The following is a 257805-nucleotide window of genomic DNA, read 5'->3' on the forward strand; positions in this document are numbered from 1 at the left end:
TTTCTGTCTCTCCAGCACCCATACACTGCGAAAGAAGGGGTTGTGCCTGGGGAGCTCACAGCTGCTCCCTCAAAATCTAGAACAGTGTCTAGGCAGAAAAGAGCCATGAAGCAAAGTGATCCTAAGATGTCAACGCTGGAAGGGGCTCTTCAGGTCTTCTTGTCCCACTCATGTATCTGACAGATTGGGACCACTGAGGCAGCTGGGAAAGGTCAGCTGGGAGGGAAGGAGGCTGGTGTGCTTCCCATTGTGCCAGCTGGCCTTTTAGACTGACCAAAAAACAGTGGAGGGCAGAGTGCAAGCTGCGGGGAGCTCCTGACCTCACAGGGCTCCAGAAGCTTGACGGGAGCCTCCTCCCCATGTCCTGTCCCCAGAGTCAGGGCAGGACATCCTGAGTATACCAGGTGTGTCCGCCCAATAAATCTTTTTCCAAGCTGCCTTTCTGGGAAACCAGATTCCAATGATCCACCCTGGTCCCTCCCTCTCCGGCTCGGGGGCATTTTTCAGGATAGGCATGCCTTCTAATGCTGCCTTTGTGGAGGCCCAAGGAGTGTTCATCCTCTTGGGGGACAGGGTGCCTGAGCATGCCCAGGCCCTTTTCCCTGCTGCTTCCAACCCCAGGATCAAAGGGGCCTGCACTATGCACCCAACAATAATACTGGCAGCTGTCACTTACTGAGGAGCTATCATGTCTCAGTCATTAAATCAGAGCCTTTGTGTAGTACACGATTTTATTTTATTTTATTTTATTTTATTTTATTTTATTTTATTTATTTTTTTTTCTTTTTGAGATGGAGTCTCTCTCTGTCGCCCAGGCTGGAGTGCAGTGGCCAGATCTCAGCTCACTGCAAACTCTGCCTCCTGGGTTTATGCCATTCTCCTGCCTCAGCCTCCCGAGTAGCTGGGACTACAGGCGCCCGCCACCGCGCCCAGCTAGTTTCTTTTTTTTTTTTTTTTTTGTATTTTTTAGTAGAGACGGGGTTTCACCATGTTAGCCAGGATGGTCTCGATCTCCTGACCTCTTGATCCGCCCGTCTCGGCCTCCCAAAGTGCAGGGATTACAGGCTTGAGCCACCACGCCCGGCCACACGATTTTAAAATATGAAACAGGCCGGGTGCGGTGGCTCACGCCTGTAATCCCAGCACTTTGGGAGGCCGAGGTGGGAGGATCACCTGAGGTCAGGAGTTCAAGACCAGCCTGACCAACATGGAGAAACCCCGTCTCTACTAAAAATACAAAATTAGCCAGGGTGGTGATGCATGCCTGTAATCCCAGCTACTCGGGAGGCTGAGTCAGGAGTATCGCTTGAACCCGGGAGGCGGAGGTTACAGTGAGCAGAGATGGCGCCATTGCACTGCAGCCTGAGCAACAAGAGTGAAACTCCGTTTCAAAAAAATAATAAATAAATAAATAAATAAATAATAAATAAATAAGTAAAATATGAAACAAATACATAGCTCTATTTAAAATGCTTGGCAGCTGGGCACAAGGTCAAAGGCACCCGCCCTATGCACCCAGCCTCAGCCTCACCCTCACTCCTGGTGGCCACAAGGGGGCGTCCCTGAGTATTTCTTAGTCCTTTGGTTTGTTCTACGGTGAACCAAACTGGTAATTTGGGATAAGTCCTTAGGTTGCAATCTGCATGTGAGATATCCCCAGACACACCTCTTTATGCACAATGGTATGAGGATCCTCTTCTCCCAGGATCACAGATGCAGCAAGTGAAAATCCAACAGCCAAAGACAGCCTTCCCCACCACACACACACACACACAGGAGCAAAGGGAGAAGGGGTTTGGTTGAACACAGAGATTCTTGGGCTGGGATGTGATGAGACAGTTGGCTGCCCCAAAATTTCAATATGCCAGGGCTTTAGGATGGCAATTTAGTTAGGGAGGAAATGTGGTTAGGTGTGGAGCTCTTTGTGGAGCTGCGGTTGTACTGCAAGCACATGTTGTGTTCTTTTCTTTTTTCTTTTTTTTTTTTTTTTTGAGATGGAGTCTCCCTCTGTCACCAGGCTGGACTGCAGTGGCACGATCTCGGCTCACTGCAACCTCCTCTTCCCAGGTTCAAGCGATTCTCCTGCCTCAGTGTCCAGAGTAGCTGGAACTACAGGTGCACACCACCACACCCAGCTAATTTTTGTATTTTTAGTAGAGACAGGGTTTCACCATGTTGGCCAGGATGGTCTCCCTCTCTTGACCTTGTGATCTGCCCACCTCAGCCTCCCAAAGTGCTGGGATTACAGGTGTGAGCCACTGTGCCTGGCCATATATGTTGTTTTCTTAGATGGTGGTAGCTCCAGCCAAGGCAGCCTGTGGATCCCCACTGACTCCAGGAACAAACACTGACCATGGTCTACACTGGGGTTGAGACACACTGCAGCCCACAAGGCCCCCAGCCACATGAAGCTCTGGGTGGGTCGCTGGTTATGCTGACACTAAAACCATCTGATCCCCCTACCACTGGCAAACAGGGATGGGGGAGGAGTTACCCTGTCATTGTCCAAAGACACTGATCCCGCCAGAGAGAGGCCATGACCAGGGTTGGGTCAGGCACAGAATTCGACTCAGGTGGCAGAGGAAGGAAGGAAGGTGGGCTGGATCTGAGGTCTGGGGAAGCAGAAAACCAGGGCGTTGGGCAGCTGTGGATTGAGAAGACCAGGAAGACTGACTTGAGGGCTGCACAGATCTCTATGTTTAAGGGCTGTGGGGCTGGAAGGAAGAAAATCAGACTCCCCAGATTACCAGTCATGTGGCCAGAATCAACTAGACTATATCGCAGTAACAACCCCCAAATTCCAGTGGCTTCACCTGACAAGTTTATTTCTCGCTCAGTCTAAGTCTGGCTCAGTCAGTGGGGGCCTCTTCTACAGTCCCTTGGACACATAAGCGAGTGCCATCTCAACACGTGCTTCTGGAAGGGAGAGGCAAAGAGAAGGAAATCAGGGATCTCTGTGCTGGCCTGGAGACGACCTGCATCCCTTCTGCTCCCAACTCAACCAAAACTCATCCTGTGACTCCACCTGCAAGAGGGCCAGAGGCTGAGCCTTCCGTGTGTCCAGGAGGAGAACTGGATTTCAGTGGCAACGCTAACAATTAACCAGACTCTGAAACTTCACAAAATACTTACTATTCCACTTCTCAGTCCCCTGAATCCAGACATTCCTTCACCTCCTGATGACACGCTCTGGGAGGTGAGGGCAGGAATATACAGCATGGCTGGATGGTGGGCTGAGCCGGGACACTTCTGTCTCCAGAATAGATGATCCATGGATTCATGTCTCCAGAACAGATGATCCACGGATCCACTTCTGCCCTCCCGCTGCAATCCCCTGGCACCCACACCCTCACCCACCCCTATACACACACACCAAAACAGCAAAACAAAATGAAAGCCAAATATTTTGGTTTTTATTGAACTCACTGGGCTCAAGGACAAAAAGAAAAAAATGGGATGAAAGGGGAGTAGGGTGAAAGCTTGAGAGAAAGAGAGATCCCGCAAACACCCCAGGCCTGGGAACATGTCCCTGAGAACAGCAGTTAGGGGTCCAGGCAACTGTGCTCTAATTCTTCCCCTCCCCTTAAAGGTGCTAGGGACAAAGGGGGCCACATGTCAGACCCAGGCACACAGTTCTTTCTGTGCCTAGTTTCCAGGCCTTTCCAGAGAAGGAAGCTGGGCTGGCTGGCTCTAGGCTTGAAGGAAAGAGAAAGTAGAAAGGCATGGTAGGAGAAGGAGTTTGGGGATGGGGAAGGATGAGGGAGAAAAGCTCAGAAACCCAAGTTGGGCATTCCAAGAGGCTGGAACAAGAGGCTGCCCCAAGTAGGGCAAGAAGTGAAGCAGTTCCTTCCTTTCAGAGGGGCTATTGTGCATTGGACTTTGGTCAGCGGCTTTTAACCCTGGACACTGCTGTACTGGTCTCTCACAGCTCAGGGCCCAGTTTGGATGATGTCAGAGCCATCTTGGCTGCAAAGGTCCCCACGTGCAGAAGAGAAGGTTCAGGCGAACTGAGAACAGGGAGGATGGAAGGGTCTGGAGGACCCTGAGGAGTTGGTCTTCCTCATGCTTGGACCTTTCTTTCTTCTTAGGTGGTATTTGGGGGTGGTTAGATGGAGACACTGTTCTCGATGAGGGGAGGGTCCAGGTAGGTGTAGGGCAGTGCCAGACCCTGGTTCCGCTCCTGGATGTCCCTCGAGATCTGGGCCAGGCGGCTCTGAAAGGCAGCGATGCTCTGCCTCGGGGCCTCCTCTGTGAAGTGCTCATCTGGGTAGGTGCCCAGGGGCCTCTGGGAGGAAATCAGGTCAGGATGACATTCAGGATGGGATGGAGGATAACAAAGGACCACATGTAACAGCAAATCCAATCAAGGTGGCTTCTAGTGGCACAACCCAGTTGCAGCCATTGTAAACACTTGCCCCAAACTGCCACCCCATGCATCTTGACACCAGGACCCCAGCACCCAAACCCCAAACAGAGTAGGGAACAGAATGTGATGTAGGAACCAGCACTGAACCACTGCACTCTAGCCTAGGTGAGAGTGAGACTCTGTCTCAAAAAAAAAAAAAAAGAGTAAAAAATCTTCTCTGCATTTGTGGTTATATGCCTTTCCCATTTCTAATGTTGTGTATTTATGTTCCCTTTCTCTCTTTTTTTTTTTTACCCCCTTGATTAGAATTGTCTAGGCCAGATGCAGTGGCTCACGCCTATAATCCCAGCACTTTGGGAGACTAAGGCAAGAGGATCACTTGAGCCCAGGAGTTCAAGACCAGCCTGGGCAACATAACAAGACCCTGTCTCTACCAAAAATAAAAAAATTAGCCAGGCGTGGTGGCGCCTGTGGCCTCAGCTACATGAGAGGCTGGGGTGGGAGAATTTCTTGAGCCCAGGAGTTTGAGGATGCAGTGAGCTGTGATCACATCATGCACTCCAGCCTGAGCGACCCTGTCTGGAGTTGCCCAGGCTTTTTTTGAGACAGCCTGATCCTGTTGAAAGAGAGAAAGAGAGAGAGAGAGAGAAAGAGAGGGAGGGAGGGAGGGAGGAAGGAAGGGAGGAAGGAAGGAAGGAAGGAAGGAAGGAAGGAAGGAAGGAAGGAAGGAAGGCAGGCAAGCAAAAAAATAGTGCTACAAGTGACAGTCTGCCACTTCTGGGCCTAGACTTGAAGAAATCTGAAAGCTTGTTTTCAATCTTGGAAGCCAGCCACTGTGCTATGAGGAAGTCCAACTATCCTGCTGGAGAGAGACCCCTTGGAGAGTCCTGGGGGATAAGACAGCATATGGAGAGAGAGAAAAGACCACACACAGGAGCACTGAGGCCCCAGACATGTGATCAAAGCCTTCTGGGAGCTTCCAGCCCAGCCCAGTCACCAGCTGATTGTATCCAAGTGTTTCACCCTAGCCAGTACCCTGTGAACCGCCCAGCCTAGCCCTGCCTAAATTTCTGATCCAGAGAATCTTAAGAAAAAATAAATATGTCTATAGTTTTTTATTGTATTTTTTTTCAAATAACAAGTTTTATGTTTTTAAAATCAGATTGACATCTAATTTCTTTTTTTCTTTTCTTTCTTACTTAAAGATGGGGTCTTGCTATGTGGCCCAGGTTAAAGTGCAATGGCTGTTCACAGGCGTGATCATGGCACACTGCAGCCCTGAACTCCTAGCCTCTAGGAATCCTCTCACTGCAGCCTCCTGAGTAGCTGGGACTACAGGCTTGTGCCATTGCACCTGGCCGAATACTTGATTTCTAAAACTATAGTGTAGCCATCAAAAAAAAAAAATCAGAACACACACACACACACCAAAGAAAGAAAGAGAAAACAAAGCAGAAGACAGAAATATGACACTGGATTCAAAGCCTACTTACTAGCTCTGCACTGTTGAACAAATTGCTGAATCTCCCTGAACCTCAGTTTTCTTCCCTGTGAAGTGGAACTACCATTTATGGAACATTTATATGCCAGCACAGTGCCAAGTTTTGTTTTTTTTTTTTTTTCTGTCACCTAGGCTGGCGTGCAGTGGCATGAACATGGCTCACTGCATTTTTTTTTTTTTTTTTTTTTTGAGACGGAGTCTCGCTCTGTCGCCCAGGCTGGAGTGCAGTGGCCGGATCTCAGCTCACTGCAAGCTCCGCCTCCCGGGTTTTCACCATTCTCCTGCCTCAGCCTCCCGAGTAGCTGGGACTACAGGCACCCGCCACCTCGCCTGGCTATTTTTTTTGTATTTTTTTAGTAGAGACGGGGTTTCACTGTGTTAGCCAGGATGGTCTCGATCTCCTGACCTCGTGATCCTCCCGTCTCGGCCTCCCAAAGTGCTGGGATTACAGTCTTGAGCCACCGCGCCCGGCCGTCTCACTGCATTTTTGACCTCCTGGGCTCAAGTGATCCTCCCACCTTAGCCCCCACCAAGCAGCTGGGACCACAGGCACACACTAACATGCCCAGTTAATTTTTGTGTTTTGGGTAGAGACAGGGTTTCACCATGTTTCCTAGGCTGCTCTTGAATTCCTAGGCGCAAGCAATCCACTGGCCTCAGCCTCCCAAAGTGCTGGGATTGCAGGCACAAGCCACTGTGCCCAGCAACATCTGGAATCTTTCTAGCACCAAAGGGAGTCAAGCGTGAGAAATAAGGATATTCAGTTGTCAGAGAGCTTGTGTGCAAGACGGCTGGGTGGAAACAAAGATGATGGGAACCAGTGATAAAGGTCTACTTGCCTGGCCTAAACTCAGATATTGGCTCCTCCCTAGCCCCTGGCCTCCGAAGTTGCCCATTGCATCCGTTCACACAGCCACAGGAGCATCCTTGCTAAAGCGGATTTAACCACTGGGCCTGAGGCTTAAAAGTCTTGATTGGCGGCCGGGCACAGTGGCTCACGCCTGTAATTCCAGCACTTTGGGAGGCCAAGGCGGGTGGATCACGAGGTCAGGAGTTCGAGAACAGCCTGGCCAACGTGGTGAAACCCTGTCTCTACCAAAAATACAAAAATTAGCTGGGCACAGTGGCGGGTGCCTGTAGTCCCAGCTACTCGGGAGGCTGAGGCAGAAGAATCGCTTGAACCTGGGAGGTGGAGCTTGCAGTAAGCGGAGATCACACTATTGCACTCCAGCCTGGGTGACAGAGCAAGACTCCGTCTGCGGGGGCGGCGGGGAAGCCTTGATTGGCTCTGCTTTGTCTTCTAAATGAATACTGTGCAGACAAAGCCCTACCTTCCTCTCCACTCTGCTATTTCCATTTGTGATGGAATACTACAAACACACCAGTTATTTCTCGCCTCCACTGCTTGGTCCTGTCCTTCCCCCTCCCTAAAAAAGAGCCCTGCTCCTCCTCTCTGTCCAACTCCTACTTGTCCTGCAGGTTTCAGCTTAGATGTCACTTTCTCCCAGAGGCCTTTCTGGGTTCCCCCAGACCCATTTAGGTTCCACAGGGCCCTGTCCTTACTTCTATCACTGGACTGTAAGCTCACAAGGACAAGGTTCGTAGCTGCCCATAACGGGGTCTGGGTCACCACTGGTACTCAGGAAGTGTGTGTTGAATGAAGAAATTAACATATAAGTAAGTCCTACGACACGGTGGTGCCCTTTTTCATTGACCTGTATGTCTCCTCAGCTAGACCACAGGCTTCTTGAAGGCAGGAAGGTCTCATCCAGCATTATAGACCGGGCGCCCAGTGCTGTGTGGACACACAGGAAGTATCCAACAAATATTTGTTCAATATTTGCATTAACACATGAGTAGATGATGGACGAACAGTCGGATAAATGGGTGGACGGGCAGATTGGTAACTAAACTGGTATTTGCTTCAGTCTATGTCTTTTGGGATTATCATTTTCTGAAGAAACTGAAGAACCCAAGGCAGTTCTGCAGTGAACATAAATCCCATTGGTCAGTCCTCAAACCCCCAGACAAAGCCACCACCATCCCCACTGGTGGCCCTCAAGAACCCTACTCCCCTCAACACCCGATATACGCACCTGGTCCTTGGGCTCTTGGCTAACCAACCAGAAGAGGAGGAGGTTGTTACAGCTGATGTTCACTTCAGGGAGGGTGTCTAGGTAAGTCTTCAGGGTGGTGGTCCCCTTGGTCTGGGGTGGAGGCTGCCTCATGGACGATGGAGCATTGGGCATCCAGGCCCCAAAGTCATGCTGTGGAGACCCCCATCCCAGTTGGGTCAGCTGGCCAGAAGGAGAGTATCACCTCCCTCTTCATCATCCCTGATCCCACCTCTACCATCCGAGAGGTGATTGTTGGGAAATGAGGGGATCATGGAAAGGCAAGACAGGAAGGGGTAGGGAGTGGAAAGTCCCAGAAGTGGGGCAGGAAGCCAGCTGATTCCTTGTCACTCCCTACCCAGTGTTCCAGGACTGGGTGGGGTGAGTCACTAGGGTAGGAGGTGGCCCCAGAATAGAGGTAATCCTAGAAAAGGGCCTTGGGCTGGCATGCCATACAGAGCAACCTGCTACTCCACCTGTCTGGGTCCTAACCATGAGAGGAGCCCCTAAGTTCTACTCCCAAATTAACATCAACTTGAGTCACCATTGTGACCTTGGACACAGCTCCACCCTGTCATCACTCAATACCAGCCTTCACCCCACTCAGCTGCCACTCCAACCCCAAGCCTAATCATAAACCCACCCCAACCCTGACCCACCCAAGCTCTCAACCCGAATTCAGGCCTCAAGTCCATTGCTAAGACCTGGTGTCCCCAGGCCTGCCCTTCGTAGCCTCACCTGCCCACTGTTGACAGCAGCGTGCTGGGCAGAGCAATTGAAGATGATTGCAGTGAGGAACTTCACCACCTCTCCTGGGGTGCACAGCCGGCTCGGGAAGCCTGGGTGTGGGAAGGAAGGGTAGAGGGTGTGGACGGAAGGTACTGGATTCCTAGGGCCAGCTCAGGACTGGGGCTCACCACAGGGGGAAAGTGAGGAAGTAAGGAACACCAAGACACGACTGTCTTATTGGGCTGAAGTTAGGGATGGCCATCACCAAGGTTTGCGCCTCTGAAGTGGGTCAGGATAGAAGATGGGGGCTGGGATCTGGCCAGAAAATCCCCGGCAGGCAGGGCCAATAACAGAGCCAGCTTCAAGCCCAAGTGCCCAGCTGCCTCTCCCTGACTTCCAAGGCACTTCCCTCTGCAGCCCCTATTAGGACATAGTGATTTAATCCTACCCAGTTCACCAAGATTTGTTCAAGCACCCAGTATCCAACCATCCTTTGCTGGGCTTAGCAGCAGAGACCGACGCACAGGGCATGTTACTCAAAAGCTCATAGTAACAGAAGCAGAAGGAAGCTTCTAAGGCCAGAGTTTGGCTCTTTGAGGAGAGGGCAGGCAAGGCAGAAAGGGGCACCAGGAGCAGAGCGGTTAGTGGAGGCCTCCTGGAAGACAAGAGGGGCCTTGTGAGTTGAAAGATGGATGAGCCTTGAATGGAAAAAAAGACAACAGAGAAAAGCATTTCAGGGCTAGAGAGGGGAGAGCTCCAAGGCTCAGCCCTTGGTCCATTCGCTCTGTGCCTCACTCATCTCACCCAAGTCCATGGCTCTAACCACCTCCCTCTCGCCAGCAACTCCCAAATTCCCATCTCTGGCTTTGCCTGGCTCCTGAGCTCCAGATTCAGCCATGGGCATTACTCTGCAGTGGCTTACCTGACGTCCCCACCTAAGCATCTACACCACCTCACACTGCACACTGGCAAGAACAAATGCCCATCAGATTACGTCACCCTTCGCTAAAACCCTCGGAGGGCTTCCCATCCCACTCACCTTGTCCCGGCCCTACTTGATCTGGCCCCAGCCCCTTCTCCCACTTCATTTCCTTCCTGGCTGTTCACTTATTTGACTCCAGCCACACAGGCCTTCCTGATAGTTCTCAAACGCACCAGCACATTCAGAACTCAGGGCCTGCACACTTACTATGCCTCTGCCTGCTACTCTTGCCCCAATTATCCTCAGAACTAGCACCTGTACTTCCTTCAGGCCTCTACTAATGCATCAGCTCCTGACAGGCCTGCCCTGACCACCTCCCTGAAATGATCTTTTTACCTTGACACACTATATACCCTGATGCTGTTTCAGTTTTCCTCTTAGCATTCATAACCACCTGACATCTGTTTGTTGATTCTCTCTTTCTCTCTCCAAAAGAATGTTAAGCTCCACTAAAGCCAGGATTTTTGTCTTTTTCACTACTAAACCTCAGCACCTAGAACAATACTTAATAAATACCAAGAGCCTGGTGATTATTGGTCGAATGAAGGAATGCATGAGAGGGTAAGAAGCCAGAGCATGGGAGGCAGAGGTGGGAGGATCGCTCAAGCCCAGGAGTTTGAGACCAGCCTGGGCAACATAGCAAGACCTTGTCTCTACAAAAACATTTTTTTTTTTTTGAGACGGAGTCTTGTTCTGTCGCCCAAGCTGGAGTGCAGTGGCCGGATCTCAGCTCACTGCAAGCTCTGCCTCCCGGGTTTATGCCATTCTCCTGCCTCAGCCTCCCGAGTAGCTGGGACTACAGGCACCAGCCACCTCGCCCGGCTAGCTTTTTGTATTTTTTAGTAGAGACGGGGTTTCACCATGTTAGCCAGGATGGTCTCGATCTCCTGACCTCGTGATCCGCCCGTCTCGGCCTCCCAAAGTGCTGGGATTACAGGCTTGAGCCACCGCGCCCGGCCTACAAAAACATTTTTTAAAAAGGTAACTGGATGCAGTGATGTGGTGGTGCGTGCCTGTAGTCCCAGCTACCAGGGAGACTGAGGCATGGGGATCACTTGAGCCTGGGAGGTCAAGGCTGCAGTGAGCTGTGATCATGCCACTGCACTCCAGTCTGAGCGACAAAGTGAGACCCCGTCTCAAAAGAAAAAAAAAAAAAGCCAGAGTGGGAAGGCATGGAGTATTAGCAGGGTGAGGGAACAGGGAGGGGACCTAATTGGAGGTGAGGCTGCAGCGGCGTGCAGGGCCACGTGGTTCCTGGGCAGTATTTCAGAGGATTAGCAGGGTGGTGACCCTGCAGGCTTGGCGGGCAAGCAGCGAGAGGCTGGGAGAGGTGGGACTGGTTGAAAAGCAGCTGCCACAATTCCAGAGCACTATGAGGAAGAATACGACTAGGGTGGTGACAATAGGCATCAGCCACCTAACTGGATTTAGGAAGACAGAGAGGGGAACATGAGTCAAAGAGAACTAAGGTTTAGAGTCAGGCTGACTGGACAGAGGCTGATGCAACAGAACAGAGAGGTTAGGAGGAAAGAGCAGACATCTGCCTGGGAGTGTGTGGGAGTTTTCTGAATGTTCTGTTCCTGGCTGAGTCTCTAAACTCGGAGGCTGAGAACAAAAAAGTAAAGCAGGCGGACACACCTGTAGTGTCAGCTACTTGGAAGGCTGAGACAGGAGAATCAATTGAGCCCAGGAGTTTGAGACCAGCCTGAGCAACAGAGCAAGACCCTGTCTCAAAAAAACGAAAACAAAAGCAAAAACAATAAAAATAAAAATAAAAACAAAGAAGGGGACAGACCATCTATAGGAATTTTTCTGTAGTTCATATTGCCTATTTTTCCCCCATTGGAATATGGAACCTGACCAATGTGGTGACAGAAACCCCATCTCTACTAAAAACACAAAAATTATCTGGGCGTGGTAGCGTGCGACTGTAGTCGCAGCTACTCAGGAGGCTGAGACAGGAGAATCGCTTGAACTGAGAGGTGGAGGTTAACGAGTGTTTTCCCTTTTTAAATACTGTATGTGAATCTAGAATAGGTTTGTACTCATTGGAAGAGCTGTTGTCAATCTGAAGAATGTTCTGATGCGTTAAATCAGAGAAAAATGTAATAAAGTAAGATAGGAGAGTTGAATTAACCTCAGACTGACTGAGGTTAATGAGTGTGTTTTGCCTTTAAATACCGTATATGAATCTGGAATAGGTTTGTACTCGTTGGAAGAGCTGTTGTCAATCTGAAGAGTGTTCTGATGCATTAAATCAGAGACAAATGTAATCAGGTAAGATAGGAGAGTTGAATTAACAGTAATTAGATCCCCCTTTGGGTCTTAAGTAGGAAACAGACAGCCCCAAATATGAAACAACTGCCCAAGGAGGGAGGCGGTGTCAGGATCAGCACTGATCATGATTAATAGCAGGTTTGCAAAACACAGGGAAGGGTCACCCTTTAAAAACTCCAAGACCAGGTGCGGTGGCTCACGTCTGTAATCCCAGTACTTTGGGAGGCCCAGGTGGGCAGATCACCTGAGGTCAGGAGTTCAAGACCAGCCTGTCCAACATGGCGAAACCACGTCTCTACTAAAAATACAAAAATTAGCCAGGCATGGTGGCAGGCGCCTGTAATCCCAGCTACTTGGGAGACTGAGGCAGCAGAATCTCTTGAACCCAAGAGTCGGAAGTTGCAATAAGCCAAGATCGTGCCTCCGCACTCCAGCCTGGGCGACAAAGTAAGACTCTGTCTCGGGCCAGGCGTGGTGGCTCACACCTGTAATCCCGGCACTTTGGGAGGCCAAGGCGGGTGGATCATGAGGTCAGTAGATTGAGACCATCCTGGCTAACACAGTGAAACCCCATCTCTACTAAAAATGCAAAAAATTAGCTGGGCGTGGTGGCAGGCACCTGTGATCCCAGCTACTCTGGAGGCTGAGACAGGAGAATAGTGTGAATCCGGGAGGCGGAGGTTGCAGTGAGCCGAAATCGTGCCATTGCACTCCAACCTGTGCGACAGAGTGAGACTCCATCTCAAAAAAAAAAAGATTCTGTCTCAAAAAATAATAAAAAAAAAACTCCAGAAGAGTTCTGCCTGTCACCACCTTAACCCAGAAATTACTCTCAGCATCACTAATAGTGAGACAACCTGACATTATGTGTGTCCCAATATGATGCAATGCAGAAATATTCTTGCCAAAAATGTTTAACCTTCAGACATGACTTCTGGTTTACAAAAAACATGGGATACACCCTGGCCAACATGGCAAAACCCTGTCTCTACTAAAAATACAAAAATTAGCTGGGTGTGATGGCACACACCTGTAATTCCAGCTATTCAGGAGGCTGAGGCACGAGAATCTCTTGAACCCAGGAGGCGGAGGTTGCAGTGAGCTGAGATTGCGCCACTGCACTCCAGCCTGGGTGATGGAGTGAGACTCAGTCTCAAAAAAAAAAAAAAAAAAACCCACAAAACACAGCAAACAAACAAAAACAAATAAACAAAGAAAAAAACCACAAAGAAGACAGAGGAGTTAGGTGAATGACATCATGAGGAAGCAATTAGATAAATTCAGAAGGCGAGACATTCTGCAGAACAGCTAGTGGGGGCTTTTCAATGAGTCTATGTATGTGATTTTAAGAAGTAGAGGGGGAAGGGGGGCTGTTCTAAGTTATGAGAGACTCTGGAGTTGAAATAGAAGCAAAACAGCTTGCGGTCGTTTGTTGGATCATCAACCAATAGGGATCAGCTGGCAGGAAACGGGGACTATTTATTTATTTATTTATTTATCTATCTATTTATTTATTTATTTAGAGAGGGAGTCTTGCTCTATCGCCCAGGCTGGAATGCAATGGCACAATCTTGGCTCACTGCAACCTCTGCCTCCCAGGTTCAAGTGATTCTCCTGCCTCAGCCTCCCGAGTAGCTGAGATTACAGGTGACCGCCATCACGTTTGGCTAATTTTTGTATTTTAGTAGAGATGGGGTTTTACCACATTGTTCAGGCTGGTCTCAAACTCCTAACCTCAAATGATCCGCCCACCTCGGCCTCCCAAAGTGCTGGGATTACAGGTGTAAGCCTGGCCAAATGGGGAAAATTGAATATGGACTAGATATGAAAGTGACATTGGAGAGTAGTGTCAGTTTTGTTTTGTGTGATGACAACATTGTGGTTGTATAGAAAAATGTCAATTTCTGCCGGGCGCGGTGGCTCACGCCTGTCATCCCAGCACTTTGGGAAGCCGAGGCGGGTGGATCATGAGGTCAGGAGATCGAGACCATCCTGGCTAACACAGTGAAACCCCGTCTCTACTAAAAATACAAAAAAATTAGCCAGGCGTGGTGGCAGGCGCCTGTAGTCCCAGCTACTCTGGAGGCTGAGACAGGAGAATGGCGTGAACCCGGGAGGCGGAGCTTGCAGTGAGCCGAGATCACGCCACTGCACTCCAGCCTGGGCGACAGAGCGAGACTCCGTCTCAAAAAAAAAAAAAAAAAAAAGCCACATTCCTGCTGAGACAAGTCCCAGGCCAGGGCTGGAGGATAAACAACTGTGCCACTCTGAGCTTTCCCTTTTCTTCCACTACCCCCAGATAGAGAGGCTTCTTCTACTTTGTTGTTGTTTTGGAGACAGAGTTTCTCTCTCATCGCCCAGGCTGGAGTGCAGTGGCGCAATCTCGGCTCACTGCAACCTCCGCCTCCTGGGTTCAAGTGATTCTCCTGTTTCAGCCTCCCGAGTAGCTGGGACTACAGTCACAGGCCACCACACCTGGTTAATTTTCGTATTTTTAGTAGAGACGGGGTTTCACCACATTGGTCAGGCTGGTCTCCAACTCCTGACCTCAGGTGATCCACCCACCTTGGCCTCCCAAAGTGCTGGGATTACAGGCATGAGCCACCATGTCCAGGTTCTACATTTTTGAGTGCCAGAATACAAACTGTAACATACAGTGGCGCTAGGTAGGTGGGCTATGAAAAGCAGCAATGGGCTATGTAACCCAAGCATAGCCAGACCTCACTCTAAGGAGGGGTGACCATGCGGTTTTCACATGCCGGGCTTAAGGGTGACAATGAGACATCAAAAAGAAAAGCTCTGGCTGGGCGTGGTGGCTCATGCCTATAATCCTAGCACTTTGGGAGGCTGAGGCCAGAGGATTGCTTGAAGCCAAGAATTTGAAACCAGCCTGGGCAAAAAAGCGAGACACCCTCCCACATCTGTACCAAAAACGAAAAAAAAAAGAAGAAAAGGCTAACCTGGCATACTGCCTATGAGTTAGCACTGCCACACAAGGCACAGTAATTTAAAAAAAAAAATTTTTTTTTTTTTTTAAATAGAAGTCCTTCAGAGAATGGGGAATGTGGGCTTGGGAGATTTCTGAGTCTGGAAATCAGCTACAGAGCAGAAACAAAAGAAATATTCATTCCATTAGAGGGGGGTAGAGATGAGTCAGAGATCCAGGATAAGCTAAGAGGTGGGGAGAAGCCGGGACCTGGGAAGAAGCAGGGGGTCAGAAGGACACGCCTTTCCCAGAGCTAAGAGAGGACTTTAAAGAAAGGAGGGCGTGATCTGGGCCATCTGCTGAACACTTGGGTTAAGGCCTAAGAGGGAGCCGCTGGTGTGTGTGGGTCTGAGGCCTTTCAGGCAGTGTCAGAAGATAAGGGAGACTTAGGGTTAGGTGACAAGCGTAAATGAGGGAGCAGTCCACAGCAAGACCAACGCACTCCAAGAAGTTTGCAGCCAAAGGAATGAAGAGAGGTTGGTGGCTAGAGGGGCCATGTGGCAGGACAGCAAGGGGGGGTTTGAGAGAAAGTTCCCAGAATCCTCTGAAGTCAGAGATGGCTCCCACGGCATGTTGCAGAACATTGACAGAGCTCAGGAAGCTGAAATGAACGGGTGGGCTTGTGAAAAGGTCAAGGGACCGGAGGGGCACAGAGCAGTGGATGCAAGCAAGGGCTTTGGAGGCAGTCGGAACTGGCTTGGAACCCGCCTTGTGTAGCCTTCTTTGTGCCTCTTTCCATATCTGCTAATTGGGGATATTGACAGTATCTACTTCAAAGGCTGGTCAATAAATAACTGATGGGAGCAGGATGTGGCCGAGCAAGTGCTAGCTCATCAGAGCCTACACAGGAAGTGGGATAGAGAGGGGATACCTGAGCTTTCCCGGCCCAGGAACGCCTGAGCAAAAATCTCGCCAACCCAGGCCTGCAGCTCCGAATCCTGCTGCACAGATGCGTCACTGGGATAATAGTAGCCCACGATTTCTGAGACAAAGCTGCAGGAAAGAGATGCTGGTACCACTGGAGTAACCACAGGCTCAGGCCTGGCCAGAAAACTGAGGCCCACTGCCGCTCAGGCGGCAGAGAGGCAGATAGCTATGGGGGTTCAGTGGGGACTCCCAGGTGCAGCTGGAATCTGAGTGGCTGGGCTTCCCTTAAGTCCCACTCACTCCTGAGTCATGGGTGCTCCACACCTCCTTCCTGCACAGGGGCCTGGGGGCTGGGCAGGGGAGTGCAGGAAGAATCTGATTCATGCTGCCACCCCACTCCCCACTTAGCACCCAGGAGGAAGGAAGACCTGCCTGCCTGAGGCCCCAGCTCATGCTTAGATGATGCACCAGCCCTGATACTCTGACTCCACTGGACACCCCCTCCTTCCCCTGCATCCACACACCCCCAGCCCCTCTCTGGACAGCAGCTACCTGCCGTTTCAGAGGGGACCCCAAACCCAATTCATACCCTCAAGAATTCCCTATGCTAGGGTATGAAAACACCTGGAGTCCCCAGGCACCATGAGCGCAGGGACCACAGTGCCCCAGGCCGGGAGACCCTGGTGGGACGGCTGGTCCCGCCCTGCACCTCGCACCTCTCAATAGCCACCCAGATCTTCAGGCCGTCGTCTCGGTAGTGGTAGTTGGGGATAGCCAGGACGCCGCGGGCCCGCAGGCTGTCCGGAAGGCAGAAATTAGTGTAGGTGAAGTGGGCCAGGCCCGTGCTCATGAGGTAGATGAGGCCTTGCCTCCCGATGGACGTGACCTGAGGACACAGCACAGCTCGGCTCGGCTTCCGGGCCGGCCCAATCCCCACCCTAGTGTCTGGGCACGAGATGGGGCTGGGGACTCGGCCCACGGAGGGCCTTCTTCGGTTCATAAAGCAATCCACGACCCTGGATCAAATACCCACAAGGGCCTGCCTGATGCCGGCTGCGCAGCTTGACGCCCCATTACGTGCGTGGGAGAAGATCCAAAGGTATTTGGTAACTAAAAGAATGAACAGAAAGCCGGGGAGCCTGGCTGGGCTCAGGGTCAGCTGAGGGTGGTGCCGGGGCTCAGGATGAGGCTGCCCTGCCTGTGGACCCGTGGCCCAGCGGGGCAGGGGGCAGTCGGGGGAGGGGGTAGGACCTATGGGGGGTCTGCCAGGGAGGAAGGGGGAACAGGGTCTGTGAAGGTGGCCGATGGGAGACGGGCGGAGTGGGCGGGGCTGGTGGAAGAGGCAGGAATTGTACAGGTGTTCTCACACCCCAGGTGTCCTCACAAGGGGCTTGGGTGCAGAACAGGGCTTGGGGGCGGGTAGCGGGACAAAGCGTCTTCGGGGGCGGAGATCAGTGACCCGGCGGGGAGGCCGCACCTGGTCCACGAGGCCCTCGGGGTTGAGCAGCGTGGCCCTCGCGATGGTGTTCACCTGCAGCGTGTATCGAGTGTGGGGGAGCAGGAGCTACGAGCGGAGCGGATCACGTGAGCTGAAGGCTGGGGACAAGGCCGCCTGGCCCCTGCCCCCCTGGGCCCCCGCCCGGGGTCACGGACCTTGTAGATGGGGTGGCAGAGCGGCAGCTGGCGCAGTGTGGCCATGGCGAAAGCCTCGCACAGCAAATGTGTGCACAGAAAGTGCGTGTTGTTCTCGTGCACCAGAAACTCAGAGTTTCGAACCCATGTCTTGGCCAGCAGCCAGTCCCATTCGGAGTCAGTGGGCAGGAAGATGGGGCTGTCCGGCCCGGGGGTCTGGCTGAGCTGCGTCCGAAAGGAACGAGGGGTGATGCGGCTCCGGGCTGTCGATTTGCACCTGAGCCCCCACCCCGAGGCGGCGGCGCCAGGCTCACCTGGATGGCCAAGGGCACCAGCGCCCCCTGGGGGCTGAGCCACAGCAGGCACAGTGGGGCGGCCACGTACTGCGGGCGGCCGTTTAGGCAGTGGGTGGGGGCCTCCGCCAGGATCCAGTAGTCCGCTAGGAAGATGTTCCCCCTCTGCAGAAGGCACACAGAGGCTGAGTGTCCCTCCCTACCCGCGCTCCACTTCCCTCCCGTTTCCCTGCCCACTTCCACTCCAGAGAGGAGCTGAGGTCCCCAGGTGAGATCTCAGAAATTCTTGGTGCCTGAATTAATGACCAACGTGGGGTACCCCGCCCTTCCCAGAATGTCCGGAATGAGGTCCAGCTGAGTCCCTCCTTGTGCAACCGCTCGCCTGCTGGGACAAGCCAGCGTCCTCTCCTCCTCACCTCATACCTAGACCTTCCCACTCTCAACACAGATGGAATCCTCTTCTGAGATCTGAGCACTGTGTATCCAGCAACAGCTAAATCAACACACGAGAACTGACCAACCAGGTCTCTAGCTTTCTGGAGGAGAATGCCTGAGAGCTTGGCTGCCCCAAAAAGACTGGATCAGCCTCTTCTCTGACGACCTCAGAGCTCCTAGTTCTCCGTGATTTTCCCTGATGTATCTGGTGGCCCTACCATTGGCCTGTCCTAAAACAGCCTTCTTCTAGGCCTCAGCACGTCTTCAGGAGGCCTCAAAACAAGGGCAAGGCCTCCTCCAAGATGTCCCTGCAACCACCCTGCGCGTTCACACCATTTCACCAGGTCCCATCTCAGGCCTCAAAGCCTCCCAACCCCAATCTGACCCTCATCCGTATCTGCTCCAGGTAAAGTGTACGGGACCATGGCTGCCCGGAGAATGAGGCCCACAGGTGAAATGCAGCCCGGGCCATTTCCATACCCTCCACACACATCCCTTGTCCATAATGGTGACACACCCACCTCCCACCTATCAGGCCCACTGCCCAGGTCCGTACCCACCTCTAGCTCTGTCTGCAGGCATGTGTCCTGTCCCAGCAAGGGGGCCACCATGTCATTGGTGACAGGCAGCTTGCTGGGCAAGCTAGAGATGCAGTGGACCATGACAGGATTGACGCCATTCAGGTACTGGTACCCGAAGAAGTGATCTTCACACCAGTGCTCTGTGACATACTCTGGGGGGCAAGAGAGGGGACCAGTTGTTCTAGAAACTACCTCCCTAGATCCTGGTCCTGTCAAGTCCTTTGCTTGTCATTGTGGTTTAGGTTTTCTTCCCAAAAACTCTATGAGGTAGGAATCATTATATCTTCAATTTAACACTAGACAGTAAAGGTCAGAGAGATGGAGTGACTTGCACAGCCGAGTGGCAAAGCAGGGATTTGAACCTAAGTCTTTCTGGACCCAAAGCCTGGATCACTTGGTGGTTGGAGTGGGGGAAGAGAGCCATGTGTCCCTGATCAGGATCAAGATTCCCTAAATAACTGTGACCCTCTCCCAGGCAAGCAGAGTGTCTCTGTCTCCTGACTCCCCCTGTTTCTGTCCCCTCCTCAGAGAAGGTGCTTTGTTCTCCAGAGGAATCTGGGAGATGCCACCAGTGAAGCCAGGAGCCCCTCCCACTCAAATCCAGCAGTCTCCCTGGGAGGGCTGGGAGAGGGTCCTTTCCCAGGAACAAGAGGAAGGGGTCTGAGTACGAGATAAGGTGAGGGTAGACATCTCCTGCCTGGCTCTGCTTACTTGTTGTGAAGGTCTTGTGGCACCAGAAGATGTTCTGCATGTCATCCAGCTTCTTCCAGGAGCCCTTGCGATCCAACAGCCCTCGAAGCTTCATTCCCAAGGACCTGATGGGAGAGGAAAAGATGAGGATGAGGTCTGGGGGCTAAAGTCTGCTGGGAACCACTGTGTCCCCCTCTGCCTGGAGGAACTAACAGGGTCCATCACCAGCGTAGAGATGCCTAACAATCCACATGGGAGAAAAAGTCTAGCGCCCAGTGGAGGCTCTGTGGCCTCAGAAGACCCTGGTTCATATGTAACCATCCCTAAGACAGGCCATTGCACTTACATATAAAGTTGGCACACACAGCCCTATGGTGCAGACAAGCCACCCTCACTGGTGTTTTGGCCTGTGTTCTCCAAGCTGCCCTCTTGTCACAGACCTCCACTGGCTCCCCTCTGCTTACAGGACAGAGCCCCAGCTGCCAAGCCTGACTAGCCCATGGAGATCCCCACCAGCCAGCTTCTACCAACCTTTCCAGCATTTTCACCCACCCTGGGCATTAAACAGGGCCAACCAAGACCCACTCTCCAAACATGATCAGAGACATGCTTTTTACACTGGACAGTAGAAGAGGGGCTGGCATGTGGAGGGATGCATATTCTTCATTTTGTGGATGTCTGTACTGTTTCAATTTTTACAGTGAGCATTTTTTTTTTCTTCTTTTTAAGATGGGGTCTCCCTGTGTTACCAAGGCTGGAGTGCAGTGGCTGTTCATAGACACAATCATAGCTCACTGCAGCTTCAAATTCCTGGACTCAAGCAATCCTCCTGCCTCAACCTCCCAAGTAGCAGGGACTACAGGTGTGCCCCACCATGCCCCGCAACGTTATTTTATAATATGGAGAAACATGCTTGAAATTAAATCAGCTTTCCCCCACTTCCAGGTCTTCGTTTAAGCTGTGCCTCTGGTAGAAAGCCATCTACTACATCTCTATGATAAAAATCTAGCTGTTCTAGGCACGGCTCAGAAGCAAAGTCCTTTATGGAGCATTGCCTGAACACCTCCAAAACACATGCCTTGAATCTTTCACACTCATCATTCCCTGCATCGTACTGTAAGCCCAGTGGACATATATCATCCCCGTTATACTATGAGCTCCTCAGGGCAAGGACTTGGCTGTGTCTGCCCCACCATACCCAGTTCATAATATGCACTCACTAAATGGGCTGAATCAAAGGAAAGGGAATGCAAGCAGGACTCGGTGGCTCACGCCTGTAATCCCAGCACTTTGGGATGCCAAGGCGGGTGGATCACCTGAGGTCAGGAGTTCGAAACCAGCCTGGCCAACATGGTGAAACCCTGTCTCTACTAAAAATGCAAAAATTAGCCAGGTGTGGTGGCGCATCTCTGTAATCCCAGCTACTCAGGAGGCTGAGGTGGGAGAATTGCTCGAACCCAGGAAGTGGAGACCGCAGTGAGCCAAGATCACGCCACTGTACTCCAGCCTGAGCGACAGAGTGAGACTCTATCTCAAAAAAAAAAAAAAAAAAAAAAAAAAAACCAACAACAACAACAAAAGAAATGGAACATGGAACAAGTACGCCTGTGGCAATAGGTAAATAACATAGGATGCATAAAGAGGTAATGTGGGCTGGGCGCGGTGGCTCACACCTGTAATCCCAGCACTTTGGTAGGTGAAGGCAGATGGATCACCTGAGGTCAGGAGTTCGAGACCAGCCTGACCAACATGAAGAAACCCCATCTCTACTAAAAATACAAAATTAGCCGGTAGTCCCAGCTACTTGAGAGGCTTGGGCAGGAGAATCGCTTGAACCCGAGAGGCGGGGAGGTTGCACCACTGCACTCCAGCCTGAGCAACAAGAGTGAAACTCTGTCTAAAAAAAAAAAAAAAAAAAGTGATATGCCCTGAAAAGTGTGGGCACCTGGGGAAGGCAGGGTGGCAAGTGGGGAGGAATGATCTGACAGGCCCAAGAACGATATCCCCTGGGCTCCTAAGCATTCACTCACTCACTGCACAAACACTTGCTGGGGGTCTGCCCAGTCAACACCCGGTGGGGGTGGGTGGGAAAACCGCGAGGAGTTCAGTCATGAAAGCAGAGGCTGAGGAGTCTGGGGGCAGGGAGAGGGGAAATGGGGGAGCAGAAGGGAGAGACGGGGCAGGAAGGGGGCAGGGGCCATGTAGAGAGGGAAGACTGTGGGGCAGGGAGAGGGAATGAGTCCAGAGAGGAGGGACTGGGGTACGGAGACGGGATACCGGGGATAGGGAGAAGGGGCAGTTTGGGAGCAATGGAAGGGGATGGATGGGCAGAGATGTGAGATGTTCATCAGAAGGGCAATGGCCTCACGCAGGGATGGCATTGAAGAGCAGCGAGATCGTCTTGGTGGCTGAGTATCGAATATTGGGCTCCATGTACATCAGGGATGGGATGTCAATTTTCATGGGGAAGCCAGGCAGGTACCGATTCCCGCTGCTGGGGGTTGGGGGTGTAGAAAGACAGAAACCAGTCACTGAGCTCTGCAGCCCAGCCCCTTAATTCCTTCCCTCTTTCCTGCCTTCGGAGTCCCCGGGTCTCCCTTACTCCCGGCTCCTCCCCTGCCCTCTCTGCTCCTGACCTAAAGTAACCTCCTCACTCTCCTCCTCTCTGCCAGACCCTTTGGGGCCATCTCCCAACCTAACACCTGAATGAAACTACATTGTCATAGACCCTTACCCCTCCTTCCTGGCTATCAGGACCCCATCCTCTCAACAGCCCCTCACTTGACTTTCTTTCCCCTCCTTCCCAAGCTTTAATCTTCACCTGTCACCCTGGTCTACACAAGTTGTCGTCTTTGTCAAGGCAAATTTCTTGTCCGACTCCATCTCCTGAAAGCTGTTGACATCTACCATGCGGGGGAAGCCAGGGGCATAGATCTTCCAGCTTCCGAGGGAAAGAGGCCAGAGGTGGCAAGTCATGCTCCAGATAAACACAAGTCTTAGCTTTAAAGACACAACTTCAGATTAAAACTTCAGAAACCACCTACTTTCTGGATGGGTGACAAGGAATTGGACATTTCTCCATGAAAGCACTGGGCTTCACATAAGGGTAGCATTTGAGGATGGCATTAATGCCCACACTGGGTTAGCGAGGGGTTTGTGTTGAGATTAAAATCATGGCCGATTTATGGGGGGAAGCTGAAAAAGGACTGAGATTGGAGGATACTTCAGGTCACTTCTGATATTGGGATCTGGGTTACATCAGGGATAGTTGAGGGCTGAGTATGGATTCATTGGTGGTGTTGGGACAACTGTTACTATTGGTGTTCTCAGTTCAGACTCAGGGTCACTATTAAAGTGGGGTTAGGTCCAAATAAGAGTCCTGATCCAAGTTAGGCACCCAAGGTTGAGAATGAGGTTAGAGTTAGGAACAATCTGATTAAGGCTGAGGTCAGAATAAAGATGGGGAAAGAAGTCAAATTAGGCCACCCTCACCGGTAGCATTCTTGTCGAGCCCGGAGCTCCCGTGTCCTGTGATCCAGGAGGAGGGGAAGGGAGTCCTGACAAATAGTTCTTGCTGTGGGGAATGAAGGTTACTCTTGGCATAAGTCTCTTTTCAAACAACATCTTCTGTAAACCTTGCCTGAACCCCCTGACCCTTGAACCCAATCCGACAGCCACATCTCTGTGAATCACGTAGCAGTGCCCCCACGTTCCTTGTATATTCATCAGTAGAAGGGATTCAAGACAGCCTAACCCCCAAATTATAACAACGTTCCTATTGTTGGCATGTGTATCTCCCCTCCAGAATATAAACTCCTTGAGGGCAGAAGTCGTAGTTTTCTTTTTTTTTCCTGTATTCCCAGCTTCTAGCATGGTGCCTGGCCCATGTGTATGAGATGCACTTGGTAAATGACTGATGAACAAATATATTTTCTGTAGCTATGGATGGATGTGCTGTGGTGACAGATGAGAGTTTATAGTGAGGTCTGTGGAAAACTTATTATGGACAATGGGGTAATATTCACTTGCCTCACTTTGACCTAGAATATCCCTCCTTCATCCTGAGCCTCCTCCCAACACCAAGAGCAGCCCTACTGTTGCCTCTCCAGATCGGACAGCTCTGGAAATTGAAGATGCTCAAGCCCAGTATCCATGGAATCCAGAAATTCAACAAGGAATCTTAGCAGCACCTCTCAGGGTCTTCATCCACACTGGAAAAGCTAGTAGTAGGGGAGGGAACAGGGCCTCTCCAGCTAAAATCTTTAAGCAGCCAGGGCTTCTCCACCTGTTAAAATCTAATGACTCAATATGCGGATTAGTTCCTCTCTGGGTTCTGGAGGAACTCACTCTGGAGAAGTGCAGAGCGAGGCTGTGGAAAGCAACGTGCTTCCTACGTGTACGAGAGAAGGGTGCATGCCTATATGAGTGGATGTGTCTATGTGAGTCTCCGGAAGAGTCAATACCGTCTGGAAAACCGTCGCATTTCGGGGCTTGAGAGGTTCCCTTTTTTCAGAAGACATCTACTTGGGAGCCCAGAGTTTCTGACCTCAATCTTGTTCCCTACACTTTGGGGCTCTGTGAGACCCCACTCCTAATCCCAAAAGACACCTGCAGTACAGTGTAGTCCTGGTCCCTGGCCCACCTGTTCCTGGCCTCAGCTCCACGGTGCAGTAGCCTTCAATCCACTGATAGCAGGGGAAGTGGGATACAGTACCATCCGGTTGGGTGACACAGATGCGGCTGCAGTACCAAGAGTCCTTGCGGAAGAAAGCATAGCGCTCCTTGTGTACACGCAGCAGCAAGAGCTCACCCAGCTCCGCCGAGCAGCGCACCTTGTACTTCTGTACCTGAGGGGACCAAGACAGCAAGCAGGTGAGAGGCAGGGAACTGCCAAGGCAGTCCTTGCGCCTTGCAAGATGCATCTACACCTAAGCCTGTTCGACCATACAAACCTGAGCTGCTCCTAGCCCATACCGGGCTTTTGTATGAATTAGAAAAAGGGTCCCCGGGCCGGGCGCTGTGGCTCACGCCTGTAATCCCAACACTTTGGGAGGCCGAGGCAGGTGGATCACCTGAGGTCAGGAGTTCGAGACCAGCCTGCCGGATGAAACCTCACCTCTACTAAAAATACAAAAAATTAGTCGGACTTAGTGGCAGACGCCTGTAATCCCAGCTACTCGGGAGGCTGAGGCAGGAGAATCGCTTAAACCCGGAAGGCGGAGGTTGCAGTGAGCTGAGATCCCGCCACTGCACTCCAGCCTGGGCAACAAAAGCAAAACTCCATCTCGAAAAGAAAAGAAAAGAAAAGAAAAAAGTGCCCGAGCACAGTGGGCACTGCATTTCACTAGCTTCCTAGGCTGGCTGGGAACCCTTGTGGAGGCCACCTGGGGCTGGCAGAGGCAGGCAGATCCCCTCCAGATAAGAGGAAACCCAGGCTCAGAGAGGGGAAACGACTTGCCCAAAGCCCACTATCAATTATGGGAGGAGTTTAGGAGCCAGGGGAAGTCCCTCGACTCCCTGTCCAACGCTCCTTCCTCTCCACAGTCCTGCCTGGATGGAGTTCGTCATCTCCAGAAATGACAGAGACCTCAGTAGGGAAGGTGAGGAGGTCAGGGCCGGTGTCCTGACTTCAGCAGGATCTCAAGAGTCCAGGAGGAATGCTCCTCCCGCCTGCGGACCCTGCCCCTCAGAGGTGGCGCTTCCCTGTCTCCTTTGTACTCACCGATCCAGGGGCGAAGTCCCTGCCCATTCGATCTAGCCGCTGCTTGGGGCTTTCACCACACGTGCCCACCAGTGTGACAGAGATGTTGTCCAGTGTGCCGGCCCTCAGGTAGGGACCAGTGGTCACACACAGGCGGTACACTGCCATGATGGGAAGGAGGAAGGGATGCTCCCGGCAACGCTGGCCGCAGGAGCAGCCGGCCTGGAGGAGGAGAGCGGCAGGCCGGACAGGGCTGGGTTTCTGGGTGGAGGGCTAGGGGCTACGGGGCAGGGTAGGGCTGAGGAAGGGCCCAGCTCTGTCTGGGATGTTCCTGGGCTCTCTCTCTCCGAAGTTCCCTGCTGGTGGCTCGGGCTCCCTCTCCCCGCCCACAGTCTTGCACTCTAATACTTGTTTGCTTGCCTCTGACACAGCCGGTCCCTCTGGCTGACTCACCCAGACGAGTATCAGGAGTCTGGGTTCCACTGCGGAGGGAGGAACCAGATGCTGAGACGGAGACAAGGAGGAGGTGACGCCTGTATAATTGGGACACTGCCCTCTGCCTGGTCAGCGGCCCGGACTGATGCCCTGGACTGCTTGTCCGCCCAGTCCCCAATGTCCCCTAAGATCTGTTCCTCCCCATTCCCAGGCGGAGATGAGCACAGGGCACCTGCATTCCTACGTGTGAATCATCCGTGTGAATCACTAAACAGTGGAGAGCTGCACGTGGTCATAAATCTCATGTGACTGCAGCCACACGCAGGTGAGTCGCACACGCATTCCAGCACACGTCAAATGGTCAGGAACAGCTCCCCTGTCACCCCATACACCGATCCCCCCACGCCTGGCCCTCTTTGTCCCCAGCCTTTGGCACGCCCGACCTCATTCTCTGCTCTGGAGTAGGGCCGGTCAGGAAAGCGAAATACAGCGCCGGCAAACAGCGTCTGAAGGCCCCGCGTGGCATTCTTTCCGCTCCAGGACCGCCCTGCGCCTGCAGGACCCGGGAGCCCGAGTGTCCGGGATCTGGGCCACGTGGGACTGGGGAAGAACCTCTCGGAGGGAGAAGCCCATAGTCCGCAGCGGCCCCGCGCGGCCAGTTCCGGCGCCGCACCGTTCAAGCCTCCGCTATGCTCCAGTCCCTGCGTCTCAGCCTCGGCTGGGGCTGTAAGAACGGGAGGCAGAGAAAGCTCAATCAGCAGCAGGTGGGCTTCACCCGCCGCCTCTGAATCTGTGCCAAAATATTCTGCATAGATACACACAATCCTCTTGCGGTTCTACAAACCTGGATTTTCACATAGAGAACTCTCTTATAAAGAAAGAGTAACCAACTTGTTAAGAGCCCGGATAGCTCAGTCGGTAGAGCATCAGACTTTTAATCTGAGGGTCCAGGGTTCAAGTCCCTGTTCGGGCGGATCGTTTTACCTTTTAGGTACCACGCTTCGCTTAAAATAGTTACTAGCTTTTAAAACTAAGTGGAACAGAAACTTGGTTTCCGCAAAATACAGCAACTGACGGTGGAGGGTAATAAACATACTCTAAAAACGACATACGCGAGCTGTATTATTGAATTTAAATTTGCTGGTAGCCACATTACAAAGAATAAAAAGAAGCAAGCGAAATTAACTTGACGGATCTATTTTACTTACCCTAATATATCAAAATCTTATTTTAACACATAATCAACATTTTAAAATTATTAATGAAATTTTAAGTCTTTTTGTTTGTACAAAGCCTTCAAAAGAAGATATTTCGCAGCTGGCAATGCATCTAAATTCATATATTTCAAGTGCTCGATAATGGTGTCTACCATATCCAACAGCAGATTTTGTTTTGTTTTCGTTTTCTTTCAGTGACGGGTGTGGAAGACATGCAAAATAGAATGTCCAGTAATGTACATAATCTTGAACGATAGCAAGAGGGTGGTTCCATGGTGTAATGGTTAGCACTCTGGACTCTGAATCCAGCGATCCGAGTTCAAATCTCGGTGGAACCTTAAGTTTTTTCTTTATCAGCATGTTGCATACTATTAATTGATTTTCACACAGGAGATACTCCTATGACCCAAGAGAATCCGACCGAAAAAAAAGGAAACTAGGACACTACCAATTATTTGTGCTTTTCCTACCAGGTGATTGCGTCCTATAACACAGTGTTAGGAGAACATACAACAAATTATTTAAATATCTTGGAAGCTGAGCTAACATTTGAAAAACATGTTAAAATAGAGATGTTATGAAGAAAGGAAACGTTGCTTCAGCAGCTACTATCAGGTCTTAGCTTGAGGGATGAATGCAGGAGTATGAACTGTCTGGAAGACCAAACACGGAAGATGATGGTGAAACTATTAACAGGGGAATTAATAAAATTACTTTTTGCATGTAAATAGGTAGAACCTAACGGAATTATATCAGGTGCTTGATCCACCAGAAAAACTCCGGCCTGGCAGCGGTGGGATTCGAACCCACGCCTCCGAAGAGACTGGAGCCTAAATCCAGCGCCTTAGACCGCTCGGCCACGCTACCCGCGTGAAAACCCGCTGTCCCCGTTGTCCTCCTAAGAGACTAGAAGCAAGGAATGGGGCAAAACTAAGAGTGCCAAACTGATCCATCTCCTTTTCCACATCTTTCAAACTGGAAATGGGGAACCATCGAGACTCTGGACCGCATAGCAGCAGATGGCAGAACAGATAAACGAGAAGAGACAGAAACACACAGAAATTTACAACAAAACTAGTTTATTTGGGTGGGACTACATCTGGGAGTGGGGAGCGCCTGAGCCGGAAGCAGCCCCCAATCGGGCAGCCGGAGCTCTGCACTCGCTCGCTCACCCATTTTCCGTTGTTCTCCCTCCCAGTTTTTTCGACCTATATGCACCCTCGCTCTCAGCTGGCTAACATGCTTTGCGCCCGCTCCCTCTACCTGGCTTGGCCTCTGCGATCCAAACCGCGCGCTCCTGGCATGTCCGCCCCCCACTCCCCCAACCCTGCCCCTTTCCCACTCTAGTACCGGTAAGCTAGAAGATGCTGCCGTCCGCCAGGTGGCTCTGTGGCGCAATGGATAGCGCATTGGACTTCTAGTGACGAATTAGAGCAATTCAAAGGTTGTGGGTTCGAATCCCACCAGAGTCGATTTTATTTCAAATTTTTCCTTTTATCCGTTTTTTTCTCCCCCTACCCTATCTCTCTCTCTTTTTCCACCTGGTTTCTATTTCGATCTCAGTTCCCGCTCTGCTCTCTTCTTTACTTACCTGTCTGCCCCGGGGCTTGGGCCATGGAGAGCAGGACTGAGGGTGGGAGACAGAAGGGAAGGGAAGGTGGGCGTGGACGTCGAGATAAAGGCAGGCCCCTGGCTCGGGGACACACGGGGATTTAATAACCACTTTATTCCATGCACTAGGGACTCGGGAAGGGACTGGGACTGGGCTGGGGGGCAGAGAGAGTACAATCCTAGACGCAAGGAAGAAGTTGGGGCAGGGAAAAGGGACAGGAACCAGGGAAATATATATTTATATAGATACTCTAATATAGACCACATCTCACCCGCGCGCTGAGCCCGCGCGCCCCGCCGCCCTCCCCAACACCTGCTCGCCCGGACGCCCGGGTCCCTCTGCTGCCCTCGGGCTGGAGTCTCTACCCCACCCCTAGACCCCGCCCCCACCACCCCCCAAGGCTCAGGGCCAAGGTCTCCAGAAAGCGGGCGGCGGGGGCGGCGGGGCCTTGGGCGCCCCGTCTTGTCTGTGAGGCGGCGGTGGCGGCGGCAGCAGTCCGGTGAGGGGCGCCGGCGCGCCAGAATCCCCGGCGCGCGGGGAGCAGAGGGATGGGGACCATGCGCAGCGCGGGCTAGGGGGGCCCTGGTGCACTGGGGGGCGCTGGTGCAGCGCGGGGCCAAGGGCCGGTGCGGCGGGGTCCAGGGATGGGCGCGGCGCTGGAGGCCTCGGCTCTACCGGCTTGGGCCGGGGCGGTTTGGGGCGCAGGTAGCCGTGCAGCGCGGAGAAGAGCTGGGCGCGGGCGGCCGGGCTGGCGTCGTGCGCGAAAGCCGCCAAGCGAAGCAGGCACTCGCGGAAACCGGACAAGTAGCAGCTGGCGAGCGCCTCGGCGTCCTGGACTGGGGACCGGGGAACCCCTGGAGCCGCGGCGGCGGGTGCGGCCGGCAGGAGCACAGGTGGGCAGGGCAGGGGCCCAGCAGGGGTGAGGGAAGGGGTGGGGCGCAGAGATACCAAGGCCGGACAGGCGCACAGAGACAGGAAGCCAGATGAACGGAGAGAGGGAGAAAATGAGGGAGACACAGAGACAGACACGCGCGGGTGTTATTAACCTCGCCTCGGAGCAGAACCGGCCACTCCCCAAGCCCACCATCCACCACAGGGCCCTCCCGCTCGCCCAGGCCCGAGCGTCCCCCCTCCCTCCCTCCGCTGCCCCACCCCCGCGCTGTACCCGGGGGCTCCACCCGGCTTCGCTCCCTCAAGTAGCCCACGGCGAACTCCAGTATCTCCGCTTTCTCCAGCTTCGGGTTCCGGAGGTTCTACAGATGGGAGGCGAGGGCGCAGAGACAGAAAGGGGTGGGGAGAGAGGGGGAAAGTGGCAGGGGGAAGAAGGGAGGGGCGGATGCGGGAGCTGGGGGTACCCCCGATCGCATTTGCGCACTGCCCACAGAACGCGCGACCAAATGCAGAGTGGAGATGATCAAGGGAGGTCCTGGCCCACCCTGAGACGAAACTGTCCAATCCGAGGGGATGGAACCAATGCCCAACGCGTGAGGAGGAGATTTGAAACCGCAACCCAGGGAATGAAATTAACCACCCGACAGAACAGAAGCTGGCTGATCGGAAGCTGGCTATGGGGTGGGGGGGTGGGGGAGAAGCGGACAGTTAAGAGACCCAAAGGGTGAAACGGACCGAACCCGGGAGCGAAATTTACAGAACCAGGCGTGAAACTTACAGACCCGAGGGGTGGCGAAGAAGATCGCGTTCTGAGAGCGAGTGGGGGTCTGGGATGGAATTCCAAAGGCGGGACTCGAGTGAGGATGCCTTGGAGCCAGGGTTGCCAACCAAGCATGTGTCCCCACCCCAGTGGGAAGCCCTGGGACGCGGAAACGGGAAGCTTGGGGACCCGGGGCTAGCGGAGGGACTGACCTGGTCCCGGGTCCGCTCCAGCAGCAGCAGCCTCAGCTCTTCCAGGCTGCGGTTGATGCGGTCCCGGCGCCGCTTCTCCACAAGCGGCTTCAGCATCTGCGACCAGCGGGAAAAGGAGAGCGGGCCGACCGGACCGAGACTCAGCGCGGCCGCGCCGGCGTCGGATCCCGCCGCTGGGAGAGCCCGGCTTCCACCCCGGCCCCAAGACCCCAGATTGCCTAGGGTCGGCGCCATTCGATCCCTCTCCGCTCCCCCTCCCAATGCCCCTAGATCAGTTTCTGTAGCTCGCCTCCCCGGATCTTCGCATTCTCCTCTCTCAGTCTCGTCCTCCCTCCTCCCCTCTCTGTGTCTCTCCTCCTCTTTTCTCTCTACGTCTCCGTCTCGTGCAGTTTCTCTCTGTCTCAGTGGAGAACTTTGGGAACCCTCTGCGCGCAGGCACGTGCCCCGCACGGTGCCGGGCTCAGAGCTGGCGGCCCTGAGTATAGAAAGGGAGATACCTAGCGCGACCGCGCCCCCTCTTCTCCCTCAGAACCCTCCAGGCCGCCACCTTCTCCACTGGTTCTCCTAAAATCTTCCACCAGTGTGGGGCCTCTGGAACCAACGCCCCGGGGCCTTCTCTACAAGACCGCCTTGGGCCAGCCCCGCCCGCCTCACAGCCAGCGTAGAGCAAGAGACTATCCTCTTCTCTTTTCGTTCCCACCCTCCTCCCTTGGCTCTGCCCTCTACTTATTTTACTCCAACACCGGCCCCCTCCCCAGGCCACAAGGTGCCGACCCTCATTACCGAGGCCCCTAGTCCTATGTTTCCGCCGCCCACTCAGGTCTGGCTCTGACCCCTGTCCCCTTTCTTCATATTTTGCAGCTTCCTCTCCAGCTCCTGGCTCCTGGAGTCCTGGAGCACGGCTCCCCTTCCACCCCTGCGTCCCCAGTCTCTCTCCAGACCGACGGCGTCAGGGGCCCAGTCCCCTGGCCAAACCAGGGACCTCTGCTCCCTCCCCTCCCGCCTCTCACCTTGGGGCCGTCCCTATTCTCAGCTCGATCCCGGGTGACCATTGCTCCTCCGGACCCTGGTGTGGACCGGGTCCCTGCTCGCCTGGAGCCTTATATTCCGCGGCCCCAGGGTAGGAGGGATAGGACCCGACCCCGCCCCCTTCGGCACCCGGATTCTGCCCCTCTAGGACCCGGCACGAGGCTCCCGGAAAGAGGAGGAGTGAAGGGGGGAGGGGAAGTAGAGAAACTGGCCTGGGAGTGTGGGAAGTGAGGGGTGAATGGGGGCACTGGCTGGTTTACGGACCATAAGGCTGTATAAGGAGGCGGAACCCAGCTGAAGGCAGGAGGTTATTAGGGGCAGAGCTCGCTTGGGGATGAAATTCAGAGTTCCTCCAGAATTGCAGCTTTGTCGGAGACTTACTGTACCCTCACTAACCTGAAATAGAAGTTAGCACCTCTCAGCCCCCAGGCTGAATTTTATACATCATCTCCGAAGTTCGCTTCCTAGTCGAGACAGGGAGCAACCCGAGTGTGCTGGGTAAATCCGTCCGACTCAACCGAAGCTCTGCCAGGAGGTTGGAGAGGCGCTCTGTTCTGTCTAAGCCAGTTACATTCAAGTCCCCGAGCATCTGCGCGCCCACTGGGCGGACAGGGCACTGGTCTAGGCTCGGGCGAGTCATAGTGAGATACGCAGGAGAGACCCAGCTTATCCCTGCAGTAGCTAATGGGAAAGACCACGTGACACCAAGTAGCTGTTACAGAAGCCCAGTGAAATAGGTGCTCCGGGAAAAGGTCTCCTTGAGGATGGCTGGACTGAGGAGGAACCTCAAGGCAGAGGGAGCAAGTCTTTGAAACATAGGTAGCAGTGGAGAGGTCTTTCCACTTACAGCACAAGTATTTGATTCAAAACTAGTCATAGGAGATTCAGGGGTGTGGCTGATGGGACACCTCACGCAAGTGTGCCCGCATTGCTTGCTTCTGGAGGCCCCTGGTGACTGTAGGGTAGCAGGGAGCAGGCAGTTTTACTAAGAGGAAAGCAAGGGATACAGAAAAGGGATCAACACCCACCTCAAACCAAGAACATGACCCTCCGCAGAACGATGCCTGACCACTCGGGGGCTTCGGGACAAAGTGCCTGAGAAGATAAATCAGAAACTGAACGGGACAGCCAGGTAGCCAGGGATAAAGACACGGAAAGACAGGGTTGCAGACCGAGACGGAAGATAGCTGTGAAGACAGAGACCAGTGGGAATTCCTCCAAGCCCTCCCAACGGCCCTCCGCACCTTGGTTTTGTAACGGAGCCTTTCTTGCTGTAGCCAGAGCCTAGAGAGGCACAGACCTTGAAGAGGGAGCTCCCATTTGGGATCAGGGCCCCCAGCACATCCCCCCTCTCCGTCCCTCAGCCAAATGGGAACGCAAATGTGTGGCCCCAACAGCCCCCGCTGCCCCCCTCCTTGGGAACCTGGGCTCGGGCTGAATTTTTCTCACCTGCACGCGAGGCTGGGGGCCCCAGGCTGTTCGCACCCGGGTGTGGGGCCGCCCCTGGCCATATGGGGCGGCTTTATGGCCCGGTGGCCGGATCCGGACGAGAGGAAGGATGACCTGGCGCTCCACCCACGTCGACTATTCGGGACCAGTTCCCTGGCCTACACAGTTGCCTGTCCGGGTCCGCCTCAACCTCTTACGACTTCAGATAGTCTCCTGGCACATTCCAGTAGTCGCGCATTGGTGGTTCAGTGGTAGAATTCTCGCCTGCCACGCGGGAGGCCCGGGTTCGATTCCCGGCCAATGCAAGAGCCTTATTTTCTCCTCTCCAAAGAGAGGGTAATACATTTGGTAGCATCCAAAAAGCATCTTCACTTAAATATTTCTGCCAAATATAAATCTTAGCCTTTTGACTATAGCAGAATTTGCAGCTCCAGTCCTACACCCTGATTCCGCACGCCCTCACTCTCCCCTCCTCCCTGCCTGGGGGTACTGCATCCTCCACACCCCTCCCTCCGCCCCCGGCCCGCACCTCCACAGGCGTGACCCTGAGAAAGAACACAGTGCTCGGATCCCTGCCCCGGGGGTCCTCTCGGCCCCCCGCGGGGGAGGGGCCAGGTCTTCCCGCCCCCCACTCTAAATCCCTTGTTCTTTCCACCTCTCTTCCTCTGTTATTTTCCGTTCTCTCTAAAGCAAGCTTCCTTTTCTTAAGTCTATGGGTCTGTGCCTTTTTTGTCTAGCCTCCTTACTGGGTCTCTGAGTGCCCCTTAGCTTCTCCATCTCTGTATCTCTCACGTTCTTTCCAGATCTTCAGCAACTTCTACCTGGGTCGCTCTGGGTGTCGGTGGTCTCGTTCCTCCGCATCTCTGATTCCGCGTCTCTCCGGTCTCTTGGCGTCTGCATCTCCGCCTCTGGCTCTCTCGGGTCTCTGGTATCTCGTCGTCTCTCCGAGTCTCTGTCGCCTCCCGGGACTCTGCGCTCCCACGCTCCTGCCATCCCCTGGGAAGCTCGCTAACACCTCTGGGTTCCTGCCACCTCCCCTCCCCGCCCCTTCCCGGCCGCTTTGATCCCGCACGCGTCGGGCCCGAGGGCGGGCGGGCAGGCGCACCGCCACCTGCGGCGACGACCACTTGTGAGCAGGGCGGGGCGGAGCGGCGGGGCGGGGCGACGAGGCTCCCTACGGTCCGCTCCCTTCCGGCGCGCTACGCCTCCCTCCGCTCGCCTCCTCCTCCTGGCTCTGTCCGCGGTAGCTGCCGGGACCGGTGGGCTCGGGGCTTAGGTTCGCTGAGTGAATCTTTGTCTCGGTCTTAGTCTATCTGGGTCTCTCTGGAACTCACCCTGGAGCTGCCTCTCCCGTTTCCTTCAGCCTGTTTTATTTGCGCCAGGGTCTGGGTCTCTGTCTCGTCCTCGGATTGTATCTGTGACTGCCAATGCTCTCTTCTTAGCTCTAAGTAGTAACCGTGGCCTCCAGAAGGAAACCGTTGTTTAAAAAAACAAACAACAACAACAACAACAACAAACAAACACGTGCATCTATCTATATGCCTGTGTGCGCAGCTGCTGGATTTATTAGGTCAGCCCATATTTATTGGGTGCCTCCCGTGTGCTGAGTACTGGAAGGAGTACATTGGGTCTGGGCCTTCCTGAAGCTTACGTTACAATGGGAAAGACAGACAATAACTGCGAAAGCAAAAAATAACGTAAGATAGCTTCAGAAGGTTATGAGGCTGTGGAAAGAAAACAACAACAAAACAAAAACAAAACAAAACAAAAGGGTCATGGCGATGACTTGAAAGTGAAGGGCTACTTTACTCTGGGTGGTCAGAGACAGCCTCTATGAAGAGTTGATATTTGATGCCAGCATAGTCAGCAGCCTTGAGTCCAGGCAAAAGGAACTGCAAGTACAGGCTCTGAGGCAGGAGAGCTATTTGCTGGTGGGAGCTGGAGAAAGAGGTCCAGCGAACCCGAGATGGAGAATTTGCAGAGTGGCAGAGATCAGATTGGAGAGTCAGGCGTAGCCCATCCCACAGGATCTTAGAGAGTGTTGAAGGGGTTTGGATTTTAGTCTAAGGGCAATTGGAAGCTAGTGGAGGATTTTCATTAGGAAAGTTATATTCTCTGACTTATGTTTTAAAAGATCACTTCGGGACCGGGCGCGGTGGCTCATGCCTGTAATCCGCGCACTTTGGTACACCGAGGCAGGTGAATCACCTGATTTCAGGAGTTCGAGACCAGGCTGCCATCATGGCGAAACCCTGTGTCCACTAAAAATACAAAAATTAGCCAGGCGTGGCGGCACACGCCTGTAATCCCAGCTACTCGGGAGACTGAGGCAGGAGAATCGCTTGAACTGGGAGGCGGAGTTTGCAATAAGCCGAGATCGCACCACTGCACTCCAGCCTGGGTAACAGAGCAAGACTCCGTTTCAAAATAATGATGATGATAATAATAATAATAAATCACTTTGGACCGGACGCTGTGGCTCACGCCTGTAATCCCAGCACTTTGGGAGGCTGAGGGGGGAGGATCGCTTGAGCCCAGGAGTTCGAGACCAGCCTGGCCAACATGGCAAAACCCCGTCTCTACTAAAAATACAAAAATTAAACGGGAGTGATGGCGTGTGCCTGTAATCCCAGCTACTCCGGAGGCTGAGGCAGGAGAATCGCTTGAACCCGGGAGGCAGAGGTTGCAGTGAGCCTTAATCGCGCCACTGCCCTCCAGCCTGGGCGACAAACCCAGACTCTGTCTCAATGAAAAAAAAAAAAATAAAGAAAAAAGAAAAAAAAAATTAGTCAGGGGTGATGGTGCGCATCTGAGAGGGGAGGTTGCAGTGAGCCAAGATTGCACCACTGCTCTCCAGCCTGGGCGAGACTCTAGACAGAGATAGATAGATAGATAGATAGATAGATAGATAGATAGATAGATAAAATTAAAAGATCGCTCTTGTTGCTATTTGGAGAATGAAGGCAGAGGGCTCATTTGGGGCTGGAGCAGTCTTCTAGGCAATGCCTTGAGGTGGTGGTGAGAAGAGAAAACATGAAGGGGTTAACTCCTAGATCTTTGTCTTAGGTACAGTCATGCATTGCTTAACGTGTGGATATATTCAAAGAAATGCGTTGCTAGGCAATTTCATTATTCAAATATCACAGAGTGTAGTGATGCAAACCTACATGGTAGAGCCTTCTACACACCTAGGCTACACTGTGTAGTTTATTGTGCTCCTAAGCTACCCGTACAGCTACAGCATGGTACTGTAGTGAATATTGCAGGCAACTGTACACAATGGTAAGTATTTGTGTACCTCAAAGGTAACGCATGGCACTACAATGTTATGATAGCTATGCCATCTTTAAGTGATACGAATTTTTCTTTCTTTCTTTTTTTTTTTTTTTTTTTTTTTTGAGTCGGGGTCTCACTCCGTTGTCCAGGCTGGAGTGCAGTGGGGCGGTCCGGCTCACTGCTACCTCTGCCTCCCGGGTTCAAGCGATTATCTTGCCTCAGGCTCCCAAGTAGCTGGGATGACAGGCCGGTGCCACCACACCCGGCTAATTTTTGTATTTTTAGTAGAGATGGGGTTTCACCATGTTGGTCAGGCTGGTCTCAATCTCCTGACCTCGTGATCCGCCAGCCTCGGCCTCCCAAAGTGCTGGAATTACAGGCGTGTACCACCGCGCCCGGTGATAAGGAATTTTTTTAGCCCCATTAAAATCTCGCTCTTGTTGCCTAGGATGGAGTGCAATGCTGGGATCTCCGCTCACTGCAACCTCTGCCTCCCGGGTTCAAGCGATTCTCCTGCCTCAGCCTCTTGAGTAGCTGGGATTACAGGCATTAGCCACCACCCTCGGCTAATTTTTGTATTTTTAGTAGAGACGGAATTTCACTAAGTTTGGCCGGGCTGGTATGGAACTCCGGACATCAGGTGATCTGACCACTTCGGCCTCCCAAAGTGCTGGGATTACAGGCATGAGCCATTGCGTCCGGCAATCCCCATTATAATCATATATATGTGTGTGTATATATACATATATATGTATATATGTGTATACATACATGTGTATATATAAATATATGTATATATGTATACACACATGTGTATACATACATGTGTATATAGTACACACATATATACACATATACATATATACACATACATGTGTATATAGTATACATATACAGTACACATATATATACAGTACACATATATATACACATATATACATATATACACATAGCCGGTAGAGTGTCCCAGCCTCCCTTCCCCCATTGCGAAGTCTCCCCTGTCCTGGTTTCCAAGACTTGGCTCCTCCCTCTTCAGTTCTTCAAAAGGCAGGCTGGTTTCCTGGGAGCCCCTGGGCCCTGGGTAGAGGGAGTTCCTGGAGGGTTGAGTCCTGGGGCATTGGGGGTTGGGAAGTAGAAGGACCAGGACCCTGGGCCAAGGAAAGACCAGGATAGATGCTCTCCAGGCCCACAAGGCAAACTTCAGGTCTTGCCCTGCTCCGCTTGCCTTGGGTGGCAAAATCAAAGAAAAGAGAAGGGGCAGCACAGACCCAGGCAGAGAAAATAGGGCAGTGAAACCACTTAAAGAACTTAAAGCCCTGCAGACACAAAAGGTCTGGATCCCTGAACCTCCTTTATTCTTCAGCACATATTTACAGGGTGCATACCGTGGGCCTCCATCTGTCCTGGGCCCTGGGGATATAGTCCCAAAAGAAACAGGCAATGATCTCTGCCCTTACAAGTCATATATTCTCCTAGGGGAAACAGTCAATGTACGTTATACAAAGCACATCATTTGTTAGATGGTGCTATAGAAATAAATTAAACATGGGCAGAGCGCGGTGGTTCACGCTTGTAATCCCAGCACTTTGGAAGGCCAAGGCGGGCGGATCACCTGAGGGCAGGAGTTCGAGAGCAGCCTGTCCAACATCATGAAACCCCATCTCTACTAAAAATACAAAAAGTAACCGGGCGTGTTGGCGGGCACCTGTAGTCCCAGCTACTCGGGAGGCTGAAGCAGGAGAATAACTGGAACCCGGAAGGTGAAGGTTACAGGGAGCCAAGATCCCACCACTGCACTCCAGCCTGGGCGACAGAGCTAGACTTCTTCTCAAAAAAACAAACAAAAAAAGGCCAGGCGCGGTGGCTCACGCCTGTAATCTCAGCACTTTGGGAGACTGAGGCGGGCGGATCACGAGGTCAGGAGCTTGAGACCACGGTGAAACCCCGTCTGTACTAAAAAAAGTACAAAAAATTAGCCGGGCACGGTGGTGGGCACCTGTAGTCCCAGTTACTCGGGAGGCTGAGGCAGGAGAACGGAGTGAACCCGGGAGGCAGAACTTGCAGTGAGCCAAGATTGCGCCACTGTACTCCAGCCTGGGAGACAGAGAGAGACTCCGTCTCCAAAAAAAAAAAAAAAAGAAAGAAAGAAAAAGAAAAGAAAAAAGCAAGCAGAGAAGGGGAGTGGAGAGTGAGAATTGTAATTTTAGATGTCATCAGGGATGATCAGCAAAGGATTCACTGAGAAGACAAAATTTAAGTGATGACTGGGCAGGTTATGGGATAACTGGGGAAGAAGGTTTCAGGCAGAGGGAACTGCTAGCACAAAAGCCCTGAGGTGACAATATGTCTGGCATTTTCAGACTTTCAGAAATTTGTCAAGAATAGTACAAAGAATATTGATTGATTGATTGATTGATTGATTGAGACACGGACTTGCTCTGTTGCCTAGGCTGGAGTGCAGTGCTGCCATTATAGCTCACTGCAGCCTCGAACTGTTGGGCTCAAGTGATCCTCCTCAGCCTCCCAAGTAGCTAGGACTGCAGGTGTACACCGCAAGGCCTGGCTAGTTTTTTTTATTTTTTGTAGACATGGGGATCTCACTATGTTGCCCAGGCTGGTGTAGAACTCCCGGGCTCAACGAATCCTCCAAAACTGTGGGATTTGCACAGGCAGGAGCCACTGCGCTTTATTTATTTATTTATTTATTTATTTATTTATAGTATTGATTTTGGGTTTTTATTTTATTCAATTATTATAATCCATCACAATCTTTATTTTAATGCTCACATTGTCCCAGATTTAGCCAAGGGGCCCCTTTGACTGCAGACCCTAGCTTCTGTGTCTTTTTTGATACATACTAAATATTCTTTAGCATTTCTTTACATTCCGGTGCAACAAAATGTTCCAAAATGTCCCCAGTCCTGGAATCAACTTCTTCTTCTTCTTCTTTTTTTTTTTTTTTTTTTTTTTTTTTTTTTTTTTTTTTTTTTAGAGGGAGTCTCTCTCCCTGTCGCCCAGGCTCTGGAGTGCAATGGCACTAAGGAAGGAGAGCACTACTACTCCTGCTGCCCTCCTCCCCCCACCTTGCCTAGTTCAAAGACAGGAGAAAAGAGAGAGAGAAACAAAAGTAAGATAAATAGCCAGACAACCTTGGCACCACCACCCAGTCCTAGGAGTTAAACAAAGTAATAATAATAACATCAATGCCTGGCCTAAACTACTTGTGTTATCTGTAAATTCCAGACACTGTATGAAAAAAAGCATTGTAAAACTTTTTGTTAGCTGATGCATGTAGCCCCCAGTCACGTTTCCCACACTTGCTCAATTTATCACAACCCTTTCACGTGGACCCCTTAAAGTTGTAAGCCTTTAAAAAGGCCAAGTATTTCTTTCTCGGGGAGCTCGGCTCTTAAGACGCGAGTCTGCCGATGCTCCCGGCCGAATAAAAAACCTCTTCCTTCTTTAATCCGGTGTCTGAGGAGTTTTGTCTGCGGCTCCTCCTGCTACAGCAGGATCTTATCTCACTGTGAGCTCCGCCTCCAGGGTTCACACCATTCTCCTGCCTCAGCCTCCCAAGTACCTGGGACTACAGGCGCCCGCCACCACGCCAGCTAATTTTTTTTTTTTTTTTTTTTTTTTTTTTTTTTTTTTGCTATTTTTAATAGAGACGGGGTTTCACCGTGTTAGCCAAGATGGTCTCGATCTCCTGACCTCGTGATCCGCCCGCCGCAGCCTCACAGAGTGCTGGGACTACGGGCGTGAGCCACCGCGCCCAGCTGGAATCAATCTCTTCTCTAAGGAGTCCTGGTTCATTTTAGCAAAGAATGGCATTTAGTAACCAAGATCTGGGGCTTTTAGTGTGGGATATCATTGTTTCTAGTCTCACTCAGTGAACAGAGCTAGGAAATACGTGTGTGTATATGTTGTGTATGTGTATATATTTATTTCTGTATCTGTACACATAAAAACCATGAATTCATATTGATACCTCCATTAGAAGACTTCAAAGAGAAATGACAGAATCTGATTTATGTTTTTGTTTGTTTGTTTGTTTTTGAGACGGAGTCTCACTCTGTTCCTCAGGCTGGAGTGCAGTGGCCCGATCTCAGCTCTCTGCAACCTCCGCCGCCCAGGTTCGAACAATTCTTCTACCTCAGCCTCCCGAGTAGCTGGGACTATAGGCACCTGCCACCATGCCCGGCTAATTTTTGTATTTTTAGTAGAGACAGGGTTTCACCCTGTTGACCAGGCTGGTCTTGAACTCCTGACCTTGTCATCTACCCGTCTTGGCCTCCCAGATGCTGGGATTACAGGTGTGAGCCACTGCACCGGGTCCTTGATTTATGTTTTAAAAGGATCAATCTACCCAGTATATTAAGAATAGAGGCCAGTCGGGCGCGGTGGCTCACGCCTGTAATCCCAGCAGTTTGGGAGGCCGAGGCGGGAGGATCACGAGGTCAAGAGATCGAGACCATCCTGGCCAACATGGTGAAACCCCGTCTCTACTAAAAACACAAAAATTAGCCAGGTGTGGTGGTGCATGCCTGTAGTCCCAGCTACTTGGGAGGCTGAGGCAGGAGAATTGCTTGAACCCGGGAGGCGGAAGTTGCAGCGAGCCAAGATCGCGGCCACTGCACTCCAGCCTGGGCCACAGAGCAAGACTCCCTCTCTCAAAAAAAAAAAAAAAAAAAAAAAAAGTAGAGGCCAGGAGTGGTGGTTCACGCCTGTAATCACAGCACTTTGGGAGGCTGAGGGGGGGGGCAGATCACTTGAGGTCAGGAGTTCGAGACCAGCCTGGGCAACATGGTGAAACCCCATCTCTACTAAAAATACAAAATTTAGCTGGGCATGGTGGTGCACGCCTATAGTCGCAGCTACTTGGGAGGCTGAGGCACGAGAATCACTTGAACTCAGGAGGCTGCAGTGAGCCCAGATCATGCCACTGCACTCCAGTCTGGGAGGCAGAGCAAGACCTTGCCTCAAAAAAAAGTAGACTGTCATGGAACTAGCCAGGAAATAACTTAGGGGGGTATTGCAATAATCTAGGTGAGAGATGAGGGTGGCTTGGACCATGGTGTGATGGTGAAGGTCATGGCAAATAGTCAAATGTTAGACTTTTTTTCTTTTTTGTTTGAGACAGGGTCTCATTCTATCATCCAGGCTAGAGTTCAATGGTGTAATCACTGCTCACTGCAACCTCAGCCTCCTGGGCTCAAGTGATCCTCCCTCCTCAGCCTCCCAAGTAGCTAGGACAACAAGCATGCTCAGCTAATTTTTTTTTTTTTTCCCCCCACAGAGACTGAGGTCTTGTTATGTTGCTCAGGCTGGTCCTGAACTCCTGGACTCAAGGGATCCTCCTGCCTTGGCCATCCAAAGTGCTGGGATTACAGGCGTGAGCCATCACACCTCGCCCTAACATATTTTAAATAGAAATTGCTCATTCGATGTAGAGTGGGAGAGAAAGAGAACAATCAGGAATAATACTAAGGTTTTTAGTCGAAACAACTGAAGGAATGGAATTTCCATTTACTGAGATGAAAGGGCCACAGGTGAAGAAGGTTTGGGGAAGAAGCCTAGGAGTTTGATTTGCACTTTTGTTTTTTTGGGGGTTTTTTTGTTTTGGTTTTTGGGTGTTTTTTTATTTATTTATTTTTTTTTTTTTGAGACGGAGTTTCACCCTTTTAGCCCAGGCTGGAGCGCAATGGCCCGATCTCGGCTCACCGCAACCTCTGCCAGGTTCAAGTGATTCTCCTGCCTCAGCCTCCCCAGTAGTTGGGATTACAGGCATTTGCCACCACGACCGGCTACGTTTCTATTTTTAATAGAGACGGGTTTCTCTCTGTTGGTCAGGCTAGTCTGGAACTTCCGACCTCAGGTGATCCGCCCGCCTTGGCCTCCCAAAGTGCTGGGATTACAGGCACAAGACACTGCGCCAGGCCTTGGTTTGCCCATTTTAAGTTTGTGATCTGTATTAGGTTTCCAAGTGTAGATGGTATGTGGGCAATAATATATAAGCATCTGTAATTCAGGGAAGAGTTCTGGAGCTGGAGATGAAAATCTGGGATGTATGAATCTGATATGTAAAGCCACGAAACTGGAAATGACCAAGGTAGTGGGTACAGATAGAGAAGAGGCTGGAAAATTGAGCCTTGGGAACAGTCCAACATTCGGAGATCCAGAAGGTGAGGAACCAGCAAAGCAGTCTCAGAATAAGCTGCTGATGAAGTAGAAGGAATATCAGAAGGGCGTAGCGTCCTAGAAGGCAAGCGAAGAGTGTTTCTAATGGAAGAGTAAGCATCGGTATCAACTGCAGCTAAGTAATGGTCTCCAGATTTAGCAATGTGATGGTCATTCAGCAACCTTAACAACGGCAACTTTGATGGGGGTGGGGGACACATGATTAGAAAGCGTCCAAAGGAGAGTGGGAAGATGGAATTGGATAACTTGCTCTGTTTGCTGTAGAAGGGAGTAGAGAAATTGAGTGGTAGCTGGACGGGCGTGTGGGGTCAAGATAGCTTTTGTTGGCTTGCTTCTAAACTGGGAGAAATTCGTGTTTGTAGGCTGATGAGAAAAATCAAGTAGAGAGGGATTTTTTTTTTTTTTTTTTTTTTTTTTTTGAGATGGAGTTTTGCTATTGTTACCCAGGCTGGAGGGCAATGGCGCGATCTCGGCTCACTGCAACCTTCGCCTCCCGGATTCAAGTGCTTCTCTTGCCTCAGTCTCCCGAGTAGCTGGGAATACAGGCGTGCGCCAGCCACCACGCCCTGCTAATTTTGTATTTTTTAGTAGAGATGGGGTTTCACTGGTCTCGGACTCCTGACCTCAAGTGATCCACTCGTCAAGCCTCCCAAAGTGCTGAGATAAAATGCGTGAGCCACTGCGCCCGGCTGAGAGGGAAAATTTGATGGTACAGGAAAAAAAGCAGTGTCCTTGCTTGAGTGGGCCGGGGGCATGGGAAATCTAGTAAAAGTAGGGGTTGGCTTTAGATGGACGCATTCATCTACAATAATGAGGGAAAAGAAGAGTATGTGGTCACAGACTCAACTAGGTAGGTAGGTAGGTAGGTAGGTGCGATGTGAATGTTGATGGGAAACTCCGGAAGGCTTTATTTTCTCAGTGAATCAGGAAGTAGAAGATAAAGGACGATGAAGAAGGGATTCGCAGTTTGAGGTAAGGGTAGGAATGAAGCAGTCGCATAGGAGAGTAGGAGAGTGAATGAATTGAGGGTAAGTAACGATTGCTGAGTAGCCCTAAGGAGCCACCTGAGCGTGGTGGCGTTAGGAAGTGAAATCGGCAGTAAAAAGGCTTTTGCAGGTCGACAGGAGTATGAGACTCGCAAGAGGGCGCTCGCGGGCTGGACCCTGACGGCCGAGTCCCTGAGATTCTCAGAATAACGCGGGAGATTCTCCAAGGAAAGAACTAGAAAACAAACTGCTTTTTTGCTTTTTCCTTCTCCAGAGACCGAGATACCTATTACCAAAAGTACTGACGCTGTGAGCAGGATTCGAACCTGCGCGGGGAGACCCCATTGGATTTCGAGTCCAACGCCTTAACCACTCGGCCATCACAGCCGCGTGGGGGTTCGGCCCTGCGCAACCATAGCTGCCTATCAACACGCCCGCCTCCAGCCGGCTCCACCCACGCTGCCTCGAGACGCCAGCGCTCGTGCGCCTCGGCTCGGTGGCGCAGACCATGCCTTCTCTCCAGCAGCCGTCAGCGGCCCCGTTGGAGTGGCAGCTTTCCCATTCTCCCTCTCCTAACCGAGCATAGGATGGAAACAAAACGGGCCCAAATCCGAGCCCTGTCTTCCATATCCTTGAGGACAGACCCTGAGATGCATACTTCGTGCTACTTCATGAAAGCGAAGTGAGAATCTGTAGCTTCCAATACACACTAAAAGTGCAGGCGAACGGAGGCCCAAAGACGGATTGGCTTGTAAGAAGAATCTTTCTTAAAACTACACAGAAACGTACTTTGAAAGTGGAGAAGTGCACTTGCAGCAATAATATGACATTCCCCACCAACTCAGGCACCGCTGGGATTCGAACCCAGGATCTCCTGTTTACTAGACAGGCGCTTTAACCAGCTAAGCCACAGCGCCGAGGTAAAGTAAATGTGCCTCAAGATAAATCAACTGTTAGCGGGTGACAGTAACTGATAATCAGTAAATAAGTGACTGCAGCAGCGACTCATCCCTTCCTAAGCTACCTCTTCCTTTTCAGGTTCTAAGCCAGAGAGTTAATGCTTTGCTCCTCCATTCTTCCAAACCTTTGGAGCCAACTCAACCATGAGTAAGCACATGACTCCATGTGTCCCTTAGCTACCTAGACTGACCTCTCTGTGCGGTGACCAAGAAGCCAAGGAAGGCCAGGCACGGTGGCTCACGCCTGTAACCCCAGCACTTTGGGAGGCTGAGGCGGGCAGATCACTTGAGGTCAGGAGTTTGCGGCCAGACTGAACAATGGTGAAACCCCCTCTCTACTAAAAATACAAAAGTAGCCGGGCGTGGTGGTGGACACTATAATCCCAGCTACTTGGGAGGCCGAGGCAGGAGAATCGCTTGAACTCAGGAGGTGCAGGTTGCAGTGAGCCGAGATGGCGTCATTGCACTCCAGCTAGGTAACAGAGTGAAATTCCATCTTTTTTTATTTAAAAAAGGAAGCCAAGGAAGACAAACACCTCAAGGCACGACGGGGTTAAGCGGGCTTCCTCTGCCTCGGCCACTTGTGACCTGGGCTGGAGCTCACCCAAGCCCTTGGCCACACGTGCCTCTCATCTCTCCTTCCCAGGGTAAACCCAGCTGAGGCCATGCTAGAGGGGACAGCAGAGTCAGAGCTGGGCGTGGATGTAGGCTCAGCAGGGCCCTCACCTGGACAGGATGGGGGGAAAGAGGAATGGGGGTCTTCAGGGCATGGCCCTGTGCACCCTCACTACAACCTTCCCGGAAGCAGGGCCGAGTCCCTCCTCGACGCGCTCCCCTCACCCCAACCCCAAACTTCATTCCACAAAGTCCTGGCCGTTTTTATCTTTTTGTATTAAAAAAGTAGTAACAGACACAAATATCAAAAACACAAATGCCATCGGCAGAGGGTACAGCTGAGAACACCTGGGTCCCACCTGAGGGGCAGCACCAGGGACTCCATGGTCCACCAACCTCCCCCACCCCCGAGCAGCTAGGGGCTGGATCCCCCAGGTCCTGCTTGGGCCTCAGGCTCTCCTCCCATCTGGGGAGGAGGTGGGAGAGACAGCTGTCTCCCCCGATAAATAAGTGCAGCCCCAACCCTCAGGAGTCGGATTCAGGCTCAGCTGGGATATGGAGAGGCCACTTCAGCAGCCTGTCAGCAACTCTGTCCAGGGGAGGGAAGGATTCCTCTCCAAAGGTGGGAGGTGACACTCCTCTGGGCTGGGCTGGGCTGCGGAGTTCTGCTCTCTGCTCCCTACGAGGCCAGAGGCAGCCCCTGGATCCTGGGCTGGTGATGGGGGTCCGGCCCCCTATGGTGGGAGAAGCTGGGGCAGTTTCCCACTGGTTGGTCCAGCCACATCTGAGTTCTGAGAATTGGGACATAGGAGAAGAAAGCATCTTGTGGACTCCTGGAGATGGTCCCAGAATGGAGTCTAGCTCGTGCCGTTTCCTGCTGTAGGTAAGGCTGGACTGGCTGAGCTCCTGCCTTCTTTCTCCTCCTCCATGGCCAAGTCCTGAGAGCTTGAGGCCTTGGCCCCACGTTGGGCCCGGGCCTCGTCACAGCCCTCACCCTCACCACTGCCGCCACCGCAGCTGCCCTGCTCGCCTCCACCCTCTTCCATGGGCTCCAGCCCCAGTCCATCCAGCTCTGAGAAGAGTGGGTCATCAGGGTGACCAGGATCTTGGGTGCTGCTCCCACAGTCCACACAGGCCTTGGTAAGAGAAATGGACATGAGGGAGTCAGAGAGGGTCCTCACTGCTAACCTGTCAGCCCAGCTTCCCACCCCCAGCCCACTGTGCTTCCCGAAATGTACTCCCAAGAAGCACCAGTCCACATATATGCACCTGCAGTCCAACAAGGTTGGAAGGTGCCTTGTGCCCTCTACCCAGATGCCGTTACAGGAGAGTCACAATGCACATTAGCATAGGATAGGCTGAGAAAAGTTCTGCAAAGACTCATGCGGCTTAATAATAATCCACAGCAAATTCAGTGGAATCAACAGTCTTCAGAATTAATGATCCAAGAATATTGAGATCAGCTTTTGGCCTCGATCCCTTGAACTTGACAAGCTCAATTCTTTTTTCTACCCCTGTCCCAGGCTTCTCTCACCATCACATCAAGAGCCCGAGGCAGTTGGCCCTTGCGGACCCAGGAGTGCACAGCGCCCAGTTCCCGCCGCTGGTCCTCAGAAAACCGGGGCTGCTGCCTCTGCATGGCTCGGAGCCGCTCCCGATCCTGCTTCAGCACAGAGGTCATGTCCCTGCCCGAGAAGGGGTTCAGAAGGCAGAGGCTGGGATCCAGGACCCGGACCAGGACCTGTGAAGCTGGCATCCTTCCTCTCCCACAACTCCCCCCATCATGCTCCTCCCCTAAATCAGGGTTATGCGAGGTCAAGGCTCCCAAGACCAGGAAACCTGCTCTCCTCCTGGGAGGAACTAGTAACAGAGATCCAAGGGGCAGGGAGAATAGGAACCATCTATCCTATCCAGGACAGAGCTAGTCCCAGAAAAGAAAACTGCCCCCCTACTACCTCTGAAAGGAAGGCCAAGGCGGCCTCTGAAATGCCTCACCTGGAGGGTACCTGGTAAGTCATCATGACGCGCTGGTCAGCATTGGCCATGAGCAGCCAAATGGGATCCTGGAGCACGTACTTAATCACCTGGTCCCCCGGCTCAGCCCCGCCCCGAGCAGCCCCAGCCTCAGCCTCGGAAGAGTCGATGCTGCCAAAGTATTTGCTTGTGTGGCTGCTCTGGCTGCTGCCTGAGAAGTGGGGGGGCAGACCAGTGGAGTCAGGCTGGCTGCATGCCCACTCCGGGGGCCTCACAAGGCCTCCCTCAAAGGCCACATGTCCATCCCAGTGGCCTTAGGAAGTTCGGCCAAGATGGGGCCTGGGCTCCCGGCTCCCCAGTCACTGCCCGACCCTGGGAGGTGTTGGAGGCGGGGCACTCACGAGTGATGCTGGCTGAGGTGCTGCCCCCCTCATGGGAGCCTGAACCAGACCCAGAGCCCAAGCCAGAGCCCAAGGAGCCCGAGGCTGCGGAGCCTGTGCCGGAGCGCGAGTCCGCTTGCAGGAGCAGTTCCAGCAGGTCGCTGGAGCCGGAAAGTGCGTCCTGATTGGAGGACTCAGTGACCTCCACCTGGAGGAGGGGAGGGGGGCGAGGAGGGATGAAGGGGTCAGCACCTACGCTTCCCTTCAACTGCTCTCACTGGTTGTGGGCAGAGGCACATCCAACCCCAGTGGTCTCTGCTCCCCACTTCGTGACAGTAGGGCCAGGCCGAGAGAGAAGCAAGCTGGCGAAGAGTGGGGATGTGAGGCCAGACCCTTTCCAAGTGGCAGATACTCCCTCCGAAGTTATTGAGATGTCCTCACTGCCTGTCAGACAGACAGGACTGTCCCTTCAATGAGGAGTTAGCCAATTTCTGCCTCATTCAGAAATTCAGCTGGGGTCTCCCTCCACCTCCTGGAGGCTGAGACACTGGCCTGGCAGAGGCAGCAGGCGGCATAAGGTGGCAGAGGGGCGGGGCTGGGGTGGGGGCTGGCAGGCAGACGCAGGGATCAGTGCTCACCAGTCTGGCCTCTGGCTCAGCAGCCTCCTCACTGGGAGGTGGGGGCCCAGCACTGCTCCCAGGGCCCCCTGCACCAGCAGCCCCCTCAGCACGGGGGAGCTCCTCGAGCTGCAGCAGATTGAGCTGGAGTGGAGAGCTGCATCTTGAGTTGAACAGTGGAGAGTCCGGGCGTCGAGGAGGGCTTGGGGGGAGGGCGGGCAAGGATGGAGAAGGGGAGTACGAGGCAGGAGTGGGAGGCCCTTCAGCAGGGGTCTGGGGTGCCCCGTAAGGATAGCTGGATGGGGTTGGGAACAGATAGTTAGGGAGCACCAAGGCCACCATTGGGGTTACCAGAGGGGTGGGGAAAGCAGCCTGGGGCACAGATGTGGGAGCAGGGGGAAGAGGCTGGGGGCCTCCTCGAGGGGAGAACACTGGGAGAGGGTAGGGCTGGACAACTGCTGGGAAGTGGGTAGTGGCTGGTGGGGCAGGCCAGGGGGTGGAGGGTGGCACAGGTGAGGGGTGTGAGACGTAGCAGGGCGCTTCAGCCCGAGGGTTCTGGTGGTGGCGTGAGCGCTTGGCTTTGGATCGGCAGTGGTGTCGGCGGCTTGGGGGTGCGGGGCCGTGGTGGCAGCCTGTGGGAAAAGACTAGGGTTAGCGAGGGCCTCAACCTGGGGTTAGTGCCCCTGCTACCCACACTGCCGTGACACTCTGACCAGGGAGAGGACAGGCCAAGGCTCCAGAGAGAGCTTCTCAACCCACACAGAATGGGGGGCTCAGGAGGTGGGGCACCTTCAGGGAAGAATCACAGGAGCCAGGGACAAGGGGATTTATTGAGAAAGGTACAAGGCCAGGGAGAGGTTACAAGAGGGGTCGAGCTGGGGGTGTGCGGAAGATGGAGGCACGCTGGAAGAGGGAGGCGGCAGGGTGCGTCCATGGACACATGGACAGGTGGCTCTGGTCCATCCGCCAAACTCCTGCGGGCGCTGCCAGCATAGGCGTTCCTCCTGCCCATCGAGGCCGTGTTCTGCCTAGCTTGCGATGGAGTGAAGAGGGGGTCTGGAAAGCCCAGTCCTGAGTCCTGCGTCTGCCTGCAGGGGGTCTCCCTCAGGCACCTGGAGGGGCTGCCTTCCACCTGCCCTTGAAGCCCAGACCCCACCCAGAGTTGGCCCAGAGTCTATGCATGTCTCTTCATCAGTGACAACTGACTCCTAAGTGGGCATACTTCCTGCCCCTGCCCCCAGGCTAGGCCTGAAGTCGCCTACCTGGAGCACAGCACTTCCGCCTGCCCATCCCAGTGCCATCCCCCCAGGCTGCCCTCCTCTGGCTGCAGCCCAGAACCCCGGCCTAGTAGGGAGAAGCTAGCGAGGGGCCTGTCCCTAGGCAGGCCTGGTGGTGGAACCACCACCAGCCTGGGTCCCTGGAGCAGAAACACCTCCCTTAAGATCCACCCCCCGACAGTCCAGTCCTAGACTGGGCAAAGGGCAGGCTCCGGCAGGCCCCAGGTGGCTACCTCGCTCGCCAAGGGCTGAGGGCGCTGTGGAAGAGCTGTCAAGTCCACGCAGCCTGCCCAGGTCTCGGAAGCGGCTGAGGAAGGCTTGCTCTTCCTTCTGTGTGTGCAGGGACAGCACGGCCTTGGTCAGCCCTACTGGACGGTAAGCATCTGGGGCTGGGTCAGGGGCTACTGTGGGGCTGGGGGCTGGGCTGGGGGCTGGGCCGGGGGCTAGGCCAGGCAGGTCCTCCATCATGATGATGTCTGAGGAAGGTGAGATACAGAAAGGTCATCAGAATCACCTCAGGGGTCAACAAATCCATATCACACCCTCCCTGTCCGATAGCCTGGTGGCTCTGCCCCACAGCCGAGCCTGGTCCCCATGTACATTTCTTGGTCACCTCTCTGCCAAGGGCTGGCCCTGGGTCCTCTCCTCCATGCAAAGCTGGCCCAGAAGAGACAATGGATACTCAGGTCCCTCCAGTGGCCACTCCCCTCCAGGAACTCTACTGGGATGACCCCCTCACAACTCTCGTTGGAAAAGGAGCCCACCCCTTGGCTTTCCCTCACACATTCTGTTTCTTTCCTTTTTTTTTTTTGAGACAGAGTCTCGCTCTTTCTCCCAGGCTGGAGGGCAGGGACGCGATTGCGGTTCACTGCAACCACCACCTCCCGGGTTCAAGCGATTCTCCTGCCTCAGCCTCCCAAGTAGCTGGGACTATAGGCGCGTGCCACCACGCCTGGCTAATTTTTGCATTTTTAGTAGAGACAGAGTTTCACCATGATGCCCAGGCTGATCTCGAGCTCCTGATCTCAGGTGATCTTCCTACCTCAGCTTCCCAAAGTGCTGGGATTACAGGCCTGAGCCACCATGCCCAGCCCTTCACACATTGTCAAGGTCCATATCCAAAGACCCTTCAGGGAGCTTCAATTTTCCTCGCCTTCAGACCCTCTGTGGTCAGCACCTCAGGGCAAACCCCCTACCCCAGACTTTGTGTTTCAACTGACAGTAACAATACGAGAGGCAGAACAGGGGAAGGGCAAAGTCGAGAAGCCTGGCAGGGAGGGGAGAGCAAGAAGCGGTAGCCCCAAGCCCCACGTCAACGGAGGCCTCCTTCTCTCCATCGGGGCTGGAAGGGAGGGGAAAGGCAGGAGGGAGCTCTAGCTGGGAGACTGGTAGAGCCCAAGCACTGCCCCCCAGCTCCACGCCCATACCCGACTCCGGGGGCTTCTTGTCTCCCACATGGACGATGGTGGAGCTGAAGCTACACTGACTGGTGACGGACACCACGCTCTCCGCCTTATTGGCCAGGGCGAGCGGGCTCAGGGTGCCTCCCACCACTGGCTCCTTCCGGGGGGTGGCCCCCTCCCCAGACAGCACTGCTGACGGTGGATCTGTGCAGAGAGATGGTGCCAGTTACCATCCCCACCCCCATTGGGAAGTCAGGAGAGAGGATCCTGGGGAAAAGGGGAAGGGGATGGTGGTAGGGAACAGTCTGGAGACCAGGAGGCTGGGGAGGAGGGCAGGGCACAGCAAGAGGGCCCAGAAGCAGAAGGGAAAAGACACAGGGCCACCAGGCCAGGACGGGGCAGTGGGAGCAGGGTGCACTGGGTCTTTACCTTTCTTGGTCCCCACAGGGACTGGACCGGTCCTCTGCTTGTCATCGTCAGAGGCTGAGGAGGTGGTGTAAGAGGAGGAGGAGGCACATTTACGCTTAGTGGTGCTGGGGAGGTTGCAGCTCTCCAGATACCTGGTGATGGACACAGCAGAGGGCATCAAAGCAGGGCTTGGGGTGGGCAGGGCTAGAGCCCGAGGTGGAGAAGACACCTGTAGGCCTTACCTGAGGATGCTGTCCAGGCAGTTGATCTGTTGGTAGGAGCAGCTGGAGGCTTCTTTCCTCTCGGCCTCCTCAGGGGCCAAGGCTAGTGGGGCCGGGATGGGAGCAGAACCCGTCTCCAGCTCTGGGTCTGGGGATTGGCAGGGAAGGGCCCTGGCCTTGAATGTGCCTGTAGCTGGGGCAAAGAGAGAAAGAGGAAAATAGTCTTCTCAAGCTCACATGGAAAAAAACAGCAAATAGGTTGGCGGTGAAGATCAGGGGACCCCCCCAGGTCTGTCTCCTCACCCATACATTGTCACCAACTCACCAGGGAGGCGAGGCCGGGGCTGAGGCCGGGCCCGAGACTCAATAAAAAGCTGCTGGCCCTGGTGCTTCACCAGATGCACATCCTTACAGATCTGCTGGAAAGTCACCTGCAGGACAGCACCACAGTGAGCAGCAGCAGGGGGTGTGGCCAGTGTCAGGGGCCAAGGGCACAATAAAACAAGAAAGTACCAGTGGGGGGGGCACAGATGCCTTGAGGAGCAGGGTAAGAAGGAAATGGCAGGAAGGAGAGGGCAAAGGGGGATCGGGCAAGACTCTGGGACTGGCAGTGCTGGTTCCGAGGAGGAGAGGGGAAAGGGCGATTAGAGAATGCGGTGGGAGCAGGTCACTCACTGGCGCAGGAGGCCCCGGCCCCTCTGCATCACCCCCGTTGCTATCACTGGAGGAGCCGGGGCTGTGGAGAGGGCCTGGGGATGTCACGGGGCCGACTCCACAGAGTCCTGTGGGGCTGGGGCTGTGCACGGGCTGCAGTGGGGAGAGGGCAGGTTAGATGGCTTGATCCTACTTCCCACCCCCTTCTTCACCTCCCACGCTCCCTCTCCACTACTCTCACCTGTAGCAGCAGCCGGTGGATCTGCTCTGACAGCTCCTGGATATCAGTGTCCAGGGTCGGAGCTGGGCTGGGGGCCGGGGGAGTGAACACGTCCTCATTCAGCGGGGCCCTGTAGGGTGGGGAAGAGTGAGTCCAGCCTGCCCCAGTCCTGTCCCCCACCACACTGCCCTATCCCCAATGCCAGCTCGGGGACATGGCCCACTTACGTGCGTACTTTGTGGCGGCCCAACACGAAGGCTACCTTGCGGCTCCAGGGATGCACAAAGCCAGCCCAACTGGTGTCCATGGTGACATACTCCCCGTTGCGGGCACAGAAGCGGATGGGGGAGTGGTCAAAGGGCTGGCCCGCCAACTGCAGGACTGATGGAAGTGGGAAAGGAAGAGGGGTCAAAGGGAGGGAGAGCTGAGTAATGGGGAGGCCATGGCACTGGAGATCCAGGAGACCAAGGCACCAAGAGACCCAACTGGAAGGGCAGCCATTCAAAAGCCCGGGACAGTGGGAAGGGTGAGCAGGGCAAGAGGAACTCACTCTTCTTGTGGATAGCCAGCATGAGGGGTCGGTCCTCAGGGTGCAGGAACAGGAGCACTGGGGCCCCCAGGAGGTCCTGGGGCAGGTAGCCCAGCAGGGGGGCAGCCCTGAATGGGAAGGAGGCATCAGAGTGGCTGTGGCCTCAGCCCTGGCTGCCCTCCTGTCCTCTAGGTCCTGTCCTCACCTTTCATCCACATCCTGGAAGAGGCAGCTGGGTGTGTGCCGTGTAGTGAAAATCCTCTTGTCAGGGGGTATCCGGGGAGCTGAGGCACAGAAAGTGTGGTCACTGGGTTTCGTCCAGAATGCCCAACCCCTCAGCCCTCCACTCTGCCTGGGCCCAGGCTGGCTAACGATCTGCTACACAGCTCTGCCCTGGGCACTATGGGCCCAAAGATGGTCTCGGCCAATCCTATGCCCTGTACCAGTACCACGACTGAGAGCAAGCAAGGCATTCTTCTCTGCCCTTCTCTAGCTCAGTGATCTTATTCAACTCTACCTCTAAAAGGAGCTCAAATCCTCATCTTTACAAAAGCTTTTCTTGTTCCAAAAAAGGGTCTGGCTAAGCCTCCCAAATTCATGCCTGACCATGAGGAAATGTCCTTCCTCCCAGCCCCAACCAGGCCAGGGCCCAGACCTGCTCACCTTCGTAACCCGAGTGGATACGCTCTGCAATCAGCAGGCAGCATGGCTGTGCAGGGGCCCCATCTGAGACCCGGATCTTGGTCACATATGGGGTTAGGCGGAATGGCTGGTACCGAGGCCCTGGATCCCGGTCAGGACCTCCTCTAGCAAAGCAGAGAGGAGCATTAGGGACTTTCAACAGAGAGCCACCCACTCTTCCAACCACAAGATCACAGCACACAACAGCAAAGACCCTGAGGAGGGGACAGAAAGAGACAGAGGTAGGCCGGGCACAGTGGCTCGCGCCTTTAATCCCAGCACTTTGAGAGGCCAACGCAGGTGGATCACCTGAGGTCAGGAGTTCAAGACCAGCCTGGCCAACATGGTGAAACCCCGTCTCTACTAAAAATACAAAAATTAGCTGGGCGTGGCGGCGCCTGTAATCCTAGCTACTTGGGAGGCTGAGGCAGGACAATCGCTTGAACCTGGGAGGCGGAGATTGCAGTGAGCCGAGATCATGCCACTGCACTCCAGCCTAGGCGACAGAATGAGACTCCCTTTCAAAAAACAAAAAACAAAAAACAAAAAAAAAAGAGGCAGAGGTCTTCCCCACCTCCCCTCACCTACCTGATACGGCAGAAGACAGACTTCTCCTGGGTAAAGTCCCTGAGGCCTGAACCTGAGACAGACAGGAGAGGAGTGAGCACAGCCTCCCGCCCCTTCCCTAGGCTGCGAAGAACCCACTAAGGGAAAGTCTGGGTCCCCTGGCCCCTCACAGCAGGAACTTCCTGGGACTGCTCATGCCTCCTCACAGTGCTTGGGCACCCTACCTGCTGAGGCCCCTGTGCCCCAGGTGGGCAGGCGAGATGGAGCAGTGGAACCATAGAAGACTCCCACATCCTGAGGAGCCAGGAGCTCGGAGAAGCGGGTACCCCGGAACACGTCCCGCTTGCAACGCAGCAGGACAGCTGCCTGCTCCGAAATGTAGACGATTCGGCCCGTCAGGAAGGAGACAGCCACTGAGAAGGTATCCTGGCAGGAAGGAGAGAGCAAGAGCAGATTCAAGAGCTGCGGGAGAAGGGGTAGGGGTGCATCGGGATGGAGAGGCCAGGCGGCCACTGACCTGGTTACGAAGCGTGTACTCAGACGTGATGTGCTCCAGCTCCTCCAGAGTATAGGTGGACATGTCCATGGAGCAAGGCTCGCCCTCCTCCAGGCTCCACTGCTGGTAGTACTCCTGGTTGGCTGCAGGGTGGAGGCAGTGAGGCATTCAGTAAGGAGGCTGCCTCAACACAGGAGCCCAGGTCCTGGCCATTCCCTCTTGGGACATACCACTTACCCTGCACCTGCTTGACACAGGCCAGCGCGTACTGCAGCGTGGCCAGGGTCCCAGAGCGGCCCTTGCCCCGGCGCTCTGGTGGCAGTCGAAGCTTGAGCTCTCGAAGTGCTGTCATGAGTTCCTTCTGGGTCCTCGCCCGGGCTGACTGTTCACTGCTGCGGGGCCCACAGGGAAGGAGATAAAGACATTAGTCCCAGAGTGTGGCCTGGGCCCCCAGACCTCTCCTCCAGCCTCACTCGACGTACCTGCAGCCACTGGTGGACGGGTTGTCCTGCTCTGAGCTGGCACTCAGGAGGCTGTAGGCAATGGAACTGCTAGGTGGGGATGGGCTCTGAGAGTTTGTGCTAGGAGACAGCAACAGGCCCAGTTACAGGTAGGGCCAGCAGTGTGAGGCCTGTCACCCAGCTCTGCCTGCTCACAAGACCACTCCTAGACCCAACATACACATCCATACGCACCTCTTGCTGCTCTCAGTGGTCTCCAGCAGGGCTGAGTCCTTGCCATTGCCTGAGGAGGAGCTGTGTGAGCTCCGCTGAGATGCGCCCCTGGACTCATGCCCGTTGGACTCATTGCCACTTGAACCATTGCTGTTGGCATCGGTGTCATCGGCCAGGCTGGGGCCTGGGCAAGGCCGGTGCTGTGGGGGCCCAGGGGATGGGACCCCCCCAGGACAAAATGATTCCCCAGGCCTGGGGTCCCCTCCCCCGTCAGCCCCTTCTAGGGGGCCACTCATGTCTGGGCCATGGGGAGAACAGAACAGAGAAGGCGAAGAGGCCACCACGGATGCACGGGGGGGGCCTGGAGGCCTGGCTGAGGGAGTGAGGTGGAAGATTTAAGTCTCTGAGGGTTGACAAGTTCGAGCACAGCCAGTACCTGGAGAGGGAAACCAGGAAGTAGAGCTTGCAGAAAGCTGGTTTGTTAACTCCAGAGCACCTGCTGGCTTCACTCAGACTTTCCCCTGCCTGGTCTCATGCGGGACTGATGGGAGTGGGACCCAGGCCTGGGGCTTCCAATGGGGAGTCAGGATGTTTCCTGTACCCTTAGGGGGGCTGCAAGTGGGAGAAAGTTCTCCGGGGCCTTCCTTCACATCCCCCGCCACCCTGGCCTGAGCAGTCGATAACTACGGCTGTCGGCAAAAACCTGGACACTTCCCATTCCCCAGTTCCCATTAGGTCTCCACTCTGCCTGGGCCTCCAAGGCCTCGGAGCAGGGGGTGAGCTGGTCGCCTCCTATATTTAGGCCTCCAGGCTAATTTTATCCGGGGGCGGTGCCACCCCCGCTGCACATGCGCGCCGACGTGCGCGGCCCCACCACGCGCTTCCGCCGCTGCCACGGTCGCCAGGGAAACCGACGTCAGCTGCTGAGCTCAGCGGTTGCTGGAGGGACCACAGGAGGGCAGAAGGAGCGACCCCTCCCCCATTTCCCGGCGGAAGTGGGGGAACGGCCCACTCTCACACTGGTGGGTGCGGTCGGGGGTCACGCATCCTTTACATATCCCCAGTCCCAAGATGGCTCAGTGGCCGCACGAAGTGGGACGGCCTATTAGGATTCCAGGGTTGTCCTGGCTTCCCTAGGACGAAACACGACGGCCACCGCCCTCCGCGCAAAAGCCCCTCAACTTGACTCTCGCCTGGATCCCAGTCATTCTGCTCAAGACAACACAGCCTTTCCTTCTTTAGCCCCTGCGCTGCTTCCCCACCGCGAGGACCGAAGCCGGCAAACTGCCATCGTCAAGGACCCGAGGATCCTCTCAAAAAAGAGTCCCCTACTTTTCTGGCCAGACCCCCACGCCAAGTCTTGGGCAGAAGAGGCACAACACCAACAGATCGTTCTTCCCCTACTCCCCGTCTAACCACACCCCCACTACTGAGCATTTTCTCAGCGCCAGGCAAAAAGGGAAGGTTGTGGCCAACAGCAGGAACTAGCGCTGGGAACGGGATGTTCCAGTCCGAAGTGGGCTGACATCACAGGCGGCGCAGGGCCAGGGACTGGAGAGCAGAGACACGGGGAGCGCCGAAAGCCTAATGGGGTCCTGGCACCGGGGCAAACCTGGGGCCCCTCGAGTAACAAGCAAGAAGACCGGGGCATGCCCGCTGAGTCGGCTGTGGGGCCGGGCAAGATGGGACGGGGAGGTGGGGACAAAGCTGGAGGTAAGGTGAGTGGGTCAGGAGTGCAGACTCCCGGTGCAAGATTTCGAGGAGCACTTCGGTCCCCGGGGGCGGGGAGAGGGTGGGTAGCGGTAAGGACGACAGTGCGCCCTCTGACTGGCTGGGCCAAAAGTAGCCCATCAGATTGGAAGTGGCAGCGGTCTGGCTCAGGGACGGAGATCGGCCCCAGGATGGCCGCAGAGATGCCTACCTGGTTGCGGGAGTGTCCTCGGCCCGCCTGCCCGCCGCCGCTCCAGCCCGCAGCCGAGTGGAAGCTCCACCGGGCGGGGAGGCGGGTTGCATAATGCCGGGCACTGCCCCCTCATTGGCCTCCTGCCGACGGAGCCGCAGGCCCCGCCCCCGATTGGCTGGGGATCTCTTCCCGGCGCCTGATTGGCTAGTGGCCTCCACTAAGGTCAGGGCTGTGTCACACACACGGGCGCACGTGGACCTGGGTGCTGGTGCTGGGCTGAAGAGCCTCAGACACCGCCCAGCCAATGGGCGCAGGACGCTTGCACAGTGAATAATGGAAGGGAGGAGAGAGGAAGGTACGCTGCGCCTCTTTAGGGAAAAAACCCGGGCCAGAGTAGGTGCTCAAGACTTGCCTACTTCCTGAACGCACTAGCCTTGCAGAACACAACATCTTGGCATCTTCGCCCTTCCAGTAGTGGGGAAAAGGAATGGCGCTGGGCGTTAGGCCATGCTGGATAAGATGGGTGGTCCTTGAGAGGAGGGGACAGACAGAAACCTGGCTGGGCCTCTCCTGGGTTCCTGTCCCAACCTTGTTCCTTCCCAACCTTCGTCCTACATAATGAAGCCCTTTAACCGAGGCACTTCCTCTGACACTTCAAACCCTGGGAGAGGACAGTTAAGGGCCCACGTGTGATTGGTGGGTGAGTGGGTGGAGGAAAGATGCGGACAATGGAAGGAGCGACCAGAGCCAATAGTGGCTGTGAAGAGAAACAATGGCAGGTGCTTCTATGGCCACTCAGAGAAAAGGTCTCTGGGCAGCCTACGTGGTGTCTAGTACTTCCCTCCAGAGAACGCAACCACCCACAGTTAGGGCTGCCCCAAAAGTGGGGCCAGGAAGCCAGGACTACAGAGGGACCAAGGGGATAGCAGTGAGAAGAGGCCAGCTGGGGCCCTAGACAGAGAAAGGTGAGGTGGCAAGGGCTTCATATTTCCACTGCTTGGAAAAGAGAAAGCCAAACTCCAGGGGCCCAGCCGGAACGTCATCTGTCTCATTCACTGTACTCTCCAGAGCCCAGGCCAGGACCTGACACATGGCAAGTGATAGATAAACACGATAACATGATTTTTTTTTTTTTTTTTTAAAACAAGGATAGGTTGGGGAGGTGGAGAAAGAGTGTAAACAGGAGAAAGGGGGCTGGGAATTCTAATTCTTTTAAAGAGGGGAGTAGTCCTAGAAAGAGAACAGGGGAACGATTTGCAAGCAATAAAATGTTAGTCTGGTCCCAGGAGAACTGCAATTACACAGCCCCCTCGATCCAGGACCGTGATGAGTAGTTCCTCGCAGGGCTCCCTGGAAACGTGGGTAGTAGATGAACAGGCCTCCAAGCAGCTGCTGACATAATCATTGTGGGGGCACTCCCCTCACTGTCACGTGGCCTAAACTTTCCTGAACAATGAGAGGGTGGGTGAAGGGGAGGGCTCTGTGGAAAAGCTGGGACAAGAGTGTGTTATAAATTAACCCAGAAAAATCGAAACAGGAAAACAAAGATTCAGGAGCCTGGAGGCCGGGCGTGGTGGCTCACGCCTGTAATCCTAGCACTTTGGGAGGCTGAGGCAGGCAGATCACCTGAGTTCGGGAGTTCGAGACCAGCCTGACCAACATGGAGAAACCCTATCTCTACTAAAAAAAAAAAAAAAAAAAAAAAAAAAGATTCAAGAGGCTGGATTCTCAGTCTCCTCTCCCTGAAAATGATCCTCCCCACCCCAACTCATACTGTGGCCTTGGCCTTGTCTCATTTGCAGACACCTCTTCCCTGAAAACACAGTTTTTCTCCCTGCTCGGGGATTTAGGTGTGATCCCCCCTGACCTAGGCAGGCCTTGCTCTCCCGCCTCCATCTCCCTATCTGTCTTTTGCATACACAAAAGGCTCCAGCCCTCCAGCAGCCCCCGCTTGCTCCCAAGGCTCTTGTTGTCCTGCTTCACCGTCCCCACAGTAACCAGGCCCTGCTGCCGTCAATGGAGGCGAGGGGGCGGGAGACAGCGGTGACGTCAAAGCGGAAGAAGGGGGCGGGGCGAGGCTGCCGGGGAATGTGGGGCAGGGAGGCTGGAGAGACTGGAGAGGCAGCGGTTTGGGAGGCGGCCAGCCCCAGAGGGCGGCGGCCAGCGCACTTGGGAACATCATGTTCTCTTGGCTGGTGGCCCAGGACATGCACCCGGCCTGGGCGCCTCCCCCAACCAAACGACAGCAGTCCTGTCCCAAAGCCAGGGATTCCTGGAGAGAGGATTAGGAGGAAGGGGGCCCCCTCCCCACACCTCCCCGCCACCACGCCTGGCTCTCTTTTCAGGACTCCCATCTGCCCGCTCCTCAGCTTGTTCCTGCAGCTCTGGCTTTTCCTCTCTCCCAAACTGTACACATCTGCTGGCCTGGTACCAAAGACCCAGGGCGGAGAAGTTAGAGGCCCAGACTCTGGGAGAGAACACACACCTTTTTCTCCCTTCCAGAAGCCCTCCTTCAGAGCCTGAATCTCTTGTTATTATGGCAGCGGGGGTGGGCGGGGGAGGCGGGGGGGGGGGACAGGGAGGAGAAGGGGCCTAGGATGAGAAAATCAAACTGGGACAAAGCAAGTGGCCCAATCTGGGGCCTGGATCCTGGGAGAGGGCTAGAAGGGAGGAATGAGGGAATTTGGACCGCTGCCTGAAGACCAGAAGAGCCAGGGAGAGAGAAATGGGACGCCATCAAAACTTGCAGAAAAACTTGAGAATGTGAGACTAGTTCCCAGCCACAGGAGGCACATAAATCTCTCACCATGACCCAGGCATTATGATAAGCACTTGACATTATTTCATCCCCAGAACCACCCCGTGAGATAGGTATTATTACCCCCATTCCCGGGGGGATAACTAAGGCACAGAAGTTACTAAACGTGTCCAGTGCCTCATAACATGGTCTCAAGCTCTTAACAAATGGAGCCCAGGATTAAAAAATCTGAACTCTAATAATGGCTTGTCATTCTGGTTTCTTACCCTTCAGGAACCCGTGAGGTGTTAACCAACCTGTAAGCTGCATTCCAGCACTGGCAAACCTGGCCTCTCAAATATCCAGCCAATTCTAAGTTTGGTGCCAGGAACACAGACTCCATCCAACCCCTTTCTCTGCCTTAGGCCTGATCCCAAGACACTGTTTGCACTCCCCACACACTTAACATCATAGCCCATTTTCCCAGGCTCACAAAGTGCTTGAGACCACCCTAGCAGCCACCAGCCACAATGATTTCCTACGAAGCCCACTTTCTCACTTTTCTACCTTATGTCAGGCCAACTTTACCAGACGCCTAGCCTGGTTGTTTGTACAGACAGATATCAAAACACCCTGTTGGTGCCTCCCCACCTTCAGCGGCTCAGGAAGACGTGCACAGCCAATCTGCACAAATCCCAACCCTATCACTCGTCTCAGAACTCAATAGTTGCTACCCCACGTCTATTCTCAAGGACGACTCTGAGGCCTAAACCCTTCCGTTTAACATGAGAAAGACACCCGGAGCCGTAATGTGACTGGCTCTGGGTCTCACAAATTATCACACCATCCTTTCTCATATCAGCATGCCAACCCTTTGGTACCCTCCGATTTGCCCTACCAGGGCATCCCTCCCGTCTTCGAACCTCTGCTTCTTTCAAGTGTTTAAGGCGACCACCCAAACAGCAGCCACTAAAACATCCTCCATCAGCTCTCAAGGGTCCCGTTCCGGTACCTCCCTGGGAGCAGGGGCTCCTTCAGTCCTGACCTGAAAGGGAGCTCCCTCAGGTCGCAGAAGGCTTCCGAGCCCTTCCCCCCGGGCAGTCAAGTGTCCAGGGACTCGTAGGGGGGCGAGGGATCTGATGTCACTGACTCCCACCCCGTCCCTCTAGACCTGAGTTCGTGGTCCCTACTCTCCACAACCATCAGAGCTCCCACCGGAGCTATCACGTATTTGCATGATCCCACACACACACTCTATTTAACACCTTCCCAAACGACCATACCACCCCGGAAAAGTCCACATCTACCGCCCCGCATCTCTCCCCCATCCCCGGACACTCACCGCTCGGCGCGCACGCACACTCCAAATTTCTTCTAGGACTTCTAGCATTACGCTGGCTCCTCCAAACCCGCCCACGGGCCGCGCTGCCACGCCCCCCACGCTTATTGGCTTAGGGGCGCCGACCCATGCCCCGTGCCGCGTGCAGCCGTCGGCCCCCGCACAGCTTCCATTGGCGCCTTCGGCCGCCATCGTCTTCTCATTGGTCAGCAGGCCAACGGGGGCGGGAGAGATACACGTGCGAGAGGGGCCGCCCCAACGCGGCGATTGGAAGCCTGACCGGAAGCCACGCCCTCCACACTTCTGATGTTCTTATTGGCTGAGGAAATAACCCCCGACCTGCCAAGATTGGTGACGTCAGTGCCAGTCCTGCTCTCCAAGCTTTCTCATAGGCTGAGAGGTCTTGGAGCTGTAGGGTACACGTGCCGGCGGTCTCACGCGGCAGCTTGTTTACCCAGAGGCTGGGGATTTTCCTTGACGACACTCCTAACCACGGCTGCTAAATTTGCGCAGGCGCAGCGAGCGTGACCTGCACGCAGGCGCAGACGTGAGCGGTGGCACAGTATAAGGCGCACTTTGTACAGAGACACGGGCATGACGAGGGGGCCTCTGGCGCTGGGGTTCCAGCCCTGGGTCCCCAAGGCTCCCCGAAGCTGGAAGGTCAGAGCATTAGGGTGAAGCGGTCTTCAGATCTCAGCACGGTGTGTTGGTGACCATGAAGATGAGAGAGCCTCTTCCTGATTGTTTTCTGCGGGCCAGGCCAGGCGCTTCTCACAAACTCTGAGGCCAGCTCGTGTACTCCCCGCGCCTCACAAATGAGACTAAGATCCAGGGAGGTTACATAATCTGTTTGCCTGTAACACGCTAGTCAGTAACAAGGCTAAAACTTGAACCCAAATTCAAGTTTTAACTTCTAGGGCCCATGGGAACTCTTAAACCTGGAAGGGATTTGAGTTGGAAGTGCGAAATCCTGAGCACTGCCTGGCATATAGTAAGACTTCAATCAAGTTGGACATTCGGGTAATGATTGTGTACCTAATATAAGAATCACGGTGGCTCACGCCTGTAACCCCAGCACTTTGGCAGGCTGAGGTGGGTGGATCACTTGAGGTCAGGAGTTCGAGACCAGCCTGGCCAACATGGTAAAACTGTCTCTACTAAAAAAAAAAAAAACCCACAAAAATTAGCCGGGCATGGTGGTAGGTAGCTGTAATCTCAGCTACTCAGGAGGCTGAGGCAAGAGAATTGCTTAAACCTAGGAGGCAGAGGTTGCAGTGAGCCAAGATTGCACCACTGCACTCCAGCCTGGCTAACAGAGCGGGACTCTCATAACAAACAAACGAAAAAAGGCCGGACGCGGTGGCGATTCTCCTGCCTCGGCCTCCCAAGTAGCTGGGATTACAGGCGCGTGCCACTACGCCTAATTTTTTGTATTTTTAGTAGAGATGAGATTTTACCATGTTGGCAAGGCTGGTCTCAAACTCCTGACCTCAAGTGATCTGCCTGCCTCAGCCTCCCAAAGTGCTAGGATTACAGGCGTGAGCCACCGCGCCCTACCTAAAATATACTCCCATTTGTTCAACATCGTGTTAAGTGGAATTTTTTTTTTTTTTTTTTTGAGACAGAGTCTTGTTCTGTCACCCAGGCTGGAGTGCAATGGGGTGATGTTGGCTCACTGCAACCTCCACCTCCCAGGTTCAAGCAGTTCTCTGCCTCAACCTCCCGAGTAGCTGGGATTACAGGTGCCCGCCACCACGCCCGACTAATTTTTTGTGTGTATTTTTAGTAGAGACACGGTTTCACTATGTTGGCCAGGTTGGTCTTGAACTCCTTACCTCGGCCTCCCAAATGGCTGGGATTACTGGCGTGAGCCACCCGTGGCCAGCAACTCATTGTGGAAGCACCTGGGAAAAGGGATACTAAGATGCTACATCTGGGCCTCCTAGACCTACAGGCTGTGGCAGTTCAGTGTGGGGTCTAACGTCACGAATCATACAACAGAATACAGAGGTAGTAGGCCGTCTACCGGCAGCTCCATGACATACTCAGCTGTGTCTCTCTGAGCCTATTTAAACCAGTATTTACTAACCCCATCTGGGCGCTGGCACTGGATTAGGCACAGAGGGGAAGAGATGCTTCACAGAAGTGGCCAGTGACTTAATCTACTGCTGCACGGGAGCCACTGCAGAGCATCTATAAGTTAAATCGAGTCGAAAGGAGTCCAACAGCAGGAACATGGCCCAGGAAAGGGAAACGAAACCTGGGAACTCTAGACGTAGGGCTCACGGGGCTTAGAGACACGGGGACTGGCTATGACACTTCCCATTACCAACTCCTACCGCCCCCGTGTGGCCACTTTGAGAATCACATTTTGCCCTGCCCAAGGTCAGGGCCTCTTGCCAAATCCAGTCCTTTACCAATGTATCTTCTCAAGCTTCCTGCTATACCTTTCGATCCAATATTCTTCCCATTGGTTAAGAAAAGATCTTTTTCTCCCCGCACCAAAAAAAAAAAAAAAAAAGAAAAAATAAAAAAGATCTCAGAACAGACAACACTTGGTTACTCATTACACATTTATTGTACATTTTCACAATCTGGATGCGCCACAGAATTGGGGGCATGGGGTGGGGGAAGAGGGGGGCAGGGGACACTGGGATAATATGGGGGGTCTAGAACACAGCACCCCCACCCCCAGCATCTCTCCTACCCTTTCACACCACAGCTTAGATATCCCTGCTCCCCCTCCACACAGAAAACCTCGAGTGTGGGGGGAAGAAAGTTTGGGGGCCCCCTCCCGTGGCAGGTTAAGGGACTGTACCCTCAGACCCTTAAAATTGTGCCATTTAAAAAGACAACAGACCCTTCCTCAATCACTTCACCCAATGGAAGGACAGCTCTCTCTGGGCTCAATAGCCCTGGAGAGGGGCAAGCATCCCCATATTCCAGCAAGTCCCATGCACACATTGGCAGTGACTAGTACCCCACCCTAAATTCGGGGGTGGGGGAAGTCAGAGGAGCTGGGAAGTGATGGGGGCAACACCCCCCAAATTGAGGAGGAGGGTTTTTAGTCCTGCCCCTAGCAGGGGTGAGGCCAGAGATTTCAGGCAGGAACTGGGGGGATTCTCTGCCCTGCCCCACTCCTCCCCAAGGCAGTGATGACCCCCCACACACTGGTAGCCACCCCTCCCAAAAGAGATCAATTGTGGCCAACCCCCAACTCTCCTAGTGGGAGGAGGAGGTGGATCAGGCAGATGGGAGGGAAACCCCATGGGAATGTCAGTTGCGTGCCCCACATGAAAACTGGGGAGCAGGAATGTGGGGAGAATCCCCGAGTGGCAGAATTATTGGTCCATCATAACATACTGAACTCCAAGACACTTACATACCAGCTGGGGGAGGGAGAGGGTACAAGAGGTTTGGAAAATGAGGGTAAGGGAGGCAAACTGGACTAGAAGAGCTAGGAGGAGGCAATGCTGGGGGACAGAGCAGCCTGGTCCCCCAAAAGCCCAGGCTCCCCACCATCTGCAAGTAATGTCGTGCAAATGAAAATGTGATACAAGGACTAATGGGGACTAACTCCTCAGTAAAAAAAGAAACACCAGTTGAGAGAAGAGTGATGGAACAAAAAGAAATGGAAAGGGATGGCAGTATGTAATGATACGCTAATTAACATGCTGGACACTCCCAAAGACCTTGGGATTCTTAGGACCAAGTGGGGCCAGTCTCAGAGCCTCCCAATGGATGCAAACAAGATGCACCTAAGGAAGCCTGGACAGGTGCTTTTTGTTTTTTGTGGTCTTTTTTGAGGGCAGGGCAGAGGGAGCATGACCGGGAGAGGGAGGAGGAAAGGAAGGCCAGGGTGGGAGGAAGGATCAGCTAAATCTGAGGGAAGAAGAAGGAGAGGAGAGGGACTATTGCATAGCAGATGCAAATGAAGGGACTTGGGGCTAGTCAGGAAGAAAGGGAAAGGGAAGGAAGGCAAGAGAGAGGAGGTGAAGGGAACCTCAGGAAGGGGTATTAAGGACAACCGGAAAAATCTTCTAGTAATAAAACTACAAACAGACCAAATATATATAATATTATATATGTATAAATAACAGCTGGCTATTTACAGGGGGACACACACACGGACACACACACGCACGGATCCAGGGAAGGGGGGGCTGAAAGATATGGCTGAGAGGTGGAGGAACGGCTGAGGGTGGGGGGAGAGGCCCTTCTCTAGGCAGGGCAGACTCCTCAGGGATTTAAGTGCTGAAGTAAACTGTGGAGAGAGGGGAAGAAGATGAAGAAGAGGGAGAGGGGAGGGAGAGAGGGAGAAAGAAAGAAAGCAGTGTGTCAGGCCTGGCCCTGCTCCAATCCTCCCCACTCCCCAGCTGGCTGGCACCCCTACCCCTCTCTTGGACTCAGTTTCTCCACCTACAAAGCAAGGGGTTAGACAGGTAGGTTCTGAGGTCCCTTCAGTTCCATGGTATGGCCTTGAGGCCACATACCCTAATCCTCTGAGCCTCTGAGACCACAGGCTCTCAAATAATGGGGTGGTTGGCTTCCTGGTCACGTCTCAAGCCCCTGGGCCTTTCCTTTCTCCCACTCCTCAATTCCAGGGCTCTCAGATTGGGCTCTTGGGCCCAAACACTCCTCAATGGATACACCAACTTTTCTATTTCTAAATGTTAACAAAACTGCCAAGAACCAGGCAAAATGCAGGCTAAATAACATCAAAGTTTTTGGCTCTAGATGAATCAGAATTGCCATTAGCAGCTATATGTGTTTTTGGCTGAAGAGTAAAAACTAGGTTAATGACCTTCAAAACCCAGAATCCACTGGGGAAACCTCTCCAGGGAAAGGGCCCCCGGCCATTCCCAGCCTACTCACCTATGATGATGATGAGGATGATGGCGCAAATCACTCCCAAGATGATCATCATCTGGGGGTGAGAGGAGAGGATCAGCGAGACTAACTATGATACCCCATTCACCCGCCAGTCATCCTTCCTGTCCCCATCCTTACCTTGAGGTTTTTCCACCAGTATTTGCGCTTGAGCTTGGCTGCACTTGTTTCAAACTGGGAGGCCCCTGCCTGGAGTGCATCTGCACGGTCGTCCAGCTCCGACAGCTTCTGGTCCCGCTCCAGGACCTTGTCCACGTTCACCCTCATGATGTCCACCACCTGGGAGAAGGGCCCACGGGGCAAGGGGGTGTGCCAAGGCCCACCTCATGAGGGCAATCCTCAAACATGTGCCCACCGTGCCACACATGGAACATGCACCCTGATGCTGCCAGGTTAACATGCCAAGGACACACACAGTACATGCCTAGCACACCTGGGGACATGCAAGGAGCACACATCAGGGGATTGCTGGTGACATCTCAGATATCATAGCAACACCCTCCCTCTATGGCGCCTCAGGCGCTCTGTCCATCACCAGAGCACACCTGCCTAGGCTGGCACACCCCAGGCTAGCAAAGCTGATTAACACCCCCAGCACCCTTCCAAGTGCGTGCTGACAGGGAGACACGGATGGGGCAAGGTATCTTTGTCCGCAAACCCACAGGCGTGAACTGTCATCACTCCCAAACCAACATGGGCCCCTACACCTAAACGCCCACCCCCAGGGTCCTTTCTACTGCTTTTGACTCCCCCCACACTCACCTCATCCACCTGGGCCTGGGTCTGCTGCAGTCTCCTGTTACTGGTGAGGTTTGGAGGGGGTGCAGGGGGGCCACCCTCCCCAGCCGGGGCGGCAGGGGGGGCCGTGGCAGCGGTAGCAGACCTGAGGAGCAGGGACGGATTAAGACCCAGGGCCTGCAGTCTCCCAGCCCCGCAGCCAGGGCTCCGCCCATCCACCTGTCCATCCTCGTCCCTTCAGTCCTCCTTTTCGGGAGGAAGGCCACCCGATAGAAGCCCTGGTCCAGGTCCAGCCTCGCCGGCGATGAGCTGCGTGACCTTGAGCGAGGCCCCCCTCCCCCCAGCCTCAGTTTCCCCGCCTGTCAAATGAGGGCGACCTCACAGATGTGATCGGGGTCGACCCGAAAAGACAGGCGGCCGCGGTGACAGGGGCGGGGCAGGAGGACACAGGGTCCGCTCCTTCCCGCGGCCATCGCTCGAGCCGGCCAGACCAGGACGCTGGGCTTCTCGGCCGCCCGCGCGCAGTCACCGGCTTGGGCCTGGCCCCGGGGCGCGGGGAACGCGGGAGAGACCCCGGGCACTCCCCACGGCCCGTTGCCAAGGGCGGCGGCCGGTGCAGGGAAGTGCGGTGAGGGTGGCGGGCGGCCGACTCACATGGCGGGGGCAGCGGGTGGAGGACTTGGCAGCAGCAGTGATGGCGGCGACTCGCGCTGGCTCCGACTGGCGCTGGCTGCCCGGGACGGAAAGATGGCGGCCGCGCGTCACCCGCATCCGGGCACTGCGGGCGGGGGCGGGGCGCCGCGGGCGACGCGTCGGGAGCGGGCCCGCGGGGGCGGGGCGCTGCGGGACTGGGGTCGTGCAGGGCGGGACTGCGGGTCTGGCGCCACCGTGCCCCGGCAGCTCTCTGGGCACTCACGGGACCCCCAGACGGGTTGCTGCGGCTTCCCTAAACCCACCGTTACCCCGCCCTGTCTGAGCACAGGCTTCCACAGCCGCCCCCAAACCTCTTGCCACCTGCCCCTTAGGGGACACAGCAGCCTGGCCCCACACCTAACCCCCAGACCACTCCCTGAATCGTGAACCCAATAAGCCAGCCTGCATCCCACACAGCCCAAGGTCTCGCCCCGCGCCCAGGTCCCAGCACCTAGCGACCCGTCTTCAGCACTTGGAACGGGCTGGGGTTGGGAAATCAGAGAGGGCCAGTACAGGCGCTAGGGCAATATCGAGTGCGGGGACCCTGCTGCTAGGGTGGAGGGGAGTGGAGGAGGTTGGTCCCAACCCATCACCCCGCTGGTGGATGTCTCAGAGGAAGCCTGCGATCCCTGGCCACTGGGTAGGAGGGTAGGAAGAAAAGATGAGGCAGGCTCTTCCCGCCGAAACAAGTCCAGGGGGTGGAGGACCGGGGAGTGTCTACAGGGTGTGAGGAGGGGGGTGCCCCGCCTCACGATTGAGGTTCAGACTAGGGGTACTTAACAGCTGGAGCAGGCCCGACTGAGGTGGGGTAAGCTGAAGACCCCGAGGAGGAGGGCACAAGGCAGCCGGGGGTGATGGGGGCAGGGGCTGCTTCACGTGGTGGCTGCTGACTGGCCAAGACCTAGCTTTGCCCCAGGCTTGGGTCAGCGACCCCGACTGCAGGAGAGGGCTCAGGCTTTGGTCCCAGGCACAGGGACCAAAAGGCTTTTTTTTTTTTCTCTCATTTTTTTTTTTTCTTTAGTAGTAGGCACAGTGGGTACAGTTTACAAGGTGCTGCTTTACATGCGTATTCGCCTCGCAGGTGTGACCTTGGAGAGTTGCCTTCCTCTCTCTGGACCCCAAATACATTGCATATGTAGATACTAAATCCATATTCGTTAAATGGCTTGATGTGGATAACATGGAAGATTATCCCTATCTCCATTAGGCCCTCTAAGCACACCCAGAGGCTGTGTACACTCGCACCCAGCTTGTCAGAGAAGATGGGACCAGGGGAGCTGTCGCTCTGGTGGAGTGTAGGGGATCAAAGCAAGCCTCAAGGGTACAGGAGGCATTTTAGGCGAGGCCCTTTGAACCTGGGGTGGAGGTGCTTACTACATCCCTGGAAGGTGCAGGGAGGCTGATGGCCTTGATCTCTGAGACAAACAGGAACCAGCTTCGTCCCTCCCCCACCCTGGCTTCCCAGGGCCTCCGGGTGTGAGATCCTCCCCCACTGCAGTGCCCCACTCCCTCCCCACAGAAGCCCGAGGACTGGCTCTGTCACCAGAGGTGTCATTTCCCAGCTGTCTGGGGGAGGTGAGTGAGCAGGGAATGTGTGTGCTGGGTGTGGGAACTCAGCCCAATCTAAGAGAAGATACTCTTGGCTTCCTCCCACTCAGAGGAGCAGCCGCGTCCCTGATCCTTGTGCACTGACAGTCCCGGGTGGCTCAGTCTATGTGATGAGAAAGAAAAGAGCAGCTTCCATGGGGGTCTCAGATCATGCTATGGGATGCTGGCTCCTGCTTTTTGGTCTTGAGATGATTCTGCTTTCTAGTCAGAGAACAAAGATGCCAAATTCCAGCCTTTTAAGTTCAAAAGCTTCAGTGTCTGTCTGGGTATAAATAAGACAGGGAGGATTGGAAGAGGCAGGCACAGGAAGCCCTTCCGCCCCCAGTTGGACACCCTGCACTAACTGGTGGGAGCCTAGTGCAGGGCCAGGCAAGACATTTGATGCTGGTTTGGGGGTGATGTGGAAAGGGACAGAGCCCCAGATACACTGTCAAGGCCAGGGGTCGTGCTATTGCTATTGGATTGTGGGGGCGGCAGCAGCAGAGTAGAAATGGGGGCATGTGTGACCCACGGAGATGAGGGGCCCAGGAGGATTCATCTCAGAGAGGGGACTCTCACCCAGCAGCCCCTTCTCACCCCACCCCACCTAGGCTATGGCTCAGAGGAACTCCCCAAGTTGAGATCAATGGTGGAGGTGGGGGAAGGAGTGGGATGACAGTGTTCACCCGGAAGTGACTGAGAGAATGTGTTCTGCAGGCAGGTAGAATGGAGACCCAAATAGAGGGAAGTCAAATGATAGAAAAATAATGTATTTGCGTAACTCAGATTTGGCTTCTTCATGTACCTGCTGTGGTAATTGACCGATGAATTTCTAGGGCACACCCCCAAGACTCATTCAAAGGATGTAGGGGCTCAAGGTGATTGTGATGTAGGCAACAGAAACCACACTTTCATAAAGGCTTTCTTTTATTTTTAATTTTTATTTATTATTATTTATTTATTTATATTTGAGACAAAGTTTCGCCCTTGCTGCCCAGGCTGGAGTGCAATGGCGTGATCTCAGCTCACTGCAACCTCCACCTCCTGGGTTCAAGTGATTCTCCTGCCTCAGACTCCCAAGTAGCTGGGATTACAGGAGTGCACCACCATGCCTTTCTAATTGTTTTGTACTTTTAGTAGAGATGGGATTTCACCATGTTGGCCAGGCTGGTCTCGAACTCCTGACCTCAGGTGATCCACCCACCTTGGCCTCCCAAGGTGTTGGGATTACAGGCATGAGCCACCACGCCCGGCCTTATTTTGTAATTTTTTTTCTCTTCAATTACTGGTTTAGAAGTTGGGATGAAAGGAGGCTGGGTCATGCCCACACTGACTCATGAACTTGCTCCATCCACATAAGTCAAACCTGACTGAACTTATAATTAATTTCAGAGGCCTGTGTGTCCCTCAATGCGGCTTGTGAAGTAAAGGCCTTCTAATGAGTAATGGAAAGGCCAGCCCCCCCACCATTGCAATGAGCTGTGACATCTGGTGAGCCCTCCAAGCCAGAAGGTTCTCAGAGCTGCCTGTCCAGCTCTGGGCTCCTGGAAGGAGGGGACACTCCAGGGACCCACTGTGTACCAGACAGTTGGCATGGATTGCCACGTGTGCTCAATTTTTTATTTTTATTTATTTTTGAGACAAAGTCTCACTCTTTTACCAGACTGGAGTGCAGTGGTGCGATCTCGGCTCACTGCAACCTCTGCCTCCTGGGTTCAAGAGATTCTCCTGCCTCAGTCTCCTGAGTGCCTGGGATTACAGGCGTCCACCACCATGCCTGGCTAATTTTTCTATTTTTAGTAGAGACAGGATTGTGCCATGTTGGCCAGGCTGGTCTCAAACTCCTGACTTCAGGTGATCCGCCCACCTTGGCCTCCCAAAGTGCTGGGATTACAGGTATGAGCCACCGCGCCCAGTCTTTTAAATTACTTTTTTTGAGACAGTCTCCCTCTATCACCCAAGCTGGAGTGCAGTGGCACAAGCTTGGCTCACTGCAATCTCTGCTGATTTTTCTATTTTTAGTAGAGACAGGGTTGCGCCATGTTGGCCAGGCTGGTCTCAAACTCCTGACTTCAGGTGATTTGCCCACCTTGGCCTCCCGAAGTGCTGGGATTACAGGCGTGAGCCAATGCACCCGGTCAAGAATGTATCTCTTTTGTATTAAAGGATAATGTAAACACATAAATTGGTATCTTTTTAATATGCAAAGTTCTCTCTGAACAAGTATCAAGCAGTGCCAGGAACGAGGCAGGCAAATGAACAATAAACGATGGTGAGCGCATAGCAGGCAGACAGACCGCTAATGGGAAGGTTGGGTTTGGGCAGGACCTACGTGCCCAGTATCCTGTAAGGACGGTCCTAGTTGGGCTGGCGAAGCACTGATCACTTGTTACTGGTTTGACCAGGGAACCAGCTCCTGTCATTGCAGCAGAGCAGGCCCAGGCCCCTGGTCACTGGGAAGCAGGGCAGTGTGGGTGGTGGGGTGCCATATGCCAGAGCCCTATATGGGTGGGAGAAGACATAGGCAGATCAGAGTCTCCTGGATTGGGTGCCTGAAAGGACTCCTGGTTCCAGTCCCTCACTCTCCAACCCTCCATTCATTAGAGATTCACCGGGTTTAACAAGCCTGTTTTGAAAGGGGGAGGAATTCCCCCCCAGATAAAGAGGTTGTCAAGAACCCACATCTTCCTTTTTATTTATTTATTTATTTATTTTGAGACAGAGTCTTATTCTGTCCCCCAGGCCGGAGTGCTATGGTGCCATCTTCCGCCTCCCAGGTTCAAACAGCTCTCCTGCCACAGCCTCCTGAGTAGCTGGGATTACAGGCGCTTGCCATTAAGCCTGGCTGATTTTTGTATTTTTAGTAGAGATGGGGTTTCACCATGTTGGGCAGGCTGGTCTTGAACTCCTGACCTCAGGTGATCCGCCTGCCTCGGCCTCCCAAAGTGCTGGGATTACAGGCATGAGCAACTGTGCCTGGCTGACATTTTATTACCTTCCATATTATATGCCAAGCCTAGAGTCTGGCAGATAGCAGTGTTCAATAAACATTTGTTGAATTGAGTCAACTGATTTGGCCTAACAGACAGGAGACTTGGGTTCTATTCCCAGCTCTTCCACTCTGCATGGTGTCCTGGAGCAAATGCCTTTCTCCTGGGGCCTCATTTTTCTCATTTGTTAAGTGAGGGCTCTTTCATTCTACAATGACAGGCATTGTGCTGGTATCAGAAGTTACAATAATAAACACAAAAAGAGATTGTTAAAACAGCATGATCTTTGCTGTGATGGGCTTAATGACCAAGACACTTGCCAACCCTCCTCAAACAGATTAAACCAAAAAGAAGAATCTTGTAACTAGAACACAGCTAGAAACAGCAGGATCCAGGTCCTCAAAAGATGCCATCAGGAATCTGCTTCTCTGTTCTTCAGCTATGCTTGCCTCCGGCATAGCTTCATTTCCACACAGGCAACATAAGCAGCTGCAGGCTCACATTTGTTTAAAATGTTATAGTTATATATAATTTATATATATTTTATAGAGATGGGGGTCTCACCGTGTTTTCTGGGCTGATCTCAAACTCCCGGCCTCAAGTAATCTTCCAGCCTTGGCCTCCCAAAGTGCTGGGATTACAGGTGTGAGCTACCATGCCCCGCCCCAAAAATGTTATCGTTTTTAAATTTTTATTTGTTTTTTCAGAGACATGGTATCACTCTGTCACCTAGGAGGGAGTGGAGTGGCACAATCAAAGCTCACTGCAGCCTCGAACTCCTGGGCTCAAGTGATCCTCCCACCTTAGCCTCCCAAGTAGCTGGGACCACAGGCAGAGACCCCCACATCCACATCCAGCTAATTTTTAAAATTTTTTGTAGAGATTATGTTTGTCTCATAATGTTGCCTCGGCTGGTCTCACACTCCTGGACTCAAACAGTCCTTCTGCCTTGGCCTCCCAAAGTTCTGGGATTACAAGTGTGAGCCACTGCACCCAACCTTGTATATTAAACACATACATGTGCACATGCGCACACACATACACACACACACACAAAATTTACGTTCAAAATATCAAAAGTTCAAAAGAGCACATGGAGAAAGTTTCTTCCTCACCCTGTATCCCTGCCACTCAATCTGCTTTCTCACAACAGCCAATACTCCCAGTTGCCTGCGCCTCCTTTCAGAGATGATCCATGCATATGTAAGCAATCATGCTTGTAGTTTTCCCCTTTTTTACGCCAATGTGTAAAAAACTACATGCACTTTTCTGCACCTCGCTTTTGTCACTTAATGTATCTTGTACATTGTTCCATTATACTGCATAAAATGCACTTTCTTCTAGTGGCATAGTATTCCACAGTATGGATGTATCAGAATGTAACCAATCCCCTACTGGCAGAGATTTAGGTTGTTTCTAGCTTTTTGCCAATACAAGCAAAGCTGCAAAAAATAACCTACACATTCCCGTTTCACCTGTGTGCAAATATGTAGGGCTAATTCTTAGACATGAAAATACCGGTCAGGTGTGGTGGCTCACACCTGTATTCCCAGCTACTTGGGAGGCTGCAGTGGTATGGCCACTTTAACCTAGGATTTCCAAGGCTTCAGTGAGCCATGATCGTATCACTGCACTCCAACCTGGGCAACAGAGTGACACCCTGTCTCAAAAACAATAAAATAACAAAAATAAATCCTAGGTCAAAGGAATAGGTGTTTGTGATTTTGATTTTCATGGGAATTGCTAAATTGCTCTCCATAAACATGTTACCAGCTTTTACTCCCACCAATGAATAGGCAAGGCCTATTTGCCCACACCCCCTCCAACACTCTATGAAACTTTTTGGTGATTACAAATATGCTAAGTTGAAACATGGTCTGCATTTCTCATTGATGAATGAGGTTAGGCATCTTTTCATATAGTTGAGAGTTTTTTGTATTTCCTTACCAGTGAAATTTCTGTAGAAATGTTTTGTACAGTTTTATTGGGTTGTTGCTATTTTTCTTGTAAATTTGTCGATTTATATATGTCAAAATTAGTCCTTTCTCTGCAATATGAATTAAAAATATTTCCCCTGGATTATCATCTATTCTGTAACTTTTGCTTATTTTTTTTACTATGCATAGTTTTAACATTCTTTTATATATATATATATATATATATATACTTTTTTTTTTTTTTTTTTTTTTTTGAGACGGAGTCTCTCTCTGTCGCCAGGCTGGAGTGCAGTGGTGTGACCTCGGCTCACGGCTAGCTCCGCCTCCTGGGTTCATGCCATTCTCCTGCCTCAGCCTCCCGAGTAGCTGGGACTACAGGCGCCGCCACCACACCTGGCTAATTTTTTGTATTTTTAGTAGAGACAGGGTTTCATCATGTTAGCCAGGATGGTCTCAATCTCCTGACCTCGTGATCTGCCCGCCTCAGCCTCCCAAAGTGCCGGGATTACAGGCGTGAGCCACCGCGCCTGGCCAACATTCTAATATATATTTAAGTGTGTGAGTGTTCTCATTTATGCCTTCAGTGTTTTATTACCATACTTTGAGACTTCGAGAACAGCCTGGGCAACAAAGCAAGACCCCGTCACTACAAAAAAGTTAAAAAATTAGCTGGGTGTGTTTTTACCTGCCTGTGGTCCTAGCTACTCTGGAGGCAGAGGTGGGAGGATTGCTTGAGCCCAGAAGGTCAAGGCTGCAGTGAGCTGTGATGGCAACACTGCACTCCAACCTAGGTGATAGAGTAAGACTCTGCCTCAAAACAAAACAAAATAAAAAAGCCATCAAAGTTAGCCAGTAGTGGCAGTGGGTGCCTGTAATCCCAGCTACTAGGGAGGCTGAGGTGGGAGGATCACTTGAGCCTGGGGCAGTTGAGGCTACAGTGAGCTATGATCATGCCACTGCACGCCAGCCTGAGCCATATGGCAAGACCCTGTCTCAGAAATAATAATAATAATAATAATAGGACTGAGCACGGTGGCTCACATCTGCAATCCCAGCACTTTGGGAGACTGAGGTGGGCAGATCACCTGAGGTCAGGAGTTCGAGACCAGCCTGGCCAACATGGTGAAACCCCCCAGTCTCTTCTACAAATACAAAAATTAGCCAGGTGTGGTGGCACGCGCCTGTAATCCCAGCTACTTGGGAGGCTGAGGCAGGAGAATAGCTAGAACCTGGGACGCGGAGGCGGCAGTGAGCTGAGACTGCGCCATTGCACTCCACCCTGGGCAACAGAGGGAGACTCTGTCTCAAAAAAAAAGAGAAAAAGAAAAAGAAAAGAAGGAAAGAAGGGAGAGGAGAGAAGGGGAGGGGAGGGGAGGGGAGGGGAGGGAAAGTTAAAAAGAAAAATACAAAAATCAGCCGGACGTGGCAGCGTGTGTCTGTAGTCCCAGCTACTTGGGAGGCTAAGGCAGGAGAATCGCTTGAACACGGGAGGCGGAGGTTGCAGTGAGTCGAGATTGCACCACTGCACTCCAGCCTGGCGACAGAGTGAGACTCCATCTCAAAAAGAAAAACGAAAAAAAAAAATTTAAGTTATTCAAAATATAAAGGTTAAAAGTTCCAAGATTTTTTTTTTTTTTTTTTGAGACAGAGTCTTGCTCTGTCGCCAGGGCTGGAGTGCAGTGGCCGGGTCTCAGCTCACTGCAAGCTCCGCCTCCCAGGTTTACCCCATTCTCCTGCCTCAGCCTCCCGTGTAGCTGGGACTACAGGCGCCCGCCACCTCGCCCAGCTAGTTTTTTGTATTTTTTAGTAGAGACGGGGTTTCACCGTGTTAGCCAGGATGGTCTCGATCTCCTGACCTCGTGATCCACCCGTCTCGGCCTCCCAAAGTGCTGGGATTACAGCTTGAGCCACCGCGCCCGGCCCCAAGATTTGAGTACTTTTATGGTTTTGTTTTTGTTTTTGTTTTTTAGACAGAGTCTCCCTCTTGTCACCCAGGCTGAAGTGCAGTGGGCGATCTCGGCTCACTGCAACCTCCGTCTCCCGGGTTCAAGCGATTCTCCTGCCTCACCCTCTAGAGTAGCTGGGATTATAGGCACATGCCACCACGGCCGACTAATTTTTGTATTTTTACAGTGCTGAGATTAAAGGCATGAGCCACTGCGCCCAGCCTAATTATTTTATTTTATAGCATGCTTTTATTTCCACGAAGAGTCCAGGCTTCTCTTTTCCCAAAAGTTCCATCAATAGTCCTATGTTGTCAAGGTTTATGCTTGAAGCAATCACTGCGCCCAGGAAAACAGAATGAGTTTAGAGAGGAATAGTAGGGAAGGAGTGGCTGTCAGCCTCTTCCTAACCACGGGGACTAAGAATAAGGGAGGGTCTCCCAAAAGAAAATGGTAGTGCTGCTGAGCGCGATGGCTCATGCCTGTAAACCCAGCACTTCAGAAGGCCGAGGCTGGCGGATCACGAGGTCAGGAAATCGAGACCAGCCTGACCAACATGGTGAAACCTCGTCTCTACTAAAAATACAAAAAATAGCCGGGCTTGGTGGCAGGCGCCTGTAATCGCGGCTACTCAGAAGGCTGAGGCAGGAGAATCGCTTGAACTCGCTTGAACTCACTGCCGAGGTTGCAGTGAGCCGAGATTGCGCCATCGCACTCCAGACTGGGTGACAGAGCGAGACGCTGTCAAAAAAGAGAAAGAAAGAAAAGAAAAGAAAGAAAATGGTGGTGCTATTACCAGAAATAAAGGATGGATACTGAACTGGCAAAAACAGCAGATATCCACTATGATGGGAGAATCCCAAGACCCAAATCAACTCAGGGAAAAGGCACTGAGCAGTTACCACAGGCCTGACACTTTGCTACCCTTCTCCCCTGATAGATAACTGGATTGTCTCAGTTAATTCTCTCAGTGATCCCATGAGATATTGTTGTGAACTGATCTGAGCCAATCTGTCCCTTTGGTGGGTATCAATAGCATTTCCCCACTGCCTGGTAGAAGTTGGAGATGCAGGATAATTCTACTGCACATACGAATATCTACCACAGAAAATTAGCAAGCAGGTTCAAAACGGTTCATGCAGCCTTGATGAAGTCCCTGAACCCTGCAGGAAAAGGTCACCTGAGGCAGACACAGCAATCCCCCAGACACAAACTTGCTACTCACATAAAAAGTATGAGTGTGCCCGGGCCCGGTGTAATCCCAGCACTTTGGAAGGCCGAGGCAGGTGGATCACGAGGTCAGGAGTTCGAGACCAGCCTGGCCAATATGGTGAAACCCCATCTCTACTAAAAATACAAAATTTAGGAGGGTGCAGGGGCTGGCACTTGTAATCCCAGCTACTCGGGAGGCTGAGGCAGGAGAATCGCTTGAACCAGGGAGGCAGAGGTTGCAGATCACGCCACTGCACCCCAGCCTGGGCGACAGAACAAGACTCCATCTCAAAAAAAAAAAAATTATGAGTGTGGATGAGGGAACTGAGGCAGAGAGAGGGCAAGTGACCTCTTGATAAGAGAAAAAAACGCACTGGGACCCCGGCAGGCAGTCTGGCTGCAGAGGTTATTCCTATAGTCCTGGCCCTGGGCTAGGGCTCACATAAGCGAGCTGAGATCTGGAAACCAGCAGCATCTAGTTGATGTTTGAAAACAAGAGATGGATGAAGTGACCTGAGGAGTAGTGATCACTGGCACTTTTGGGGCAAGTGGAGGAAACAACCCAGTATTACGTCCCCAGTAACTGACACACTGCAGGCACTCTAAGTATTCATTGAATGAACGTAAAAAGGAACAACCAGGGCCGGGCGCGGTGGCTCAAGCCTGTAATCCCAGCACTTTGGGAGGCCGAGACGGGCGGATCACGAGGTCAGGAGATCGAGACCATCCTGGCTAACACGGTGAAACCCCGTCTCTACTAAAAACACAAAAAACTAGCCGGGCGAGGTGGCGGGCGCCTGTAGTCCCCGCTACTCGGGAGGCTGAGGCAGGAGAATGGCGTAAACCCGGGAGGCGGAGCTTGCAGTGAGCTGAGATCCGGCCACTGCACCCCAGCCCGGGCGACAGAGCAAGACTCCGTATCAAAAAAAAAAAAAAAAAAAAAAAGGAACAACCAGAACAGTACAGTAGTAGGCAAACCAGGGGAACCACTGTTTCAAAACTAAGGGAGAAAAAAGTGCAAAAGAGGGGAGTGGGCCAAATGCGGTGGCTCATGCCTGTAATCCTAGCACTTTCAGAGGCCTGGTGGGGAGGATGGCTTGAGTCCAGGAGTTTGGAACCAGCCTGGGCAACACAGTGAGACCCTGTCTCTATAGAAAATGTTAAAACTTAACCAGGTGTGGTGGTACTCACATATAGTCCCAGCTACTTGGGAGGCTGAGGCAGGAGGATCATCTGAGCCTGGGAGTTCGAGGCTGCAGTGAGCCATGATCCCACCACTGCACACTACACTCTAGCGTGGGCAGCAGAGACTGTCTCAAAAAAAAAAAAAAAAAAAAAAAAGGAGGGGGTGGTCAACATACCATATGCTGAAGAGAGGTCGAACTCAAACTCAAGTCTGAAAAGTGACTCTGGATTTGGGAAGCAGAAGTCATTGGTGATGATCAGTTTCTTGGGGGTGTACTGGTAGATTTTTAACAACCAACTCTCCAAAAACAAATGTATCCATGTATATATATAAGTGTATAAATTGTACTGGTATAAAGTATGGATAGCACAAAATTTACAAATAAAAAGGCCAGACGCGGTGGCTCACGCCTGTAATTCCAGCACTTTGGGAGGCCGATCACCTGAGGGCGATCATCAGGGCGGATTACCTGAGGTCAGGAGTTTGAGACCAGGCTGGCCCACATGGTGAAACACAGTCTCTACTAAAAATACAAAAAATAGCCGGGCATCGTGGCACCTGTCTATAATCCCAGCTACTTGGGAGGCTGAGGCAGGATAATCTCTTGAACTTGGGAGGTGGAAGTTACAGTGAGCCGAGATCAGTGCAGTGCACTCCAGCCCTGGCGACAGACCAAGACCCTGCCTCAGAAAACAACAACAAAAAAAAACCGTTCCTATTGAATGACTATCATCCTAAGGGGAACCATCCTGTGCACAAGATTACAGATTTTTACTGATGTGCAGTGTTTCCTGAGAAGAGGTGAAGCGTCAAAGTATCAAACGACAAAGAACAATGGGAGTCCATTTGCACAATCCTACCTCCTAAATTCCAAAAAGCAACAAATACCAAATCACAATTTCCAAGACCAGATAAAGTTGGCAAGATTACAAAATAGCTAAATACAAAAACTACTCCACCGACCGCAATGATAACTACGTTAACTAAACTAGCAATCAACATAGCAAAAACGAGAATGATCGTCAGGAAGAATCAGATAGGAGCAATCAGGGTGTTGCAAGTCCTGATTACGCAGAGACGTTAATCACGTTTCATGCATTCTCCAATCATCATGTTCTAATCTGCCCTCCAAAGGAGGAACAGGTAAGGATTATCCCACCTGACGATATTCCTAAAAAGCCGACATTCCGCACTCAGTCAAAAAGATTCCGTTATCAGCTAGGGTGAGTTCATGACGCGTTGATACAAGTAACCCTGCTACTTAGCATCCTTCCAGTTGTATTGCCATATTTGCTTGCACATTTTTAAAAGAATTTTTTCATTCGGCTGCCGAAAAGGAATAAATTTCTTTTTCCCAGAATGCTCCGATCATTTACGTGCTGGACGTTCTAACTGTAAGCACTTTCTATTTACATATCTCCGCCCACTCCCTTCCGCCAGACACCTACCGTAATAACCAAAATAGAAGCGATACCCAGTATCTTATGGTCTGCAGGACTAGAAAATAACGTTGCTTCTTTTTTTTTCTTCAGTAGTTTCGCCATCTCAATTGTGCCCTGAAAACTGTGTATGTCTTAATCTTACTACAAAACATATTTTATTACAAAGCACTATATACAATGCGGATAATCCCAGACTCAAGACGTAATTATTCCAACACATATCCTCCAGCAGAAGCAGTTCCCGAGGGGAGGACCGAAGCCTATGCCTTCCTTCTTCCAGGAATACGAAGCGGCCCTTACCCCTGTAGCCTTCGTCCTTAGGTTGCCGTCATGAAGGTGCTCAGAAAGGTTTCTTTTTCAGCCCAAAGACGGTGACGAATAAAGTCATTTCAGTGACAGCTGGAAGGGCACTACCGAGGCAAGTGGTAGATTCAGAAACCCTTTCAATATAAATACCCAAATCTCCAAACCAGAGACCCCACCCCTGAAAGTGTAGGACAGGTGGCATGGGGTAGGGAATGAAAATTCAAAAGACTACAGGATGTTAAGTGGATCTGGTATCTCACACATAGAGGAAAGGGCTGGGTGGGGGAAAAACCTTGAGGTTTAGGGTCAGCCTTCCTCCCTCATTCCCGAATATTGGATGCTACCACACCTGCAGAAGACAAAAATGTACCAATACGTAGTGCACTCCCAACGCTCGAATATGAAGAAGGACAGGGCCACGGATGCACTACAGTGAGCCCCAATGGCTTGGGAAGGCACCAGAGTTAAGGAAAGTCTTTGGATCGACAGATAGTGTGAGGGGTCAGAAAAGGCCAAAGGCCAGTGGTGGGGCTGGCATCTGCATTCAGGTTCATCGCTTGCTCTCTCACCATACTGCAAGGGCTAGAGTCAGCATCCCCGAATTTTAGGATAGTCATGTGAGGAGAGACCAGAATTGACTGCGCAGATGGGATCTCAGGCTACCCTACCCCATATCTAGGGGCCAGCCTGGATCCTTCAGATGAGAGGTAAGAGTAGGCTCTCCTGCTATGCCACACAGGAGTGCTGACAGCGACTTGATATGTGCTGGAATCAGCCTCCAGTGTCCTGGTCCTCCTGGTCCACAATTCTCTGACCCATGTGCCTGGCTTTCTTTGCCTCTTCTGAGTTCCCAGTGCTCGCTTCCGTTGCCTCTTCTGAGTTCCCAATGTGCTTTATATCTTTCGGTTTTTGCCAGAGTCTTGCTCTGTCGCCCAGGCTGGAGTGCAGTGGCACGATCTCAGCTCACTGCAACCTCTGCCTCCCAGGTTCAAGCAATTCTCCTTCCTCAGCCTCCTGAGTAGCTGGGATTACAGGAGTGCACCGCCACGCCCGACTAATTTTTATATTTTTAGTAGAGACAGGGTTTCACTATGTTGGTCAGGCTGGTCTTGAACTCCTGACCTCAGGTGATCCACCTGCCATGGTCTCCCAAAGTGCTGGCATTACAGGCGTGAGCCATCGCACCCTGCCTGTGCTTTCTATCTTTACACACTCCCATAGCACAGTGCTTATCACACTGAATTACAGATGTGTATCTACCTCCTCCTCATGGTTAAAAAAAAAAGTGGGGTTTTTATTATTACTATTATTTTTGTAGACATGGGGTCTAACTATGTTGCCTCCTGCGCGCGCCTCCCACAGTGCTGGGATTACAGACGTGAGCCAACGTGCCTAGCCAAAAACTGTATTTTACTCTCATTTCGGAATTTTAAGCGCCTAGTAAACAGCAGGATTTAGCACATGGTTGAAGATCTTTGAACTGGAGAGACTGGCTACAGCAGACACTATTGTGTCAGGTGGCTGAAGGGAGTCCTGATAGAAATGGGTCGTGTGGGAAAGGTGGGCAGGCAGAAAGGATACAGATGAGGCTCTGGGTGCTGTTGAACATGGAGACTCCTGAGAGGAAACCGGCCAGCTCCACTGCAAAGAGGCCCAGGGTGACAGAAAGCGCAGCCACCAGCCTGCAGAGAGGAAGTGGACTGGCCCAGGCCTTTGGACTTCTCCTAAGACCCCTCCACTCCCACCACCTCTTCGTTCTGGCCACCCCGTCCCAAGAGCTCACTGAATGTCCTGCTTGTCATACTCCTCGGGGGTGAACCTGAGAGGCAGGCAGGCCTGAATGTTGCTGTCCTGGGAGCAGGGCAGAGAGGAAGAGAAGTGAAAAAGGGGCAGGCTGCTAGGCAGGCCTGGGGGCGGCGGGACACGAGAAAACCCAAGTGGGTAAGACACTGGGAGAGGGGCAGGGTGGGGCGGGGACGACTCCGAGATGGGAATGGGGGCGGACGGAGGGCAGCCGTGGGTCTTACCCGGGACCAGAATAAGGTGATGACGACCACCAGATGCGCCAGGAGCGTCAGGAAGCGAGAGGGCACAAGCCCTGAGACCCGGCCCATGGCCCTTGGGAACAAGAGCGGCGGTCTCTGAGGCTGGAAGTTCAGAGACTGCGACTCCTGAAGTCCACCAGCAAGCGGACAAATCTAGACGAACTCCTCCTTTCCGCCAGCTCAGGCACCGCCCAGTTGCCTTAGTAACCGCGTACGCGGGCGTGGCGCCGCGTTCTCGGAAAACCTCGCGAGAGCAGTACATTCTCCATCTGCTGTGGGCCTTTCAGGGCTAACTCAGGTCAGGGGTACCCGAAGGAGCTTCTAACCCAACGGCTGGGTACCTGTGCGCAGCCAGGCCCTTTGTTTCTCAGAGGGTGCGGGGTGGCACAGCCCCGCAGCGCCCGATCTGCCCACGCAGGGCCGACGAACGGAAACCCACCCTGGCCTAGCCTGGGGACACCTCTGCTTCCGCGGTTGCCCACGCCGGGAGCGGCCCCCAGCCCCAGCTACGCTGCCCAGTTGTGGATAACTTGAGATCACTCCCACCGCCACGCCGGGCTGAGGTCCCCGCCATGCCGAAAACTCACACCCGCTCCCCTTCCCCTTCTCCTCATGCCTTTAACTTCCCACCAAGCTGGGCCTGAGAAACAAGGGACCCGAACGTGGAGAGGCCGGTGTTCCTGGACTGCTCGGCAGTTACAGATTGTCGCAGAGCCCCTGGTTGTCTGAGGACCCTAGGCCTGAACCTTCCTTGAGGAAGACTGATTTCTCTCAGACTACTTTGCTCAGTTTGGTGAAGGATTTGCAGAGTGCAAAAAGTGGTCAGCGCCCTTAAACTAGCGTGGGAATAAGAGCAAAGCAAGGTGGCTGGAAAGGTGGGAGTGGACGAAGGGAATGGTACAGTCCCTGCGTCTCTGGGAGGCTTGGAGCCTACGAGAAGGGAAACTCAGCTTAGATTTCTTTATCTCCTGGAGGTGCTGGACCTCCGACATTGCCCAGCTACAGTCCAAGAAGCTCTTATCACCGGCGACGTCATGACCTTTGGGCCTCAGCGCAGGTCCCTGCAGATCTGAAAGTTCTTCTCTAATTGCTCAGTCAAGTCCCATCCTCAAGGAAACTCCCGGCCCATTTCCCAGGAGAACAATCTCTTCCTACTTCCCACTCGCCATCTCAGTGCCTTTAGCCAGACTAAAGTACAAGCCCAAGAGGCATTTCTCATTCCTTCAACAAATATTTTTATATATTTATTTATTACCTAGTAATGGTATTCTAGTCGGGGAGATCAACAGCAGACATGCAAACAAATAAATCCGTAAGATAATAGGTGCTGCAAACAGGGATATGCGGGCCGGGCACAGTGGTTCACGTCTGTAATCCTAGCGCTTTAGGAGGCCCAGGAGGGCGGATCATCTGAGGTCAGGAGTTCGAGACAAGCCTGACCAACATGCTGAAACCCCATCTCCACTAAAAACACAAAATTAGCCGGATGTGGTGGCGCGTGCCTGTAATCCCAGCTACTCGATTACTACTACTCGATTAGCTACTAAGGCAGTGGAATCGCTTGAACCCGGGAGGTGAAGGTTGCAGTGAGCCGTGCCATTGCACTCCAGCCTCTGCAACAAGAGCGCAACTCCGTCTCAAAAAAAAAAAAAAAAAAAAAAAAAAAGGAAACGCTAGAATTATAATTCTATAAAAATAGGGCATTTATTCTTAAACTTTATTTTAGAAACTTTGGCCAAAAATTGACCGGGAGCGGTGGTTCGCGCGTGTAATCCCCGCACTTTGGGAGACCGAGGCAGGGAGATCACCTGAGGGCAGGAGTTTCAGACCAGCCTGGCCAACATGGTGAAACCCCATCTCTACTGGGAAAAAAAAAAAAAAAAAAAAAAAGACAGATATGGTGGCGCCCGCCTGTAATCCCAGCTATTCAGGAGGCTGAGGGAGGAGAATTGCTTGAACTCCGGAGGCTGAGGTTGCAGTGAGCCAAGATCATGCCACTGCACTCCCGCCTGGGAAACAGAGCAAGACTTCGTCTCAAAAAAAAAAAAAAAAAAGGGAAGAAAAAGAAAATGCACTCTGGGACCAGAAGCGAAAGCTCATGCCTGTAATCCCAGCACTTTGGGAGGCCAAGGCGGAAGTATTCCTTGAACCCAAGAGTTTGAAGCCAGTCTGAGCAACATAGTGAGACACCTCTCTCTAATAAAACAATAATAAAGGCCTGGAGTGGTGGCTCACGCCTGTAATCCCAGCACTTTGGGAGGCAGAGGCGGGCAGGTCACCTGAGGTCAGGAGTTTGAGACCAGCGTGACCAACATGGTGAAAACCCGTCTCTATTAAAAATACAAAAAAAAAAAAAATTAGCTGGGCGTGGTGGCACGTGTCTGTATTCCCAGCTACTCGGGAGGCTGAGGCAGGAGAATCATCTGAACCCAGGAGGCGGATGTTGCAATGAGCCGAGATCTTGCCACTGCACTCCAACCTGGACGACAGAGCGAGACTACATCTCAAAAAATGTATATATATATATACACACACACACATACATTCAGATGTATCTTTTTAATGAAGTTTTAGGCTGGGCGCAGTGACTCACGCCTGTAATCCCAGCACTTTGGGAAGCCGAGGCGGGTGGATCACCTGAGGTCAGGAGTTCAAGACCAGCCTGGCCAATATGGAGAAACCCCATCTCTACTAAAAATACAAAACTTAGCTGGGCGTCGTGGCACACACCTGTAGTCCCAGCTATCTGGGAGGCTGAGGCAAGAGAATCTCTTGAACCCACGAGGTGGAGGTTGCAGTGAGCTGAGATCGCACCACTGTACTCCACCCTGGGTGACAGAGTGAGATTCTGTCTTTAAAAAAAAAAGTTTTAGGCCGGGCGCGGTGGCTCAAGCCTGTAATCCCAGCACTTTGGGAGGCCGAGACGGGCGGATCACGAGGTCAGGAGATCGAGACCATCCTGGCTAACACGGTGAAACCCCGTCTCTACTGAAAATACAAAAAACTAGCCGGGCGAGGTGGCGGGCGCCTGTAGTCCCAGCTACTCCGGAGGCTGAGGCAGGAGAATGGCGTGAACCCGGGAGGCGGAGCTTGCAGTGAGCTGAGATCTGGCCACTGCACTCCAGCCTGGGCGACAGAGCGAGACTCTGTCTCAATTAAAAAAAAAAAAAAAAAAAAAGTTTTAAACAATAAACATTAATATTTTCTGAGTCTTATATAGTATTATCATTAAGATATGAAATTGAGGAAAAAAAGGAATGATTTATAGGATTGAAAGTCCCTAAAGTGTTGAACTCCTTTATATTGAAACTATGTGATGACATTTTCATATAAACCATCTCTTTAAAAGACAGCACAGCCTTTTCTTCATATTGGAGACAATGTAATGACCAAAACTTGCTTTTATCCCCGTGAAATAAAAGATTGTGATTTTTCTAGACTTTACTGAGGAGTTATTAATATTATGGATTTTTTTTCAAAAGAGGTTCAACAAAGTGTCTCTCTGTCTCTGTTTTTTTTTTTTTTGTTTTTTGTTTTTTGTTTTGAGACGGAGTCTCGCTCTGTCGCCCGGGCTGGAGTGCAGTGGCCAGATCTCAGCTCACTGCAAGTTCCGCCTCCCGGGTTTATGCCACTCTCCTGCCTCAGCCTCCCGAGTAGCTGAGACTACAGGCGCCCGCCACCTCGCCTGGCTAGTTTTTTTTTTTGTATTTTTTAGTAGAGACGGGGTTTCACCGTGTTAGCCAGGATGGTCTCGATCTCCTGACCTCGTGATCCGCCCGTCTCGGCCTCCCAAAGTGCTGGGATTACAGGCTTGAGCCACTGCGCCCCGGCCTGTCTCTGTTTTTTTAGACAGGGTCTCACTCTGTCACTCAGGCTGGAGTGCAGTGGTATGATCATGACTACAGTGACCCTCGACCTCCCGGGCTCAGGTGATCCTCCTGTCTCAGCCTTCGGAGTAGCTGGGACTACAGACGCGTGCCACCATGCCCAGCTAAGTTTTGTATTTTTAGTAGAGACTGGGTTTCACAGTGTTGGCCAGGATGGTCTCCATCTCTTGGCCTCGTGATCTGCCCGCCTCAGTCTCCCAGCACCCAAAGTGCTGGGATTACAGGCGTGAGCCACCATTCCCGGCCTTTTTTTTTTTTTTTTTTTTGAAACGTAGTTTTTACCTTTGTCGCCCAGGCTGGAATGCAATGGCATGATCTCGGCTCACTGCAGTTTCCGCCTTGCGGGTTGGGGCGATGCTTCTGCCTCAGCCTCCCTAGTAGCTGGGATTACAGGTGCCCACAACCATGCCCAGCTAATTTTTGTAGTTTTAGTAGAGACAGGGTTTCACCATGTTGGCCAGGCTGTTCTCAAACTTCTGACTTCTGACTTCAGGTGATCCACCCGCCTTGGCCTCCCAAAGCGCTGGGATTACAGGTGTGAGCCACCATGCCTGGCTGGTTCTTAAGTGTTGGACCCCGTCAAAGTTCTGAAGATAGTTTCAAACCTCCCTGCTCTCAGGATGGACAAGGAAACCTATCAAGTTTTCTCCTTTAAAATGATCCCCATTGCATTTGATTCCTAAAATGAGTGATAGTAATGACACCTAATTTACAATGAGAGATGAGCTTCCTGTATTCTCCAATGCAGAAATTACAGCATAGTAAGCATTCAAACGTTCTTAGGAGACAGGATACAAAGACTGAAAGTTCAGCCTAGGCAACATGGCGAAACCCCATCTCTACAAAAAAGTCCAAAAAATTAGCCAAACGTAGTGGTGCATAACTGTAGTTCCAGCTGCTTGGGAGGCTGAGGTGGGAGGATCACCTGAACCCAGGAAGTGGAGGCTGCAGTGAGCCATGATCACACCACTGCACTACAGCCTGAGCAACAGGAGTGAGACCTGTCTCAAAAAAAAAAAAAAAAAAAAAAGACTGAAGAACTTTTCATGCTTTTCTTCCCTGTCTGTAACTTACATGCATTTTTGACCTAGACCTTCAGAGGTGAGCTTCCTTAGTGAGGGGTTCATCAAATATAAGTGTTCACAGATTAAAGAAGTTGTCATAGGCCAAAAGTGAGAAAAATCCAGGACCTGCTTTTGCAAGGTTTTCCAAGGTCGCTGAATAGAAGGAAGTGAAAGAGTCAGCTACGTGAAGATCTAGGAAAAGAGCATTTCAGACAGAGGACACAGCAAATGCAAAGATGGTGAGAACAAGCCAAGTGTGTTTGTTGAACAGTAAGGAAGCCAGCATTTCAGAAGCCTAGTGATGGACGGGAATAAAAGATCAGTGTGAGGTTGGTTAGGTAAACAGCAGAGTCCAGATGAAGTCAGGCCTTGCAGCTACAGGGAGGGACATGGTCAGGTCAGTGTTCTAGATCATGACTGTTGTTGCAACATGGATGATGGATTTTAAGCAAATTTTATTTTTATTTATATTCTTTTTTTTCATTTATTTGTCTTTGTTTTGAGCAGATTTTAAACAGAACGCTAATGAAGAAGCCATATAATTATCCAGAAGAGACAGGATGAGGCTTGGACCAAGTAGGTGGAGGGTATCAAAAGATATTTAGAAGATAAAGGAAGTTTGGACTTGGCGCTGTGGGTGAGTGGGGAAAAGGGAGGGTCAGGATGACTGTTAGATTATGGGGGCTCTGACAGCTGGAGGTTTGGGACATTCTGCTTATAATAGGCCTTCTGGGCTGGGCGCAGTGGCTCACACCTGTATTCCTAGCACTTTGGGAGACTGAGGCAGCCGGATCACGAGATCAAGAGATCAAGACCATCCTGGCCAAAATGGTGAAACCCCATCTCTACTAAAAATACAAAAATTACCCGGGCGTGGTGGTGCGCACCTGTAGTCCCAGCTACCCAGTTACTCTGGAGGCTGAGGCAGGAGAATCGCTTGAACCCGGGAGCTGGAGGTTGCTGGGAGCTGACATGGCGCCACTGAACTCCAGCCTGGTGACACAGCAAGACTCTGTCTCAAAAAAATATATAAAAGATTAAAAAAATAGGCCTTCTGCATAGAAGACTTACTATATAAGTAACAACAGGGTAGTCACATTTCATGTCCTGAATTGATAAACAGTGAGTAGCCTGTCCTGTCATTTTCCATGACCTTGATTCACAGAAGCCTGCCCTACAGAGACGCTATTTCTAGCCTGCTCACAAAACTGATATTTAGAGCCAGCCAGTGGCCGTAGGAGGTACTGCTGGTGACGAGGTGTCCCCCAAGTGACTACTCACTCCAAGACTGGGACCTGCAAGTACTAAGATTTGAACTCTTAATAAAAGGAGTTAAAAATTGTTTTTTTATCATGGACAAATTCAAACATGAAAAAATAAAGAAAATACCCCGGTGCGGTGACTCACACCTGTAATCCCAGGACTTTGGGAGGCCGAGGCGGGCGGATCACGAGGTCAGGAGTTTGAGACCAGCCTGGCCAACATGGTGAAACCCAGTCTCTACTAAAAATACAAATATTAGCTGCGTGGTGGCAGGTGCCTGTAATCCCAGCTACTCGGGAGGCTGAGGCAGGAGAATCATTTGAACCTGAGAGGCGGAGGTTGCAGTGAGCTGAGATGGTGCCATTGCACTCCAGCCTGGGTGACAGGGCAAGACTCCTTCAAAAAGAGGGGAGGGGAGGGGGAAAGGGGAGGAGGACGGAGGGGGAGGGGAGATAATGAACCCCTCTATTCTGCTTCAACAATTATCAACACATGACCAACCTTGTTTCAGGTATACCCTCCCTTATAGCCCACACCTGGTTATTTTGAAGCAAATCCTAGACATTATCAAACAGTTCAAATTGCCCAAATGTCTCCTACATACTTTTTTCTTTTACAGTTTGTTTGAATCTGGGTCCAAATAAAGTCCACACACTGCACCTGGTTGTCACGTCTCTATTCGTCCTGAGTCCTGCCTCCTCCCTACCCCCTCATATCCCTTCTCCTTCTTTTCTTTTCTTGCAATTTATCAGTTGAAGGCATAGAGCCATTTCTGGGCCTTATTCTTGTGATGTCATTTAACACGTTCCTCCATGCCTTGTATGTCCTGTAAACTGGTTCTTAGATCCAGTGATTGGTTAGTGTCATGTTCAGTTTTCTGGTAAAAATACATCATGAGTGGCAGTTTGTCCTTCCCATTCCATTGCATCAGGACGCCTGCTTTTCCCTCTTTTTCTGGTGTTAAGGCTGAGCATTGGGTTCAGGTGTAGTCAGACTAGGTAACAATTATAAAATTCCCCATCAGTTTTTCACCTGATGGTTTAGTTGATCATCACTGCCTAGCTCCATTATTTCATTAGGAGTTGCAAAATTGGGATGTCCTAATTCTACCATTCTGCAGTAAGAACTTGCCGTCATCAGTTTGTTTACCATGAGATACAGGTCATACAGGAAAGGCAGGATAAATGTGAGGGTTTTTTCTTATTATTTACCAGTTTTCAGAAAAATGAATTGATTCTCTAGCATCTTGCAAAAGTAGTTGTTTTAAATATCATTGTGAACTTGGACATTTTAACATCTTTTGTGTATTTCAATCCATTGCAGTTATTCTTTTTGATGTTCAAATTGTCCCAATTTTGGTCAGTGGGAGCTTCTTCCGGTTGGTGCCTAAACTTTTTTTGTTTTGTTTTGTTTTGTTTTTTGTTGTTGTTGAGATGGAGTTTCACTCTTGTTACTCAGGCTGGAGTGCAATGGCGTGATCTCTGCTAACCACAACCTCCACCTCCTAGGTTCAAGCAATTCTCCTGCCTCAGCCTCCTGAGTAGCTGAAATTACAGGCATGCGCCACCACACCCGGCTAATTTTGTATTTTTAGTAGAAACGGGGTTTCTCCATGTTGATCATGGCTGGTTCGAACCCGGAACGTCCTGATCCGCCCGCCTCGGCCTCCCAAAGTGCTGGGATTACAGGCATGAGCCAGCAGGCCAGTCTCCTCCTCTTCCTCCTCCAGACAGAGCGAGACTCCATCTCAAAAAACAAACAAACAAAACAAACAAACAAAAAAACACACGATTATCTGACTATTCGGGAGGCAGGGAAATTAGAGAGGAGTCCGCTACAACAATCCAGCAAGAGAGGCTGAGGGGTTGTCAGTGGGATGGGGAAGGACGGTTGACAGGGGGATAATTGAGGAAATAGAATTGACAGGATATGGTGACTGGAAGTAAGACGGTAGCGGGAGGGAAGAATCAAGGATGCATCCCCCATCCTGGGCCTGGCCACTCTCTGGGAGTGCAGAAAGACGGGAAGGAAGTATGGCAGGGTCAAGTGAAGGTATCAGCAGGCACTACACATCTGAGTCCAGAGGTGGGAGCGAGATTCAGGAGCCCTCAGCACGCAGGAAATAGCTGAATCCGTGGAACATGTGTAGCATGAGGAGAGAAAACCTTACCCGAGGAAAACCAGGATTTACAGGGAGAACAGAAAAAGGAGACTGGAGATGGGCGAGGTGGCTCAAGCCTGTAATCCCAGCACTTTGGGAGGCCAAGGCGGGTGGATCATCTGAGGTCAGGAGTTCAAGACTAGTGTCTCCAACTTGGTGAAACCCCGTCTCTACTTTAAAAAGAAAAAAAAAAGAAAAAGAAAGAAAGAAAGAAAAAAAAATTAAACTAGCCGGCACCACGCCTGTAATCCCAGCTAGCTACTCGGAGGTTGAGGAAAGAAAATCGCTTGAACCTGGGAGGTGGAAGTTGCCACAAGCCAAGAATGCACCATAGCACTTCAGCCTGGGCGACAGACTGAGACTCCGTTTCAAAAAAAATTTTTAAAAGAAAAAGAGACTGGAGCGGGGAGCCGTTTAGGAAGGGCCAGCAAACTAGTGTCAAGACAACCATGGGAAATGAGGCTCATGGAGAAGACGTTGCCTGGAGTCGGTTAAGGTCAGGCCTGAGAATGCCTGTGGGCGTTGACATCTCTGTGGTCCCTGATAACTTTCGAAAGAGCCACTGTGTAGAAATTTGGCTTGGATGGGAAGGAATGAGATACAGGCATGACCTCTTGTGGCATCTCAGCCTGTTGAACTCCTTTCATTGTTCAAGAAACATAGGCGGGCGAGGTGGTTCACGCCTGTAATCCCAGCACTTTGCGGGGCTGAGGCGGGCGGATCACGAGGTCAGGAGTTGAAGACTGGCCTGGCCAACATGGTGAAACCCTGTCTCCACTAAAAATACAAAAATTATAGCCGGGCGCGATGGCGGGCGCCTGTAATCCTAGCTACTTGGGAGGCTGAGGCAGAGTTGCTTGAATCCGGGAAGCGGAGGTTGCAGTGAGCCGAGGTCGCGCCGCTGCACTCCAGCCTGGACGACAGAGAAAGACTCCGTCGCAGAAGGAAGGAAGGAAGGGAGGAAGAGAGGGAGGGAGGGAAAGAAAGGGAGGAAGAGAGGGAGGAAGGGAGGGAGGGAAAGAAAGGAAGGAAGAGAGAGAAGGAAGGAGAGAGAAAGAAGAGAGAGAGAGAAAAAAAAACAATTGAGACCTCTTTCAGCTCCATCGCAGAAAGAAAGAAAGAAGGAAAAGAAAGAAAAGAAAAGAAAAGAAAAGAAAAAACAATTGAGGCCTCTTTCAGCTCCAAGTGTCTCCCTTCAGAAGTTCCCAATTTTGTCTCACCCGGGGAGCTTAAAAAAAATGCGGATGTTGGCCGGGCATGGTGGCTCACGCCTGTAATCCCAGCACTATGGGAGGCCGAGCCGGGGGATCACCTGACATCGGGAGTTCCAGAGCAGCCTGACCAACATGGAGAAACCCCGTCTCTACTAAAAATACAAAATTAGCCGGGCGTGGTGGTGCATGCCTGTAATCCCAGCTACTCGCGAGACTGAGGCAGGAGAATCGCTTGAACCCGGGAGGCGGAGGTTGCGGTGAGCCGAGATTGCACCATTGTACTCCAGCCTGGGAAACAAGAGCGAAATTCCGTCTCAAAAAAAAAAAAAAAAAAAAAAAAAGAAAGAAATACTGATGTTTGTGGTGGTCAAAATTAGAACAGAGATTGCCTCTGGGAAGGGAGGAGTGGGGATCCGTAGAGAAGGGACATGTAAGAACCTTGAGCAAGGGAAATGTCCTATATGTTTTTAAAGAGTTGTGATTTGCGCAGGTGTATGTATTTGTCAAAACTCATAAAATTATAGACAATATTTATGTGCCCTCAAACAGCTGAAATACTGATATTTTTCAAAAGTTTTACATATCGATGCCAGAGCTCTTCCCTGGACCGTTTAAATCAGAACCTCCGAACCCGGGGGTTGTGCGTGGGTACATTCAAAGGCTCCGCAGGCGATTGTAAAAGTGCAGCAGGGGAGGAGACGCGCTGCTGGGGGAGCAAGTCTCTCACCCCTTCAGGTGCCCTAGGCTCTGGCACTGCTCCATCACTTTCCTTCTGGTTCAAATCCTTCCATCTGTTTCTAGGCAGGTCGACCCGGGCTGGGCTGTAAGTAGCTCGGGACTCTATCTGGGCGTTGTCAGGACGCCGGGGGCCAGGAGGGACAGACCGCTGAGCCTAGATTCCATAGTCACTGCCCTGGGGTGCCACCCGCCCGACTTGCCCTACAGGGCCGCTCGGCGAGCGCAGATACGATCCCGCAGCTGTTCTGAGGGACAGGAATGCCCTAGGTGCCCATTCATGCCTCGAACAATGACCCCGGCCTCCTGGGGGCACAGTGGTCATGGGGAGAACTGAGCTGCCGAATGGCCGGCCGACCTCGTGGCGCAACGGTAGCGCGTCTGACTCCAGATCAGAAGGTTGCGTGTTCAAATCACGTCGGGGTCAGCGAATGCTTTTCTTCTACTTTTACTAACTCCCCTTAATTTAAACTACGGTCGAGCTTCAGCGTTCAGGTTATTGAAAAATCAATATCCTCTTGGGTCCTGAAGGGGAGGGGTTTCTGGCACGAATTTCCGAGGCCACCCCGTCTGGGCAGCCCAACCTTCTCGCGGGGGTTTTTGCGATGGATCCGGGTACCATAATTCTGGGCGGATAACGCGCCTCCTCAGGACAGGAGCAGTTCTAGACCTCTCAGCAGAGGGAGGAGGTTCGGACGATCACGCATGGGAGAAGTCGGTCTACGATCTGTGAGTCCTCTTTCCAGTGCTGAGCTGGTTCCTTCAAAATGCGCAGCCTTCGCGACAGAGGCGAACCCCACTTGCGGGAAGTTCAGGTCCCAGAGATGTGAGATGCGGAGGGCTGTCTGTGCAGCAGGAACTGTCCGAAGACGAGGTGGCCGAGTGGTTAAGGCGATGGACTGCTAATCCATTGTGCTCTGCACGCGTGGGTTCGAATCCCATCCTCGTCGGCTACGGAAGCCATGTGGTCTGAGCTCAAGTTTTGTAACACCAAACTAGGATTTCTCTTGCTACTCCGAGTCTCTCCATTCGGTTTTCGTGTCTTTCCCAGCTGCTTCCATCCTTTCCGCATTTTCCAAGGCGGCCGACTTTTTGTGACATTTTTGTATTCATGCTCTGTAATAGAGCTGACCTGGCCAAGGAAATAAGATCCCAGGCGCCCTTCCGCCGGCGCCGTGGCTTAGTTGGTTAAAGCGCCTGTCTAGTAAACAGGAGATCCTGGGTTCGAATCCCAGCGGTGCCTCAGTGTTTCCTACGCTTTTGCCAACATTAAACATTGCGAGGAGTTGCAGAGCCTCATAACTTCCACCCTGTATGGTTTATTCACGTAACCATCTGTCTTCTCTCGGTGTATCTGCGACACGCTGTTGGGAATTTTGCTCTTCGTGCATAGTGTACTTGCGCCTCGACCTGCAACTACCCCAGTCGCATCATCTGTACTTGCCAGTACTGTTACTTGTTTGTTACTCGTCTAGGTGCTCAGTCAGTTTTTGTATTCTGTTTTCATTTCTGATAAAGAAGTCCCACAACTAAAGGTTTATCACGAGAGGACTGAACAGTATTGTAACTAAATAATATTATTTCAGGCGGTCCTTAACAGCTGGCCGGTTAGCTCAGTTGGTTAGAGCGTGGTGCTAATAACGCCAAGGTCGCGGGTTCGATCCCCGTACGGGCCACGGCTGAAACTTTTCAAAAGCAGGATTCCGCAGTCTGTTTTAGACCCAAACAACATCACTGGTGAAAACCAGCGAAACATTTCCAATCCCAGAAGAGGAAGTGTTTTGGAGCGCGTTCTAAATGTGGGTGCGTCTTGAGAGGAAGGGAGTGAGAGAAACTCGGGTTGTTTCATGATCTTTGCTTCTGCATCTTGATGGCCATAATATATGGCTCCTGAACTTACTGTGTGAATTGTAAACAAAAGGCTTTGGGACTAATTTGTCTCAAACCACGTGACACTGATCTGCAGAGTGTGGGAATGGTCAGAAATGGAGCTGACAAGTGTTTCCAGTCTTCCTCCAGAGGTAAGATGTCCGTCCAATCCACCCAGTCCCTGCCTATTCATCAGGACCTGAGACGACAATTTCTTCCCCTTCTCTTCTAAAGCACTTTGTTTTTACGTTTCTGTGGTTACTGGATCTGGGCCCCTGTGAGTGATGATCTGTGTCCTCACATTTCCCCTCAGACCAGATGCTTGAGAGGAGGAACCATATCCTTCCCCACGGAGCCTGAGACACCCCCACCCCCACCCCACTTCCAGCACCAGCCACAAGGGAGCTGCGTGAACAACACCGACCCTCATTCCCATTGCTCTGGCTTATTAATCACTGCAACCCCACAGACTCAGCCTCAGCCTTCGCAGCAGCAGCACTTTAATTCCACAAAATCTCAGAAAGCCAAAACTGATGAGAACACTCCACAACAGGTGGGCTTCAAAACCAGCAACATTCTACCTGAACCCTGAGAGCAGTGAGACGCCTCCCACCTCACCCCCCTCCGCCGTGCAACCCATTCCTCCTGGCTGCACCCCGGTTCTGGCTGGGGAAGTGGTATGATAGACGGCCAGAGGGCAGAAGCAGAAGGCTATCCATCCGCAGGGGTGCATCCTTGCCTGCGGCGTGTTTGGCCAAGGACGGCTCAAGCTCCCACAGCCCCTGGCACCTGAGATGTGGCCACTGAAGTCAGGATAGCCACAGTGGGGGCTGGGGCTTCCTCTGTCCCTTTCTCCTGATTACATGTGGGAGTCACGTCCTCACCTTGAAGCAGACCTAAAGCCCTGTGTTCCCAGGGCTGGTGCTCTAGCTAGGGAGGAGAGTTGGGAAGAACAGGGTAGCTACAGATGGCCAACTGTATAAAAGCAGAGCAACATCCCTTCCCACCAGGAAAGCCGTTACAACTTCCCCATATACACCAGCCTAAGGCCCAGCGAGTGGGCGCGGGCCAGCTGAACGCATCTGGAAGAGCCTCCAACACACAGGCTTCCCCTCAGTGGGCACTTCCCACCAGGACTCCCTGAAGAGTCCTTAGGGTCCTGCTGGGCCCTGCCCTGGCCAGGCCCGGCCTCTCCTGTCCTCCTGGTCACTTGCACAGGGCCTCCAACACCTCCAGAGTACGTCGGATATCCCGGACTTGGCGAGCCAGCCCCTGAACCGGCTGCAAAGCCCGCTCCAGCTCCTCGCAGCGCGCCAGCAGGGTGTACATGCCCTTGATGCTCATGTCCACGGCTTCACCTAAGGAGTCCACAGCGTCGCGGTAGGTCTGGATACAGCCCACGCTCAGCGCCGTCAGCTCCTGCACCGCGCCACCCAGACCGCGAAGCAGGCGGTCCACCCGGCCTCCCAGCTCCCGACTCAACCGCTCCAGATCCCGCAGCACCTCGGGGTCGATGGGGGGAATGGCTGGTGTGGGTGTGGGTGCAGGCGCTGGGCAGGGCCGCGCAGGGGCAGAAGGCGGGGGTGGAGGGGCGCCGCTCAGACGGATCTTCAGTTGCAGGTTGTTGGCGACAAAGTGGGTGAGGTCGCCGTGGCGGCTCACCGTGCCCTCGAGCTCCAGGGGACTGGAGATGGTGGCGCGGCGTCCGCCGCCCGCGCCGGACTCGGCACTCCCTGAGGACCCGGCGCCACCGCACGCCTCGCTCAGCCCGTCCAGGCTGCGGCTGTCCTGAAGGCGGCTGGAGAATGAGCGGCTGGCTCTGCCGCCCGCGGCCGCCTCCTCATCGTTGTCTTCCTCCTCTTGCTGCTCAACATCCATCCCGCCGCCTGGTCCCCCTCGACGGCAGTCCCTCCCGGAGGCGGGCTTGCGCTCGGGCGGCGCCGGGTCCTTGTGCCGGAAGGACAGGGACGGTTCGTGCTCTGCACCCGGCGCCCCACTGAGGCTCCCGGCCCCAGACGGCGTCCCTTGAGGGCCAGGCTCTTTATCGAGAGCCTCCCGTTCTGGCCGGTGGACGACGCCGCAGGTTGACGTCTTCGGGGACGTCCTGGGGTGGCGGTTCGCGCCCCCAACGTTCTCGGCCTCTTCCTCCCCGGACACCCGGAGGCCTGAGGGCGGCTCAGAGGACGTTCGGACCGGTCCACCGCCGAAGATTGCGGCCTGCTGTTCCGCTACAGCCAGAAGGTCCGTCTCGGGCCCGGGCCGCCCCCGAGACGACTCCATACTGCAGGTGGGGGCCGCAACCGAGGAATTGGTTCGCCCCGGCTCCGGAGGCGGTGGCTGCGCCTTTAAGGGGCGTTGGTAGAGGCGCGCCGATTGGCAGCGGCTGACAATGGTAAGGACAGGAAAAGCATTTTGATTGGTCCTGGCGACCAGGAAGTCCCGGAAGAAGAGCTGTTACTGCACAGCGGAACACACGTGAACACCGGCTGGGTGGAGAGAAGGAGGCGACAGCTGCTCCCGTCGCCACGCCCTTTGTGAAAGCTGCTGGGCCAGATCTTAAAGACCAAGGTCCTCAAATTTCTGAGTCCCGCGGGGTGGGGCTTACATTTTTTCTGCCTGCAATTGTACACCCCCCACAGTGTTTGCTTAGCAAAAACACCAAGTGGGGAGCCCACTTGGGGTTCCTAGAGAGGTTCTTAGGATGGAAAGGACATATCCTGCTTGGACCATCGGGGTTGAACCTACTTAACTAAGAAGGAGGAAACCACAAGTCCAGCATGAGCGTGAATGGTTTGCTCTATCTTTCTTAGTTAACAGACCTAACTATTGAACTGCTCAGAGCGATCCATTGTGGTCAAGGCAGCGGCCTCTGGACTTTCCTATGCTTTTGCCACTCTTGTTCTGTGTCTCTTGCCCCTTTCACATTGAGGGGTCTCGCCCCTTGGAAGATGGCGTGTGATTTTGCCACGAGGTAAAATATTCAACAAATGAAATGATCACAAATTTTGATATGTGCTATACAGGAAATAAAGTGTTATGATTGAGAATATAACTGAGGCCGGGCGCGGTGGCTCAAGCCTGTAATCCCAGCACTTTGGGAGGCCAAGACGGGCAGATCATGAGGTCAGAAGATCGAGGCCATCCTGGCTAACACGGTGAAACCCCGTCTCTACTAAAAAATACAAAAATCTAGCCGGGCGAGGTGGTGGGCGCCTGTAGTCCCAGCTACTCGGGAGGCTGAGGCAGGAGAATGGCGTAAACCCGGGAGGCGGAGCTTGCAGTGAGCTGAGATCCGGCCACTGCACTCCAGCCTGGGCGACAGAGCGAGACTCCGTCTCAAAAAAAAAAAAAAAAAAGAGAATATAACTGAGTAGGCACTAGTTTAGATAAGGGGTCAGGAAAAGACCTCTTCGGTGGGACTTTTAACTAAAAAGAACCAAAAAGACCCAGCCACCCTCCAGGCAGAGGGAAGAAAACTTGAGCTACCTCTCAGAGACAAAGAAGTCTTGACGTATTCGAGAAACTGAGATGAGAGGGCAGGAGACATTGGGACTAAAACAAAATCCGCAAGGTAACGGGAAGGATTTCGAGCTAAGGAACTGAACAGGCAGCAGGGGCCACGTCATGCAGGGGGCCTTGTAGTTCCTGTTGGGGAATGGAGATTTCCTCTAAATGCAATGGTGCAGCAAACATTGGAAAGGTTGTAAATTGCAACACGTAGCCAAAGCCCAGAGACATCAGTATTTTTATTTATTTATTTGTTTGTTTGTTTAGAGACGGAGTCCCACTCTGTCACCCAGGCTGCAGTGCAGTGGCGCGATCTTGGCTCACTGCAACCTCCGCCTCCTGGGTTAAAGCGATTCTCCTACCTCAGCCTCCCAGGTAGCTGGGATTACAAGCGCCCGCCACCACGCCCGACTAATTTTTGTATTTTTAGTAGAGATGGGGTTTCACCATGTTGGCCAGGCTGGTCTTAAACTCCTGACCTCAAGTGATCCACCGGCCTCCCAAAGGGCTAGGATGATAGGCGTAAGCCACCGTGCCCGATCAGACATCTGTATTTAATAAAAACAGTTTGCTAACTCTCCTTAGCTGACAAAGGATGTTGTTGTTTTTTCCATTTGGAGAGATGTCTTGAGGCAGTGTCATGCCAACATTCAGAAGTGAAACTCCCCAGAACTTCCCAGCACTACTACCCCAGGTGCCTGCCAGGGTCCTAGCCAGCCAACCCTAATGATAGTAGCTCACTGTTTCACCACGCCTGAGGAGTCCACAGTTGTCAGTTGTCTGTATCTTATAGTCACCTGCAGCTTGACAAAACCCGTCATTCCTTTGCTCTAAAAAACAAAACAAAACAAAACAAAACCTGAAAAGCTTATATATTGGGCTGGGTAGGTAGATATTCTTTAGAAGATGGGAGGCCTTCCCTTGAGAATGGGAAGCTGAGCACAGGAAGAGAGTGATGTGATGGGATTCATGTTTAGGGATTATAGGCTGTTGTAGAAAATGTTTGCAAGGGAGACAGTAGACTAGTGAGGAGGTGGTTCCAAGTACCAGGTGATAGTAGCTCAGTCTAGCATGATGTGGATGGATACATTCTAGATGTATCTGGAAGGGTTTTTTTTTTTTTTTTTTTTTTTTGAGATGGAGTCTTGCTCTCTTGTCCAGGCTGGAGTGCAGTGGCACAATCTTGGCTCACTGCAACCTCCGCCTCCCAGGTTCAAGCATTCTCCTGCCTCAGCCTCCTGAGTAGCTGGGATTACAGGCGCGTGCCACCATGCCCAGCTAATTTTGTATTTTTAGTAGAGACCGGGTTTCACTATGTTGATCAGGCTGGTCTCGAACTCCTGACCTCATGATCCGCCCGCCTCGGTCTCCCAAAGTGCTAGGATTACAGGCGTGAGCCTGTATCTTGCAGTTTTTAGCGGACAAATGGGCTACCCACCCTCTGTCTGTGTAGGGGAAGCTTCTCACTCCCCAACTCTCCATTCCCTGAGTTGTTGGTGCAATGACAGCCAGGGACAGGCACGTGACCCAAACCTGGCCAATTAGAGTACTTCATCCTTCTGACTGCTGATTGGCGCAGGGAAGAGCACATGACCCAAGGTATGACCAGTAAAAATCCTCCACAGTGTTGTTTGTTTGTTTCTAGCTTTGTGGACAGTGTGAGACGCCTTTCTGTTCTCTTGAGAACTCAAGGTGGGTATGAGCTTTTCCATCTTTCATGTCCAGGAGATAACTGTCTGTAGAAGGAAAGAATGAGGCTGATAAGGAAGAGAACCAAAGACGAAAGATGAAGAGGCATGAATTCTGAGAGCGTTTGAAATCCTGTGCCAGCCTGAAGATAGCCCCACCTTTATCCTTCCTGTGATTTGGTTCCTTGCCCCACCCCTATCGCACCACCTCCCCGGCAAAACCTTGTTTCTTCCTACGGTGACTTCTGTCTCAGTAAATGGCAACTCCATCTTCCCAGTGACTAAGGCCAAAAACCCTGGAGTTGTACTTGACTCCTCTTTTTGTCATAATCTATGCCCAATCCTTTAGGAAATCTTGTTGGTTCTGCTCGAAAATACATCCAGAATCTGACCACTTCTCATCCTTACCATTGTTTCTGTCCTGGTCCAAACCATCATCATTTTTGGCCTGGGTAAATGAAGTTGCTTCCCAAATGGAGTCACTTCTACCCTCACCTCTCTACAGTCTATTCTCAATAGAGAACCAGAATGATCCTTTAAAAATGTAAATCAGCGGCCGGGCGCAGAGGCTCATGCCTGTTATCCCAGCACTTTGGGAGGCCGAGGTGGGCGGATCACGAGGTCAGGAGATCGAGACCATCCTGGCGAACACGGTGAAACCCCGTCTCTACTAAAAATACAAAAAAAAAAAAAAAAATTAGCCGGGCGTGGTGGCGGGCGCCTGTAGTCCCAGCTTCTCGGGAGGCTGAGGCAGGAGAATGGTGTGAACCCGGGAGGCGACGGAGCTTGTAGTGAGCGGAGATCGCGCCACTGCACTCCAGCCTGAGAAACAGAACAAGACACCGTCTCAAAAAATAAATAAATGAATAAATAAATAAATAAATAAATAAATTAGCGGCCGGGCGCGGTGGCTCACGCCTGTAATCCTGACACTTTGGGAGGCCGAGGTGGGTGGATCACGAGGTCAGGAGATCGAGACCATCCTGGCCAACATGGTGAAACCCCGTCTCTACCAAAAATACAAAAACATTAGCCGGGTGTGGTGGCGGGCACCTGTAATCCCAACTACTCTGGAGGCCGAGGCAGGAGAATCACTTGAACCCGGGAGGCGGAGGTTGCAGTGAGCCAAGATTGTACCACTGCACTCCAACCTTGCAACAGAGCGAGACTCCGTCTCAAAAAAAAAAAAAAGACCCCCTTTTGGTTCTGCTCTTTCTCAGAGAAGAGGGGGGATCATGAGTGTAGGAGCTGTGGGGAGCTTTGGTGTTTTGGGGAGCAGAAAAGCCGATCTATTGGGGATGCTTTGTAGTGTTAGAGTAGGTAGTTAGACATGAGGGCAGGAAAGAGGGCCTCCAGGTATGTTGGGCATTTGTCAAGTCATGGTCGAGCGATTAGAAATCTGTCCCTCTTACGTAACGAGCAGGACAAGAGAAGAACCCCAGAGCTGTCTGGTTCTCATCGAGTGAAGGCATACAACTAACTAGCCGTCTGAGATAATAAATGGCCATCGCTGGCGCCGGGAATGAGAGGAGTCTTGCAACAGAGGAAACACCTGAGTTAGCAAGCCATCACCCCTATAATGTTTTAAGCCTCTGCAGTAAGGTTTTAAGCATGTGCAGTGAAAAGGCAAAATGGTTGAATTTGATCAGCATCTAACCTTCCTGTGGGGGCGCTGGACCAGAAAGGGCGAATTGACCCTAAAGAGCATGCGCTGGACTTCGGTAAACACACTGCGCATGCGGTCTCCCCCGAATGCCGGCAGGCCACTGCGCCTGCGACAATTAAACCACAGCCGGCTCAAAGAACAAAAGGAGACAGAGCGTGCCGGAAAAGGTAGAGGGTATAAAAACTCTGAAGAAAAGGAAGGGGCACTTGATTTTTTCAAGTCGCCAGCCTGGTCCTCTTCTAAGTGTAATGTCTTTTGTAGTAAACTATCACTTTGCTCAAAATCAGTTCTCCCTTCTGCCTTAAACCTTGCCTTTGGCCGGGTACGGTGGCTCACGGCTGTAGATCGCGCTATTGCACTCCAGCCTGAGCAACGGAGCAAGACTCCGTCTTGAGAAAAAACAAAATCCTTGCTTTTATCTCGTTTGAATGATTGCCATCGAGAAGACAGAGGAGTGAGGTTGCTGCAGAGTTGCCACTCCGGAGTTTCCCGGATAGCTGCAGACTTACCCGCAGGTAACAGTAGGAGTAGGAGTCAGCGTTATGGTTGTGGGAAAGTGGGTTTCCTTCATTATGGCCTGCGGGAGTGTAAACTGTCCACCACTTAGAAGGGCATTTTTGGTGATGTCTATAGACCGTTTACCTGCGTGTACCCAGCATTATCGTGTCTTTCTCTAGATACTTGTACTCACCATTACCATGTCTTTCTTTAGATGTCCCCTAGAGGACAACAAGAGAGCATCACAAAGGTGCACAGGAGTCACTCAAAAGACACTGGCCACAGTGCAAAGCACTGGAAATAATCTGCATGTCCATCCAGTAGAAGGGCTTTAAAAAAAAACCTAGGGATATCCATATTAAAAATTATAGGCTATAATTATAGCCTGTAAATTATAGGCCTGTAATCCCAGCTACTCGGCAGGCTGAGGCAGAATAGCTTGAACCCAAGAGGAGGTTGGAGGTTGCAGTGAGCCGAGATCAGGCCACTGCACTCCATCCTGGACCACAGGGTGAGGCTCCGTCCTGCTCTGTCACCAGGCTGGAGTGCATTGGTGCAATTTGGGCTCGCTGAAACCTCCCCGGTTCAAGCGATTCTCCTGCCTCAGCTTCCTGAGTAGCTGGAATTATAGGCACGCACCACCATGCTCAGCTAATTTTTGTATTTTTAGTAGAGATGGGGTTTCACCATGTTGGCCAGGATGGTCTCGATCTCTTGACCTCGTGATCCACCCGCCTCGGCCTCTGAAAGTGCTGGGATTGCAGGCGTGAGCCACTGCATCTGGACTTAACTTTTTTTTTTTTTTTTTTAAAGACTGAGACTAGGAGTAAATAGGCCCTATTTAACCTAATAAAGGGCATCTATCAAAAACCTACAGCAAGCATCATACATGACAGTGAAACCTCGTGTCAGGAACAAGACAGAATCAGTACTGCTTCTTTTTTTTTTTTTTTTTTTTTTTAAAGTTTTATTCTTTTTTTTTTTTTTTTTAATTTTTTTTTTTTTTTGAGACGGAGTATCGCTCTGTCGCCCAGGCTGGAGTGCAGTGGCGCAATCTCGGCTCACTGCAAGCTCCACCTCCCGGGTTCACGCCATTCTCCTACCTCAGCCTCCCGAGTAGCTGGGACTACAGGCGCCCGCCACTGCGCCCGGCTAATTTTTTTCTATTTTTTAGTAGAGACGGGGTTTCACCATGGTCTCGATCTCCTGACCTTGTGATCCGCCCGCCTCGGCCTCCCAAAGTGCTGGGATTACAGGCGTGAGCCACCGCGCCCGGCCAGTACTGCTTCTATTGGCTCCTGTACTAGATCCTGACCAGAGCAGTAAAAGAATCAAAGACAGTTTCTAGGGTACAGAATTTTTCGGTTGCTCCTACACTGGCAAAGGGGCAGAGAATGAAACAGAGAAGGAAAAACTAGAAGTTGGACAACCAAGAAAGAGGTGAAAGAAGGTGGCCAGAGATGGCTGGTGTTCCAGTGTAGCAGTGGGGAGCCAGGGCCCCCAGTGCCCCCGGGTTCTGGGAGTCAGAGCAATGCAAAGAACAGACAGGGTAGAGGTGAAAGTGGGGGTGGCTGGGAGCTGACCAGGTGGGTGTCAGAGCTGAGAGGGTAGGGTGTTACCAGGGATAGCAAAGTAATGCTCATCCCAGCTTCTCAGGGTAAGCCACCTCTCCTTCTAGGGAACAGCTTCCTCCACAGCAAAGCCTCCACCTAGAAACATCTACACTCATCAGTACAAAAAGCTTCAGCCTTTATTAAACAAAGGAGGAGGTAGAAGACAGATAAGGGAACAGTTCAGGATCCCTTCTTTCCCCTATACATACACAAACATACAAAACACAGACACACCCCAGTGAGTGACAGGGACCATCAGGCAACAGATTGAAGGACAGAGGGAGGCAGCACCCTCCGAGAGTTGGCCCGGACCCAGGGGTGGGCTGAGACCTGGGCCAGGGGCAGCCGTTCCGAGGGGTTATGCCTGAGCAGTTTAGAGATGAGGTCCTGGGCTCCCGTGGGCACAGAAGCGGGGAACTTTAGGTCCACCTGCAGGTGTGAAGAGATGGAAGGGCTGCATTACTTTCACCCTGGCTACATCTTCCTTGACTACCCATTCTGTCTGGAGTTACTTAGGGCCATGCAGATACACTCTGCCCACCCCCAGCCCCGCAGCCCCTGGCCTCTGCAGCTGGCACGAAGCCCAGGCCGCCCTCCCACCTTGACGATGCGCCGATAGGTCTCGTTGTGTGATGCGCTCTCAAACGGTGGGTTTCCCACCAGCAACTCGTAGCAAAGCACTCCAATGCACCACAGATCCACCTTCTCGTTGTGCATGCGCCCCTCAATCATCTCTGGGGGCAGGTAGTCCAGGGTGCCACACATTGTCTTCCTCCTGGGAGGGATAAGGGGCATGAGCAGGGGTCCCAGTGACATAGGAACTCTCCTTTCCCTGCTACCTGATGGCAGGGAGCCAAAAGACCACGGGAGGTACCAGGGGAGAGGTCCAGCCAGGCAGGGCTACTGGAGTGGGGGTGGGGTTGGGGTGATGACACATCTGAAAGCCCCAGAGGTAAGCCTGCACACAGCCCCAGCAACTCCACACTGAAGGATATGTCTTTTTTTTTTTTTGAGATGGATTCTCGCTGTGTCGACTGGGCTGGAGTGCAGTGGCCAGATCTCAGCTCACTGCAAGCTCCTCCTCCTGGGTTTATGCCATTCTCCTGCCTCAGCCTCCCGTATAGCTGGGACTACAGGCGCCCGCCATCTCGCCCAGCTAGTTTTTTGTATTTTTAGTAGAGACGGGGTTTCACCGTGTTAGCCAGGATGGTCTCGATCTCCCGACCTCGTGACCCGTCTCGGCCTCCCAAAGTGCTGGGATTACAGGCTTGAGCCACCGCGCCCGGCCAGGATATGTCTTTTTTTTTTTTTTTGAGATGGAGTCTCGCTCTGCCACCCAGGCTGGAGTGCAGTGGCCGGATCTCAGCTCACTGCAACCTCCGCCTCCCGGGTTCACGCCATTCTCCTGCCTCAGCCTCCCAAGTAGCTGGGACTACAGGCGCCCGCCACCTCACCCGGCTAGATTTTTGTATTTTTTAGTAGAGACGGGGTTTCACCGTGTTAGCCAGGATGGTCTCGATCTCCTGACCTCGTGATCCGCCCGTCTCGGCCTCCCAAAGTGCTGGGATTACAGGCTTGAGCCACCGCGCCTGGCCCAAGATGTCTTAATAAGATACTCCGCTATGAGGGCAGTGTTCATTTGGAGTTCATTTTGGAGTTCACTGGGGACATCTCTAATGCCCATCAGGCATGTTCTGCTTAAATAAATCAGCTACTGTGTGATACTATGAAACCGTTAAAAAATGATGTGGGAGGAAAAAAAGGCCACTGCTCCGGGCTTTTTTGAGACAGAGTCCAGGCTGGAGTGCCGTGGGGCGATCTTGGCTCACTGCAACCTCTGCCTCTCGCATTCAAGTGATTCTCATGTCTCAGCCTCCTGCACAGCTGGGATTGCAAGTGTGCATCTCCTTGTCTGCTTAATAAATTTTGTATTTTTAGTAAAGATGGGGTTTCGCTATGTTGGCCAGGCTGGTCCGCTGGCCTTGAACTCCTGGCCTCAAGTGATCCACCTGCCTTGGCCTCCCAAAGTGCTGGGATTGGCAGGCGTGAGCCACCACACCTGGCCAAAGTTTTACCATTGGCTCCTACGGGGATCAAACCCGTGACCTTGGGGTTATTAGCACCACACTCTAACCATTTTGTTTGTTTGAGAGGAGCCTCACTCTGCCGCCCAGGCTGGAGTGCAATGGCGCAGTCTCGGCTCACTGCAACCTCCGCCTCCCAGGTTCAAACAATTCTCCCACCTCAGCCTCCCAAGTAGCTGGGATTACTGGTGTCCGCCACCACGCCCGGCTAATTTTTATATATTTAGTAGAGACAAGATTTCAGCATGTTGGCAAAGCTAGTTTCGAACTCCTGACCTCAGGTGATCCGCCGGCCTTGGCCTCCCAAAGTGCGGGTATTACAGGCCTGAGCCAGCACGCCCGGCCCCTGGAGAGGTTTTAATGGCCCAGCCTCACACCTAGGGCTGGCCTCCCAGGCCACCATACCTCAGGGAGGGCGCATGTACAGACCAGCCAAAGTCAGCAATCTTCAGCTCTCCCTTGAGCCCTAAGAGCAAATTCTCTGGCTTTATGTCTCTGTGAATCACCTTCTTCCCGTGGCAGTACATCAGAGCATCTGCCAACTCCTCCATGATCTGGGAGGGGCAACGACAGGCAATCAGACAAGGATGGACCTCCAGCTACAAGCAGCACACCCTCAGCCTCCAGCCCCCTACTGGCGGCCCAGGTGCCCACCCGCCCGGACCGTGGCTGTTCGCTGCTCATCAAATGTGCGGCTCTTCTGCAGCTCCTTGTAGAGCTCCCCGCGGGGCGCATATTCTAGAATCAAGTAGATCCTCCTCCGGTCATAAAAATAGTTGTAAAGACGCAGGATGTTGGGATGGCTGAGGGAAGAGACAGAGGAGGCCTCAGGCCAAAGGCATAAAAGAGCTGGGAAAGATTAATAGGAGCAAACTGGGGTCAGACGTGGCCCAGGCAGGGGACACCAGGAATGGGAGTGGGAAAGGGAAACTGGAGGCAGATTTCTGGATTCAAGGCTCTGGCTAGGACTAAGGGCTAAATGGGGCTCACTAGCCGTAGCTACAGAGAAAGCAATCTGGATGAGGTAGGGCTGAGTGAGGAGGTAGGGCTGAGTGAGGAGCTGGGGTCAGGGAGCAGAGGGGCTTCGGCTCAGGGGGCATCAACCCATACTGCAGGTGGGCCTGGATTTCGATCTCTCTGCGCAGCTGATGCTCCACGCCCTCCTTCTCTATCTGGGACTTGAAGAGGACCTTGAGCGCCACGATGAAATGGCTTTTCTTCTCCCGAGCCAAGTACACGTTTCCAAACTTGCCTTTGCCCAGAGGACGCCCAATCTCAAAGTCATCAATTGTGAAGTGCCGCCTGCTTAGAAAGTGGGGGAAGGCAACTCAGAACCGGTTTTGGTTATTAAGAGGTTTGCTTTCTCTCCGCTTCCTTGTCTCATCCTGTCCCCCGCCCCACTTCTCTTCATCTCTACTCCTCCTGCCCTTAGGTTTTATCTTCCCGGCTTCCTGCCCATTCACCGTCCCCTCACCTCCCTCCACCCCAAGGCTTGAGGCACTTACATTAAGATGTTGGGTGTCCCACTGCTATTCTCCACCACCTTCTGGCCAGGGGCAGCTAAGGAGACAACAGGTAAGTTGAATGAGAACAGGGATGACCTTCTCATCCCTAAACCCTCCCATAGACGCTCATCTCCCCAGGTCAGTCCTCTCCCCCTTGCCCCAGGTACCTGTGGGCTGGACATTGGAGCGGCTCATGAGGACAAGTGCAGATGGGGTGACAGGCTCTTTCCGGAGGACTCGCTGGGGCAGGGTGCTCAGGCCAGACGGAGCCTGAGAAGGAGCAGGGGGTAGCTCTGAGGGTGCCTTTGTCTGATGACCCGGGTGGAATGTGCTGCAAGCAGTATTTCAGCCCCTTGCTAAAGAGCCACCCACCCGCCCACCCCCAATTCAAAGAGAAACACTGATGTGACAGCTTTGCCTCCCAGCCTCTGCTCACAGTCCCATGTTAAAATGGGTTATTAATAAACAACCTAGGGCCGGGTGCAGTGGCTCACGCAGTCAGGAGTTCAAGACCAGCCTGGCCAACATGGTGAAACCCCGTCTCTACTAAAAATACAAAAAATTAGCCCAGTGCGGCTGGGTGTGGTGGGTCACGCTTGTAATCCCAGCACTTTGGAAGGCTGAGGCAGGCGGATCACGAGGTCAGGAGTTGAAGACCAGCATGGCCAACACAGTGAAACCCCACTCTACTAAAAATACAAAAATTAGCTGGGCGTGGTGGCGAGTGCCTGTAATCCCAGCTACTCAGGAGGCTGAGGCAGCAGAATCGCTTGAACCTAGGAGGCAGAGGTTGCAGTGGGCTGAGATTGTGCCATTGCACTCTAGCCTGGGCGACAGAGCTAGACTTCGTCTCAAAAAAAAAAAAAAAAAAAAATAGCTGGGTGCGGGTCCTGTAATCCCAGCTACTTGGGAGGCTGAGGCAGGAGAATCGCTTGAGCCCGGGCAGCAGAGGTTGCAGTGAGTTGAGATTGCGCCACTGCACTCCAGCCTGGGCGACAGAGTGAGACTCCGTCTCTAAAAAATAAAAATAAAAAAATAAAAAAATAACCTAAGTAGGCCTAAGATAAGGGGCAAAAGACTCACACCAACACCTAACATTTCACCTCTTTGGCCCTGGCCCACACTTTTCAGGTATGAAGCTGTTCAACTTGTATAAGTCCTGTCCATAACACCACAGCCATTCATCCAGCCTCTCACCTACACCACAGTAGAGAGCTGGGTCTCTACTGTGAACACCCACAATTCAAAGGGTTTAGACAGAGGCATTCTCAAAGTCTCCTAAAAAGCTTAGTTTATTAAGGCTTAGATAAGAAGCTTGAGGCCTTGAATGTTATAGGAATTACCAGGGGTTACACCTTTGCAAGAACAGCCTTTAAGGACACTAAGAGCTACTCTGATGGCCCTGGACCACTTCTCACTTTCACCTTCTTTTTTTTTTTTTTTTTTTCTGAGATGGAGTCTTGCTCTATTACCCAGACTGGAGTGCAATGGCGCCATCTCGGCTCACTGCAACCTCCACCTCCCAGGTTCAGGCAATTCTTCTGCCTCAGCCTCCCGAGTAGCTGGGATTACAGGCGCCCGCCACCACGCCCAGCTAATTTTTGTATTTTTAGTAGAGACAGGGTTTCACCATGTTGGCCAGGCTGGTCTCGAACTCCTGACCTCAGGTGATCCACCTGCCTCAGCCTCCCACGATTACAGGCATAAGCCACCACACCTGGCCTCACTTTCAGCTTCTCAAAATAATAGATACACTTTCTTTTAGGAGTGACCAAGGTAAAAGTGACAATGGTTTCTCATTCAGACTCCATTCCTGACAGCCTCACTCGGTGCTCCGTGAGGGAGGGAGCTGATGAACAAGGGCACAGACAGATTCTCCAGGAAGCCCGAGCTCCACAAACACGGAACAAAGCCTGTGCAGGGCCCCTTCCTTCTTCTTCAGCCAAGAGAAGAAAGCCCCTATGCCCCTAAAAACCTCTTCCCAAATAGTGATATTGGTACAGATCTACAAATAAGCAAGTTGAATAAAATACAGTCCAGAAATAGACCCACATATATGTGGGAATTTATATATATAATAAAGGTGGCATTTCAAATCAGAGAGGAGGCCCCTCAATGAAATCTGTCTGGACAATTGGGAAATAAATCCATTTAGATTCATTGAGATCCTTACCTCACCTTACTCATTAATTCCAAATTATAATTTAGACTTGCCCTGGACCTTTTAAACAGTAACTTTATATCCTTTTAGAGTCTATTTATGTTTGCTGTCTAGTTTATTTTTTTTCAGGACATGGGTTGGGAAGGCCAGGCCCTGCCTGCTCAGTCCCAGATATCACTTGTGTGTGATGAACCCTGCAGAGGCCCTCACCGGCTGGTAGTCACTGGCTGGTCAGATTCAAGTTGACAGCACCTGACAGGATGTGGCTACAAATGCCCAGACCAGGTTCTGTCATCAAACTTGGGGCGCGTACTTTGGAGCATAACGGGAAAGAAAGTGCATAAGGGATTGCTCTTTGCACGATCTCAAGTTTCCCAGCAGGAACTCGCCATGCGGGGTCATGTGGGCGCGGGGAAGGAGGGAAGGGCCTTACCGTCTGCCGGCCGTAGGGCCAGGGGTAGGCGTTCTCCTTCTGGGCCATCCTTAGAGGGAAAGGGGGAGGAGAGCTGGGCGGAGAAGGGAAACAGCCGTGAGAAGCAGAGAAAGAGAGAGAGAGGGAGGGGTTGGACCGATCGAGCCGGAAGCGCTAGCCCGAGCTGGTAAAAGGGAGCAGGTCAGCACACTAGCTCCAATCCGGGCGCTGGTCTCACCGCCCCCACCCTGCTATCATCCCTACCTCCTTCCAGCCCTGCAGTGTGCGCGCAGGCCAGCCCAACGGACCCTCTGATCTGCCTGATCATCTGCCCACTCCTGGCGCAAGGCCTGCGACAGGAGGCCAGCTCACCTGAGGTCCAAGGTACTGCTACTCTCCCGGCCGCCCGCAAACAACTGAATCTGCCACACGGCACGCCCTGGCCGAGGACCTTTCAAATCTCCCGCCCCGGCCCCATTGGGTGAGCTCGTCGCCCATGCCTAGTTCCCATTGGCTCGATGTCCTGTGACGTAAGTAATGGGAACCCAACGGAAGAGGCGGAATGAGAAGGGCGCACGCTTGGATTCCAGCTTAGGAAGGTTTCCCCACATTCCCCCAGTGAATTATCTTGCTTTTTCTTTTCTTTACTTGCCCTCCCCTCCCCTCCCCTCCCCTCCCCTCCCCTCCCCTCCCCTCCCCCCCTCCCCCCTCCCCTCCCCCTCCCCCCTCCCCTCCCCCCTCCCCTCCCCCTCCCCCCTCCCCTCCCCCCTCCCCCCCTTCCCTCCTCCCCTCCCCTCTTCCCCTCCCCTCCCCTCCTCCCCTCCTCTCCCCTCCTCCCCTCTCCTCCCCCTCCTCCCCTCCCGTCCCCTCCTCCCCTCTCCTCCCCTCCTCTGCCCTCCTCCCTTCTCCTCCTCTCCCCTCCCCTCCCCTCCCCTCCCCTTTCCTTTTTTGAGACAGAGTCTCTTTCTGTCGCCCAGGCTGGAGTATAGTGGTGCTATCTCGGCTTGCTGCAACCTCTGCCTCCCGGTTTCAAGCGATTCTCGTGCCTCAGCCACGTTTTCGCTGTGTTGGCCAATCTGGTCTCGAACTCCTGTCCTCAGGTGATCCACCCGCCTCGGCTTCCCCAAATGCTGGTATTACAGGCGTGAGCCACCGCGCCCAGCCTTCTTCTTTTTATAAAAAATAATTAAATCTTTAATATAACTGGAGTTTATCCTTATACATGTATGAGCTGGGGTCTAACTTCTGCGTGATGGAGAGCCAGTTATGTCAACACCATTTGTTAAACAAACTGCCCCAACAGAATTTAAATGCTGCCCTTGATATATAATGTTAGCATATTTACTTGTGTCTATTTCTAGACTTTGTATTCTGTTTTTTGCTCATTTGGCTGTGTGTTTATTCTTGTGTCATTACTATGTCATTATTAAAAGTTCTGACATTCCTGGGAGGAGTTTTCCACCAGTAGACCTTTCCTTGCAAGATCTCTGTTAGCTGCCATGTTGTTTGGGCCCACTTTGATTTTTCCTCCTTCCTGCCACACTCCCTTCTTTTCTGCTCTTCCTAACCCTCAGATTTCATTACTGGGTTAAATAAATACATTTCTGGGCCTTCTATGAAATAACCAGTGGATACTTGTTAAGTATGTACTGTTCAGCACTCTTCTCCTTTCTTCTAACACTCTTATTTTTCCTTTAGGGGACCACCTGTCTCTCCAGTCTATGCGGTCGGTTTCTGTAGTAGTTTCTGTTGCTGACAACCCCAAATCCCTAGGTTGATGAAGACCTAATTAAATACCAGGTTTTTTTTTTTTGTTTTGTTTTGTTTTTTGTTTTTTTTGTTTTTTTTTTTTTTTTGAGACGGAGTCTTGCTCTGTAGCCCGGGCTGGACTGCAGTGGCCGGATCTCAGCTCACTGCAAGCTCCGCCTCCCGGGTTTACGCCATTCTCCTGCCTCAGCCTCCGGAGTAGCTGGGACTACAGGCGCCCGCCACCTCGCCCGGCTAGTTTTTTGTATTTTTAGTAGAGATGGGGTTTCACCGTGTTAGCCAGGATGGTCTCGATCTCCTGACCTCGTGATCCGCCCGTCTCGGCCTCCCAAAGTGCTGGGATTACAGGCTTGAGCCACCGCGCCCGGCCTTTTTTTGTTTTTTGAGACGAAGTTTTGCTGTGTTGCCCAGGCTGGAGTGCAATGGCGCCATCTCGGCTCACCGCAACCTCCTCCTCCCGGGTTCAAGCGGTTCTCCTGTCTCAGCCTCCCGAGTAGCTGTGATTACAGGCACATGTGACCACGCCAGCTGATTTTTGTATTTTTAGTAGAGACGGGGTTTCATCCCATTGGTCAGGCTGGTCTCAAACTCCTGACCTCAGGTGATCCGCCCACCTTGGCCTCCCAAAGTGCTTGGATTACAGGTGTGAGCCACTGCGCCCGGCCTTATTCCCAGTTCTAAAAGCACTTAGAGTTTTGAGGGTTTGAGAAGGAAACTGACTCCATTCCAGGTCCAGAAATGAGTCCCAATTGACTTACACTAATCAACAGGTTTTATTCCAGATTCTGGTTATTGGATCAGGGATATAAGCATGTGACGTCAGTGGGCCAGCGAGTGGGAATCACTTTTCTTGCTCAGAATGCTGGGCAGCTCAAGGAAGCACTTAACGTTTACTGGTTTATCATAAAGTGTATTTCGAAGGATATAGGTGAAAAGAGGTATAGGGCACGGTATGGAGGAAGGGATTTCTGGAAGTGAGCAGGGAAGCATGCAGCCCTCCTTGCTGCTTCTAGTGCTACTGAAGGAAGCAGCTTGACATTGAAGCCTAACATTGCAGAAGGCAGAAGAGAGGCCTGGACAGCACTCCAGGACTTGATGACATCGTCGAGCCTCTGCATGCTTCCATTAGCACTTTTCCTACATGAACAATAGATATTCTTCCTGAATGCATTCTAAATGCTATTTGCCGTTTAAGGCATACCGTGTAGAAAAAACAAACCATGGCTGGGCTTGGCGGCTCACGCCTGTAATCCCAGCACTTTGGGAGGCCAAGGCAGCTGTATCACTTGATCCCAGGAGTTTAAGATCAGTCTGGGCAACATGGTGAAACCCCGTCTCTACAAAAAACACACAAAAAATTAGCCGGGTATGGTAGTGTATGCCTCTAGTCCAAGCTACTTGGTAGGCTGAGGCAGGAGAATCAGCAGAGCCCAGAGGTCAAGGCTGTGGTGAGCCATGATTGTGCCACTGCACTCCAGCTCCGACATGAGAGTGACACCCCGTCTCAATAAAAACAAAAAACGGGCCGGGTACAGTGGCTCACGCCTGTAATCCTAGCACTTTGGGAGCCCCAGGAGGGTGGATTGCCTGAGCTCAGGAGTTCAAGACCACCCTGGGCAACATGGTGAAACCCATCACTACTAAAATACAAAAAATTAGCCAGTTCTGGCCAGGCATGGTGGCTCATGCTTGTAATCCCAGCACTTTGGGAGGCTGAAGCAGGTGGATCATGAGGTCAGGAGTTCGAGACCAGCCTTGCCAACACAGTGAAACCCATGTAAAAATACAAAAATTAGCTGGGTGTGGTGGCAGGAGCCTGTAATCCCAGCTACTTGGGAGGCTGAGGCAGGAGAATCGCTTGAACCCGGGAGGTGGAGGTTGCAGGGAGTCGAGATCGCACCACTGCACTCCAGCCTGGGTGACAGAGCTAGACTCCATCTCGGGGGGAAAAAAAAAAAAAGCCAGTTGTGGTGGCAGGTACCTGTAGTCCCAGCTACTCAGGAGGCTGAGTGAGGCACAAGAATTGCTTAAACCTGGGAGTGTTGCAGTGAGCTGAGATCACGCCACTGCACTCCAGCCTGGGCAATACAACAAGAATCTGTCTAAAAAAAAAAAAAACAAAAAAAGACCCAATTTTTCCTCTGCCCTCACACCGCAGCAATCAACACAGGAGACTTCTGTGACCACATGTGTGGGGATTTCACTCCACCACCAGGCAAGCAATCGTTCTGCAGCAGCCATCAGCTGGGAGTCTTCCAATTCGATTCTGACGCTATCTACCTGCAGAGAGCATCAGATCCACAGGTTGAGGGCTTAGTCCCACAAGACTGCCCCTCACTTTGGATGCCAACTGCAAGCCTCAGGTTGTTTTACCTGTCCTCATGACGAACTGGGTATAAGTTGGGGTTTCTACAATTCCCTCTTTATGTTCAATGAATTTGCTAGAGTGGCTCACAGAACTCAGGGAAAAATGTTCACTGGTTTATTATAAAGGATTTTTTTTTTTTTTTTTTTTTTTTTTTTTTTTGAGATGGAGTGTCTCTGCCGCCCAGGCTGGAGTGCAGTGGCGCAATCTCGACTCACTGCAAGCTCCGCCTCCCGGATTCAAGTGATTTTCCTGCCTCAGCCTCCCCAGTAGCTGTGACTACAGGAGCCCGCCACCACGCCTGGCTAATTTTTGTATTTTTAGTAGACATGGAGTTTCACCACGTTGGCCAGGCTTGTCTTGAACTCCCATCCTTGTGATCCATCCGCTTCGGTCTCCCAAAGTGCTGGGATTACAAGCGTGAGTCACTGTGCCTGGCCCATTTTGTTTTTTTTTTTAAGACAAGGTCTCTTTTGTCCGAGGCATGCACACTTACTGCACAATCATAGCTCATTGCAGCCTCAGAACAAGTTTGGACTAGGTTACACCAATTCGCTTCTTTAATCTATCAATTTACCTTTAACCGCCCGCACATCAACATAGTGAAATATGTCTCATGTATTTGCATTGCCATTGTCTCTTCTGTGGAGAGGAGGGAGGAGGCAGAGATGGGTGGTCATCAACGGGGACTTAAGCTTTGCCTTTAATGTTCTAAGGATTTTAGAAGGTGTATGGAATCATGGAACTCTTTGCAGGATTAAATATTAATGATAAATAATCTCTAAAAAGAAGGTGTGGTAGCAGAGGGCGCAGGCTTGTGCTAGCAGGCAGTTTCTGATCCCTTTGAAGCTTATGACGAGGTTCGGAAAGTAAATCTTCCTCCCCTAAAGTAGGATGTTGGGGCCCAAGAGGAAGAACTCTATGGTGCAAGGAATCTGAGACAGCCCAGCAATTCTACTCCTAAGTATATATGTAAAAGAATTGGCCGGGTGCGGTGGCTCAAGCCTGTAATCCCAGCACTTTGGGAGGCCGAGACGGGCGGATCACGAGGTCAGGAGATCGAGACCATCCTGGCTAACACGGTGAAACCCCGTCTCTACTAAAAAATACAAAAAACTAGCCGGGTGAGGTGGTGGACGCCTGTAGTCCCAGCTACTTGGGAGGCTGAGGCAGGAGAATGGTGTGAACCCGGGAGGCGGAGCTTGCAGTGAGCTGAGATCTGGCCACTGCACTCCAGTCTGGGCGACAGTGAGACTCCGTCTCAAAAAAAAAAAAAAAACAAAAAACAAAAAAAAGAATTGGGCCAGGCGGCAGTGGCTCACACCTGTAATCCCAGCACTTTGGGAGGCCGAGGCGGGTGGCTCACAAGGTCAGGAGATCAAGACCAGTCTGGCCAACATAGTGAAATCCCGTCTCTACTAAAAATACAAAAATTAGCCAGGCGTGATGGCGGGCGCCTGTAGTCCCAGTTACTCCAGAGGCTGAGGGAGGAGAATCGCTTTAACCTGGAAGGCGGAGGTTGCAGTGAACCGAGATCACGCCACTGCATTCCAGTCTGGGTGACAGAGCGAGACTCCCAGCTCAAAAAAAAAAAAAAAATTGAAAGGAAGTGTCATAAATATTCAGAACCAGCATTATTCACAACAGCCAAAAGTTGGAAGAAATTCAAATTAGTCCTAAGAGGAATGAAGTACTGATATCTTGTTTCATGGAAACCATGAAAACACTATGAGCAAAAGAGGCTAAGCTGAGCACTGTGGCTCATGGCTGTAGTTCCAGCACTTTGGAAGGCTAAAGTCGGCAGATCCCTTGAGCCCAGAAGTTCCAGACTTGCCTGGGCAACATGGCGAAATCCGGTCTCTACAAAAAATACAAAAATTAGCTGGATGTGGTGGTGCACACTTGTAGTCTCAACTGCTCAGGAGGCTGAGGCAGGAGGCTTGCTTAAGTCCAGGAGTTCGAGGCTGTAGTAAGCAGTGATCATGCTACTGCACTCCAGCCTTGGCAACACAGCAAGACCCTCTCTCTTAAAAAAAAAAAAGAAAAGAAAGAAAAAGAAAAATGTCCGTGTGTGCTGGCTTACACCTGCCATCTCAGCACTTTGGGATGCTGAGGCAGGAGGATCACTTGAGGTCAGGAGTTCGAGACCAGCTTGACCAACATGGCGAAACCCCGACTCTACTAAAAATACAAAAATTAGCTGGGTGTGGTGGTGGGCGCCTGTAGTCCCGGCTACTCAGGAGGCTGAGGCAGGAAAACTGTTAAACCCAAGAGGCACAGGTTGCAGTGAGCTGAGATCGTGCCATTGCTCTCCAGCCTGGGCAACAGAGCAAGAGTCAAAAGAAAAAGAAAAGAAAAGAAAGCTAGATAGAAAGTTCACATATTATATGATTGCATTTACATGCGATATCCAGCATAATATCCAGCATAAGCAAATCCATTGGGACAGAAACAGATTAGCGGTTTCCAGAGACTAGGGGGAGGGAGAAGGGGGAATCCAGAGTGAGTGCCAATGGATAGAGGGTTTCTTTTTGGGCGTGATTAAAATGTTCTGGAATTAAATAGTGATTATTGATCCATCACTACGAGAATATACCAGAAACCCTTAATTACTTTAAAATGGTTAAAATGGTAAAATTTATGTTAAGTATAAACCACAAAAAAATTATAAAATATCTTTTTTTTTTTTTTTTTTTTTTTGAGATGCGGTCTTGCTCTGTTGCCCAGACTGGAGTGCAGTGGCATGATTTCAGCTCACCACAACCTCTGCCTCCCAGGTTCAAGTGATTCTCCTGCCTCAGTTTACCAAGTAGCTGGGACTACAGGCATGTGCCACCATACCCAGCTAATTTTTATGTTTTTAGTAGAGATAAGGTTTCACCATGTCGGTCAGGCTGTTCTCAAACTCCTGACCTCGTGATCCGCCTGCTGCAGCCTCCCAAAGTACTGAGGTTACAGGCATGAGCCACCACGTCCAGCTCTTTTTTATTTTTTATTATTATTATTTTGAAATGGAGTTTCACTCTTGTGGCCCAGGCTGGAGTGCAGTAGCGCAATCTCCGTTCACTGCAACCTCTGCCTCCCAGGTTCAAGCAATTCTTCTGCCTCAGCTTCCGAGTAGCTGGGATTACAGGCGCCTGCCACCATTCCAGCTAAACTTTTTTTTTTTTTTTTTTTTTGAGACAGAGTGTCGCTCTTGTTGCCCAGGCTGGAGTGCAATGGGGCGATCTCGGTTCACTGCAACCTCTGCCTCCCGGGATTACAGGCATGCGTCACCATGCCTGGCTATTAGTACAGACGGGGTTTCGTCATTTTGACCAGACTGGTCTCGAACTCCTGACCTCAGGTGATCCACCCACCTTGGCCCCCAAAGTGCTGGGATTATAGGCATGAACCGCCACACCTGTCCAGGCATACACGTGAAAGGCACTTATGTGAGTACTATTAAATTAGTCAAATCTTAACACATTTTCTTTGTTTGTTTCTGATGTTTTTAAAAAATGAAGTAAAAGGCGTGGAGTTCTAGTGTAAAATTTCAAGAATTAGGCCAGGAGCTGTGGCTCACGCCTATAATCCCAGCACTTTGGGAGGCCGAGGCGGGTGGATCACGAGGTCAGGAGATCAAGACCATCCTGGCTAAGATGGTGAAACCCCGTCTCTACTAAAAACACACAAAAAATTAGCCGGGTGTGGTGGCAGGTGCCTGTAGTCCCAGCTACTCGGGAGGCTGAGGCAGGAGAATGGCATGAACCTGGGAGGCAGAGCTTTCAGTGAGCAGAGATCGCACAACTGAACTCCAGCCTGGGTGACAGAGCAAGACTCCGTCTCAAAAAAAAAAAAAAAAAAAATCAAGAATTAGATCTATGTATATTGTTTCTCTACCATTTTTTTCTGTAGTTGTTATGGATGAAATTGTGTCCCTCCAAAATCCATATGATAAGGCCTTAACACCCAAGGTAAATGTATTTCCAGACAGAGCCTTTAGGGAGGTAGTTAAGGTTAAATGAGGTCTTTTGAGTGAAGTCCTAATCCTGCAAGGCTGGCATCCTTAGGAGAAGAGGGAGAGACTCCAGAGCGCTCTCTTTCCCTGTCTGCACAGAGGAAAGGCCATGTGAGGACACTGCAAGATGGCAGCGTATAAAAGCCGGGAAGAGAGGCCTTAGCAGACACAAACCCTGTAAACATCTTGATCTTGGACTTTGAGCCTCCAGAAGAGTGAGAAAATAGATGTCTGTTGTTTAAGCCACCCAGTCTGTGGCATTTTGTTATATAGTAGTCTGAGCAGACCAATACAGATTTTAAGGTCAGTGGAAAACTACAAGCACTCAATTCAGGTAGGATTACTAGTGACTTAGACCCTTCAGGAACAAGGTTTGGGTCTCCCTACCAGGGAAAGAACCAGGACCAGTTGAGGGGCTTGCTGAAGACAATGGAAAGACAAAATGGGTAGTAGAAGCAGCTACTTAGGCCAGGTGCGGTGGGTCACACCTATATTCCCAACACTTTAGGAAGCTGAGGTGGGAGGATCACCTGATGTCAGGAGTTCGAGACCAGCCTGGCCACCATGATGAAACCCCGTCTCTACTAAAAATATTAAAAAAATGGCTGTGCATGGTAGCTCACGCCTGTAATCCCAGCACTTTGGGAGGCCGAGATAGGTGGATCACCTGCACTCTACTGCACCTGAGTGACAGAGTGAGACTCCATCTCAAAAAAAAAAAAAAAAAAAGAAGAAGCTAGTTATCAGCTGCCACTACATGACCAGTTAGAGAAATAAGGACTGTAAGTGTATTTCCTTTTTTTTTTTTTTGAGACAAAGCCTCACTCTGTCGCCCAGGTTGGAGAGTAATGGCACGATCTCAGCTCACTGCAACCTCCGCCTCCCAAGCTCAAGCGATTCTCCTGCCTCAGCCTCCCAAGTAGCTGGGATTCCAGGCATGTGCCACCATGCCTGGCTAATTTTTTTGTATTTTTGGTAGAGACGGGGTTTCACCATGTTGGCCAGGCTGGTCTCAAACTCCTGACCTCAGGTGATCTGCCCTCCTTGGTATCCCAAAGTGCTGGGATTATAGGCATGAGCCACCACACCTGGCTGTATTTCCTGTTTATTTTGTTACAAATGTATTTGTGTGTGTGTTTCAGCTAATAAATGTACACAAAATGATAGAATTAGGAAATGATCATTTTGCATCTCCTTATAAAATAACTAAAGCAGGCAAGGTTATCTGGCTGCCCTGGCAGTGAGAATGGTGGTGGGACTGCTGGGTAGCCAGCCTCACAGCCAGCTCTGCCTTAGGTCGCCAGAGTTTCTATGCTGTTACCTTGCTTAGGTCATCAGCAGTTCTTCAAGCACCGTTTCTGCAAGGACTGGTCAACTGTCTGCCTCTGTATCACCATGTCCAAGATACCTTGACCTCGTGATCCACCAGCCTCGGTCTCCCAAAGTGCTGGGATTATAGGCATGAGCCACCCCGCCCCACCGGTTTTGTTTTTCGATTTACTGGAAGCAGCCAAAAGGCACATGGTCCTGGGCTTCTAGTGACTGCTGGGAAGTCTGGAGAAAGGTAATATTTGTATTTAATATCCTTGTGTTCAGTGTTAAGTAAACATACATAGAACAGCAGAGATTATTAAAAACATTTAAAAAGGCTGGGCATGGTGGCTCACACCTGTAATCCCAGCACTTTGGGAGGCCCAGGCGGGCGGATCACCACAGGTTGGGAGTTCGAGACCAGCCTGACCAAAATGGAGACACCCCGTCTCTACTAAAAATACAAAATTAGCCGGGCGTGGTGGTGCATGCCTGTAATCCCAGCTACTCAGGATGCTGAGGCAGGAGAATCCTTTTGAACCCATGGCCGGAGCAGTTGCCGTGAGCTGAAATAGTGCCATTGCATTCCAGACTAGGCAACAAGAGAGAAACTCCATCTCAAGGGAAAAAAGATACAAACAAACAATAATAATTGTAAAAAATTCTTAAAAAATTTCCATACAACAGGAATTTTTTTAATTTTTAAATTTATTTTTACTTTTATAGACTTTAGGGGTACATGTGCAGTTTTGCCTCAGGGATATATCACATAGTGCTGAAAGTCTGTACCCAACTGAAATTGTACCCAACTTCTGAATAACGTTCACATTTGTCTCATTCCCCTCCTATCCTTCTACTGAGGTTTTTTTGTCCTGTCCCTAAAAATGTCACCGTAAATCTATTTGATTAGAGAAAACGATGTATCGTTTGACCCCGACGTGATTTGAACACGCAACCTTCTGATCTGGAGTCAGACGCGCTACCGTTGCGCCACGAGGCCTGCCCATCAGTGTGACTTGAGGGGTCTCTGGAACAGCAATAAGGGGCGGACTTTTGTCATGAAGCCGCATCTTTAAGATTTGTCAGCGCATTTCTGCGAGGCACCAGCTGACGAGATGTGGGCGCACGTACGTGGGAATTAAATTCATCCTCTGAATAAATAATAAAGAGGCAAATTGTGTTTAGGCGCATTTGACTTAGGGCCCAGTTCCTTAACTTGAATCACATTGAGCTCATTGAGCCCACTCTACAGAGAAGCGATTTTTATGCGTCTAGGACTCTTTTTTTTTTTTTTTTTCCTGGAGATGATAAATCATCATGGTGCCGCTGCAGTTCTTGCCCCCTGGAGAGATCTTAGATGTAATCCCAGCTCTGCCGGTGACTCAACTTCTTTGGACCTTGGTTTCCTCGTCTGTAGACTGGGCATAACCCTACAGGTTCATGTGGAGTGGCGCGCACTAGCGGTGAAGGTCACTCACAATTGCACCGGGCAGACGACAGCAGCCATTACTTTTACCTGGATCTCGCTGATGCTGTTTCCCTGGCTCCGCACGGGTCCAACCCGACTCATCGCAGTCAACATGAGGTATGAAAGGAAAGAGCGAGTACCTAAGCGTTGGTGGTATAGTGGTGAGCATAGCTGCCTTCCAAGCAGTTGACCCGGGTTCGATTCCCGGCCAACGCAAGCAAGGTTTGATTTTTTTTTTTTTTCCCCTCTTTTCCTTCTCGTGTTTTCTGGGCCCCACCATCGTTGAGGATTTTCGTGAGGTTTTCCTGAGGAACCTTCCTCTCCGAAAGAACCCGCTTTCCGCTACACCTGCGACCACTGCTGGACCACCGCGCTCCTGGCGGATGCGCCCTGCAAGCCCCTCCAGGTGAGAGCAGCCTGTCGGAATCTCGGCCCCGGGTTGCCTACTGTTCCCGGATCGCAGTGCGAATCCACAAAACGCAGGGAGGCGAAACGAAACAAAAGCCTGGGCTCTGCACCCTGGACGGCCGGGGGCCAAAGCTGCTTGCCCAGGTTCAAGCAGAGACTGGAAATGCGCACTGCCGTCAAGGAGGGAGCAAGCTAGATCAAGTCTGAGCACTAATGAACATATTGAGCGGAGGAGATAGTGGCCACTTAGGTACACGTTTGAACTCCAAGTTGCTCGAAGTAAAATGGAAACTTAGAATGCGAGCTGGAGAGGTAGGCCAAACTTTCCTCCCCTTCTCCTTTCCCTCTTTTTTCTAGCTCCATGACAGGGGCCAGGACGGATTTAATGAAAGCAAAATCATTGGGCTTCTCCCCGTCGGGGAATCGAACCCCGGTCTCCCGCGTGACAGGCGGGGATACTCACCACTATACTAACGAGGAGTGACCCGTCAGCGATACTCTCGGAATCCTTGTTCTGGGACTTTACACTCGGCTTGCTGACAGCAGAGGTCCTAAGGGTTCTGTTCTTCCAACCACTGAGAAACGCCTACCAGAAACTGTGGGTGTATTTCAGGCACCGATCGTCAGATGGAGTGACCGAAAGAGACAGAGCACCTCCAGGGCGGCAGAGAACCAAGTTCTGACAGTTCCTGGGCTCTCCCAAACACTGTCATCCCCAACTATAGATTGATGGGTGTCAATCAAACCGAAACCAGGCTGTGGTGGCGGAGTTGAGACACCACGCAGGAAGTCAGGAGGCAGAAAGGGAGCGTCCTGTCCAAGTCTGGGCGTGCCTCCTCTCTTCCTGACATACCAGGCGGGTCTGGGGACTGAGATTCTTTCTGTTTCCCCGGTGCCACAAAAGAACTTACTGTACATTGATGATTTCCAGTCAAGCCTCCTGCAGCGCTGGTCAGGTAACACATTCCTTGAAGACACTCTCGTTTCCGCAAAATGTAAACGAGGGCTCGTCCGGGATTTGAACCCGGGACCTCTCGCACCCGAAGCGAGAATCATACCCCTAGACCAACGAGCCGACGTACGAGTGCCACTGCGAACCGCCCTAGAGGTCGTGCCAGGCTAGCTGTAGTGCTGGGTCCACTATGCATGGTGGAACGGTCCTGGCGTGCGCTCAGGAACCAGCCTCCCCCAAGCCTAGTATTTTGGAGCACGGGTCTGGGAGTGCCTTGGCTCCGGGCGCGAGCTCCAACTCCTCCCAGGAAATAGCGTCGAGGAAGTGGGAGGGAGTGGCCTCGGCCTAGCCCCCGCGCCGCCCTGCAGGACTGCCTTGAACACCCGGGTTCCTGCTTCCTTTGGTCACCGACTCGATGCCATTCCGTAACCTGGGATCTTGACAATTCCCTCCTCCGCCTGCGGTCCTTGGACCTTGTCCTTCGTTGCAGAGCTTTGAAGAGAAGCGGTGGAGTTGCTTGCTTTCGGGACGGGTCGGAGACAGTTAATGAGCCTTGAAATCACTAGGGGAACACCGGTCCCCCGTGTTTGTCTATCCTCCTGGGCTAACGGGCAGGGCAAATCCCGGGCCAGAGCCGTTGATAGTCCACGGGTTCCCCAGACCGCGTGGCAGTGCCCAGGCGAGGGAAAGCAGGAACGATTTCTGGGGCCCAGGAGACCCACGGTGGAGGGCGTTATTGAGCTGGGTGACGAGTGGGACAGGCTTTCCACCCTGCAGTGGGGCAGGGCGCAAGGCCAGGCGACTAGTCTCGTGGCTTCTGGACTGTAAGATCAGGTTACCCCTACCCTCCAGTCTAACCTCTGCTCTCCAGTCCTTTCCTAGAATGGCCTAGAAGGAGACCTTCCTGCCTGCCTCCTAAAATCCCCCCTAAGGCTCTGAGGCAAGTGGCCGCATGAGTGTGGTCTAAGACCTGTAGACCTGGTTTGGGGACTTAGCAGTACTCCGGAGCTGCCCAGAGTCCCAGAAGATCTGGTGGGGTCAGTAGCAGACCACGTGTTCTGCCTTTCCTCAGCTCAGTGCTTGTTATGGGGAGTCCTCCCAGCGGGGTTCTGGCCTGCATCGGTCCTGGACCAGCCTGGTAGCATCTCTGGAACCATTTTGTTCTACACCCCAGTATGTGATTTGTGGGGCCAGGCCGTTCCTAACGCCCAACCCATAGATACATTGACGGGGCCTTCAGTGAAGGATTCAGCTCCTATTTGTCCTTTCCCGGGTGTCGCTGGGCAGACAGTGGGGAAGGGCAGCAGAAGTTAGCCCAGTCTTTCCCATTAGTGTCCCAAGTCTTTAAGGACGGGTAAAGAGGTTCTCAGGGCTGATCTGGCATCTCCTCCCCCATCCCTACCCTTTTCCAATTCCTGTCTCCCCCACCTTGGGCTCCAGCTTTCCTTTCTCTGCAAAATAATCCAGTCACCTCTTTCTTCCCTGGTCTCAAGAACTTAATCTCTGCAGAAGGGGAGGCCTAAATCCTTTATGACCCTTATGAAAGCTATGACCCTCTTCCCCCGGGGCAGTGGCTCACACCTGTAATCCCAGCACTTTGGGAGGCAGAGGCGGCTAGATCACAAAGTCAGGAGTTCAAGACCAGCCTGGCCAAAATGGTGAAACACCATCTCTACTAAATATACAAAAATTAGCCCGGCATGGTGGCGGGCGCCTGTAATCCCAGCTACTTGGGAGGCTGAGGTAGGAGAATTGCTCAAACCCAGGAGGCAGAGGTTGCAGTGAGTCAATATCATGCCACTGCACTCCAGTCTGGGTGACAGAGATTCCATCTCAAAAAAAAAAAAAAAGCTATGGCCCTCTTCCTAGACATGTATACAATCCAGAGAGTTCACACATACCCTGAAATCCCATCTGCATACCCCACACTTTTATTATTTTAAAAGTGCATACATAGACCCCACTTTTAGACCCATCTTACGTTGGTTTGTGGGCCATGGAATTGTGTCGAGAGCTTTCTGCCTATCTTCCAAGGAGGTTTAGGTCCTGCCAAGACCCCACAGATCCTATTTCTTGCCTTCTCTCCTGCATTTATTTCTACCTTAACCAGCCTAGCTTCAGTGCTCCAGAAGCATGCCCTGCCCTTCCATACCAGGCTTCCTAGGGACTCCCGAATGATGCTTTCTTGTCTCTGTCCACATGGCCTCAGGCTTCCGTACCCTCCTGCAGGAAACCTGGTGCCAGGCCAGGCCAGCCAGATCCCTGCTTACTCCTTACCCTGACATCCTGCTAGTGGAGAGGGATGGAGGTAACTGCATGTGGAAGACCAGTTAGAGAACCGCATCTAGAAGCTGTGCCAAATTTTAAATACTGTATATATAAATATATATTATATACTATATATATAACATACAATTATAAGCCACCAAACCCAAATAAACATAATGAAGAGCCAAACAAAACAAAGTGGCTCAGGTTCTAGGGAACGTCCTAGCGTAGGGAAAGAGGCCTGGAAGGTGGGCAGCCTCTTCCGTCAAGGGCAGCCGCCAGACCCAGTCCACCTGCACCAGTAGGGTGTGACACCAGTTGGGCAAAGTACCCTCAGGCCTATGCAGCATTTCTGCCCCAGTTAGAGAACCACCTTTTAGAGTGGCGATCTCATGGGAGTGGCAAGTCGACTCAGTAGGAAATTTGGGTGCTCTGAGTGCAGAACAGAAACTCTTGCACGTTGTGATATAAAAACAATCCATGAATTTACTAAGGGATGCGGATTCAGCCGCAAAACTACGCTATTTCAATTGAATAAAGGCACCGCTGGGATTCGAACCCAGGATCTCCTGTTTACTAGACAGGCGCTTTAACCAACTAAGCCACGGCGCCCAGGCTGCACTTAAAGATTTTGAAATTCGTCTACAAGAATATACTGCAGGGAACCTGGACCCAGTTTTTCCTTCAATTTCGAAAGAAGTTAATAATACATTTCAAACCAAAATCATAGCCTCCAAATCAAATTCTCGATTCTAGAATTCCTAGATGAGAGGTTTGGAGGGTGCCGACTGAATCATCCCGTCCTGGAGGAGAAATACGGTCAGAAAAATCTCACGTAGTCGGCAGGATTCGAACCTGCGCGGGGAGACCCCAATGGATTTCTAGTCCATCGCCTTAACCACTCGGCCACGACTACAAGGCCTCTTCTCTCACTTTCATCCAATGCCTTTCTTACTTCCCTTGACTGAAAAACATCTGCCACCAAGACGTTTCGAGGAAAGAAAAGACGCGGCGGTTGCACGGGAACCTTCCTTTCACCTGGGTGCTCAGAGGCACCTCCCTTCCAAACCTTCGGGAGAGGTGGTGATTCAGAGAATAAGAAGCAGTAGGTGCAATGTAATTCCGTTATCAGAAAGCAACGGGCTCTGGGCAGAAACTTCCGGGCAACAGCACCAAGGTTACAAAATAAACCACTCTCTGGCCCGTACGGGGCTCGAACCCGCGACCTTGGCGTTATTAGCACCACGCTCTAACCAACTGAGCTAACCGGCCAGTTGTTAATCACACCTACCTCGAATCTTAATATAGGCTATTACTGCCATAAAAGTGTGTAAAAGCCAACATGCAGGCTTAACTGTGCTCCAAAAGTCTCCCAAATATGAACAAATCCTAATAGCCAGGAAGAAATGGCCTCCCAGTAGCTCTGAAAGATGTGCCTCAGCTCATCTTTCCACCTCTCTACCTATCAGCCCCCAGTAAAGAAATGCGGCAACACCAGCCAAATGCATGGATAGCTCCAAAGAACTGCTCCTAGATCCCCTAATTCTGTGGTTGTGATTTTAGAGTACCTTCTGGTCTCATGGTACATTGATCAAGGATCTGCCTTAGGCCGGGCCCTTGGGAAACCTACAGGACTGACCCTAGCCTAGGGCCCTATAGCACAGGCACCCAGGGTCCTCACCTGGCCCTCCTCGTGCCTGGCACTTGCCTCCCCCTACCCCATCTTTGTGCTTGTGAACACCTCTAGGCATTCATATTGGACTTCCTGCAGGGCCCAGCCTTACTAAGACCATCATAGCTATGCTCTCTGCCTTGCTGCCAGCTCCCCAGTTTACTTCCTTTATAGACTGACTTTGGTATAATTTCTTTTGCTGGACCAGAAGCTCTTCTCTTCCAAATCACTTTCCACCTTTGGCCCTGGCGGCAAAGGGCTGAAATGATGATGAATGACTAGGAGTTCCTAGGAGGTGGACAACTAGGAGTCAGGAGGTCTGGGACCCCAGAGATGAGTACCAGTGAGAAATGCACCAGAGGGCTTCATTGCAGGTCAATGGGCCTGTCACCATCATCCCCACAGCGAGCAAGTCTTTTGTTCCCTTAGCTCCGGCCACAAAGTCAGAACCTAGGTGCTCAGGGCCACCTGTGAATACACATGCCTTGTCCCCAGTCAGAGGAAATATCAATAGTGCCGTGATTTCTTGTTTCCACAGTTTTGCCAAGGCAGGCTGGCACCAGAACACCAAAGGGAAATTATAGTGGCGTAGCGGTTTGTGAATCTGGAGTCCTTGGTTCAATCACAGGGCAAGTAGGGGGAGGAGCCAGGACCTAGGCCTTCAGGTTTTTAGCAAGGAAGGACTCTCAGGCCATCCTTGCAGTTCAGTTAACAGGAGGAAGCAAGGGCCCCCAGAGAGCTGGAGTGCTCTGACTCTCGGATGGAAAGGCAGGACAATCGGAGCCTGGGGTTCACGTGAGTCAGGAAAGGGAGCTCTCCACACTGGAATCGCTGTAGCCGAGGAGGTTCTGAGGTGGGAAGAGAAGAAAAACACACATCTCAGGCATGTGGCTTTTAGTTCCTACCCACCATTCTCCTCCCTAACTCCAGAAATTCCCCATCTGTCTCTCATCCCTCTTCCTCCCAGGGACCCATCTATCTGTATTACCATGATCCCCCCATCTCCAACCTTACCTAATGGGACGATCTTAGACGGTTTCCTTTCCAGCTCAAAAGAAAGCACAATAGGACGGAGGACAGAGGGGCTAGTACAAAGTGTCCAGAGGAACATGGTCATAGGCTCATCAACCCTGGTTGAGGACTAGAAAAAGAAGGTCAAGGTTAACTAGCTCCTAAATCCTCTGCCAAAAGCCCAGGAATCTGGGTATACTGAGTCCCTCCATCCCAGCCACATCACACCTCAAGCTGGGCTCCAGGCCCTGCAAACTGCAAGCCCACTCTGCCCGGCACTCGCACGGACTCCAGGAGGGAGGCCCACTCTGTAGGACACAGCCCTAGTGCTGCTGCTACATGGTGATTCCTACAGGTCACCACGGCTTCGGCAGTCCCGTCCTCCACCAGGAGCCTATGGGGAGCAGGAGGAAATACAAACGCCTACAGCAACCCAGTTTGCCAATACCCCGGACCCAACATGCCTCCCTCCCCACTGTTTGCAGTCTTTGGCTCAAAGATTTAGGAGCTTACCCTCATTCATTCGTTCCAAAAATATTCAGCAATTCTCATGAGCCAGGAATTATGCTAATGTAGAAATTGCAGATAGACAAAGTGGTCTAATAAGAAAATGGCACAATGGGTGCCTGCCTTGTGCTCTCACCTGATGGTGGCCTGGCTTACAGATGTCTGTGCAGGGCACGGGGGGCCCAGGCGACTGCACTTTCCCTGGGATGAAGACAGTGGTTGGAAAAGTCCTCTCGGTCCCATCGCATCTCTCTGGCACTCCATACCCAGTTCAGCCTGTTCCTTCCCTCCCTTACCTGGGGGCAGATGCTGGTACAGTAAGCACACACCCAGAAGAGCTGAAGGCTGAAGACGGAGACGATATGGCAAGAGGTAGTTGCCTGGAATGGGGACTGACCACCCTGCAGAAGTTGAGCCAGGTAGATGTAGGGCAGGGGAACGCTAAATAAATACAGAGAGACAGACACGGGGTCAAGAAACAGAACAGGCAAAGGGGTTCTGAAAGCAGGGTGGGTCTAGAAGGACATACAGGGCAACAGCATGGGGACAGCAGTGGGTTCCATGCACTCCTAGAAGCCCTATCTCCTGCCCCCATTTTAATTCCTGATCTCTGATAGTCACTGGTTATTTTTCGGGTTTGAACACCATGATGTTAGCCAAGAAATATTTGCATGTTAGACTGAAAAGCCTTCAAAAGCCTAGAACACTAAATGATTCTGGGTACAATGATAGGCACAGAGCATTTTTTATTTGGGGTAGAGGAGCTCCTCTGACTCAAAACATCTCGTTGGGATTGGAGAAGACTGTAGTGATGGCAAAATCTTCAGAACCAGGGACATGTGGGAGATGCAGATATGAAGCCAGGAAGTTTAGGGGTTGGGGTCTGGGCACTGACCTGATGGTGGTCTCAGGTGGAAAACTCAGGACCTGCACATAAGTGGATGACCGGAAACAACAATAAACATTGTGAGATCTGCAAGTGGAAGAGGAATAGTGAGTGACCAGGAAGACAAGGCAAACTGGGGTAGAAGCTGGGACTCAGAGATCAAACACCACAGACTGGCCACTCCCCCTGAGGGACATACCCTGGCCATGGCCCTACCAAAGCTAGGGGAAGACTAGGAGGAGGACCAGACTGCAATACCTCATGAGGGTACTGGGCACAAATGGCAGACTGATATATGGAAAGCTGTATGAAAGAGAAGGGGTCGCTGCAGCAAAGTTAACCAGGGATGAACATTCCAGAGAGCTACATCAGTAGCAAGAGGAGGCAGGTGACACTACACATCTTCACCTGGAAACCCTTTTCTCCAGCTGGCTAAAGTGGACCCGGGCTCCTGGAAGGAGTCCTAGTGAGGGAGGCAAGTGGGGGTCTTCGATATATATATCCAGGTGAGGGGGGAATTCACAGTCAGCAGTCTCAAGAGCAACGGTTAGCTTCACACACCTTCTCATGGCCCCCGTGTTCCCTACAGAAGGAAGGTGGGTGTTAGTAGGATCTGTGAAGTCCACAAAGGCCCATCACTCTATTTCATACTTTCCCCACAAAGGAAGGTTCATTACCCAGCTTCATCCAGAGAGAGGCCACAAGGGGTTCACACAGTGTCCGTGACAAAATCTCAGCGGAGAAGGACACCAACGAATCTGTGAGACTGGAAGGTCAGGGAAATACACTGTGAATGGAGGCATAAGAAAGCACAGAGTGGAGACAGTCAGATACAAGGCAGAAAATGGAACTAAAGTATCTGCTAGAATTTCATATATAAAGTCCTGAAAAGCCCTGAGCTCCGCCACACTGCACACTAAGAGAAACAAGGCCTATGGGAAAAAGAGGGTTGTGGCAGATCATTCGAAACCCGCACAAGGTGGCTCACGCCCCTAAATCCCAGCACTTGGGAGACTGAGGTGGGAGCTCAAGACCAGCCTGGCCAACATGGCAAAACCCTGTCTCTACTAAAAATACAAAAAAATTAGCTGGGCGTGGTGGCCATGCATCCCTATAATCCCAGCTACTTGGGAGGCTGAAGTGGGAGAATCCTTTCAACAGGGGAAATAGAGGTTTCAGTGAGCTGAGATCAGGCCATTGCACTCTGGCCTAGGCAACAGAGCAAGACTCTGTCTAAAAAAAAAATAACAAAAGAAATACCTACTGCAAAAGAAAATGAAGTCTTCACCAAACCCAGCTAGCTTGCGAGAAGAAAAAGTGGCCAAATTAACCAGAGGGGCTTGGTGGACATTTACTTGTCACTGAGCAGGTCGGTCAGTGAGGATTCAGGCAATGCCTTGTTTGCATCCAGCACATCTTGGATGTCCTGAGAGCTTTCAAGCTCCAGAGTCCAGTTGTCCTGGACAGTGAGGCAGGATGCACAGCCAGCCAACTCCAGAGGACGCCGAGATATGCAGGATGAACCATCCTTCTCAAACAACATTGGTGTCTGCACAGAAATGGGAAAACGACTGCCTGTGAGTGTGTGCTAGTCCAGTGGGAGGTTCACAAAATATTCTGACCCAATTTTGTTCTTTCTGGAACATGGAGAAGGAAGTGTGTCAACACACACAGGCTTTCTGGTATATCTAAGTCCAGCCTTCTTCCAGAAGGCCTAGAGAGTGACCAGGCACTGGCATGCCCTCTTTAGACCCCAACCCCAAAAAAGTTTTCTGGGGAAAGGAATGATGAAGTAGGGCACTCACAGGGGGGCCAGGAGCTACAAGTCGGTACACTTGCCCCGGGTGCAAGAACTCAAACCAGCGGACTGAAGCGCCAAAGAAAATGAGGTGAACCTGTGAGGATGGAGAGCAAAGTGCTGGGGTCCCAGCCAGAGACTCAGGGCACAGGTCAGGTCCTGGGTCCCTGGAGTCCCAGTTTACCTTCTGATCCTTGTCGTCATTTCCCTGGGGCTCGGGTAGCCCCCATCCAGTCCCCTCCTTCCTCTGGGTGCCCCCAAGCCAGCTCCCCAACACACAGAAACTGAGGGTGGGCTTGGGCACCTCTGGACTTGCTCCTGGAGAGACACAAAAATTCCGCTTCATGAGGGCCTCCTTGTGGCAGAGCAAGAAGAGTCGGCTCTGTCCTAGGTGGGATCCCTCCGGGCTGGTGGGATCTGTCTGAGGTATTGAGGGTGTTGCTGAATGAAGGGAGGGCCTGGGCACAGGCAGGATCAGGGCATCAGCCAGAAAGAACTGGACATAGACTCTGTTGGGAGAGACAAGAAATAGATTTCTTAGTGATGCAGGCATTGGGTATTTTGGTCCCCCGAGTCCCACTCCTTTCACCAGGCCCTTCCTTCCCCCCAGACTCAGGACAACCATGACCCCAAGCAGCCAACCTGGCCTGCTGCTTCTGGATGAAGCCTGGCATGCTCAGCTCCTTCCAGGAAGGGAAGCTGCTTCTCACGTCCCTCTCTATGATCAACTGAAACCTCTCTGCCCTCACCAGGCAGCCTAGAGGAAGAAAGTTTTCTATCTTGACAAGAAAGGAGACCTGTGGGGTGGGTTGCGAGGCAGACCATCCTACCGGTCTCACTGCCCATCCCAGGCCAGAGCTGCTGCCCTAACATGACATGAAAGCCCACACCTGACCCCCACCTTAGAGGGGTGACACCTTCTCTCCAAACTAAGAATGTAGGAGACACACTTGTAATCCTGGAGTGCATGTTAGGAGCTATGGTGGAGAAATGCGTGCTGGAAATTCTGGCTAGGGGTCCTCTTGCTCCTGCTCTCCGCCTGCCATACCAGTCTCCCAGAAGTTGTTGATTGACATGTGTCACTTCAGCATCTCTAGTAAATCCCAGCAGACTTTTCCTCCCAGGATCCCCTGGTTGTGAGAACCACCACCCCACCACCATCTTCCTTCCACATCTGAACTCCAAACCTATCAGCCGTGGGTCACTGAGGGGTTGAGAGTGCTTGGCCAGGAGCAGGCAGGGCAGGGAGCCACTTTGGTCCCGAAGTTGCAGACAACCTTTATGAGACGAAGCTACCAGAACCCCAAGTAAAACCTGCAAGAAGATGAAGGTTGAGTTACCAAATGTTTATTCAGCAAATACTGAGCATCTACTATTTGCCAGATGCTGTATTACATGGTAAAGCTACAAAGTGAACAAAAAAGACATGTCTCTGATTCCAAAGAACTTATATTCAAGTGAGGAAGACAAACATAAAAAAACACACATGCATTCGCACATTTTGTAGAAGAGAAAGGGTACAAATAGAGGTTACAGGTAAGAGGCCATGCGGGATCTCATAGGACACAATGAGACGTTTGATTTTACTTTATATGCACTGGGAGAGGCATGCAAAGAATTTAAGCTGGGCACAGTGGCTCACGCCTGTAATCCTAGCACTTTGGGAGGCCAAGGCAGAAGGATCATTTGAGCTCAGGAGGTGGAAATCAGCCTGGCAACATAGAGAGACCCCACCTCTAAAAATCAAAAAATGTAAAAATTAACCCAGGCTGGGTGCAGTGGCTCATGCCTGTAATCCCAGCACTTTGGGAGGCTGAGGCAGGCAGATCACTCAAGTCCAAGAATTCAAGACCAGCCCGGGAAACATGGCAAAATCCCATCTCTACAAAAACACAAAAATTAGCTGGACGTGGTGATGGATGCCCATAGTCCCAGCTACTCGGGAGGCTGAGATGGGAGGACTGCTTGAGCCCAGGAGGCAAGGTTGCAGTGAGCCAAGATAGAGCCACTGCACTCTAGCCTGGGTGACAAAGCAAGACCCTGTTCCAAAAAAATAAAAAAAGAAAATTGGCCAGGGATGGTGGTGAACGCCCGTAGTCTCAGCTACTTGGGAGGCTGAGGTGGGAGGATCACTTGAACCTGGGAGGTCGAGGCTGCAACGAGCCATGATCGTGCCAATGCACTCTAGCCTGGGCTACAGAGCAAGATCCTGTCTTGAAAAAAAGGATTTAAACAAGAGAGTTCTGTAATACAAGTTTCACTTTTTTTTAACTTCCTTTTTTTTCCTGAGTCGTGCTCTGTTGCCCAGGTTAGAGTGCAGTGGTGTGATCTTGGCTCACTACATCCTTGATCTCTCAGGCGCAAGCGGTCCTACCTCAGCCTCCTGAGTAGCTGGGACCCTAGGCACGTGCCACCACACCTAATTAAAACAAAATTTTTGTAGCAACAAGGTCTCTACCCAGGCTGGTCTCAAACTCCTGGGCTCCAGTGATCCTCATGCCTTAGCCTCCCAAAGCGTTGGGATCACAGCCATGAGTCACTGTGCCTGGCATATCCTCCCTTTCTAGTTGCTGCAGAGAGAATGAACTGGAGGGGCCAACAACAGATGAAGTGGTCTGCTTAGAAGGCTAGTGTAGTCAAAATGACAAAAAAAATGATAGTAACCGAGACTAGGGTCGTGGCAACAAGCATGACAAAAAAAGGAAGTCCCCTGAGTCCTGCAAGGGTCCCACTTGCCTGGGCTGGGTGGAAGGCAGAGGGCAGCAGACAGAGCCAGGACCAAGCCAGGCGGCGATTGAGTTGGCAGCTGGACAGGTGGGAGGCCTCCGGGAGGGGCAGAAGGGCCTTAGGGTCAAAGGAGGCCCAGGCCTTATGCTGTCCTTCCTCTTTCAGGGTGGCCAGAGTGGGGAAGGAGGAGGGAGTCTGCAGCCGAGTGTACTGTCAAGGAGGGAAGAGAAATCGGGTGTGTGTCCCGTGGGCCCCAGGTGTCCTCTGGTGTTCTGCCACCATCCTTCCCCCACATGCTCATACTTTCCAGAGGGGACAGTGATGTGGCTCTTCAAGGATCTCACTGTGTGGATTCCGAACAGGGCTGCCTGGCGGAGCTAGAACATCCAGGGTAGGAGCCAGGAGTTGCAGTCCCAGGCCGGGGCTCCCAGGAGAGGAATGCTGCAGGAACTGGTGGTGTCTCAGCACATGGGGACACAGCCTTGGCCAGGAAAAGCAGCGCAGTCACTTCCCCTGAAGAGCCTGTCTCTTCAAGAATCCCGCTGTCCTTGCCAAGGAAGTGTGCTACTCCCACTGCCTCCCCGCCCTGGGCCCTCAGCCTCCTCACTTGCAGGCCAGCTCCTCCAGTGCCTTGGTAGCCCACAGGTAGAGGGGAAGTCCTAACTGACGTTCCCACACCAACTGCTCATACAGCGAGGCCCCGTAGGCTTGACGGGATGAGTGAGTTCCAGGCTTCTGACGAGAGAAGCTTTGAAGCAGAACGGCGCCACGGAGGCAGGGGGTGAGCACTGGCCTTCTTGTCCCCCCACCCACTGACTGGAGCAGGTGAACATCCTGGAGCTGGGGGAAAGCAGAGAAAATGAAAAAGTGGAGATGAAGCCCCCAACTCAATGAACCCAGGAAATGTTCACTGCACCTTGCCACTGCCTGGGTTCCAGGAAGAAGGAAAACAATTTCTCCCACGTGGGCTGGCCTTGCTTTCCATTACAACCCATTCCCACTGCGGTCAGCCTTCATCTCCCATGAGCTCCACTCTGTCTTGCTGTGGGCTGGGTGGCTCCAGGATGAACAGACATGGCTGAGGCTTCTCACCAGGTCGCCTGAGATCATCCCGGCCCCAGACCTGTGCTTCAGCCATCTACTCCTCCAGGTGAAAGGCCCTTCTGTACAGGAGATGCTCTGGCCACAACTCCTCACAGTGCCCAAGACTCTGCTCCTTTTTGATGTAAACTTCCGTCCAAGTTATCCTTAACAAAAGTGGCCCCCAACACACACTTTTTATTTCTCTATGTCTAGATAACCACCCTGCTGCAGAAAAGGAGCCCATGAAGCTAAGAGAAGCTGCAGAGGTCTCTTTTCGTTATCAGCCCTGATCTCACATACCTGCAGACACACTCCTGGTCGCATCACCCGCCTGAGGCCACGGAACTGCTGGTAGGCAAGGCAGAGCCCCAGCTGCCCATCCAGCTCATAGAGACCAGCGGGCTCATTCAACACGCCAGTGACTGCTCCCTGCAAACAGGCCGAGGTCCAGTTGACCGCTACTTTCTTCCTCTTTGAAGACCCCCATTTCCGGCCCCTCAAGCTCTAGGATCGCTCCCTGTGCTCACCGAATAGGATAGGAGTCTAGAATACCGGACAAGACCTTTTGGATCCTTCTCGTCCTCAGAAACGCTGGGCATGGGGAGTGGTTTGGGATCAGCCTCTAAGAGGGGTCCTTCCAGCTCCAGTTCCAGCTCCTGCACACATTCTGGTTTCAGCAGCAACAAACGGGAGGACTGACTGGTCATCCAAACATGGTGGCGCTGACCACGGATCTTGGACACTCGCAGTTCTGTCAGCACATAGGCTGTACCAGGCCGAAGGGCTCTGTGCCACACCAGCTGGGCAGGGACCTGGCTTGTGCAGAGACAGGCAATGTGGCACAAGAGACCCCAACACTGCTGCTCTGCCAGAGTCCCTTTCCCTCACGATTTAAACTCAGAGACCTGCCCCCTGTGAATCTCTCCTCACTTCTCCATCTTCCTTATGTCTGCCAACTAAACCTTAGCGTCTCTCCTCTCTCACAGGAGATGCCAAATATTTCCTAACCACTTCCTCAACATATAAACCATCCCTAAAACTTCCTTCAAAATACATAAATATTCCATTGAGAAAAGTGTGCCCTATCCCACCCCATAACACACAAACAACATTCATTCATGTAATCCATATGTACTGAGTAGATATGTATCCAGTATTGGGACTGATATCAAGGGAAGTATGACAAACTGTTCTTTTCCAACATACTGAGACCCTATTTCTACAAAATACACATATTTTAAAATTTTTTATAAAAAGGAAAAGAAACATTATTCAGATACTTATATGTCATAAAACAATGGTTAGAATAAAAATTAATGAGTTACAATTTCTACCTTGGGTACTATGCTCAGTACCTGGGTAAAAGGATCGATCATACCCCAAACCTCAGAATCACAAAATATCCCCAGCTAATAAACAAGCACATGCACCTGAGTCTAAAAGCTGAAATGATGAAAATTAAATTGTACCAGTTGATGCAAAAAGAGTCAACAGTAAGTACCAAGTTGTTGTTTTTTTTTAATGCCTGTATTCAATGTCTCAATGGTATTAAGATGAGCGATTTCTTTGGTCATCTTCCACAAGTGAGTGTGGCAGTTTTTTAAAAGGTCACATACAATCTAAGAGCTGTGTGCTCAAGTGAATTGCAAAGCGGAAAGTCTATTTCCTCTATGCACAAACATTTCCTGGAATCTTCTCCCAACAGCGCTATTCCAGAAAACAGCTTTCCCCAGCTGTCCTCCTTTCCTACATGGCTTCTCCTACGATGTTATCTTTCCTACTGAAAGTTCTAACACCCTTCCCCACTTCCATGGCTGAAATGACCCCAATCCTCACCTGCACGATGACAGACACGTGGGTGACAGCTGGGTGTGATCTACCAAGAGACAGGATGAAGTAAGCTTTCTGCTTACTTTTCACCAGAGCACTCAATCGAACCAGATTCCCAGCCAGGTTTCGCTGCACACCTCTGAGCTTGTTTCTAAGAAGGAAGAAAAAGCCCTGTAATCCCAGCTACTCAGGAGGCTGAGGGAGGAGAATCACTTGAACCTGGAAGGCAGAGGTTGCAGTGAGCTGAGATCACACCATTGAACTCCAGCCTGGGCAGCAAGAGGGAAACTCCGTCTCAAAAAAAGAAAAAAAAAAAAAGAAGCAGTCATCTTTATTTCTCTTCTTTTTCCCTATAAATGCTGTCCCTTCCACAGTAAAGAATAACCTGGTAGTGATACAAAATGTCCACAGCCCAAAGCTAGGTATGCTAAAAACCTTCAAAATTCTCTTGCCCCCATCAGATAAGGCACAGATCCCCCGAAAAACCCTTCTCTTTACCTTCTTAATATTCAAAGCCCACAATTCCCTTGATTTGGAACATTCCGTCTATATTACTATCAATGCCCTTCTTTCTCTCCCTCCACTGACCCACCATCAGTCTCCAATTTCACAGTGCCCCCGCCATGCCTAAAGGGGGAAATTACCTGAGCCTGAGCAGGCGGGAAGCACTCTCTGGGTAGAGGACAGGGATAGGAGTGAGCGAGCCAGGACTGACGGTCAAAGGAAACACTGGCACAGGGGCATCCCACAGCTCCAAGTGCCCCTCCCCTGAGGAATCCCACCTGGCAGGAGGGAGGTAACTCCAATGGGGGAACAGAAAAAGATGGCCCAACCAAGAAAGGTCCAGGTCGATGAGCTAAAAAAGACCAAGAGCAAGGGTTAATCAGGACCTTAGCACCCTATCCACCCACCTCCCCGCCTGTTTCCTCAGAGACTTAATTGTCTTGATCCTTGGACACCATTCTTGTTAGGATCTGAGGCATCTGACCTCCACCTTCCACTCACCTCACAGCTCAGGACGCCAGTGTTATCTCTCACATAGAGGCTTCCGTTCCTGCACTCTTGTTCCAAATCCCCCAGTAGGTCTGTTAGTGTCCCTAAAAGCAACAGCTGCTCTCGGGGCAGGGGGCTCCCATTTGGTCCAGCCTCTTGGGCCCAGGCCTGGTATGCACTACTGCTCCAGGACAGATGGCTACAGCATGGGAGATGCTGGTGAGTCTTGAGGTCCTGTACTGAGACGAAGCTGTAGAGTGAAGGGAACAGAGGTCCTGCAAAGACAGGTCCAAGCCTAGTAGGTAAACCTCAACCCTGACAAACCCTCAAGAGCCCAAGGAAAGGTTGCAGGGGAACATGGACTAAGAGGTGAGTTTGATTAAAGGGGTAAAACCTGGGGCTAAAGGCCTAAGAAAATAAGGATGCAGGCGGGCACAGTGGCTTGAATCTGTAATCTTAGCACTTGGAGAGGCCGAGGTGGGTGGATCACCTGAGGTCAGGAGTTTGAGACCAGCCTGGCCAACATAGTGAAACCCCATCTCTACTAAAAATACAAAAAATTAGCTGGGCATGGTGGTGGGCACCTGTAACCCCAGCTTCTTGGGATGCTGAGGCAGGAGAATTGCTTGAACCCAGGAGATGGAGGTTGCAGTAAGCTGAGATCAAGCCATTGCACTCCAGCTTGGGCAACAGAGTGAGACTCTGTCTCAAAAAAAAAAAAAGGAAAAAGAAAGTAAGGATGGGACCTGAGTCCAATTCTGTGCCGAACAGTATCTTCCACAAGATGGTGCCAGGGAGAGGACCCAGAGAAATGAAATAGGAATGCATGAGTGGCCTGAGGAAATGAATGTGTGGGGAGAACACTTTGTAAATAACAAAGGCAATTCTCTTGAAAGCATCTCAGCTCTTAGCTCCAGAGAGAACTTAATGGGACCATTTAGACATCTAAGGGTCCAACTACAATGACGTCAGCCAGCCAAGTTCCTTTCTAGTCTAGAATAGCACAGTACTAGAGACTAGGGGGGAAGCTGAGGCTGAGATGTGGGTGTTGGATGTGATACAAATAATAGTTAAATTATTAAAGTTGTGATAAATTCACTTTTCTGTAATACCATTATTCTCACTTGCTTGCATTCCCCTGATTTATTTATTTATTTATTTATTTATTTATTTATTTATTTATTTATTTTGAGACAGAGTCTCACCCTTTCACCCAGGCTGGAGGGAAATCAAGACCGAAACTTTGAACCTTCTCCAGAGGGGGTTTCACCATGTTGGCCAGGCTGGTCTCGAACTCCTGACCTCAGGTGATCCATCTGCCTCAGCCTCCCAAAGTGCTGGGATTACAGGAATGAGCCACTGTGCCCGGCCCCCATGACTTTTTTTCAGTGGAAATGAAAAGGATCGAGTTATAAACCATCACAATTAATCCTCCCTGTTGGACTCAAGAACATTATGCACAAATGACTATTAAAGAGAGAGAGGCCGGGCGCGGTGGCTCAAGCCTGTAATCCCAGCACTTTGAGAGGCCGAGACGGGTGGATCACGAGGTCAGGAGATCGAGACCATCCTGGCTAAAACGGTGAAACTCCGTCTCTACTAAAAAATACAAAAAACTAGCCGGGCGAGGTGGCGGGTGCCTGTAGTCCCAGCTACTCGGGAGGCTGAGCCAGGAGAATGGCGTAAACCCAGGAGACGGAGCTTGCAGTGAGCTAAGATCCGGCCACTGCACTCCAGCCTGGGCAACAGAGCGAGACTCCATCTCAAAAAAAAAAAAATTAAAAAAAAAATAAATAGAGAGAGAGAATGGGCCAGGCGCAGGGGCTCATGCCTGTAATTCCAGCACTTTGGGAGGCCGAGGTGGGCGGATCATGAGGTCAGGAGATCGAGACCATCCTGGCGAACATGGTGAAACCCCATCTCTACTAAAAATACAAAAACATTAGCCAGGTGTGGTGGCAGGCGCCTGTAGTCCCAGCTTCTAGGGAGGCTGAGGCAGGAGAATGGCGTGAACCCGGGAGGTGGCAGAGGTTGCAGTGAGCGGAGATCGCGCCACTGCACTCCAGCCTGGGCGACAGAGCGAGACTCCGTCTCAAAAACAAAAACAAAAAAAAAAAAAGGGAGAGAGAATGCTGTTCTAGAAGGCCACTCCCCTTCCGCATCTGGTCTCTTTCCCTAATGGCTTTGGAGAAGACACAGGGCAAAGACAGAAACTAACACATGTTGGTCCCTGCTGTCTACACTATACTATACGGAGTCTGGTCAGGCTCAATATTGAATTTTCTTCTCCCCAAAACTCTGTAAACATCATCAATGGGGAAAGTCAGAGGCTCAGTACACAGAGGCATGGGTGGCAAAGCCAGGCGTGTCTCATTCAAAAGTCCATGTTCTTTCTCTGTGTTTTCCTACTTATCTGAAGGTCCAAGAAAAAGCAACCAGAGAGAACTGTCTCCTTTTTTTTTTTGAGACAGAGTCTTGCTGTGTCGCCCAGGCTGGAGTGTAGTGACGTGATCTCAGCTCACTGCAACCTCCATCTCCTGGGTTCAAGCAATTCTCCTGCCTCAGCATCCCAAGAAGCTGGGATTACAGGCGCCCACCACCATGCCTGGCTAATTTTTTGTATTTTTAGTAGACGAGGTTTCACCATGCTGGCCAGGCTGGTCTCGAACTCCTGACCTCGTGATCCGCCCGTCTCAGTCTCCCAAAGTGTCAGGATTACAGGTGTGAGCCACCGTACCCAGCCAAAAAAAGTAATCTTAAGTGTTACGGACGTGGACAAGAATTATAGGAAAAGAAAGGAAAAACAGTCCAGTGAAATAAAATGATAAAAAGGAAAAAAAATAACCCGTGTACGAGTACCCTCAGAAATTACTTTGGAATTAGGCCAAGCACAGTGGCTCATGCCTGTAATCCCAGCACTCGGGGAGGCCGAGGAGGGAGGATCACCTGAGGTTAGGAGTTTGAGATCACCCTGGCCAACATGGTGAAACCCCGTCTCTACCAAAAATACAAAATTAGCCAGGCATGCTGGCAAGCGCCTGTAATCCCAGCTACTTGGAAGGCTGAGGCAGGAGAATTGCTTGAATCCGGGAGGCAGAGGTTGCAGTGAGCAGAGATCGCGACACTGCACTCCAGCCTGGGTCACTATACTCCAGCCTGGGCAAGAGCGAAACTCCGTCTCAAAAAAAAAAAAAATTTATTTTGGAATTAACAAAACAAAAATATCATTTAATACCTACCAAATAGGCAAAAATAAATAAAAATAATTTTTAACCAAGGTAAACACAGGCTCAAGATATGCATATACACTATCGGCCGGGCACGGTGGCTCATGCCTGTAATCCCAGCAGTTTGGGAGGCTGAGGTGGGCAGATCACCTGAGGTCAGTAGTTTGAGACCAGCCTGGCCAACATGGCAAAACCCCATCTCTGCAAAAATACAAAAATTAGCCAGGTGTGATGGCAGGCATCTGTAATCCCAGCATCTTGGAAGGCTGAGACAGAAGAATCACTTGAACCTGGGAGGTGGAACTTGCGGTGAGCTGAGATGATGCCATTGCACTCCAGCCTGGGTCACAGGGTGAGACTCCGTCTCAAAAAACAAAAAACAAACAAACAACCACAAACAAAAAAAGAAGTATAACGTTAAGCACAAAAAGCAAGTAGGGGCTTGGGGTAATGGTTCACACCTATAACCCCAGCACTCTGGAAGACTGAGATGGCGGATCACCTGAGGTCAGGAATTTGAGACCAGCATGGTCAATGTGGTGAAACCCTGTCTCTACTAAAAAATACAAAAATTAAGTTGCATCTGGGGTGCCTTTAGGATTCGGCACCATGGCGGAAGAAGACACTGAGACCAAAATCAAGAACTACAAGACTGCCCCTTTTGACAGCCGCTTCCCCAACCAGAACCAGACCAGGAACTGCTGGCAGAACTACCTGGACTTCCACTGCTGTCAGAAGGCAATGACCACTAAAAGGAGGCGCTATCTCTGTGTGCGAATGGTACCAGTGTGTGTACCAGTCCCTCTGCCCCACATCCTGGGTCATAGACTGGGACGACCAACGGGCGGAAGGTACGTTTCCTGGGAAGATCTGAACTGGCTGCACCTCCCTCTCCTCTGTTCTCCGTCCTTCTCCCAGGATGGTGAAGGGGGACCTAGTACCCAGTGACCCCCACCCTGGGATCCTAAATCATCTCTTACTGCTAATAAAAACTCATTGGAAAAGTGAAAACAAACAAACAAACAAACAAAAATTAGCTGGTATTGTGGCGCACAGTTCCAGCTACTCAAGAGGCAGGATAATCACTGAAACCCAGGAGGCAGAGGTTGCAGTGGGCCGAGATCGTGCCACTGCACTCCGGCCTGGGCAACAGAATGAGACTCCGTCTTAAAAAAAAAAAAAAAGCAGGCCAGGCACAGTGGCTCATGCCTATAATACCCTGGGAGGCCACGGTAGGAAGACTGCTTGAGCCTAGGGGTTCAAGACCAGTGTGGCATGCACCTGTGGTCCTAGTTATGTGGGAGGCTGAGGCAGGAGAACTGCTTGAGCCCAGGAGGTAAAGTCTGTGAGCCATGTTTGGACCATTGCACTAGAGCGAGACCCTGTCTCAAAAAAAAAAAAGAAAAACAAATTGCAGAGGGTATTTAAATAGGGTATGGTAACATTTATTTAAGGTCTACATGTGTGCAAAACTCTACATTATATTGCTTAAGGATAGATGCATATGTAGTAAAAATATTAAAATATTTATTGGAATAATATATCCCACCTACAAGATAGTGATTACTTTTTTTTTTATATGGAGTTTTGCTCTTGTCACCCAGCTGCAGTGCAATGGTGCAATCTAAGCTCACTGCAACCTCTGCCTCCCAGGGTCAAGCGATTCTCCTGCCTCAGCCTCCCGAGTAGCTGGGGATTTTACAGGCGACCACCACCATGCTCGGCTAATTTTTGTATTTTTTTTTAGTAGAGACGGTGTTCCACCATGTTGGCCAGGCTGGTCTCCAACTGCTGACCTCAGGTGATCCACCCGCCTCGGCCTCCCAAAGTGTTGGGATTACAGGTGTGAGCCACTGTGCCTGGCTGATAGTGATTACTTCTATGAGGCGATAAATAGGCTTCTTTTGCAGGACTTGTCATAGCCTCTAATATGTTAATAAACCCTATGACTCTCCCAGCGAAGTTTTATCATATTCAATTTCCCTCACACTTACTTAGCTATGAACCCCTTTTATTGTGCTTTACTAACATTGCCTAGAACACTTTTGGAAATGATAGTGTAGAAAAAAAATGTGTATATATACATATATATACACACATATACACACACATATGTATACGCACATATATGTATATATGCATATATATACACACACATACATACACACCCCCCCCCCTCGGAAGCCCTAAAACTGACATCTTAAACACAATGATCTGCACTTGGTAATGTCAAACAGCTCTCTGTATCTTTGTTTCTTAATACACAAACTAAAGATAATGCTAGCCTCTTTTCCCACTTTGAGAGTTCTTTTTCCAAATTTTCCTTCTCTCTTCCCCTCTTCTTCTCCTTTTCTTTAATCTTAAGCCAATTCGGGAGAACTTTAGGAAAAGGAAAGCTTGATAGTGTTAGAACGGAAAAGCTCTGCAGAAGGGGTATGTGTAGACTACCTTGTCCTCTGCTCACTCTCTCACTTGCCCTTTTTCTAACTACAGAACCTTACTTTTCAATCATGAATTCAGTACCCGCCCCTGCCCAGTCCCCACAACCGCCACCTCTCCTTACCTATAGCTGAGGGGCAGTGTAGAACCTTGATTCCTTCCCTGGGACAACCAGACAGTCTTCACACAATCAATTACCAATGGAGTCAACTGGACATGAGGCTGCTTGACAGCTGGACACAGGGTCTTTTGGATGAAGACCTGAGCATCCTCAAGCCAGGCTTGTTCCTGAGGAAAGTGAATTTAGTTAAATCCTCTTGACTATCCAGCCCACCAAAGAAACTTGGGAAGAATAAAGGACTAGAAAAAAATATCCTGGCCGGGTGCAGTGGCTCATGCCTGTAATCCCAGCACTTTGGGAGGCTGAGGCAGGCAGATCACCTGAGGTTGGGAGTTCAAGACCAGCCTGACCAACATGGTGAAACCCTGTCTCTACTAAAAACACAAAATTAGCCAGGGGTAGTGGTGCACACCTGTAATCCCAGCTACTTGGGAGGCTGAGACAGGAGAATTGCTTGAACCCAGTAGGCAGAGGTTGTGGTGAGCCAAGATTAAGCCATTGCACTCCAGCCTGGGCAACAAGAGCGAAACTCCGTCTCAAAAAAAAAAAAAAAGAAAAGTATATCCAGAGGGCACATGAAATGAAGATCAAAAGTAAAGGAGTTTAGAACTTGAAGAAACCTTAAAAGTCTTAGTCCAGCCATACCATAGACAGCTGGCCATCCAGTTTTGGTCTTGTCCCTTTCTCTAACAAACTTGTACACATCCCATCTTACATGGAATCTGGTTCTAAAGTCAGTATGTTGAAAAGCAAGAATGGACAAAAACATTGTTGAACAATCCTTTAAATTGTTCATAAAGAAGAGGACAGGCTAGGTGCAGTGGCTCCTGCTTGTAATCCCAGCACGTTGGGAGGCCAAGGCGGGTGGATTGCTCGAGTCCAGGAGTTCAAGAACAGCCTGGACAACATGGCGAAATCATATCTCTACAAAAATACAAAAAGCCAGGTGTGGTGGCACACGCCTGTGGTTCCAGCTATTCGGGAGGCTGAGGTGTGAGGATCACCTGAGCCTGGAGCGGTTGAAACTTCAGTGAACCCGGATGGTGCCACTGCACTCTGGCCTGGGTGACAGAGTGAGACGCTGTCTCAAAAAAACCAAAACCAAAAATGAATAGGACATAGTGCCATACTATGTCTAAGTGCCTAATAGTGGACAGTACATAAAAAGGACATAGGCAGAGTATAATTTTTAATCATTTTTTTTATTCAAATGTATGCATTTCCCACAAGCTAAATATATGCAAGATACAACCTCACTTGATTTGTTTTCTGTTGTCTTTTCAGCAAAGGTGTGGGCTTCCTGAGGAGGATACGGACTATCTTTGTATACCTGACACAGATTCTGGACACATAGTTGCCATTATATGTAGGTAACTTTAGGAGAAAGGACCAGTTTGGCCTCCTCCCAGTGCCAGGCAGCTTTAACACACTTGGCAGTAGGTCCTTTATCCTTCTCTCTTAATGCTACTTCTAAGCCATTACAGCTCCTTCCCTGGTCCTCCAAGGCTCATATACTAACATCCTGGTCAATCTTTCACTTTTTTTTTTTTTTTTTTTGAGATGGAGTCTTGCTCTGTCGCCCAGGTTGGAGTGCTGTGGCGCGATGTCGGCTCACTGCAACCTCCGCCTCCCGGGTTCAAGTGATTCTCCTGTCTCAGCCTCCCAAGTAGCTGGGATTACAGGCGTCCACCACCATGCCCAGCTAATTTTTTATATTTTTAGTAGAGACGAAGTTTCACCATGTTGGCCAGGCTGGTTTCGAACTTCTGAACTCAAGTGATCTGCCCGCCTCGGCCTCCCAAAGTGCTAGGATTACACACGTGAGCCACCGCGCCCGGCCCTGCCCTTCACATTCTTCTAATCTTAAGGAGCTTGAAAAGAGCTAGAAAAGCCAGTCTTAACCTAAATGCCCATCAACAGTAGACTGGATAAAGAAAATGTGGTACATATACACCATGGAATACTACGCAACCATAAAAAAGAATGAGATCATGTCCTCTGCTACAACATGGATGCAGTTGGAGACCATCATCCTTAGCAAACTAACCCAAGAACACAAAACCAAATACTGCATGTTTGTTCCCACTTATAAGTGGGAGCTAAATAACAAGAACACATGAACACAAAGAGGGAAATAACAGACACTGGGGCCTACTTGAGGGTGGGAAGAGACAGATCAGAAAAAATACCCATCAAGTACTATGCTTAGTATAGGGGTGACGAAATAATCTCTATACCAAACCCCTGTGACATGAGGTTACCTACATAATAAACCTGCGCATGTCCCCCATATCTAAAATAAAAGTTAAAAGGAAAAAAAACAAGGTTTCAAGTTTTAGATGTCTTCAGCATCCTTATGGACAGTCCTACCACTGACCTTCAGCCCACCTCAGCCAAACACTCATTCAAGGTCAGAGTTGTAGAAACTACACCAAATCACCATTCAGAGTTGCCTCACCAGCATCATCAAAGTTCTGACTCTCACGCTTTTTGTCTTCCTCTCCCAGTATTCTTTTGTAGTTCCATTTCTCGGATGGCTTATCCTTTGCTTGGTGCGCTGAATACTATTGTCTCTCAAAGTGATCTCATGGCCATAAGGAGAAATTACCTAAGTTTTGTTAAAAAGGTAAATTCATGTTTTCATCTACTGAGTAAAAATGGAGCAGACTGGATGTGGTGGCTCTCGCCTGTAATCCCAGCACTTTGTGGGGCCAAGGTAGATCGCTTGAGCCCAGGAGTTCACCACTAGCCTGGGCAACAAGACAAAGACCCGTCTCTACAAAAAACAGAAAAATTAGCTGGGCATGCTGGCTTGTGCCTACTCAGGAGGCTGAGGTGAGAGGATCACCTGAGCCTGGGAAGGTTGAGACCAGCCTGGGCAACATGGTGAAACTCTGAAACAATTCAAAATTAGCTGGGTTAGCCGGGCATGGTAGCACAGCCAGTAGTCCCAGCTACTTGGGAGGCTGAGGTGGGAGTATTGCTTGAGCCCAGGGAGGTCGAGGCTGCGGTGAGCCGTGATGGTGCCACTGCACTCTAGCCTGGGTGACAGAGTTAAGACTTTGTCTCAAAAAAAAGAGGGAGAAAGACTCAGATTAATACAGGCTGAAGTTTAAGAACACAATATGCTTTCCCACAATTATCTCAACCACTGCATGGGTTTAACGGCCATGGCCAGATGATGATTGTTCCTGTATGTCTACTTTAGCTGAGATCTCATTCCTGAGCTTTAGTCTTATCCATCGGCCAGACTCTCCATGGCCAACCCACAGGCAGCACACACGCCCAATACTGAACCTTTCACAAAACCCTCTCCTGATCTAGAACTCTTCTGGTGTTATGTTCACTAACTTAGCAAACAGTACCCTTAACCAAATAGTTGTTCTATCCTGAAACCTAAGTGTCCTCCTTAACTCCTACCTTTCCCTACATAAGTCCCAGTCCTGGCTGGGTGCGGTGGCTCACGCATTTTGGGAGGCCAGCATTTTGGGAGGCCGAGGCGGGCAGATCACAAGGTCAGGACATCAAGACCATCCTGGCTAATATGGTGAAACCCCGTCTCTACTAAAAAAAAATAATAATAAAAATTAGCTGAGCATGGTGGCACGTGCCTGTATGCCTGTAATCCTAGCTGGGAGGCTGAGGCAGGAGAATCGCTTGAACCTGGGAGGCAGAGGTTGCAGTGAGTCGAGATCGTGTCATTGCACTTCAGCCTGGTGACAAAGCTAGACTCCGTCTCTCAAAAAAACAAAACAAAACAAAACAAAACAAAAAAAAAACAAACCCAATCCTTTAGATTGTATTTTCTTAACATCTTTTTATTTATTTATTTATTTATTTATTTATTTATTTATTTATTTGAGATGGAGTCTGGCTCTGCCGTCCAGGCTAGAGTGCAGTGGTGCGATCTCAGCTCACTGCCACCTCCACTTCCCAGGGTCAAGCGATTCTTCAGCCTCAGTTTCCCCAGCAGCTGGGATTACAGCTGGGATTACAGGCGTGTGCCACCACGCCCAGTTACCTTCATATTAAAGTCGCTGCTCAGCAAGAGGTACAAAACTGTCAGTTCTGACCCCTCCACCACCATTCAATTGAACTTTTGAGTTTTTCAGACACCTGCTCTATCCTCCTGCCTTTGAACATGTGTTTGCTTCCGTCCTGAAACCCCTTCCGGCGCATTTTTTTTTTTTTTTTTTTTTTTTTTTTTTTTTTGGCGGAGTGTCGCTCTGTTGCCCAGGCTGGCGTGCAGTGGCACAATCTCAGCTCACTGCGACCTCCGTCTCCCAGGTTCAAGCGATTCTCCTGCCTCAGCCTTCTTAGTAGCTGGGATTACAGGTACGCGCCACCATGCCCGGCTATTTTTTGTATTTTTAGTAGAGATGGAGTTTCACCATGTTGGTCAGGCTGGTCTCCAACTCCCGACCTCAAGTGATTCTCCCGCCTCGGCCTCCCAAAGTGCCGGGATTATAGGCGTGAGTCACCACACCCGGCCCCTTTCGGCGCTTTTTGCCTTCTACACGCACTTTGGATCTCAGACGCTTTTTCTTATTATGATTGCCCTTTTCCCCTGCAGCTCCGTCAAGGGTCTTCTCCAGGAACCCACAGCCCCATAGTTCCCCCATTAACCTGCTCCTGGTTTCCCACCGGGCTTAAACCCTAGAGAGTGCACGGAGGCCAGTTTAAGGCTCACAGTGGGCGCCGCGTGAATGAGGGAATAAACATTCGCAGAACCAGTAAGAGGCAGGAGCCGACCGACTCACAACCCCCTCACCCATAGTCCGGACGCGGCCAGCGAGCCCACAGAGACAAGGCAGAGGAAATAGGAAGAGAAAGAATATCTGTGACAAACAAGAAAAAAGGAACAAGGGACGAATAGCAGCACTCACGGAGGAAGACGCCTGAGCCCCGCCAGCCGCCATGATGCGCCGGAGCTCGGTCCCCGGGAGGTGCGGGTGCTCGTTTGGGCGGGGGGGGCGCTCGGTGACGTCACCGGTGGGCGGGTCTCGTCGCCACCTCTAGCTCCTTCTCGCTGCTTACCACCTCGCACCCTGGAGACTGCGGGGCGCCTCGGTGCACCATCCCAACTCCCGATACCCCTGTCTCTTTTCTCTGATTTTTTTTTTTTTTTTTAAAAAGACGAAGCCTGGCCCTGTCGCCCAGGCTGGAGTGCAGTGGCGCGATCTCGGCTCACTGCAACCCCCGCCTCCCAGGTTAAAGCGATTCTCCGGCCTCAGCCTCCTGAGTAGCTAGGATTACAGGCACCTGCCACCACGCCCGGCTAATTTTTTTTTTTTTTTTTTTTTTTTTTTTTTGTATTTTTAGTAGAGACGGGGTTTCACTCTGTGGCCAGGCTGGTCTCAAACTCCTGACCTTAGTGATCCACCCGCCTCAGCCTCCCAAAGTGCCGGATTACAGGCGTGAGCCACCGCCCCTGGTCCTCTCTGATTTTTCTGAGACGGGGTCTCGCTCTATCGCCGGAGCTGGAGTGCAGCGGCGCCATCTCGGTTCACTGCAGCTTCGACCTCCCGGGCTCAAGCGATCCTCCCACCTCAGCCCGAGTAGCTGGGATCACAGGCGTGCACCTCCACACCCGGCTAATTTTTGTATTTTTCATTAGAGACAGGGTTTCGCATTGTTGCCCAGACTGGTCTCGAACCCCTGGGCTCAAGCGATCCAACCGCCTCGGGCTAAGTGCTCGGATTACAGGCGGTAGCCAACGCGCCCAGCCTCCGTCTCCCTTCTAAGTGACATCCTGTCCGGCATCCCGCAGGCCTTCACATGGAGGGCTCAAGAACTCAAACACAGCCCGCCTGGTGGATGACTTCTAAGCATCTTTCAGTCACCTTGATCTTGCCAGAGAAGCGCTTCGTCGTAATGCCTCCAAAGTACACCTTTCACATGCTTGCGTTATGGCCTTAAGTAACTGATGTCATTACTTAACTGTCCCCGCGGGGATGGGGAACAGAATGTATTTTCACAAACGTCAATTCAAGACAGATTTGTGGGAGAAACCACGTGGGGATAAACCGCTCCTCTCCAAGAACCTGGAATTTTGCGTGCAGGCTGGGAAAAGTGGGCGGGGCGTAGTCGCCCGGGCGCAGGCAGGTCCAGTCTCTGCCCGCGGCGCACGTGGATGACGTAACAAGCGCGCGCGACGATTCGAGGTGCTCTGTGGCCGCGAGTGCGTCTTCCACGTGAGTATAGTTACCGCGTAGGGACCTGGAACCTCCTCCAGGTGCAGCGTTTCGTCATCTAGCCCAAGCCTGGTCTGGCCCCTTCAGTATCCCCCCAGGCCGAGCTGTGTCTACTTGGTGCCCGCGCATTTGCTTTAGAGGAGGCGTCCATTCATCCTACCTTGCGTGCGTTCCGCAGACCCCAGGCATGGCCGACCCCCATGTAAACTTAGCCCCACTGTCCCATTCATGGATTCAACTAACAGAAAGTCTGCCGGCCGCCTACTGGGATACAGCGCTCATGCATGCAAACCCTGTCTCTGAGCTCCTGAAACTTAACATTTTATTGGGAATGATAGACGGAAATCAAGTGGCTTGATAAAATGCCTTCAGGAAGACTGTCCTGAAAGTGGGGGAGGGGCTGAAGAGTGGTGAGAATCAAGAGTTCATTCAGTCAGTCCACAAGTGTTAGAGTTTTTTTTGCGTTTCAAGCCCTGGTATTGTTCTAAGCCTTGGTAATTGAATGGAAACGAAGCAGCTACATCCCATGCCCACATAGAGATTTTTTTCTAGTGGGGAATATAGAGCGAAAAGTAAAAACATCCCATAGTGATAAGCGCTATATAGGAAATAAAAATAGGGCCATCTGATAGTAACTATTTAGTGGCTAGTGAAGCCATTTCCACGAAGGCGAATCACCAGAAATCTAAATAACAAGAAGGAGCTAACCATGCATATGTCAGGGTGAAAAAAATGTCTTCCAGGTCTGAGCTTGGCAAGTTAGAGAAACAGAAAAGAAGTTAATGTGGTTGGTGCATTGTGGGTGAAACAGAGAATGGTGTGAGATAGGGTTGGAGAGGTAGGCCGGAGAGTGGCCACACTTGGTAAACTAGGATGCTGAGTTGGAATTTATACCATGTGTAATGGGAAGCCATAATCCACTTTATGCTGATGTGTGACAAATGAATTGTGATTATGCAGTGGTCAGGAGGCTAATGCATTGGTCCAGGTGAGTGATGATGGTGTCTTAGTTGAACTAGAGTGAGGTAGTAGAGATGAAGAGATGAGAGATTTGAGACATGATTGGAAATAGATTTCCTGGTGGATTGGATTTAGAGAGTCTGAGGGAAAGAGAATTCATCATGACTTCTGTGTTTTTGTCTTGAACAACAAATTGGATGATGGTATTGTTTACTGAGATGTCAAGACTAGGGGAACAGCAGAGTTTGTTGAGTAAAGCCAGGGTCCCGCTGAGAGGCAGTGGGACCAGGAATTGGATAGGTAGTTTGGGATAGATGGGGAGGGCCTTTGAATGTTAGGCTAAAAGTATTAACTGTAATAGTTCTGTTGCCCGATGCACACTGGAGGTAAATACACCAAGACATCAGGTTGCAGCAGAGAAAGAGGTTTAATCATAGGGCTGCTGCAAAGGAGACAGGAGGAAACCTCAAATCCATCTCCCAGAGTACTTTGGGGCTAGGGTTTTTAAGGGTTTGGAGTAGGATTGGGCTGAAGTGTGAAAATCATTGATTGAAGAGTGCAGGGTGAGGTCATGAAACAGAGAGATGAAGAAACTGATTCTCATGCTCACTTGGTTCCACTGTGGGAGTCTTTTTCTTTTTTCTTTTCTTTTTGAAAGATGAGGTCTGCCTGGTGCGGTAGCTCACGCCTATAATCCTAGCACTTTAGGAGGCCGAGGCGGGCGGATCATGAGGTCAAGAGATCGAGACCATCCTGGCCAACACGGTGAAACCCCATCTCTACTAAAAATATAAAAATTAGCTGGGCGTGGTGGTGCACGCCTGTAGTCTCAGCTACTCGGGAGGCTGAGACAGGAGAATCGCTTGAACCCGGGAGGCAGAGGTTGCAGTGAGACGAGATGGTGTCACTGCACTCCAGCCTTGCGACAGAGCGAGACTCCATCTCAAAAAAAGAAAGATAAAGAAAGACGGGGTCTTGCTCTGTCACCCAGGCTGGAGTGCAGTGGCACAATCGTAGCTCACTGCAGCCTCAAACTCATGGGCTCAAGTGATCCTCTTGCCTCAGCCTCTTGAGTAGCTGGGACCACAGGTACACGCCACCATGTCCAGCTAATTTTTAATTTTTTTTTTTATGAACACAGGGTCTTACCATGTTGCCCAGGGCTGGTCTCAAACTCCTGGGCTCAAGCAGTCTGCTGCTTTGGCCTCCCAAAGTGCTGGGATTACAGGCGTTGGGATTATAGGCAGGAGCCACTGCTCCTGGCTTCTGTGAGAGTCTTTGAGCTGGGTGGAGTCAGCTGTTCTGCTGGAATTCAGGATCTGCTTAAGCAACTCTTGTTTTGTTTGTTTGTTTGTTTGTTTGAGTCACAGTCTTGCTCTGTCACCCAGGCTGGAGTGCAATGGCTCAATCTTGGCTCACTGCAACCTCTGCCTCCCAGGTTCAAGCGATTCTCCTGCCTCAGCCTCCCCAGTAGCTGGGACTACAGGCGCTTGCCACCATGTCTGGCTAATTTTTTGTATTTTTAATAGAGACAGGGTTTCGCCATGTCGGCCAGGTTGGTCTCCAACTCCTGACCTCAAGTGATCTGCCCGTCTTGGCCTCCTAAAGTGCGAGGATTACAGATGTGAGCCACCATGCCCAGCCCTGCTTAAGCCATTCTTTTTTTTTTTTTTTTTTTTTTTTTTTTAGTAATTTATGGGCCGGAATGGTGGCACATGCCTGTAATCCCAACACATTGGGAGTCCGAGGTGGGCAGATCACTTGAGGTCAGGAGTTGGAGACCAGCCTGGCGAACATGGAGAAACCCCGTCTCTACTAATAATACAAAAATTAGTTGGGCGTGGTGGCACATGCCTGTAATCGCAGCTACTCAGGAGACTGAGTCAGGAGAATTGCTTGAACCCAGGAGGCAGAAGTTGCAGAGAGCCGAGATTGTGCCACTGCACTCCAACCTGGGTAACAGAGTGAATCCATCTCAAAAAAAAAAGAAAAAGAAAATAAGTAAATAAATAAATTATGACATGATATCATCAACCAATAAATTATTAAACAAAAGCTTTGTGATCAGAGATCCTTTTTTTTTGTTTGTTTTGAGACGGAGTTTCACTCTTGTTGCCCAGGCTGTAGTGCAATGGCTTGATCTCAGCTCACTGCAACTTCTGCCTCCCGGGTTCAAGTGATTCTCCTGCCTCAGCTTCCCAAGTAGCTGTGATTACAGGCATGCACCACCATGCCCGGCTAATTTTGTATTTTTTTGAGTAGAGATGAGGTTTCACCGTGTTGGTCAGGCTGGTCTCAAACTCCTGATCTCAGGTTCTCACCGTGTTGCCCAGGCTGGAGTGCAGTGGCTCGATCACGGCTGAATACAGCCTCTGCCTCCCCAGGCTCAAGTGATCTTCCTACCTCAGCCTCCCCAGTTGCTGGGACTACAGGCACATGCTAGCACACCCAGCTAATTTTTGTATCTTTTTTGAGAGAGATGGGGTTTTTGCAACGTTGCCCAGGTTGCTCTCAAACGCCTGTGCTCAATCCTCCCACCTCAGCCTCCAAAGGGCTAAGATTACAGGTGTGGGCCACTGTGCCCGGCCCAATCTGGCCTCTTCTTATAAGGGCAGGTTATAAGAGGTTTGGTGAGATTAGTAGCTCATTCATGAGAGTTCCACTTTCATGACCTAATTACCTCCCAGAGGCCCCACCTCCAAATACCATAACATTGAGGATTAGGGTTTCAATATGTGAATTGGGAGAGGGAGATACACAAACATTCCATCCATGGCTGATGCCATTTCTCTCAGGAAATTTTTCCTGACACCTAAAGTGCAGGATTGGTGTTCACAGTCCCCTGACCTTCACTACATGGGACTGGAAATGTCTGGGTACTTGGCGTTTCTCCCCCAATAAAATATAAACCCTGTGAGAGCAGACATAGTTTCTGTCTTGATTCACAGCGGTGCTCCTAAGACGTTGCCTGGGACCCAGCAAAGTGCATGTACTCTGGGAACATGTGTCAAGCATGCACCTGTCACCTCCCTACCACATTAATAAAGACCACATTTTGCAAGATTCCTTAAAATCTCCAAGGTTACATTTTTCAGGTTACCTTGTTTCACTAAATGTCCCTATCACTTTCCCCTACCCTATCCCTAATGCCTCAACTTTCCTTGAAATCTGAAATCAGTTCAACAAATAGGCCATGGTTAATGTTTTTTTATTTATCTTATTTTTATTTATTTATTTGTTTGTTTATTTGTTGAGAAGGAGTTTTGCTCTTGTTGCCCAGACTGGAGTGCAGTGGTGCAATCTAAGCTCACTGCAACCTCAGCCTCCCTAGTAGCTGCGATTACAGGCGCCTGCCACCACACCCAGCTAATTTTGTATTTTTAGTAGAGACAGGGTTTCACTATGTTGACCGGGCTGGTCTCGAACTCCTGACCTCAGGCAATCCACCCTCCTCAACTCCCAAAGTGCTGGGATGACAGGTGTGAGCCACTGCGCCCGGCTCAGTGAATGTTATTTTTTAGGCACCTAATTCATCTCTCCAGCAAAGGACACATCTCTCCAGCAAAGGACACCTGCAGAGATGTCCCCAGTCCTTCACTTCTATGTTCGTCCCTCTGGCCATGAGGGGGCAGCCTCTGGACACACTCGAAGGAAACTGCAAGGGAAACTGCCAGAGCTGCAGGCCGTCGAGACTGAACTGTGCTACAATGTGAACTGGACAGGTCGGGCCCAGGCATTGGATTCTTGGGGGCCATGCCTCGGTGCTGGGGGCAGTGTCTCAAGGTGTCCTTGCCCTGTCTGCCTGCAGCTGAGGCCCTCCCCAGTGCTGAGGAGATGAAGAAGCTGATGTGGCTGTTTGGTTGCCCGTTATTGCTGGATGATGTTGCTCAGGAGTCCTGGCTCCTTTCTGGCTCCAGTGACCTGCTGCTGGAGGTCGGGCCCAGGTAAGTATCTCATCCTGCCCACCCCTTTCTCCTGCTTTCCTCCGCTTCCTCTTGTGATCCTTGGGAGATTTGTTTTTCCTTTGCTCTTTGCTACTTCCTGCCTGGGAAACCATGCATGTGCTTTCCCCATTTGGGTAGATCCCTCCAAAGACCACCCTGCTCCAAAACATGTTCGCAAAGCAAAATAAATTGGATTCCAAGTTAAAATCAAACAGTTTTGGCCAGGCGCGGTGGCTCACATCTGGAATCCCAGCACTCTGGGAGGCCGAGGCAGGCGGATCACGAGATCAGGAGATCGAGACCGTCCTGGCTAACGCAGTGAAGCCCCGTCTCTACTAAAAATATGAAAAATTAGCCGGGCCTGGTGGCATGCACCTGCAGTCGCAGCTACTCAGGAGGCTGAGGCAGGAGAATTGCTTGAACCCGGGAAGCAGAGGTTGCAGTGAGCCAAGATATGCACCACTGCACTCCAGCCTGGGCGACAGAGTGAAACACTGTCTCACAGAAAAAAAAAAAAAAAAAATAGTTTTGATACTAGAGGATAGTTATGGTTTGGTTTGAGTGAACTTTGAAAGCAGGTTTCTTGTTGCCCAGTCTGAGGCTGAAAGCCAATGGTGAGGGGATAGCGGTGGGAGGTTGTCCAGACAGCAGTGGGCAGGATCCACCCCCTCATCTGAGGCCTGCTAGGGGTTCTCCAGTTCTAACCATCAGGCCCATTGCTCAGGCTGAACTTCTCCACTCCAACATCTACCAACATCGTGTCAGTGTGCCACGCTGCTGGGCTGGGGCCTGTGGATCGTGTGGAGACCACGCGGCGCTACCGGCTCTCGGTGAGGTGGTGGGGAATCAGGAGGAGGAGATGGGCCAGAGATAGAAGATTAGATCCTAAACTCTAGAGAGAAGCAGGGACAGGTGCTCCTGGCTTTAGGCCTGCTCTATATGGTTGTACAGGTTGTTCACTGCCTGAAGGTACCTGGTTAAGGGGTAAATGAGGCAGAAATCCAGCCTATGCTTCCCTTAATCTGTGCATCCTGGCGTGGATTCATACCTGGAAAGGGCGTCTTTTTATAATCTGAGAAAAAGTGCCATATGGGGTGGCAGTGGGCTGGCCTTGCATGACTAAGAGGGTAGGAAGGTGGACCATTTATCTCTATTCTTAAACTCTTCACCCCTTGCCCTCTGTGTGTCTGCACCCCTAGTTTGCCCACCCTCCGTCGGCTGAGGTGGAAGCCATTGCTCTGGCTACCCTGCACGACCGGATGACAGAGCAGCACTTCCCCCATCCCATCCAGAGTTTCTCCCCTGAGAGCATCCTGGAACCCCTCAATGGCCCTATCAATATACTGGGCGAGGGCCGGCTTGCGCTGGAGAAGGCCAACCAGGAGCTTGGTGAGTAGCTGGAGAGGGAGGTGTAGGGCCCGGGACAGGCCAGTAGGGGTGCTGAGATCTGGAATGTGGCTGCCTGAGTTCCATAGTCACCTCTTCCTGGATTTGTCTCCTAGGTCTGGCTTTAGACTCTTGGGACCTAGACTTCTACACCAAGCGCTTCCAGGAGCTACAGCGGAACCCGAGCACTGTGGAGGCCTTTGACTTGGCGCAGTCCAATAGGTGGGGAGGAATGGAATTGTACTGATACCTGAGCCCATGGATATTGGGAGAGACCACAGGGACTCGCCTTCATGGCTCTCCGTTGGCTTAGGGACCTCCCTGAGTCTCTGAGGGCCTGGGCTCCCCTCATCCATCAAGGAGTCTATATTCAAATTTTGGTTTTATCTTCACTTTGGCTCTGGATAATCCAAAATGACAGAATACTTGAAGATTATGACTTTTTGGAATATATTTTGATCTATTATCTAAGTATGAATTTGGCTGTAACTCTGCTGTTAAATGCTGGTGAGAAGACAGGGTATTAAGAAATGACCCCGTTTCCACCTGCCTTCCCCTCCCTACATCGCCCCCTCAGCGAGCACAGCCGACACTGGTTCTTCAAGGGCCAGCTCCACGTGGATGGGCAGAAGCTGGAGCACTCACTGTTTGAGTCTATCATGAGCACCCAGGAATCCTCAAACCCCAACAACGTCCTCAAATTCTGTGATAACAGCAGGTGGGTTGTGCCCTAGACTGGGGTGGCATCAGGACCCGGGGAGGGGAGGCCCCAGGCCCTGGTTGGGTTAGTGGGTTAGTGTAGATCCCAGAAAGGAAGCAGGGTCCAGAGCGGATATGTCCACAGTGCAATCCAGGGAAAGGAAGTCCGATTCCTACGGCCTGAGGACCCCACACGGCCAAGCCGTTTCCGGCAACAGCAAGGTCTGAGACATGTTGTCTTCACAGCAGAGACTCACAACTTTCCCACAGGTGAGCTGGGTTCCCTGGAGAAGTAGGTGAGATCACAGAATAGGGCAGGGCAAAGGTCCCAGGCGCCTGGGCTGGGCCTGGGGAAAATTATCAGGGAAGCTGATTGTCCTTAATTTCAGTGGGGGTGGTCAGAGATGGGATTTGTCTCTGAGGCACCCAGACCTCTCCCCACTCTCTCTTTGCAGGAGTATGCCCCTTTAGTGGTGCGACCACTGGCACAGGGGGCCGGATTCGAGATGTCCAGTGCACAGGCCGTGGGGCCCATGTGGTGGCTGGCACTGCCGGCTATTGCTTTGGAAATCTGCATATTCCAGGTTCCATCTCCTTCCTCTCTATCCACCTTCCCTTCCGGATTCCTTGTCCTGGCAGGCACCAAACTTTTGTCTCTTAGGTCATAGGGTCATCCTGGGTGCCTTTTCTTGGGAGGGAGGACTCTAAGATAGCTGGCCTTTCACTACCTATGGTCATTAAGTGTAGACCTGGGGAGATGAGGTGGCCAGACTGACTTTGCAGATCCACGATTTTCTTTAGAAACTAGCCTTCATTCAGCCAGAAAGCATGATACTGGATTGGTCTTATGATCATCACCTGCCCCTCAAATCTGGTTTCTTAGAAAGCCTGAGAAACTCGGCCGGGCGTGGTGGCTCATGTCTGTAATCCCAGCACTTTGGGAGGCTGAGGTGGGCGGATCACAAGGTCAGGAGATCGAAACCATCCTGGCTAACACGGTGAAATCCCATCTGTACTAAAAGTACAAAAAAATTAGCTGGGCGTGGTGATGGGTGCCTGTAGTCCCAGCTACTCGGGAGGCGGAGGCGAGAGAATGGCGTGAACCCAGGAGGTGGAGCTTGCAGTGAGCCAAGTTTGCACCACTGCACTCTAGCCTGGGCGACAGACTGAGACTCGATCTCAAAAAAAAGAAAGCCTGTGAAACTGATCGTGAGAGTCAGAGGGAAGGCTGGTGTGGGTGGTGGAGAGACCAGTGCCTCACTGCAGGCTCTACGGCTTCCTAAAACAGGACTTCCTGAAGTGGAACATTGCAGCCATGCAGGTGGTCCTTGGTGGTCTTGACCCTTCTTGAAGGATGCAGGCTGCTCTGGCCTCTGTCTTCACAGTTCATTCAGTTCATCCAGTTCTCTCTCCTTCCCTTCCAGGTTACAATCTGCCCTGGGAGGATCCAAGCTTCCAGTATCCTGGGAACTTTGCCCGGCCCCTGGAGGTTGCCATTGAAGCCAGTAATGGAGCTTCTGACTATGGCAACAAGTTTGGGGAACCAGTGCTGGCTGGTGAGACTGGGGGTGTGGAGGGATGACAAACACCCAGAGGGGCTTGTGGGTGGGGTGTGCTACCCAGGGGCTGTGCTATTGGGCAAGCACTGAGGGAACTGAGTGACACGTCCCTCTGATGTTCACCCTCCAGGCTTCGCCCGCTCTTTGGGCCTCCAGCTCCCAGACGGCCAGCGGCGTGAGTGGATCAAGCCCATCATGTTTAGTGGGGGCATTGGGTCCATGGAAGCTGACCACATAAGCAAGGAGGCCCCAGAGCCAGGTAAGAGCCTGCCACCTTTCTCTAGATCCAGCCAGATTTCTCCCCAGCACGGGATGGCTGCAGGGAGGGAACTCAGGGACCACTTCAGTGGTTAGTTTTTAATGTGTTGGCTTACGTTATGCATCACATAATGATGGACAACTCATTCTGAGAAATGTGGTTATTAGGTAATTTCATTATTGTGCCCACTTCACAGAGTGTACATACACAAACCTAGATGGTATAGCCTACTACACAGTCACTCCACACGGCCTCTTACTGGCAACATTATCCAGGAATTTTGTACACTTAGGAGCCATGATGAACAAAACAGCATGAGAATAAATTAAGCATAAGTGAAAATACTGCAATCAAGACATGGTGGGCCGGGAAGGGTGGCTCGCACCTGTAATCCCAGCACTTTGGGAGACGGAGGCAGGTGGATCACCTGAGGTCAGGAGTTCAAGACCAGCATGGCCAACATGGTGAAACACCGTTGCTACTGAAAATACAAAAATTAGCCAGGCGTCATGGTGTGCGCCTGTAGTCCCAGCTCCTCAGGAGGCTGAGGCACAAGAACCACTTGAAGCCGGGAGGTGGAAGTTGCAGTCAGTGGAGATCACACCACTGCACTCCAGCCTGGACGACAGAGCAAGACCTTGTCAAAAAAAAAAAAAAAAAAAGACATGGTAAATATGAGATATATGAAGCTGCTGTCAATGTAACATGGCATACTGTTTTAAGTTAACTTTTTTTCTCTTTTTTGTTAATTATTATTATTTTTAATCTACATTTTCTTTCTCAAGCAGGATTTTTTTTCTCTTTTTAGAGACAGGGTCTTGCTTTGTCATCCAGGCTGAGGAACAGTGGTTCTATCCTAGCTCACTATGGCCTTGAGCTCCTGGGCTTAAGCAGTTCTCCTGCCTCAGCTTCCCAAAGCACTGGGATTACAGGTGTGAGCCATGGTGCCCAGCCAAAATAAAAGTGTTTTATATAAGTAGAATGAGTACATTCTAAAATAACAGTAAAAAGTATAGTTGGCTGGGCACAGTGGCTCATGCCTGTAATCCCAGCACTTTGGGAGGCCAGGGCAGGGGGATTACTTGAGGCCAGAAGTTTGAGACCAGTCTGGGGAATATAGTCAGACCCCTGTCTCTAAAAAAATTAAGAAATAAAAATCACTTGGATATGGTGGTGTACACCTGTAGTCCCAGCTACTCAGGAGGCTGACATGGGAAGATCGCTTGAGCCAAGGAGCTCTAGGCTATAGTGAGCTATGATCATATCAGTACACTCAAGCATGAGTGACAGAGTGAGACCCTGTCTCCAAAAAAGAATAAAAAAAAAATGTAGGCTGGGTGCAATGGCTCACGCCTGTAATCCCAGCACTTTGGGAGGCCATGATGGGCAGATCACCTGAGGTCAGGAGTTCAAGACCAGCCTGGCCAACATGGTGAAACCCCCTCTCTACCAAAAATTCAAATATTAGCTGGGCGTGGTGGCACGCACCTGTAATCCCAGCTACTCGGGAGGCTGAGGCAGGAGAATCACTTGAACCTGGGAGGCGGAAGTTGCAGTGAGCCAAGATTGTACCACTGCACTCCAATCTGGACAACAGAGTGAGACTATGTCTCAAAAAAATAAAAATAAAAATTTAAAAAAGCATAGTAAATACATAAACCAGCAATAGTCATTTATTGTCATTATGAAACATTATGTAGTATACGTACAATAATGGTCTGCAGTATACTTTTGTGTGACTGGCAGTGCAGTAGGTTTATTTACAATAGCATCACCACCAGCGTGCCACGATGTCACTAGGCAATAGGAATTTTTCAGCACCATTATAATCTTAAGGGATCACTGTTGTATATGTGGTCTGTTGTGAAGCAAAATGTCATCAGCTCATGACCATAATGGAATCATACAATATGTGGCCTTTTGCGTCTGCCTTCTTTCACTTAGCTTGATGTTTTCAGGGGTTATCCTTTGCATCAGTACTTTCTTTCTTTTTATGGCTGAATAATATCCCATTATATAGCTAGGTCACATTTTGTGTACCCATTCCTTAGTTGTTGGGCTTAGGGGTTGCTTCAACTTTTTAGCTATTATGCATAATGCTGCTGTGAATATTTATGTACACTTTTTTTTGTTGTTTTTTTTCAAGATGGAGTCTTGCTTTGTCACCCAGGCTGGAGTGCACTGGCACGATCTCGGCTCACTGCAAGCTCCACCTCCCGAGTTCACACCATTCTCCTGCCTCAGCCTCCCAAGTAGCTGGGACTACAGGTGCCTACCACCACACCCAGCTAATTTTTTTGTATTTTTTTAGTAGAGATGGCGTTTCACCGTGTTAGCCAGGATGGTCTCGATCTCCCGACCTCATGATCTGCCCGCCTTGGCCTCCCAAAGTGCTGGGATTACAGGTGTGAGCCACTGCGCCCAGCCTATGTACAGGTTTTTGTATGAACATATGTTATCATTTCTCCCAGGTATATAACTAGGGGTGGAATTGCTGGGTCATGTGGTAACTATGTTCAGCTTTTCAAAAACTTGCCAAACTGTTTTCCAAAGCAGCTGTACCATTTTATATTCCCTCTAGCAGTGTGTGAGGGTTCCAGTTTCTCCACGTCCTTGACAACACTTGTTATTACCTGTCCTTTCGATTGTAAGACATCACAGTGGGTATGAAGTAGTATTTCATTGTGGTTTTGGTTTGTTTTTCTCTAATGACTAATGATGTTGAGTGTGTTTTCTTTTCTTTTTTTTTTTTTCCCGTAGAGACAGGGTCTTACTCTGTTGCTCAGGCTGGAGTGCAGTGGTGCGATCTCAGCTCACTGCAACCTTTGCCTCCAGGTTCAAGCAATTCCCCTGCCTTAGCCTCCTGAATAGCCGGGATTACAGGCACGTGCCACCACGCCCAGCTAATTTCTTTTGTATTTTAGTAGAGATGGGGTTTCACCATGTTGCCCAGGCTGGTCTCGAACTCCTGTGCTCAGGTAATCTGCCCACCTCAGCCTCCCAAAGTGCTAGGATTACAGGCGTGAGCCACCGCGCCTGGCTGAGCATGTTTTTGTATGCTAGTTAGCTATTTGTATGTCTTCCTTAAAGAAACATCTATTCAGATCCTTTCCCATTTCTTTTTTTGTTTTTTGAGATGGAATCTCGCTCTGTCACCTAGGCTGGAGTACAGTGGTGCGATCTCAGCTCACTGCAACCTCCATCTTCTGGGCTCAGGTGATCCTCCCACCTTAGCCTCCTAACTGAGACTACGAGCTCCTGCCACCATGCCTGGCTAATTTTTGCATTTTTTGTAAAGATAGGATTTTAACGTGTTAGCTAGGCTGGTCTCAAATTCCTGAGCTCAAGCGATCCGCCGTCTCAGTCTCCCAAAGTGCTGGGAGTGTGGGTGAGTTCTCCCACAGCTTCTACCCTGGAGTCCCCGGGCTTCAGGACCCTTTCGCATCCAGAGGTTGCAGTGAGCCGAGATTGCATCACTTCACTCCAACCTGGGCAACAGCGCAAGACTCCATCTCAAAAAAAAAAAGTTTTTAGTGTATAAACCTTACTTCTATTTTTAAATTTACTCCTAATTATTTTTATTCTTTTTGATGCTACTGTAAATAGACATACATATTTTTGCCTTTTTCATTTTTCGCTTAGCAGTATATTTTAGAAATAATTTCATACTGATGAAGTCATATTACTTCATTACATTCCTATATTCTCTTTTTTTGGTGGCTTAGTCTTTCATTGTATAGACATACCACAGTTTAGTTAATCAGGTCTCTGTTGTCAGCCTTTAGATTATTTCGTGTCCTTGCTAATACAAACATTACTATGGTGTTTAATCTTGTAAGTAGGTGATTTTATACCTGTGCAAAACCCAGCAGGAAAACTTCCTCAAAGTGTTTTTACCCAGAGACTGCGTGCATTTGTCATTTTGGTTGTCAATGCCAAATCGTCCTCTGTAGTTCATACCAGTTTACTCTCCTATCAACCCAGTCAAGTGGTAAGGCTTCTGGGTTAGGCAGGGTGGCTCACGCCTGTAATCCCAGCACTTCAGGAGACCGAGGTGGGCGGATCACCTGAGGTCAGGAGTTTGAGACCAGCCTGGCCAACATGGTGAAACCCTGTCTCTGCTAAAAAAATACAAAAATTAGCCGGGCATGACAGCAGGCGCCTGTAATCCTAGCTACTTAGGAGGCTGAGACAGGAGAATCGCTTGAACCCAGGAGGCGGGGGTTGCAGTGAGCCGAGATCACGCCACTGTGCTTCAGCCTGGGCAACAGAGCAAGACTCCATCTCAAAAAAAAAAAAAAAAAAAAGGCCGGGCGCGGTGGCTCACGCCTGTAATCCCAGCACTTTGGGAGGCCGAGACAGGCGGATCACAAGGTCAGGAGATCGAGACCACAGTGAAACCCCGTCTCTACTAAAAATACAAAAAATTAGCTGGGCGTGGTGGCGGCGCCTGTAGTCCCAGCTACTCGGGAGGCTGAGGCAGGAGAATGGCGTGAACCCGGGAGGCGGAGCTTGCAGTGAGCCGAGATCGCACCACTGCACTCCAGCCTGGGCGACAGAACGAGACTCTGTCTCAAAAAAAAAAAAAAAAATGGTGTCAGGCTTCTCCTCCCCTAACATCAGCTTCCTCTGTCCTCACGCTGCCTTGCTTTCGAGGCCTCTTCTCATGGCTTTCCCGGTGTTCTGATTCTGCCTTCCCTTCTTATAGGCATGGAAGTTGTAAAGGTTGGAGGTCCCGTCTACAGGATTGGAGTTGGAGGTGGAGCTGCTTCATCTGTGCAGGTGAGTGGGAACTGCTAAAGGTGCAGAATCCTTGATATAACCGGGCCCCAGGCATAGCAGCGCGTACAGGAGCTTCCAGCCTCGCTGAACTAAGTGATGCCATATATGCCCCCAGGTGCAGGGAGATAACACCAGTGACCTGGACTTCGGGGCTGTGCAGCGAGGAGACCCGGAGATGGAACAGAAGATGAACCGTGTGATCAGGGCTTGTGTGGAGGCCCCCAAGGGAAACCCCATCTGTAGCCTTCACGATCAGGGCGCTGGTGGCAATGGTGAGGAAAGGAATTAGAACAAGAGACTGGGCCTGCCTGGTATCCTGCCAGGTTTGGTTTAGGGAGAGGTATCAGGAATCTCCAACCAACCACCCAGCTCTGGGTCCCATTCTCCCCGCTCTGTACATTCTAGACAGGTTCAGGGTTGGAAGGGTGGAAGCCGCTGCTGTGGGATGAGGGTGGGGCAGCAGTTGACACAGGAACACACAGAATTAGGGGCTCCTTTGGAGGCCAGGGACTGCCCTTTGTTGCCTGACCACCACTAGGTCACTACTTCTCCTTGCAACCCTCTCACCAGGCAACGTCCTAAAGGAGCTGAGTGACCCAGCTGGAGCCATCATTTACACCAGCCGCTTCCAGGTGGGTCTCATCCCCTGAAGTCTGGCATTTGCCCACCCCTGCCAGCCCCAGCCCACGCCCACCCATCTCTCTCTTGCAACAACATGAGACGTGGCAGTGCCCACTGGCCCTTCTCTTTCCTCCCCGCCATGGCTGTGCAGCTCGGCGACCCAACCCTGAATGCCCTGGAAATCTGGGGGGCCGAGTACCAGGAATCAAACGCACTTCTCCTGAGGTCCCCCGACCGGAACTTCCTGACTCGTGTCAGTGCCCGTGAACGTTGCTCGGCGTGCTTCGTGGGCACCATCACTGGAGACCGGAGAGTGAGTTGGCCCAGGGAGTTGGGAGCAGACACTGGGGCAGACATGAGCCACCTGGGTATGGGCTAGAGGGAGAGTTGTCAAGGGAGAGAGACGAGAGGAAGATGAGAGGTGGTGGCAAACAAGCTTTGGGGAATGTAGGAGCCAAGGAAGGGCAGGGACTCAATACGGACACTAAACAAGGAGTGGAAAGCACATTTGTGCCCTGATTTCTAGGAATATTCCCTGCTGGTGGTCACAGTTTCATCCCCCCTGGGTGGGGTCCCTGGGGTCTATAGATAGTGCTGGTGGACGATCGGGAGTGTCCTGTCGGAAGAAATGGCCAGGGGGATGCCCCCCCAACACCCCCGCCAACCCCTGTGGACCTGGAGCTCGAATGGGTGCTGGGCAAGATGCCTCGGAAGGTATGTGGGGTTGGGGGGATGGGTTTCTCCTGTGGTCCGCTCCACACCACCCTTTACCCCACATGCACTTTGTCACCTGTGTGCCCGGCCTGCCCCAGGTGTTCACACTCCCTGTCGCTATCTGTGTTGCAGGAGTTCTTCCTCCAGAGGAAGCCCCCTGTGCTGCAGCCTCTGGCCTTGCCCCCAGGGCTGAGCGTGCTCCAGGCTCTGGAGAGGGTTCTGAGGCTCCCCGCTGTGGCCAGCAAGCGCTACCTCACCAATAAGGTCCTCCCTGCACCCCTCCTCTGCCCCCTGCCTGCTTCCTCCGTGCACCCTCCTCTGCCCTCCCACCCTTAGAGACTGCTGTGGGGTTTTTTGCCTGGCCCTGGGGGGAAGCAACGGGCAGGGCAGCCACCCTGACGGCCTGGTCTCCCTGCTACCCACCTTCTGAGTAGAGCTGTTGTCTGCACTGGGGGAAAGCCAGGCCTCCCACCGCCCTGGGTCCCTTGGGGGCAGGTGCAGGAGCACAGGCTGTCCCTGTCCCTTGCCTCTTGGTAACCCCACCTGGTTCCACAGGTGGACCGCTCCGTGGGCGGCCTGGTGGCCCAGCAGCAGTGTGTGGGGCCCCTGCAGACTCCTCTGGCAGATGTAGCGGTTGTGGCACTGAGCCATGAGGAGCTCGTAGGGGCTGCCACAGCCTTGGGAGAGCAGCCAGTCAAGAGCCTGCTGGACCCCAAGGTCGCCGCCCGGCTGGCTGTGGCTGAAGCCCTCACCAACTTGGTGTTTGCTCTGGTCACGGACCTCCAGGTGAGTTCTCCCATAGCTTCTACCCTGGAGCCCCCAGGCTTCAGGACCCTCCGGCATCCATCTGTAGCCCTTCATTTCATGTTGCAGCCTCCCAGTCCCCCTGCACCCCTGTCCTCTCCACATCTCTCTTCCCCTCTCATGCCGTGCCTCTACCACCCCAGGATGTGAAGTGTAGCGGGAACTGGATGTGGGCAGCCAAGCTCCCAGGGGAGGGCGCAGCTTTGGCGGATGCCTGTGAGGCTATGGTGGCAGTGATGGCAGCCCTGGGTGTGGCAGTGGACGGTGGCAAGGACTCCCTCAGCATGGCTGCTCGGGTTGGCACTGAGACCGTGCGGGCTCCTGGTGAGGTGTGGGGGCCCCAGGGAGGGGAGGAGGAACTACAGGGCTGGGCTGGCAACTCATTCCTTTGGACTCCTCCTTGCTCTACAGGGTCACTGGTCATCTCAGCCTATGCCGTCTGCCCAGACATCACAGCCACCGTGACCCCAGACCTCAAGCATCCTGAAGGGAGAGGTATGGTCGTGGCCCATCCCATCGCCTTGTGTGTTCTTTGCTTGGCCCCTGCTTTGAGTGCCGGGCCCCCATCTCAACACTGGGCTGTGGTGTTTTCTGGGACTGATTGTCTGGGCGTCTCACCACATGCTGGAAACAGCAGTGCTGTGAGCACCTCAGGGACGGGTCCTCCACCTCAGGGACGGATCCTCCTCCCCTCACCCCTCCCTGTCTCCCCAGGCCATCTGCTTTATGTGCCTTTGAGCCCTGGGCAGCACCGGCTGGGGGGCACGGCTCTGGCCCAGTGCTTCTCCCAGCTCGGGGAGCACCCTCCAGACCTGGACGTTCCTGAGAACTTGGTGCGTGCCTTCAGCATCACCCAGGGGCTGCTGAAAGGTAAGTGAAGCCCCCTGGGGAGATGGTGCACGGGGTGCCAGGCATGCAGCAGGCGTTCGCCAGCCGGGCAGTGGGGCAAGAGGGACTCCAATGGACAGTGTACCTCAGATCCCCCGACATTCTCACACACTCTTGATGGACTGACTCTGGAAGGTGGAGGGGGGCTGTCAGGTTTGGGCCCCGAGGTTGCTGAGCTTTCTTCTTCTTCCTCCAGACCGCCTCCTCTGCTCAGGCCACGATGTCAGCGATGGAGGCCTCGTCACATGCCTGCTGGAGATGGCCTTTGCTGGAAATTGTGGGCTACAGGTGGATGTGCCTGTCGCTGGGGTTGATGGTAAGGAACCTGGGGTCTAGTCTCAGGCCTGGGCTGCCTTCTCCACCCTGCAGACCCCATCTCCAATATATTAAAGAGTGGAGTGCCCTCCAATCCCCTTTCCCTGAGTCTTCCCCGACTAGCTTTTCTGTGCTGTGTCTCTGACAGCTGAACTGGATGGAACTGGCTGGCACCCGCCATGTTCCTGCATCTCTCTGAGACTTCCCATCCCTGAGATGTCCGTGATGAAACATCCTCAGTCCCGCCCTCCCAGCCCTCATCCTCCCTGATCCCCACCCTAACTCCCTGGCTGCGTCCCTCTGACCCCCGCCCCGGCCCTTCCTGCATTCCCCTGATCCCCACCCCAACTTCCTCAGCCCTTCTTGCATCTCCCTGACTCCCCCTGTTGCTCTCCCAGTCCTGTCTGTGCTGTTCGCTGAGGAGCCAGGCCTGGTGCTGGAGGTACAGGAGCCAGATCTGGCCCAGGTGCTGAAGCGTTACTGGGATGCTGGCCTCCACTGCCTGGAGCTGGGCCACACAGGCGAGGCCGGGCCCCACGCCACGGTGAGGAAGTGAGGGAGAGAGCAGTGTGCAGTGGGCAGTCAGAGTGGGGCGGCCATGGTCCATCCCTCTCCCACTGTGGAGGGGCCATCCTTTCTCCTAGCCCAGGGAGATTTGTTCCTCTTCCTAGGTCCGGGTGTCAGTGAACGGGGCTGTGGTTCTGGAGGAGCCTGTTGGGGAGCTGCGAGCCCTCTGGGAGGAGACGAGTTTCCAGCTGGACCGGCTGCAGGCAGAGCCTCGCTGTGTGGCAGAGGAGGAACGGGGCCTGAGGGAGCGGATGGGGCCCAGCTATTGCCTGCCCCCCACCTTTCCCAAAGCCTCCGTGCCCCGTGAGCCTGGTAAGGGAGTGTGTGCAGAGGCTTCACGTCCTGGGGGCGCTGCGCCCGGATGCCTGGGCCTGCCCTGGAAAAGGTGTCTGGGGAGTTGGGGTGGGGAAGTAACTTTCTGGCCCAAAGACAATTATTCTTCCCCAAGGTGGTCCCAGCCCCCGAGTCGCCATCTTGCGAGAGGAGGGCAGTAATGGAGACCGGGAGATGGCCGATGCCTTCCACTTGGCTGGGTTTGAGGTGAGCAGGGTAGGGGGCAGCTGCGGGTGGTTATCCAGCCTCAGCTGCATGTCCTCCCACCCACACTCCCCCTCCCCATCTTCGCAGGTATGGGACGTGACCATGCAGGACCTCTGCTCTGGGGCAATTGGGCTGGACACTTTCCGCGGCGTGGCCTTCGTGGGCGGCTTCAGCTATGCAGATGTCCTGGGCTCTGCCAAAGGTCAGTGTGCAGCCTTCTGCGCACTCCGTTCCCCTACATTCCTGAAGAGGTACCTTTAGCCCCGTCTTCCTGGGCTGGGGATTGGCCTCTCACTCCACCAAGCTAGGAGACAGTGGGCACGTTCGTTCCGGGCCACATGCCAACAGAATGCTGGTAGTACATTTTTAATTTTTTCATTAAAAAGCTACTCAGGAGGCTGAGGCAGGAAAATCGCTTTAACCCAGGAGGCAGAGGTTGTAGTGAACTGAGATCATGCCACTGCACTCCAGCCTGGGAAACAGCGAGATTCCATCTCAAAAAAAAAAAAAAAGAAGAAGGAAAGGAAGGAAGGAGGGAGGGAGGGAAAAGGAAGAAAGGTAAGAAACAGAAGAGCAGCTATGCCCCTTCATTCCCAGTTCCCTTTTCTGAGGTCCTCCACGTCTCACCCTGATTTCCCTCTTCCCTGGCTAGGGTGGGCAGCTGCCGTGACCTTTCATCCCCTGGCCGGGGGTGAGCTGAGGCGCTTCCGGAAGCGACCAGACACCTTCAGCCTGGGCGTGTGTAATGGCTGTCAACTGCTGGCTCTGCTGGGCTGGGTAGGAGGCGACCCCAATGAGGATGCCGTGGAGATGGGCCCTGACTCCCAGCCAGGCCTTCTGCTGCGCCATAACCTGTCTGGGCGCTATGAGTCTCGCTGGGCCAGCGTGCGTGTGGGGCCCGGGCCAGCCCTGATGCTGCGAGGGATGGAGGGCGCCGTGCTGCCCGTGTGGAGCGCACACGGGGAAGGTCAGGCCTGAGGAAGGCTGGGGGAGGGCCGGAGGGTCGGGGGCGAGGGTGGGCGTGAAGGACCTTGACTCTCACTTCCCTCCTCCTTCCGTCCCAGGCTACGTGGCATTTTCTTCTCCGGAACTCCAAGCTCAGATTGAGGCCAGGGGCTTGGCTCCACTGCACTGGGCAGATGATGACGGGAACCCCACAGAGCAGTACCCTCTGAATCCCAATGGGTCCCCAGGGGGCGTGGCTGGCATCTGCTCCCGTGATGGCCGCCACCTGGCTCTCATGCCTCACCCTGAGCGGGCCGTGAGGCCTTGGCAGTGGGCATGGCGACCCCCTCCATTTGATACTCTGACCACCTCCCCCTGGCTCCAGCTCTTTATCAATGCCCGAAACTGGACCCTGGAAGGGAGCTGTTGACTGGCCACAGGGGCTCACCTAGGTCCCATGGTTTTTTCCGTGAGTGTGTGCTGCCCTCTCCCCCATGACTTTCAGGAGCACCCCATGTTATTTCCAAAAGCATCTTGGACAGACAAGGACCAAAATACAAAATCTCAGCAGACTCAATGATCTGCCTGCTGATGTTCCTTCCGCGGCTGTGTCTATTTTCGGTTCTGCTCTAACATGGCATTCCCTTTCTCAGCCCAGGAAACAGCTTGTGGTTCAGAGAAAAGAGTGACAAGGAGAAGTTAGGACTCCTGAGGTCGGAGCAGGGGTCTGTTGCCCACTTCACAACACCCAGCGATCACTGGCATGCATTGGCCTCCTCGGCTCTGAGGGATGTTTTGCGCTCCCTTTTCTCGTTATTGGAGTTTAGGGGGTGCAAACAAATTCAGCAGTAGTGTGCAGATCAGCCCCTCACCACCTCATTGTTCTCATATGGAACTGAAACTTTCTGGATTTCTCTTGTGCTACACTGTACTGAATGGAAGGAATTGTTGCTTGTGGAAGTTTCTCAGTGTTTCTGGCTGTCTCAGGGCTGGCCTCAGAACCCAGCATTCCTGATATTTGCTTCTAAATTAGCAGCTCATTTTATTTTATTTTTTGAGACAGTCTCACTCTGTCACCCAGGCTGGAGTACAGTGGTGTGATCTCGGCTCACTGCAACCTCTGCCTCCCGGGTTCAAGCGATTTTCCTGCCTCAGCCTCCCAAGTAGCTGGGAGTACAGGTGCCCACCACCACACCCAGATAATTTTTGTATTTTTAGTAGAGACAGGGTTTCACCATGTCTCCCAGGCTGATCTCAAACTCCTAACCTCAAGTGATCCACCTGCCTCGGCCTCCCAAAGTGCTGGGATTACAGGTGGGAGCCTGCAATCCTGTACGTGGCTCAGCAGCTCTCTTTCTGATAGATGTGGTTGGCGCTCTCATCCCTAGATCCTAACCCTTTAGTATGCTGGAATTCTACTCTTCACTTATTCCGTTAACTATTGTTGATTAGTTATTATTTCAAAGCACTGTCACTTGCCTCAGGGAGTTTATGTGTAATAGAATTAAAAACAATTGCTGTGTATAACACCTCAATCCACGCATGTGTGAGGCATTTTGTATGTATCTGAATTAATTCTTACTAAAGTACTTGATAGCCCCTCCCCGCCTTTTTAATGAAGGATGAATGAAGGTTGACTGCATTGCTTGGAGTCCACACATAGTGAAGGGGGCTGGGCTCACCAGGACTACATCTGCTTCCCACCATCCTGCAGTCTCACTTCCTGGAGGCAGTGTGTCGAGACTTCCTGCTGGCAGCTGTCTTTGCTTCCTTTGCTGTCCATTGCTTCCTTTGCTCACAGGACTGTGGATAGAGTTCCATTCCTTGTGACTGTTGTGTTGTACACCTCAAGTCAGTTGGCTCCCTAGAATGTTCAACATCTTGATAAAAGGAGTTTCCCTGAGAATGGAGACTATAATCCCAGACCCCTGAGGGCATGAGGGCTAGGAGAGCTCGGGTGGGGAGGCTGAGCACTTCTGTGTGCTCCTGGTAGAGCAGCCACCTAAGAAGAAACTGATAATAATGAAACAATGGTAAATGATGGCTATGGGGAAAACAGCTGTTTCAGAGATTTTCCTCATTGCTTTGCGAAGTGACCTACCCTGAGCAGTATGGGACTTCTCCGGATCATTTTTTTTTTAATTAATCATTTTATTGCTTGAGTACACAGACAAATTTATGCGACCAGGGCAGAGGCTGTAGATGATTCATATTTCCAATTGGGAGGGAGGACTCGCTTGGTCTTATAATATCAAGCCAAACGGTGAATCCGGCTATCAGAATCAGATGGAATTTAGCATCCTTATCCTTTCTGTTCCTCTGAAGATGCTTTCGAACAGCAACTCCTTTCTTAATTAAATGGTAGAGATCTTCAGGAAGATCAGGAGCAAGTCTCTTAGACTTAAGAATTCTTAAGATTTTATTGCCTGTCACAAAGCGTACTTGTGCAACACCATGTGACTCTCTCAGGATCACACCGATTTGTGAAGGAGCCAGGCCCTTCTTGGTCAGTTTGTAAATCTGCTCCTTCACGTCATCAGATGTCAACTTCAACCAAGTGGGGACGCTGCGTCGATAGGGCAAAGCCGACTGGGACAGGCCCTTCCTGGGAGCATGCATGCAACCCATGATGGCGGCGGTCAGGCAGCAAAAGGAGAGTGAGGGTCCGGATCATTTTTGACATTTGAATGTTCTTTCCTGACACTTGGAAAGGACGTATGTATGTCTTTCAGATTTATAGTATCAAACGTACAATTTGGGGGCTGGTACCAAGGCTTAGATACCAGGTTTATTAAGGGCTTGATGCAAAAGTCAAAGGATGACATGCGAGGTAACCTCCTGGTTGGCTGTGATAGGTAAACTCGTGGATTTTGAAGGGGGAGCAGTTTCTGGTTTGGGTCCCAGTGGCCAAGTAAGACCCACCCTCCTCAGACACTGTCAAGACCAAGTCCACTGGCTTTTCATCCGTGTTTTCATCCAGGAGCCATATAATCCTGTCCTTGATGACCCCCACCCAGCTCCATTCCCACCCACCCACTCCCCAGGGCCCTCTGGTGAACCCTCCAGGCTAGCGCTCTGCCCCCTCCTTGCCTTCATGGAAAACCAGCTATCCTCTGAGAGCCACTTCTGCAGCCCCTCCAAGTGGCGACTTTTCTTCTCAAACCTCAACCTCACGTATCTCATCTTCCCCAGGCTAGGGAGTCAGGGTCCTCGTACCACTGCCAGACTGTTCACCCAGTTCAAAGAAAACCCTGCCCATTGCAGGCTCATGCCATTCTACTACATCCCTTTCGCCCAATTCTGACTTCTCTGGCGCTCCCTGTGGGAGAAGGTGCCAATTCTTCAATAATTGATTCCTCTCTAGAAACAGAATGTTGCTGCCAGGTTCGGTGGCTCATGCCTGTAATTCCAACACTTTGGGAAGCCAAGGCTGGTGGATCACCTGAGTTTGAGACCAACCTGGCCAACATAGTGAAACCCTGTCTCTACTAAAAATACAAAAATTAGCTGGGTGTGGTGGTATGCCCCCATAATCCCAGCTACTTGGGAGGCTGAGGCAGGAGAATCACTTGAACCCAGGAGGCGGAGTTTGCAGTGAGCCGAGATCACGCCACTGCACTTCACCCTGGGCAAACAGAGTCCCTCTCAAAAAAAGAAAAGAAGGGAGGGAGGGAGAATGTTCCAGGGCCAGGCACGGTGGCTCACGCCTGTAATCCCAACACTTTGGGAGGCCGAGGCCGGCAGATCATGAGGTCAGGAGATCGAGACCATCCTGGCTAACATGGTGAAACCCCGTCTCTACTGAAAGTACAAAAATAATTAGCCGGGCGTGGTGGCGGGCTCCTGTAGTCCCAGCCACTCGGGAGGCTGAGGCAGGAGAATGGCGTGAACCCCAGTGGTGGAGCTTGCAGTGAGCTGAGATCGCGCCACTGCACTCCAGCCTGGGCGATAGAGCGAGACTCTGTCTAAAAAAAAAAAAAAAAAACCAGAATGTTCCAGTATTTTAGCTGGGGTTGTGGCTGCTGAAAGTAAAGATGACATCTCCCAGCTTCCCTCCCAGTTACGATAAATTGTGGCCAGTGGGAGAGAAAATGATGTATACAATTTCCAAGTGTTCTTACAAGAAGGATGCATTTTTCTCGTTATGCATTTTTGCTTCCTATTGTCTGGAATGCAGGCACGACAGCTGGAAGTTCAGCAGCCATACTGAAGTAGCTTTGGGAATTGGTACCACGCAGAGCAACAAGATAAGAGGAAGCTACTTGGGAGGCTAAAGTGGGAGGATCACTTGAGCCCAGGTGGTTGAGGCTGCAGTGAACTGTGATCATACCACTGCACTCCAGCCTGGGCAACAGAGCCAGACCCTGTCTCTAAAAAAGAAAAAAAAAACATCAAAGGAGACTGGTTCTGACACTGAGGAGTGCCACGAGGACAAGCTAACACTGAATGTCTTGAGTGTAGGAAATGAACTTCTGTCTTGGTTTTTGTTTTTGTTTTTTAATTGTGACAGAGTCTCACTCTGACTCCCGGGCTGGAGTACTGGAGTACAGGGGTGTGATCTCGGCTCACTGCAACCTCCGCCTCCTGGGTTTAAGCGATCCTCCCACCTCAGCCGTCTGAATAGCTGGGATTACAGGCACGTGCCATCACGCCCAGCTAATTTTTGTAGTTTTAGTAGAGACGGGGTTTCGCCAGGTTGGCCAGGCTGGTCTCGAACTCCTGACCTGAAGTTATCTGCCTGCCTCGGGCTCCCACAGTGCTGGGATTATAGGCGTAGGATTACAGGTGTAAGCCAAAGTGCCCAGCCTGTCTTGTTTAAGCACTATTAATTTTGGTGTTTTCCATCCGTTGTAGCTAAACCTTACCCTATTCAACCACTCCTAACTCCCTCTCATTCTTTAAGGGTATTAGGCCCTGGGTCCCTGTCCTATGCTTCACCTCAGCCCCTTCTGTTACCCTGTATCCATGTTGGTGACCATCCAACACTCTGAACTTTTCTACAGTGATCTTCATTCCACCTCAGCCAACTACCCCACTTGGATTTTATCATCACCCAGGACTGTCTCTGTCTCCAGACTTATTTATGGAGGCGTCCTGTTTCTGACCATGAGGCTCTATCTCCAAACTTATTTATTCAGGCGTCCTGTTTCCTTCCATCTTTTTTTTTTCTTTTTGAGATGGAGTCTCACTCTGTCGCCCAGACTGGAGGGCAGTGGTGCGATCTCGGCTCACTGCAACCTCCACCTCCAGGGTTCAAGGGATTCTCCTGCCTCAGCCTCCCGAGTAGCTGGGATTACAGGCATGCGCCACCACGCCCGGCTAAGTTTTATATTTTTAGTAGAGATGGGGTTTCGCCGTGTTGTCCAGGCTGGTCTCAAACTCCTGACTTCAAGTGATCTACCCACCTTGGCCTCCCAAAGTGCTGGGATGACAGGCATGAGCCACCGTGCCCGGCCCTTTCCTTCCATCTTGCTTCTTTATCTACAATACTCTGAGATTTCAAAGTAATTAGGACCTCCAATGCAATAATTACTTTACCCTAATCCATTGCTCCATTTCTTTCTTCCCTCCTTATCCAGCTTCCAGTAACAGTCTTTCCAAAGCCCCTTCACTTGAGCTATGACCTTTTCATCATACCCATTTGGCAAACTCCCAACCTACCTGCTTCCTCTGAGAAAGCCAGACAGAACAGGTTCTCTCATAAGTTCATCATTAACCACCTATGGGGAAACAGGGAATGGGAAGGAAAAATGGAGATGAAAGGTTAATAAGAAAGTGCCCAAGTGGGCCTTCAATGATATAATGTGCCATGAACCGAGGGTTATGATGACCTTAGTTCTCTAAACCTGAGGTCTAAAAGCAAAACCATTTACAGCAATGTACACACCTAGTGAACAAGTCCTTCCTTTGGGTTTCAGCTGGGTCAATAGCGCTGCTCAAATCCTTTGTGAGAGGTTATTTCAGTAGCACCACATACCTCCTTTCTCAGCCCAAGTCTCTGTGTACTTTATTTTTCACCATTGCAATGAATGAACTGTGAACTGTTTTCATTTATTTATTTATTTAGAGATGGAGTCACGCTCTGTTGCCCAGGCTGGAGTGCAGTAGCACTATCCCAGTTCACCACAACCTCCACCTCCCAGGTTCAAGTGATTCTCCTGCCTCAGCCTCCCGAGTAGCTGGGACAACAGGCGCCTGCCACTATGCCTGGCTAATTTTTAGATTTTTATTTATTTTATTTTATTTATTTTATTTTATTTTTGAGAGGGAGTCTCACTGTCGCCCAGGTGGAAGTACAATGGCACGATAATTTTTATATTTTCAGTAGAGACGGGGTTTCGCCATGTTAACCAGGCTGGTCTCAAACTCCTGACCTCGTGATCTGCCCGCCTCAGCCTCCCAAAGTGCTGGGATTATGGGCATGAGCCACTGTGCCCAGCCTAAGCTGTTTATTTGATCAAAGATCTGTCTCCCTATTAGTGTGTAAGTTCCATGATATCAGGAGACACATTTTTGCTCCCCACCATGTCCTAATATCTACACAGTGCCCCGCACCTAGTAGGTACTCAATAAATATATGCTGAACAATTGAACATGTGAATGTTAAAATTAGTAAATATTGACATATTTTTTTTTCCCTTAATACAAGAGTGAATTAGTGGATTGGGTTCATGGGTGGTTGGACTTTGTACTTCTCAAGCATTTCCCCTTTTTACCTCATTTGTCCAGTTAAAGTCACGAGTTCCTGTTATCAGGTCAAGGAGACTGGCCCTGTGTAAGTGGAAAGACAGGGAGAACCAGTAAGTCTCTTTTCTTTCTTTCTTTTTTTCCCAAGATGGAGTCTTGCTCAGCTGCCCAGGTTGGAGTGCAATAGCGTGATCTTGGCGCATGGCAACCTCTGTCCCTCAGGTTCAAGCGATTCTCCTGCCTCAGCCTCCCAAGTAACTGGCACTACAGGCAGGCACCACCACGCTCAGCTAGTTTTTGTATTTTTAATGGAGATGGGGTTTCACCATGTTGGCCAGGATGGTCTTGATTTGTTGACCTCGTGATCTGCCCGCCTCAGCCTCCCAAAGTGCTGAAATTACAGACCTCTGGCTTCTAGGTTCAAGCAATTCTCCTGCCTCAGACTCCTGAGTAGCTGGGATTACAGCCACCGCTTCCGGCCTCTTTTCTTAATTAGTTTAACATCTGCCTGGCTGCCAACAAGGCCCTTCCGTTGCACAGAAAAAGACACAACACTGAACTAAGCACACATTACGTCATCCTCAGTTGCTGAAAGGAGCACTACTGGCCGGGGAGGCAGCAGGCAGGGGCTAAGCACAAAGAAGCAGTGTGGGTGAGAGCATCCAGATGGGATCACCTGGTGGGGGCCATCTGTTTTAGAGAGGCTCCCCGCCAGGGCACCCTCTGCTCTCCAACAGGCCAGCCCACCAAGGAACTTCGTTCTGAAGTGTGTCTGGGACACTGCTCAAACTGGAACATAGATAATGGAGAAAGACTGGAAAGAAGGGGGATGGGCGTCAGTCAGTGGTGAGCCTGGTGAAGGAATGTCTCCCACAGCAGCTGGGTGGTCAGTATCCTGGGGCCTGGCTAGCATCGTGCTCCCAGCACCTGCTGTATGTAAGACCCTGTGGTGGTGGAAACCAAATAAATCTTCTGTCATTGGACACTTGGGAGCAGCAAACAGCCAGATGGTAGAGACCGGAGACCTGATGCGGTGGAGCCTGGGTCTTGGCGTCTTGTGAGGCTTCAGCAAACCTTTCAGTGTGAGCAGTCCACTAGGAGTGCCTGCAGCACTGGGCCATCCTCCCCCAAGCAGAAAGATTTGTGCAGCTCCCTCTGCCTGGTCAGGCTAGAGGGGCAGCCTGCGACTACAGAGTGAGACAAACCTCTGAGAGACAGCCCTGCCCATACTGTCACTCAGGGAACAACATTGTCAAGGGCCTCCTCCTGAGGGGCGCACACCAGGGAGATAGACTTGGAACAAGTGACTTCAATCCAGTGCTTTTAGGGGAAGCTCAGGGTACCGTGGAGCTCATAGTAGGGGATGTGGCCCAGACTTTTGGGATCAGGGAAGGATTCTCGGAGTGAGCTGAGACCTGAAGGATGAGTAGCAGTTTGTTAATGAAGGTGGGTGGCACTCTAGAAAAACAACATTTGCAAAGCCTCAGAGGCGGGAGATATTGTAAAGAGCTAAACAAAGGTGAGTGAGTCTGTCTGGAACATCAAATATAATATAACTGGGAAACAGGACAGGCAAAATCAAAGGCCTAACAGAACAGGAATCTGGACTCGATTCTAAGAGCAATGGAAACCATTTGGAGGGGTTTATACAGCAGATAGACATGAGGAGGTCTGCATTTTTGAGAATCACTCTGAGAGGAGGGAGGCAGGAGAGGACATGGGAGTCCATGGATAAAGCTACACAATCTCCAGGCAGAAACTGCTAGCCCGGACTAGGGTAGTGGCAGTGGAGATGGTGAGAAGTGGAAGGATTTGAGGGCTATTAGGAGATAGAATCACTATGAACGGCCGGGCGTGGTGGCTCACGCCTGTAATCCCAGCACTTTGGGAGACCAAGGCAGGCAGACCGCAAGGTCAGGAGTTCGAGACCAGCCTGGCTAATATGGTGAAACCCTGTCTCTACTAAAAATACAAAAATTAGCTGGGCGTGGTGGTGCGCGCCTGTAATCCCAGCTACTCAGGAGTCTGAGGCAGGAGAATTGCTTGAACCTAGAAGCCAGAGGTTGCAGTGAGCTGAGATCACACCACTGTACTCCAGCCTGGGCCACAGAATGAGACTCTGTCTCGGGGGGGAAAAAAATGAATCACCACAAACTGGGTGTTGGGGAAGACAGATGGGGAGAGAAGAGCCAGTGACGATGCCCATGCTTCTTGCCTGAACCACTGGGTAGATAATGTCATTACCTGTGATAGGGACATGTCTGGGAGGAAGATGATGTGCTTTGCTTACGATGTGTTCAGTTTGAAATGTCAATGAGATATGTAGGTGGAGGAATCCAGGAGGTGGTCAGAAGAGATCTGGGATGGAGATGAATATTTGGGAAGCACTGGAATGTGGATGGGTAAGGTTATCTAGGAGGAGTGTGCAGGGCCTGGTAACCCAACATTGAAGGGGTTGACAGAAAAAGAGGAAGCTGGCTGGGTGCAGTGGCTCACGCCTGTAATCCCAGCACTTTGGGAGGCCAAGGTGGGCAGGTCACGAGGTCAGGAAATTGAGACCATCCTGGCTAACATGGTGAAACCCCGTCCTCTACTAAAAATACAAAAAATTAGCTGGGCGAGGTGGCGGGCGCCTGTAGTGTCAGCTACTCCAGAGGCTGAGGCAGGAGAATGGCGTGAACCCGGGAGGCAGAACTTGCAGGGAGCCAAGATCACGCCACTGCACTCCAGCCTGGGCAACAGAGCGAGACTCCGTCTCAAAAAAAAAAAAAGAAAAGAAAAGAAAAAGAGGAAGCTGAGAAGGAATGGCCACGACTAACCCAACAGTCTTACCAGTTTAGCGACTTCCCATGTGGATCCAAGGCAGCAGAAGGGATTCGGAAGCAGGCCTGTTCACCACAACTCCTCTCTCCCCACGAAGCACAACGGCCCTCTCCACTCCCAAACATTTCACTTGTGGAAAGTTATAGGGAAATGACCTTGGCTAAATCGAGCAGATGGAAAGAGCTAAATTAGGCTGGGTACGGTGGCTCATGCCTGTAATCCCAGCACTTTGGGAGGCCGAGGTGGGCGGATCACCTGAGGCCGGGAGTTTGAGACCAGCCTGACCAACATGGAGAAACCCCGTCTCTACTAAAAACACGAAATTATCCAGGCGTGGTGGCGCATGCCTGTAATCCCAGCTACTCAGGAAGGTTGAGGCAGGAGAATCACTTGAACCCGGGAGGCAGAGGTTACGGTGAGCCGAGATGGAGCCATTGCACTCCAGCCTGAGCAACAAGAGTGAAACTCTGTCTCAGAAAAAAAAAAAAAAAGAAAGAAAAGAGTTAAATTATGTGGTGCTTTGGAGGCTGGGACTACATGGACTCTTAAGAGGGATGGCACCTTCTAAGAGGTTCCAAAGGAAGAAACAACGGGCACCTCCACTGGGTTTTAGACACAGAGATCCCGGCCTGGATTGTTGTGGAGGATGAAGCTGCTCCATCTTGGATGCTGATCCGACATGTTGTCCTCTGGTTAACCCCTGTTCTGGAATGCCTCTAAGATTGCCACTTCATCTACTGTGACCTTCAATCCTGCTCTTAGGTAGATTCACATAGCATTCTCCGCCTTTCCCTGAGGTGTTGTCGTCAGTGGTACCACACATTTCTACTGAGGCATGTATACCTTTCCCGTCAGGTATATCAGCCCTGGACTCGGGGGTAACTGGCTAATGGCCGCCTGGCTTCTGTTTCTAAGTCACTATTAAATGTTTCTTTCTGAGAAACTGGATACATCAGTCTCTCTTTTTTTTGTTGTTGTTTTTTTGTTTTTGAGATGGAATCTTGCTCTGTCACCCATGTTGGAGTGTAGTGGCGCTATCTCAGCTCACTGCCACCTCTGCCTCCTGGGTTCAAGTGATTCTTCTGTCTCATGAGTAGCTGGGACTACAGGCGCACACCACCACACCTGGCTACTTTTGTATTTTTAGTAGAGACGGGGTTTCACCACGTTGGCCAGACTGGTCTTGAACTCCTGACCTCAGGTAATCTGCCCGCCTTGGCCTCCCAAAGTGCTCTTATTATAGGCGTGAGCCACCATTCCCGGCCTCAGTCTCTTTCTTCAGCCTCTTAGCTCCCTTGGCCTTTGGGTAGGTTTGCATAGACTGGTTGTAGATGTGGAAAGTCCTCCTTCCCCTGTCCATGTTGTGCCTCTGTCATTGTTGAGAACTAGGGGATGGGGGTAAAGTACCCAATCTTGTGACTTAACAGCAAAGATCAGAGGCCGTCTGTCCTCTTTGCCCTACTTACAACCCAAACCTTCCAACTCCTTCTTTCTGTCATTGCTGTCTGCATTCTTTTTTTTTTTTTTTTTTTTTTTTTGAGGCAGAGTCTTGTTCTGTTGCCCAGGCTGGATCTCAGCTCACTGCAACCTTGGCCTCCCAGGTTCAAGTGATTCTCCTCTCAGCGTCCTGAGTAGCTGGGATTATAGATGTGCGCCACGACGCCTGGCTAATTTTTGTATTTTTAGTAGAGACGGGGTTTCACCATGTTGTTCTCGAACTCCCGACCTCGTGATCTGCCTGTCTCAGCCTCCCAAAGTGCTGGGATTACAGGCGTAAGCCACTGCGCCTGGCTCATCTTTATTTTCAATATGCATAATATTTTGAGACAAGGTCTCCCTCTGTCACCCAGGCTAGAGTGCAGTGGTATCTCGGCTCACCGCAGCTTCAACCTCCCGGCTCAAGCCATCCTCCCACCTCAGCCTCCCAAGTAGCTGATACCACAGGTATGTACCACTACGCCTGACTTTTTTTTTTTTTTTTTTTTTTTTGAGATAGGGTCTCCCTCTGCCACCCAGGCTGGAGTGCAGTGGCATGATGTCAACTCACTGCAGCCTCAAGCTCCCAAGCTGAATCAATCCTCCCACCTCAGCCTCCCCAGTAGCTGGGAGGTGCAAGTCACTATGCCCAGCTAATTTTTGTATTTTTTTGGTAGAGATGGGGTTCTGCCATGTTGCCCAGCCTGGTCTTGAACTCCTAGGCTCAAGCAATCCTCCCTCCTGGGCCTCCCACAGTGTCGGGTGTTTTCAGTAACCTTTTAACTGAAATTTAGCATTTCCTTTCACTGTGAATTTAGGTAACAAACCACAGTAGTATTAGCAGTATCTGCGGTTTCACCTCAATAGCGGTTACAGATGTGCTCACTTTAGAATGGCTGTGCATCTCTTGAACCATAATTTGTGTGCATCACCAGTTTTTTATTACATTTATTAGGGCTGCTGCTAGATCTAGTTAATATGATAACCAAGAAGTAGACTTGTACTCTATCAAATATCTGGGTTTAATTTTCTTTATTTTTTGAGAAAGAGTCTGGCTCTGCCAACCAGGCTGGAGTGCAATGGTGTGATCTTGGCTCATTACAACCTCTGCCTCCCAGGCTCAAGTCATCCTCCCACCTTGGCCTCCCAAGTAGCTGGCACTACAGGCATATGACACCACGCCCGGTTAATTTTTTTTTTTTTTTGTAATAGAGACAGAGTCTCACTTTGTTGTCCAGGCTGGTCTCAAACTCCTGAGCTCAAGCAATCTGCCCACCTAGGCCTCCCAAAGTGCTAGGATTACAGGTGTGAGCCACAGCACCTGGCCCGTGCCTGTAATCTCTTTAAGAGGCCAAGGTGGGAGGATGGCTTGAGCCCAGGAGGTTGAGGCTGCAGCGAGCTGTTATCGCGCCACTGCACTCCAGCCTGGGTGACAGAATAAGACCCTGTCTCAAAAAAACAGAAAAAATAACGATAACAATAACATTACATTGAATAGGGGATCATGGGCTTCACAAAACTGCCAAAGCAGTCTGCAGTAGAAAAAAAGACGAAAACCCTTGCTTAATAGAAATATTCATTGCCCTAACTCTTCTCAACGGGATGCCTGACTTTGGGTGTGGTGGTGTCTCTCTGATTTGAGTCCATCTCTTGGTGCCCTAAAGGGGAGAGTCTCTGGGACTCTTGTCCCCAAAGCAAACAGCTGCATCAACTGCATGCAGGGCACTGGATAAGGGAATGTCCCAGGTGTAGGGAATCAATCAGTTGCAGGCCTTCTTGCAACCAGTGGACTGAGAGCCAGCCACACCCTCACATTCTCCTGAGAAAAGTGGCTGCTGGCCATCTCTGTACTGAGATTTGTCCCCTGACACTCATCATCCTAGCCACAGCCAGCTGGACCAGAGATCTCTCTTGTATTTGGGTGGTGGCCTGAGGAGTGGCCAGGCAGGAGAGCCTGCCAAATAGGTACTTTCGGATTGAATGACAACTAATCGACCCAGTTAGATCCTGTCCCTTGGGAAGTTGGGATTTGAACACTTGAGGGAGTCGAGGCAGGGCCAGCAGAAGTGACAGGCACAAAAAAAAAAAAAAAAAAAAAAGAGGTGAAGGGAGAAGGGGAAGTGGAGCCAAGCGTGGAGATTTGCCAAGTGAGGGTGGCCTTCCACCCCATTCATCCAGAGAAGGTTTGGCTGAGCACCCCCCAAGAGCCCACAGAATTGTGGAGGGCCGGGGGTCCCCAGCTGCACAGGGCTCATGGCAGAACATGAGACATGCCAGACACCCAAAATGAGGAAGCTGGGGGGGCTTTTTCTCAGCCTTCCTGACCTAGCGTGACCTCCTCTGGGCCCATGTAATAGGCCTCCACACCCCCTTATGCCTGGTGCAGGCACCCTGTTAACTTCTATGTCCTTGTAGGTCCGTTTCCAAGGACTCTACCTGCTTGACTGCTCCCAAAGCAGCCAGAGCCAGTAATGCCCCTGGTGGGGAACGGGGCTGGAGAGTAGGCTGGCACAAAGCAGGAGGGAGGGACAGAGAGGTCTGTCACTCATCCCAGAGAAGCATCATGGGGTGGACTCCTCTGACCTGGCTCCTTTGGTTTCCCATGGCTGGGCTCCTTCTCTCCCTCTGGAGCCTGTAACGTCCCCGCTTTCTCAAATTCCTCATACAGCAAACTTATTCCACTCTCTTTACCCAGAAATAGGTCAGACTCAACTACATCCATATCTCATTTCTTCCTAACAGCGTTTTGTTTCATTTTTTAGATGGAGTCTTGCCCTGTTGTCCAGGCTGGAGTACAGTGACACAATCTTGGTTCACCGCAGCCTCCACCTCCTGGGCTCAAGCAATTCTCCTGCCTTAGCCTCCCTAGTAACTGGGATTACAGGCGCCTGCCACCACGCTCGGCTAATTTTTGTGTTTTTAGTAGAGATGGGGTTTCATCATGTTGGCCAGGCTAGTCTCGAACTCCTGATCTCATGATCCGCTCCGCCTTGGCCTCCCACTGTGTTGGGATTACAGGCGTGAGCCACGGCGCCCGGCCCCCCAACAGCATTTTAAAGATGAAATGAGACTCAGAGAGGAGTCTGATGGCTGTAGTAAGGAAGGAGGAGTCAAGCTCCTTAGTGTGCGCTACAAAAACCCTGCACACCTGACCATGTTCGCAGCTCCCTGCCACCCATTCCCATCCTACCCTCTCTTGCCAAACGGATACACTTGCTTTCCCCAAAACATGCCCTCTCATCTCCAAGTTTTTGCTCCTGATGTTCCCCCGGTTAGAATACCCCTAGGATTCCTACTGAATTGTGGGTCAACCTTTAAGACTCAAAGTGTGGGCCAGGCATGGTGGCTCATCACTTTGGGAGGCCAAGGCAGGAGGATCACTTGAGACCAGAAGTCCGAGATCAGCCTGGGCAACACAGTGGGACTCCATTTCTAAAAAAAAAAAAAAAGAAAGAAAAATACAAAAATTACCCGAGCATGGTGATACGTGCCTGTAGTGCCAGCTACTCAGGAGGCTGAGGCAGGAGGATGGCTTGAGCCCACAAGGTTGAGGCTGACCACCACTACAGTCGAGCCTTGGCAACAGTGAGACCGCCTCTCAAAAAAAAAAAAAAAAAAAAAAAAAAAAAAGACTCCAAGTGTGCTCCACTGTTCCTTTTACACCTTCAGTGAGGCATCAGGGGCTGTGTCCTAAATGTATCTCCAGCCCTTCACATAGGGCCTGGCAAGGTAAGAGACCAATAAATGTGCACCATTTGGCTTCATTTCACTAAATCATTAGCGTCCAGAGGTATGGTCAGCACTTGGAACCCTGTGGAATGGCCTCAAGATCAGAATCCTCTTGCCCAATTCTTGGCTGGGAAGCAGGTGACATCTAGAATCCATGAGGGTATGGGTGATCTCCTGGGTTCTGGACATTTGCACTGAGTTTATTCAATCACTCAACAATATATATTAGGTCTGGGCTGAGCATGGTGTCTCACACCTGTAATAATCCCAGCACTTTGGGAGGCCGAGGCAGGTGGAGCACCTGAGGTTGGAAGTTCGAGACTAGCCTAACCAACATGGAGAAACCCCGTCTCTACTAAAAATACAAAATTAGCTCGGCGTGGTGGTGCATGCCTGTAATCCAGCTTCTCAGGAGGTTGGGGCAGGAGAATCACTTGAACCCAGGAGGCGGAGGTTGCAGTGAGCCAACATCATGCCATTGCACTCCAGCCTGGGCGACAAGAGCGAAACTCCATCTCAAAAACAAAACAAAACAATATATATTAGGTCTGTTATGCTCTAAACACTGTGCCAGGTGCTGGGGATCAAAGATGAATAGAGAAATGAACTGGAAGGATACAGTCAAGCTAAAACTTAAAGAACACAACAAATCTGTAAAAGACAAACAAAAGAGGGTTTAATCTGTGCTGCTGTCCAGGTGTGCCGAGCTGGGGGTGGGGTTGCTCCTGCACAAGAGCATTCCTAAAGCAAAGATTTGAGGGGAATTCGATTTCTAATACCCAGGTTGGGTCTCACTTTCAGGAAGGTGTGAGACCTGAATCCTAAGCTGGACTCATTGTTCCCCTAATTCCCAGCATCGGATCTGTAAATTAGCGGTCTGGGTGGTAGCCGATTCGTCGTTCAGAGGCTCAGAACACCGTGAACCTATGCTTTCCTGACTCAAAAGACACAACCTTGACGTGGGCCCTTTGGACAAGCATCTGCCCCCCGCAGGAGGGTCTCAGGCGACCTTCTTGGAAGGTGTGACCACTTGAAAAGGAGGAGGCGGCCAGGCGCGGTGGCTCTCGCCTGTAATTCCAGCACTTAGGGAAGCCGAGGCGGGGGGATCGCTTGAGCCCAGGAGTTTGAGACCAGCTTAGGCAAGATAGGGAGACACGCCCCCACCCCGCCCTGTCTCTACAAATAATTAAAAATTTAGCCGGGTGTGGTGGCGGGAGCAGGAGCCACTCGGGAGGCTGAGGCAGGAGTATCGCTGGAGTCCTGGAGGTGGAGACTGCAGTGAGCCGTGATCGCGCCACTGCATTCCAGCCTGGGCGACAGAGCGAGACCCGTCAATCAATCAGTCAATCAAGGGGAGGCTGGCGGGAGCATGCTTGTGACCACCCAGGGCGACACAGACCCTAACCCCAAGCTAGACCCCACCGTCCCGCCCGGCGCCCTTCTAAGAGCGCAGCTTCCGGAGCAACGCCGCTGACCCCCGCCCCCAGGGCCTTGGCGCCGATTGGCCAGCGATAACGCGGGGCGGAACCAAATCTTAAAGGATCCGGGAGCTAAGCTAGACCCGGGTGGCGGTGGCAGCTGCGAAACCCAGGGAGCCGATGCCACGTGACCCAATGTGGGCTTCTTTTAAACCTTTCTAATGCCCATAACCCAGCCTCAGGCCCATGGAGCCCATGAGAGACTGCCCGCTGTTCGGGGGCGCCTTTTCCGCCATCCTCCCCACGGGGGCCATTGACGTAAGGTGAGAAGGCCGGGGCGCCCAGGGGCGGCTGACTGGGTGGGTTGTGGGAAGAGACCGGGGTCAACCAGGGTCTACCTCGCCTCACTCCAGCGACCTCCGACCGGTCCCGGACAATCAAGAAGTTTTCTGCCATCCCGTGACGGACCAGAGCCTGATCGTGGAACTTCTCGAGCTGCAGGCCCACGTGCAGGGCGAAGCGGCTGCGCGGTGAGGGAAGGGCCCCGGGCTGGCCAATGGCAGGGGCGGGGCCGGGGCAGTGGGCGGGACCCGCGGCCGACGGTTAATCTGGGCGGTGAGAACACGCAGGGGCCGGGAGCCAGGCGTGCAACTTAAAGATGCTCCCAGGGAGGCGGCCAGAGATGTCCCTTCCTGACCCCGCTTCCCTACTCCAGGTACCACTTTGAGGATGTTGGTGGCGTGCAGGGGGCTAGGGCTGTCCATGTGGAGTCTGTTCAGCCTCTCAGTTTGGAGAACCTGGCCCTGAGGGGCTGCTGTCAAGAAGCCTGGGTCCTCTCTGGCAAGCAGCAGATAGCTAAGGAAAACCAGCAGGTGAGGGCCCGAGAGTGTGCAATGTCCTGGAAGGGCGGGTAGCGGGGGCGCAGAGATCCAGGTAAGCATCCTGACTCTGATCCCCTTAGGTAGCAAAGGATGTGACACTTCATCAGGCCTTGCTGAGGCTGCCCCAGTACCAGACTGATCTCTTGCTCACCTTCAATCAGCCCCCGTAAGGAGGAAGGAACGGGCGGGTATCTCATGACTGGGTTCCCAGGAGAATCGGGCTGGGAGGGACAGAACAGGGAGACTCACTGGTGGGATCCTCCAAGGAAGCAGGAGTGGGCCAGAGGTTTGGGGTAACTGATACCCAGGTCCTCTGGAACTGGAATTGGCAATTTCCAAACCTCAGGCCTGGATGATGTTCTCTCTCCATCTGTTTCCCCACCCCAAGCCCTGACAACAGGTCATCTCTTGGCCCTGAAAATCTGTCACCTCCACCCTGGAGCCTGGGTGACTTTGAACAGCTGGTGACCAGTCTGACCCTTCATGATCCCAACATCTTTGGTCCCCAGTAAAGGTGCTGAAGCACTGCATGATGTTGCTGAGAACTTGGGGACTCGGTTCTGTGAGGGGGAAAAGAGGTTGAAAAGAGGGTTTCCTCTCATTTCTTCCCTGTGCATAAACAAGACAATCCCTCTTCAGAATAAACTTGCTTTATCATCAGTATAATCTCTGTGCCTTTGAATCTAACAAGACGCCTGGGTCCCAGACACCTGGGAATTGGGTCTCCCAATTCCCTTTGGTTTTGGAGGGAGGAGTTTAAAGCTGTTCTTGGGAGCAGGAGGGACTCAAGGGTGGCAGTGGTGAGAGGGAGGAAATACACTTTGGGATGACTGGTTCAGTCCTGAGAGAGGGGTGTGAATTACCCGGGGAATGGGTAGGGAAGGTTTAAAGCAACACCCAAGGAAAGAAGGGAAACTCTTGTAGTGATTCAACCCTGAGAACAGATGGAGAGTGGGGTTGGCTGTCCCCCATGGATGGATGAAAGGTCACCTATCAGTAGTCACCAGGACATAGTGGTGGAGGCACAAATGGCCAAGGAGTGCTCATTTGGTGGAGTCTGGGAGAAAGGCTGTTATTTAGTGTATGTGTAGTAGAGGGAGCGCAGCTGGTCCCAGAAGAAGAGGGAGAGGATGGTGTGGGGGCCGAGGCGGAAGTAGGAGGCACCTATACCCTTGTACATGCCAAAAATGCCCTCGGTCCGAGCTGTCTGCAGCAGAGCATCCAGTATCCCCCGGTACATGAGGCCCTGAGAGCATGTCAGAGAGGGAGGGAGAGCACAGAGAAGGAGTTTGTCAGAGCCCACCAGGGGCAGCTCCTCCACAGGCTGCATTTCAGGCTATCCCACCTGCACCCACAATCTGCCTCCCCGAACCCCTGCTTCCCTGCCTGCATCCCAGGGCACTTCCTTACCTTGCCCTGTGCATCTGTGGGCTGGTTGTAGAGCCTTGTGCAGGCCACATCAAAGGGTGCCATGGCTAAGACCACTGCAATGCCACTCACCATGGCAGCCACCAGAGCCAACTTCCAGCTCTGAGGAGGAAAGATCTAAGGGGGTAGAGAGGAAGAGCATTGTCAACCCGCCAGCCATTCCACCCCAAGGACAGGACAGTCCCTGCCCTGGGGACAGAGATGCTGGTAACTCGGGGAGCTTCCACTGCACCAGTTTTAACAGTGCAAAAACACTGAGAAGGAGGAAGGCCAGGGTACCCTGAAGGCTCAGGTACCCCTTCTGGGAGGAAGTGACAAGAGAACTGTGGGAAGGGTCTAAAGAGTCAGTGACCTCCAAGCTCTCCTGCCACTCCCTCACCTTGGAATGTTGGGCACCATCCCCTCCAGGGCCCAGTGCAGCTTGCCCTCCCCTTTCCCCCTTCCCGAAACAGACCCACCCATTTCCCAGGCAGTACCTCCCACTGGCTCAGGAGGTCCTTGGTGGATGAGAAGGTGCACAGCTGGGTGGAGGAACCGACGATAACTCGGGGCAGGCCGCCCAGAGCCCCACGCCACAACCCCACCAGACCATGTTTCTGGCCAATCTCGGTTAGCGCCTGAAACATGCCCTAGTGTGGGGAAGACCAGGGGGTGGGGTTCAGACAGCCGAGCATCAGGGGCTGCCATCCTAACACTGCCAAGGATGGGTGCTTAATAGGAACATGTTGTCCAGACAACCAGTTCAATGTGGGCTTAGAGCCAGAACGGGGGCCCTTGGTTGTCTAGCCACCCCATTGTTCCCTCCCTGGGCACCCAAGAACTGGGGCGGGATGCATGGAAGTGAAGGCATTCACTGGTCAGGAGAAACGGGGGCAGAAAATTAGAGGAACTGGAATACATATTGGAAAAAGGCGTTGGGCGTGGTGGCTCACGCCTCTAATCCTAGCACTTTGGGAGGCCAAGGTGGGCAGATCACCTGAGGTCAGGAGTTTGAGACTAGCCTGGCCAACGTGGTGAAACCCCATCTCTATTAAAAATACAAAAATTGCCAGGTGCAGTGGCTCACGCCTATAATCCCAGCACTTTGGGAGGCCGAGGCGGGCGGATCATGAGTTCAGGAGTTCGAGACCAGCCTGACCAACATGGTGAAACCCCGTCTCTACTAAAAATACAAAAATTAGCTGGATGTGGTGGCACATGGCTGTAATCCCAGCTACTCAACAGGCTGCAGCAGGAGAATCACTTGAACCTGGCAGGCCGAGGTTGCAGTGAGTGGAGGCTGTGCCACTGCACTCCAGCCTGGGCAACAGAGCGAGACTCTGTCTCAACAAAACAAAACAAAACAAAATTTAGCTGGGTGTGGTGGTGCACACCTGTAGTCCCAGCTACTTGGGAGGCTGAGGCAGGAGAATCGCTTGAACCCAGGAGGCAGAGGTTGCAGGGAGCTGAGATCATGCCACTGCACTTCAGCCTGGGCAACAGAGTGAGCCTCCGTCTGAAAAAAAAAAAAAAAAAAAAAAAAAGGGAAAGAGGGTCTGGGTAGGCTCCAGGGGCAAAATGTGACAGAACCAATGGGTTGAGCAGAGCAGCGGCTGGGATTGGAGCTGTTGGGTGGGTACAGGCAGAAAGCTAGGGGAAAAGAGAAAGGATGATCAGGGACTTTGGCAGACTTGGGAACTCTCACCTGATGCTTATACTGGTGCCCTACAGCAATTTCTGAGGCTGCCTGTGCCTGCAGGTGTGTCTTCACCTGCGAACAAGAGAATATCATAGCCTATGCCCCAGTGGCCGTCCTCCTACCTCAGAACCAAATGTCTGACCGCCTCACATTTCCTCTAGGGTGTTCAGCAATGAATATCCTCTTATTCTCATAATTATTGTTGTTCCTACTTAACAAATTGGTTAACAAAAAGACTCTGTCTCTAGGCTCCAGCTGCGGGGGGATGCATCTCCCAGCACTGTAAGACACCACACCCCCCCCTTTATATCCTTCTTCCCTTGGGGCTAGCAGTTGGGGGTGGAGTGGTTGGAGAATGGCAAGATTTCCTAAGGCATGTTAGGCAAGACCTGGGTGTCCAGCCTGTCATGCCAGCTCCCATTCCCAGACTGGATCTCCAGCCACCACTTCTATCAGGCTCCCCATCAGACTCTGGGCAAAACTTGCTCTCTAGCCCCCACTCCCCATAAAAGTATCTAGTCGATTTTGGAGAGACCACTGTCCCTGAAACTCAAACCCTGAGAACGGGACCAGACTGCCTCTGCTACAGGACGTACTACTTCCCAGTCTCTTTTGCTCTTAGGAGCACTGAGCAGGGCCTAGTCCTAGCAATAAACAGCTGTGTGACCTTGAGTGGATCACTTCCCCTTTCTGGGCCTCAGGCTCTTGACCCTTCACCTATACTAGATAACTCAAAGGGGCAGACGTTGAGATTGTTAATTCTGTAATGCCCAGGATCTTCCTGATCCCTACACTCTCTGACGTATGTTAAATTCCTTATCCTCCCCTTCACAAGTCCAACCTCAATATCTACACATAATAATAAAAACAATGCTACCAAATGCTTACTCTCTGCCAGGATTCACACTAATGCTTCCATGTCTACCGCATTTGTCTCCCTCCATCCTCCCAATAATCACACAGAAAGGCTACAATTATTACCATTTTACAGATGTGGCAACTGAAGCTCACCAACTAGTAATTTTCAAAGCCAGGACTTTAGTTCCAGAAAGACTGATTCCAAAGCCCATAATCTCTCTTTTTTTTTCTCCTTTGAGACAGAGTCTTGCTCTGTCGTCCAGGCTAGAGTGTAGTGGCGTGATCTCGGCTCACTGCAAGCTCTGCCTCCCGGGTTCACACAATTCTCCTGCCTCAACCTCCTGAGTAGCTGGGACTACAGGGGCCTGCCACCACGTCCGGCTATTTTTTTTGTATTTTTTAGTGGAGACGGGGTTTCACCGTGTTAGCCAGGACGGTCTGGATCTTCTGACCTTGTGATCCGCCCGCCTTGGCTTCCCAAAGTGCTGGGATTACAGGCGTGAGCCACGGTGATCGGCTCCAAAGTCGATAATCTTAATCAATACATTCAATCGTGTCCATCAGATGGGTGTGTATAGGGCAGGTCAGAAGACTCCAAAGCCTACCAGATCTTTCCTGATGCCCTTTCCTGCTTGCAGTGGGGTAGCACCCTGCCACCTATGCCCTTGGGAAAGACCAGGCTCCAATTCTACAACAAGGATCTGCCCTGAAGGTCCCAGGCAAGAATCCTCTTCTTACCATGTAGATGGGGCTCCCCAAGTAGGCTCCCATGATCCCAGCCATGGCCCCAGCTGCTGCGCTGCGGGCAGGACTATAGGTGCCTTCGGCTGTGTGCAGGTAGCCCCCAGCCTCAGCCAGTCCATAGGTGCCCAGTCGGATGCCATTCATCAGGAACTGGTATAAGAGGGCGGGGGCCAGGCCTTTCTGCAGGGCAGCCAGGCCATCCACCTTGCCGATGGTGATGAATGCATGGAAGACATTTCGGTAGTGCCGCTGGTATGTGCCAGGGGCCTGCAGTTCTCCCTGCAACTGCATCCTGGTCTTCACCACCTCCAGGGGATTGGTGAACACACAGGCCCCGCAGGCTGCCAGGCCACTCATCAAGAAGTCCATGGTGGGTAACTGTAGCAGGGACTGGCCCAAGAGTAAGAGGGTAAAAATGGGTGTCAGAAAGCGGGGTTGGAAGACAGGGGAAGGCCTGTTTCAGCAGTACAGGCTGCAGAAGGTAAGAATTTAGGTTTGCAGTCAAGGGTGTCAGGGTCAAATGTCAAGTGGTCAAATGGAAGTAGTCAGCTGGAAATTGGGAGTCAGGAGCTGGCAAGCAGGGAAGAGACAGAAATCCAGGAGATTCTGGTGAGAAGCTTATGGCAGAACCCTCTGAGGTCAAGGAGGGGCAAAAGACAGAAGGTGACAGGTGGGATGGCTCAGGATGGCGGGCGACGGGGGCAGGGGAGTAGAGGAGGGAACCGCGGAGTTGGGAGATGGAAGCCAGGCAGGCAGGAAAAAGAAAGCCAGCAGGTTAGAGAAGAAAAGGATCTGGGAGAAAAGCCGGTGATTTCCTCGAGCCAGCAACGAGATCTGGATCCGAGAAAGAAGTCAGGACCCAGGCAGCCACCGGAGCTCGCAGCAGCTTCAACCCCGGGTACCCTGCGGAGGCCGGGCCGCCACACTCCTGCCACTGGAGCGCTGGGCCAATGGGGAGCCTTCGAGAGCCGCAGCCGAGGCCCTCAGCCAATCAGCGCCGAGCCGGCTCCGCGGCCAATGGGAGGAGCTCTCGGAGCTCCGGTCCCCGGAATCAGCCTGAGGCAGTTGGAATTAACTCTCCCGGCCCCGCCACCAGCGCTTGGCCGCCGACTCCGGCTCCGGAAAGGAGGCCTGGGACGCGGAGGTTTTGTCATTGGCAGGAAAGAGACCTGGGATCCCGATCGAACACAGAGGCCGAGCACAGCAGTTCCCTACTGGGGTGCTGGGACCGCCCCTCGGGTGGGCGGACGGCTCCCTTCTTTAACTTCCTACCCCGGTTGTGACCGCGTGGGGTCACCTAAGTTCAGGTTCACGCCATGCTTGGTGCCGGCGCCCGGAGAGCCCGGAAGCCGCGGACCGGCCTGAGCAAGGAGAGGGACACACCTGTGCTGCGGAGCCAGTCTCCTGAGGCTGCACCGGGTGGTGCAGCAGGTTCTAGCTCCAGGGAGGGGCTGGATGTGCCCGCGGCGCGGGCGCAGAGGGTGGGAGGCCTGAAGGATGGAGGAAAGAACTTGGTTAAATCTTTAGGCTTTTTCTTTTCTTTTCTTTTTCTTTGAAACGGAGTCTGGCTTTGTCGCCCAGGCTAGAGTTCAGTGGCGCGATCTCAGCTCGCTGCAAGCTCCGCCTCCCAGGTTCACGCCATTCTCCTGGCTCAGACTCCCTAGTAGCTGGGACTACAGGCGCCTGCCACCACGCCCGGCTAATTTTTTTGTATTTTTAGTAGAGACCACGTGTTAGACCAGGATGAGTCTCGATCTCCTGACCTCGTGATCCACCCGCCTCGGCCTCCCAAAGCGTTGGGATTACTGGCGTGAGCCACCGCGCGCGGCCGAGATTTCATCATTGTTTTAAATCTTGAGTTTATGTTGGGTACGGTGGCTCACCTGTAATTCCAGCACTTCGAGTGGTTGAGGCCAGGAGTTCGCGACCCACTTGGGCAAAATGGTGAAATCCTGTTTCTAAAAAAGAAGATTTAAAAAAAGATACAAGCTGGGCGCAGTGGCTCACGCATGTAATCTCAGCACTTTGGGAGGCTGAGGCGGGCGGATTATGAGGTCAAGAGATCAAGACTATCCTGGCCAACATGGTGAAACCCCATCTCTACGAAAAATACAAAAATTAGCTGGGCATGGTGGCTCATGCTTGTATTCCCAGCTACTTAGGAGGCTGAGACAGGAGAATCTCTTGAACCCAGGAGGCAGAGGTCGCAGTGAGCTGAGATCGTACCACTGCACTCCAACCTGGTGACAGAGTGAGACTCTGTCTAAAAAAAAAAAAAAAAAGAGACAGAGAGAGAGAGAGAGATACAGTGGATGCTTTATTCAGATTTCATTGGTTTTTGCTCAAAGTCCGTTTTCTGTTCCAGGATCCCATCCAGGATACCAAGTTGCATTGAATTGTCATGTCTGTAGCTCCTGTTTTTTTTTTTCAATCTTGTCCAGGCTGGAGTGCAATGGTTCAATCTCCGCTCACTGCAACCTCTATCTCCTGGGTTCAAGCGATTCTCCAGCCTCAGCCTCCCAAGTAGCTAGGATTACAGGTGCCCGCCACCACACCCAGCTAATTTTTGTATTTTTAGTAGAGTTGGGGTTTCACCACGTTGGCCAGGCTGATCTCAAACTCCTGACCTCAGGTGATCTGCCTGCCGCAGCCTCCCAAAGTGCTAGGATTACAGGCGTGAGCCACTGTGCCCAGCCCACTGGCTCCTCTTGGCTGTGACAGTTTCTCAGAATGTTCTTGTTTTTGATGACCTTAACAGTTTTGAGGAGTACTGTTCAGGTATTTAGTAGAATGTTCCTCTGCTGAGGGCTTTTCTTAGGATTGCACCAGGCTTTTGGCAGGAAGACCACCGAGGTAAACTGCTATTTTCATCACATCCTATCAAGGGTGGTACTTGATACATACTATCAACATGACTCATTACTGTTGATATTGACCTTGATCACCCGGCTGAGGTGGCATTTGTCAGTTTTTCCCATGATAACATTATTCTTTTTTTTAAAAAAATGGAGTTTCACGGCCGGGCGCGGTGGCTCACGCCTGTAATCCCAGCACTTTGGGAGGCCAAGGCGGGTGGATCACAAGATCAGGAGATCGAGACCACGGTGAAACCCCGTCTCTACTAAAAATACAAAAAATTAGCGGGGCACGGTGGCGGGTGCCTGTAGTCCCAGCTACTCAGGAGGCTGAGCCAGGAGAATGGCGTGAACCCGGGAGGGGGAATTTTGCAGTGAGCCGAGATGGCGCCACTGCACTCCAGCCTGGGCGACAGAGCGAGACTCCGTCTCAAAAAAAAAAAAAAAAAAAAAAATTGGAGTTTCACTCTGTCGCCCAGGCTGGAGTGCAGTGGTGTGATGTCAGCTCACTGCAAACTCCACCGCCCAGGTTCAAGCAATTCTCTGCCTCAGCCTCCTGATATAACATTTTTATTTTTTTCCCCTTTCCATATTGTACATTTTGGAAGGAAATCACTAAGCACAGTTCACATTAAAGAAGTAGGAAGTTATGCCTCTCCCTCCTTGAAAGGGGAGTATGTAAATACATTATTTGGAGGTTATTTTATTTTTGAGATGGAGTCTTAATCTGTTGCCCAGACTGGAGTGCAATGGCACCATCTCGGCTCCCTGCAACGTCTGCCTCCCGTCTTGAACCTGGGAGGCAGAGGTTGCAGTGAGCTGAGATTGCGCCACTGCACTCCAGCCTGGGTGACAGAGGGAGACTCCATCTCATAAAGACAAACAAAAACAAAGATGATGGCATCTAGTGTAGTCTCATACATTTTGGCTAGTTTTCCCTGAATTTCTGTCTTAGATACTGTTGCCTTCCCAGGGTGAAGGACATCAATAACCATTTGTTCCTTCTGAAGTGTATAGAAGTGATCCTGAACTTCCTAGTTCAGACAGTTACTAAGTCATTCAAGATGGCGGTCAATCCTCAGTCAGGGAGAAAAATAAGAGTCCCATCAATGTTGTTGTTGTTGTTGTTGTTGTTGTTTTAATTAAAACCTTGTTTTTGTTTATTTAGTATCACCTTACTTTCTGGTACTGTAAAATGCTCCAGGCTCATTTTGTATATCTCCTGCCACAGTTCTGCAATCAGCCATTTCTCCAAGGACCCCTATTTTCTTTCGCTGGCAGATGGCTTTAGAATCCAAGGTCTGGGCACTAGGTGTGCTTGTTGCTTTTGAGGTGTCATTGCTTCTGGACCCTCACATCTGAGAAAGCAAGGAAATATATGTGTGTATAGTAACCCATGTATATATGCAAACATGTATTTCCATATATAACCATCCATATCTATATTAAGCTAAGCATGAATTCATACTGATGTCTCCAACTTTTTTTTTTTGGTTTTTTTTTGAGACGGAGTTTTGCTTTTGTTGCCCAGGCTGGAGTGCAATGGCACGATCTCAGCTCACTGCAACCTCCGCCTTCTGGGTTCAAGTGATTCTTCTGCCTCAGCCTCCCAAGTAGCTGGGATTACAGGCATGCACCACCACACCTGGCTAATTTTGTATTTTTAGTAGAGACGGGGTTTCTCCATGTTGGTCAGGCTGGCTTTGAACTCCAGGTGATCCGCCCACCTCGGCTCCCAAAGTGCTGGGATTACAGGTGTGAGCTACTGCGCCCGGCGTGATGTCTCCAACTTTAATCCATTACCACATGGATCATTCTGGCCGCCTCCCCTGTTTATCTAAACTCCACCCCAACTGTGAGAAACCTGGCTTCCATAATTTGCCATCTATTTACTTAATTGTATATTCCAGGACACGTGTATAGGAGTATCAGAATTGTTTTGTTTTTCTTTTTAAATTCTTTCTTTATTATTATTATTATTATTATTATTATTATTATTATTATTATTATTATTTGAGACGGAGTTTTGCTCTTGTTACCCGTGCTAGAGTGCAATTTGTGATCTCGGCTCACTGCAACTTCTGCTTCTCAGGTTCAAGCAATTCTCCTGCCTCAGCCTACTGAGTACCTGGGATTACAGGCACAAGCCACCACACCTGGCTAATTTGTTTTTGTATTTTTAGTAGAAATGGGGTTTCACCATGTTAGCCAGGCTGGTCTTGAACTCCTGACCTCAGGTGATCCTCTTGCCTTGGCCTCCCAAAGTGCTGGGATTATAGGCATGAACCACCGCACCCAGCCTAAAATTTTTCTTCTTTCTTTCTTTTTTTTTTTTTGAGATAGAGTTTGGCTGTTGTTGCCCAGGCTGGAGTGCAAGGGCGTGATCTTGGCTTACTGTAACCTCTGCCTCCTGGGTTCAAGCGATTTTCCTGCCTCAGCCTCCCAAGTAGCTGAGATTACAGGCACCACACTTGGCTAATTTTGTATTTTTAGTAGAGACGGGGTTTCTCCATGTTGGTCAGGCTAGTTTGCGAACTCTCGACCTCAGGTGATCCACCTGCCTCAGCCTCCCAAAGTGCTAGGATTACAGGGGTGAGCCACTGCACTTGGCCTAAAATTTTTCTTTATTTGTGGCCAGGCACAGTAGCTCATCCCTGTAATCCCAGCACTTTGGGAGGCTGAGGCAGGTGGATCACCTGAGGTCAGGAGTTCAAGACCATTCTGGCCAGCATGGCAAAACCTCATCTCTACTAAAAATACAGAAATTAGCCAGGCATGGTGGTGCACACCTGTAGTCCCAGCTACTTGGGAGGCTGAGGCACGATAATTACTTGAACCTGGGAGGCAGAGGTTGCGGTGAGTCAAGATTGCATCACTGCACTTCAGCCTGGGTTACAGAGCAGGATTCCGTTTCAATAAAATAAAATAAAAATTTTCTTTATTTGTAATCATAATGTCTCAAAAGAGAATTGTTAACACATACCCCTGTGGGAAACAATCTTATAAACTAGGGTACAGTGCTTATGTGTAGTTCCATTAGCCTTTGATCTTACAGACTCTACTCATTTCCAAAATTACTCAGGTCAGCACCTTTACCCCCAGCTCCCTTCAGAAAAGTTATTTCATACATTTGTAGTATCATTAAATTCTTCTGTCACAATCTGCTTTCCATCTTGGGTTCCCTGACCTCCTTTTTTTTTTTTTTTTTTTTTTTTTTTAGTTAAAAATATCAAGAGGCTGGACACAGTGGCTCACACTTGTAATCCTAGCACTTTGGGAGGCCAAGGCAGGTGAATCCCGTGAGGTTGGGGGTTCGAGACCAGTCTGACCAACATGGAGAAACCCCGTCTGTACTAAAAAAAAAAAAAATACAAAATTAACTGGGCATGGTGGTGCATGCCTGTAATCCCAGCTACTCGGGAGGCTGAGGCAGGAGAATTGCTTGAACCCTGGAAGTGGAGGCTGCAGTGAGCGGAGATTGCGCCATTGCATTCCAGCCTGGGTAACAACAGTGAAACTCCGTTTCAAAAAAATACATATATATGAGAGATATATCAGGGCTGGGTGCAGTGGCTCATGCTTGTAATCCCAGCACTTTGGGAGGCTGAGGCAGGTGGATCACGAGGTCAAGAGATCGAGACCATCTTGGCCAACATGGTGAAACCTCATCTGTACTAAAAGTAAAATGCAAAAATTAAGGCCGGACATGGTGGTTCACACCTGTAATCCCAGCACTTTGGGAGGCCGAGGTGGGGGGATCACCTGAGGTCAGGAGTTCGAGACCAGTCTGGTCAACCTGGTGAAACCCCAACAAAAATTAGATGGGTGTGGTGGTGGTATCTGTAATCCCAGCTACTCGGGAGGCTGAAGCAGGAGAATCACTTGAACCCAGGAGGAGGAGGTTACAGTGAGCCGAGATCGCACCACTGCACTCCAGCCAGGCGACAGAGCAAGACTTCGTCTCAAAACAAAAACAAAAACAAAAACAAAACAAAAAAACAAAAAACCAATAAAACCAAAAATGTTTAATTAAGCCCAAGGTCACCTAGATTTTCTCCTATGTTTTCTTCTAGAAGCTTTATAGTTTTACTTTTTACATTTAGGTCTATGATCCATTTTGAGTTAATTTTTGTAAACTATGTGAGGTCTGGGTTTGGTTTCTTCTTCCTCGTCCTCCTCTTCTCTCTTCTTTTTCTCCTTCTTCTTTTTCTCCTCCTTCTTCTTTTTCTCCTTCTTCTTCTTCCTCTTCCTCCCCTTCTTCTTCCTTCTTCTTCTTTTTCCTTCTTCTTTCTTCTTCTTTCTCCTTTGGTCCTTTGTAAAAAATCTGTTTTCTGTGTTTGTGTGGCTCGATTTCTGGGCCGTCTCTTCTGTTCCCTTGATCTGTGTCTAGTCTTTGACCAATATCATGCTGTCTTGATTTATTGTAGGCTGTTATCATTTTTTCCTGGATGTGAATGTCCTGAGTCAGAGTTGAGAGGAGTTGCACAGGGAACATAAAAGTTCCCAGGTGTCTGAAAGAAGGGGTGGTACCGTGGAGAGGGAGCCAGAACCACGCGGAGGCTTGGAGGGCAGGGGGCTGTGTTTTTCTGGCCTCTTCCTTGGTTGCCTAGACACTGATGTGTTCCTCTTGGCTGCTGACCCCGCACCTGAAGTGCTCAGACTCCACCTAGTGGTGGCGTGGAAGGATCGTCTGTGTATATCCTCACCTGAGCCAAAACCCGTATAATCTCCCTTTATAAGAGATTGTTTTGTTGTTGTAAGTGACAGAAATCCAACTCAAACTAGCTTGCAAAAAGGGAACTCATTGACTCACACAACTAAAAACTCCAGACACAGATATGACTTCAGGCCAGCAGAATCAGGCACTCAAATCTGACTCTCTCCACCTGTGCCATACATCGGTTTTATTCTCAGGCCACCTCATTGATGGCCACTAGTACCTCCAGGCCCATATTCCACCAGCTTAGCATCCTCACTGGAAATGTAACTGCCCAGCGGGCTCCTCCTGGCCTCTGCACAAATAAAGACCACGGCATTGCAGTAAAGAAAGAGTTTAATGGACACGAGGCCAGCCATGCCACATGCAAAACTGATTGCATTATTACTCAAATCAATCTCCCTGAAAATTCAGAGATCAGGGTTTTTGATGATTTGGTGGGTAAGGGGTTGGAAAGTGGGGAGTGCTAATTGGTCAGGTGGGAGATGAAATCATAGGGAATTGAAACTGTCCTCTTTCACTGAGTCGGTTCCTGGGTGGGACCAGATGAACCAGTTTATTGATGTGGGTGTTGCCAGAGGATGCTCTGAGTGCAGGGTCTGCAAAATATCACAAGCCCTGATCTTAGGTTTTACAACAATGATGTTATCCCCAGGAGCAATTTGGGGAGGTTCAGAATCTTGCAACCTCCAGCTGCATGACTCCTAAACCAAATCTTGTGGTTTTTTTGTTTTGTTTTGTTTTGTGTGTGTGTGTGTTTTTGTTTTTTTGTTTTTTGTGTGTGTGAGATGAAGCATCGCTTTGTCACCTAGGCTGGAGTGCAATGGCATGGTCTCTGCTCACTACAGCCTTCGTCTCCTGGGTTCAAGCAATTGTCCTGTCTCAGCCTCCCGAGTAGCTGGAACTACAGGCGTGCGCCACCACACCCGGCTAATTTTTTGTATTTTTAGTAGAGACGGGGTTTCACATTTTTAGTAGAGACGGGGTTTCACCATGTTGGCCAGGCTGGCCTTGAACTCCTGAGCTCATGATCCGCCAACCTCGGCCTCCCAAAGCACTGGGATTACAGGCGAGAGCCACTGCGCCCAGCTGAAATGGGAGTTTTATTATTACTCAAATCAGTCTGCCCAAGCAGAATCAGAGTTTTTAAAGATCGTTTGGCGGGTAGGGGGTAGGGGCTTGGGAAGTGGGGCGTGCTGATTTGTCAGGTTGGAGATGGAATTGTAGGGGCTAGAAGTGAGTTTTTCTTGCTGTCTTCTGTTCCTGGGTGTGATGACAGAACTGGTTATGTCAGATTAAGGTCTGAGTGGCATCAGCTGATTCATGGAGCCAGTGGCTGCATGACCCCCAAACTAATTTATAATCTTGTAGCTAATTTGTTAATTTGTTAGTCCTGCAAAAGCAGACCGGTCCCCAGGCAAGAAGGGGGTCTTTTCGGTTCAGGGTTATTATCAATTTTGTTTCAAGTCAAACCATGAACTGAATTCCTTCCCAAAGTGAGTTCAGCCTACGCCAAGGAATGAACAAGGACAGCTTAAAGGTTAGAAGCAACATGGAACTGGTTAGATCTGATTTTAGTAGAGAAGGGATTTCACCATGTTGGCCAGGCTGGTTTCGAACTCCCGACTTCAGGTGATCCACCCACCTCGGCCTCCAAAAGTGTTGGGATTACAGGCGTGAGCCACCGTGCTGGGCCAAAAACAATTTTTTAAAATTAAGTTTATTACATTTGTGTATTTTTCTGTATGTGCTTTTAAAGTCCTGTGGCACTGAGTTACAGGGCTTTGATTCTTGGGTCTAAAAAGGACACCAAATTCTGCTAAATCTTAAAAACTGACATCAATTAAAGCCTCATCTTCAGGCCCAGTAGAAGATGTCAGTCAAAATAAACTGTATTGCTGAGACAAATGGCCACAAATGAAAGCTATTCAACTGCTCAAGGCCCAGGGACTATCGCAGAAGGCATGTGAGATGGTAAGGATTGATTTCATGAAATAAAATAAATTCAGTTTCTTTATAAATTAACCATTAATGCCAAAGGCACACTGATGCAAGATCAGCCATATGGGCCCTTGTGTCCGATTAACAACGTTTTCTTGGAGCATTAACTGACTCCTTAATAAAGGTCGTAAAGGTTATACAAAAGTTATGGAAGTTATATCTTACGGTCAAGATTAAAACGTTATAGACTGTTTATAAAATATTGGGGGCCAGGCATGGTGGCTCACACCTGTAATCCCAGAACTTTGGGAGGCTGAGTCAGGCATATCATGAGGTCAGGAGTTCAAGACCAACCCGGCCAACATGGGGAACCCTGTCTCTACTAAAAAATACAAAAAATTGGCCCGGCGTGGTGGCTCAAGCCTGTAATCCCAGCACTTTGGGAGGCCGAGACGGGCGGATCACGAGGTCAGGAGATCGAGACCATCCTGGCTAACACGGCGAAACCCCGTCTCTACTAAAAAATACAAAAAACTAGCCAGGTGAGGTGGCGGGTGCCTGTAGTCCCAGCTACTCAGGAGGCTGAGGCAGGAGAATGGCGTAAACCCGGGAGGCGGAGCTTGCAGTGAGCTGAGATCCGGCCACTGCACTCCAGCCCGGGCGACAGAGTGAAACTCTGTCTCAAAAAACAAACAAACAAACAAACACAAAAAATTAGCCAGGTGTGGTGGCTGTAATCCCAGCTGCTTGGGAGACTGAGGTAGGAGAATCGCTTGAACCCAGGAGGCAGAGGTTGCCATGAGTTGAGATCGCACCACTGCACTCTAGCCTGGGTGACAGGGCAAGACTCCATCTCAAAAAAAAAAAAAAAAAAATTTGGAAAAAAATTTAATTGGCTTCATGGTGTTTTTCTTGGGGCTTATTGTTTGGAAAATTAAGTCTCTTCTATCAAAGAATAAAGGTTTTTGCCTTTTTTTGAAGTCCTTGAGTTATCACTTTGGTTAAATCAATGACTTATTTTACAATGGCCTGTGATCCTATTTTGTGATATCAAGAGATTTAAACCTTTGATATTTGACGAGCTTTCTAAAATCAAATTATAATTGTGTCTTTTTCTGACTCAATTAATCTTTTAAGATATTAGGGTCCCTAAAGTCCAAAAATGACGTATTTGGTTTATTTGGTATAAAACTTATACAGGAAGCATTGTTAAATGTGAAATGGTGTTTGGTTTTCTTTGGGCTGTATTTTTTTTTTTTTTTTTTTTTTTGAGACGGAGTCTCACTCTGTCGCCCAGGCTGGGGTGCAGTGGCCAGATCTCAGCTCACTGCAAGCTCCGCCTCCCAGGTTCACACCATTCTCCTGCCTCAGCCTCCCGAGTAGCTGGGACTACAGGCGCCTTCCACCTCGCCCGGCTGTTTTTTTGTATTTTTTAGTAGAGACGGGGTTTCACCGTGTTAGCCAGGATGGTCTCGATCTCCTGACCTCGTGATCCACCCGTCTCGGCCTCCCAAAGTGCTGGGATTACAGACTTGAGCCACCGCGCCCGGCCTTGGGCTGTATTTGTAAAAATTTGTTATTGGTATGTGTTCCAAAATTATGGGAAACTCCTATAATTCTGATGTGACTTAGTGTATGTTATCAGTAATAATTATAATTGTTATGTTAAATTATTGTGTGCCACAGAGGTGACAAATTTCCTTGTCAATTGGGTCTTTGACTATGACTGCCCTAAAACTTTTTGTCACCCACGGACAATTGTGGTCTTGTTTTGGTCCTCTTTAGAAGGTGGTTTTATTTATTTCATTTATTTTTATTTTTTTGAGATGGAGTCTCATTCTGTCACCCAGGCTGGAGTGCAGTGGCGCAATCTCGGCTCACTGCAAGCTCCGCCTCCTGGGTTCATGCCATTTTCCTGACTCAGCCTCCTGAGTAGCTGGGACTACAGGCCCGCCACCACGCCTGGCTAATATTTTGTATTTGTATTTATTTATTTATTTATTTATTTATTTAATTTTATTTTTTGAGACGGAGTCTCGCTCTGTCGCCCAGGCTGGAGTGCAGTGGCGCAATCTCGGCTTACTGCAAGCTCCGCCTCCCGCGTTCATGCCATTCTCCTGCCTCAGCCTCCCGAGTAGCTGGGACTACAGGCGCCCGCCACTGCGCCCGGCTAATTTTTTTTCTATTTTTAGAAGAGACGAGGTTTCACCATGGTCTCGATCTCCTGACCTTGTGATCCGCCCGCCTCGGCCTCCCAAAGTGCTGGGATTACAGGCGTGAGCCACCGCGCCCGGCCTATTTATTTATTTTTTTTGAGGCGGAGTTTCACTCTTGTTGCCCAGGCTGGAGTGCAATGGCACGATCTCGGCTCACCGCAACCTCCGCCTCCCAGGTTCAAGCAATTTTCCTGCCTCAGCCTCCCTAGTAGCTTGGATTATAGGCATGTGCCACCAGGGCCAGCTAGTTTTGTATTTTTAGTAGAGACGGGTTTTCTCCATGTTGGTCAGGCTGGTCTTGAACTCCTGACCTCAGGTGATCCACCCGCCTCGGCCTCCCAAAGTGCTGGGATTATAGGCGTGAGGTTTTATATTTTTAGTAGAGACAGGGTTTCACCATGTTAGCCAGGATGGTCTCGATCTCCTGACCTCGTGATCCGCCTGCCTCAGCCTCCCAAAGTGCTGGCCTTACAGGAGTGTAATGCACCCGGCCTTTCTTTTTAATTTTTTGAGACAGGGTCTCACTCTGTTGCCCAGACTGGGGTGCAGTGGTATGATCTTGGCTCACTGCAACCCCCACCTCCTGGGTTCAAGCAACTGTCCTGCCTCAGCCTCTCATGTAGCTAGGATTACAGGCATGCACTGTCACACCCAGATAGGAGGTGGTTTCATAATCAGCTATAAAACTCTAACAGGTGCTCTTGAATGCAGGTTTCTGATAACTTTGGAGATTGTGACATCAGAGTAGAGGGAAAACTTTCAGGACTCCTGGAGTGCTGAAATGTTCATGAATATCAAGCAGAACAGGAAGGAACTGCAGGGACTGAACTAATAGAAGACTGAGTAATCTTTCTGACTTTTTGCTTAAAATTTTGGTTTTGTTTTTCAGAGTCAAGGAAACTTTTATTTTGAGCTATTGACAGCTTTTAACAATTAAGTATACTCCTGTGAACAAAATTTGGAGCATTTTGTTTCTCTCTACCTAATTTCTCCAGAATTTGGAAACTATTTGTGAGTACTTTTAACTTATGGCAATATGGTTATTTGCATACGTTCAATAAGAATCTGTTTCGTGTGTGACAGGACATGTTTGGAGAAACTGGTTATTTTACCAGTTTTTAACTTGGTTGTTTTATCAAGGCTTTGGCTGCAATGGTGTGCTTTTCTTTAAGGAATCAAACTTGACTTACAGAGCCAATAAAAGCTCCTTGGGAAAACTGGCCTCTTACGTTGTCTACACAGTTCCTATACAGGGTTCCTGACTTGTGGTAAGTAAAGAATGTTGCTTTCTGACAGGCCCAGGAGCCCTAAGTTATCTTGGAACATCAAGAAAAGAAGAATTCTCCCAACTCAAAGGCATTTGATGGTACAAATCTGTGGCTGGGCTCAGCTTTAAAAAATTCTTATCTGAGATTCTTTCTATGGAACAAAGTTCCATCACAGCCAATTTAAAAAGCCTATGAGAGAGGCAGGGCACAGTGGCCCACACCTGTAATCCCAGCACTTTGGGAGACCAAAGTGGGTGGATCACCTGAGGTCAGGAATTTGAGACCAGCCTAGCCACCAGAGCCAAACCCTGTCTCTACTAAATAAAAATCAAAAAAGTAGCCAGCTGTGGTGGCATGAGCCTGTAGTCCCAGCAGCTTGGGAGGCTGAGGCAGAAGAATTGCTTGAACCCTGGAGGCAGAGGTTGCAGTGAGCCAAGATCCAACCACTGCACTCCAGACTGGGCAACACAGTGAGACTCTGTCTCAAAAAATAAATAAATGAATAAATAAACAAACAAAATAAAAAGCCTATGTAAAAAATAATTATTCTTGCTGAACTTTATACAAATAATCTGACCAAGTATAGTAAAGCAAATTTGACCTACCATGATTTGTCTTTAGTAAAAATGGGAAACTGGAGAGAGGAGAGAGGAGAATTATGTTTTAAAAACTATCATACACCTGTTGTTAGATTCTAGTCTTGCTTTTTTTTTTTTTTTTTTTTTTTTTTAAGATGGAATCACACTTTGTCACCCAGGCTAGAGTGCAGTGGTATAATCTCGGCTCACTGCAACCTCTGCCTCCTAGGTTTAAGCGATTCTCCTGCCTCAGCCTCCTGAGTAGCTAGGATTATAGGCACCCACCACGGCACCTGGCTAATTTTTGTATTTTTAGTAGAGATGGGGTTTCACCATGTTGGCCAGGATGGTCTCGAATTCCTGACCTCTAGTGATCCATCAGCCACAGCCTCCCAAAGTGCTGGGATTACAGGCATGAGTCACTGCTCCCATCCTCTGCTCATTTTTTTTTTTTTTCCTTTGGGACGGAGTCTCACTCTGTTGCCCAGACTGGAGGGCAGGGCACGATCTCGGCTCACTGCAACCTCTGCCTCCTGGGCTCAAGCGATTTTGTGCCTCAGACTCCTGAGTAGCTGGGATTACAGGGGAGTGCCACCATGCCCGGCTAATTTTTTTTTTTTCTTTTTTTTGAGATGGAGTTTCACTCTTGTTGCCCAGGCTGGAGTGCAATGGCACGATCTTGGCTCACTGCAATTGCCGCCTCCTGGGTTCAAGGGATTTTGTCTCCTCAGCCTCCAGAGTAGTTGGGATTACAGGCGCCCGCCACCATGCTCAGCTAATTTTTTTTTTTTTTTTTTTTTTTTTTAAGTACAGATGGGGTTTCACCATGTTGGCCAGGCTGGTCTCGAACTTCTAACCTCAGGTGATCCACTCACCTTGGCCTCCCAATCTGCTAGGATTACAGGTGTGAGCCACTGCTCCTGGGACATTTTTTATTTTTATATTTTTTGAGATGGAGTCTTGCTCTGTTGCCTAGGCTGGAGTACAGTGGCAGGATCTTGGCTCATTGCAACCTCTGCCTCCTGGGTTCAAGTGATTCTCTTGCTTCACCCTCCCGAGTAGGTGGGAGTACAGGCGTGCGCCACCACACCTGGCTAATTTTTTTGTATTTTTAGTAGAGACAGGGTTTTACCATGTTGGCCAGGCTGGTCTTGAACTCCTGACCTCAGGTGATCCACCTGCCTTGGCCTCCCAAAGTGCTGGGATTACAGACATGAGCCACTGCGCCCGACCTCTGCACATTTTTTATTGTTGTTTTCAGACAGCATATTGCTCTGTTGCCCAGGCTGAAGTGCAGTGGTGCGATCACAGCTCACTGTAGAGTCCAACTCCTGGGCTCAAGCGATGTTCCCATCTCAGCCTCCTGAGTAACTGGGACCACAAATGTGTGCCACTATAGCTATTTTTTTTTCTTTTTTCTTTTTCTTTTTTTTTTGAGACGGAGTCTCGCTCTGTCGCCCAGGCTGGAGTGCAGTGGCCGGATCTCAGCTCACTGCAAGCTCCGCCTCCCGGGTTCACGCCATTCTCCTGCCTCAGCCTCCCGAGTAGCTGGGACTACAGGTGCCCGCCACCTTGCCCGGCTAATTTTTTGTATTTTTTAGTAGAGATGGGGTTTCACCGTGTTAGCCAGCATGGTCTCGATCTCCTGACCTCGTGATCCGCCCATCTCAGCCTCCCAAAGTGCTGGGATTACAGGCTTGAGCCACCACGCCCAGCCTTTTTTCTTTTGAGATGGAATTTCACTCTTGTTGGCCAAGCTGGAGTGCAATGGTGTGATCTTGGCTGACTGCAACCTCTGCCTCCCACGTTCAAGCAATTCTCCTGCCTCAGCCTCCCGAGTAGCTGGGATTACAGGCGCCCGCCACCATGCCTGGCTAAGTTTTTGTATTTTTAGTAGAAACAGGGTTTCACCATGTTAGCCAAGCTGGTCTCGAACTCCTGACCTCAGGTGATCTGCCTGCCTTGGCCTCCCCGAGTGCTGGGATTACAGACGTGAGCCACCTCGCTTGGCCTGTCCATGGCTAATTTTAAAAAAATCTTTTGTAGAGACAGGATCACACTACGTTGCCGAGGCTTGTCCTCCCACCTTGCCCTCCCAAAGTGCTGGAGTGCTGGGATTATAAGGGTGAACAACGACGCCTGGCCCCCTGCAAATGTTATACCTCCCTGGAGGAGACAGATCCCAAGTCCACACCTCTCCTCCCCTCAGTACTACCTCCTGGCCCTCCCCTCTAACACACACACACACACACACACACACACACACACACACACACACACACACGCCAGACACAATGGCTGGGTGGGGCTGAGGAACTGGCTTCCTCCGCAGAGATCTCAATCTGGGCCCTGAGCTCCGCCCCAGAATCACAGGAACAGACATTTGGGGACCTCAGCCCCGCATTCCTTGCTCCAAGGGGCAGACAGGACACGCTGAAAATAGCAACTGATTCCAAAAAGATAAAGGTAAATTCATGGGGACCTCCTGCAGAGTTAGGGAGGGAGGCCTGCGGGAGGGTCCCTCGGGGTGAAAGAGGGGTTGGCGCACGCCTGGTTGAAGAGACAGGTAGTGGTGCGAGTCCTGGGAAAGATGGTGAGACTCGCCGTGGAGGGACGCAGGTAGCATCCCATAGCTGAGACAGAGGCGTCCAGATACCCATGCTCTGTGCCATTGCCGTCTTGTCCTCATCCCCACCCCTGTCCACCTCACTCCTGTGAGCCCCCATCTACACAGCTGTTCAGGTAGAACCTGCACACACATTTTCCATGCCTGAATTTCAGCTTTTCCCCAGAGCCCGTTAACCTCTGAGACCCTGGATACCTCTGTCTCCTGGGGCCCCGTGTGATGTGCGCATGTGGAGCGTGGTGTGGTTTGTTGGGGGGTGGTGTCCGGTTGGGAGGCGGATCTGATTCCTGTTTCCTGCCCCTACTCACTCAGCCCTGGGAGGTGACTGAGAGTGGAGGGGATTCAAGGGTGAGTGTTTGGGGCCCGAGTACCTGGATTCCTGAGTGGGGGGTAGGGAAGGAAGTAAATGCAGGTACCTGAGAGGGAGTGGGATCCCTGAGGGGTAGGGGCTGGGGAGGAGCTGGCCAGCGGTCAAGACCACTGTGTGGGTCACTTTGCTAAGTGACTTTCTGCCAGAACACAGAGGCCACTGAGCTGCAAGACCCGTCATTTACAACCCCCTTGTTCCCCCTCATCATTTCTCAAGGACCCAATCGGAGGCCTGGAGGGGTCTGACTCTCCTGCTGACCCCTGAAGGGAGTTTGGAGGTTCCCCTGCTTCCCAGCCCAGACCCTGCAGCCTTCTTGGGATTCTAGCCTCCTTCCTCGAGGGAGGAAGAGAAGCCCAGGCCACAGCGCCCTGGCCTGATTGGTCCTCTCCTTCAGCTGGCTCTCCCAGCCACCTCCCCAGGCCTCCTGGCAAGACTCATGCCTGTGCTGGGCTTCTCTCTGTGACCAGACCCAAGGGCAGGCGGGGATGATCAGACGCAGGACAGGACAGACTGAGCCAGGGCCTCCTCATCTCCGGGGGTCAGAGGCTCCAGGAATCTTGATGGCAGGAAAAGGAGACTAAAAATAATCCGGAAAGGGAGAGTCCGGAGAGAGGAACTGGGAAATGGGGGGCGGAGGACCGGTGGGGCAGGGAAACAGTGATGCACGCCTCGCAGCCCAGGCCCGGCGGACAGGCGCGCCCACAGCACCCAGACCCAGACAGCACAGAACACACATCGCACACCCACCCTGCCACCGCTATCTCAGACACTCACACTGAGAACTTCCTAACGGGCCACACGCCACACGCTGTCCACTGCACTCTCCCGCTGCACACCCAGCCGGCAAGCACAGAACTCGCACACTCACAATACACCGTGCCACTCCCCCACCACAACCACACACAAACCTCCGCAGCACACCCCACGGACACGTGGTTCAGTAGGCAGACACAGAGTGGTTGTACTAGCAAAGGGGATCCCCCGTATTGAGTTTTATGGATTCTCTGAAACCCCCACACCAGCCTTCCCTCCTGACTTCAAAATCCGGCCTTCCAGTGGCCTCAGTTTATCCACCCTTCGGGGCACTAAGGGTCTTTCTGTTTCCCTCCCTCCTCCTCAGGGGATGACTCCAGCAGAGCACCCCACTCCTTTGAAGACCACAGAGGAAGATGTCAGCCCAGTCCCTTCCTGCAGCAACACCCCCCACGCAGAAGCCCCCTCGGATCATCCGCCCCCGCCCTCCTTCTCGTTCCAGGGCTGCCCAGTCCTCAGGGCCTCCCCACAACGGCTCCTCTCCACAAGAACTTCCCCGAACCTCCAATGATGCACCAACCCCAATGTGCACCCCCATCTTCTGGGAGCCCCCAGCTGCATCCCTCAAGCCCCCTGCTCTTTTGCCTTCCTCAGCTTCTAGAACCAGCCTCGACTCCCAGACTTCCCCAGAGTCACCTTCCAGCACCCCCACACCTAGTCCAGTGTCCCGGCGCTCCGCCTCCCCAGAACCTGCTCCCCAGTCCCCAGTCCCCCCACCCAAGCCTTCTGGGTCACCCCGCACGCCTCTGCTCCCCATGGCCGGGGTCCTGGCTCAGAATGGCTCTGCCTCAGCCCCTGGCACTGTGCGGAGGCTGGCTGGCAGGTTTGAAGGGGGTGCTGAAGGCCGGGCTCAGGATGCAGATGCCCGGGAGCCAGGTCTCCAAGCAAGAGCAGATGTGAATGGGGAGAGAGAAGCTCCCCTCCCCGGGAGTGGGTCCCAGGAGAACGGTGCTCCAGGTGAGTGTGGAGGGGTGGTGCTGGGGGACCTCAATCCACCCATCTTCTTCATTTTCAGTGCTAACAACTTTCAGAGGCTACCTTTTCTTTTCTTTTCTTTTTTTTTTTTTTTTTTTTGAGACGGAGTCTTGCTCTGTCGCCCAGGCTGGGGTGCAGTGGCCGGATCTCAGCTCACTGCAAGCTCCGCCTCCCAGGTTTACGCCATTCTCCTGCCTCAGCCTCCCGAGTAGCTGGGACCACAGGCGCCCGCCACCTCGCCCGGCTAGTTTTTTGTATTTTTAGTAGAGATGGGGTTTCACTGGGTTAGCCAAGATGGTCTCGATCTCTTGACCTCGTGATCCGTCCGTCTCGGCCTCCCAAAGTGCTGGGATTACGGGCGTGAGCCACCGCGCCCGGCCAGAGGCTACCTTTTCAAAAATGGATTTAATGTTTGGGATATCTGGTTTCAGTATGTCAGGATTTGAAGAGAGTCAGGGTGGAGGAGATCTACAGATGCCTCAACCTTGGTGTTGCAGTTGCCGGGCAGGTTAAAGATGGAGATGGTCTATGGTCTCAGGGGTGGGGCTGGGCCCCAAGGGCTTTCTCCTTAGGATATCCATCTCCCACAGATGCTGGCCTGGCCTGCCCTCCCTGCTGCCCCTGTGTCTGCCACACCACCCGACCTGGCCTGGAGCTCAGATGGGTGCCTGTGGGGGGCTATGAGGAGGTCCCCAGGGCCCCCCGTCGGGCCTCTCCACTGCGGACCTCTCGCTCCCGCCCCAACCCTCCAAGCATCGGTCACCCTGCTGTGGTCCTCACATCCTACCGCTCCACTGCCGAGCGCAAACTCCTGCCACCCCTCAAGCCTCCCAAACCAACTCGTGTCAGGCAGGACGTCACCATTTTCGGGGACCCCCCACAGCCAGATCTTGATCTGCCTTCTGAAGATGGAATCCAAACAGGTGCAGGGCCTGGGGGAGTGGACCTCTGGGCTGTGAAGGGACAGGAGAGAGGCAGGGGGGGACTAAACTCCAACAAACTACAATCCCCAACAGGCCCTGGGTTCTTTGCTTCCCTACCAGCTGCGCTCTGGTGCTGATGAGAATTGCAGTTTTTATAGTTAACTGTTCCTGCTGAGGCTGGAGTTGGGAGTCCTGGGCTGGGGATCCTGGAGTTTTCTTCTCTTCACTCTGGCTTCTCTCTCCAGGGGACAGTCCTGATGAAGCTCCTCGGAACGCTCCTCCAGCAACTGTGGAGGGGAGGTACCGAACACCCCCACCCCTATTCCCTGGTTCTCTCCCCACCATGCTTCTACCTGAGGGCAGACTAACCTTCAGCTCCAGCTAAATCCCACCTGCACAAAGGTGAGGGGACAAGGGCCAGGGCTCTAGAGATAAGCAGCCCTTGTTTCAAATCCCAGCTCTGGCCCTTATCAATTCTGTGATCTTATAGAAGGCTGGGTGCGGTGGCTCATGTCTGTAATCCCAGCCCTTTGGGAGGCCGAGGCGGGAGGATCACCTAAGGTTAGGTGTTCAAGATCAGCCTGGCTAACATGGTGAAACCCCATCTCTACCAAAAATACAAAAATTAGCTGGGCGTGGTGTCGGGTGCCTGTAATCCCAGCTACTCGGGAGGCTGAGGCAGGAGAATCGCTTGAATCCAGGAGGTGGAGGTTGCAAGGGGCCAAGATCGCGCCACTGCACTCCAGCCTGGGCGACAAGAGAGAAACTGTGTCTCAAAAAAGAAAAAAGAAAAAAAGAAAAAGAAGGTCTTTAGCCTTCCTGGGTCTCAGTGTCCTCATCTATGAAATGGGGCTAAGCATAGAAACCACTTCATGGAATCGTGGGGATATGATATTGTGAAGAGCCGGGCCCAGAGTAAGTGTACCACTTTAACTCCTTTCCCTCACCTTGAGCTTCTATTGTAATTATTGTCTGAAAATCTATTTGGCAATCATGACCATCTCTTCTATGCTATCCAGGCTTGTTAATTATCTTAGATTCACCATTGTTATCAGGGTCCATTCATTTATTCAACAAACATTTACTAGCGTGGTTTTTAGCTTGGGCGAATGGGGGTGTGGTGGTGCTGATGACCAGAGCAGGGGAGATAAGGCACTATATGTGCTGGTGGGAGGTGTGAGAGTGTAGTCCACCATGTTGAGCTTCCTTGACACACAAATAGGGCGTTCCAGACAATGGTTGCTACGTGAGAGGGCTGAGAAGGAGACTCAGAAGTCTCTGGTCTACAATAGTTGAGATAGGAATGGGGCCCACTTAGTTCAGGGGCTCCTCTCTAAAAGGCACATAAAAAGATCTGAAATTTGGGCCGGGCAAAGTAGCTCATGCCTGTAATCCTGACACTTTGCAAGGCCAAGGTGGCAGGATTGCTTGAGGCCAGGAGTTTGAGACCAGCCTGGGCAACATAGCGAGACCTTGTCTTTCCCCTTCAAACAAAAGAAAAAGCCTGAGGTTTGACCTGCGGAGCCGTCAGGATCCCTACATCCAACCTGCATGTGGGTTGCCCTGTCCAGCATGGGAACAACAAGCACCCTGAGGCGGGCAGTAGTCGTGGCCCTGGGGACTCCCTTCCCTTTCTTTCTTCACAGGGAAGAGGAGGGGCTAGAGGTGCTGAAGGAGCAGAACTGGGAGCTGCCCCTGCAGGATGGTGAGGGCCTCTGGACCTGAGGGTCCCTGCTGTGACCATTAAGCAGTGGGGGAAGGGTTTGGAGGCCCTGGGCTTCCCTGAAGTGCTATGTTTGTCCCCTAGAACCTCTGTACCAGACCTACCGAGCAGCTGTCCTGTCAGAGGAGCTGTGGGGGGTCGGTGAGGATGGGAGTCCTTCTCCAGCAAATGCTGGAGATGCGCCCACTTTCCCACGACCCCCTGGACCCCGCAACACCCTGTGGCAGGAGCTTCCGGCTGTGCAAACAAGCGGCCTTCTGGATACCCTCAGCCCCCAGGAGAGGCGCATGCAGGAGGTGGGAGCTGGAGGTGGGAGACGGGAGGAGGGTGCTGGGGTTGGGCGGGTTGCATGGGTCAGAGGTAGGGGAGGAGGGCCCAGGGTCCTGGCTTTCCACGACTGCCTGCTCTTCTTTCTAGAGTCTTTTCGAGGTGGTAACGTCCGAGGCTTCCTACCTGCGCTCCCTGCGGCTGCTGACCGACACCTTCGTGCTGAGCCAGGCACTCCGGGACACGCTCACCCCCCGTGATCACCACACACTCTTCTCCAATGTGCAGCGAGTCCAGGGAGTCAGTGAACGGTCAGTGGCTTCCTGTACTTCCAGGGAACCTGCCCTTAGGCTGCTGGGCATGCCCTTTCCTCTCTCCCGGGCCCAGGTCCTTCCTTCTACTGACCCAGTTGGTTCCCAGCCCTTCTGGGAGACCTGGCTCTCTGCCCCGCCCCATTGCTTGCTTCCCCAATTCCTTCAGGTTTCTAGCAACGCTCCTGTCCCGTGTGCGCTCTTCCCCCCACATCAGCGACCTGTGTGATGTGGTGCACGCCCACGCTGTGGGGCCTTTCTCGGTGTATGTGGATTATGTGCGGAACCAACAGTATCAGGAGGAGACCTACAGCCGCCTCATGTGAGTGTCCCAGGGGTGTGGAGGAAGCTGGAGAGAGGGGTGGGGTCGAGGCCACAGCAGGCTGGGGCACCAGGGCCTCCAGGCAGCCGCTAACCACTCTTGCTTCTGCAGGGACACCAACGTGCGCTTCTCCGCCGAGCTGCGCCGGCTGCAGAGCCTCCCTAAGTGTGAGCGGCTCCCGCTGCCGTCCTTCCTACTACTGCCCTTCCAGCGCATCACCCGGCTCCGCATGCTACTGCAGGTACCCGTCCGGCTGCGGCAGTTTCTGCCCCACCAACCCCATCAGAGAACACTCCTGAGGGCTTCTTGGCCCTCCAGTTATCACCATGCACTACTCCACCTTAAACGTAAAATCCCCCAAATCATAACTACGAATCTGGGTGTCTCAGCCTAGGACCCACCACGCCCTGCCTTAGGGGACCTGTGCGCTCTTCCCCTTACCTGGACTGCCTCTAGGTCCAGGTGCAGGGAAAGGGCCTCTGGCTGGAGACAGGCGTTCCACACCTAGCTCTGCCACTGACTCTCTGAGTGACCTTGGGCAAGTCCCTTCTGCTTGCTGGGTCTCAGGGGGAGTGTGTGAGTGGTTTTTGAGGTTGTCTCTGGCTGTATTCTTCTACCCACATGCCTTCCCGACTGGGGTGATATCACCCCCAAGGGGGTAAAAATTGATTCTTTGGGGGTGAAAATAATCTTAGTTATTCCAACAGTTGTATTCCATTAAGCTTTACTGCATAAACAGAGTTCCAGTAGATCTGTAGAATTAAACTTTCATGGTGAAGGGGATGTTTAGGGAAAATTATCTAAAAAAGGCATCTTAGTGGGGTGATACTGGGAAAAAAAAGTTTGAGACACTCTTCTCCTCCTCCTTCTTCTTTTCTTTTTTTTGAGATGGAGTCTTGCTCTGTCACCCAGGCTGGAGTGTAGTGGCCTAATCTCGGCTCACTGCAAGCTCCACCTCCCGGGTTCACACCATTCTCCTGCCTCAGCCTCCTGAGTACCTGGGACTACAGGCGCCCGCCACCACACCCGGCTAATTTTTTGTATTTTTAGTAGAGACAGGGTTTCACCGTGTTAGCCAGGATGGTCTCCATCTCCTGACCTCATGATCTGCCCGCCTCGGCCTCCCAAAGTGCTGGGATTACAGGCATGAGCCACCGCTCCCAGCTGACACGCTCTCTTCTATTGCAAAGTAGAGACTCCTTTCTAACCAGGTCACCCAATATGGGGATCTGTAGAGCAGTGGCACGATCACAGCTCACTACAGCCTCAAATTCCTGGGCTCAAGGGATCCTCATGCCTCAGCCTGGGACCACAATGCCACCATGCCCTGCTATTTATTTATTTTTGTTTTTATAGAGACAGGGTCTCACTACGTTGGCTAGGCTGGTCTTGAACTCCTGGCCTCAAGCAGTCCTCCTATCTCAGCTTCTCAAAGCTCTGGCCTTATAGTCATGAGCCACTGAGCCCAGCAAATGGGGGGATCTTTATGTGAAGAGTTCCCAACCAGATTTTCAGTGTCTTTATGATCTTATTCAGTTTTATCTATCCCCAGTGTAGACAACACAATAATAATAATGATACTAATCATAATAGCTCAACAGCTATTGAGCTTTCTAGGAATGGTTCTAAGTGCTATACACCTGTGTAACCTTACCCACAACTGTGTGAGGGTAGGAACTATTATTTGTCCTACTTTAGAGATGAGAAAGCTAAGGCACAGGTCACATAACTTGCCCCAGGTCATATAGAAATAATTGATGGAGAAAAAATTGTAATTAAGCACTCTTAGCTACTCTGCTGTATTGCCTGCACTAACAGTTTTGGTTGATAATTATTAAAATAATAGGAACCTTCAGGCCGGGCACGGTGGCTCACGCCTGTAATCCCAGCACTTTGGGAGGCCGAGGCGAGTGGATCATCTGAGGTCAGGAGTTCAAGACCAGCCTGGCCAACATGGTGAAACCCCATCTCTACTAAAAATACAAAAAATTAGCCGGGCGTGGTGGTGCATGTCTGTAATCCCAGCTACTTGGGAGGCTGAGGCAGGAGAATCACTTGAACCTGGGAGGCAGAAGTTGCAGTGAACCGAGATCATGCCATTGCACTCCAGCCTGGGTGATAAAGCCAGACTCTGAAAAAAAAAAAAAAATAGGAACCTTCTTTTCAACATTTAATACGTACCAAGAACTATGCTAAGCACTTTACCTATATTACCTTCTTGAATCCTCAAAACAATGCTATTGATATGCTAGGTGGATGTTAGCCCCATTTTACAGATGGGGAAGCTGAGGCTCAGAGAGGTAACAGGACTTGCTTAGGGTTCTGCAGATGGTGAATGATGAGGTCTGTCAGCCTTGTTGAAATTGGCCAAAGCAGGCAGGGTCCTCTGAGCTGTGGCCCTGCTGAATCCCAGGGCCACAGAGCAGGGGCTCCAGTCACCCTTCCTCCCTGTCCCCAGAATATCCTGCGCCAGACAGAAGAGGGGTCCAGCCGTCAGGAGAATGCCCAGAAGGCCCTGGGTGCTGTCAGCAAGGTGGGCAGGAGGGGCACTGAAGTAGGGGGAGGTGACAAGGTGGTAGAGAGAAATGGTAGGGAGTAGGGGGCTGGCCGCTGGGGTGGGTAACACAGATCCCCTTACCTAGATCATCGAGCGATGCAGCGCTGAGGTGGGGCGCATGAAGCAGACTGAAGAGCTGATCCGGCTCACCCAAAGGCTGCGCTTCCATAAAGTCAAGGTACATCCCTGCCCAGGCTCCCCATCTTGCCCTGCCCCAGGGTGCTGCTGCTGCTGCTGCTAGAACCTCCTCTGCCTCTGCTTCCTCCCAGGCCCTGCCCCTAGTCTCCTGGTCACGGCGCCTGGAGTTCCAGGGAGAGCTGACTGAGTTAGGGTGCCGGAGGGGGGGCGTGCTCTTTGCCTCGCGCCCCCGCTTCACCCCTCTTTGCCTGCTGCTCTTCAGCGACCTGCTGCTCATCACTCAGCCTAAGAGGTGAGTCCTAGGGAAGGAAGGAGCCCAGTCTGGCGTGGGCAGGAGGGGTCCAGCGGGACCCCTGCTGTCCTTCTGAACGACCTCATCCCTGGGCAGTGGGCAGCGGCTACAGGTTCTGGACTATGCTCATCGCTCCCTGGTCCAGGCCCAGCAGGTTCCGGATCCATCTGGACCCCCTACCTTCCGCCTCTCCCTTCTCAGCAACCACCAGGGTCGCCCCACCCACCGGCTACTCCAAGCTTCTTCCCTGTGAGTTGTGTTTCCTTCAGAAAACACCCTTGGGACGCTTATCTGACCTCTCAGAGCTCCTCCGACTTCCCCAGTCTCTCTCTTCTGTGGCTCCTGCCTCAGCCCCAGAGGATCTCTTGGGCCATCTGTGACACTTCCCAATGTTCCCACCAGATCAGACATGCAGCGCTGGCTAGGAGCCTTCCCGACCCCAGGCCCCCTTCCCTGCTCCCCAGACACCATCTATGAGGACTGTGGTGAGTATCCCCCTAGATGGGAGGAGGGAAGAAAAAGTGAGTCTTAGAGGAATATGGGGGAGAAGCTAACAGAATCACTTTAATGCCACCCACCCCCAACCAGACTGTTCCCAGGAACTGTGTTCAGAGCCATCTACACCTGCCAAAACTGAAGGACGGAGTCTGGAGTCCAGGGCTGCCCCCAAACACCTACACAAGACCCCTGAAGGTGAGACAGTCTTTCATTGATTTATTTTGTATTTATTATTATTATTATTATCATTATTTGAGACAGATTCTCATTCTGTCAGCCAGGCTAGAGTGCAGTGGTGTGAGCTCGGCTCACTGCAACCTCTGCCTCCCGGGTTCAAAGAATTCTTCTGCCTCAACCTCCCAAGTAGCTGGAATTACAGGCACCCCCCACCAAGCCTGGCTAATTTTTGTATTTTTGGTAGAGATAGGATTTCACCATGTTGGCCAGGCTGGTCTCAAACTCCTGACCTCTGGTGATCCATCTGCTTTCACCTCCCAAAGTGCTGGGATTATAGGCATGAGCCTCCGGTGCCCGGCCTTATTTCTTTCTTTTTTTTTTTAATGGAGGTGGGGGTCTCACTATGTTGCTCAGGCTGGTCTTGAACTCCTGGGCTCAAGTGATCCTCCTGCCTCAGCCTCTCAAAGTGCTGTGATTACAGGCATGAGCCCCTGCGCCTGACCGTGTTTCATTTATTCATTCAGTAAATATTTATTAAGCACCTACGAAGTGCCACTCGCTGTTCTAGGGACTGTGAATCAAATGTATCAATCACACTTCCTTCCTTGCTGGAGCCATGTTCTAGCAGAGGAGGCAGACGATAAGGAATGAGCAAAATAGATAAGTAAATTATAAAGTACATGTGAAGGTGAGGAGTGTTATGGGGGAAAAAAAAAGGGAACAGAGCAAAGAAGGTCAGGAGTTCCAGCTTTGGGCAGAGTGAAATTTTCAATACGGAGGCTGAGGTGGACCTCACTGAGAAGGCAGCATGAAGCTTGATGGAGCTAATTTAGGCCCATGGTGTCTGGGGGAAGAATGTCCCAGCTGGAGGCAGCAGGCAGTGCAAAGGCCCTGTGGTTGGTGTGTGACTGAGGAACTGTAAGGAGGCCAGTGTGGCTAGCAGGAGAAAGAAAGGGGGAGAAACAAATGAGGTCACAGAAGTGGCAGGGATCATGTAGGACCTGACAGGTCCCTGCAAGGACTCCACCTCTTACTCCAAGTGACATGAGCAGCCACTGCAGGGCTTGACGGAGGAGCAGCCCAGACCCTCTCCAAGCTGCTGTCACCTCCACTTCTGATGCCTTTTCTACTGATGCTCCAGGCTTGTCCATGAATTCCCACACCTACAATGACCCTGAAGGCCTGAGAACCCATGAGGCCCCCTTTCCCTCTTCACCTGCTTCCTGTCCCCACCTCACTGGATCCCCTGTCTCTCTTCCCCCAGGTTGGCTGAAGGGACTTCCTGGGGCCTTCCCTGCCCAGCTGGTGTGTGAAGTCACAGGGGAACACGAAAGGAGGAGGCACCTTCGCCAGCACCAGAGGCTTCTCGAGGCTGTTGGGCCTTCTTCAGGCACCCCCAATGCCCCCCCACCTTAATGCAGGCTGAGGAGGGGGCACATGTTGGGAGACACCTACCAGTGTGGCACGGAGAGAACAAAGCCCATTCATCCATTGGATTCACTGTCAGTGGAGATACTACCTCTCGTGGCAACCAATAGAGATCGAGCTTCAGGACCGGGCAACCAATGAAAACGGCCTCCTGAGCCCACAGCAATTAGAATGAATGAGGATGCTTTGAATGTGTGGCCAATGGAGACAGAAGCTTAGTGCAGAGCAGCCAATGGGTACTGAGCTGGCTGAGCCTACGGCCAATGAGTATTCCTGCTATGCTCAAGGCCAAGGAAGATAAATCTAGATCATGGCAGTTAAAAAGGGGCCTCATTGGAGATAAAGTCCTAGGATAAAATTGTGAACAGGAATGAGCAGGAAGCCAACCAGCCAAAGAAAATGGTGATCTGGGCCCAAGAGACCAGTAGTCACCCTGATTGGTTCTGCAGCAATGACTGGTCCTGTCTTTTGAGTCCGGGACATACTAGTTTCCATTCATGGGTGCTTCCTGTGCCCTCTCAAGTCAGTTCTTCTCTTCAAGAAGAATTCAGAGTGTGTGTCTCAGAAAATCTGCGTGTGTGCACTTGCATGTGTAGATATGTGTGTATATGTATCAGGGAAGGCATTCTGCCGACTGTGGTGTGTGTGTGGTGATTGTGTTCCTCGCCCACAAACGCTCCATTTCTTCCTTTACCTCTCATTTCTCCTATTACTTGCTCCAAGAAAGATGCTAAGTCTGAGCTCCAGAAGAGACTGTGCTGGGTGTGGCTTGGCACCCGGGGGATGAGAGCCCTGAGCTCTGGGTCTCTTGGAGGCCAGGGTTCCGTGGCAGGTGCGGGGCAATGTTGTGGAGCAGCTAACAACCTGGCAGAGGAGCCCAAGGGACTGAAGATGGCCAGTAGCTGGGTCCTGAGGCCCCTGAAGTCTGCAGGCCCTTCACTTTGCCCCAAACGCTGGCCTCCATAATTCCTGCCTGCAGATTCCCCAACTTGAAGTATAATCCACCAGCCAGCCTCAGCCTAGAGCTTCGGAACCACATTAGATCCTGCATCTGGGTGAAGAACCGGGAGCTGTGGATCACAGGCCAGCCAGTGAACTTCCTGGGCTTTTTTGCCTTTGTCCTGATCCTCTCACAGAAACACTGGGCCAAACAGTGGGGAGAGATCGGAGAGCGGGTGTGGCTGCCCCACCCCATCCAGAGTATCTGTTTCCAGATGAGTAAATGCCTCGCATGATAACAGAGGAGGTGAGGGACAGAGACAGCAAGGCAGACGGTGACTGGCAGGGGGTCCCAGGCCCGGGACAAGGCCTCCCCTTCAGCACAGCAGCTTGCCCAGGACCGACACTGTCACATTGACTGCAGGAGGCACAGGGACTCCGGGAGACTCAGAGGCAGAGAGCACTGGCGTTTGGCAGTCCATGACATTGGAGACTCCCCTAGCAGGGTGCCTGACGTGGGGAACCCTCAATAAATAGTGGTGCATTTGTACTGAGGCTCTCCGGGGAAGTGTGTGCTTATAGGAGCAGTGGTCTCCAAGTGTGGTTTCATAAGGGGGATGGGGCTGCTTGGAAAGGGGTCCAGAGCAGGGGTCAATTCTGTTGGGAACTGGGGCTTGAAGGTCATGTGCAAGACCTGAGTGCGTCAGCCCACTCAGTTCCTGAGGGCTCTGAGGTAGTGGTGGTGGTGGCAATGGTGGTGGGTTTGTAGCAGCTGTGGCTGGGGACCGCTGCAGACTGGGCAATGCCTGGGGCTCAGGCAGGCGATGAAAATGCAGCAAGAAGAATAAAAAGGGCAATCAGGGCGGGGCACGGTGGCTCGCACCCATAATCCCAGCACTTTGGGAGGTCGAGGTGGGCAGATCACTTGAACTCAGGAGTTTGAGACCAGCCTGGGAAGCATAATGAAACCCTGTCTCTACAAAAAATACAAACTTTACCCAGGCATAGTGGCATGCGCCTATAGTCCCAGCTACTCGGGATGCTGAGGCAAGAGGATAGCTTAAACCTGGGAGGTCAAGGCTGCGATGTGCCATGTTTGCACCACTGCACCCCAGCTTGGGTGACAAAGCAAGACCCTGTCTCAAAAAAAAAAAAAAAAAAAAAAGGCAGCAATAAAGGCCCTTTACTGACCAGCCAATCATCTCTGTGTTTAATTCAATTATACCTATTTATTGAGTGCCTTCAATGTGCCAGGCATTGTTCTAGGATCTGGGCATACAGACATGAAAAAGACAAGGTCCTTGCCCTCAGGAAACCTTCATCCTGAGGGTGAGAGGTGACAGGGACAATTACCATGTCAACAAATTAATAAGTAAGATAAGATCAGGCCGGGCCCAGTGGTTCACCCCTGTAATCCCAGCACTTTGGGAGGCTGAGGTGGGTGGATCTCTTGAGGTCAGGAGTTCAAGACCAGCCTGGCCAACATGGTGAAACCCTGTCTCTACTAAAAATACAAAAATTATGCCGGGTGCAGTGGCTCACGCCTGTAATCCCTGCACTTTGGGAGGCCAAGGCGGGCGGATCACCTGAGGTCAGGAGTTCGAGACCAGCCTGGCCGACATGGTGAAACTTTGTCTCTACTAAAAATACAAAAATTAGCTGGGCGTGGTGGTACATGCCTGTAAGTCCTAGCTACTTGGGAGGCTGAGGCAGGAGAATCATTTGAACCTGGGAGGCGGAAGTTGCAGGTTGCAGTGAGCCGAGATCGCACCATTGCACTCCAGCCTGGGCGACAGGGCGAGATTACATCTCAATAAAACAAAACAAGGGCTGGCCGCAGTGGCTCACGCCTGTAATCCCAGCACTTTGGGAGGCCAAGGCAGGTGGATCACCTGAGATTGGGAGTTCAAGACCAGCCTGACCAATATGGAGAAACCTCGTCTCTACTAAAAATACAAAACTAGCCAGGCATAGTGGTGAATGCCTGTAATCCCAGTTACTTGGGAAGTTGAGGCAGGAGAATCGCTTGAACCCGGCAGGCAGAGTTTGTGATGAGCTGAGATGGCACCATTGCACTCCAGCCTGGGCAACAAGAGGAAACTCCATCTAAAAAACAAAGCAAAACAAAACACGCCCCCCCCCAAAAAAAAAAAAAAAAACAGCAGTAAGATAAAATCAGTAAGCAGTAAGCAGAAAACACAGCGAGGGCTGTGGCATAGAATGTTGTGTGTGTGTTTTTTTGGGGAGGGTGGTGGCTTTAGGGAAGATCTTGGAAGATATGACATTTGAACAGAGACCCAGATGACTTCCAGAGGAAGTAGCCCTGGGAAGATCTGGGGAAAGAGCATTCGAATGGAGGCAACAGGGGATGATAGCCCAGGAACAGAAAGTAGTGGTAGTGGGGACAGGAATCGGTGCACCTGACCCTTCAAGTGTCCTGGTAGGGGGAGCCCCTCCCCACCCAGGTCTCCCTCCCTCTTTGGCATAAGACAGAGACACACTGGGCTACTCAGAAAGACAGACATCCGGGGCAGACACATACCCCATACACCTTCTCTCCTGGCTCCTCGTCCCCTACTAGAGTCCTGCCACTAAGAAAGCTGCCATGCTCCAATTCAGATGTTCTGATGGTGGGATAATGGGGAGATGCGGACCAGGTAAGGGTTACTTTGGAGACATAAAGGTGCATACAATACAACCATATGTTCCAAAAGAGACTGAGAAGACAGGAAGGGAGGGCATTGTCATGTTTCCTGACTTTTAGGAATTGGTTTCTGTTATCTCAGAGCCCGCTTTCCATTTTGGGGTGACCTGAGTGTATTTGTCCTGGAGGGGTCTGCATTCTGCTGGCCTGTCCAAGGGGGCCGAAGGGCATGAAACACAGCTATATGGGAAAGGGGCGGATGTTGGGGAATGAGGACCACAGCAAGGAGAGTGTGGATAGACCCAAGATGGGGCTGGTGTAAGGAGGACAGAAGAGGGAGACTGATGGGGGGTGTCACAGGACAGGTGGCAGGAGGTAACTCAGCTCATCCTGAATTGTCTCCCTCCCTCTCCCTCAGGCATCTCTGCTATGGGAGTCCAGTGTCCCCTCCCTCCTGTGTTCTTCCTGCCCCTCTGGGTTGCCTCCTGCAACTTCCTCACCGGCGGCATAGGAGGGCCCATGGGAGAAGCCTCTCAGCTGTGCCGTGTCTGGGTTCCAGGCATGCTGGTGAGGGTAGTACAGAGAGGTTCGCTGAGTCAGCCGGGGAGTTCTAGAGCCACTATCACCTTATTCCCTCCCAGTCTATCATGCTGGGGAGGTGGAGGAAACCAACATTTCCATAGGCTCAGGAAAGGCACAGGCATCCCAGGGGAGAGATTCCTGAGGGGACAGGGTGGGAAAGCTGGGCCCCAGTTGGGGACCTCTCTTTGAGTCAGTGTGGGCACTCTTCACCCACGGCCCTGCTCCTCATAGCTGAAGAAGCCTCCATATTCTGGGAGTCAATTGTCAACCTAAAAGGAAGAGGCTGAGGCAGAAAATATGACTCAAAGAGTTTACTTGAGCCCAAGGGGGCCAGGCGCAGTGGCTCATGCCTGTAAACCCAGCACTTTGGGAGGCCGAGGCAGGTGGATCACCTGAGGTCATGATTTTGAGACCAGGTTGGCCAACATGGTGAAATCCCGTCTTTACTAAAAATATGAAAAATTAGCCAGGTGTCATTGTGCCTACCTGTAATCCCAGCCACACGGGAGGCTGAGGCAGGAGGATCGCTTGAACCCAGGAGGCAGAGGCTGCAGTGAGCTGAGATCGCTTCATTGCCCTCCAGCCTGGGTGACAAGAGCGAGACTCTGTCTCAAAAAACAAAAAACGAGCAAACAAAAAACAAAGGGAGGACAGCTGCCAGGAAGACTCAGACCCGAGTAACCTTGGATATGAGCTCCATTAGGGCTTTGTTACAAGCAGGTTTCCAAAGGCAAAAAAGGGGGACAGGGAGTGGGCTGTGGGCTGATACAAAGTTGTTAGGAATTCTCATTGGTTTTAAGGAACCTCATTGATTAGTGATTGGCTATATACTGTTAAGCTATAGGGGGTGGGTTATAGTATCCGGTGTGGCATTACTAGGTTAATTCATAGCCACTTATGGCAATAGCAAGCCAATGCAAGCAGTTCAAGAGATGAACACATAGCTGAAAGGGGGTAATCAGATGTCACTGTTGTCTCATTTTAATTCCTCTCTGGCCCTGAATTTTTTTTTTTTTTTTTTGGTCACAAAGTTTGGCTTTGTCACCCAGGCCATAGTGCAGTGGCACGATCGTGGCTTACTGCAGCCTCGACCTCCTGGGCTCAAGCGATCCTCCTGCCTCAGCTTCCTGAGTAGCTGGGACCACAGTCAGTAGCCACCACACCCGACTGATTTCTGTATTTTTTTGTAGAGATGGCGTTTCGCCATGTTGCCCCGGCTGGTCTGGAACTCCTGGGCTCAAGCGATCCTCTCCATGGGCCTGATAATTTTAAAAGGCTTGCATTCCTCAGATAAAAAGTTTTTCTTTTCCTACAAGATAAGGCAGAGAGTAAAGGGCACGGGCCTCTCTTTGCGCTGGCCTTCTGTGGGCTCCGGGTCAACATCTTTGTGGCCGACATCGCAGATAAGCGGGGGTGGGGGTTGCAATCACGCCCACAAGCAACAGAGGAAAGAGAGGAGCCTCGCCCTCTTCCCCCAACGCCCCGGCCCCCCAAGCTTGCTCACTAGCTCTCTCCTCCTCCTTCCACCCGCAAGGAACCCTCCAGCCCACTTCCTGTGATCCTTTCCGGAGCCCTTCAGCCTGGCTTGCTCTCTGGCCATCTCGGAAAGCTTCTCTTTCCTCCCTCCATACTCGCAGGTTCAGCTACAGAGGTAACTGCAGGCTCAGGTTCTCCAGAGTGGCCAGCCCACCAGCCCACCGTCCCGGTGCAGCAGTGCCTCTCCCGCGACAGTTCCACCGCGAGCCTGGCGGGTTCCAGACCTAGCTTCCCAGCACGTCCTCTCCAAGCCACGGTCTCACCACCCTTCAGCAGCCTCGGGCGACACCAAGGGGAGCAGAGCGCTGGAGCTCCTGGAAGACCCCCCGACCCTAGCGGGACTCCCCTCATCCTCCGGGGCGTGGCCAGGTCCAGCTTTGGCCCCGCCCCCAGCCCCGCCCCCTCCCCTCCCGTAGGGGCTGCCTCTGGCTCTCTGCGGGAGACCCGGACTCTGTGCGTGAGCGCAGCGCGGCCATAGGGCTTCCTGCAGCTGGGTCTCAGCAAGTCTTCTGGCAGGGGTCTGGAGTCTCCTGGCCTGGCTGTGTCTCCTGGTTCTCAGGGCTCGTCTTCCACGCGGGGCGGAGTGTGGGAGTGGGCTGCTTCCACGGAAGAATCCTGGGGAAGTTGAGGCACTGACTCCCGCTGTCCAGAACACTGCCCGACGCCCGCCTCAGCGCGCCACTCCTCCTTCCCACCCACCCGCAGAACTCTCGAGGTCGCAACGGCCGTCACCAGGTCCCAGGGCCTGCGTTCAGCTGCTTGATCCGACTAGGGTTGGCTTCGGACCCGAGTGGGTCAACTCCGCGCCCGATGGAGTTTTTCAAGCTGGTGCCTGCACGTGCCCCCGCCGCAGGGCATGGAGCCGTGGGCTGCGCCCGAACTTCCCCACAACCACCGCTGACCGAAGCCTCTCCCACTCCGTCCACCGTTCGAAACCTGAAGCCGCCCTCTGTGAGAAAGCGTTGGGGTTGAATCCAGACTTTTTGGGAACCTTAAAATTAAAAATACAAAATATTGACTAAAAATTGGATTTGAAAGTGACCCTGAGTTTTTTTGTTTTTTGTTTTTTGTTTTTTTTGAGACAGAGTCTCACACTATGGCACAGTCTAGAGTGCAGTGGCCAGGCGTGACCTCGGCTTACCGCAACCTTCACCTGTTGCGTTCAAGGGATTCTCCTGCCTCAGTCTCTCGGCTAGCTGGGACTATGGGCGTGTGCCACAACACTCGGCGAATTTTTCGTATTTTTAGTAGAGACGGGGCTTCACCATATTGGCCAGGCTGGTTTCGAACTTCTGACCTCGTGATCTGCCCCCTCTTGGCCTCCCAAAGTGCTGGGATTACAGGCGAGGCACTGCGCCCAGTTACTCTTCCTTGATTTAAGACAACCCTTGGTTACTGTGATTGGGTCGAAATGGGTGTGTGTCCCAATTTGGACCAAAGAGTTCAGAGACAGTTAATTCGAGACCCACCCAAGAGCCACTTGAATGAGCCATTCTTTCTTTCCCTGGACATTGTGGTGTGAGGATACAAGGTCTGGATCAGTGGCTGCCATTTTAGTGCAGTGAGAGGCAGCTTGGAGTTGCTGGGGAGGCAGCTGGATTACAGCCTGATGAAGGAGCCAATACCACAAAACTAGAAATGGAGAGACAAGGGGAAAGCCAGGTCCTTGTTATCATCACTTGAGTTCCAGGATCAAGTCTCATCTGAAGCTTATATCTTGATTTTTTCAGTTATTTTTGTTTGTTTGTTTGAGACAAGGTCTCTCTCTGTTGCCCAGGCTGGAATGAAGTGGCATGATCTCGGCTCACTGCAACCCTCTGTCTCCTGGGTTCAAGCTATTCTCATGCTTCAGCCTCTCTAGTAGCTGGGACTACCGGCATGTGCCACCATGCCTAGCTAATTTTTTTTTTTTTTTTAGATGGAGTCACACTCTGTCGCCCAGGCTGGAGTGCAACGGCGAGATCTTGGCTGACTGCAACCTCCGCCTCGCGGGTTCAAGTGATTCTGTTGTCTCAGCCTCCTGAGTAGCTGGGATTGCAGGCGCCTGCGATCATACCCGGTTAATTTTTGTATTTTTAGTAGAGACAAGGTTTCACCATGTTGGCCAGGCTGGTCTTGAACTCCTGACCTCAGACGATCTGCCCGCCTCAGCCTCACAAAGTGCTGGGATTACAGGCATGAGCCACTGAGACCAGCCTTGATTTTTCAGTTCTATAGGTCATTAAATTCCCTTTATCCCTTAAACCAGTTTGAATCTCCTTTCTTTTATCAGCTACAGAGTCCTAACTGATTCAGATAATCCACAATACAATTGTACTCTTAGCTATTCCAGAGAGGCCACTTATCTCACTGGCAGCTCTTCCTCTCCTGTGTGCCTTCCTGTTCAGACTCTGTGGAACATGCAATGAATTCCCAAATGGTAGGATGCAAATCTGAGGTTGGCAGGTTCATTTCAAGTCTGCCTGCTTGTTACAATATGTAATTTTGCCAAAGTTGCTTCAATTTGATCCTCATCATGGCTTGCCATTTTATTTAAGACAAGACCAGACAGGGCACGGTGGCTCACGCCTGTAATCCTAGAACTTTGGGAGGCTGAGGTGGGTGGATCACTTGAGGTCAGGAGTTTGAGACCAGCCTGACCAATATGGTGAAACCCCATCTCTACTAAAAATACAAAAATTAGCTGGGTGTGGTGGCACATGCCTGCAATCCCAGCTACTTGGGAGGCTGAGGCAGGAGAATTGCTTGAACCCAGAAGGCAGAGTTTGCAGTGAGGCAAGATGGCACCATTGCATCCCAGCCTGGGCAACAAGAATGAAACTCTGTCTCAAAAAAAAAAAAAAAAAAAAAAAAAAAAAAGACTAGATTGGGCGTTTAGAACGTCCGAGTGAAAAAGCAAGCTGCAATTACAGAGCTTCATTTTGTGAAATACTAAATGCTCCCATTATCCTGCTGAAAGAAAAGCTGTGTTAATGATTTTTGATTTTGTCTTTGTGAGAGTAAACTCATGACAGATTGACATGGACAATTCTAAGGAAAAATAAAATAAAAGAATACCAGAATGAAAATACAGACTGTTGCATGTTGGTTTCATTCTCTCAGAAGAAACTGAGGCACAAAGAGATTAAGTATTTCAGGTTCACAGAGCTAGCAATTGGCAGAGATAGCATTTGCATCTGACAGTCTCACTCGAGAATTCTGGATATATTCAAAGTGTTCTGGAAGCAGCATATATATGATGATCCATGGGGGCGAGAAATAAATATTTAACAACATTCCATGTTTTTAATCTTTTTATTTTGAGACAGCGTCTTGCTCTGTTGCCCAGGTTGGTGTGCAGTGGCATGATCTCGTTAGCCACCATGCCTGGCCCCATATTTCTACTCTTATTATGCCCTTTATAAAATATATTATTGTAAATGTTTAAAGCTATTAGTGTAGTAGTACTTAATTATGATTCATGGATAACATATATATGTGTGTTTATATATGCATCTGCATATCATTATATATGTGCATACACATACACACAGATACATTCACACATACATATATATGGGTATCACAAAGTATTAGTTAAGTGACTCTAATACTTTGAATATAATATTCAAAATATTATTTGAATGTAGATTCTGAAATAATACTTTGAGAATCAGCAGGGTGGGGTGGGGTCAGTTGGCAGAGGAGTGGGGATTCCCCCAGAATGAAAAGAATTTCTCATAGACTCAGAGTTCAGCCTCATAGTTTCACCACTGACTTTGCACTTGACTTCAATTACAAAGTCCCAGGGAATAACTCTTGAAGGATCTAGCTTGGGTCAATCATTTTTTTTTTTTTTTTTTTTTGAGATGGATCTCACTCTGTTGCCCAGGCTGGAGTGCAGTGGTGAAATCTCAGCTCACTGCAACCTCTGCCTCTTGGGTTCAAGCGATTCACCTGCCTCATCCTCTCAAGTAGCTGGGAGGACAGGTGTGTGCCACCATGCCTGGCTAATTTTTGTATTTTTAGTAGAGATGGGGTTTCACCATGTTGGTCAGGCTGGTCTCGAACTCCTGACCTCAGGTGATCTGCCCGCCTTGGCCTACTAAAGTGCTGAGATTACAGGTGTGAGCCACTATGCGCCTGGCCTTGGGTCAATCATTTTGAGTTTGGGTCACGTGTTCACCACTTTGCAGCCCCCACTGGAACCACAGTGATGAGTTTTCAGGCATCAACCAATAGGAGACAAGCATATGTAGATCACCATAGTACCATTATTACTGGTAAAGATGTTTGTAAATGTGGCTTTATTTTTTCTGGTTAAATTGGCTTTTTAATAATTCACTCTTGCTGAGCGCTGTGACTCCCGCCTGCAATCCCAGCACTTTGGGAGGCCGAGGCGGGAGGTCAGGAGTTCGAGACCAGCCTGATCAACATGGAGAAACCCTATCTCTACTAAAAGTACAAAATTAGCTGGATGTGGTGGCACATGCCTATAATCCCACCTACTCGGGAGGCTGAGGCAGGATAATCTCTTGAACTCGGGAGGCATAGGTTGTGGTGAGCCGAGATTACCCCATTGCCCTCCAACCTGGGCAATAGAGCAAAACTCCATCTCAAAAAAAAAAAAAAAAAAAAAAAAAAAAAAAAAAAAAAAAAAATTCACCCTTGATCGCCTAGTCCTGGGGAGCTTTTACTGTGTGACCAAGAGCAGACAGGAACACACGCCCGTCCCAGGTGAGCAGGTTGCCAAAAGAGAACCCAGATGAAGCTGAACCACCACACGTCCCTTCATCCCAAACCCACTGTGTTAATTATTTGTCCCATTAATGAAATAGCTGTATTTCTTCTTCTGGGAACATGGTGGGCTCCCTCTTTGAGCAAAGTGCAGGCATGTGACTTGCTTTAGCCAGTTACATGTCATTAGTTGTGATGTGTATCACCTCCAGCTGGGAGCTTTAAGAGCCTGTGCTTGATTGGCTGCACAAACTCTTTTTCCATTTGACATGGTAACAGTTAGTGGTCCAGGTGGTACCTGCTTCATTATCCTACGCTCTGGAATGAGGATGACATGGAGAGGAGCCCTGAGACAACAAACAGTGACATGGAGTTTGAGCAACAAAGAAATCTTTGCTGTTTTAAGCAACTGAGATTTTGCAGTTGCTTGTTACCACAGCATAACCTTGCCTATCCTGACTGCTGTATTCACCAGTCAGATAAGGTGCTCCATCTTCTTTGGAGGAGGAATGAAGAAGAAACAGGGAGAGAAGTTAGGGGTTTTCACCTATCTACCTGGAAATATGAATGGGAAATAAATGCTTCTTCCTAACACATATTATTAAAATGAGGATGGAGGAGCACTTCCCAAAAGGAAAAATGAATCAGTCTGGATTATAAGCAGCAGAATACGACTTTGATGATGTTTGTAGAAAATGGAGTTTGCGGACAGGATATTGGATAGTCACCAAGTCTCCAGGAAAGCTGGAGAATCAAGCCTATAAAACAGGCAGGAGTGTGGGAGGTAACACAGCCCAAGCTACCATCAAAAGCACTCCACAGAACTGGTCTGTCAAGCATGCACGGTAGATTCACACAACCTTCACCCCCCGTCACTGGGTGTCCTGGTCAGCACGACAACAAAGCCCGCTGTGCCAGGAATGCCCACAACAGATGCTGCTGCTTATACCGCTGACAGTGCGACTCCTGGCCCGGCTGCTGTCACCACTGTAAAATAGACTCTCCTCTGTCCCTGCTTTGTGTCACTGGCTCCCAAGTTTAAGTCCAGGGACATTGTGTCTGTTTGGTTGATCCCAGGTCACGTAATTAGATCAATAGTTGGGAAAGTGAACCTTTGGCTTGTTCAACTTCTACAGCTGAACCTGGGCTGTCTCCAGACTACGGCTTTTTTTTTTTTTGACCAAGTCTTGTTCTGTTACCCAGGTTGAAGGGCAGTGTTTGTATATTATCCTTTCACAGGATAATAGCCAAGGGGAATAGTCGTGATAGAGACTGTATGACTCACAAAGCCTCAAGTATTTACTTATTTATTTTTAACTTTTTTTTTGGTTTGTTTTTGAGAGAGTCTCACTCTGACTCCCAGGCTGGAGTGCAGGGATGTGATCTCTGCTCACTGCAGCCTCTGCCTCCTGGGTTCAAGCAATTCTCCTGCCTCAGTCTCCTGAGTAGCTGGGATTACAGGCGTGAGTCACCACGCCCGGCTGTTTTTTTTTTTTTTTTTTGGTGCATGTGTGTTTTTAGTAGAGACAGGGTTTCACCATGTTGGCTGAGCTGGTCTCAAACTCCTGACTTCGTGATCTGCCCACCTCGGCCTCCCAAAGTATTGGGGTGACAGGCGTGAGCCACCGTGCCCGGCCTATTATCTGGACTTTTTTACAGAAAAAGTTTGTCAGCTCCTGATGTAGGACATGGGTTAGAGATATCCCAACCTAGGAGCAAGGAAGCTAGGGAATTTCTCTGTCAATTCTCTCTGTGTTACTAGTGGACAGCTTCCCTTCAGTTCTCTTCTCCTCCTTCCACCTTTCAGTTTACCTCTTCTAGACTTTTGCTTGTGCAACATCAAGGCTGATGACAGTTATGTTTACGTTTGTGGCTATAATTAAGTCTTCCTTGCTTTGTCCATCTGTTGATTCTAAGAGTTGAAAGGCAATGAACAGTGTTTACCTTATACATTGTGACTATATAAATATCTTTTGTTGCAGAACTAGTAATCACTTAGATTACATTTCCTTTCTTGAACTATTTGTAATTACCTTCTGAAAAACAATGTTCGATACATTCACAAGATGATATGAAATCTATGTTAGTTGTAAATGATTATAATATAATAAATACCTGGCTAGGCACAGTAGCTTGTGCCTGTAATCCTAGCACTTTGGGAGGCCAAGGCGGGAAGATCGCTTGAGCCCAGGTGCATCACCACACCTGTAGTCCCAGCTACTCGGGTGGCCGAAGTGGGAGGATTGCTTGAGCCCGGGAGTTCGGCTATACTCCAGCCTAGGTGACAAAGTGAGATTTGTCTCAAAAAAAAAAAAAAAAAAAAAGAATATCCATACATCTATCACCCAACCCAGGAGCTAGACTCTTACTAGTAATGTGTATGTGCCTGTGTAACACTCCTCATCCCATTCCTCTACCTTCTTGAGAAGTAACCATCATATGACATTTCGTGTTCACTGTGCCACTGCTTTTAAAAAACTACCATGCAACAAATGGGATCTAATTAAACTAAAGAGCTTCTGCACAGCAAAAGAAACTACCATCAGAGTGAACAGGCAACCTACAGAATGGGAGAAAATTTTTGCAATCTACTCTTCTGACAAAGGGCTAATATCCAGAACCTACAAAGAACTCAAACAAATTTACAAGAAAAAAAAAACAACCCCATCAAAAAGTGGGCAAAGGATACGAACAGACACTTCTCAAAAGAAGACATTTATGCAGCCAACAGACACATGAAAAAATGCTCATCATCACTGGACATCAGAGAAATGCAAATCAAAACCACAATGAGATACCATCTCACACCAGTTAGAATGGCGATCATTAAAAAGTCAGGAAACAACAGGTGCTGGGGAGGATGTGGAGAAATAGGAACACTTTTACACTGTTGGTGGGACTGTAAACTAGTTCAACCATTGTGGAAAACAGTGTGGCGATTCCTCAAGGATCTAGAACTAGAAATACCATTTGACCCAGCCATCCCATTACTGGGTATATACGCAAAGGATTATAAATCATGCTGCTATAAAGACACATGCACATGTATGTTTATTGTGGCACGATTCACAATAGCAGAGACTTGGAATCAACCCAAATGTCCATCAGTGACAGACTGGATGAAGAAAATGTGGCACATATACACCATGGAATACTACGCAGCCATAAAAAAGGATGAGTTCGTGTCCTTTGTAGGGACATAGTTGCAGCTGGAAACCATCATTCTCAGCAAACTATTGCAAGAACAGAAAACCAAACACCACATGTTCTCACTCATAGGTGGGAATTGAACAATGAGATCACTTGGACACAGGAAGGGGAATATCACACATCGGGGCCTATTGTGGGGAGCGGGGAGGGGGGAGGGATAGTATTAGGAGATATACCTAATGTAAATGACGAGTTAACGGGTACAGCACACCAACATGGCACATGTATACATATGTAACAAACCTGCACGTTGTGCACATGTACCCTAGAACTTAAAGTATAAACAAAACCAAAAAACAAAAAACAAAAAGCCACCATGCAATCATAAGCTTACATAAGCTTAAACAATGCTTTGTTTGTTGAGCTTGGTTATGGGCTCTATAAAAATGGCATCACATGTACTGTGTAGTCTTCTGGGGGTTACATTTTTCAGGAAACTTCTATTTCCAAGATTCTTCCACGTTGTGTGTTGCTGTGAGAAATGCTTATTATTAAAAACCCTTAAAGACTCAAGGAAAAAGCCGGGTGCAGTGGCTTACGCCTGTAATCCCAGCACTTTGGGAGGCCGAGGCGGGTGAATCACGAGGTCAGGAGTTTGAGACCCACCTGGCCAACAAGGTGAAACCCCGTCTTTAGTAAAAATACAAAAAATTAGCTGGGGAACGTGGCAGGCACCTGTAATCCCAGCTACTTGGGAGGCTCAGGCAGGAGAATCATTTGAACCCGGGAGGCGGAGGTTGCAGTGAGCCAAGATCACACCACTGTACTCTAGACTGGGCGACAGAACGAGACTTTGTCTCAAAAAAAAAAAAAAAAAAAGAAACTCAGGAAAAACTTAAAAACTAAACAGGATTCGAGGGAGGAAGCCCAATCCTGACGACGCTGGCTCTGTGTAAATGACATTCCCAGCAGACCCACCACCCCCTCTCCCAGCGCTGTCCGCTTCTCCCATCTTCAAGATTTGTCTTCTGACCTGGCGCAGTGGCTCACGCCTGTAATCCCAGCACTTTGGGAGGCCGAGGTGGGTGGATCATGAGGTCAGGAGATCGTGACCATCCTGGCTAACACAGTGAAAACCCGTCTCTACTAAAAATACAAAAAATTAGCGCAGGCGCCTGGAGTCCTAGCTACTTGGGAGGCTGAGGCAGGAGAATGGTGTGAACCTGGGAGGCGGAGCTTGCAGTGAGCCGAGATCACGCCACTGCACTCTAGCCTGGGCAACAGAGCGAGACTCCGTCTCAAAAAAAAAAAAAAAAAATTCTGTCTTCTGACCCAGTGCCCCAACTGTGACTGCTTGTTTTAAGGATGGCCCTTGTCCTGGTAAGGCCAGAGAATGCTTGGACTTGGGACTGAGAGGTCTCCCCTCCAGCAGCTGGAGGTGTCTGATACACAGTTTGGAGTGTGAGGGCCACGTTTCCTACCATGTGGGCCAGAGCAGAGGAAGAGGCTGGTCTACAGAGACAGAGAAAGATGCCCAGGGAGGGGCAGAGACCAGAGCCAGAGGAAGCGCCCTCACAGGCTTTGAATTTCAACTTCCAACCATTCCTGAGGTCCCACTGCACAGGTGACCTCAGGATTCACAGTTCATTCTCCTTTTGCTTACAAGGAGAGTTAATCTATTCCAGGATTTGCAGATGCCACTGACTGGCAAGGATGCTTGCCAGGAATTATCTTCTGCATTTTTGCTCCTTCCCTGTTTGCTAGTGAAAGACTGTAAAAATAATTAAAATGATAATTTAACAATATAATTACCAGTTGCTGGGAATTTACTATGAAGTAGTGAGTGCTTTTTGATCATTATCTCATTCAGCACTCCTACCAAGTCTATGAGAAAAATATCGTTCCTGTGTTACAGATAAGTAAACTGAGGCATACGGAAAATATATGACATCCAGGTTCACAGGGCTATTAAGAGGAAGACCCGGCCACGTGTGGTGGCACATGCCTGTAATCCCAAGATTTTGGGAGGCTGAAACGGGTGGATCACCTGAGGTCAGGAGTTTGAGACTGGCCTAACCAACATGGTGAGTCCTGTCTCTACAAAATACAAAAAATTAGGCGGGCATGGTGGTGCATGCCTGTAATCCCAGCTACTTGGGACACTGAGGCAGGGGAATCACTTGAACCCAGGAGGTGGAGGTTGCACTTAGCTGACCAAGATGGCGCCACTGCACTCTAGCCTGGACAACAAGCGCGACCCCATCTCAAAAAAAAAAAAAAAAGCGGGGGAAGACCCATTTTTCATAGCTTCGCCTGTTGGACCCCAAAAACTATGTTCTTTTTTTTTTTTTTTTTTTTTTTTTTGAGACAGAGACTCCCTCTGGCCTGGGTGATGAAGGAAGACCGTTTCAATCAATCAATCATCAATAAAAATAATTATAATAATCTTCTCAGAAGGCATGACATCCCCAGGACCCATTCTCATCCTACATCCTCCTCTTTCTGGTGCTGAGAAAAAAAGAAAGGAAAAAGAAAAGTCAAAAGAAGAGGGAAGGAATTGGTGATGATTGACTAGCAGCGAGCAGAGCTGGGAGGGAGGTGAAGGGTTGGGGAAAGCAGTGGGAAGCTCGATGACATCTTTGCAAGACATTTCCAAAGAACAATGGAGGGAGGATCTTTTCCTGGGGACAAGCTCCTCCTCCCTCCCCCTGCTCCATCAGTGAGCATTTGGGGTTGGGGTTAGGGCAGAGGAAATAGGAAGAGAAAAGGGAACTGTCCTAGTCCGTTTTGTGTTGCTATAACAGAATACTTGAGGTTGAATCATTCATAAAGAAAAAAAGGGCTAATTGGCTCACAATTCTGATGGCCAGAAAGCTCAAGATTGGGCGTCTGTTGAGGATGTCAGGCTGCTTACACTTACGGCGGAGGGTGCAGAGATCACAAAGTAAGGGAGGAGCTGAAACTGTGCCCCAAAGGGTTAAATAAACCAGTGGTTAACGGACATTTTCGAGTTTACAGGATGGTAGCCAAGAAACAGCTTGCTGAAATCCTGAAACTCCCTTTGCTTACAACAGAACTGGCTGAAATCCGTGGGAACCCGTATGGCTGACTGCAATCTGCACAGAACGAGCTTGCTGATGTCGCAGCCCGAATTTCCACCTGATTTTTCATACTAACGCCACCAAATTTGCACATGCAGCCCATGAAGAAGCTTGCAGAGATAACTGGACATGGTTAAGAACTTTCTAGACTTCTCCTTTCTTTCCACCAATCATCCGCTAGTCCCAGAATCCACCCCCTAAACCTTTTCTCATGGAAGGACTGCCTTAAGGCCAGCAAAGGGGGCAGATTTGAGCTGGATTCCCATATCCCTGTGGGTCAACTCACAATAAACCTTTTCTTTTCTCAAAACCTAGTGCCCTAGTATTGGCTTCTATGCACATCGGGCAGTGAGCCCTTTTGCTTGGTAACAGTTCCAAGTTCTTTTTAACAACCAGCTATTGTGGGGAGCTAATAGAGTGAGGTCTCAGGGAAGGCGTTAATCCCTTCACAAGGCATCTGCCCCCATGACCCGAACACCACCCTCTCACCTCCCATCACCACCACACTGGGGAGCACATTTCATCGTGAGGTTTGGTGAGGACAAATTAACCTTACGCAAACCACAGGAGGGCCTCTCCCAGACCATTGCTCGCATGTAAAGTGGGGCAGAAGCTGGAGGGAGGCATCAGATCCATAGTTCTGAGCTGTGGCCTGAGAAATAGGATTTCCAGAAAGAGTTAGGGCTGGAGCCATGGGCAAGGTGAGGTGGCTCACGCCTGTAATCCCAATGCTTTGGGAGGCCAAGTGGGGAAGATCTCATGAGGGCAGGATTTTTTTTTTTTTTTTTTTTTTTTTGAGACTAAGTTTCACTCTTATTGCCCAGGCTGGAGAGCAATGGCGCTATCTCGGTTCATCACAACCTCCGCTTCCTGGGTTCAAGCAATTCTCCTGCCTCAGCCTCCTGAGTAGCTGGGATTGCAGGCACACGCCACCACGCCACCACGCCCAGCTAATTGTGTATTTTTAGTAGAGACGGGGTTTCTCCATGTTGGTCAGGATGGTCTTGAACTTCCGACCTCAGGTGATCCACCCACCTTGGCCTCCCAAAGTGCTGGTATTACAGATGTGAGCCACTGTGCCTGGCAGAGGCCAGGAGTTTGAGACCAGACTGGGTAACATATCAAGACCCCATCTCTACAAACAATTGAAAAATTAGTGGCCGGGCGCGGTGGCTCACACCTGTAATCCCAGCACTTTGGGAGGCCAAGGTGGGTGGAATATGAGGTCAGGAGATCAAGACCATCCTGGCTAACACAGTGAAACCCCGTCTCTACTAAAAATACAAAAAATTAGCCGGGCGTGGTGGTGGGCGCCTGTAGTCCCAGCTACTCGGGAGGCTGAGGCAGGAGAATGGCGTGAACCTGGGAGGCGGAGCTGGCAGTGAGCCGAGATTGCACCACTGCACTCCAGCCTGGGCGACAGAGCGAGACTCCATCTCAAAAAAAAAAAAAAAGAAGAAAAAAAAAGAAAAATTAGCCAGGCATGGTGGCACAATCCTGTAGTCCCAGCTACTCAGGAGGCTGAGGTGGGAGGATCACTTGAACCCAGAAGTTCAAGGTTGCAGTGAGCCAAAGTTGTGTCACGGAACCCCAACCCCCAGCCTGGGCAATAGAGGGAGACTCTGTCTCTCTTACGGAAAAAAAAAAAAAAAAAAGCTGAAGTCTTGGTTCTCCTCCCCCATCTCACTGTGCCCCAGGAAAATTCCGTGGCAGTTAGGGGACCTGGCCTGCTGAATGGGTTGGGGCCTTCTCTTGGATCAAGAGTCTCTTATTAGATTAAGGTCTCTTATTAGACTTCCTCATTCTTTCTCAGACCCCAGGCTGCATGGTGGCAGCTGATGAAAAGATCTGAAATATGAGAAGAGACAATTGAGGCTGGTGAGGGAAGAGGGAGACAGGGGGAGAAGTGGTGCTCAAGATGGATGCAGAGGACTCTGGGAATGAGTTCCCTAGGTCAGAAGGAGAAAGAGACCAACATCAGAGACCTGAAAAGGAAACGAAGAGTGGGGAGGCAGGATGGGGCAGAGGTGAGCTGAGACAAGATGGGTCCTTGAGCCAGCGCCGGAACTCTCTGCTTCCCTTTCAATGGAGAGTCGCACACAGTTTCCACTGGATGGCCCAGGTGTTGGCTTCTGAGCTCAGCCTGGTTGCCTTTATCCTACTGTTGGTCATGGCCTTCTCCAAGAAATGGCTGTACCTCTCTAGGAGCCGCTTCTACCAGCGCTGGCCCGTAGATGTCAGCAACAGAATCCACACGTCAGCCCACATTATGTCCATGGGGCTCCTGCACTTCTGCAAATCCAGGAGCTGTTCTGACTTAGAGAATGGGAAAGGTGAGCCCCTCCAGCCCCAATCCCAGCCCAGGCCTCCAGCCTGTCTTAGCCTCTATATCTGCACCCTGGATGTACTCTTGTTCCCTCTCCCTGGTCATCTTTACTTTTTGGCCTGCAAGATAGTTCCACTGGCACTGAGACCTCCAACGATCATTTCTCGTCCTGTAGCCTGGTTAAATAGATTTGATGGGTGCAAAGGAAAATGTCACTGCTTTTGATAAAACCCAGAGCCAAATCTGTGCTGCCAAGAATGCTGTGAGAGAGTTGGTCATGGTGCTGTACACCTGTGTTCTCAGCTATCCAGGAGGCTGAGGCAGGAGGATTGCTTGGGCCCAGGAGTTTGAGTCCAGCCTGGGCAACCTAGTGAGACACCTGTCTCTAAAAAAAAAAAAAAAAAAAAAAAAAAAAATCAGGCCGGGCGCTGTGGCTCACGCCTGTAATCCCAGCACTTTGGGAGGCCAAGGCAGGCGGATCACCTGAGGTGGGTAGATCGAGTCCATCCTGGCTAACACGGTGAAACCTCATCTCTACTAAAAATACAAAAAATTAGCCAGGCATGGTGGCACATGCCTGTAATCCCAGCTACTCTGGAGACTGAGGCAGGAGAATCACTTGAACCCGGCAGGCGGAGGTCACAGTGAGCAGAGACCGCACCACTGCACTCCAGCCTGGGTAACAAGAGCGAAACTCTGTCTCAAAAAAAAAAAAAAAAAAAAAAAAAAAAGGTTGTGAGGGGCTTGGACTCTTAGCACAAGAGACTCACTCATTAATCGCCTAATTTACCAGGGAGAAGAGCCCCAGTGAGATGGGGGTTTCCTTAGTCTTGTGTACCCAGAGCTTTGAGAGGACTCCTTGCAATGTCCCTTTTCAGGCCCTGATCCCACACGCTCTCCTTTCCTTCTGCCTCAGGACTTGCTTTTCTGGATCATTTTCCTGTTTCCACACCTGGTTTCCGTGTTCCTTCCTTCCCTGAATTCTTGGAGCTGCTTCGTTCCTTATCCCTGTTTTTTTTTGTTTGTTTGTTTCACCGATTTTTTTAGAGACAAGGTCTCACTCTGTCACCCAGGCTGGAGTGCAGCGGTGCAATCAAAGCTCACTGCAGCTTCCAACTTCTGGGCTCAAGGGATCCTCCTGCTTTAACTTCCTGAGAAGCTCAGACTATAGGCCCTGGCCACCACACCTGGATCTTATTCTTGTTAGTCTCTGGGTATGCTGTTCCCTCACCCCTCAGGAATTTGGAGTTCTTTCTCAGCTCCTGGGGATAACCAGAGCTTTTGACCTTTATTTCAATTTTTTTCACTTGCCTTAGCATGAAAAAAAACACATAGCTCTTATATTCTGAAAGTATTATGTCCTTATTATAATAAATTTGGGGAAACAAAAGCTATCCTTTATTGTGCTCTTCCTCCATTTGTTCAATTTAGTCCTCAGTCAACCCTAAGGATAGAGATAATTATCCCTATTTTAGAGATGAGAAAAATTGGGACTCAGAGAGATTAAGTACTTTGCTCAGGGTCATAAAGCTATTAGATTGAACCCAATGACATGCTAACATTTGACTGCTTTTTCACCTACAAAAGGAGCCATTTCATATGGATCAACCTAATAATGGCAGGTTTGCAATTGCAACTCAGGTGTGTCTGGCTCTGAAACTCACGTAGGCACCTTGCTCTATGGAGCTACTCAAAGATAGCCAGGCCGTTTATTTTTATTTATTTATTTATTTGTTTAATTTAATTTAATTTAATTTAATTTTTTTTTTTCTTTTTTTGAGACAGAATCTTGCTCTGTCGCCCAGGCTGGAATGCAGTGGCGGTCTCAGGTCACTGCAACTTCTGCCTCCCAGGTTTAAATGATTCTCCTGCCTCAGCCTCTCAAGTAGTTGGGATTACAGGTGCCCGCCACCATGTCCAGCTAATTTTTGTATTTTTAGTAGACACGGGGTTTCACCATGTTGACCAGGCTGGTCTTGAACTCCTGACCTCAGATGGTTCGCCTGCCTCGGACTCCCAAAATGCTGGGATTACACGTGTGAGCCCCCGCATCCAGCTGAACATCACTGATTTTTAAAATGTATTTAATTAGGATTAGGTAGTGTATAAACTGAATATTCAAAGAATACAAAGGATTGTATAGTGAAGTGAGTCTGTTATCTCTTGGTATCTAGTCTCACTCCCCAGTTTCTTCTGTTTCTTTCCAGAGACACTTTATTCAGAGACAAGCATCTATTTTTATTTTTATTTAGAGACAGTGTCTCACTCTGTCACCCAGGATGGTGTGCAGTGGTGTGATTGTAGTTTATTGCACCACAGCCTCGAATTCCTGGGCCCGAGTGATCCTCCCACCTCGAAGTTCCCGGGTAGCTGAAACCACAGGTGCATGCCACCATGCCTGGCTACTTTTTTTTTTTTTTTTTAATTTGTAGAGACCAGGGTCTCCCGATGCTGCCCAGGCTGGTCTCCAACTCCTGGGCTCAAGTGATCCTCCTGCCTCCACCTCCCAAAGTGTTGGAATTACTGGTGTGAGCCATTGTGCCTAGTCTATCACCTATCACCATTTTAAATGAACACACAATAACCCAATGTGTGGGTATAGTATAATTTATTTTACAAATCTCTTGTAAATCAAGGAGCTTATTGGACTTTTTTTTTTTTGTTTTGTTTTGAGACAGAGTCTCACTCTGTTGCCCAGGTTGGAGTGCAGTGGCGTGATCTCGGCTCACTGTAATCCCTGCCTCCTGGGCTCAAGCGATCCGCCCACCTCAGCCTCCCCAGTAGCTGAGACTACAGACAGGTGCCACCACACCTGGCTAATTTTTGTATTTTTAGTAGAGACAGGGTTTTTACCATGTTGGCCAAGCTGGTTTCAAACTCCTGACCTCAAGTAATCCACCCACCTCAGCCTCTCAAAGTACTGGAATTACAGGCATGAGGCAGCATGCTTGGCCAACATATTAATACCTCTGCAAAGAAGATTCTTGTACCCAGATTTTGCTGCAGATGTCTGATTATTCCTTAACATAAATTCCAAGAAGAAGCATTGTACGGTAAAAGAATGTAGATTTTCTGGATCTTTTATGCCAGATCATTCACCACAAATGCTGCCCACCAGGAGTGTGTGAGAGGACCTCTTTTCTCTATATACTCTCCTATACTAGGTGTTATCAATCTTATTTTGATCTTTGCTAATTTGACAGTTTATATATATATATATGTATGTAGAGACGGGGTTTCACCATGTTGGCCAGGATGGTCTTGATCTCCTGACCTTGTGATCTGCCCACGTTGGCCTCCCAAAGTGCTGGCATTACAGGTGTGAGCCACTGTGCCCAGCCAAGTGTATGTGTATGCATGTGTATATATTTATATATACATATATATATATATATATATTTTTTTTTTTGTGACAGAATCTTACTCTGTCCCCCAGGCTGGGGTATAGTGGTACGATCTCAGCTCACTGCAAACTTGGCCTCCTGGGATCAAGCAATTCTCCTGTCTCAGTCTCCCAGTAGCTGGGATTACAGGCACATGCCACCATGCCCCGCTCATTTTTGTATTTTTAGTAGAGATGGGGTTTCACCATATTGGTCAGGCTGGTCTCGAACTCCTAATCTCAAGTGACCCGCCCACCTCAGCCTCCCAAAGGGCTAGGATTACAGGCATGAGCCTCCATACCCGGCTCCAGTTGTATATTTTCAGAGACAGGGCCTCCCTATGTTGTCCAGGCTGGTCTCAAACCCTTAGGCTCAAGAGATCCTCCCACCTCAGCTTCCTAAAGTGCCGGGATTACGGGTGTGAGCCACCGTGCTCAGCCTCGATGGTTTTTCACAAATCACATTTAATTAGCAATTCTTTGTGTTGAGCTTCATATGTTGATCAGACATTTGTACTCCTTCTTTGGAGAACTGCAGTTTAAGTCCTCTGTCCATTTTCTTTTCTGTTGAGGTATTCATTTGCATGCGGTTGAGATTATCAAACGATCTCCATATCAAGGATCTTGGCTTATTTAAGAAGTGAAAGCTGCTGGGCGCGGTGGCTCATGCCTGTAATCCCAGCACTTTGGGAGATGGAATACGAGGTGGGCGGAACACGAGGTCAGGAGATTGAGACCATCCTGGCTAACATGGTGAAACCCCGTCTCTACTAAAAATACAAAAAACTAGCCGGGCGAGATGGCGGGCGCCTGTAGTCCCAGCTACTCGGGAGGCTGAGGCAGGAGAATGGCGTGAACCCGGGAGGCGGAGCTTGCAGTGAGCCGAGATTGCACCACTGCACTCCAGCCTGGGTGACACAGCGAGACTCCGTCTCAAAAAAAAAAAAAAAAAAAAAAAAAAAAGAGGTGAAAGCAGTATTTCAGTGTTACTTCAAATGTGCATTTCTCTGGTTATTAATGGGCCTGTACATTTTCTTTCTGTCTTTTTGTTTGTTTGTTTTTGTAGGCGGAGTCTCGCTCTGTTGACCAGGCTGGAGTGCAGTGGCTCACCGCAATCTCCGCCTCCCAGGTTCAAGCGATTCTCCTGCCTCAGCCTCCGGAGTAGCTGGGACTACAGGCACACACCACCATGCCCAGCCACTTTTTGTATTTTTAGTAGAGACGGGGTTTCACTATGTTGGCCAGGCTGGTCTTGAACTCCTGACCTTGTGACCCACCTGCCTCGGCCTCCCAACGTGCTGGGATTACAGGCCTGAGTCACCGCGCCCGGTGGTACGTTTTCCTGTATTTGCTCATTTTTATGTTTCGTCTTTTGTGAATCCTTAGTTGATCTTTTTGTTTGTCATTTTCCCCAGACAGTTTTAAGCTGTGGACAAATCAGCCCATGTTTAAGGTGGCTAAGTTAAGCTTCAACCTGACCCTGGGGCTGGGCCTCATCCTCACCATCTGGTTGCACCTGCCCTACCTGCCCGCTGTTCAGAAATCGCCCATTGTCGGCTTGGTCGGGACCATCTTGAGCTTCTGTGAAGGTGCCTCTTAGCTCTGGAAAAGGTCCTTTGTTTTCCTAACCCACATCTTCCTGGGCACTTCTCCCTCTTCTTTGGGGGGTGGTGTGAGGGTTTTGTGGGTGGTGGGAGAACAGAGCTGAGAATCGAGTTACATCATTTCCTGGTCACAGGAGAGGTAGAAATGGAGGGGTTGACTCCTGGAACCTCAGGGGCCACTCTGCCTGGTGATATGGTTTGTGGCTCTAGCCCAGCAGATGAGGAAGACCCTCCTGTGGGACTCTTGCATGACAAGGAGACCCTCTGCTTCCTGTCTCCTAGTGACCTTCATCTTCTTCACCCTCATGCTGTTCCCCATTAACATCTGGGTCTTCGAGGTGGAGAGGAATGTATCCATCCCCATTGGATGGAGCTATTTCATTGGCTGGCTGGTGTTCATCCTATATGTCAGCTGCGGTGAGTGGCCAGAGGGCCCTGGGGGAAGGAAGGGACGTGGGAAAGTTAGGTCAGGGAAAGTGTGGAGGGAAGAGGGTGGCGATCCCCAGGGTTAGATTTTTAGGGTCTTATCTTCCCTTTGACCTCACCCTGCTTGTCACTTTACCTCCCAGTCACAACTTTCCTCTCCCCTGTCCCTGTCCTTTCCCAGCGATCCTTTGCTACTTCAACCATAAAAGTTTCTGGAGTCTGATTCTGAGCCACCCCAGTGGCGCCGTTTCCTGCAGCAGCAGTTTCGGCTCAGCAGAAGAATCTCCAAGGGCACAGATGATCACAGACACCCCCACCACCCAGGAGGGAGTCCTGGATCCTGAGCGGAAGGATACACACCTGTAACCTTTTCTGAACTCCTGGCACCAAGTTCAGTCCATTCGTCTGACCCCGTCTCCTCATCCTCCCCCCAGCCCTTGAATAGGTTGGTCCTCATCATTGCAAGGAATGAGAAAGGGAGGATGCTGGACCAGCTTTGCACTCCTCTGCTTTCTCCCTGACTTGATTGAGCTTGAGTGATGTGGAATAAACTGTCCGTCTCTTCTTTCTCATATCTGGCTGTTGTTGAGGCAAGCTAGAGGAGGAGGGAGAGGAAGGGAGAAAGAACAAGTTTCTTTTCCAGTTCTTGCTGCCCAGGAGCCTTTTGGCACCTGCTAGTCCCTAAACCTGCCCAACCTCTACCAGAGCATACTTGTACATGGGCAAATACCTCTGGAGAGCTACGCCTCTTTTTCTTTGTTATCTCTGACCCAACATTTGCTAGTTAGTGGGTGGAGGAGGTAGCGCTGATTAGGAGAGAGATATCACCTACCATCTTGTTGGCTTAAGCATAGTGAAGGATTCAAAAGCCAAAAGGCTCAAAGATAAGAGGCAGGTTGAACAATGAGCACCACAGCACAGGTGGTTCGCCCAGGTGTGTGTCCTGGGCGGCAGTCCCACCCTCTGTGTCCAGCTCCGATGACAGAATGCATAGGGCCTGTGCCCTGGAAACCACCATCCACCCTGGCTGCTATAGCTTTCCACCCGAGCCTCCCACACCCTCCGCTATGTAACAGCAGTAATAAAACATGGCAACAAAGGAAAGCATTCGGGTTAGGTCCAAAAGGTAAGTTGCACATTTGGGTTTTAAAGCCAGCTTGGGGAGTGCTGGCAATGCCCATCAGGCTTTGGACATGTTGCCCGGAGAGGCCAGCCTCCCAAGAGAGCATCCATAGCTGATCTGGGTCATGTCTATCCTTCCAGATGAAACCACGATACCAAGCAGCTACAGGAGTGCAGGGACACGCCTGTAGTCCCAGCTACTCGGGAGGCTGAGGCAGGAGAATGGTGTGAACCTGGGAGGCGGAGCTTGCAGTGAGCCGAGATCACGCCTCTGCACTCCAGCCTGGGCAACAGAGCAAGACTCTGTCTCAAAAAAAAAAAAAAAAAGTGTTTTTGGAGATGGTGGAGGGGATCTCATCATGTTGCCCAGGCTGGTCTCGAACTCCCAGCATCAAGTGATCCTCCTGCCTCAGCCTCCCAAAGCACTGGGATTACAGGTGTGAACCACTGTACCCAGCCTAAAATGTATTTTAATTGAATGTTTGGTCCATTTGCACTCTCTAACAAAGTACCTGAGACTGGATAATTTATAAAGAACAGAAATTTATTTTTCACAATTCTAGAATCTGGGAACTTTAAGATCAAGGCACCAGCAGATTCTGTGCCTAGTGAGGGCTTGCGCTCTGTTTCCAAGATGGTGCCTTCTTGCTGTGTTTTCACATGGTGGAAGAGAGGGAAGGGCCAAGAAATTATTTGAAGCCTTATTTAAAAAAATTAGGGCCGGGCGTGGTGGCTCACGCCTGTAATCCCAGCCCTTTGGGAGGCCAAGGTGGGCGGATCACCTGATGTCAGGAGTTGGAGAGCAGCCTGGCCAACATGGTGAAACCCCGTCTCTACTCCAACCCACGCTGGAGTGCGATGGCATGATCTTGGCTCACTGCAACCTCTGCCTCTTGGGTTCAAGCGATTCTCCTGCCTCAGCCTCCTGGGTAGCTGGGATTTATAGGCATGCGCCACCACGTCCGGCTAATTTTGTATTTTTAGTAGAGACAGGGTTTCTCCATGTTGGTCAGGCTGGTCTTGAACTCCCAACCCCAGGTGATCTGCCCACCTTGGCCTCCCAAAGTGCTGGGATTACAGAGGTGAGCCACCGTGCCCGGCCTAGGATTGGTATTCTTTCTTCCTTACCTATTTGGTGTATTGTGTCAGCTTAGCTAAACTGCAACTATTTTCCAGAAGTCTCTTTCCTGCAGTGTTTCAGGTTAGCTTGAGCCACAGAGACATTTCGTAGGAGATTTGGAAGTGGACATGGAACATTTAATTACTAGTGTTAATTTCCTCTGCCACAGTAACAACATTCAGAGTGGTGGCTGATCTGTCACCCTGGGTGCTGGAATGAGGAGACGTGGAGCGGAGCCCACAGCAGATGCTTGAGGGATAGGTAGTGCTATGGACTACATTGTTTCTCCCTGAAATTCATATGTTGAAGCCCTTACTCCCAATGTAACTGTATTTGGAGATGGGGCTTTTTAGGAGGTAATTGGGGTTAAATCACGTCATAAGGGTGGGCGCCCTATCCAATAGGATTAGTGGTTCTTTATAAGAGATACCAAAACTCTGTCTCTTTCTCTCTGCAAACATGCACTGAAGAAAGGCCGTGTGAGGACATAGCTAGATGGCAGCTGCCTTTGAACTAGGAAGGAAGCCCTCCCCAGAAACGGAATCAGCCAGAACCTGCATCTTGAATTTATTGCCTCCAGAATTGTGAGAAAAATAATTCGGCTATTTAAGGCACCCAGTCTATGGACTTTTGCAATGGCAGCCTGAGCAGACCAAGACACACGGTGTGAGTGAGAATTTAACCTGGTGGTTGTAAGCATCTAGGATTTCAGGGTTGTTTATTACCTTAGCATAACTGAGACTGTGCTGATGGACACAACTTCTTTGGCTAAAGGGAGGATTAAAACAGATTGAAACTAAAATTGTTCTGCTTTACAAAGACAACTCCAATACTTACATAGCTAGGATTTGCAGACCTTGATTTGAATTACAATCAGACAGCAAGGCTTGAAGAGGCTGGTAATATTCCACCAGAGAGAACAATAAATGTATGAAGTCTGAATAACGAAGGTAACATTTACAAATAATCTTGACAGAAGAAGAAGGGAGGCAGGGTCACGGCTCACGCCTGGAAGCCCAGCACTTTGGGAATCCAAGACAGGCAGATTGGTTGAGCCCAGGAGTTTGAGATCAGCCTCGGGAACATGGCGAAACTCCGACTCTACAAAAAATACCAAAATTAGCCGGGCATGGTAGCACAGGCCTGTAGTCCCAGCTACAAGGGAGATTGAGGTGGGAGGATTGCCTGAGCCCAGGAGGTCAAAACTGCAGTGAGCCCCTGGGTGTCAGAGTAAGACCCTGTCTGAAAAACAAAGAAACAAAGAAACAAACAAACAAGAAAAAGAATGGAAAGATTTTAAGTTACAGCACAGGTATGCTTTTGATGATTGTGTCTTCGTTCCTCAATACAGATTAGAATTGATAGTAGTTCCCTCACTATCTGGTAGTTCCTTATTATCAGTAGTTCTCTCATTATCAAGAAATCCAAGATCAAGGTATCTGGTGATTTTGCTTCGCCTTCCATGATGTCAGTTACCCGTGGTCAACCGGGGTCCAAAATTATTAAGCACGGCCAGGCGCAGTGGCTCACACCTATAATCCCAGCATTTTGGGAGGCCCAGTGAGTGGATCACTTGAGGTCAGGAGTTCAAGATCAGCCTGGCCAACATGGTGAAACCCCGTTTCTACTAAAAATACAAAAATTAGCTGGGTGTGGTGGCACATGCCTGTAGTCCCAGCTACTTGGGAGGCTGAGGCAGGAGAATCACTTGAACTGGGGAGGTGGAGGTTGCAGCGAGCTGAGATTGTGCCACCGCACTCCAGCCTGGGCAACAAAGCAAGACTCTGTCTCAAAAAAGAAAAAAATAAATTAAGTGGAAAATTTCAGAAATAAACAATTCATAAGTTTTAAATTACATATCATTCTGAGCATTATAATTTGTCTATATTATTATTAGTTACTGTTAATCTCTTACTGTGCCTAATTTGTAAATTAAACTTTATCATGGATATGTATGTGGAAAAAACATGGTATATATAGGGTTTAGTACTATCCACGGTTTCAGGCAACCACTGGGGATCTTGGACTGTATCTCCTGTGGATAAGCGGGGGGCTACCATATATTCTTTATATCTTTGATCTAATGTCTTTTTTGTTGTTGTTGGTTTTTTTTTTTTGAGACTGAGTCTCACTCCATCACCCAGCCTGGCAGTCGCGCAATCTCAGCTCACTGCAACCTCTGCCTCCCAGGGATTCAAGAGATTCTCGTGCCTCAGCCTCCAGAGTAGCTGGAATTACAGGAGTGTGTCACCATGCCCGGCTAATTTTTTTGTATTTTTAGTACAGACAGGGTTTCACCATGTTGGCCATGAACTCCTGACCTCAAGCGATCCACCCACCTCAGCCTCCCAAAGTGCTGGGATTACAGGCGTGAACCACTGTGCTAGGCCTGATCTAATGTATTTTTAAAAAAATTTTTTTTTTTTTTTTTTTTTTTTTTTTTGAGACGGAGTCTTGCTCTGTCGCCCAGGCTGGAGTGCAATGGTCGGATCTCAGCTCACTGCAAACTCCGCCTCCCGGGTTTACGCCATTCTCCTGCCTCAGCCTCCTAAGTGACTGGGACTACAGGCGCCCGCCACCACGCCCGGCTAATTTTTTGTATTTTTTAGTAGAGACAGGGTTTCACCGTGTTAGCCAGGTTGGTCTTGATCTCCTGACCTCGTGATCCGCCCGTCTCGGCCTCCCAAAGTGCTGGGATTATAGGCTTGAGCCACCGCGCCCGGCCTTAAAAAAAATTTTTTTTAAATTTTTAATTTTTTTCTAATGTCTTAAAAGAACACCCTTGGCTGGGTGCGGTGGCTCACTCCTATAATCCCAGCACTTTGGGAGGCAGAGGTGGGTGGATTACGAGCTCAGGATATCGAGACCAGCCTGGCCAACATGGCGAAACCCTGTCTCTACTAAAAATACAAAAATTAGCTGGGTGTGGTGGTGTGCATCTGAAATCTCAGCTACTTGGGAGGCTGAGGCAGGAGAATCGCTTGAACCCAGGAGGCAGAGGTTGCAGTGAGCCGAGATCGCACCACTGCACTCCAGCCTGGGTGACAGAGAAAGACTCTGTCTCACAAAAAACCAAAAAAAACCAAGAAACACTCTTAGGTTTTATTAGTTTCCTAAAGTGACTGAGTGCTAAGCATCTTGATTTTGATTTTCACAGCACTGGAGTAAGTAAACTTTTATCTTGAAAACAGTTTTTTTTTTTTTTCTTTTAAAAATCTCTATCATTGTTAGTTCAAGTTTGTAGTCTCTGGCTCCAGTCAAGATTAGCCAGCCAGCTCTGAAACAGAGAAACAGAAATAGGGTAAATAAAAACCAAGTGTTGGGCCAAGCCCGGCCATGGGGTAGGCTGAGGATGGAGGATTGCTTGTGGTCAGTAGTTCAAGACCAGCCTGGACAACATTAAGTGTCTCAAGAGTATGAAAAGACAAAGCACTCACTGGGAGAAAAGATTTGCAAAAGACATATCTGAGGCCGTTCGCGGTGGCTCAAGCCTGTAATCCCAGCACTTTGGGAGGCCAAGACGGGCAGATCATGAGGTCAGGAGATCGAGACCATCCTGGCTAACACGGTGAAACCCCGTCTCTACTAAAAAATACAAAAAACTAGCCGGGCGTCGTGGCGGGTGCCTGTAGTCCCAGCTACTAGGGAGGCTGAGGCAGGAGAATGGCGTAAACCCGGGAGGCGAAGCTTGCAGTGAGCTGAGATCTGGCCACTGCACTCCCGCCTGGGCGACAGAGCGAGACTCCGTCTCAAAAAAAAAAAAAAAAAAAAAAAGACATATCTGATAAAGCACTGTTTTCCACAGCAGGCAAAGAATTCTTAAAACTCAACTAACCAATTACAAAATGTGCAAAAGATTTAAAAATATGCAAAAGATCTACAGACATCTCACCAAAGATGATATACATATGGCAAATAAGCATATGAAAAGATGTTCAACATAGTATGTGCTCAAGGGAATTGCAAACTAAAACAATGAGATACCACTGCACCTATTAAAATAGTTAAAATCCAAAATACAACACCAAAAGCTAGCAATGATGTGGAACAACAGGAATGCTCATTCATTGTTGGTGGGAAGGCAAAACAGCCAGCAACATTGGAAGACAGTTTGGCAATTTCTTTTCTTTTCTTTCTTTCTTTCTTTTTTTTTGGACAGTGTCTCGCTCTGTTGCCCAGGCTGGAGTGCAGTGGTGCCATCTTGGCTCATTGCAGCCTCCGTCTCCCGCGTTCAGGCAATTCTCCCACCTTGGCCTCCTGAGTAGCTGGGATTACAGGGGTGCACCACCATGCCCAGCTACTTTTTTTGCATTTTTAGTAGAGACGAGGTTTCACCATGTTGGTCTGGCTGGTCTCGAACTTCTGACCTCAGCCTCCCAAAGTGTTGGGATTACAGGAGTGGGCCACCACGCCCGGCCTGGTTTGGCAATTTCTTAAAAACTAAACATACTCTTAACATATGATCTCGCGATTGTTGTGCTCCTGTTTATCCAAACGAACCAAAATCTGACGTTCACCCCAAAAACCACACACAAATGTTTATAGCAGCTTTATTCATAATTGCCAAAAATTAGGAGCAAGCAGGATATCCCTCAGTAGGTGAATGTATAAACTGTGGTATATCCAGACAATGGAACATTACTCAGTGCAAAAAAATAAATGAACTATCAAGCCACAAAAGACGTGGAGGAACCTTAAATACACATTGTGAAGTATAAGAAGACGGTATGAAAAAGGAACGTACTCTATCATTCCAACTATATAACCTTTTGGAAAAGGCAAAACTATAGACAGTAAAAAGATCAGTGGTCTCTAGGAGTTTGGGGAGTAGGAAGGGAGGGATGAATAGCTAGCTAGAGCACAGGGGACTTTTAGGGCAGTGCAACTATTCTGTATGATACTTTAATGGTAGCTACATGTAATTTTACATTTGTCAAAACCCATAGAAGGAGCCGGGCATGGTGGCACATGCTGTAGTCCCAGTTACTTGGCAGGCTGACGTGGAAGGATCGCTTAGGCTGAGGAGCTTGAGGCTGAAGTGGACCGTGACTGCGCCACTGCACTCTGGCCTGGGCAATAGAGCGAGACCGTGTCTCCAAACAAACAAACACACACACACAATAGAATGCACAGCACAAAGAGTGAACCCTAATGTAAACTACAGACTTGCAGAGGCAGGAGAATCCCTTGAACCCGGGAGGTGGAGGTTGCAGTGAGCCAAGATTGCGCCATTCCACTCCAACCTGGGCAAGAGGAGCGAAACTCTGTCTCGAAAATAAAAATAAAATAAAAATAAAGTCCATTATTTTAAAATTTTATTTAATTTTATTTATTTTTTGAGACGGAGTCTCGCTCTGTCGCCCAGGCTGGAGTGCAGTGGCCGGATCTCAGCTCACTGCAAGCTCCGCCTCCCGGGTTCACGCCATTCTCCTGCCTCAGCCTCCTGAGTAGCTGGGACTACAGGCGCCCGCCACCTAGCCTGGCTAGTTTTTTGTATTTTTTAGTAGAGACGGGGTTTCACCGTGTTAGCCAGGATGGTCTCGATCTCATGACCTCGTGATCTGCCCGTCTCGGCCTCCCAAAGTGCTGGGATTACAGGCTTGAGCCACCGCGCCCGGCCAAAAGTCCATTATTAAACAATACAAAAGCACCCAAAAACCAAGGATCAAGAAAGAGGAAATAGCATTTCTTTTTTCTTTTTTTTTTTTTTTTAATGGAGACAGACTCTTGCTCTGTTGCCCAGGCTGGAGTGCAGTGGCACAATCTCCGCCTCCCAGGTTGAAGTGATTCTCTTGCCTCAGCCTCCTGAGTAGCTGGGGTTATAGATGTCCGCCACCTCACCTGGCTAAGTTTTGTATTTTTAGCAGAGACAGGGTTTCAGCACGTTGGCCAGGCTGGTCTCGAACTCCTGACCTCAAGTGATCCACTCACCTCGGCCTCCCAAGGTGCTGGGATTACGGGCATGAGCCGCCGCATCTGGCCTAATTTTCTATAATGGAGAAAACACACGACTTATGATTTTCTGCTTCCCTAGAGCATTCGGCAGAAATAGGCCAGGAACCCCTATTTTGTAGCTAGGGGAAAGGAAGAATTGCTCTCAGTAGGGGACCACTGTCTAGGGTGAAGCCTGGTCAGTGCGATAGAAACTGTCCTTGGTATCTCTGAGAATTCTGGTTCCATGCCTGGTTAGCTGAGAAACTTGTCAGACACCATATTCTAGTGAGTGCCTGGAAGATACCTGTGAACAGAAGGGGAAACGACATAAGGCCTGGGGGCTTTCAGGCAGCTTTTGGGATCCGCTACATAAAATGCCAGGACTTGAAGACAAGTGACTCTCACTCACATGAATACTGCCTTTGCAGGCCAAATAACAAACTGCCAAGTTACTGTGCTATATTTCCGTGTTCAAAGCTGTCTCTCCTCTTTGGTGGGACCTTGTCAATTCTTCTAACTTCTTTTGGATGTAACTGTAGACTTACAGAAAAGTTGCAAGAATAGTGCAAAAAATTCCCACTCTTCACCCAGATTCCCCACAAGTGTTAACATTTCACTACTTTTTTTTTTTTTTTTTTTTTTTTTTTGAGAAGGAGTCTCGCTCTGTTGCCAGGCTGGAGTGCAGTGGCACGATCTCGGCTCACTGCAACCTCCGCCTCCTGGGTTCAAGCAATTCTCCTGCCTCAGCTTCCTGAGTAGCTGGGATTACAGGCGCGTGCCACCATGCCCGGCCAATTTTTGTATTTTTAGTAGAGATGGTTTCACCATGTTGGTCAGGCTGGTCTCGAACTTCTGACCTCGTGATCTGCCCGCCTTGGCTTCCCAAAGTGCTGGGATTATAGGCATGAGCCACTGCATCCAGCTGCATTTGTTTTGTTTTGTTTTGTTTTGTTTTTTGAGACGGAGTCTCGCTCTGTCGCCCAGGCTGGAGTGCAGTGGCGCAATCTCGGCTCACTGCAAGCTCCGCCTCCCGGGTTCACGCCATTCTCCTGCCTCAGCCTCCCGAGTAGCTGGGACTACAGGCGCCCGCCACTGCGCCCAGCTAATTTTTTCTATTTTTAGTAGAGACGGGGTTTCACCATGGTCTCGATCTCCTGACCTTGTGATCCACCCGCCTCGGCCTCCCAAAGTGCTGGGATTACAGGCGTGAGCCACCGCGCCCGGCCTGCATTTGTTTTATATCTCTCGGTCCCTCCCTTCTCTCTATCCACACACACACACACACACACACACACACTCATTTTCCTGTACTATTTGATAATAAATGGCCGACATAATGCTCTTTATCTCAAGATATTTCAACATCTATTTCCTAAAAACAAGGACATTCTCTTACATAACCACAGTACAATCCTCAAGATCAGGAAATTAACTTTGATACAATATTATAATCTTCAGGCAATATTCACATTTTGCCAACTGTCCCAATGATGCTCACTGTAATAAAAGAATATCCTGGATCATGCATTGTGTTTGGTTCCCGTGTCTCTAGCCTACTTTAACTGGAATAGCGCCTCAGTCTTTCTTTGTCTTTCTCAACACTGCCATTTTTTAAAGAGTACAGGGCAATTATTTTGCAGAATGCCCCTCAGTCTGGGTTTGTCTCTTGTCTCTTCATAATTGGATGCAAGTAGCGTATCTGTGGTAGAAATGTCACAGAAACGTTCTCAGTGCATCCTGTCGGGGCAGCAGTAGTTGCACATATACTGGGGAGGTTAACTTTGATCACCGGGTTAAGGTGGTGTCTGCCAGGTCTCTGAGTGAGGATCCTGCTGACCATACTTCCCCTGCAAGAAGTCCTCTTATAATACAAAGTAGGCAGGATGGAGAATGTTCAGCAGTGATCTGCAGATGGTCCTTTGAAACTTAGCTCGGCCGGGAAGTGGTGGCTCACACCTGCAATCCCAGCACTTTGGGAAGCCGAGGCGGGTGGATCACGAGGTCAGGAGATCGTGGCCATCCTGGCTAACACGGTGAAACCCCATCTCTACCGAAAATACAAAAAATTAACCGGGCGTGGTGGTGGGCGCCTGTAGTCCCAGCTACTCGGGAGGCTGAGGCAGGAGAATGGCGTGAACCCAGGAGGCGGAGGTTGCAGTGAGCCAAGATTGCACCACTGCACTCCAGCCTGGGCGACAGAGCGACTCCGTCTCAAAAAAAAAAAAAAAAAAAAGACACTTAGCTTGTGTGACTTCTCACTGAGCACTCCTTTACAGACTTACAAGTCTTTACTCTGGGCCCATTTTTCTGCATTTAGCAGTCTCTTTACCTGTTGGTACCTCCAAAGGCCAGCAGGATGCCTGGTACATACTTAGTGCTTATAAATGTCCAATGAATGAGTGAAACTGACAGGCTAGAGAAGGCGTAGGCAAGGAGAGCTGGTCAAGGAAAAGCCCAGAATGACAGTGGATTTCAGAGAGGCTCTCTTCCTGATACAGAGAGCCCCTGCATCTGGAGATGAAGAAGGGTGGCAGTTTCAGGTGTCTGGACTGGTTCTCTGCACCCTACTCAGGGCAGAAAGGCAGGGTTTCAGGGCTGGGAGGCAGCTGTGTTATTACAGGTGACCTGGGTTCTGTATTGAGCGAGATCCTAATGGTCCCTACATTTAAGGCAGCCATTTCCAGCATTCCGGCCATTGCATCAGGAGAAAGAGAGGCAAAAACAGAGGGGATGTCATTCAAAGAACAGTACACTGAATTGTGGGGGTAGAGTGGGGAGGAGGAAAGAGGCAAACATCTGGCCACTGAATGACTCACCAAAGTTAGGAGTGAGCCATCTGTGTGAAACCCAGAGGAAAGGCTTACAAGCACTCATCTGCTACGCACTCACCCTGTAATGTTGTGGGAAATGCATAAAAGTGAAGAGAACTCCTACGCCAAAGTTCCAGGTGTGGAAAAGTTATTCTGATCAAGAGGAGCTAGTCAACAGAAAGGATGTAGCAATTCAAATTAAATAGAACAATAAGACTGAACAAATTGAGATGTGGGGAAGCAAAAAGCAAAATATCAAGATCAAATTTTAAATGGAAAAGGGAAACACTGACTAGATCTAAACCAAATAATAATAATAATCAATTATAACTAAGAAAAGTAAACATACGAAAAATATGATTCTAAAAGGCAAAGTCTCATATTAAAACGGAAAAGCAATTTGCGCAGGAAGCTCACGTTTCCTGCCTACTTTGTTTGCTTGGAAAACACAGTAGAGTCGACCATCTGGGGTAATTAATTCTAGGGTAAAAATGTCAGAACCTGGGTAAACAAAGATTAGCACCATGATAAAAATAAGGAAGAACCAGGAACTAAAAAAGAAACTAAATTCAATAAGTTCAAAGGGACAGAATTCTGAAGAAAATTCTGAAGATTCCAGGGACAAAGTTGTTTTGCCATCAGTCAACGTTCTGAATGAAAGTCCTGGGATAACTCTTGCTCTTTTATATTTCAAAGTATCTCAGGTTTCAGATCAATTTCTGTAAAGCTGTCACAAAACAAATGGAAGGAAGAACTGTAAATCACAAACTAAAACAAACAAAACAAAACGAAAAACCTTTCCCCCTTACAATTCAACAACCCGAAGTCACCAAATTGAAGAAGGTTAAAGTAACTGCAGAGGTAACAGGCTCATGCTGTGATTGAACCTAACCTTGGCAAACCATACTTCAATGGTCTGTTGTACTGACGTCCAGAAAGCATGCAAAATAATTTGGAAGCAAGAATGTAAGTCTGAGCTTCTCGGTTGCCTTCCCAGCTGCCCTTCCTTCTCAGTACTAATGACATTCCAATGCTTAGTCTCAAAAAACCATTGGTAATAGGGATATCAGAAATACCAGAAGAAAATGTTCCTTCTACCCCTAGAGCTGCAGACAAGCAGATTCTATTCCACAATATAAGGCCAAAGCTAGTTCTGAAAAAGTGGGTAAATAGAGAACATTCACAGAAAGCGTTCATCTCTTAAGTTTCCCATCTTCTCTCCATCTCAGAAGTGGGGACATGCCCCCTGGCAGGAAGCTCAGGCCGGGGTTCTAGATGAGGTAGGAAGTACAAAAGTACAAGATGACAGTTTTCACACTATACAGGGCAGAACTGGAAGAGAACTTTAATATGAGTTGGTTCAATTGTCTCTCACCTTAGATGAAGAAGCCAAGTTCTGGAAAGAATAAGTGACTCTGGCAGTGTCTAGAGTAGCCGATGGCCGGATTTTCTTCCTGCCACCCCACATAAAACAAGTGCAACCAGGAAATTCATGTGCCTAGACCTGATGCCTCAATTCCAAAGCTGCAAAGGTAGTTGGGACCATATGATAGTCCAACTTGGATGCCAGGTTTAAGTTGTTATCCTGTGAGTAATGGGGAACCACTGCAGATTCTCTCTCTCTCTTTTTTTTTCCCCTGAAGTGCTGTGGTGCAATTGTAGCTCACTACAGCCTTAACCTCCTGGGCTCAAGAGATCCTTCCACCTCAGCCACCCAAGTAGCTGGGCCTACAGTGTGAGCCACCATACCTGGCTAATTAATACCATGCCTCACTATGTTGCCCAGGCTGGTATCGAACCCTGTGGGTCAAGCAATCCTCCTGTCTCAGCCTCCCAAAGTGCTTGGACTACAGGCATGAGCCACCGCACCTGGCCCATTGGGGATTCTTTTTTTTTTTTTTTTTTGAGACGCAGTCTCGCTCTGTCGCCCAGGCTGGAGTGCAGAGGCGTGATCTCGGCTCACTGCAAGCTCCGCCTCCTAGGTTCACATCATTCTTCTGCCTCAGCCTCCCGAGTAGCTGGGACTACAGGCGCCCGCCACCACATCCCGGCTAATTTTTTGTATTTTTAGTAGAGACGGGGTTTCACTGTGTTAGCCAGGATGGTCTCGATCTCCTGACCTCATGATCCACCCGCCTCGGTCTCCCAAAGTGCTGGGATTACAGGTGTGAGCCATTGCGCCTGGCCAAGAGTCTGCTTTTAAGATGGCTCACTCATATGGTTGGCAGATTGGTTCTGTCTGTTGGCTAAGAGCTCAGCCAGGGCTGAGGGCCCAGGGCTTTGGCTCCTCTCGATGTGGCTTGGGCTTCCTCACAACATGGTGATGGGGTTTCAAGAGTAACCATTCCAAGAGAGTGAGGTAGTATTTTTATAGCAGCCTCAGAAGCCACATATTATTACTTTTTTGTACTAGACTGGTCAAGGCAAGAACAAATTTCTGCCTAGGTTCAAGGAGGGATGATAAAAACTCCATCTCTTGATAGGGAAGTGCAAAGTTCTAGAAGAACATGTGTTACAGATATACTGTTGCGTTGACATTTGGAAAATATAATCTGTCACTGGTAGGGATGACATAATTTAGCAAATTAGCTAGGGGCAGTGAGGGAGAATGATACACTGATGTCTCTGGGTTGGGTGACCCATGGTGCCATTAGTAGAACTAGTAGAAAACAGAAGGAAGAATATGTTAGGGGAGATTATTGACTCTGAGAAGCTCATAGTAGTCAGAAGGCTGGAGCCTAGAAGAGGCATAAGGGAGTCTTATACAGAAAAGTCACAGCTAAAACTGAGACGAAGAAATGGCCAAGGATGAGAAAGAAAATCTTAACAGATTTTTAGAAAACAAAAATTTCTTTTTTGAGAGTGAGTCTCCTCTGTTACCTAGGTTAGAGTGCAGTGGCATGATCTCAGCTCACTGCAACCTCCGCCTCCTAGATTCAAGCAATTCTTGTGCCTCAGCTTCCTGAGTAGCTAGGATTACAGGCACCTGCCACCATGCCTAATTTTTGTATTTTTAGCAGAGATGTAGTTTTGCCATTTTGGCCAGGTCTCAAACTCCTGACCTCAGGTGATCCACCCACCTTGGCCTCCTAAAGTGCTGGGATTACAGGCATAAGCCACTGTACCTAGCCTATTTTCTGCTTTTTAAATGGCATTATTTTTCCATACCAGTATTTACTTTTATGTAGCCAAATATATTAGTATTTTTCTCCAAGGTCACAAAAGTATTTTTTCCCCTATATATATATATATATATTTTTAGACAGATTCTTGCTCTGTTGCCCAGGCTGGAGTGCAATGGCGCAATCTTGGTTCTTCACTGCAACCTCTGCCTCCTGAGTTCAAGTGATTCTCCTGCCTCAGCCTCCCGAGTAGCTGGGATTACAGGCACCTGCCACCACATCCAGCTAATTTTTGTATTTTTAGTAGAGATGGGGTTTCGCCAGGTTGGCCAGGCTGGTCTCAAACTCCTGACATCAGGTGATCCACCCACCTTGGCCTCCCAAAGTGCTTGGATTACAGGCGTGAGTCACTGTGCCCGGCCCCCCAATATTTTTATCGTTATTTTTATATGTTTAATGTTTAGGGGTCAGACTTCATTTTTGTCAAACGGGCAGCCAATCGATCCAGCACCTTCCCACTGATTGAAATGTCACTTCTATCATAAGTTCCTAGAGATATACAGTTCTGTTGCTGGCCTTTTTTCTTTTTTTGGAAACAGGGTCTCTGTCACCCAGGCTGCAGTGCAGTGATACAATCATGGCTCACTTTAACTTCGGCCTCCCAGGTTCAAATGACCCTCCACTTCAGCCTCCCAAGTAGCTGGGATTACAGGTGCATGGCACCCCGCCCCGCACTGGCCTTTCTTCAGCACTGGGCCACAGAAATGCGTGTGCATGTGAGTGGCTGAGGGTGGCCACCTGGAGAGTGCCACGTGCACTGCGTCTCCTCATTTGCTGCCATGCAGAAATTGTGGGCCCACTGTGGCCACATATGCCGAATTCTCAAGAGGTGCTAGACATCCAGATTTTTATATGAACTCTCCAGTGTTTAAAAAGTTGGCAATTAATTTAAAAAAAATTTAACAGGCTGGGCACCATGGCTCATGCCTGTAATCTCAGCACTTTGGGAGGCCAAGGTGGGTGGATCACCTGAGGTCAGGAGTTCAAGACCCGCCTGACCAAAATGACGAAACCCCCATCTCTACTAAAAATACACAAATTAGCCGGGCATGGTGGCGGGCGCCTGTAATCCCAGCTACTCGGGAGGCTGAGGCAGCAGAATCACTTGAACCCGGGAGATGGAGGTTGCAGTGAGCCGAGATGGCACCACCGCACTCCAGCCTGGGTGACAAGAGTAAAACTCTGTTTTTTAAAAAAAAAAAAATTAAAAACATTATGTGGACAAAATATATTTGCAAGCTGAGACTAGCTTGTGGCACACTAGTTGGTGACCTCTATTCCAGATGCTGAAATAATGCAGAGGCTGAAATAAAGACTGGGTCCAGGAATCCACCTCTCACTCTTTCCCACTGCCAACATTAAGATGCAAAAGAGGAAGAGCGATGCGGCAGCTCCTGGAAACCTTGGTTATTTGCAGGCATCTCTGGGAAAGCAAGCAGCATTATGGCTCATGTGTCACCTTTTACCCGCGAGCTGATGATGTGCTTCCCGGTATGCCAAGTAACTAGGAGGGAGGAGGTCAGCACTGGGGAGGGGAAGGTAACATCCTCAGTCAAAGTTGGGCCTCCCAGACCTGTTGGGCTGAGTTACAAAGAAAGACAATGGGTTGGAAGGGGGATGGAAAGTAAGGTGCTGGCCAAGAACAGAGCAAGATTTTGGTCCCCCAAAACAAGCTGGGAAGTGATGTCACTTCCTATGTAATAATAAGGCGGCTTCCCTGGATCCCTTCCAACTTCACACTTCTGAATCTGAGAAGAAATGGCAGTGAGCAGAGCTCTCCCACTCTCACGTGGAGGACGGGGTCTGCTCGCGGCAAAGATGAGTCGCATTATAGAACTTCACCATTCAGAAAGAAAGCTCCTGCACATGCAGAATCTCGCTTGTCTCTCAGGACAATCCTGTGAGGTAGGCAGCACCGGCGTATTACTGCCCCTTACAGAAGAGGGAATTGGCATCAGTGACAATCAGGATGGGTCTTAGATGGCTCTGGGATGTGCAGGAAGGACGCCTGTATAAAGAATAAAAGACTGGCCAGGCGTGGTGGCTCATGCCTGTAATCCCAGCACTTTGGGAGGCCAAGGCAGGTGGATCATGAGGTCAGGCGTTCGAGACCAGCCTGGCCAACATAGTGAAACCCCATGTCTACTAAAAACGCAAAAAATTAGCCGGGCGTGCTGGTGGGTGCCTGTAATCCCAGCTACTCATGAGGCCGAGGCAGGAGAATCACTTGAACCTGGAAGACGGAGGCTGCAGTGAGCCAAGATCGTGCCACTGCACTCCAGCCCAGGCGATAGTGCAAGACTCCATCTCAAAATAAAAATAAAATAAAATAAAATAAAAAGAATAAAAGACTGCGGGCCCTTTCTCCTTCCCCGTGCCCATTTTAGTGGAATCATTTATTCATTAAATTCACTGAACACCTTCCATGGGCTGGGCATGCTGTCTTAGGCGTTGGGAACGCAGGAGTACACAGGTCCTGAGCACTGTCCTCCCCTGTGGCTGGGTCAGTCATCCTTACTCGGAACCCTGACCCAGACTGGCCTTGCCCTCCTCCTTTCTAGGTAGAGCAGTGATCTCAGGCCAACTCTTGCATTTTGTTCCAGAAACCTCGATTGTTTCCCTGACTATTGGTCACTTCCCGAAATGCACTGAACTGTGCCAGGAATAGGATATGTTTTTAAGTGCTTGAGACACAGACAAGTGGCAGACGCATACCCAAATTCCAGTCATATCTTACTTCTGACCGAATTTTAATGTTTCATGCAGTTACACAATTCTCTGTGCATAATGCTCTGAGAAAAGGGATGGCACATACGGTTTCTCCTGAAGCGGGAAACAGAGCCCAGTTGGTAAGGTGGCCACTCTCTATGGCGTCTTAGATGAACCTCTTTTCTTCCCATTACTTTTCCTTCATCTACTTTTTTTCTTAGATGGAGCTGTGCTCTGTCGCCCAGGCTGGAGTGTAGCGGTGTGATCTTGGCTCACTGCAACCTCTGCCTCCTGGGTTCAAGGGATCCTCTCACCTCAGCCTCGAGTAGTTAGGATTACAGGTGCGTGCCACCGTGCCCGGCTAACATTTTGTTTTTTTTTGTAGAGACGGGGTTTCACCATGTTGGCCAGGCGGGTCTCAAACTCCTGACCTCAAGTGATTGGCTGCCTAAGCCTCCGAAGTGCTGGGATTACAGGCAGAAGCCACTGTGCCCGGCCTTCCTTCATCTACTTATTTTCCTGTGATGCTTCTGTTTTAGGGTATGTGTCTGAGGGGCAGGAATATGTATTAGATCTATCTAGCGCAGTCCCACCAGCTTCACATTCTTGAGACCCCATCAGTTCTT

General features: G+C 50.9%; 14 protein-coding genes, 1 long non-coding RNA gene, 20 other non-coding genes and 1 pseudogene across 58 annotated transcripts; 15 read left to right on the plus strand and 21 right to left on the minus strand.

Annotated features, from left to right (window-relative positions):
• Window positions 1-3235: 3235 nt before the first annotated feature.
• On the minus strand, window positions 3236-25959 carry ALOXE3 (arachidonate epidermal lipoxygenase 3). Of its 2 annotated transcripts, none has more exons than XM_037987343.2 (15): window positions 25176-25959; window positions 24096-24300; window positions 22946-23027; window positions 22275-22394; window positions 21822-21944; window positions 19475-19578; window positions 18743-18915; window positions 17769-17912; window positions 17476-17679; window positions 17300-17386; window positions 16539-16708; window positions 15827-15948; window positions 8720-8820; window positions 7964-8134; window positions 3236-4285 (listed from the first exon to the last, which is right to left on the minus strand). In XM_037987343.2, exons 1-15 carry the CDS (start codon window positions 25320-25322, stop codon window positions 4106-4108), a joined length of 2133 nt encoding a protein of 710 aa, XP_037843271.1. In that variant the 5' UTR covers window positions 25323-25959; the 3' UTR covers window positions 3236-4105. The 2 variants fall into 2 exon arrangements, with proteins under 2 accessions (XP_037843271.1, XP_008008437.1); XM_008010246.3 differs by having other exon boundaries at window positions 21822-21947.
• A 530-nt stretch (window positions 25960-26489) lies between these two features.
• Window positions 26490-26562, plus strand: TRNAK-UUU (transfer RNA lysine (anticodon UUU)). The gene has a single exon. It is a non-coding gene; the product is annotated as a tRNA-Lys (tRNA).
• Window positions 26563-27072: 510 nt separating this feature from the next.
• On the plus strand, window positions 27073-27144 carry TRNAQ-CUG (transfer RNA glutamine (anticodon CUG)). Its single transcript has one exon. It is a non-coding gene; the product is annotated as a tRNA-Gln (tRNA).
• A 447-nt stretch (window positions 27145-27591) lies between these two features.
• TRNAL-UAG (transfer RNA leucine (anticodon UAG)) lies at window positions 27592-27673 on the minus strand. The gene has a single exon. It is a non-coding gene; the product is annotated as a tRNA-Leu (tRNA).
• A 159-nt stretch (window positions 27674-27832) lies between these two features.
• On the minus strand, window positions 27833-33870 carry HES7 (hes family bHLH transcription factor 7). Of its 8 annotated transcripts, none has more exons than XM_073004680.1 (6): window positions 32760-32787; window positions 32339-32405; window positions 31292-31706; window positions 30282-30377; window positions 29584-29671; window positions 27833-29272 (listed from the first exon to the last, which is right to left on the minus strand). In XM_073004680.1, exons 3-6 carry the CDS (start codon window positions 31331-31333, stop codon window positions 28821-28823), a joined length of 678 nt encoding a protein of 225 aa, XP_072860781.1. In that variant the 5' UTR covers window positions 31334-31706; window positions 32339-32405; window positions 32760-32787; the 3' UTR covers window positions 27833-28820. The 8 variants fall into 8 exon arrangements, with proteins under 8 accessions (XP_072860781.1, XP_072860782.1, XP_072860780.1 ...); XM_073004681.1 differs by lacking the exon at window positions 32760-32787 and adding an exon at window positions 32555-32749; XM_073004678.1 differs by lacking the exon at window positions 31292-31706 and adding an exon at window positions 33581-33870 and having other exon boundaries at window positions 28821-29272; window positions 32760-33023.
• TRNAR-UCU (transfer RNA arginine (anticodon UCU)) lies at window positions 28190-28278 on the plus strand. Its single transcript is given in 2 exon segments — window positions 28190-28226; window positions 28243-28278. It is a non-coding gene; the product is annotated as a tRNA-Arg (tRNA).
• Window positions 32994-33064, plus strand: TRNAG-GCC (transfer RNA glycine (anticodon GCC)). The gene has a single exon. It is a non-coding gene; the product is annotated as a tRNA-Gly (tRNA).
• Window positions 33871-43524: 9654 nt separating the features above from the next.
• Window positions 43525-43606, minus strand: TRNAS-CGA (transfer RNA serine (anticodon CGA)). The gene has a single exon. It is a non-coding gene; the product is annotated as a tRNA-Ser (tRNA).
• A 456-nt stretch (window positions 43607-44062) lies between these two features.
• TRNAT-AGU (transfer RNA threonine (anticodon AGU)) lies at window positions 44063-44136 on the minus strand. The gene has a single exon. It is a non-coding gene; the product is annotated as a tRNA-Thr (tRNA).
• A 914-nt stretch (window positions 44137-45050) lies between these two features.
• On the minus strand, window positions 45051-60983 carry PER1 (period circadian regulator 1). 3 transcript variants are annotated; one of them, XM_008010263.3, is made up of 23 exons: window positions 60877-60983; window positions 54916-55330; window positions 54703-54801; window positions 54458-54612; window positions 54242-54363; window positions 53949-54150; window positions 53746-53797; window positions 53140-53282; window positions 52682-52760; window positions 52498-52604; window positions 52175-52328; window positions 51969-52077; window positions 51749-51880; window positions 51399-51504; window positions 51095-51266; window positions 50874-51004; window positions 50469-50648; window positions 49275-49517; window positions 47786-48396; window positions 47169-47355; window positions 46789-46978; window positions 46328-46478; window positions 45051-45929 (listed from the first exon to the last, which is right to left on the minus strand). In XM_008010263.3, the coding sequence occupies exons 2-23, from the start codon at window positions 55188-55190 to the stop codon at window positions 45651-45653; spliced, it is 3879 nt and encodes a 1292-aa protein (XP_008008454.2). In that variant the 5' UTR covers window positions 55191-55330; window positions 60877-60983; the 3' UTR covers window positions 45051-45650. The 3 variants fall into 3 exon arrangements, with proteins under 3 accessions (XP_008008454.2, XP_008008453.2, XP_037843269.1); XM_008010262.3 differs by lacking the exon at window positions 60877-60983 and adding an exon at window positions 56816-58393; XM_037987341.2 differs by lacking the exons at window positions 50469-50648; window positions 60877-60983 and adding an exon at window positions 56816-58394.
• A 3704-nt stretch (window positions 60984-64687) lies between these two features.
• On the minus strand, window positions 64688-67275 carry VAMP2 (vesicle associated membrane protein 2). Its single transcript, XM_008010264.3, has 5 exons — window positions 67156-67275; window positions 66526-66646; window positions 65884-66042; window positions 65749-65800; window positions 64688-65137 (listed from the first exon to the last, which is right to left on the minus strand). Coding segments are annotated over exons 1-5 (351 nt in total). The 5' UTR covers window positions 67158-67275; the 3' UTR covers window positions 64688-65120.
• Window positions 67276-79080: 11805 nt separating this feature from the next.
• Window positions 79081-79215, minus strand: LOC119620439 (U8 small nucleolar RNA). Its single transcript, XR_005236962.1, has one exon. It is a non-coding gene; the product is annotated as a U8 small nucleolar RNA (small nucleolar RNA).
• Window positions 79216-79627: 412 nt separating this feature from the next.
• On the minus strand, window positions 79628-82029 carry TMEM107 (transmembrane protein 107). Of its 4 annotated transcripts, none has more exons than XM_037987339.2 (5): window positions 81825-82029; window positions 81581-81648; window positions 81379-81479; window positions 80168-80243; window positions 79628-79901 (listed from the first exon to the last, which is right to left on the minus strand). In XM_037987339.2, exons 1-5 carry the CDS (start codon window positions 81909-81911, stop codon window positions 79832-79834), a joined length of 402 nt encoding a protein of 133 aa, XP_037843267.1. In that variant the 5' UTR covers window positions 81912-82029; the 3' UTR covers window positions 79628-79831. The 4 variants fall into 4 exon arrangements, with proteins under 4 accessions (XP_037843267.1, XP_008008457.1, XP_008008458.1 ...); XM_008010266.3 differs by having other exon boundaries at window positions 80147-80243; XM_008010267.3 differs by having other exon boundaries at window positions 81379-81497.
• Window positions 82030-92521: 10492 nt separating this feature from the next.
• Window positions 92522-92593, plus strand: TRNAW-CCA (transfer RNA tryptophan (anticodon CCA)). Its single transcript has one exon. It is a non-coding gene; the product is annotated as a tRNA-Trp (tRNA).
• Window positions 92594-93034: 441 nt separating this feature from the next.
• Window positions 93035-93116, plus strand: TRNAS-GCU (transfer RNA serine (anticodon GCU)). The gene has a single exon. It is a non-coding gene; the product is annotated as a tRNA-Ser (tRNA).
• A 219-nt stretch (window positions 93117-93335) lies between these two features.
• Window positions 93336-93409, plus strand: TRNAT-AGU (transfer RNA threonine (anticodon AGU)). The gene has a single exon. It is a non-coding gene; the product is annotated as a tRNA-Thr (tRNA).
• A 359-nt stretch (window positions 93410-93768) lies between these two features.
• On the plus strand, window positions 93769-93842 carry TRNAI-AAU (transfer RNA isoleucine (anticodon AAU)). The gene has a single exon. It is a non-coding gene; the product is annotated as a tRNA-Ile (tRNA).
• Window positions 93843-94518: 676 nt separating this feature from the next.
• BORCS6 (BLOC-1 related complex subunit 6) lies at window positions 94519-96401 on the minus strand. Its single transcript, XM_008010268.3, has one exon. The coding sequence runs from the start codon at window positions 96313-96315 to the stop codon at window positions 95242-95244; it is 1074 nt and encodes a 357-aa protein (XP_008008459.2). The 5' UTR covers window positions 96316-96401; the 3' UTR covers window positions 94519-95241.
• Window positions 96402-103125: 6724 nt separating this feature from the next.
• Window positions 103126-109640, minus strand: AURKB (aurora kinase B). 6 transcript variants are annotated; one of them, XM_008010272.3, is made up of 9 exons: window positions 109542-109622; window positions 109191-109263; window positions 106764-106866; window positions 106597-106651; window positions 106202-106393; window positions 105756-105894; window positions 105497-105645; window positions 103608-103782; window positions 103126-103436 (listed from the first exon to the last, which is right to left on the minus strand). In XM_008010272.3, the coding sequence occupies exons 2-9, from the start codon at window positions 109236-109238 to the stop codon at window positions 103263-103265; spliced, it is 1035 nt and encodes a 344-aa protein (XP_008008463.1). In that variant the 5' UTR covers window positions 109239-109263; window positions 109542-109622; the 3' UTR covers window positions 103126-103262. The 6 variants fall into 6 exon arrangements, with proteins under 6 accessions (XP_008008463.1, XP_008008461.1, XP_008008466.1 ...); XM_008010270.3 differs by having other exon boundaries at window positions 106202-106396; XM_008010275.3 differs by lacking the exon at window positions 109191-109263 and having other exon boundaries at window positions 109542-109640.
• A 9664-nt stretch (window positions 109641-119304) lies between these two features.
• On the minus strand, window positions 119305-121471 carry LOC140708597 (uncharacterized). Its single transcript, XR_012088741.1, has 2 exons — window positions 121400-121471; window positions 119305-121084 (listed from the first exon to the last, which is right to left on the minus strand). It is a non-coding gene; the product is annotated as an uncharacterized lncRNA (long non-coding RNA).
• On the minus strand, window positions 119541-119612 carry TRNAW-CCA (transfer RNA tryptophan (anticodon CCA)). Its single transcript has one exon. It is a non-coding gene; the product is annotated as a tRNA-Trp (tRNA).
• TRNAG-UCC (transfer RNA glycine (anticodon UCC)) lies at window positions 120225-120296 on the plus strand. Its single transcript has one exon. It is a non-coding gene; the product is annotated as a tRNA-Gly (tRNA).
• Window positions 120897-120968, minus strand: TRNAD-GUC (transfer RNA aspartic acid (anticodon GUC)). Its single transcript has one exon. It is a non-coding gene; the product is annotated as a tRNA-Asp (tRNA).
• Window positions 121472-121491: 20 nt separating the features above from the next.
• TRNAP-CGG (transfer RNA proline (anticodon CGG)) lies at window positions 121492-121563 on the minus strand. Its single transcript has one exon. It is a non-coding gene; the product is annotated as a tRNA-Pro (tRNA).
• A 2683-nt stretch (window positions 121564-124246) lies between these two features.
• TRNAT-AGU (transfer RNA threonine (anticodon AGU)) lies at window positions 124247-124320 on the minus strand. Its single transcript has one exon. It is a non-coding gene; the product is annotated as a tRNA-Thr (tRNA).
• Window positions 124321-124542: 222 nt separating this feature from the next.
• TRNAS-AGA (transfer RNA serine (anticodon AGA)) lies at window positions 124543-124624 on the minus strand. The gene has a single exon. It is a non-coding gene; the product is annotated as a tRNA-Ser (tRNA).
• A 282-nt stretch (window positions 124625-124906) lies between these two features.
• Window positions 124907-124980, minus strand: TRNAI-AAU (transfer RNA isoleucine (anticodon AAU)). Its single transcript has one exon. It is a non-coding gene; the product is annotated as a tRNA-Ile (tRNA).
• Window positions 124981-125724: 744 nt separating this feature from the next.
• CTC1 (CST telomere replication complex component 1) lies at window positions 125725-146982 on the minus strand. The gene is made up of 23 exons (XM_008010284.3): window positions 146889-146982; window positions 142006-142169; window positions 136228-136465; window positions 135867-136078; window positions 135229-135373; window positions 133920-134204; window positions 133693-133821; window positions 132917-133149; window positions 132613-132790; window positions 132319-132519; window positions 130770-130896; window positions 130225-130339; window positions 129767-130091; window positions 129590-129679; window positions 129140-129333; window positions 128462-128550; window positions 128193-128367; window positions 127794-127871; window positions 127195-127339; window positions 127035-127099; window positions 126620-126785; window positions 126395-126521; window positions 125725-126228 (listed from the first exon to the last, which is right to left on the minus strand). Exons 1-23 carry the CDS (start codon window positions 146919-146921, stop codon window positions 126089-126091), a joined length of 3654 nt encoding a protein of 1217 aa, XP_008008475.3. The 5' UTR covers window positions 146922-146982; the 3' UTR covers window positions 125725-126088.
• On the plus strand, window positions 140023-140356 carry LOC103242353 (cytochrome c oxidase subunit 6B1). The gene is given in 2 exon segments (XM_008010283.3): window positions 140023-140192; window positions 140194-140356. Coding segments are annotated over 2 exon segments (264 nt in total). The 5' UTR covers window positions 140023-140051; the 3' UTR covers window positions 140317-140356.
• A 1086-nt stretch (window positions 146983-148068) lies between the features above and the next one.
• On the plus strand, window positions 148069-168714 carry PFAS (phosphoribosylformylglycinamidine synthase). Its single transcript, XM_008010282.3, has 28 exons — window positions 148069-148196; window positions 152678-152878; window positions 152965-153100; window positions 153825-153930; window positions 154300-154489; window positions 154603-154708; window positions 155064-155204; window positions 155331-155455; window positions 155641-155769; window positions 156610-156741; window positions 156875-157003; window positions 161712-161785; window positions 161901-162057; window positions 162356-162417; window positions 162558-162719; window positions 162995-163120; window positions 163253-163384; window positions 163676-163906; window positions 164068-164248; window positions 164336-164419; window positions 164639-164794; window positions 165009-165128; window positions 165526-165671; window positions 165799-166006; window positions 166143-166234; window positions 166322-166436; window positions 166887-167201; window positions 167299-168714. Exons 2-28 carry the CDS (start codon window positions 152737-152739, stop codon window positions 167607-167609), a joined length of 4008 nt encoding a protein of 1335 aa, XP_008008473.2. The 5' UTR covers window positions 148069-148196; window positions 152678-152736; the 3' UTR covers window positions 167610-168714.
• Window positions 168715-169309: 595 nt separating this feature from the next.
• LOC103242351 (small ribosomal subunit protein uS15-like) lies at window positions 169310-183818 on the minus strand (annotated as a pseudogene).
• On the plus strand, window positions 183352-184853 carry RANGRF (RAN guanine nucleotide release factor). 2 transcript variants are annotated; one of them, XM_008010279.3, is made up of 5 exons: window positions 183363-183635; window positions 183726-183842; window positions 184028-184184; window positions 184274-184359; window positions 184582-184853. In XM_008010279.3, the coding sequence occupies exons 1-5, from the start codon at window positions 183559-183561 to the stop codon at window positions 184703-184705; spliced, it is 561 nt and encodes a 186-aa protein (XP_008008470.1). In that variant the 5' UTR covers window positions 183363-183558; the 3' UTR covers window positions 184706-184853. The 2 variants fall into 2 exon arrangements, with proteins under 2 accessions (XP_008008471.1, XP_008008470.1); XM_008010280.3 differs by lacking the exon at window positions 184274-184359 and having other exon boundaries at window positions 183352-183635.
• Window positions 184828-189950, minus strand: SLC25A35 (solute carrier family 25 member 35). Of its 2 annotated transcripts, XM_008010277.3 has the most exons (5): window positions 188896-189948; window positions 187306-187371; window positions 186098-186250; window positions 185604-185738; window positions 184828-185439 (listed from the first exon to the last, which is right to left on the minus strand). In XM_008010277.3, exons 1-5 carry the CDS (start codon window positions 189268-189270, stop codon window positions 185266-185268), a joined length of 903 nt encoding a protein of 300 aa, XP_008008468.3. In that variant the 5' UTR covers window positions 189271-189948; the 3' UTR covers window positions 184828-185265. The 2 variants fall into 2 exon arrangements, with proteins under 2 accessions (XP_008008468.3, XP_008008469.3); XM_008010278.3 differs by lacking the exon at window positions 186098-186250 and having other exon boundaries at window positions 188896-189950.
• A 14859-nt stretch (window positions 189951-204809) lies between these two features.
• On the plus strand, window positions 204810-217385 carry ARHGEF15 (Rho guanine nucleotide exchange factor 15). Of its 3 annotated transcripts, none has more exons than XM_008010286.3 (16): window positions 204812-204942; window positions 206593-207242; window positions 207851-208183; window positions 208429-208483; window positions 209830-209888; window positions 209991-210202; window positions 210324-210484; window positions 210654-210806; window positions 210918-211047; window positions 213265-213339; window positions 213449-213541; window positions 213633-213793; window positions 213890-214042; window positions 214196-214278; window positions 214382-214486; window positions 215733-217385. In XM_008010286.3, exons 2-16 carry the CDS (start codon window positions 206642-206644, stop codon window positions 215882-215884), a joined length of 2526 nt encoding a protein of 841 aa, XP_008008477.1. In that variant the 5' UTR covers window positions 204812-204942; window positions 206593-206641; the 3' UTR covers window positions 215885-217385. The 3 variants fall into 3 exon arrangements, 2 of the variants coding, with proteins under 2 accessions (XP_008008477.1, XP_008008478.1); XM_008010287.3 differs by lacking the exon at window positions 204812-204942 and adding an exon at window positions 205387-205450; XR_005236716.2 differs by lacking the exon at window positions 215733-217385 and having other exon boundaries at window positions 204810-204942; window positions 213939-214042.
• A 7104-nt stretch (window positions 217386-224489) lies between these two features.
• Window positions 224490-224627, plus strand: LOC119620362 (small nucleolar RNA SNORA69). The gene has a single exon (XR_005236897.1). It is a non-coding gene; the product is annotated as a small nucleolar RNA SNORA69 (small nucleolar RNA).
• Window positions 224628-234270: 9643 nt separating this feature from the next.
• ODF4 (outer dense fiber of sperm tails 4) lies at window positions 234271-240960 on the plus strand. 2 transcript variants are annotated; one of them, XM_073005537.1, is made up of 3 exons: window positions 234271-234591; window positions 240159-240293; window positions 240484-240960. In XM_073005537.1, exons 1-3 carry the CDS (start codon window positions 234483-234485, stop codon window positions 240666-240668), a joined length of 429 nt encoding a protein of 142 aa, XP_072861638.1. In that variant the 5' UTR covers window positions 234271-234482; the 3' UTR covers window positions 240669-240960. The 2 variants fall into 2 exon arrangements, with proteins under 2 accessions (XP_072861638.1, XP_008008481.1); XM_008010290.3 differs by having other exon boundaries at window positions 234460-234897.
• The last annotated feature ends 16845 nt before the right edge of the window (window positions 240961-257805 follow it).

Source organism: Chlorocebus sabaeus, chromosome 16 (assembly GCF_047675955.1).
Source record: "Chlorocebus sabaeus isolate Y175 chromosome 16, mChlSab1.0.hap1, whole genome shotgun sequence".
In the NCBI taxonomy this organism is placed as follows: Eukaryota; Metazoa; Chordata; class Mammalia; order Primates; family Cercopithecidae; genus Chlorocebus; species Chlorocebus sabaeus.

Excerpts from the sequence above, each read along its gene's own strand:
- PFAS (XM_008010282.3), top strand. The coding sequence starts at position 152,737 with ATGTCCCCAGTCCTTCACTTCTATGTTCGTCCCTCTGGCCATGAGGGG. Across the intron at positions 161,786-161,900 it reads GAGCTGCTTCATCTGTGCAG|GTGCAGGGAGATAACACCAG; the intron begins GTGAGTGGGAAC and ends ATATGCCCCCAG. Across the intron at positions 165,672-165,798 it reads AGGCCGGGCCCCACGCCACG|GTCCGGGTGTCAGTGAACGG; the intron begins GTGAGGAAGTGA and ends TCCTCTTCCTAG.
- ARHGEF15 (XM_008010286.3), top strand. The coding sequence starts at position 206,642 with ATGTCAGCCCAGTCCCTTCCTGCAGCAACACCCCCCACGCAGAAGCCC. Across the intron at positions 210,203-210,323 it reads AGGAGAGGCGCATGCAGGAG|AGTCTTTTCGAGGTGGTAAC; the intron begins GTGGGAGCTGGA and ends TCTTCTTTCTAG. Across the intron at positions 211,048-213,264 it reads GGCTCCGCATGCTACTGCAG|AATATCCTGCGCCAGACAGA; the intron begins GTACCCGTCCGG and ends CCCTGTCCCCAG.
- HES7 (XM_073004677.1), bottom strand. The coding sequence starts at position 30,515 with ATGGCGCCGACCCTAGGCAATCTGGGGTCTTGGGGCCGGGGTGGAAGC. Across the intron at positions 29,672-30,281 it reads TGGAGCGGACCCGGGACCAG|AACCTCCGGAACCCGAAGCT; the intron begins GTCAGTCCCTCC and ends TCCCATCTGTAG. Across the intron at positions 29,273-29,583 it reads AAGCCGGGTGGAGCCCCCGG|GGGTTCCCCGGTCCCCAGTC; the intron begins GTACAGCGCGGG and ends CCGCGGCTCCAG.
- CTC1 (XM_008010284.3), bottom strand. The coding sequence starts at position 146,921 with ATGGCGGCTGGCGGGGCTCAGGCGTCTTCCTCC. Across the intron at positions 132,520-132,612 it reads ATCACTGTCCCCTCTGGAAA|TACACTCGGCTGCAGACTCC; the intron begins GTATGAGCATGT and ends CCTCCTTGACAG. Across the intron at positions 130,340-130,769 it reads CAGTGACCCACGGCTGATAG|GCTGCCTGGTGAGGGCAGAG; the intron begins GTTTGGAGTTCA and ends TTCTTCCTCTAG.
- BORCS6 (XM_008010268.3), bottom strand. The coding sequence starts at position 96,315 with ATGGAGTCGTCTCGGGGGCGGCCCGGGCCCGAGACGGACCTTCTGGCT.
- VAMP2 (XM_008010264.3), bottom strand. Across the intron at positions 66,043-66,525 it reads CCCAGGCCCAGGTGGATGAG|GTGGTGGACATCATGAGGGT; the intron begins GTGAGTGTGGGG and ends CCCTTCTCCCAG. Across the intron at positions 65,801-65,883 it reads ACTGGTGGAAAAACCTCAAG|ATGATGATCATCTTGGGAGT; the intron begins GTAAGGATGGGG and ends TCTCACCCCCAG.
- RANGRF (XM_008010279.3), top strand. The coding sequence starts at position 183,559 with ATGGAGCCCATGAGAGACTGCCCGCTGTTCGGGGGCGCCTTTTCCGCC. Across the intron at positions 183,636-183,725 it reads ACGGGGGCCATTGACGTAAG|CGACCTCCGACCGGTCCCGG; the intron begins GTGAGAAGGCCG and ends GCCTCACTCCAG. Across the intron at positions 184,185-184,273 it reads TAGCTAAGGAAAACCAGCAG|GTAGCAAAGGATGTGACACT; the intron begins GTGAGGGCCCGA and ends TGATCCCCTTAG.
- SLC25A35 (XM_008010277.3), bottom strand. The coding sequence starts at position 189,270 with ATGGACTTCTTGATGAGTGGCCTGGCAGCCTGCGGGGCCTGTGTGTTC. Across the intron at positions 186,251-187,305 it reads GGCACCAGTATAAGCATCAG|GGCATGTTTCAGGCGCTAAC; the intron begins GTGAGAGTTCCC and ends TCCCCACACTAG. Across the intron at positions 185,440-185,603 it reads CCACAGATGCACAGGGCAAG|GGCCTCATGTACCGGGGGAT; the intron begins GTAAGGAAGTGC and ends ACATGCTCTCAG.
- ODF4 (XM_008010290.3), top strand. The coding sequence starts at position 234,483 with ATGGATGCAGAGGACTCTGGGAATGAGTTCCCTAGGTCAGAAGGAGAA. Across the intron at positions 234,898-240,158 it reads TGACTTAGAGAATGGGAAAG|TGACCTTCATCTTCTTCACC; the intron begins GTGAGCCCCTCC and ends CCTGTCTCCTAG. Across the intron at positions 240,294-240,483 it reads CATCCTATATGTCAGCTGCG|CGATCCTTTGCTACTTCAAC; the intron begins GTGAGTGGCCAG and ends GTCCTTTCCCAG.
- AURKB (XM_008010270.3), bottom strand. The coding sequence starts at position 109,238 with ATGGCCCAGAAGGAGAACGCCTACCCCTGGCCCTACGGCCGGCAGACG. Across the intron at positions 106,397-106,596 it reads GGGACACCCAACATCTTAAT|CAGGCGGCACTTCACAATTG; the intron begins GTAAGTGCCTCA and ends CCACTTTCTAAG. Across the intron at positions 105,646-105,755 it reads ATGAGCAGCGAACAGCCACG|ATCATGGAGGAGTTGGCAGA; the intron begins GTCCGGGCGGGT and ends TGCCCCTCCCAG.
- PER1 (XM_008010263.3), bottom strand. The coding sequence starts at position 55,190 with ATGAGTGGCCCCCTAGAAGGGGCTGACGGGGGAGGGGACCCCAGGCCT. Across the intron at positions 52,078-52,174 it reads GGCCGCCACAAAGTACGCAC|GGCCCCGCTGAATGAGGACG; the intron begins GTAAGTGGGCCA and ends CCCACCCTACAG. Across the intron at positions 51,005-51,094 it reads TGCCTGGACAGCATCCTCAG|GTATCTGGAGAGCTGCAACC; the intron begins GTAAGGCCTACA and ends GTCCATCACCAG.
- ALOXE3 (XM_008010246.3), bottom strand. The coding sequence starts at position 25,322 with ATGGCAGTGTACCGCCTGTGTGTGACCACTGGTCCCTACCTGAGGGCC. Across the intron at positions 18,916-19,474 it reads CCACAAGACCTTCACAACAA|AGTATGTCACAGAGCACTGG; the intron begins GTAAGCAGAGCC and ends CTTGCCCCCCAG. Across the intron at positions 17,680-17,768 it reads TGGTGCCCTTGGCCATCCAG|CTCAGCCAGACCCCCGGGCC; the intron begins GTGAGCCTGGCG and ends TTTCGGACGCAG.
- TMEM107 (XM_008010265.3), bottom strand. The coding sequence starts at position 81,911 with ATGGGCCGGGTCTCAGGGCTTGTGCCCTCTCGCTTCCTGACGCTCCTG. Across the intron at positions 81,649-81,824 it reads TCACCTTATTCTGGTCCCGG|GACAGCAACATTCAGGCCTG; the intron begins GTAAGACCCACG and ends CCCTGCTCCCAG. Across the intron at positions 79,902-80,146 it reads TACATTTTTGTCTTCTGCAG|TGCCCTTCCAGCTGTCACTG; the intron begins GTGTGGTAGCAT and ends TTGCCTCGGTAG.